Here is a 288,358-nt window from a genome sequence, read left to right on the forward strand (position 1 = left end):
AAGTGTCCTCTACCATTTGTGACCTAGACGAGTTGTGCGTGAGCCACGCCTGAATTTCACCCGAACCATGAGTGAGCCATGCATGAACCACGTGTGAGACACCTTTGAAGCACCTCTAAACCACCTGTGAAACACACATGTTCGCTGCTTGAATCGCACATGACCCGCTATGGAGCCACACATGCAACATAGCTGAGCAATGCCTGAGCCACATGCCAGCCATGAGTGAGTATGCGGGAGCCATGTTTCAGCAACCTGGGAGTCACGTGGGAGCCACACCAAGTGCCAGTCACACTTGAACCACAGGTCAGCCTCACTTGAAGCACGTGTCAGCCACACTGGCACAACTAGCCTGCCATGACTGAACCACGTGCCAACCATGCCACAAACACATGTGAACCACGCCTGAGCAACACCACAGCCGTGCATGAGCCACTCCTGACCCATGGGTGAGCCATGCATGACAAAAGCCTGAATCATGTGTGTCATACATAGGAGCCAGTGCTGGGGCACGACTGCATCACGTGTGAGCCATGGCTGAGCTATGCCTTAACCACTGGTGAAAGTGTCCTCTACCATTTGTGATCCAGTCGACTCGTGCGTGAGCCACACCTGAATTACACCTGAACCGTGTGTGAGCCATGCATGAACCACATGTGAGACAGCCTTGAAGCACCTCTGAACCACCTGTGAAACACACATCATCGATGCTTGAACCGCACATGAAGCGCAGGAGAGCCACACATGAAACACAGCTGAGCCAGGCGTGAGCCACGTGACAGCCAAGACTGAGTATGCGGGAGCCGCGTTTCAGCAACCTGTTAGTCACGTGGGAGCCACACCTGTACAGCATGTCACACACGCGTCACCACAGGTCTGCCACATATGGATCCTCTGCGATGCATGCCTGAGTCATGTGTCAGCCATGGCTGAGACATGTGTGAGCCACACCAGGGTCATGTTTGACACATGCCTGACTCACATGTCAGCCACGCCTGAACCTCCAGCCACCCATGCGTGAACCCTGCACCAGCCACCCCTGAACCACACGAACGCCGTGCATGAGCCATGTGTGAACCAAAACCAGGTGACATGTCAGGCATGCCTGTGTCATGAGGCCTTCTCACCTGAGTCATGTGTCAGCCATGCCTGCATAACGTGTGAGCCATGCCTGAGTCAAGTCTCTGCCGTGCCAATGTCACGTGCCAGCCCGTCCTGAAATAAGTGCCAGTCACACTTCAAACACAGGTCAGCCTCACTCGAAGCTCGTGTGAGCCACACTGGCACTACTTGCCTGCCATGCCTGAACCACGTGACAACCATGCCACAAACACATGTGAGTCAGACTTGAGCAGTACCACAGCTGTGCATGTGCCGCATGGAGCCATGTGTGAGCCATGCGTGGCAAAATCCTGAATCACGTGTCAGAGATGTGGGAGCCCGTGCTGTGGCACGCCTGCATCACGTGTGAGCCATGGCTGAGCTATGCTTGAATCACGTGTGAAAGTGTCCTTCACCATTTGTGACCCAGACAAGTCGTGCGTGAACCACACCTGTATTACACATGACTCATGAGTGAGCCATGCAGGAACTACGTGTGAGACACCCTTGAAGCACATCTGAACCACCTGAGAAACACACATGATCGATGCTTGGACCGCACATGAACCGCAATGGAGCCACACATGAAACTCAGCTGAGCCATGCGGGAGCCACGTACCAGGCATGACTGAGTATGCGGGAGCCACGGTTCAGCAACCTGTGAGTCACTTGGGAGCCACAAAAAGTGCCAGTCACACTTGAACTACAGCTCAGCCTCACATGAAGCACTTGTCAGCCACACTGGCACAACTTCCTGCAATGACGGAACCACGTGCCAACCATGCCACAAACACATGAGAGTCACGCCTGAGCAACACCGCAGCCGTGCATGAGCCACTCCTGAGCCTTGTGTGAGCCAAGCCTGACAAAAGCCTGAATCACGTGTCGGCCACATGGGAGCCAGTGCTGTGGCAAGCCTGTATCATGAGCGAGCCTGGGCTGAGCTACGCCTTAACCACTGTTGAAAGGGTCCTCTACGATGTGTGACCCACACGAGTCTTGTGTGAGCAACGCCTGAATTACCCCCGAACCATGTGTGAGCCATGCAGGAACCACATGGGAGACACCCTTGAAGGACATCTGAACAACCTGTGAAACACACATGATCGATGCTTGAATCGCACATGACCAGCAGGTGAGCCACACATGGAACACAGCAGATCCACGCGTGAGCCACGTGCCAGCCATGATTGAGTATGGGGGAGGCACGATTAGCAGTCTGGGAGTCACGAGGCAGCCACACATTTTTGGCATGTCACACACGTGTGACCACATGTTTGCCACACTTGGCTCGTGTGCGATGCATGCCTGAGACCAGTCAGCCATGCCTGGGACACGTGTGAGCCACACCACAGTCATGTTTCACACTTGCCTGAGTCACATGTCAGCCACGCCTGAAGCACCTGCCACCCATGTGTGAACACTGCACCAGCCACCCCTGAGCCACACGAAGGCCATGCATGAAGCATGTGTGACCCACACCTGTGTGACATGTCATGCACGCCTGTGTCACATGGCTGCCTGAGCTGAGTCACGTGTCAGCCACGCCTGCATAACGTTTGAGCCACGCCTGAGTCACGTCTCAGCCGTGCCGATGTCACGTGCCAGCCCGTCCTGAAGCCAGTGCCAGTCACCCTTGAAACGCAGGTCAGCCTCACTCGAAGCACGTGTGACCCACACTGGCACCACTTGCCTGCCATGCCTGAACCACGTGACAACAATGCCACAAACACATGTGAGTCACTCTTGGGCTGTACCACAGCTGTGCATGTGCCACACAGGAGCCGTGTGTGAGCCATGCGTGGCAAAAGCCTGAATCCTGTGTCAGATACGTGGGAGCCAGTGCTGTGGCACGCCTGCATCACGTGTGAGCCATGGCTGAGCTATGCCTGAACCACGTGTGAAAGTGTCCTCTACCATTTGTGACCTAGACGAGTTGTGCGTGAGCCACGCCTGAATTTCACCCGAACCATGAGTGAGCCATGCATGAACCACGTGTGAGACACCTTTGAAGCACCTCTAAACCACCTGTGAAACACACATGTTCGCTGCTTGAATCGCACATGACCCGCTATGGAGCCACACATGCAACATAGCTGAGCAATGCCTGAGCCACATGCCAGCCATGAGTGAGTATGCGGGAGCCATGTTTCAGCAACCTGGGAGTCACGTGGGAGCCACACCAAGTGCCAGTCACACTTGAACCACAGGTCAGCCTCACTTGAAGCACGTGTCAGCCACACTGGCACAACTAGCCTGCCATGACTGAACCACGTGCCAACCATGCCACAAACACATGTGAACCACGCCTGAGCAACACCACAGCCGTGCATGAGCCACTCCTGACCCATGGGTGAGCCATGCATGACAAAAGCCTGAATCATGTGTGTCATACATAGGAGCCAGTGCTGGGGCACGACTGCATCACGTGTGAGCCATGGCTGAGCTATGCCTTAACCACTGGTGAAAGTGTCCTCTACCATTTGTGATCCAGTCGACTCGTGCGTGAGCCACACCTGAATTACACCTGAACCGTGTGTGAGCCATGCATGAACCACATGTGAGACAGCCTTGAAGCACCTCTGAACCACCTGTGAAACACACATCATCGATGCTTGAACCGCACATGAAGCGCAGGAGAGCCACACATGAAACACAGCTGAGCCAGGCGTGAGCCACGTGACAGCCAAGACTGAGTATGCGGGAGCCGCGTTTCAGCAACCTGTTAGTCACGTGGGAGCCACACCTGTACAGCATGTCACACACGCGTCACCACAGGTCTGCCACATATGGATCCTCTGCGATGCATGCCTGAGTCATGTGTCAGCCATGGCTGAGACATGTGTGAGCCACACCAGGGTCATGTTTGACACATGCCTGACTCACATGTCAGCCACGCCTGAACCTCCAGCCACCCATGCGTGAACCCTGCACCAGCCACCCCTGAACCACACGAACGCCGTGCATGAGCCATGTGTGAACCAAAACCAGGTGACATGTCAGGCATGCCTGTGTCATGAGGCCTTCTCACCTGAGTCATGTGTCAGCCATGCCTGCATAACGTGTGAGCCATGCCTGAGTCAAGTCTCTGCCGTGCCAATGTCACGTGCCAGCCCGTCCTGAAATAAGTGCCAGTCACACTTCAAACACAGGTCAGCCTCACTCGAAGCTCGTGTGAGCCACACTGGCACTACTTGCCTGCCATGCCTGAACCACGTGACAACCATGCCACAAACACATGTGAGTCAGACTTGAGCAGTACCACAGCTGTGCATGTGCCGCATGGAGCCATGTGTGAGCCATGCGTGGCAAAATCCTGAATCACGTGTCAGAGATGTGGGAGCCCGTGCTGTGGCACGCCTGCATCACGTGTGAGCCATGGCTGAGCTATGCTTGAATCACGTGTGAAAGTGTCCTTCACCATTTGTGACCCAGACAAGTCGTGCGTGAACCACACCTGTATTACACATGACTCATGAGTGAGCCATGCAGGAACCACGTGTGAGACACCCTTGAAGCACATCTGAACCACCTGAGAAACACACATGATCGATGCTTGGACCGCACATGAACCGCAATGGAGCCACACATGAAACACAGCTGAGCCATGCGGGAGCCACGTACCAGGCATGACTGAGTATGCGGGAGCCACGGTTCAGCAACCTGTGAGTCACTTGGGAGCCACAAAAAGTGCCAGTCACACTTGAACTACAGCTCAGCCTCACATGAAGCACTTGTCAGCCACACTGGCACAACTTGCCTGCAATGACGGGACCACGTGCCAACCATGCCACAAACACATGAGAGTCACGCCTGAGCAACACCGCAGCCGTGCATGAGCCACTCCTGAGCCTTGTGTGAGCCAAGCCTGACAAAAGCCTGAATCACGTGTCGGCCACCTGGGAGCCAGTGCTGTGGCAAGCCTGTATCATGTGCGAGCCTGGGCTGAGCTACGCCTTAACCACTGTTGAAAGGGTCCTCTACGATGTGTGACCCACACGAGTCTTGTGTGAGCAACGCCTGAATTACACCCGGACCATGTGTGAGCCATGCAGGAACCACATGGGAGACACCCTTGAAGGACATCTGAACCACCTGTGAAACACACATGATCGATGCTTGAATCGCTCATGACCAGCAGGTGAGCCACACATGAAACACAGCAGATCCACGCGTGAGCCACGTGCCAGCCATGATTGAGTATGGGGGAGGCACGATTAGCAATCTGGGAGTCACGTGGCAGCCACACATTTATGGCATGTCACACACGTGTGACCACATGTTTGCCACACATGGCTCGTGTGCGATGCATGCCTGAGACCAGTCAGCCATGCCTGGGACACGTGTGAGCCACACCACAGTCATGTTTCACACTTGCCTGAGTCACATGTCAGCCACGCCTGAAGCACCTGCCACCCATGTGTGAACACTGCACCAGCCACCCCTGAGCCACACGAAGGCCATGCATGAAGCATGTGTGACCCACACCTGTGTGACCCACACCTGTGTGACATGTCATGCACGCCTGTGTCACATGGCTGCCTGAGCTGAGTCACGTGTCAGCCACGCCTGCATAACGTTTGAGCCACGCCTGAGTCACGTCTCAGCCGTGCCGATGTCACGTGCCAGCCCGTCCTGAAGCCAGTGCCAGTCACCCTTGAAACGCAGGTCAGCCTCACTCGAAGCACGTGTGACCCACACTGGCACCACTTGCCTGCCATGCCTGAACCACGTGACAACAATGCCACAAACACATGTGAGTCACTCTTGGGCTGTACCACAGCTGTGCATGTGCCACACAGGAGCCGTGTGTGAGCCATGCGTGGCAAAAGCCTGAATCCTGTGTCAGATACGTGGGAGCCAGTGCTGTGGCACGCCTGCATCACGTGTGAGCCATGGCTGAGCTATGCCTGAACCACGTGTGAAAGTGTCCTCTACCATTTGTGACCTAGACGAGTTGTGCGTGAGCCACGCCTGAATTTCACCCGAACCATGAGTGAGCCATGCATGAACCACGTGTGAGACACCTTTGAAGCACCTCTAAACCACCTGTGAAACACACATGTTCGCTGCTTGAATCGCACATGACCCGCTATGGAGCCACACATGCAACATAGCTGAGCAATGCCTGAGCCACATGCCAGCCATGAGTGAGTATGCGGGAGCCATGTTTCAGCAACCTGGGAGTCACGTGGGAGCCACACCAAGTGCCAGTCACACTTGAACCACAGGTCAGCCTCACTTGAAGCACGTGTCAGCCACACTGGCACAACTAGCCTGCCATGACTGAACCACGTGCCAACCATGCCACAAACACATGTGAACCACGCCTGAGCAACACCACAGCCGTGCATGAGCCACTCCTGACCCATGGGTGAGCCATGCATGACAAAAGCCTGAATCATGTGTGTCATACATAGGAGCCAGTGCTGGGGCACGACTGCATCACGTGTGAGCCATGGCTGAGCTATGCCTTAACCACTGGTGAAAGTGTCCTCTACCATTTGTGATCCAGTCGACTCGTGCGTGAGCCACACCTGAATTACACCTGAACCGTGTGTGAGCCATGCATGAACCACATGTGAGACAGCCTTGAAGCACCTCTGAACCACCTGTGAAACACACATCATCGATGCTTGAACCGCACATGAAGCGCAGGAGAGCCACACATGAAACACAGCTGAGCCAGGCGTGAGCCACGTGACAGCCAAGACTGAGTATGCGGGAGCCGCGTTTCAGCAACCTGTTAGTCACGTGGGAGCCACACCTGTACAGCATGTCACACACGCGTCACCACAGGTCTGCCACATATGGATCCTCTGCGATGCATGCCTGAGTCATGTGTCAGCCATGGCTGAGACATGTGTGAGCCACACCAGGGTCATGTTTGACACATGCCTGACTCACATGTCAGCCACGCCTGAACCTCCAGCCACCCATGCGTGAACCCTGCACCAGCCACCCCTGAACCACACGAACGCCGTGCATGAGCCATGTGTGAACCAAAACCAGGTGACATGTCAGGCATGCCTGTGTCATGAGGCCTTCTCACCTGAGTCATGTGTCAGCCATGCCTGCATAACGTGTGAGCCATGCCTGAGTCAAGTCTCTGCCGTGCCAATGTCACGTGCCAGCCCGTCCTGAAATAAGTGCCAGTCACACTTCAAACACAGGTCAGCCTCACTCGAAGCTCGTGTGAGCCACACTGGCACTACTTGCCTGCCATGCCTGAACCACGTGACAACCATGCCACAAACACATGTGAGTCAGACTTGAGCAGTACCACAGCTGTGCATGTGCCGCATGGAGCCATGTGTGAGCCATGCGTGGCAAAATCCTGAATCACGTGTCAGAGATGTGGGAGCCCGTGCTGTGGCACGCCTGCATCACGTGTGAGCCATGGCTGAGCTATGCTTGAATCACGTGTGAAAGTGTCCTTCACCATTTGTGACCCAGACAAGTCGTGCGTGAACCACACCTGTATTACACATGACTCATGAGTGAGCCATGCAGGAACCACGTGTGAGACACCCTTGAAGCACATCTGAACCACCTGAGAAACACACATGATCGATGCTTGGACCGCACATGAACCGCAATGGAGCCACACATGAAACACAGCTGAGCCATGCGGGAGCCACGTACCAGGCATGACTGAGTATGCGGGAGCCACGGTTCAGCAACCTGTGAGTCACTTGGGAGCCACAAAAAGTGCCAGTCACACTTGAACTACAGCTCAGCCTCACATGAAGCACTTGTCAGCCACACTGGCACAACTTGCCTGCAATGACGGGACCACGTGCCAACCATGCCACAAACACATGAGAGTCACGCCTGAGCAACACCGCAGCCGTGCATGAGCCACTCCTGAGCCTTGTGTGAGCCAAGCCTGACAAAAGCCTGAATCACGTGTCGGCCACCTGGGAGCCAGTGCTGTGGCAAGCCTGTATCATGTGCGAGCCTGGGCTGAGCTACGCCTTAACCACTGGTGAAAGGGTCCTCTACGATGTGTGACCCACACGAGTCTTGTGTGAGCAACGCCTGAATTACACCCGGACCATGTGTGAGCCATGCAGGAACCACATGGGAGACACCCTTGAAGGACATCTGAACCACCTGTGAAACACACATGATCGATGCTTGAATCGCTCATGACCAGCAGGTGAGCCACACATGAAACACAGCAGATCCACGCGTGAGCCACGTGCCAGCCATGATTGAGTATGGGGGAGGCACGATTAGCAATCTGGGAGTCACGTGGCAGCCACACATTTATGGCATGTCACACACGTGTGACCACATGTTTGCCACACATGGCTCGTGTGCGATGCATGCCTGAGACCAGTCAGCCATGCCTGGGACACGTGTGAGCCACACCACAGTCATGTTTCACACTTGCCTGAGTCACATGTCAGCCACGCCTGAAGCACCTGCCACCCATGTGTGAACACTGCACCAGCCACCCCTGAGCCACACGAAGGCCATGCATGAAGCATGTGTGACCCACACCTGTGTGACCCACACCTGTGTGACATGTCATGCACGCCTGTGTCACATGGCTGCCTGAGCTGAGTCACGTGTCAGCCACGCCTGCATAACGTTTGAGCCACGCCTGAGTCACGTCTCAGCCGTGCCGATGTCACGTGCCAGCCCGTCCTGAAGCCAGTGCCAGTCACCCTTGAAACGCAGGTCAGCCTCACTCGAAGCACGTGTGACCCACACTGGCACCACTTGCCTGCCATGCCTGAACCACGTGACAACAATGCCACAAACACATGTGAGTCACTCTTGGGCTGTACCACAGCTGTGCATGTGCCACACAGGAGCCGTGTGTGAGCCATGCGTGGCAAAAGCCTGAATCCTGTGTCAGATACGTGGGAGCCAGTGCTGTGGCACGCCTGCATCACGTGTGAGCCATGGCTGAGCTATGCCTGAACCACGTGTGAAAGTGTCCTCTACCATTTGTGACCTAGACGAGTTGTGCGTGAGCCACGCCTGAATTTCACCCGAACCATGAGTGAGCCATGCATGAACCACGTGTGAGACACCTTTGAAGCACCTCTAAACCACCTGTGAAACACACATGTTCGCTGCTTGAATCGCACATGACCCGCTATGGAGCCACACATGCAACATAGCTGAGCAATGCCTGAGCCACATGCCAGCCATGAGTGAGTATGCGGGAGCCATGTTTCAGCAACCTGGGAGTCACGTGGGAGCCACACCAAGTGCCAGTCACACTTGAACCACAGGTCAGCCTCACTTGAAGCACGTGTCAGCCACACTGGCACAACTAGCCTGCCATGACTGAACCACGTGCCAACCATGCCACAAACACATGTGAACCACGCCTGAGCAACACCACAGCCGTGCATGAGCCACTCCTGACCCATGGGTGAGCCATGCATGACAAAAGCCTGAATCATGTGTGTCATACATAGGAGCCAGTGCTGGGGCACGACTGCATCACGTGTGAGCCATGGCTGAGCTATGCCTTAACCACTGGTGAAAGTGTCCTCTACCATTTGTGATCCAGTCGACTCGTGCGTGAGCCACACCTGAATTACACCTGAACCGTGTGTGAGCCATGCATGAACCACATGTGAGACAGCCTTGAAGCACCTCTGAACCACCTGTGAAACACACATCATCGATGCTTGAACCGCACATGAAGCGCAGGAGAGCCACACATGAAACACAGCTGAGCCAGGCGTGAGCCACGTGACAGCCAAGACTGAGTATGCGGGAGCCGCGTTTCAGCAACCTGTTAGTCACGTGGGAGCCACACCTGTACAGCATGTCACACACGCGTCACCACAGGTCTGCCACATATGGATCCTCTGCGATGCATGCCTGAGTCATGTGTCAGCCATGGCTGAGACATGTGTGAGCCACACCAGGGTCATGTTTGACACATGCCTGACTCACATGTCAGCCACGCCTGAACCTCCAGGACCCCATGCGTGAACCCTGCACCAGCCACCCCTGAACCACACGAACGCCGTGCATGAGCCATGTGTGAACCAAAACCAGGTGACATGTCAGGCATGCCTGTGTCATGAGGCCGTCTCACCTGAGTCATGTGTCAGCCATGCCTGCATAACGTGTGAGCCATGCCTGAGTCAAGTCTCTGCCGTGCCAATGTCACGTGCCAGCCCGTCCTGAAATAAGTGCCAGTCACACTTCAAACACAGGTCAGCCTCACTCGAAGCTCGTGTGAGCCACACTGGCACTACTTGCCTGCCATGCCTGAACCACGTGACAACCATGCCACAAACACATGTGAGTCAGACTTGAGCAGTACCACAGCTGTGCATGTGCCGCATGGAGCCATGTGTGAGCCATGCGTGGCAAAATCCTGAATCACGTGTCAGAGATGTGGGAGCCCGTGCTGTGGCACGCCTGCATCACGTGTGAGCCATGGCTGAGCTATGCTTGAATCACGTGTGAAAGTGTCCTTCACCATTTGTGACCCAGACAAGTCGTGCGTGAACCACACCTGTATTACACATGACTCATGAGTGAGCCATGCAGGAACCACGTGTGAGACACCCTTGAAGCACATCTGAACCACCTGAGAAACACACATGATCGATGCTTGGACCGCACATGAACCGCAATGGAGCCACACATGAAACACAGCTGAGCCATGCGGGAGCCACGTACCAGGCATGACTGAGTATGCGGGAGCCACGGTTCAGCAACCTGTGAGTCACTTGGGAGCCACAAAAAGTGCCAGTCACACTTGAACTACAGCTCAGCCTCACATGAAGCACTTGTCAGCCACACTGGCACAACTTGCCTGCAATGACGGGACCACGTGCCAACCATGCCACAAACACATGAGAGTCACGCCTGAGCAACACCGCAGCCGTGCATGAGCCACTCCTGAGCCTTGTGTGAGCCAAGCCTGACAAAAGCCTGAATCACGTGTCGGCCACCTGGGAGCCAGTGCTGTGGCAAGCCTGTATCATGTGCGAGCCTGGGCTGAGCTACGCCTTAACCACTGGTGAAAGGGTCCTCTACGATGTGTGACCCACACGAGTCTTGTGTGAGCAACGCCTGAATTACACCCGGACCATGTGTGAGCCATGCAGGAACCACATGGGAGACACCCTTGAAGGACATCTGAACCACCTGTGAAACACACATGATCGATGCTTGAATCGCTCATGACCAGCAGGTGAGCCACACATGAAACACAGCAGATCCACGCGTGAGCCACGTGCCAGCCATGATTGAGTATGGGGGAGGCACGATTAGCAATCTGGGAGTCACGAGGCAGCCACACATTTATGGCATGTCACACACGTGTGACCACATGTTTGCCACACATGGCTCGTGTGCGATGCATGCCTGAGACCAGTCAGCCATGCCTGGGACACGTGTGAGCCACACCACAGTCATGTTTCACACTTGCCTGAGTCACATGTCAGCCACGCCTGAAGCACCTGCCACCCATGTGTGAACACTGCACCAGCCACCCCTGAGCCACACGAAGGCCATGCATGAAGCATGTGTGACCCACACCTGTGTGACCCACACCTGTGTGACATGTCATGCACGCCTGTGTCACATGGCTGCCTGAGCTGAGTCAGGTGTCAGCCACGCCTGCATAACGTTTGAGCCATGCCTGAGTCAAGTCTCTGCCGTGCCGATGTCACGTGCCAGCCCGTCCTGAAGCCAGTGCCAGTCACACTTCAACCACAGGTCAGCCTCACTCGAAGCTCGTGTGAGCCACATTGGCACTACTTGCCTGCCATGCCTGAACCACGTGACAACCATGCCACAAACACATGTGAGTCAGACTTGAGCAGTACCACGGCTGTGCATGTGCCGCATGGAGCCATGTGTGAGCCATGCCTGGCAAAATCCTGAATCACGTGTCAGAGAGGTGGGAGCCAGTGCTGCGGCACGCCTGCATCACGTGTGAGCCATGGCTGAGCTATGCTTGAATCACGTGTGAAAGTGTCCTTCACCATTTGTGACCCAGACAAGTCGTGCGTGAACCACACCTGTATTACACATGACCCATGAGTGAGCCATGCAGGAACCACGTGTGAGACACCCTTGAAGCACATCAGAACCACCTGAGAAACACACATGATCGATGCTTGGACCGCACATGAACCGCAATGGAGCCACACATGAAACACAGCTGAGCCATGCGGGAGCCACGTACCAGGCATGACTGAGTATGCGGGAGCCACGGTTCAGCAACCTGTGAGTCACTTGGGAGCCACAAAAAGTGCCAGTCACACTTGAACTACAGCTCAGCCTCACATGAAGCACTTGTCAGCCACACTGGCACAACTTGCCTGCAATGACGGGACCACGTGCCAACCATGCCACAAACACATGAGAGTCACGCCTGAGCAACACCGCAGCCGTGCATGAGCCACTCCTGAGCCTTGTGTGAGCCAAGCCTGACAAAAGCCTGAATCACGTGTCGGCCACATGGGAGCCAGTGCTGTGGCAAGCCTGTATCATGTGCGAGCCTGGGCTGAGCTACGCCTTAACCACTGGTGAAAGGGTCCTCTACGATGTGTGACCCACACGAGTCTTGTGTGAGCAACGCCTGAATTACACCCGGACCATGTGTGAGCCATGCAGGAACCACATGGGAGACACCCTTGAAGGACATCTGAACCACCTGTGAAACACACATGATCGATGCTTGAATCGCACATGACCAGCAGGTGAGCCACACACGGAACACAGCAGATCCACGCGTGAGCCACGTGCCAGCCATGATTGAGTATGGCGGAGGCACGATTAGCAGTCTGGGAGTCACGAGGCAGCCACACATTTATGGCATGTCACACACGTGTGACCACATGTTTGCCACACTTGGCTCGTGTGCGATGCATGCCTGAGACCAGTCAGCCATGCCTGGGACATGTGTGAGCCACACCACAGTCATGTTTCACACTTGCCTGAGTCACATGTCAGCCACGCCTGAAGCACCTGCCACCCATGTGTGAACACTGCACCAGCCACCCCTGAGCCACACGAAGGCCATGCATGAAGCATGTGTGACCCACACCTGTGTGACATGTCATGCACGCCTGTGTCACATGGCTGCCTGAGCTGAGTCACGTGTCAGCCACGCCTGCATAACGTTCGAGCCACGCCTGAGTCACGTCTCAGCCGTGCCCATGTCACGTGCCAGCCCGTCCTGAAGCCAGTGCCAGTCACCCTTGAAACGCAGGTCAGCCTCACTCGAAGCACGTGTGACCCACACTGGCACCACTTGCCTGCCATGCCTGAACCACGTGACAACAATGCCACAAACACATGTGAGTCACTCTTGGGCTGTACCACAGCTGTGCATGTGCCACACAGGAGCCGTGTGTGAGCCATGCGTGGCAAAAGCCTGAATCCTGTGTCAGATACGTGGGAGCCAGTGCTGTGGCACGCCTGCATCACGTGTGAGCCATGGCTGAGCTATGCCTGAACCACGTGTGAAAGTGTCCTCTACCATTTGTGACCTAGACGAGTTGTGCGTGAGCCACGCCTGAATTTCACCCGAACCATGAGTGAGCCATGCATGAACCACGTGTGAGACACCTTTGAAGCACCTCTAAACCACCTGTGAAACACACATGTTCGCTGCTTGAATCGCACATGACCCGCTATGGAGCCACACATGCAACATAGCTGAGCAATGCCTGAGCCACATGCCAGCCATGAGTGAGTATGCGGGAGCCATGTTTCAGCAACCTGGGAGTCACGTGGGAGCCACACCAAGTGCCAGTCACACTTGAACCACAGGTCAGCCTCACTTGAAGCACGTGTCAGCCACACTGGCACAACTAGCCTGCCATGACTGAACCACGTGCCAACCATGCCACAAACACATGTGAACCACGCCTGAGCAACACCACAGCCGTGCATGAGCCACTCCTGACCCATGGGTGAGCCATGCATGACAAAAGCCTGAATCACGTGTCACATACATAGGAGCCAGTGCTGGGGCACGACTGCATCACGTGTGAGCCATGGCGGAGCTATGCCTTAACCACTGGTGAAAGTGTCCTCTACCATTTGTGATCCAGTCGACTCGTGCGTGAGCCACACCTGAATTACACCTGAACCGTGTGTGAGCCATGCATGAACCACATGTGAGACAGCCTTGAAGCACCTCTGAACCACCTGTGAAACACACATCATCGATGCTTGAACCGCACATGAAGCGCAGGAGAGCCACACATGAAACACAGCTGAGCCAGGCGTGAGCCACGTGACAGCCAAGACTGAGTATGCGGGAGCCGCGTTTCAGCAACCTGTTAGTCACGTGGGAGCCACACCTGTACAGCATGTCACACACGCGTCACCACAGGTCTGCCACATATGGATCCTCTGCGATGCATGCCTGAGTCATGTGTCAGCCATGGCTGAGACATGTGTGAGCCACACCAGGGTCATGTTTGACACACGCCTGACTCACATGTCAGCCACGCCTGAACCTCCAGCCACCCATGCGTGAACCCTGCACCAGCCACCCCTGAACCACACGAACGCCGTGCATGAGCCATGTGTGAACCAAAACCAGGTGACATGTCAGGCATGCCTGTGTCATGAGGCCGTCTCACCTGAGTCATGTGTCAGCCATGCCTGCATAACGTGTGAGCCATGCCTGAGTCAAGTCTCTGCCGTGCCGATGTCACGTGCCAGCCCGTCCTGAAGCAAGTGCCAGTCACACTTCAACCACAGGTCAGCCTCACTTGAAGCTCGTGTGAGCCACACTGGCACTACTTGCCTGCCATGCCTGAACCACGTGACAACCATGCCACAAACACATGTGAGTCAGACTTGAGCAGTACCACAGCTGTGCCTGTGCCGCATGGAGCCATGTGTGAGCCATTCGTGGCAAAATCCTGAATCACGTGTCAGAGATGTGGGAGCCCGTGCTGTGGCACGCCTGCATCACGTGTGAGCCATGGCTGAGCTATGCTTGAATCACGTGTGAAAGTGTCCTTCACCATTTGTGACCCAGACAAGTCGTGCGTGAACCACACCTGTATTACACATGACCCATGAGTGAGCCATGCAGGAACCACGTGTGAGACACCCTTGAAGCACATCTGAACCACCTGAGAAACACACATGATCGATGCTTGGACCGCACATGAACCGCAATGGAGCCACACATGAAACACAGCTGAGCCATGCGGGAGCCACGTACCAGGCATGACTGAGTATGCGGGAGCCACGGTTCAGCAACCTGTGAGTCACTTGGGAGCCACAAAAAGTGCCAGTCACACTTGAACTACAGCTCAGCCTCACATGAAGCACTTGTCAGCCACACTGGCACAACTTGCCTGCAATGACGGAACCACGTGCCAACCATGCCACAAACACATGAGAGTCACGCCTGAGCAACACCGCAGCCGTGCATGAGCCACTCCTGAGCCTTGTGTGAGCCAAGCCTGACAAAAGCCTGAATCACGTGTCGGCCACCTGGGAGCCAGTGCTGTGGCAAGCCTGTATCATGTGCGAGCCTGGGCTGAGCTACGCCTTAACCACTGGTGAAAGGGTCCTCTACGATGTGTGACCCACACGAGTCTTGTGTGAGCAACGCCTGAATTACCCCCGAACCATGTGTGAGCCATGCAGGAACCACATGGGAGACACCCTTGAAGGACATCTGAACCACCTGTGAAACACACATGATCGATGCTTGAATCGCACATGACCAGCAGGTGAGCCACACACGGAACACAGCAGATCCACGCGTGAGCCACGTGCCAGCCATGATTGTTTGCCACACTTGGCTCGTGTGCGATGCATGCCTGAGACCAGTCAGCCATGCCTGGGACATGTGTGAGCCACACCACAGTCATGTTTCACACTTGCCTGAGTCACATGTCAGCCACGCCTGAAGCACCTGCCACCCATGTGTGAACACTGCACCAGCCACCCCTGAGCCACACGAAGGCCATGCATGAAGCATGTGTGACCCACACCTGTGTGACATGTCATGCACGCCTGTGTCACATGGCTGCCTGAGCTGAGTCACGTGTCAGCCACGCCTGCATAACGTTCGAGCCACGCCTGAGTCACGTCTCAGCCGTGCCCATGTCACGTGCCAGCCCGTCCTGAAGCCAGTGCCAGTCACCCTTGAAACGCAGGTCAGCCTCACTCGAAGCACGTGTGACCCACACTGGCACCACTTGCCTGCCATGCCTGAACCACGTGACAACAATGCCACAAACACATGTGAGTCACTCTTGGGCTGTACCACAGCTGTGCATGTGCCACACAGGAGCCGTGTGTGAGCCATGCGTGGCAAAAGCCTGAATCCTGTGTCAGATACGTGGGAGCCAGTGCTGTGGCACGCCTGCATCACGTGTGAGCCATGGCTGAGCTATGCCTGAACCACGTGTGAAAGTGTCCTCTACCATTTGTGACCTAGACGAGTTGTGCGTGAGCCACGCCTGAATTTCACCCGAACCATGAGTGAGCCATGCATGAACCACGTGTGAGACACCTTTGAAGCACCTCTAAACCACCTGTGAAACACACATGTTCGCTGCTTGAATCGCACATGACCCGCTATGGAGCCACACATGCAACATAGCTGAGCAATGCCTGAGCCACATGCCAGCCATGAGTGAGTATGCGGGAGCCATGTTTCAGCAACCTGGGAGTCACGTGGGAGCCACACCAAGTGCCAGTCACACTTGAACCACAGGTCAGCCTCACTTGAAGCACGTGTCAGCCACACTGGCACAACTAGCCTGCCATGACTGAACCACGTGCCAACCATGCCACAAACACATGTGAACCACGCCTGAGCAACACCACAGCCGTGCATGAGCCACTCCTGACCCATGGGTGAGCCATGCATGACAAAAGCCTGAATCATGTGTCACATACATAGGAGCCAGTGCTGGGGCACGACTGCATCACGTGTGAGCCATGGCGGAGCTATGCCTTAACCACTGGTGAAAGTGTCCTCTACCATTTGTGATCCAGTCGACTCGTGCGTGAGCCACACCTGAATTACACCTGAACCGTGTGTGAGCCATGCATGAACCACATGTGAGACAGCCTTGAAGCACCTCTGAACCACCTGTGAAACACACATCATCGATGCTTGAACCGCACATGAAGCGCAGGAGAGCCACACATGAAACACAGCTGAGCCAGGCGTGAGCCACGTGACAGCCAAGACTGAGTATGCGGGAGCCGCGTTTCAGCAACCTGTTAGTCACGTGGGAGCCACACCTGTACAGCATGTCACACACGCGTCACCACAGGTCTGCCACATATGGATCCTCTGCGATGCATGCCTGAGTCATGTGTCAGCCATGGCTGAGACATGTGTGAGCCACACCAGGGTCATGTTTGACACATGCCTGACTCACATGTCAGCCACGCCTGAACCTCCAGCCACCCATGCGTGAACCCTGCACCAGCCACCCCTGAACCACACGAACGCCGTGCATGAGCCATGTGTGAACCAAAACCAGGTGACATGTCAGGCATGCCTGTGTCATGAGGCCGTCTCACCTGAGTCATGTGTCAGCCATGCCTGCATAACGTGTGAGCCATGCCTGAGTCAAGTCTCTGCCGTGCCGATGTCACGTGCCAGCCCGTCCTGAAGCAAGTGCCAGTCACACTTCAACCACAGGTCAGCCTCACTCGAAGCTCGTGTGAGCCACACTGGCACTACTTGCCTGCCATGCCTGAACCATGTGACAACCATGCCACAAACACATGTGAGTCAGACTTGAGCAGTACCACAGCTGTGCCTGTGCCGCATGGAGCCATGTGTGAGCCATGCCTGGCAAAATCCTGAATCACGTGTCAGAGATGTGGGAGCCCGTGCTGTGGCACGCCTGCATCACGTGTGAGCCATGGCTGAGCTATGCTTGAATCACGTGTGAAAGTGTCCTTCACCATTTGTGACCCAGACAAGTCGTGCGTGAACCACACCTGTATTACACATGACCCATGAGTGAGCCATGCAGGAACCACGTGTGAGACACCCTTGAAGCACATCTGAACCACCTGAGAAACACACATGATCGATGCTTGGACCGCACATGAACCGCAATGGAGCCACACATGAAACACAGCTGAGCCATGCGGGAGCCACGTACCAGGCATGACTGAGTATGCGGGAGCCACAGTTCAGCAACCTGTGTGTCACTTGGGAGCCACAAAAAGTGCCAGTCACACTTGAACTACAGCTCAGCCTCACATGAAGCACTTGTCAGCCACACTGGCACAACTTGCCTGCAATGACGGAACCACGTGCCAATCATGCCACAAACACATGAGAGTCACGCCTGAGCAACACCGCAGCCGTGCATGAGCCACTCCTGAGCCTTGTGTGAGCCAAGCCTGACAAAAGCCTGAATCACGTGTCGGCCACCTGGGAGCCAGTGCTGTGGCAAGCCTGTATCATGTGCGAGCCTGGGCTGAGCTACGCCTTAACCATTGGTGAAAGGGTCCTCTACGATGTGTGACCCACACGAGTCTTGTGTGAGCAACGCCTGAATTACCCCCGAACCATGTGTGAGCCATGCAGGAACCACATGGGAGACACCCTTGAAGGACATCTGAACCACCTGTGAAACACACATGATCGATGCTTGAATCGCACATGACCAGCAGGTGAGCCACACATGGAACACAGCAGATCCACGCGTGAGCCACGTGCCAGCCATGATTGAGTATGGGGGAGGCACGATTAGCAGTCTGGGAGTCACGAGGCAGCCACACATTTATGGCATGTCACACACGTGTGACCACATGTTTGCCACTCTTGGCTCGTGTGCGATGCATGCTTGAGACCAGTCAGCCATGCCTGGGACATGTGTGAGCCACACCACAGTCATGTTTCACACTTGCCTGAGTCACATGTCAGCCACGCCTGAAGCACCTGCCACCCATGTGTGAACACTGCACCAGCCACCCCTGAGCCACACGAAGGCCATGCATGAAGCATGTGTGACCCACACCTGTGTGACATGTCATGCACGCCTGTGTCACATGGCTGCCTGAGCTGAGTCACGTGTCAGCCACGCCTGCATAACGTTCGAGCCACGCCTGAGTCACGTCTCAGCCGTGCCCATGTCACGTGCCAGCCCGTCCTGAAGCCAGTGCCAGTCACCCTTGAAACGCAGGTCAGCCTCACTCGAAGCACGTGTGACCCACACTGGCACCACTTGCCTGCCATGCCTGAACCACGTGACAACAATGCCACAAACACATGTGAGTCACTCTTGGGCTGTACCACAGCTGTGCATGTGCCACACAGGAGCCGTGTGTGAGCCATGCGTGGCAAAAGCCTGAATCCTGTGTCAGATACGTGGGAGCCAGTGCTGTGGCACGCCTGCATCACGTGTGAGCCATGGCTGAGCTATGCCTGAACCACGTGTGAAAGTGTCCTCTACCATTTGTGACCTAGACGAGTTGTGCGTGAGCCACGCCTGAATTTCACCCGAACCATGAGTGAGCCATGCATGAACCACGTGTGAGACACCTTTGAAGCACCTCTAAACCACCTGTGAAACACACATGTTCGCTGCTTGAATCGCACATGACCCGCTATGGAGCCACACATGCAACATAGCTGAGCAATGCCTGAGCCACATGCCAGCCATGAGTGAGTATGCGGGAGCCATGTTTCAGCAACCTGGGAGTCACGTGGGAGCCACCCCAAGTGCCAGTCACACTTGAACCACAGGTCAGCCTCACTTGAAGCACGTGTCAGCCACACTGGCACAACTAGCCTGCCATGACTGAACCACGTGCCAACCATGCCACAAACACATGTGAACCACGCCTGAGCAACACCACAGCCGTGCATGAGCCACTCCTGACCCATGGGTGAGCCATGCATGACAAAAGCCTGAATCATGTGTCTCACACATAGGAGCCAGTGCTGGGGCACGACTGCATCACGTGTGAGCCATGGCGGAGCTATGCCTTAACCACTGGTGAAAGTGTCCTCTACCATTTGTGATCCAGTCGACTCGTGCGTGAGCCACACCTGAATTACACCTGAACCGTGTGTGAGCCATGCATGAACCACATGTGAGACAGCCTTGAAGCACCTCTGAACCACCTGTGAAACACACATCATCGATGCTTGAACCGCACATGAAGCGCAGGAGAGCCACACATGAAACACAGCTGAGCCAGGCGTGAGCCACGTGACAGCCAAGACTGAGTATGCGGGAGCCGCGTTTCAGCAACCTGTTAGTCACGTGGGAGCCACACCTGTACAGCATGTCACACACGCGTCACCACAGGTCTGCCACATATGGATCCTCTGCGATGCATGCCTGAGTCATGTGTCAGCCATGGCTGAGACATGTGTGAGCCACACCAGGGTCATGTTTGACACACGCCTGACTCACATGTCAGCCACGCCTGAACCTCCAGCCACCCATGCGTGAACCCTGCACCAGCCACCCCTGAACCACACGAACGCCGTGCATGAGCCATGTGTGAACCAAAACCAGGTGACATGTCAGGCATGCCTGTGTCATGAGGCCGTCTCACCTGAGTCATGTGTCAGCCATGCCTGCATAACGTGTGAGCCATGCCTGAGTCAAGTCTCTGCCGTGCCGATGTCACGTGCCAGCCCGTCCTGAAGCAAGTGCCAGTCACACTTCAACCACAGGTCAGCCTCACTTGAAGCTCGTGTGAACCACACTGGCACTACTTGCCTGCCATGCCTGAACCACGTGACAACCATGCCACAAACACATGTGAGTCAGACTTGAGCAGTACCACAGCTGTGCCTGTGCCGCATGGAGCCATGTGTGAGCCATGCGTGGCAAAATCCTGAATCACGTGTCAGAGATGTGGGAGCCCGTGCTGTGGCACGCCTGCATCACGTGTGAGCCATGGCTGAGCTATGCTTGAATCACGTGTGAAAGTTTCCTTCACCATTTGTGACCCAGACAAGTCGTGCGTGAACCACACCTGTATTACACATGACCCATGAGTGAGCCATGCAGGAACCACGTGTGAGACACCCTTGAAGCACATCTGAACCACCTGAGAAACACACATGATCGATGCTTGGAACGCACATGAACCGCAATGGAGCCACACATGAAACACAGATGAGCCATGCGGGAGCCACGTACCAGGCATGACTGACTATGCGGGAGCCACAGTTCAGCAACCTGTGAGTCACTTGGGAGCCACAAAAAGTGCCAGTCACACTTGAACTACAGCTCAGCCTCACATGAAGCACTTGTCAGCCACACTGGCACAACTTGCCTGCAATGACGGAACCACGTGCCAACCATGCCAGAAACACATGAGAGTCACGCCTGAGCAACACCGCAGCCGTGCATGAGCCACTCCTGAGCCTTGTGTGAGCCAAGCCTGACAAAAGCCTGAATCACGTGTCGGCCACCTGGGAGCCAGTGCTGTGGCAAGCCTGTATCATGTGCGAGCCTGGGCTGAGCTACGCCTTAACCACTGGTGAAAGGGTCCTCTACGATGTGTGACCCACACGAGTCTTGTGTGAGCAACGCCTGAATTACCCCCGAACCATGTGTGAGCCATGCAGGAACCACATGGGAGACACCCTTGAAGGACATCTGAACCACCTGTGAAACACACATGATCGATGCTTGAATCGCACATGACCAGCAGGTGAGCCACACATGGAACACAGCAGATCCACGCGTGAGCCACGTGCCAGCCATGATTGAGTATGGGGGAGGCACGATTAGCAGTCTGGGAGTCACGAGGCAGCCACACATTTATGGCATGTCACACACGTGTGACCACATGTTTGCCACTCTTGGCTCGTGTGCGATGCATGCCTGAGACCAGTCAGCCATGCCTGGGACATGTGTGAGCCACACCACAGTCATGTTTCACACTTGCCTGAGTCACATGTCAGCCACGCCTGAAGCACCTGCCACCCATGTGTGAACACTGCACCAGCCACCCCTGAGCCACACGAAGGCCATGCATGAAGCATGTGTGACCCACACCTGTGTGACATGTCATGCACGCCTGTGTCACATGGCTGCCTGAGCTGAGTCACGTGTCAGCCACGCCTGCATAACGTTCGAGCCACGCCTGAGTCACGTCTCAGCCGTGCCCATGTCACGTGCCAGCCCGTCCTGAAGCCAGTGCCAGTCACCCTTGAAACGCAGGTCAGCCTCACTCGAAGCACGTGTGACCCACACTGGCACCACTTGCCTGCCATGCCTGAACCACGTGACAACAATGCCACAAACACATGTGAGTCACTCTTGGGCTGTACCACAGCTGTGCATGTGCCACACAGGAGCCGTGTGTGAGCCATGCGTGGCAAAAGCCTGAATCCTGTGTCAGATACGTGGGAGCCAGTGCTGTGGCACGCCTGCATCACGTGTGAGCCATGGCTGAGCTATGCCTGAACCACGTGTGAAAGTGTCCTCTACCATTTGTGACCTAGACGAGTTGTGCGTGAGCCACGCCTGAATTTCACCCGAACCATGAGTGAGCCATGCATGAACCACGTGTGAGACACCTTTGAAGCACCTCTAAACCACCTGTGAAACACACATGTTCGCTGCTTGAATCGCACATGACCCGCTATGGAGCCACACATGCAACATAGCTGAGCAATGCCTGAGCCACATGCCAGCCATGAGTGAGTATGCGGGAGCCATGTTTCAGCAACCTGGGAGTCACGTGGGAGCCACACCAAGTGCCAGTCACACTTGAACCACAGGTCAGCCTCACTTGAAGCACGTGTCAGCCACACTGGCACAACTAGCCTGCCATGACTGAACCACGTGCCAACCATGCCACAAACACATGTGAACCACGCCTGAGCAACACCACAGCCGTGCATGAGCCACTCCTGACCCATGGGTGAGCCATGCATGACAAAAGCCTGAATCATGTGTCACATACATAGGAGCCAGTGCTGGGGCACGACTGCATCACGTGTGAGCCATGGCGGAGCTATGCCTTAACCACTGGTGAAAGTGTCCCCTACCATTTGTGATCCAGTCGACTCGCGCGTGAGCCACACCTGAATTACACCTGAACCGTGTGTGAGCCATGCATGAACCACATGTGAGACAGCCTTGAAGCACCTCTGAACCACCTGTGAAACACACATCATCGATGCTTGAACCGCACATGTAGCGCAGGAGAGCCACACATGAAACACAGCTGAGCCAGGCGTGAGCCACGTGACAGCCAAGACTGAGTATGCGGGAGCCGCGTTTCAGCAACCTGTTAGTCACGTGGGAGCCACACCTGTACAGCATGTCACACACGCGTCACCACAGGTCTGCCACATATGGATCCTCTGCGATGCATGCCTGAGTCATGTGTCAGCCATGGCTGAGACATGTGTGAGCCACACCAGGGTCATGTTTGACACATGCCTGAGTCACATGTCAGCCACGCCTGAACCTCCAGCCACCCATGCGTGAACCCTGCACCAGCCACCCCTGAACCACACGAACGCCGTGCATGAGCCATGTGTGAACCAAAACCAGGTGACATGTCAGGCATGCCTGTGTCATGAGGCCGTCTCACCTGAGTCATGTGTCAGCCATGCCTGCATAACGTGTGAGCCATGCCTGAGTCAAGTCTCTGCCGTGCCGATGTCACGTGCCAGCCCGTCCTGAAGCAAGTGCCAGTCACACTTCAACCACAGGTCAGCCTCACTCGAAGCTCGTGTGAGCCACATTGGCACTACTTGCCTGCCATGCCTGAACCACGTGACAACCATGCCACAAACACATGTGAGTCAGACTTGAGCAGTACCACAGCTGTGCATGTGCCGCATGGAGCCATGTGTGAGCCATGCCTGGCAAAATCCTGAATCACGTGTCAGAGAGGTGGGAGCCAGTGCTGCGGCACGCCTGCATCACGTGTGAGCCATGGCTGAGCTATGCTTGAATCACGTGTGAAAGTGTCCTTCACCATTTGTGACCCAGACAAGTCGTGCGTGAACCACACCTGTATTACACATGACCCATGAGTGAGCCATGCAGGAACCACGTGTGAGACACCCTTGAAGCACATCAGAACCACCTGAGAAACACACATGATCGATGCTTGGACCGCACATGAACCGCAATGGAGCCACACATGAAACACAGCTGAGCCATGCGGGAGCCACGTACCAGGCATGACTGAGTATGCGGGAGCCACGGTTCAGCAACCTGTGAGTCACTTGGGAGCCACAAAAAGTGCCAGTCACACTTGAACTACAGCTCAGCCTCACATGAAGCACTTGTCAGCCACACTGGCACAACTTGCCTGCAATGACGGGACCACGTGCCAACCATGCCACAAACACATGAGAGTCACGCCTGAGCAACACCGCAGCCGTGCATGAGCCACTCCTGAGCCTTGTGTGAGCCAAGCCTGACAAAAGCCTGAATCACGTGTCGGCCACATGGGAGCCAGTGCTGTGGCAAGCCTGTATCATGTGCGAGCCTGGGCTGAGCTACGCCTTAACCACTGGTGAAAGGGTCCTCTACGATGTGTGACCCACACGAGTCTTGTGTGAGCAACGCCTGAATTACACCCGGACCATGTGTGAGCCATGCAGGAACCACATGGGAGACACCCTTGAAGGACATCTGAACCACCTGTGAAACACACATGATCGATGCTTGAATCGCACATGACCAGCAGGTGAGCCACACACGGAACACAGCAGATCCACGCGTGAGCCACGTGCCAGCCATGATTGAGTATGGCGGAGGCACGATTAGCAGTCTGGGAGTCACGAGGCAGCCACACATTTATGGCATGTCACACACGTGTGACCACATGTTTGCCACACTTGGCTCGTGTGCGATGCATGCCTGAGACCAGTCAGCCATGCCTGGGACATGTGTGAGCCACACCACAGTCATGTTTCACACTTGCCTGAGTCACATGTCAGCCACGCCTGAAGCACCTGCCACCCATGTGTGAACACTGCACCAGCCACCCCTGAGCCACACGAAGGCCATGCATGAAGCATGTGTGACCCACACCTGTGTGACATGTCATGCACGCCTGTGTCACATGGCTGCCTGAGCTGAGTCACGTGTCAGCCACGCCTGCATAACGTTCGAGCCACGCCTGAGTCACGTCTCAGCCGTGCCCATGTCACGTGCCAGCCCGTCCTGAAGCCAGTGCCAGTCACCCTTGAAACGCAGGTCAGCCTCACTCGAAGCACGTGTGACCCACACTGGCACCACTTGCCTGCCATGCCTGAACCACGTGACAACAATGCCACAAACACATGTGAGTCACTCTTGGGCTGTACCACAGCTGTGCATGTGCCACACAGGAGCCGTGTGTGAGCCATGCGTGGCAAAAGCCTGAATCCTGTGTCAGATACGTGGGAGCCAGTGCTGTGGCACGCCTGCATCACGTGTGAGCCATGGCTGAGCTATGCCTGAACCACGTGTGAAAGTGTCCTCTACCATTTGTGACCTAGACGAGTTGTGCGTGAGCCACGCCTGAATTTCACCCGAACCATGAGTGAGCCATGCATGAACCACGTGTGAGACACCTTTGAAGCACCTCTAAACCACCTGTGAAACACACATGTTCGCTGCTTGAATCGCACATGACCCGCTATGGAGCCACACATGCAACATAGCTGAGCAATGCCTGAGCCACATGCCAGCCATGAGTGAGTATGCGGGAGCCATGTTTCAGCAACCTGGGAGTCACGTGGGAGCCACACCAAGTGCCAGTCACACTTGAACCACAGGTCAGCCTCACTTGAAGCACGTGTCAGCCACACTGGCACAACTAGCCTGCCATGACTGAACCACGTGCCAACCATGCCACAAACACATGTGAACCACGCCTGAGCAACACCACAGCCGTGCATGAGCCACTCCTGACCCATGGGTGAGCCATGCATGACAAAAGCCTGAATCATGTGTCACATACATAGGAGCCAGTGCTGGGGCACGACTGCATCACGTGTGAGCCATGGCGGAGCTATGCCTTAACCACTGGTGAAAGTGTCCTCTACCATTTGTGATCCAGTCGACTCGTGCGTGAGCCACACCTGAATTACACCTGAACCGTGTGTGAGCCATGCATGAACCACATGTGAGACAGCCTTGAAGCACCTCTGAACCACCTGTGAAACACACATCATCGATGCTTGAACCGCACATGAAGCGCAGGAGAGCCACACATGAAACACAGCTGAGCCAGGCGTGAGCCACGTGACAGCCAAGACTGAGTATGCGGGAGCCGCGTTTCAGCAACCTGTTAGTCACGTGGGAGCCACACCTGTACAGCATGTCACACACGCGTCACCACAGGTCTGCCACATATGGATCCTCTGCGATGCATGCCTGAGTCATGTGTCAGCCATGGCTGAGACATGTGTGAGCCACACCAGGGTCATGTTTGACACATGCCTGACTCACATGTCAGCCACGCCTGAACCTCCAGCCACCCATGCGTGAACCCTGCACCAGCCACCCCTGAACCACACGAACGCCGTGCATGAGCCATGTGTGAACCAAAACCAGGTGACATGTCAGGCATGCCTGTGTCATGAGGCCGTCTCACCTGAGTCATGTGTCAGCCATGCCTGCATAACGTGTGAGCCATGCCTGAGTCAAGTCTCTGCCGTGCCGATGTCACGTGCCAGCCCGTCCTGAAGCAAGTGCCAGTCACACTTCAACCACAGGTCAGCCTCACTCGAAGCTCGTGTGAGCCACACTGGCACTACTTGCCTGCCATGCCTGAACCATGTGACAACCATGCCACAAACACATGTGAGTCAGACTTGAGCAGTACCACAGCTGTGCCTGTGCCGCATGGAGCCATGTGTGAGCCATGCCTGGCAAAATCCTGAATCACGTGTCAGAGATGTGGGAGCCCGTGCTGTGGCACGCCTGCATCACGTGTGAGCCATGGCTGAGCTATGCTTGAATCACGTGTGAAAGTGTCCTTCACCATTTGTGACCCAGACAAGTCGTGCGTGAACCACACCTGTATTACACATGACCCATGAGTGAGCCATGCAGGAACCACGTGTGAGACACCCTTGAAGCACATCTGAACCACCTGAGAAACACACATGATCGATGCTTGGACCGCACATGAACCGCAATGGAGCCACACATGAAACACAGCTGAGCCATGCGGGAGCCACGTACCAGGCATGACTGAGTATGCGGGAGCCACAGTTCAGCAACCTGTGAGTCACTTGGGAGCCACAAAAAGTGCCAGTCACACTTGAACTACAGCTCAGCCTCACATGAAGCACTTGTCAGCCACACTGGCACAACTTGCCTGCAATGACGGAACCACGTGCCAATCATGCCACAAACACATGAGAGTCACGCCTGAGCAACACCGCAGCCGTGCATGAGCCACTCCTGAGCCTTGTGTGAGCCAAGCCTGACAAAAGCCTGAATCACGTGTCGGCCACCTGGGAGCCAGTGCTGTGGCAAGCCTGTATCATGTGCGAGCCTGGGCTGAGCTACGCCTTAACCATTGGTGAAAGGGTCCTCTACGATGTGTGACCCACACGAGTCTTGTGTGAGCAACGCCTGAATTACCCCCGAACCATGTGTGAGCCATGCAGGAACCACATGGGAGACACCCTTGAAGGACATCTGAACCACCTGTGAAACACACATGATCGATGCTTGAATCGCACATGACCAGCAGGTGAGCCACACATGGAACACAGCAGATCCAAGCGTGAGCCACGTGCCAGCCATGATTGAGTATGGGGGAGGCACGATTAGCAGTCTGGGAGTCACGAGGCAGCCACACATTTATGGCATGTCACACACGTGTGACCACATGTTTGCCACTCTTGGCTCGTGTGCGATGCATGCTTGAGACCAGTCAGCCATGCCTGGGACATGTGTGAGCCACACCACAGTCATGTTTCACACTTGCCTGAGTCACATGTCAGCCACGCCTGAAGCACCTGCCACCCATGTGTGAACACTGCACCAGCCACCCCTGAGCCACACGAAGGCCATGCATGAAGCATGTGTGACCCACACCTGTGTGACATGTCATGCACGCCTGTGTCACATGGCTGCCTGAGCTGAGTCACGTGTCAGCCACGCCTGCATAACGTTCGAGCCACGCCTGAGTCACGTCTCAGCCGTGCCCATGTCACGTGCCAGCCCGTCCTGAAGCCAGTGCCAGTCACCCTTGAAACGCAGGTCAGCCTCACTCGAAGCACGTGTGACCCACACTGGCACCACTTGCCTGCCATGCCTGAACCACGTGACAACAATGCCACAAACACATGTGAGTCACTCTTGGGCTGTACCACAGCTGTGCATGTGCCACACAGGAGCCGTGTGTGAGCCATGCGTGGCAAAAGCCTGAATCCTGTGTCAGATACGTGGGAGCCAGTGCTGTGGCACGCCTGCATCACGTGTGAGCCATGGCTGAGCTATGCCTGAACCACGTGTGAAAGTGTCCTCTACCATTTGTGACCTAGACGAGTTGTGCGTGAGCCACGCCTGAATTTCACCCGAACCATGAGTGAGCCATGCATGAACCACGTGTGAGACACCTTTGAAGCACCTCTAAACCACCTGTGAAACACACATGTTCGCTGCTTGAATCGCACATGACCCGCTATGGAGCCACACATGCAACATAGCTGAGCAATGCCTGAGCCACATGCCAGCCATGAGTGAGTATGCGGGAGCCATGTTTCAGCAACCTGGGAGTCACGTGGGAGCCACACCAAGTGCCAGTCACACTTGAACCACAGGTCAGCCTCACTTGAAGCACGTGTCAGCCACACTGGCACAACTAGCCTGCCATGACTGAACCACGTGCCAACCATGCCACAAACACATGTGAACCACGCCTGAGCAACACCACAGCCGTGCATGAGCCACTCCTGACCCATGGGTGAGCCATGCATGACAAAAGCCTGAATCATGTGTCACATACATAGGAGCCAGTGCTGGGGCACGACTGCATCACGTGTGAGCCATGGCGGAGCTATGCCTTAACCACTGGTGAAAGTGTCCTCTACCATTTGTGATCCAGTCGACTCGTGCGTGAGCCACACCTGAATTACACCTGAACCGTGTGTGAGCCATGCATGAACCACATGTGAGACAGCCTTGAAGCACCTCTGAACCACCTGTGAAACACACATCATCGATGCTTGAACCGCACATGAAGCGCAGGAGAGCCACACATGAAACACAGCTGAGCCAGGCGTGAGCCACGTGACAGCCAAGACTGAGTATGCGGGAGCCGCGTTTCAGCAACCTGTTAGTCACGTGGGAGCCACACCTGTACAGCATGTCACACACGCGTCACCACAGGTCTGCCACATATGGATCCTCTGCGATGCATGCCTGAGTCATGTGTCAGCCATGGCTGAGACATGTGTGAGCCACACCAGGGTCATGTTTGACACACGCCTGACTCACATGTCAGCCACGCCTGAACCTCCAGCCACCCATGCGTGAACCCTGCACCAGCCACCCCTGAACCACACGAACGCCGTGCATGAGCCATGTGTGAACCAAAACCAGGTGACATGTCAGGCATGCCTGTGTCATGAGGCCGTCTCACCTGAGTCATGTGTCAGCCATGCCTGCATAACGTGTGAGCCATGCCTGAGTCAAGTCTCTGCCGTGCCGATGTCACGTGCCAGCCCGTCCTGAAGCAAGTGCCAGTCACACTTCAACCACAGGTCAGCCTCACTTGAAGCTCGTGTGAGCCACACTGGCACTACTTGCCTGCCATGCCTGAACCACGTGACAACCATGCCACAAACACATGTGAGTCAGACTTGAGCAGTACCACAGCTGTGCCTGTGCCGCATGGAGCCATGTGTGAGCCATGCGTGGCAAAATCCTGAATCACGTGTCAGAGATGTGGGAGCCCGTGCTGTGGCACGCCTGCATCACGTGTGAGCCATGGCTGAGCTATGCTTGAATCACGTGTGAAAGTGTCCTTCACCATTTGTGACCCAGACAAGTCGTGCGTGAACCACACCTGTATTACACATGACCCATGAGTGAGCCATGCAGGAACCACGTGTGAGACACCCTTAAAGCACATCTGAAACACCTGAGAAACACACATGATCGATGCTTGGACCGCACATGAACCGCAATGGAGCCACACATGAAACACAGCTGAGCCATGCGGGAGCCACGTACCAGGCATGACTGAGTATGCGGGAGCCACGGTTCAGCAACCTGTGAGTCACTTGGGAGCCACAAAAAGTGCCAGTCACACTTGAACTACAGCTCAGCCTCACATGAAGCACTTGTCAGCCACACTGGCACAACTTGCCTGCAATGACGGAACCACGTGCCAACCATGCCACAAACACATGAGAGTCACGCCTGAGCAACACCGCAGCTGTGCATGAGCCACTCCTGAGCCTTGTGTGAGCCAAGCCTGACAAAAGCCTGAATCACGTGTCGGCCACCTGGGAGCCAGTGCTGTGGCAAGCCTGTATCATGTGCGAGCCTGGGCTGAGCTACGCCTTAACCACTGGTGAAAGGGTCCTCTACGATGTGTGACCCACACGAGTCTTGTGTGAGCAACGCCTGAATTACCCCCGAACCATGTGTGAGCCATGCAGGAACCACATGGGAGACACCCTTGAAGGACATCTGAACCACCTGTGAAACACACATGATCGATGCTTGAATCGCACATGACCAGCAGGTGAGCCACACACGGAACACAGCAGATCCACGCGTGAGCCACGTGCCAGCCATGATTGAGTATGGCGGAGGCACGATTAGCAGTCTGGGAGTCACGAGGCAGCCACACATTTATGGCATGTCACACACGTGTGACCACATGTTTGCCACACTTGGCTCGTGTGCGATGCATGCCTGAGACCAGTCAGCCATGCCTGGGACATGTGTGAGCCACACCACAGTCATGTTTCACACTTGCCTGAGTCACATGTCAGCCACGCCTGAAGCACCTGCCACCCATGTGTGAACACTGCACCAGCCACCCCTGAGCCACACGAAGGCCATGCATGAAGCATGTGTGACCCACACCTGTGTGACATGTCATGCACGCCTGTGTCACATGGCTGCCTGAGCTGAGTCACGTGTCAGCCACGCCTGCATAACGTTCGAGCCACGCCTGAGTCACGTCTCAGCCGTGCCCATGTCACGTGCCAGCCCGTCCTGAAGCCAGTGCCAGTCACCCTTGAAACGCAGGTCAGCCTCACTCGAAGCACGTGTGACCCACACTGGCACCACTTGCCTGCCATGCCTGAACCACGTGACAACAATGCCACAAACACATGTGAGTCACTCTTGGGCTGTACCACAGCTGTGCATGTGCCACACAGGAGCCGTGTGTGAGCCATGCGTGGCAAAAGCCTGAATCCTGTGTCAGATACGTGGGAGCCAGTGCTGTGGCACGCCTGCATCACGTGTGAGCCATGGCTGAGCTATGCCTGAACCACGTGTGAAAGTGTCCTCTACCATTTGTGACCTAGACGAGTTGTGCGTGAGCCACGCCTGAATTTCACCCGAACCATGAGTGAGCCATGCATGAACCACGTGTGAGACACCTTTGAAGCACCTCTAAACCACCTGTGAAACACACATGTTCGCTGCTTGAATCGCACATGACCCGCTATGGAGCCACACATGCAACATAGCTGAGCAATGCCTGAGCCACATGCCAGCCATGAGTGAGTATGCGGGAGCCATGTTTCAGCAACCTGGGAGTCACGTGGGAGCCACACCAAGTGCCAGTCACACTTGAACCACAGGTCAGCCTCACTTGAAGCACGTGTCAGCCACACTGGCACCACTAGCCTGCCATGACTGAACCACGTGCCAACCATGCCACAAACACATGTGAACCACGCCTGAGCAACACCACAGCCGTGCATGAGCCACTCCTGACCCATGGGTGAGCCATGCATGACAAAAGCCTGAATCATGTGTCACATACATAGGAGCCAGTGCTGGGGCACGACTGCATCACGTGTGAGCCATGGCGGAGCTATGCCTTAACCACTGGTGAAAGTGTCCTCTACCATTTGTGATCCAGTCGACTCGTGCGTGAGCCACACCTGAATTACACCTGAACCGTGTGTGAGCCATGCATGAACCACATGTGAGACAGCCTTGAAGCACCTCTGAACCACCTGTGAAACACACATCATCGATGCTTGAACCGCACATGAAGCGCAGGAGAGCCACACATGAAACACAGCTGAGCCAGGCGTGAGCCACGTGACAGCCAAGACTGAGTATGCGGGAGCCGCGTTTCAGCAACCTGTTAGTCACGTGGGAGCCACACCTGTACAGCATGTCACACACGCGTCACCACAGGTCTGCCACATATGGATCCTCTGCGATGCATGCCTGAGTCATGTGTCAGCCATGGCTGAGACATGTGTGAGCCACACCAGGGTCATGTTTGACACATGCCTGAGTCACATGTCAGCCACGCCTGAACCTCCAGCCACCCACGCGTGAACCCTGCACCAGCCACCCCTGAACCACACGAACGCCGTGCATGAGCCATGTGTGAACCAAAACCAGGTGACATGTCAGGCATGCCTGTGTCATGAGGCCGTCTCACCTGAGTCATGTGTCAGCCATGCCTGCATAACGTGTGAGCCATGCCTGAGTCAAGTCTCTGCCGTGCCGATGTCACGTGCCAGCCCGTCCTGAAGCAAGTGCCAGTCACACTTCAACCACAGGTCAGCCTCACTCGAAGCTCGTGTGAGCCACACTGGCACTACTTGCCTGCCATGCCTGAACCACGTGACAACCATGCCACAAACACATGTGAGTCAGACTTGAGCAGTACCACAGCTGTGCCTGTGCCGCATGGAGCCATGTGTGAGCCATGCCTGGCAAAATCCTGAATCACGTGTCAGAGATGTGGGAGCCCGTGCTGTGGCACGCCTGCATCACGTGTGAGCCATGGCTGAGCTATGCTTGAATCACGTGTGAAAGTGTCCTTCACCATTTGTGACCCAGACAAGTCGTGCGTGAACCACACCTGTATTACACATGACCCATGAGTGAGCCATGCAGGAACCACGTGTGAGACACCCTTGAAGCACATCTGAACCACCTGAGAAACACACATGATCGATGCTTGGAACGCACATGAACCGCAATGGAGCCACACATGAAACACAGATGAGCCATGCGGGAGCCACGTACCAGGCATGACTGACTATGCGGGAGCCACAGTTCAGCAACCTGTGAGTCACTTGGGAGCCACAAAAAGTGCCAGTCACACTTGAACTACAGCTCAGCCTCACATGAAGCACTTGTCAGCCACACTGGCACAACTTGCCTGCAATGACGGAACCACGTGCCAACCATGCCACAAACACATGAGAGTCACGCCTGAGCAACACCGCAGCCGTGCATGAGCCACTCCTGAGCCTTGTGTGAGCCAAGCCTGACAAAAGCCTGAATCACGTGTCGGCCACCTGGGAGCCAGTGCTGTGGCAAGCCTGTATCATGTGCGAGCCTGGGCTGAGCTACGCCTTAACCACTGGTGAAAGGGTCCTCTACGATGTGTGACCCACACGAGTCTTGTGTGAGCAACGCCTGAATTACCCCCGAACCATGTGTGAGCCATGCAGGAACCACATGGGAGACACCCTTGAAGGACATCTGAACCACCTGTGAAACACACATGATCGATGCTTGAATCGCACATGACCAGCAGGTGAGCCACACATGGAACACAGCAGATCCAAGCGTGAGCCACGTGCCAGCCATGATTGAGTATGGGGGAGGCACGATTAGCAGTCTGGGAGTCACGAGGCAGCCACACATTTATGGCATGTCACACACGTGTGACCACATGTTTGCCACTCTTGGCTCGTGTGCGATGCATGCTTGAGACCAGTCAGCCATGCCTGGGACATGTGTGAGCCACACCACAGTCATGTTTCACACTTGCCTGAGTCACATGTCAGCCACGCCTGAAGCACCTGCCACCCATGTGTGAACACTGCACCAGCCACCCCTGAGCCACACGAAGGCCATGCATGAAGCATGTGTGACCCACACCTGTGTGACATGTCATGCACGCCTGTGTCACATGGCTGCCTGAGCTGAGTCACGTGTCAGCCACGCCTGCATAACGTTCGAGCCACGCCTGAGTCACGTCTCAGCCGTGCCCATGTCACGTGCCAGCCCGTCCTGAAGCCAGTGCCAGTCACCCTTGAAACGCAGGTCAGCCTCACTCGAAGCACGTGTGACCCACACTGGCACCACTTGCCTGCCATGCCTGAACCACGTGACAACAATGCCACAAACACATGTGAGTCACTCTTGGGCTGTACCACAGCTGTGCATGTGCCACACAGGAGCCGTGTGTGAGCCATGCGTGGCAAAAGCCTGAATCCTGTGTCAGATACGTGGGAGCCAGTGCTGTGGCACGCCTGCATCACGTGTGAGCCATGGCTGAGCTATGCCTGAACCACGTGTGAAAGTGTCCTCTACCATTTGTGACCTAGACGAGTTGTGCGTGAGCCACGCCTGAATTTCACCCGAACCATGAGTGAGCCATGCATGAACCACGTGTGAGACACCTTTGAAGCACCTCTAAACCACCTGTGAAACACACATGTTCGCTGCTTGAATCGCACATGACCCGCTATGGAGCCACACATGCAACATAGCTGAGCAATGCCTGAGCCACATGCCAGCCATGAGTGAGTATGCGGGAGCCATGTTTCAGCAACCTGGGAGTCACGTGGGAGCCACACCAAGTGCCAGTCACACTTGAACCACAGGTCAGCCTCACTTGAAGCACGTGTCAGCCACACTGGCACAACTAGCCTGCCATGACTGAACCACGTGCCAACCATGCCACAAACACATGTGAACCACGCCTGAGCAACACCACAGCCGTGCATGAGCCACTCCTGACCCATGGGTGAGCCATGCATGACAAAAGCCTGAATCATGTGTCACATACATAGGAGCCAGTGCTGGGGCACGACTGCATCACGTGTGAGCCATGGCGGAGCTATGCCTTAACCACTGGTGAAAGTGTCCTCTACCATTTGTGATCCAGTCGACTCGTGCGTGAGCCACACCTGAATTACACCTGAACCGTGTGTGAGCCATGCATGAACCACATGTGAGACAGCCTTGAAGCACCTCTGAACCACCTGTGAAACACACATCATCGATGCTTGAACCGCACATGAAGCGCAGGAGAGCCACACATGAAACACAGCTGAGCCAGGCGTGAGCCACGTGACAGCCAAGACTGAGTATGCGGGAGCCGCGTTTCAGCAACCTGTTAGTCACGTGGGAGCCACACCTGTACAGCATGTCACACACGCGTCACCACAGGTCTGCCACATATGGATCCTCTGCGATGCATGCCTGAGTCATGTGTCAGCCATGGCTGAGACATGTGTGAGCCACACCAGGGTCATGTTTGACACACGCCTGACTCACATGTCAGCCACGCCTGAACCTCCAGCCACCCATGCGTGAACCCTGCACCAGCCACCCCTGAACCACACGAACGCCGTGCATGAGCCATGTGTGAACCAAAACCAGGTGACATGTCAGGCATGCCTGTGTCATGAGGCCGTCTCACCTGAGTCATGTGTCAGCCATGCCTGCATAACGTGTGAGCCATGCCTGAGTCAAGTCTCTGCCGTGCCGATGTCACGTGCCAGCCCGTCCTGAAGCAAGTGCCAGTCACACTTCAACCACAGGTCAGCCTCACTTGAAGCTCGTGTGAGCCACACTGGCACTACTTGCCTGCCATGCCTGAACCACGTGACAACCATGCCACAAACACATGTGAGTCAGACTTGAGCAGTACCACAGCTGTGCCTGTGCCGCATGGAGCCATGTGTGAGCCATGCGTGGCAAAATCCTGAATCACGTGTCAGAGATGTGGGAGCCCGTGCTGTGGCACGCCTGCATCACGTGTGAGCCATGGCTGAGCTATGCTTGAATCACGTGTGAAAGTGTCCTTCACCATTTGTGACCCAGACAAGTCGTGCGTGAACCACACCTGTATTACACATGACCCATGAGTGAGCCATGCAGGAACCACGTGTGAGACACCCTTAAAGCACATCTGAAACACCTGAGAAACACACATGATCGATGCTTGGACCGCACATGAACCGCAATGGAGCCACACATGAAACACAGCTGAGCCATGCGGGAGCCACGTACCAGGCATGACTGAGTATGCGGGAGCCACGGTTCAGCAACCTGTGAGTCACTTGGGAGCCACAAAAAGTGCCAGTCACACTTGAACTACAGCTCAGCCTCACATGAAGCACTTGTCAGCCACACTGGCACAACTTGCCTGCAATGACGGAACCACGTGCCAACCATGCCACAAACACATGAGAGTCACGCCTGAGCAACACCGCAGCTGTGCATGAGCCACTCCTGAGCCTTGTGTGAGCCAAGCCTGACAAAAGCCTGAATCACGTGTCGGCCACCTGGGAGCCAGTGCTGTGGCAAGCCTGTATCATGTGCGAGCCTGGGCTGAGCTACGCCTTAACCACTGGTGAAAGGGTCCTCTACGATGTGTGACCCACACGAGTCTTGTGTGAGCAACGCCTGAATTACCCCCGAACCATGTGTGAGCCATGCAGGAACCACATGGGAGACACCCTTGAAGGACATCTGAACCACCTGTGAAACACACATGATCGATGCTTGAATCGCACATGACCAGCAGGTGAGCCACACACGGAACACAGCAGATCCACGCGTGAGCCACGTGCCAGCCATGATTGAGTATGGCGGAGGCACGATTAGCAGTCTGGGAGTCACGAGGCAGCCACACATTTATGGCATGTCACACACGTGTGACCACATGTTTGCCACACTTGGCTCGTGTGCGATGCATGCCTGAGACCAGTCAGCCATGCCTGGGACATGTGTGAGCCACACCACAGTCATGTTTCACACTTGCCTGAGTCACATGTCAGCCACGCCTGAAGCACCTGCCACCCATGTGTGAACACTGCACCAGCCACCCCTGAGCCACACGAAGGCCATGCATGAAGCATGTGTGACCCACACCTGTGTGACATGTCATGCACGCCTGTGTCACATGGCTGCCTGAGCTGAGTCACGTGTCAGCCACGCCTGCATAACGTTCGAGCCACGCCTGAGTCACGTCTCAGCCGTGCCCATGTCACGTGCCAGCCCGTCCTGAAGCCAGTGCCAGTCACCCTTGAAACGCAGGTCAGCCTCACTCGAAGCACGTGTGACCCACACTGGCACCACTTGCCTGCCATGCCTGAACCACGTGACAACAATGCCACAAACACATGTGAGTCACTCTTGGGCTGTACCACAGCTGTGCATGTGCCACACAGGAGCCGTGTGTGAGCCATGCGTGGCAAAAGCCTGAATCCTGTGTCAGATACGTGGGAGCCAGTGCTGTGGCACGCCTGCATCACGTGTGAGCCATGGCTGAGCTATGCCTGAACCACGTGTGAAAGTGTCCTCTACCATTTGTGACCTAGACGAGTTGTGCGTGAGCCACGCCTGAATTTCACCCGAACCATGAGTGAGCCATGCATGAACCACGTGTGAGACACCTTTGAAGCACCTCTAAACCACCTGTGAAACACACATGTTCGCTGCTTGAATCGCACATGACCCGCTATGGAGCCACACATGCAACATAGCTGAGCAATGCCTGAGCCACATGCCAGCCATGAGTGAGTATGCGGGAGCCATGTTTCAGCAACCTGGGAGTCACGTGGGAGCCACACCAAGTGCCAGTCACACTTGAACCACAGGTCAGCCTCACTTGAAGCACGTGTCAGCCACACTGGCACAACTAGCCTGCCATGACTGAACCACGTGCCAACCATGCCACAAACACATGTGAACCACGCCTGAGCAACACCACAGCCGTGCATGAGCCACTCCTGACCCATGGGTGAGCCATGCATGACAAAAGCCTGAATCATGTGTCACATACATAGGAGCCAGTGCTGGGGCACGACTGCATCACGTGTGAGCCATGGCGGAGCTATGCCTTAACCACTGGTGAAAGTGTCCTCTACCATTTGTGATCCAGTCGACTCGTGCGTGAGCCACACCTGAATTACACCTGAACCGTGTGTGAGCCATGCATGAACCACATGTGAGACAGCCTTGAAGCACCTCTGAACCACCTGTGAAACACACATCATCGATGCTTGAACCGCACATGAAGCGCAGGAGAGCCACACATGAAACACAGCTGAGCCAGGCGTGAGCCACGTGACAGCCAAGACTGAGTATGCGGGAGCCGCGTTTCAGCAACCTGTTAGTCACGTGGGAGCCACACCTGTACAGCATGTCACACACGCGTCACCACAGGTCTGCCACATATGGATCCTCTGCGATGCATGCCTGAGTCATGTGTCAGCCATGGCTGAGACATGTGTGAGCCACACCAGGGTCATGTTTGACACACGCCTGACTCACATGTCAGCCACGCCTGAACCTCCAGCCACCCATGCGTGAACCCTGCACCAGCCACCCCTGAACCACACGAACGCCGTGCATGAGCCATGTGTGAACCAAAACCAGGTGACATGTCAGGCATGCCTGTGTCATGAGGCCGTCTCACCTGAGTCATGTGTCAGCCATGCCTGCATAACGTGTGAGCCATGCCTGAGTCAAGTCTCTGCCGTGCCGATGTCACGTGCCAGCCCGTCCTGAAGCAAGTGCCAGTCACACTTCAACCACAGGTCAGCCTCACTTGAAGCTCGTGTGAGCCACACTGGCACTACTTGCCTGCCATGCCTGAACCACGTGACAACCATGCCACAAACACATGTGAGTCAGACTTGAGCAGTACCACAGCTGTGCCTGTGCCGCATGGAGCCATGTGTGAGCCATTCGTGGCAAAATCCTGAATCACGTGTCAGAGATGTGGGAGCCCGTGCTGTGGCACGCCTGCATCACGTGTGAGCCATGGCTGAGCTATGCTTGAATCACGTGTGAAAGTGTCCTTCACCATTTGTGACCCAGACAAGTCGTGCGTGAACCACACCTGTATTACACATGACCCATGAGTGAGCCATGCAGGAACCACGTGTGAGACACCCTTGAAGCACATCTGAACCACCTGAGAAACACACATGATCGATGCTTGGACCGCACATGAACCGCAATGGAGCCACACATGAAACACAGCTGAGCCATGCGGGAGCCACGTACCAGGCATGACTGAGTATGCGGGAGCCACGGTTCAGCAACCTGTGAGTCACTTGGGAGCCACAAAAAGTGCCAGTCACACTTGAACTACAGCTCAGCCTCACATGAAGCACTTGTCAGCCACACTGGCACAACTTGCCTGCAATGACGGAACCACGTGCCAACCATGCCACAAACACATGAGAGTCACGCCTGAGCAACACCGCAGCCGTGCATGAGCCACTCCTGAGCCTTGTGTGAGCCAAGCCTGACAAAAGCCTGAATCACGTGTCGGCCACCTGGGAGCCAGTGCTGTGGCAAGCCTGTATCATGTGCGAGCCTGGGCTGAGCTACGCCTTAACCACTGGTGAAAGGGTCCTCTACGATGTGTGACCCACACGAGTCTTGTGTGAGCAACGCCTGAATTACCCCCGAACCATGTGTGAGCCATGCAGGAACCACATGGGAGACACCCTTGAAGGACATCTGAACCACCTGTGAAACACACATGATCGATGCTTGAATCGCACATGACCAGCAGGTGAGCCACACACGGAACACAGCAGATCCACGCGTGAGCCACGTGCCAGCCATGATTGTTTGCCACACTTGGCTCGTGTGCGATGCATGCCTGAGACCAGTCAGCCATGCCTGGGACATGTGTGAGCCACACCACAGTCATGTTTCACACTTGCCTGAGTCACATGTCAGCCACGCCTGAAGCACCTGCCACCCATGTGTGAACACTGCACCAGCCACCCCTGAGCCACACGAAGGCCATGCATGAAGCATGTGTGACCCACACCTGTGTGACATGTCATGCACGCCTGTGTCACATGGCTGCCTGAGCTGAGTCACGTGTCAGCCACGCCTGCATAACGTTCGAGCCACGCCTGAGTCACGTCTCAGCCGTGCCCATGTCACGTGCCAGCCCGTCCTGAAGCCAGTGCCAGTCACCCTTGAAACGCAGGTCAGCCTCACTCGAAGCACGTGTGACCCACACTGGCACCACTTGCCTGCCATGCCTGAACCACGTGACAACAATGCCACAAACACATGTGAGTCACTCTTGGGCTGTACCACAGCTGTGCATGTGCCACACAGGAGCCGTGTGTGAGCCATGCGTGGCAAAAGCCTGAATCCTGTGTCAGATACGTGGGAGCCAGTGCTGTGGCACGCCTGCATCACGTGTGAGCCATGGCTGAGCTATGCCTGAACCACGTGTGAAAGTGTCCTCTACCATTTGTGACCTAGACGAGTTGTGCGTGAGCCACGCCTGAATTTCACCCGAACCATGAGTGAGCCATGCATGAACCACGTGTGAGACACCTTTGAAGCACCTCTAAACCACCTGTGAAACACACATGTTCGCTGCTTGAATCGCACATGACCCGCTATGGAGCCACACATGCAACATAGCTGAGCAATGCCTGAGCCACATGCCAGCCATGAGTGAGTATGCGGGAGCCATGTTTCAGCAACCTGGGAGTCACGTGGGAGCCACACCAAGTGCCAGTCACACTTGAACCACAGGTCAGCCTCACTTGAAGCACGTGTCAGCCACACTGGCACAACTAGCCTGCCATGACTGAACCACGTGCCAACCATGCCACAAACACATGTGAACCACGCCTGAGCAACACCACAGCCGTGCATGAGCCACTCCTGACCCATGGGTGAGCCATGCATGACAAAAGCCTGAATCATGTGTCACATACATAGGAGCCAGTGCTGGGGCACGACTGCATCACGTGTGAGCCATGGCGGAGCTATGCCTTAACCACTGGTGAAAGTGTCCTCTACCATTTGTGATCCAGTCGACTCGTGCATGAGCCACACCTGAATTACACCTGAACCGTGTGTGAGCCATGCATGAACCACATGTGAGACAGCCTTGAAGCACCTCTGAACCACCTGTGAAACACACATCATCGATGCTTGAACCGCACATGAAGCGCAGGAGAGCCACACATGAAACACAGCTGAGCCAGGCGTGAGCCACGTGACAGCCAAGACTGAGTATGCGGGAGCCGCGTTTCAGCAACCTGTTAGTCACGTGGGAGCCACACCTGTACAGCATGTCACACACGCGTCACCACAGGTCTGCCACATATGGATCCTCTGCGATGCATGCCTGAGTCATGTGTCAGCCATGGCTGAGACATGTGTGAGCCACACCAGGGTCATGTTTGACACACGCCTGACTCACATGTCAGCCACGCCTGAACCTCCAGCCACCCATGCGTGAACCCTGCACCAGCCACCCCTGAACCACACGAACGCCGTGCATGAGCCATGTGTGAACCAAAACCAGGTGACATGTCAGGCATGCCTGTGTCATGAGGCCGTCTCACCTGAGTCATGTGTCAGCCATGCCTGCATAACGTGTGAGCCATGCCTGAGTCAAGTCTCTGCCGTGCCGATGTCACGTGCCAGCCCGTCCTGAAGCAAGTGCCAGTCACACTTCAACCACAGGTCAGCCTCACTCGAAGCTCGTGTGAGCCACACTGGCACTACTTGCCTGCCATGCCTGAACCATGTGACAACCATGCCACAAACACATGTGAGTCAGACTTGAGCAGTACCACAGCTGTGCCTGTGCCGCATGGAGCCATGTGTGAGCCATGCCTGGCAAAATCCTGAATCACGTGTCAGAGATGTGGGAGCCCGTGCTGTGGCACGCCTGCATCACGTGTGAGCCATGGCTGAGCTATGCTTGAATCACGTGTGAAAGTGTCCTTCACCATTTGTGACCCAGACAAGTCGTGCGTGAACCACACCTGTATTACACATGACCCATGAGTGAGCCATGCAGGAACCACGTGTGAGACACCCTTGAAGCACATCTGAACCACCTGAGAAACACACATGATCGATGCTTGGACCGCACATGAACCGCAATGGAGCCACACATGAAACACAGCTGAGCCATGCGGGAGCCACGTACCAGGCATGACTGAGTATGCGGGAGCCACAGTTCAGCAACCTGTGTGTCACTTGGGAGCCACAAAAAGTGCCAGTCACACTTGAACTACAGCTCAGCCTCACATGAAGCACTTGTCAGCCACACTGGCACAACTTGCCTGCAATGACGGAACCACGTGCCAATCATGCCACAAACACATGAGAGTCACGCCTGAGCAACACCGCAGCCGTGCATGAGCCACTCCTGAGCCTTGTGTGAGCCAAGCCTGACAAAAGCCTGAATCACGTGTCGGCCACCTGGGAGCCAGTGCTGTGGCAAGCCTGTATCATGTGCGAGCCTGGGCTGAGCTACGCCTTAACCATTGGTGAAAGGGTCCTCTACGATGTGTGACCCACACGAGTCTTGTGTGAGCAACGCCTGAATTACCCCCGAACCATGTGTGAGCCATGCAGGAACCACATGGGAGACACCCTTGAAGGACATCTGAACCACCTGTGAAACACACATGATCGATGCTTGAATCGCACATGACCAGCAGGTGAGCCACACATGGAACACAGCAGATCCACGCGTGAGCCACGTGCCAGCCATGATTGAGTATGGGGGAGGCACGATTAGCAGTCTGGGAGTCACGAGGCAGCCACACATTTATGGCATGTCACACACGTGTGACCACATGTTTGCCACTCTTGGCTCGTGTGCGATGCATGCTTGAGACCAGTCAGCCATGCCTGGGACATGTGTGAGCCACACCACAGTCATGTTTCACACTTGCCTGAGTCACATGTCAGCCACGCCTGAAGCACCTGCCACCCATGTGTGAACACTGCACCAGCCACCCCTGAGCCACACGAAGGCCATGCATGAAGCATGTGTGACCCACACCTGTGTGACATGTCATGCACGCCTGTGTCACATGGCTGCCTGAGCTGAGTCACGTGTCAGCCACGCCTGCATAACGTTCGAGCCACGCCTGAGTCACGTCTCAGCCGTGCCCATGTCACGTGCCAGCCCGTCCTGAAGCCAGTGCCAGTCACCCTTGAAACGCAGGTCAGCCTCACTCGAAGCACGTGTGACCCACACTGGCACCACTTGCCTGCCATGCCTGAACCACGTGACAACAATGCCACAAACACATGTGAGTCACTCTTGGGCTGTACCACAGCTGTGCATGTGCCACACAGGAGCCGTGTGTGAGCCATGCGTGGCAAAAGCCTGAATCCTGTGTCAGATACGTGGGAGCCAGTGCTGTGGCACGCCTGCATCACGTGTGAGCCATGGCTGAGCTATGCCTGAACCACGTGTGAAAGTGTCCTCTACCATTTGTGACCTAGACGAGTTGTGCGTGAGCCACGCCTGAATTTCACCCGAACCATGAGTGAGCCATGCATGAACCACGTGTGAGACACCTTTGAAGCACCTCTAAACCACCTGTGAAACACACATGTTCGCTGCTTGAATCGCACATGACCCGCTATGGAGCCACACATGCAACATAGCTGAGCAATGCCTGAGCCACATGCCAGCCATGAGTGAGTATGCGGGAGCCATGTTTCAGCAACCTGGGAGTCACGTGGGAGCCACACCAAGTGCCAGTCACACTTGAACCACAGGTCAGCCTCACTTGAAGCACGTGTCAGCCACACTGGCACAACTAGCCTGCCATGACTGAACCACGTGCCAACCATGCCACAAACACATGTGAACCACGCCTGAGCAACACCACAGCCGTGCATGAGCCACTCCTGACCCATGGGTGAGCCATGCATGACAAAAGCCTGAATCATGTGTCACATACATAGGAGCCAGTGCTGGGGCACGACTGCATCACGTGTGAGCCATGGCGGAGCTATGCCTTAACCACTGGTGAAAGTGTCCTCTACCATTTGTGATCCAGTCGACTCGTGCGTGAGCCACACCTGAATTACACCTGAACCGTGTGTGAGCCATGCATGAACCACATGTGAGACAGCCTTGAAGCACCTCTGAACCACCTGTGAAACACACATCATCGATGCTTGAACCGCACATGAAGCGCAGGAGAGCCACACATGAAACACAGCTGAGCCAGGCGTGAGCCACGTGACAGCCAAGACTGAGTATGCGGGAGCCGCGTTTCAGCAACCTGTTAGTCACGTGGGAGCCACACCTGTACAGCATGTCACACACGCGTCACCACAGGTCTGCCACATATGGATCCTCTGCGATGCATGCCTGAGTCATGTGTCAGCCATGGCTGAGACATGTGTGAGCCACACCAGGGTCATGTTTGACACACGCCTGACTCACATGTCAGCCACGCCTGAACCTCCAGCCACCCATGCGTGAACCCTGCACCAGCCACCCCTGAACCACACGAACGCCGTGCATGAGCCATGTGTGAACCAAAACCAGGTGACATGTCAGGCATGCCTGTGTCATGAGGCCGTCTCACCTGAGTCATGTGTCAGCCATGCCTGCATAACGTGTGAGCCATGCCTGAGTCAAGTCTCTGCCGTGCCGATGTCACGTGCCAGCCCGTCCTGAAGCAAGTGCCAGTCACACTTCAACCACAGGTCAGCCTCACTTGAAGCTCGTGTGAGCCACACTGGCACTACTTGCCTGCCATGCCTGAACCACGTGACAACCATGCCACAAACACATGTGAGTCAGACTTGAGCAGTACCACAGCTGTGCCTGTGCCGCATGGAGCCATGTGTGAGCCATGCGTGGCAAAATCCTGAATCACGTGTCAGAGATGTGGGAGCCCGTGCTGTGGCACGCCTGCATCACGTGTGAGCCATGGCTGAGCTATGCTTGAATCACGTGTGAAAGTGTCCTTCACCATTTGTGACCCAGACAAGTCGTGCGTGAACCACACCTGTATTACACATGACCCATGAGTGAGCCATGCAGGAACCACGTGTGAGACACCCTTGAAGCACATCTGAACCACCTGAGAAACACACATGATCGATGCTTGGAACGCACATGAACCGCAATGGAGCCACACATGAAACACAGATGAGCCATGCGGGAGCCACGTACCAGGCATGACTGACTATGCGGGAGCCACAGTTCAGCAACCTGTGAGTCACTTGGGAGCCACAAAAAGTGCCAGTCACACTTGAACTACAGCTCAGCCTCACATGAAGCACTTGTCAGCCACACTGGCACAACTTGCCTGCAATGACGGAACCACGTGCCAACCATGCCAGAAACACATGAGAGTCACGCCTGAGCAACACCGCAGCCGTGCATGAGCCACTCCTGAGCCTTGTGTGAGCCAAGCCTGACAAAAGCCTGAATCACGTGTCGGCCACCTGGGAGCCAGTGCTGTGGCAAGCCTGTATCATGTGCGAGCCTGGGCTGAGCTACGCCTTAACCACTGGTGAAAGGGTCCTCTACGATGTGTGACCCACACGAGTCTTGTGTGAGCAACGCCTGAATTACCCCCGAACCATGTGTGAGCCATGCAGGAACCACATGGGAGACACCCTTGAAGGACATCTGAACCACCTGTGAAACACACATGATCGATGCTTGAATCGCACATGACCAGCAGGTGAGCCACACATGGAACACAGCAGATCCACGCGTGAGCCACGTGCCAGCCATGATTGAGTATGGGGGAGGCACGATTAGCAGTCTGGGAGTCACGAGGCAGCCACACATTTATGGCATGTCACACACGTGTGACCACATGTTTGCCACTCTTGGCTCGTGTGCGATGCATGCCTGAGACCAGTCAGCCATGCCTGGGACATGTGTGAGCCACACCACAGTCATGTTTCACACTTGCCTGAGTCACATGTCAGCCACGCCTGAAGCACCTGCCACCCATGTGTGAACACTGCACCAGCCACCCCTGAGCCACACGAAGGCCATGCATGAAGCATGTGTGACCCACACCTGTGTGACATGTCATGCACGCCTGTGTCACATGGCTGCCTGAGCTGAGTCACGTGTCAGCCACGCCTGCATAACGTTCGAGCCACGCCTGAGTCACGTCTCAGCCGTGCCCATGTCACGTGCCAGCCCGTCCTGAAGCCAGTGCCAGTCACCCTTGAAACGCAGGTCAGCCTCACTCGAAGCACGTGTGACCCACACTGGCACCACTTGCCTGCCATGCCTGAACCACGTGACAACAATGCCACAAACACATGTGAGTCACTCTTGGGCTGTACCACAGCTGTGCATGTGCCACACAGGAGCCGTGTGTGAGCCATGCGTGGCAAAAGCCTGAATCCTGTGTCAGATACGTGGGAGCCAGTGCTGTGGCACGCCTGCATCACGTGTGAGCCATGGCTGAGCTATGCCTGAACCACGTGTGAAAGTGTCCTCTACCATTTGTGACCTAGACGAGTTGTGCGTGAGCCACGCCTGAATTTCACCCGAACCATGAGTGAGCCATGCATGAACCACGTGTGAGACACCTTTGAAGCACCTCTAAACCACCTGTGAAACACACATGTTCGCTGCTTGAATCGCACATGACCCGCTATGGAGCCACACATGCAACATAGCTGAGCAATGCCTGAGCCACATGCCAGCCATGAGTGAGTATGCGGGAGCCATGTTTCAGCAACCTGGGAGTCACGTGGGAGCCACACCAAGTGCCAGTCACACTTGAACCACAGGTCAGCCTCACTTGAAGCACGTGTCAGCCACACTGGCACAACTAGCCTGCCATGACTGAACCACGTGCCAACCATGCCACAAACACATGTGAACCACGCCTGAGCAACACCACAGCCGTGCATGAGCCACTCCTGACCCATGGGTGAGCCATGCATGACAAAAGCCTGAATCATGTGTCACATACATAGGAGCCAGTGCTGGGGCACGACTGCATCACGTGTGAGCCATGGCGGAGCTATGCCTTAACCACTGGTGAAAGTGTCCCCTACCATTTGTGATCCAGTCAACTCGCGCGTGAGCCACACCTGAATTACACCTGAACCGTGTGTGAGCCATGCATGAACCACATGTGAGACAGCCTTGAAGCACCTCTGAACCACCTGTGAAACACACATCATCGATGCTTGAACCGCACATGTAGCGCAGGAGAGCCACACATGAAACACAGCTGAGCCAGGCGTGAGCCACGTGACAGCCAAGACTGAGTATGCGGGAGCCGCGTTTCAGCAACCTGTTAGTCACGTGGGAGCCACACCTGTACAGCATGTCACACACGCGTCACCACAGGTCTGCCACATATGGATCCTCTGCGATGCATGCCTGAGTCATGTGTCAGCCATGGCTGAGACATGTGTGAGCCACACCAGGGTCATGTTTGACACATGCCTGAGTCACATGTCAGCCACGCCTGAACCTCCAGCCACCCATGCGTGAACCCTGCACCAGCCACCCCTGAACCACACGAACGCCGTGCATGAGCCATGTGTGAACCAAAACCAGGTGACATGTCAGGCATGCCTGTGTCATGAGGCCGTCTCACCTGAGTCATGTGTCAGCCATGCCTGCATAACGTGTGAGCCATGCCTGAGTCAAGTCTCTGCCGTGCCGATGTCACGTGCCAGCCCGTCCTGAAGCAAGTGCCAGTCACACTTCAACCACAGGTCAGCCTCACTCGAAGCTCGTGTGAGCCACATTGGCACTACTTGCCTGCCATGCCTGAACCACGTGACAACCATGCCACAAACACATGTGAGTCAGACTTGAGCAGTACCACAGCTGTGCATGTGCCGCATGGAGCCATGTGTGAGCCATGCCTGGCAAAATCCTGAATCACGTGTCAGAGAGGTGGGAGCCAGTGCTGCGGCACGCCTGCATCACGTGTGAGCCATGGCTGAGCTATGCTTGAATCACGTGTGAAAGTGTCCTTCACCATTTGTGACCCAGACAAGTCGTGCGTGAACCACACCTGTATTACACATGACCCATGAGTGAGCCATGCAGGAACCACGTGTGAGACACCCTTGAAGCACATCAGAACCACCTGAGAAACACACATGATCGATGCTTGGACCGCACATGAACCGCAATGGAGCCACACATGAAACACAGCTGAGCCATGCGGGAGCCACGTACCAGGCATGACTGAGTATGCGGGAGCCACGGTTCAGCAACCTGTGAGTCACTTGGGAGCCACAAAAAGTGCCAGTCACACTTGAACTACAGCTCAGCCTCACATGAAGCACTTGTCAGCCACACTGGCACAACTTGCCTGCAATGACGGGACCACGTGCCAACCATGCCACAAACACATGAGAGTCACGCCTGAGCAACACCGCAGCCGTGCATGAGCCACTCCTGAGCCTTGTGTGAGCCAAGCCTGACAAAAGCCTGAATCACGTGTCGGCCACATGGGAGCCAGTGCTGTGGCAAGCCTGTATCATGTGCGAGCCTGGGCTGAGCTACGCCTTAACCACTGGTGAAAGGGTCCTCTACGATGTGTGACCCACACGAGTCTTGTGTGAGCAACGCCTGAATTACACCCGGACCATGTGTGAGCCATGCAGGAACCACATGGGAGACACCCTTGAAGGACATCTGAACCACCTGTGAAACACACATGATCGATGCTTGAATCGCACATGACCAGCAGGTGAGCCACACACGGAACACAGCAGATCCACGCGTGAGCCACGTGCCAGCCATGATTGAGTATGGCGGAGGCACGATTAGCAGTCTGGGAGTCACGAGGCAGCCACACATTTATGGCATGTCACACACGTGTGACCACATGTTTGCCACACTTGGCTCGTGTGCGATGCATGCCTGAGACCAGTCAGCCATGCCTGGGACATGTGTGAGCCACACCACAGTCATGTTTCACACTTGCCTGAGTCACATGTCAGCCACGCCTGAAGCACCTGCCACCCATGTGTGAACACTGCACCAGCCACCCCTGAGCCACACGAAGGCCATGCATGAAGCATGTGTGACCCACACCTGTGTGACATGTCATGCACGCCTGTGTCACATGGCTGCCTGAGCTGAGTCACGTGTCAGCCACGCCTGCATAACGTTCGAGCCACGCCTGAGTCACGTCTCAGCCGTGCCCATGTCACGTGCCAGCCCGTCCTGAAGCCAGTGCCAGTCACCCTTGAAACGCAGGTCAGCCTCACTCGAAGCACGTGTGACCCACACTGGCACCACTTGCCTGCCATGCCTGAACCACGTGACAACAATGCCACAAACACATGTGAGTCACTCTTGGGCTGTACCACAGCTGTGCATGTGCCACACAGGAGCCGTGTGTGAGCCATGCGTGGCAAAAGCCTGAATCCTGTGTCAGATACGTGGGAGCCAGTGCTGTGGCACGCCTGCATCACGTGTGAGCCATGGCTGAGCTATGCCTGAACCACGTGTGAAAGTGTCCTCTACCATTTGTGACCTAGACGAGTTGTGCGTGAGCCACGCCTGAATTTCACCCGAACCATGAGTGAGCCATGCATGAACCACGTGTGAGACACCTTTGAAGCACCTCTAAACCACCTGTGAAACACACATGTTCGCTGCTTGAATCGCACATGACCCGCTATGGAGCCACACATGCAACATAGCTGAGCAATGCCTGAGCCACATGCCAGCCATGAGTGAGTATGCGGGAGCCATGTTTCAGCAACCTGGGAGTCACGTGGGAGCCACACCAAGTGCCAGTCACACTTGAACCACAGGTCAGCCTCACTTGAAGCACGTGTCAGCCACACTGGCACAACTAGCCTGCCATGACTGAACCACGTGCCAACCATGCCACAAACACATGTGAACCACGCCTGAGCAACACCACAGCCGTGCATGAGCCACTCCTGACCCATGGGTGAGCCATGCATGACAAAAGCCTGAATCATGTGTCACATACATAGGAGCCAGTGCTGGGGCACGACTGCATCACGTGTGAGCCATGGCGGAGCTATGCCTTAACCACTGGTGAAAGTGTCCTCTACCATTTGTGATCCAGTCGACTCGTGCGTGAGCCACACCTGAATTACACCTGAACCGTGTGTGAGCCATGCATGAACCACATGTGAGACAGCCTTGAAGCACCTCTGAACCACCTGTGAAACACACATCATCGATGCTTGAACCGCACATGAAGCGCAGGAGAGCCACACATGAAACACAGCTGAGCCAGGCGTGAGCCACGTGACAGCCAAGACTGAGTATGCGGGAGCCGCGTTTCAGCAACCTGTTAGTCACGTGGGAGCCACACCTGTACAGCATGTCACACACGCGTCACCACAGGTCTGCCACATATGGATCCTCTGCGATGCATGCCTGAGTCATGTGTCAGCCATGGCTGAGACATGTGTGAGCCACACCAGGGTCATGTTTGACACATGCCTGACTCACATGTCAGCCACGCCTGAACCTCCAGCCACCCATGCGTGAACCCTGCACCAGCCACCCCTGAACCACACGAACGCCGTGCATGAGCCATGTGTGAACCAAAACCAGGTGACATGTCAGGCATGCCTGTGTCATGAGGCCGTCTCACCTGAGTCATGTGTCAGCCATGCCTGCATAACGTGTGAGCCATGCCTGAGTCAAGTCTCTGCCGTGCCGATGTCACGTGCCAGCCCGTCCTGAAGCAAGTGCCAGTCACACTTCAACCACAGGTCAGCCTCACTTGAAGCTCGTGTGAGCCACACTGGCACTACTTGCCTGCCATGCCTGAACCATGTGACAACCATGCCACAAACACATGTGAGTCAGACTTGAGCAGTACCACAGCTGTGCCTGTGCCGCATGGAGCCATGTGTGAGCCATGCCTGGCAAAATCCTGAATCACGTGTCAGAGATGTGGGAGCCCGTGCTGTGGCACGCCTGCATCACGTGTGAGCCATGGCTGAGCTATGCTTGAATCACGTGTGAAAGTGTCCTTCACCATTTGTGACCCAGACAAGTCGTGCGTGAACCACACCTGTATTACACATGACCCATGAGTGAGCCATGCAGGAACCACGTGTGAGACACCCTTGAAGCACATCTGAACCACCTGAGAAACACACATGATCGATGCTTGGACCGCACATGAACCGCAATGGAGCCACACATGAAACACAGCTGAGCCATGCGGGAGCCACGTACCAGGCATGACTGAGTATGCGGGAGCCACAGTTCAGCAACCTGTGAGTCACTTGGGAGCCACAAAAAGTGCCAGTCACACTTGAACTACAGCTCAGCCTCACATGAAGCACTTGTCAGCCACACTGGCACAACTTGCCTGCAATGACGGAACCACGTGCCAATCATGCCACAAACACATGAGAGTCACGCCTGAGCAACACCGCAGCCGTGCATGAGCCACTCCTGAGCCTTGTGTGAGCCAAGCCTGACAAAAGCCTGAATCACGTGTCGGCCACCTGGGAGCCAGTGCTGTGGCAAGCCTGTATCATGTGCGAGCCTGGGCTGAGCTACGCCTTAACCATTGGTGAAAGGGTCCTCTACGATGTGTGACCCACACGAGTCTTGTGTGAGCAACGCCTGAATTACCCCCGAACCATGTGTGAGCCATGCAGGAACCACATGGGAGACACCCTTGAAGGACATCTGAACCACCTGTGAAACACACATGATCGATGCTTGAATCGCACATGACCAGCAGGTGAGCCACACATGGAACACAGCAGATCCAAGCGTGAGCCACGTGCCAGCCATGATTGAGTATGGGGGAGGCACGATTAGCAGTCTGGGAGTCACGAGGCAGCCACACATTTATGGCATGTCACACACGTGTGACCACATGTTTGCCACTCTTGGCTCGTGTGCGATGCATGCTTGAGACCAGTCAGCCATGCCTGGGACATGTGTGAGCCACACCACAGTCATGTTTCACACTTGCCTGAGTCACATGTCAGCCACGCCTGAAGCACCTGCCACCAATGTGTGAACACTGCACCAGCCACCCCTGAGCCACACGAAGGCCATGCATGAAGCATGTGTGACCCACACCTGTGTGACATGTCATGCACGCCTGTGTCACATGGCTGCCTGAGCTGAGTCACGTGTCAGCCACGCCTGCATAACGTTCGAGCCACGCCTGAGTCACGTCTCAGCCGTGCCCATGTCACGTGCCAGCCCGTCCTGAAGCCAGTGCCAGTCACCCTTGAAACGCAGGTCAGCCTCACTCGAAGCACGTGTGACCCACACTGGCACCACTTGCCTGCCATGCCTGAACCACGTGACAACAATGCCACAAACACATGTGAGTCACTCTTGGGCTGTACCACAGCTGTGCATGTGCCACACAGGAGCCGTGTGTGAGCCATGCGTGGCAAAAGCCTGAATCCTGTGTCAGATACGTGGGAGCCAGTGCTGTGGCACGCCTGCATCACGTGTGAGCCATGGCTGAGCTATGCCTGAACCACGTGTGAAAGTGTCCTCTACCATTTGTGACCTAGACGAGTTGTGCGTGAGCCACGCCTGAATTTCACCCGAACCATGAGTGAGCCATGCATGAACCACGTGTGAGACACCTTTGAAGCACCTCTAAACCACCTGTGAAACACACATGTTCGCTGCTTGAATCGCACATGACCCGCTATGGAGCCACACATGCAACATAGCTGAGCAATGCCTGAGCCACATGCCAGCCATGAGTGAGTATGCGGGAGCCATGTTTCAGCAACCTGGGAGTCACGTGGGAGCCACACCAAGTGCCAGTCACACTTGAACCACAGGTCAGCCTCACTTGAAGCACGTGTCAGCCACACTGGCACAACTAGCCTGCCATGACTGAACCACGTGCCAACCATGCCACAAACACATGTGAACCACGCCTGAGCAACACCACAGCCGTGCATGAGCCACTCCTGACCCATGGGTGAGCCATGCATGACAAAAGCCTGAATCATGTGTCACATACATAGGAGCCAGTGCTGGGGCACGACTGCATCACGTGTGAGCCATGGCGGAGCTATGCCTTAACCACTGGTGAAAGTGTCCTCTACCATTTGTGATCCAGTCGACTCGTGCGTGAGCCACACCTGAATTACACCTGAACCGTGTGTGAGCCATGCATGAACCACATGTGAGACAGCCTTGAAGCACCTCTGAACCACCTGTGAAACACACATCATCGATGCTTGAACCGCACATGAAGCGCAGGAGAGCCACACATGAAACACAGCTGAGCCAGGCGTGAGCCACGTGACAGCCAAGACTGAGTATGCGGGAGCCGCGTTTCAGCAACCTGTTAGTCACGTGGGAGCCACACCTGTACAGCATGTCACACACGCGTCACCACAGGTCTGCCACATATGGATCCTCTGCGATGCATGCCTGAGTCATGTGTCAGCCATGGCTGAGACATGTGTGAGCCACACCAGGGTCATGTTTGACACACGCCTGACTCACATGTCAGCCACGCCTGAACCTCCAGCCACCCATGCGTGAACCCTGCACCAGCCACCCCTGAACCACACGAACGCCGTGCATGAGCCATGTGTGAACCAAAACCAGGTGACATGTCAGGCATGCCTGTGTCATGAGGCCGTCTCACCTGAGTCATGTGTCAGCCATGCCTGCATAACGTGTGAGCCATGCCTGAGTCAAGTCTCTGCCGTGCCGATGTCACGTGCCAGCCCGTCCTGAAGCAAGTGCCAGTCACACTTCAACCACAGGTCAGCCTCACTTGAAGCTCGTGTGAGCCACACTGGCACTACTTGCCTGCCATGCCTGAACCACGTGACAACCATGCCACAAACACATGTGAGTCAGACTTGAGCAGTACCACAGCTGTGCCTGTGCCGCATGGAGCCATGTGTGAGCCATGCGTGGCAAAATCCTGAATCACGTGTCAGAGATGTGGGAGCCCGTGCTGTGGCACGCCTGCATCACGTGTGAGCCATGGCTGAGCTATGCTTGAATCACGTGTGAAAGTGTCCTTCACCATTTGTGACCCAGACAAGTCGTGCGTGAACCACACCTGTATTACACATGACCCATGAGTGAGCCATGCAGGAACCACGTGTGAGACACCCTTAAAGCACATCTGAAACACCTGAGAAACACACATGATCGATGCTTGGACCGCACATGAACCGCAATGGAGCCACACATGAAACACAGCTGAGCCATGCGGGAGCCACGTACCAGGCATGACTGAGTATGCGGGAGCCACGGTTCAGCAACCTGTGAGTCACTTGGGAGCCACAAAAAGTGCCAGTCACACTTGAACTACAGCTCAGCCTCACATGAAGCACTTGTCAGCCACACTGGCACAACTTGCCTGCAATGACGGAACCACGTGCCAACCATGCCACAAACACATGAGAGTCACGCCTGAGCAACACCGCAGCTGTGCATGAGCCACTCCTGAGCCTTGTGTGAGCCAAGCCTGACAAAAGCCTGAATCACGTGTCGGCCACCTGGGAGCCAGTGCTGTGGCAAGCCTGTATCATGTGCGAGCCTGGGCTGAGCTACGCCTTAACCACTGGTGAAAGGGTCCTCTACGATGTGTGACCCACACGAGTCTTGTGTGAGCAACGCCTGAATTACCCCCGAACCATGTGTGAGCCATGCAGGAACCACATGGGAGACACCCTTGAAGGACATCTGAACCACCTGTGAAACACACATGATCGATGCTTGAATCGCACATGACCAGCAGGTGAGCCACACACGGAACACAGCAGATCCACGCGTGAGCCACGTGCCAGCCATGATTGAGTATGGCGGAGGCACGATTAGCAGTCTGGGAGTCACGAGGCAGCCACACATTTATGGCATGTCACACACGTGTGACCACATGTTTGCCACACTTGGCTCGTGTGCGATGCATGCCTGAGACCAGTCAGCCATGCCTGGGACATGTGTGAGCCACACCACAGTCATGTTTCACACTTGCCTGAGTCACATGTCAGCCACGCCTGAAGCACCTGCCACCCATGTGTGAACACTGCACCAGCCACCCCTGAGCCACACGAAGGCCATGCATGAAGCATGTGTGACCCACACCTGTGTGACATGTCATGCACGCCTGTGTCACATGGCTGCCTGAGCTGAGTCACGTGTCAGCCACGCCTGCATAACGTTCGAGCCACGCCTGAGTCACGTCTCAGCCGTGCCCATGTCACGTGCCAGCCCGTCCTGAAGCCAGTGCCAGTCACCCTTGAAACGCAGGTCAGCCTCACTCGAAGCACGTGTGACCCACACTGGCACCACTTGCCTGCCATGCCTGAACCACGTGACAACAATGCCACAAACACATGTGAGTCACTCTTGGGCTGTACCACAGCTGTGCATGTGCCACACAGGAGCCGTGTGTGAGCCATGCGTGGCAAAAGCCTGAATCCTGTGTCAGATACGTGGGAGCCAGTGCTGTGGCACGCCTGCATCACGTGTGAGCCATGGCTGAGCTATGCCTGAACCACGTGTGAAAGTGTCCTCTACCATTTGTGACCTAGACGAGTTGTGCGTGAGCCACGCCTGAATTTCACCCGAACCATGAGTGAGCCATGCATGAACCACGTGTGAGACACCTTTGAAGCACCTCTAAACCACCTGTGAAACACACATGTTCGCTGCTTGAATCGCACATGACCCGCTATGGAGCCACACATGCAACATAGCTGAGCAATGCCTGAGCCACATGCCAGCCATGAGTGAGTATGCGGGAGCCATGTTTCAGCAACCTGGGAGTCACGTGGGAGCCACACCAAGTGCCAGTCACACTTGAACCACAGGTCAGCCTCACTTGAAGCACGTGTCAGCCACACTGGCACCACTAGCCTGCCATGACTGAACCACGTGCCAACCATGCCACAAACACATGTGAACCACGCCTGAGCAACACCACAGCCGTGCATGAGCCACTCCTGACCCATGGGTGAGCCATGCATGACAAAAGCCTGAATCATGTGTCACATACATAGGAGCCAGTGCTGGGGCACGACTGCATCACGTGTGAGCCATGGCGGAGCTATGCCTTAACCACTGGTGAAAGTGTCCTCTACCATTTGTGATCCAGTCGACTCGTGCGTGAGCCACACCTGAATTACACCTGAACCGTGTGTGAGCCATGCATGAACCACATGTGAGACAGCCTTGAAGCACCTCTGAACCACCTGTGAAACACACATCATCGATGCTTGAACCGCACATGAAGCGCAGGAGAGCCACACATGAAACACAGCTGAGCCAGGCGTGAGCCACGTGACAGCCAAGACTGAGTATGCGGGAGCCGCGTTTCAGCAACCTGTTAGTCACGTGGGAGCCACACCTGTACAGCATGTCACACACGCGTCACCACAGGTCTGCCACATATGGATCCTCTGCGATGCATGCCTGAGTCATGTGTCAGCCATGGCTGAGACATGTGTGAGCCACACCAGGGTCATGTTTGACACATGCCTGAGTCACATGTCAGCCACGCCTGAACCTCCAGCCACCCACGCGTGAACCCTGCACCAGCCACCCCTGAACCACACGAACGCCGTGCATGAGCCATGTGTGAACCAAAACCAGGTGACATGTCAGGCATGCCTGTGTCATGAGGCCGTCTCACCTGAGTCATGTGTCAGCCATGCCTGCATAACGTGTGAGCCATGCCTGAGTCAAGTCTCTGCCGTGCCGATGTCACGTGCCAGCCCGTCCTGAAGCAAGTGCCAGTCACACTTCAACCACAGGTCAGCCTCACTCGAAGCTCGTGTGAGCCACACTGGCACTACTTGCCTGCCATGCCTGAACCACGTGACAACCATGCCACAAACACATGTGAGTCAGACTTGAGCAGTACCACAGCTGTGCCTGTGCCGCATGGAGCCATGTGTGAGCCATGCCTGGCAAAATCCTGAATCACGTGTCAGAGATGTGGGAGCCCGTGCTGTGGCACGCCTGCATCACGTGTGAGCCATGGCTGAGCTATGCTTGAATCACGTGTGAAAGTGTCCTTCACCATTTGTGACCCAGACAAGTCGTGCGTGAACCACACCTGTATTACACATGACCCATGAGTGAGCCATGCAGGAACCACGTGTGAGACACCCTTGAAGCACATCTGAACCACCTGAGAAACACACATGATCGATGCTTGGAACGCACATGAACCGCAATGGAGCCACACATGAAACACAGATGAGCCATGCGGGAGCCACGTACCAGGCATGACTGACTATGCGGGAGCCACAGTTCAGCAACCTGTGAGTCACTTGGGAGCCACAAAAAGTGCCAGTCACACTTGAACTACAGCTCAGCCTCACATGAAGCACTTGTCAGCCACACTGGCACAACTTGCCTGCAATGACGGAACCACGTGCCAACCATGCCACAAACACATGAGAGTCACGCCTGAGCAACACCGCAGCCGTGCATGAGCCACTCCTGAGCCTTGTGTGAGCCAAGCCTGACAAAAGCCTGAATCACGTGTCGGCCACCTGGGAGCCAGTGCTGTGGCAAGCCTGTATCATGTGCGAGCCTGGGCTGAGCTACGCCTTAACCACTGGTGAAAGGGTCCTCTACGATGTGTGACCCACACGAGTCTTGTGTGAGCAACGCCTGAATTACCCCCGAACCATGTGTGAGCCATGCAGGAACCACATGGGAGACACCCTTGAAGGACATCTGAACCACCTGTGAAACACACATGATCGATGCTTGAATCGCACATGACCAGCAGGTGAGCCACACATGGAACACAGCAGATCCAAGCGTGAGCCACGTGCCAGCCATGATTGAGTATGGGGGAGGCACGATTAGCAGTCTGGGAGTCACGAGGCAGCCACACATTTATGGCATGTCACACACGTGTGACCACATGTTTGCCACTCTTGGCTCGTGTGCGATGCATGCTTGAGACCAGTCAGCCATGCCTGGGACATGTGTGAGCCACACCACAGTCATGTTTCACACTTGCCTGAGTCACATGTCAGCCACGCCTGAAGCACCTGCCACCCATGTGTGAACACTGCACCAGCCACCCCTGAGCCACACGAAGGCCATGCATGAAGCATGTGTGACCCACACCTGTGTGACATGTCATGCACGCCTGTGTCACATGGCTGCCTGAGCTGAGTCACGTGTCAGCCACGCCTGCATAACGTTCGAGCCACGCCTGAGTCACGTCTCAGCCGTGCCCATGTCACGTGCCAGCCCGTCCTGAAGCCAGTGCCAGTCACCCTTGAAACGCAGGTCAGCCTCACTCGAAGCACGTGTGACCCACACTGGCACCACTTGCCTGCCATGCCTGAACCACGTGACAACAATGCCACAAACACATGTGAGTCACTCTTGGGCTGTACCACAGCTGTGCATGTGCCACACAGGAGCCGTGTGTGAGCCATGCGTGGCAAAAGCCTGAATCCTGTGTCAGATACGTGGGAGCCAGTGCTGTGGCACGCCTGCATCACGTGTGAGCCATGGCTGAGCTATGCCTGAACCACGTGTGAAAGTGTCCTCTACCATTTGTGACCTAGACGAGTTGTGCGTGAGCCACGCCTGAATTTCACCCGAACCATGAGTGAGCCATGCATGAACCACGTGTGAGACACCTTTGAAGCACCTCTAAACCACCTGTGAAACACACATGTTCGCTGCTTGAATCGCACATGACCCGCTATGGAGCCACACATGCAACATAGCTGAGCAATGCCTGAGCCACATGCCAGCCATGAGTGAGTATGCGGGAGCCATGTTTCAGCAACCTGGGAGTCACGTGGGAGCCACACCAAGTGCCAGTCACACTTGAACCACAGGTCAGCCTCACTTGAAGCACGTGTCAGCCACACTGGCACAACTAGCCTGCCATGACTGAACCACGTGCCAACCATGCCACAAACACATGTGAACCACGCCTGAGCAACACCACAGCCGTGCATGAGCCACTCCTGACCCATGGGTGAGCCATGCATGACAAAAGCCTGAATCATGTGTCACATACATAGGAGCCAGTGCTGGGGCACGACTGCATCACGTGTGAGCCATGGCGGAGCTATGCCTTAACCACTGGTGAAAGTGTCCTCTACCATTTGTGATCCAGTCGACTCGTGCGTGAGCCACACCTGAATTACACCTGAACCGTGTGTGAGCCATGCATGAACCACATGTGAGACAGCCTTGAAGCACCTCTGAACCACCTGTGAAACACACATCATCGATGCTTGAACCGCACATGAAGCGCAGGAGAGCCACACATGAAACACAGCTGAGCCAGGCGTGAGCCACGTGACAGCCAAGACTGAGTATGCGGGAGCCGCGTTTCAGCAACCTGTTAGTCACGTGGGAGCCACACCTGTACAGCATGTCACACACGCGTCACCACAGGTCTGCCACATATGGATCCTCTGCGATGCATGCCTGAGTCATGTGTCAGCCATGGCTGAGACATGTGTGAGCCACACCAGGGTCATGTTTGACACACGCCTGACTCACATGTCAGCCACGCCTGAACCTCCAGCCACCCATGCGTGAACCCTGCACCAGCCACCCCTGAACCACACGAACGCCGTGCATGAGCCATGTGTGAACCAAAACCAGGTGACATGTCAGGCATGCCTGTGTCATGAGGCCGTCTCACCTGAGTCATGTGTCAGCCATGCCTGCATAACGTGTGAGCCATGCCTGAGTCAAGTCTCTGCCGTGCCGATGTCACGTGCCAGCCCGTCCTGAAGCAAGTGCCAGTCACACTTCAACCACAGGTCAGCCTCACTTGAAGCTCGTGTGAGCCACACTGGCACTACTTGCCTGCCATGCCTGAACCACGTGACAACCATGCCACAAACACATGTGAGTCAGACTTGAGCAGTACCACAGCTGTGCCTGTGCCGCATGGAGCCATGTGTGAGCCATGCGTGGCAAAATCCTGAATCACGTGTCAGAGATGTGGGAGCCCGTGCTGTGGCACGCCTGCATCACGTGTGAGCCATGGCTGAGCTATGCTTGAATCACGTGTGAAAGTGTCCTTCACCATTTGTGACCCAGACAAGTCGTGCGTGAACCACACCTGTATTACACATGACCCATGAGTGAGCCATGCAGGAACCACGTGTGAGACACCCTTAAAGCACATCTGAAACACCTGAGAAACACACATGATCGATGCTTGGACCGCACATGAACCGCAATGGAGCCACACATGAAACACAGCTGAGCCATGCGGGAGCCACGTACCAGGCATGACTGAGTATGCGGGAGCCACGGTTCAGCAACCTGTGAGTCACTTGGGAGCCACAAAAAGTGCCAGTCACACTTGAACTACAGCTCAGCCTCACATGAAGCACTTGTCAGCCACACTGGCACAACTTGCCTGCAATGACGGAACCACGTGCCAACCATGCCACAAACACATGAGAGTCACGCCTGAGCAACACCGCAGCTGTGCATGAGCCACTCCTGAGCCTTGTGTGAGCCAAGCCTGACAAAAGCCTGAATCACGTGTCGGCCACCTGGGAGCCAGTGCTGTGGCAAGCCTGTATCATGTGCGAGCCTGGGCTGAGCTACGCCTTAACCACTGGTGAAAGGGTCCTCTACGATGTGTGACCCACACGAGTCTTGTGTGAGCAACGCCTGAATTACCCCCGAACCATGTGTGAGCCATGCAGGAACCACATGGGAGACACCCTTGAAGGACATCTGAACCACCTGTGAAACACACATGATCGATGCTTGAATCGCACATGACCAGCAGGTGAGCCACACACGGAACACAGCAGATCCACGCGTGAGCCACGTGCCAGCCATGATTGAGTATGGCGGAGGCACGATTAGCAGTCTGGGAGTCACGAGGCAGCCACACATTTATGGCATGTCACACACGTGTGACCACATGTTTGCCACACTTGGCTCGTGTGCGATGCATGCCTGAGACCAGTCAGCCATGCCTGGGACACGTGTGAGCCACACCACAGTCATGTTTCACACTTGCCTGAGTCACATGTCAGCCACGCCTGAAGCACCTGCCACCCATGTGTGAACACTGCACCAGCCACCCCTGAGCCACACGAAGGCCATGCATGAAGCATGTGTGACCCACACCTGTGTGACATGTCATGCACGCCTGTGTCACATGGCTGCCTGAGCTGAGTCACGTGTCAGCCACGCCTGCATAACGTTCGAGCCACGCCTGAGTCACGTCTCAGCCGTGCCCATGTCACGTGCCAGCCCGTCCTGAAGCCAGTGCCAGTCACCCTTGAAACGCAGGTCAGCCTCACTCGAAGCACGTGTGACCCACACTGGCACCACTTGCCTGCCATGCCTGAACCACGTGACAACAATGCCACAAACACATGTGAGTCACTCTTGGGCTGTACCACAGCTGTGCATGTGCCACACAGGAGCCGTGTGTGAGCCATGCGTGGCAAAAGCCTGAATCCTGTGTCAGATACGTGGGAGCCAGTGCTGTGGCACACCTGCATCACGTGTGAGCCATGGCTGAGCTATGCCTGAACCACGTGTGAAAGTGTCCTCTACCATTTGTGACCTAGACGAGTTGTGCGTGAGCCACGCCTGAATTTCACCCGAACCATGAGTGAGCCATGCATGAACCACGTGTGAGACACCTTTGAAGCACCTCTAAACCACCTGTGAAACACACATGTTCGCTGCTTGAATCGCACATGACCCGCTATGGAGCCACACATGCAACATAGCTGAGCAATGCCTGAGCCACATGCCAGCCATGAGTGAGTATGCGGGAGCCATGTTTCAGCAACCTGGGAGTCACGTGGGAGCCACACCAAGTGCCAGTCACACTTGAACCACAGGTCAGCCTCACTTGAAGCACGTGTCAGCCACACTGGCACCACTAGCCTGCCATGACTGAACCACGTGCCAACCATGCCACAAACACATGTGAACCACGCCTGAGCAACACCACAGCCGTGCATGAGCCACTCCTGACCCATGGGTGAGCCATGCATGACAAAAGCCTGAATCATGTGTCACATACATAGGAGCCAGTGCTGGGGCACGACTGCATCACGTGTGAGCCATGGCGGAGCTATGCCTTAACCACTGGTGAAAGTGTCCTCTACCATTTGTGATCCAGTCGACTCGTGCGTGAGCCACACCTGAATTACACCTGAACCGTGTGTGAGCCATGCATGAACCACATGTGAGACAGCCTTGAAGCACCTCTGAACCACCTGTGAAACACACATCATCGATGCTTGAACCGCACATGAAGCGCAGGAGAGCCACACATGAAACACAGCTGAGCCAGGCGTGAGCCACGTGACAGCCAAGACTGAGTATGCGGGAGCCGCGTTTCAGCAACCTGTTAGTCACGTGGGAGCCACACCTGTACAGCATGTCACACACGCGTCACCACAGGTCTGCCACATATGGATCCTCTGCGATGCATGCCTGAGTCATGTGTCAGCCATGGCTGAGACATGTGTGAGCCACACCAGGGTCATGTTTGACACATGCCTGAGTCACATGTCAGCCACGCCTGAACCTCCAGCCACCCACGCGTGAACCCTGCACCAGCCACCCCTGAACCACACGAACGCCGTGCATGAGCCATGTGTGAACCAAAACCAGGTGACATGTCAGGCATGCCTGTGTCATGAGGCCGTCTCACCTGAGTCATGTGTCAGCCATGCCTGCATAACGTGTGAGCCATGCCTGAGTCAAGTCTCTGCCGTGCCGATGTCACGTGCCAGCCCGTCCTGAAGCAAGTGCCAGTCACACTTCAACCACAGGTCAGCCTCACTCGAAGCTCGTGTGAGCCACACTGGCACTACTTGCCTGCCATGCCTGAACCACGTGACAACCATGCCACAAACACATGTGAGTCAGACTTGAGCAGTACCACAGCTGTGCCTGTGCCGCATGGAGCCATGTGTGAGCCATGCGTGGCAAAATCCTGAATCACGTGTCAGAGATGTGGGAGCCCGTGCTGTGGCACGCCTGCATCACGTGTGAGCCATGGCTGAGCTATGCTTGAATCACGTGTGAAAGTGTCCTTCACCATTTGTGACCCAGACAAGTCGTGCGTGAACCACACCTGTATTACACATGACCCATGAGTGAGCCATGCAGGAACCACGTGTGAGACACCCTTGAAGCACATCTGAACCACCTGAGAAACACACATGATCGATGCTTGGAACGCACATGAACCGCAATGGAGCCACACATGAAACACAGATGAGCCATGCGGGAGCCACGTACCAGGCATGACTGACTATGCGGGAGCCACAGTTCAGCAACCTGTGAGTCACTTGGGAGCCACAAAAAGTGCCAGTCACACTTGAACTACAGCTCAGCCTCACATGAAGCACTTGTCAGCCACACTGGCACAACGTCCTGCAATGACGGAACCACGTGCCAACCATGCCACAAACACATGAGAGTCATGCCTGAGCAACACCGCAGCCGTGCATGAGCCACTCCTGAGCCTTGTGTGAGCCAAGCCTGACAAAAGCCTGAATCACGTGTCGGCCACCTGGGAGCCAGTGCTGTGGCAAGCCTGTATCATGTGCGAGCCTGGGCTGAGCTACGCCTTAACCACTGGTGAAAGTGTCCTCTACGATGTGTGACCCACACGAGTCTTGTGTGAGCAACGCCTGAATTACCCCCGAACCATGTGTGAGCCATGCAGGAACCACATGGGAGACACCCTTGAAGGACATCTGAACCACCTGTGAAACACACATGATCGATGCTTGAATTGCACATGACCAGCAGGTGAGCCACACATGGAACACAGCAGATCCACGCGTGAGCCACGTGCCAGCCATGATTGAGTATGGGGGAGGCACGATTAGCAGTCTGGGAGTCACGAGGCAGCCACACATTTATGGCATGTCACACACGTGTGACCACATGTTTGCCACTCTTGGCTCGTGTGCGATGCATGCCTGAGACCAGTCAGCCATGCCTGGGACATGTGTGAGCCACACCACAGTCATGTTTCACACTTGCCTGAGTCACATGTCAGCCACGCCTGAAGCACCTGCCACCCATGTGTGAACACTGCACCAGCCACCCCTGAGCCACACGAAGGCCATGCATGAAGCATGTGTGACCCACACCTGTGTGACATGTCATGCACGCCTGTGTCACATGGCTGCCTGAGCTGAGTCACGTGTCAGCCACGCCTGCATAACGTTCGAGCCACGCCTGAGTCACGTCTCAGCCGTGCCCATGTCACGTGCCAGCCCGTCCTGAAGCCAGTGCCAGTCACCCTTGAAACGCAGGTCAGCCTCACTCGAAGCACGTGTGACCCACACTGGCACCACTTGCCTGCCATGCCTGAACCACGTGACAACAATGCCACAAACACATGTGAGTCACTCTTGGGCTGTACCACAGCTGTGCATGTGCCACACAGGAGCCGTGTGTGAGCCATGCGTGGCAAAAGCCTGAATCCTGTGTCAGATACGTGGGAGCCAGTGCTGTGGCACGCCTGCATCACGTGTGAGCCATGGCTGAGCTATGCCTGAACCACGTGTGAAAGTGTCCTCTACCATTTGTGACCTAGACGAGTTGTGCGTGAGCCACGCCTGAATTTCACCCGAACCATGAGTGAGCCATGCATGAACCACGTGTGAGACACCTTTGAAGCACCTCTAAACCACCTGTGAAACACACATGTTCGCTGCTTGAATCGCACATGACCCGCTATGGAGCCACACATGCAACATAGCTGAGCAATGCCTGAGCCACATGCCAGCCATGAGTGAGTATGCGGGAGCCATGTTTCAGCAACCTGGGAGTCACGTGGGAGCCACACCAAGTGCCAGTCACACTTGAACCACAGGTCAGCCTCACTTGAAGCACGTGTCAGCCACACTGGCACCACTAGCCTGCCATGACTGAACCACGTGCCAACCATGCCACAAACACATGTGAACCACGCCTGAGCAACACCACAGCCGTGCATGAGCCACTCCTGACCCATGGGTGAGCCATGCATGACAAAAGCCTGAATCATGTGTCACATACATAGGAGCCAGTGCTGGGGCACGACTGCATCACGTGTGAGCCATGGCGGAGCTATGCCTTAACCACTGGTGAAAGTGTCCTCTACCATTTGTGATCCAGTCGACTCGTGCGTGAGCCACACCTGAATTACACCTGAACCGTGTGTGAGCCATGCATGAACCACATGTGAGACAGCCTTGAAGCACCTCTGAACCACCTGTGAAACACACATCATCGATGCTTGAACCGCACATGAAGCGCAGGAGAGCCACACATGAAACACAGCTGAGCCAGGCGTGAGCCACGTGACAGCCAAGACTGAGTATGCGGGAGCCGCGTTTCAGCAACCTGTTAGTCACGTGGGAGCCACACCTGTACAGCATGTCACACACGCGTCACCACAGGTCTGCCACATATGGATCCTCTGCGATGCATGCCTGAGTCATGTGTCAGCCATGGCTGAGACATGTGTGAGCCACACCAGGGTCATGTTTGACACATGCCTGAGTCACATGTCAGCCACGCCTGAACCTCCAGCCACCCACGCGTGAACCCTGCACCAGCCACCCCTGAACCACACGAACGCCGTGCATGAGCCATGTGTGAACCAAAACCAGGTGACATGTCAGGCATGCCTGTGTCATGAGGCCGTCTCACCTGAGTCATGTGTCAGCCATGCCTGCATAACGTGTGAGCCATGCCTGAGTCAAGTCTCTGCCGTGCCGATGTCACGTGCCAGCCCGTCCTGAAGCAAGTGCCAGTCACACTTCAACCACAGGTCAGCCTCACTTGAAGCTCGTGTGAGCCACACTGGCACTACTTGCCTGCCATGCCTGAACCACGTGACAACCATGCCACAAACACATGTGAGTCAGACTTGAGCAGTACCACAGCTGTGCCTCTGCCTCATGGAGCCACGTGTGAGCCATGCGTGGCAAAATCCTGAATCACGTGTCAGAGATGTGGGAGCCCGTGCTGTGGCACGCCTGCATCACGTGTGAGCCATGGCTGAGCTATGCTTGAATCACGTGTGAAAGTGTCCTTCACCATTTGTGACCCAGACAAGTCGTGCGTGAACCACACCTGTATTACACATGACCCATGAGTGAGCCATGCAGGAACCACGTGTGAGACACCCTTGAAGCACATCTGAACCACCTGAGAAACACACATGATCGATGCTTGGACCGCACATGAACCGCAATGGAGCCACACATGAAACTCAGCTGAGCCATGCGGGAGCCACGTACCAGGCATGACTGAGTATGCGGGAGCCACGGTTCAGCAACCTGTGAGTCACTTGGGAGCCACAAAAAGTGCCAGTCACACTTGAACTACAGCTCAGCCTCACATGAAGCACTTGTCAGCCACACTGGCACAACTTCCTGCAATGACGGAACCACGTGCCAACCATGCCACAAACACATGAGAGTCACGCCTGAGCAACACCGCAGCCGTGCATGAGCCACTCCTGAGCCTTGTGTGAGCCAAGCCTGACAAAAGCCTGAATCACGTGTCGGCCACATGGGAGCCAGTGCTGTGGCAAGCCTGTATCATGAGCGAGCCTGGGCTGAGCTACGCCTTAACCACTGTTGAAAGGGTCCTCTACGATGTGTGACCCACACGAGTCTTGTGTGAGCAACGCCTGAATTACCCCCGAACCATGTGTGAGCCATGCAGGAACCACATGGGAGACACCCTTGAAGGACATCTGAACCACCTGTGAAACACACATGATCGATGCTTGAATCGCACATGACCAGCAGGTGAGCCACACATGGAACACAGCAGATCCACGCGTGAGCCACGTGCCAGCCATGATTGAGTATGGGGGAGGCACGATTAGCAGTCTGGGAGTCACGAGGCAGCCACACATTTTTGGCATGTCACACACGTGTGACCACATGTTTGCCACACTTGGCTCGTGTGCGATGCATGCCTGAGACCAGTCAGCCATGCCTGGGACACGTGTGAGCCACACCACAGTCATGTTTCACACTTGCCTGAGTCACATGTCAGCCACGCCTGAAGCACCTGCCACCCATGTGTGAACACTGCACCAGCCACCCCTGAGCCACACGAAGGCCATGCATGAAGCATGTGTGACCCACACCTGTGTGACATGTCATGCACGCCTGTGTCACATGGCTGCCTGAGCTGAGTCACGTGTCAGCCACGCCTGCATAACGTTTGAGCCACGCCTGAGTCACGTCTCAGCCGTGCCGATGTCACGTGCCAGCCCGTCCTGAAGCCAGTGCCAGTCACCCTTGAAACGCAGGTCAGCCTCACTCGAAGCACGTGTGACCCACACTGGCACCACTTGCCTGCCATGCCTGAACCACGTGACAACAATGCCACAAACACATGTGAGTCACTCTTGGGCTGTACCACAGCTGTGCATGTGCCACACAGGAGCCGTGTGTGAGCCATGCGTGGCAAAAGCCTGAATCCTGTGTCAGATACGTGGGAGCCAGTGCTGTGGCACGCCTGCATCACGTGTGAGCCATGGCTGAGCTATGCCTGAACCACGTGTGAAAGTGTCCTCTACCATTTGTGACCTAGACGAGTTGTGCGTGAGCCACGCCTGAATTTCACCCGAACCATGAGTGAGCCATGCATGAACCACGTGTGAGACACCTTTGAAGCACCTCTAAACCACCTGTGAAACACACATGTTCGCTGCTTGAATCGCACATGACCCGCTATGGAGCCACACATGCAACATAGCTGAGCAATGCCTGAGCCACATGCCAGCCATAAGTGAGTATGCGGGAGCCATGTTTCAGCAACCTGGGAGTCACGTGGGAGCCACACCAAGTGCCAGTCACACTTGAACCACAGGTCAGCCTCACTTGAAGCACGTGTCAGCCACACTGGCACAACTAGCCTGCCATGACTGAACCACGTGCCAACCATGCCACAAACACATGTGAACCACGCCTGAGCAACACCACAGCCGTGCATGAGCCACTCCTGACCCATGGGTGAGCCATGCATGACAAAAGCCTGAATCATGTGTGTCATACATAGGAGCCAGTGCTGGGGCACGACTGCATCACGTGTGAGCCATGGCTGAGCTATGCCTTAACCACTGGTGAAAGTGTCCTCTACCATTTGTGATCCAGTCGACTCGTGCGTGAGCCACACCTGAATTACACCTGAACCGTGTGTGAGCCATGCATGAACCACATGTGAGACAGCCTTGAAGCACCTCTGAACCACCTGTGAAACACACATCATCGATGCTTGAACCGCACATGAAGCGCAGGAGAGCCACACATGAAACACAGCTGAGCCAGGCGTGAGCCACGTGACAGCCAAGACTGAGTATGCGGGAGCCGCGTTTCAGCAACCTGTTAGTCACGTGGGAGCCACACCTGTACAGCATGTCACACACGCGTCACCACAGGTCTGCCACATATGGATCCTCTGCGATGCATGCCTGAGTCATGTGTCAGCCATGGCTGAGACATGTGTGAGCCACACCAGGGTCATGTTTGACACATGCCTGACTCACATGTCAGCCACGCCTGAACCTCCAGCCACCCATGCGTGAACCCTGCACCAGCCACCCCTGAACCACACGAACGCCGTGCATGAGCCATGTGTGAACCAAAACCAGGTGACATGTCAGGCATGCCTGTGTCATGAGGCCTTCTCACCTGAGTCATGTGTCAGCCATGCCTGCATAACGTGTGAGCCATGCCTGAGTCAAGTCTCTGCCGTGCCAATGTCACGTGCCAGCCCGTCCTGAAATAAGTGCCAGTCACACTTCAAACACAGGTCAGCCTCACTCGAAGCTCGTGTGAGCCACACTGGCACTACTTGCCTGCCATGCCTGAACCACGTGACAACCATGCCACAAACACATGTGAGTCAGACTTGAGCAGTACCACAGCTGTGCCGGTGCCGCATGGAGCCATGTGTGAGCCATGCGTGGCAAAATCCTGAATCACGTGTCAGAGATGTGGGAGCCCGTGCTGTGGCACGCCTGCATCACGTGTGAGCCATGGCTGAGCTATGCTTGAATCACGTGTGAAAGTGTCCTTCACCATTTGTGACCCAGACAAGTCGTGCGTGAACCACACCTGTATTACACATGACTCATGAGTGAGCCATGCAGGAACCACGTGTGAGACACCCTTGAAGCACATCTGAACCACCTGAGAAACACACATGATCGATGCTTGGACCGCACATGAACCGCAATGGAGCCACACATGAAACACAGCTGAGCCATGCGGGAGCCACGTACCAGGCATGACTGAGTATGCGGGAGCCACGGTTCAGCAACCTGTGAGTCACTTGGGAGCCACAAAAAGTGCCAGTCACACTTGAACTACAGCTCAGCCTCACATGAAGCACTTGTCAGCCACACTGGCACAACTTGCCTGCAATGACGGGACCACGTGCCAACCATGCCACAAACACATGAGAGTCACGCCTGAGCAACACCGCAGCCATGCATGAGCCACTCCTGAGCCTTGTGTGAGCCAAGCCTGACAAAAGCCTGAATCACGTGTCGGCCACCTGGGAGCCAGTGCTGTGGCAAGCCTGTATCATGTGCGAGCCTGGGCTGAGCTACGCCTTAACCACTGGTGAAAGGGTCCTCTACGATGTGTGACCCACACGAGTCTTGTGTGAGCAACGCCTGAATTACACCCGGACCATGTGTGAGCCATGCAGGAACCACATGGGAGACACCCTTGAAGGACATCTGAACCACCTGTGAAACACACATGATCGATGCTTGAATCGCTCATGACCAGCAGGTGAGCCACACATGAAACACAGCAGATCCACGCGTGAGCCACGTGCCAGCCATGATTGAGTATGGGGGAGGCACGATTAGCAATCTGGGAGTCACGTGGCAGCCACACATTTATGGCATGTCACACACGTGTGACCACATGTTTGCCACACATGGGTCGTGTGCGATGCATGCCTGAGACCAGTCAGCCATGCCTGGGACACGTGTGAGCCACACCACAGTCATGTTTCACACTTGCCTGAGTCACATGTCAGCCACGCCTGAAGCACCTGCCACCCATGTGTGAACACTGCACCAGCCACCCCTGAGCCACACGAAGGCCATGCATGAAGCATGTGTGACCCACACCTGTGTGACCCACACCTGTGTGACATGTCATGCACGCCTGTGTCACATGGCTGCCTGAGCTGAGTCACGTGTCAGCCACGCCTGCATAACGTTTGAGCCACGCCTGAGTCACGTCTCAGCCGTGCCGATGTCACGTGCCAGCCCGTCCTGAAGCCAGTGCCAGTCACCCTTGAAACGCAGGTCAGCCTCACTCGAAGCACGTGTGACCCACACTGGCACCACTTGCCTGCCATGCCTGAACCACGTGACAACAATGCCACAAACACATGTGAGTCACTCTTGGGCTGTACCACAGCTGTGCATGTGCCACACAGGAGCCGTGTGTGAGCCATGCGTGGCAAAAGCCTGAATCCTGTGTCAGATACGTGGGAGCCAGTGCTGTGGCACGCCTGCATCACGTGTGAGCCATGGCTGAGCTATGCCTGAACCACGTGTGAAAGTGTCCTCTACCATTTGTGACCTAGACGAGTTGTGCGTGAGCCACGCCTGAATTTCACCCGAACCATGAGTGAGCCATGCATGAACCACGTGTGAGACACCTTTGAAGCACCTCTAAACCACCTGTGAAACACACATGTTCGCTGCTTGAATCGCACATGACCCGCTATGGAGCCACACATGCAACATAGCTGAGCAATGCCTGAGCCACATGCCAGCCATGAGTGAGTATGCGGGAGCCATGTTTCAGCAACCTGGGAGTCACGTGGGAGCCACACCAAGTGCCAGTCACACTTGAACCACAGGTCAGCCTCACTTGAAGCACGTGTCAGCCACACTGGCACAACTAGCCTGCCATGACTGAACCACGTGCCAACCATGCCACAAACACATGTGAACCACGCCTGAGCAACACCACAGCCGTGCATGAGCCACTCCTGACCCATGGGTGAGCCATGCATGACAAAAGCCTGAATCACGTGTCACATACATAGGAGCCAGTGCTGGGGCACGACTGCATCACGTGTGAGCCATGGCGGAGCTATGCCTTAACCACTGGTGAAAGTGTCCTCTACCATTTGTGATCCAGTCGACTCGTGCGTGAGCCACACCTGAATTACACCTGAACCGTGTGTGAGCCATGCATGAACCACATGTGAGACAGCCTTGAAGCACCTCTGAACCACCTGTGAAACACACATCATCGATGCTTGAACCGCACATGAAGCGCAGGAGAGCCACACATGAAACACAGCTGAGCCAGGCGTGAGCCACGTGACAGCCAAGACTGAGTATGCGGGAGCCGCGTTTCAGCAACCTGTTAGTCACGTGGGAGCCACACCTGTACAGCATGTCACACACGCGTCACCACAGGTCTGCCACATATGGATCCTCTGCGATGCATGCCTGAGTCATGTGTCAGCCATGGCTGAGACATGTGTGAGCCACACCAGGGTCATGTTTGACACACGCCTGACTCACATGTCAGCCACGCCTGAACCTCCAGCCACCCATGCGTGAACCCTGCACCAGCCACCCCTGAACCACACGAACGCCGTGCATGAGCCATGTGTGAACCAAAACCAGGTGACATGTCAGGCATGCCTGTGTCATGAGGCCGTCTCACCTGAGTCATGTGTCAGCCATGCCTGCATAACGTGTGAGCCATGCCTGAGTCAAGTCTCTGCCGTGCCGATGTCACGTGCCAGCCCGTCCTGAAGCAAGTGCCAGTCACACTTCAACCACAGGTCAGCCTCACTTGAAGCTCGTGTGAGCCACACTGGCACTACTTGCCTGCCATGCCTGAACCACGTGACAACCATGCCACAAACACATGTGAGTCAGACTTGAGCAGTACCACAGCTGTGCCTGTGCCGCATGGAGCCATGTGTGAGCCATTCGTGGCAAAATCCTGAATCACGTGTCAGAGATGTGGGAGCCCGTGCTGTGGCACACCTGCATCACGTGTGAGCCATGGCTGAGCTATGCTTGAATCACGTGTGAAAGTGTCCTTCACCATTTGTGACCCAGACAAGTCGTGCGTGAACCACACCTGTATTACACATGACCCATGAGTGAGCCATGCAGGAACCACGTGTGAGACACCCTTGAAGCACATCTGAACCACCTGAGAAACACACATGATCGATGCTTGGACCGCACATGAACCGCAATGGAGCCACACATGAAACACAGCTGAGCCATGCGGGAGCCACGTACCAGGCATGACTGAGTATGCGGGAGCCACGGTTCAGCAACCTGTGAGTCACTTGGGAGCCACAAAAAGTGCCAGTCACACTTGAACTACAGCTCAGCCTCACATGAAGCACTTGTCAGCCACACTGGCACAACTTGCCTGCAATGACGGAACCACGTGCCAACCATGCCAGAAACACATGAGAGTCACGCCTGAGCAACACCGCAGCCGTGCATGAGCCACTCCTGAGCCTTGTGTGAGCCAAGCCTGACAAAAGCCTGAATCACGTGTCGGCCACCTGGGAGCCAGTGCTGTGGCAAGCCTGTATCATGTGCGAGCCTGGGCTGAGCTACGCCTTAACCACTGGTGAAAGGGTCCTCTACGAGGTGTGACCCACACGAGTCTTGTGTGAGCAACGCCTGAATTACCCCCGAACCATGTGTGAGCCATGCAGGAACCACATGGGAGACACCCTTGAAGGACATCTGAACCACCTGTGAATCACACATGATCGATGCTTGAATCGCACATGACCAGCAGGTGAGCCACACACGGAACACAGCAGATCCACGCGTGAGCCACGTGCCAGCCATGATTGTTTGCCACACTTGGCTCGTGTGCGATGCATGCCTGAGACCAGTCAGCCATGCCTGGGACATGTGTGAGCCACACCACAGTCATGTTTCACACTTGCCTGAGTCACATGTCAGCCACGCCTGAAGCACCTGCCACCCATGTGTGAACACTGCACCAGCCACCCCTGAGCCACACGAAGGCCATGCATGAAGCATGTGTGACCCACACCTGTGTGACATGTCATGCACGCCTGTGTCACATGGCTGCCTGAGCTGAGTCACGTGTCAGCCACGCCTGCATAACGTTCGAGCCACGCCTGAGTCACGTCTCAGCCGTGCCGATGTCACGTGCCAGCCCGTCCTGAAGCCAGTGCCAGTCACCCTTGAAACGCAGGTCAGCCTCACTCGAAGCACGTGTGACCCACACTGGCACCACTTGCCTGCCATGCCTGAACCACGTGACAACAATGCCACAAACACATGTGAGTCACTCTTGGGCTGTACCACAGCTGTGCATGTGCCACACAGGAGCCGTGTGTGAGCCATGCGTGGCAAAAGCCTGAATCCTGTGTCAGATACGTGGGAGCCAGTGCTGTGGCACGCCTGCATCACGTGTGAGCCATGGCTGAGCTATGCCTGAACCACGTGTGAAAGTGTCCTCTACCATTTGTGACCTAGACGAGTTGTGCGTGAGCCACGCCTGAATTTCACCCGAACCATGAGTGAGCCATGCATGAACCACGTGTGAGACACCTTTGAAGCACCTCTAAACCACCTGTGAAACACACATGTTCGCTGCTTGAATCGCACATGACCCGCTATGGAGCCACACATGCAACATAGCTGAGCAATGCCTGAGCCACATGCCAGCCATGAGTGAGTATGCGGGAGCCATGTTTCAGCAACCTGGGAGTCACGTGGGAGCCACACCAAGTGCCAGTCACACTTGAACCACAGGTCAGCCTCACTTGAAGCACGTGTCAGCCACACTGGCACAACTAGCCTGCCATGACTGAACCACGTGCCAACCATGCCACAAACACATGTGAACCACGCCTGAGCAACACCACAGCCGTGCATGAGCCACTCCTGACCCATGGGTGAGCCATGCATGACAAAAGCCTGAATCATGTGTCACATACATAGGAGCCAGTGCTGGGGCACGACTGCATCACGTGTGAGCCATGGCGGAGCTATGCCTTAACCACTGGTGAAAGTGTCCTCTACCATTTGTGATCCAGTCGACTCGTGCGTGAGCCACACCTGAATTACACCTGAACCGTGTGTGAGCCATGCATGAACCACATGTGAGACAGCCTTGAAGCACCTCTGAACCACCTGTGAAACACACATCATCGATGCTTGAACCGCACATGAAGCGCAGGAGAGCCACACATGAAACACAGCTGAGCCAGGCGTGAGCCACGTGACAGCCAAGACTGAGTATGCGGGAGCCGCGTTTCAGCAACCTGTTAGTCACGTGGGAGCCACACCTGTACAGCATGTCACACACGCGTCACCACAGGTCTGCCACATATGGATCCTCTGCGATGCATGCCTGAGTCATGTGTCAGCCATGGCTGAGACATGTGTGAGCCACACCAGGGTCATGTTTGACACATGCCTGACTCACATGTCAGCCACGCCTGAACCTCCAGGACCCCATGCGTGAACCCTGCACCAGCCACCCCTGAACCACACGAACGCCGTGCATGAGCCATGTGTGAACCAAAACCAGGTGACATGTCAGGCATGCCTGTGTCATGAGGCCGTCTCACCTGAGTCATGTGTCAGCCATGCCTGCATAACGTGTGAGCCATGCCTGAGTCAAGTCTCTGCCGTGCCGATGTCACGTGCCAGCCCGTCCTGAAGCAAGTGCCAGTCACACTTCAACCACAGGTCAGCCTCACTCGAAGCTCGTGTGAGCCACACTGGCACTACTTGCCTGCCATGCCTGAACCATGTGACAACCATGCCACAAACACATGTGAGTCAGACTTGAGCAGTACCACAGCTGTGCCTGTGCCGCATGGAGCCATGTGTGAGCCATGCCTGGCAAAATCCTGAATCACGTGTCAGAGATGTGGGAGCCCGTGCTGTGGCACGGCTGCATCACGTGTGAGCCATGGCTGAGCTATGCTTGAATCACGTGTGAAAGTGTCCTTCACCATTTGTGACCCAGACAAGTCGTGCGTGAACCACACCTGTATTACACATGACCCATGAGTGAGCCATGCAGGAACCACGTGTGAGACACCCTTGAAGCACATCTGAACCACCTGAGAAACACACATGATCGATGCTTGGACCGCACATGAACCGCAATGGAGCCACACATGAAACTCAGCTGAGCCATGCGGGAGCCACGTACCAGGCATGACTGAGTATGCGGGAGCCACGGTTCAGCAACCTGTGAGTCACTTGGGAGCCACAAAAAGTGCCAGTCACACTTGAACTACAGCTCAGCCTCACATGAAGCACTTGTCAGCCACACTGGCACAACTTCCTGCAATGACGGGACCACGTGCCAACCATGCCACAAACACATGAGAGTCACGCCTGAGCAACACCGCAGCCGTGCATGAGCCACTCCTGAGCCTTGTGTGAGCCAAGCCTGACAAAAGCCTGAATCACGTGTCGGCCACCTGGGAGCCAGTGCTGTGGCAAGCCTGTATCATGAGCGAGCCTGGGCTGAGCTACGCCTTAACCACTGTTGAAAGGGTCCTCTACGATGTGTGACCCACACGAGTCTTGTGTGAGCAACGCCTGAATTACCCCCGAACCATGTGTGAGCCATGCAGGAACCACATGGGAGACACCCTTGAATGACATCTGAACCACCTGTGAAACACACATGATCGATGCTTGAATCGCACATGACCAGCAGGTGAGCCACACATGGAACACAGCAGATCCACGCGTGAGCCACGTGCCAGCCATGATTGAGTATGGGGGAGGCACGATTAGCAGTCTGGGAGTCACGAGGCAGCCACACATTTTTGGCATGTCACACACGTGTGACCACATGTTTGCCACACTTGGCTCGTGTGCGATGCATGCCTGAGACCAGTCAGCCATGCCTGGGACACGTGTGAGCCACACCACAGTCATGTTTCACACTTGCCTGAGTCACATGTCAGCCACGCCTGAAGCACCTGCCACCCATGTGTGAACACTGCACCAGCCACCCCTGAGCCACACGAAGGCCATGCATGAAGCATGTGTGACCCACACCTGTGTGACATGTCATGCACGCCTGTGTCACATGGCTGCCTGAGCTGAGTCACGTGTCAGCCACGCCTGCATAACGTTTGAGCCACGCCTGAGTCACGTCTCAGCCGTGCCCATGTCACGTGCCAGCCCGTCCTGAAGCCAGTGCCAGTCACCCTTGAAACGCAGGTCAGCCTCACTCGAAGCACGTGTGACCCACACTGGCACCACTTGCCTGCCATGCCTGAACCACGTGACAACAATGCCACAAACACATGTGAGTCACTCTTGGGCTGTACCACAGCTGTGCATGTGCCACACAGGAGCCGTGTGTGAGCCATGCGTGGCAAAAGCCTGAATCCTGTGTCAGATACGTGGGAGCCAGTGCTGTGGCACGCCTGCATCACGTGTGAGCCATGGCTGAGCTATGCCTGAACCACGTGTGAAAGTGTCCTCTACCATTTGTGACCTAGACGAGTTGTGCGTGAGCCACGCCTGAATTTCACCCGAACCATGAGTGAGCCATGCATGAACCACGTGTGAGACACCTTTGAAGCACCTCTAAACCACCTGTGAAACACACATGTTCGCTGCTTGAATCGCACATGACCCGCTATGGAGCCACACATGCAACATAGCTGAGCAATGCCTGAGCCACATGCCAGCCATGAGTGAGTATGCGGGAGCCATGTTTCAGCAACCTGGGAGTCACGTGGGAGCCACACCAAGTGCCAGTCACACTTGAACCACAGGTCAGCCTCACTTGAAGCACGTGTCAGCCACACTGGCACAACTAGCCTGCCATGACTGAACCACGTGCCAACCATGCCACAAACACATGTGAACCACGCCTGAGCAACACCACAGCCGTGCATGAGCCACTCCTGACCCATGGGTGAGCCATGCATGACAAAAGCCTGAATCATGTGTCTCACACATAGGAGCCAGTGCTGGGGCACGACTGCATCACGTGTGAGCCATGGCGGAGCTATGCCTTAACCACTGGTGAAAGTGTCCTCTACCATTTGTGATCCAGTCGACTCGTGCGTGAGCCACACCTGAATTACACCTGAACCGTGTGTGAGCCATGCATGAACCACATGTGAGACAGCCTTGAAGCACCTCTGAACCACCTGTGAAACACACATCATCGATGCTTGAACCGCACATGAAGCGCAGGAGAGCCACACATGAAACACAGCTGAGCCAGGCGTGAGCCACGTGACAGCCAAGACTGAGTATGCGGGAGCCGCGTTTCAGCAACCTGTTAGTCACGTGGGAGCCACACCTGTACAGCATGTCACACACGCGTCGCCACAGGTCTGCCACATATGGATCCTCTGCGATGCATGCCTGAGTCATGTGTCAGCCATGGCTGAGACATGTGTGAGCCACACCAGGGTCATGTTTGACACATGCCTGAGTCACATGTCAGCCACGCCTGAACCTCCAGCCACCCATGCGTGAACCCTGCACCAGCCACCCCTGAACCACACGAACGCCGTGCATGAGCCATGTGTGAACCAAAACCAGGTGACATGTCAGGCATGCCTGTGTCATGAGGCCGTCTCACCTGAGTCATGTGTCAGCCATGCCTGCATAACGTGTGAGCCATGCCTGAGTCAAGTCTCTGCCGTGCCGATGTCACGTGCCAGCCCGTCCTGAAGCAAGTGCCAGTCACACTTCAACCACAGGTCAGCCTCACTCGAAGCTCGTGTGAGCCACATTGGCACTACTTGCCTGCCATGCCTGAACCACGTGACAACCATGCCACAAACACATGTGAGTCAGACTTGAGCAGTACCACAGCTGTGCATGTGCCGCATGGAGCCATGTGTGAGCCATGCCTGGCAAAATCCTGAATCACGTGTCAGAGAGGTGGGAGCCAGTGCTGCGGCACGCCTGCATCACGTGTGAGCCATGGCTGAGCTATGCTTGAATCACGTGTGAAAGTGTCCTTCACCATTTGTGACCCAGACAAGTCGTGCGTGAACCACACCTGTATTACACATGACCCATGAGTGAGCCATGCAGGAACCACGTGTGAGACACCCTTGAAGCACATCAGAACCACCTGAGAAACACACATGATCGATGCTTGGACCGCACATGAACCGCAATGGAGCCACACATGAAACACAGCTGAGCCATGCGGGAGCCACGTACCAGGCATGACTGAGTATGCGGGAGCCACGGTTCAGCAACCTGTGAGTCACTTGGGAGCCACAAAAAGTGCCAGTCACACTTGAACTACAGCTCAGCCTCACATGAAGCACTTGTCAGCCACACTGGCACAACTTGCCTGCAATGACGGGACCACGTGCCAACCATGCCACAAACACATGAGAGTCACGCCTGAGCAACACCGCAGCCGTGCATGAGCCACTCCTGAGCCTTGTGTGAGCCAAGCCTGACAAAAGCCTGAATCACGTGTCGGCCACATGGGAGCCAGTGCTGTGGCAAGCCTGTATCATGTGCGAGCCTGGGCTGAGCTACGCCTTAACCACTGGTGAAAGGGTCCTCTACGATGTGTGACCCACACGAGTCTTGTGTGAGCAACGCCTGAATTACACCCGGACCATGTGTGAGCCATGCAGGAACCACATGGGAGACACCCTTGAAGGACATCTGAACCACCTGTGAAACACACATGATCGATGCTTGAATCGCACATGACCAGCAGGTGAGCCACACATGAAACACAGCAGATCCACGCGTGAGCCACGTGCCAGCCATGATTGAGTATGGGGGAGGCACGATTAGCAATCTGGGAGTCACGTGGCAGCCACACATTTATGGCATGTCACACACGTGTGACCACATGTTTGCCACACATGGCTCGTGTGCGATGCATGCCTGAGACCAGTCAGCCATGCCTGGGACACGTGTGAGCCACACCACAGTCATGTTTCACACTTGCCTGAGTCACATGTCAGCCACGCCTGAAGCACCTGCCACCCATGTGTGAACACTGCACCAGCCACCCCTGAGCCACACGAAGGCCATGCATGAAGCATGTGTGACCCACACCTGTGTGACCCACACCTGTGTGACATGTCATGCACGCCTGTGTCACATGGCTGCCTGAGCTGAGTCACGTGTCAGCCACGCCTGCATAACGTTCGAGCCACGCCTGAGTCACGTCTCAGCCGTGCCCATGTCACGTGCCAGCCCGTCCTGAAGCCAGTGCCAGTCACCCTTGAAACGCAGGTCAGCCTCACTCGAAGCACGTGTGACCCACACTGGCACCACTTGCCTGCCATGCCTGAACCACGTGACAACAATGCCACAAACACATGTGAGTCACTCTTGGGCTGTACCACAGCTGTGCATGTGCCACACAGGAGCCGTGTGTGAGCCATGCGTGGCAAAAGCCTGAATCCTGTGTCAGATACGTGGGAGCCAGTGCTGTGGCACGCCTGCATCACGTGTGAGCCATGGCTGAGCTATGCCTGAACCACGTGTGAAAGTGTCCTCTACCATTTGTGACCTAGACGAGTTGTGCGTGAGCCACGCCTGAATTTCACCCGAACCATGAGTGAGCCATGCATGAACCACGTGTGAGACACCTTTGAAGCACCTCTAAACCACCTGTGAAACACACATGTTCGCTGCTTGAATCGCACATGACCCGCTATGGAGCCACACATGCAACATAGCTGAGCAATGCCTGAGCCACATGCCAGCCATGAGTGAGTATGCGGGAGCCATGTTTCAGCAACCTGGGAGTCACGTGGGAGCCACACCAAGTGCCAGTCACACTTGAACCACAGGTCAGCCTCACTTGAAGCACGTGTCAGCCACACTGGCACAACTAGCCTGCCATGACTGAACCACGTGCCAACCATGCCACAAACACATGTGAACCACGCCTGAGCAACACCACAGCCGTGCATGAGCCACTCCTGACCCATGGGTGAGCCATGCATGACAAAAGCCTGAATCATGTGTGTCATACATAGGAGCCAGTGCTGGGGCACGACTGCATCACGTGTGAGCCATGGCGGAGCTATGCCTTAACCACTGGTGAAAGTGTCCTCTACCATTTGTGATCCAGTCGACTCGTGCGTGAGCCACACCTGAATTACACCTGAACCGTGTGTGAGCCATGCATGAACCACATGTGAGACAGCCTTGAAGCACCTCTGAACCACCTGTGAAACACACATCATCGATGCTTGAACCGCACATGAAGCGCAGGAGAGCCACACATGAAACACAGCTGAGCCAGGCGTGAGCCACGTGACAGCCAAGACTGAGTATGCGGGAGCCGCGTTTCAGCAACCTGTTAGTCACGTGAGAGCCACACCTGTACAGCATGTCACACACGCGTCACCACAGGTCTGCCACATATGGATCCTCTGCGATGCATGCCTGAGTCATGTGTCAGCCATGGCTGAGACATGTGTGAGCCACACCAGGGTCATGTTTGACACATGCCTGACTCACATGTCAGCCACGCCTGAACCTCCAGCCACCCACGCGTGAACCCTGCACCAGCCACCCCTGAACCACACGAACGCCGTGCATGAGCCATGTGTGAACCAAAACCAGGTGACATGTCAGGCATGCCTGTGTCATGAGGCCTTCTCACCTGAGTCATGTGTCAGCCATGCCTGCATAACGTGTGAGCCATGCCTGAGTCAAGTCTCTGCCGTGCCAATGTCACGTGCCAGCCCGTCCTGAAGCAAGTGCCAGTCACACTTCAACCACAGGTCAGCCTCACTTGAAGCTCGTGTGAGCCACACTGGCACTACTTGCCTGCCATGCCTGAACCACGTGACAACCATGCCACAAACACATGTGAGTCAGACTTGAGCAGTACCACAGCTGTGCCGGTGCCGCATGGAGCCATGTGTGAGCCATGCGTGGCATAATCCTGAATCACGTGTCAGAGATGTGGGAGCCCGTGCTGTGGCACGCCTGCATCACGTGTGAGCCATGGCTGAGCTATGCTTGAATCACGTGTGAAAGTGTCCTTCACCATTTGTGACCCAGACAAGTCGTGCGTGAACCACACCTGTATTACACATGACTCATGAGTGAGCCATGCAGGAACCACGTGTGAGACACCCTTGAAGCACATCTGAACCACCTGAGAAACACACATGATCGATGCTTGGACCGCACATGAACCGCAATGGAGCCACACATGAAACACAGCTGAGCCATGCGGGAGCCACGTACCAGGCATGACTGAGTATGCGGGAGCCATGGTTCAGCAACCTGTGAGTCACTTGGGAGCCACAAAAAGTGCCAGTCACACTTGAACTACAGCTCAGCCTCACATGAAGCACTTGTCAGCCACACTGGCACAACTTGCCTGCAATGACGGAACCACGTGCCAACCATGCCACAAACACATGAGAGTCACGCCTGAGCAACACCGCAGCCGTGCATGAGCCACTCCTGAGCCTTGTGTGAGCCAAGCCTGACAAAAGCCTGAATCACATGTCGGCCACCTGGGAGCCAGTGCTGTGGCAAGCCTGTATCATGTGCGAGCCTGGGCTGAGCTACGCCTTAACCACTGGTGAAAGGGTCCTCTACGATGTGTGACCCACACGAGTCTTGTGTGAGCAACGCCTGAATTACCCCCGGACCATGTGTGAGCCATGCAGGAACCACATGGGAGACACCCTTGAAGGACATCTGAACCACCTGTGAAACACACATGATCGATGCTTGAATCGCACATGACCAGCAGGTGAGCCACACATGAAACACAGCAGATCCACGCGTGAGCCACGTGCCAGCCATGATTGAGTATGGGGGAGCCACGATTAGCAATCTGGGAGTCACGTGGCAGCCACACATTTATGGCATGTCACACACGTGTGACCACATGTTTGCCACACATGGCTCGTGTGCGATGCATGCCTGAGACCAGTCAGCCATGCCTGGGACACGTGTGAGCCACACCACAGTCATGTTTCACACTTGCCTGAGTCACATGTCAGCCACGCCTGAAGCACCTGCCACCCATGTGTGAACACTGCACCAGCCACCCCTGAGCCACACGAAGGCCATGCATGAAGCATGTGTGACCCACACCTGTGTGACCCACACCTGTGTGACATGTCATGCACGCCTGTGTCACATGGCTGCCTGAGCTGAGTCACGTGTCAGCCACGCCTGCATAACGTTTGTGCCACGCCTGAGTCACGTCTCAGCCGTGCCCATGTCACGTGCCAGCCCGTCCTGAAGCCAGTGCCAGTCACCCTTGAAACGCAGGTCAGCCTCACTCGAAGCACGTGTGACCCACACTGGCACCACTTGCCTGCCATGCCTGAACCACGTGACAACAATGCCACAAAGACATGTGAGTCACTCTTGGGCTGTACCACAGCTGTGCATGTGCCACACAGGAGCCGTGTGTGAGCCATGCATGGCAAAAGCCTGAATCCTGTGTCAGATACGTGGGAGCCAGTGCTGTGGCACGCCTGCATCACGTGTGAGCCATGGCTGAGCTATGCCTGAACCACGTGTGAAAGTGTCCTCTACCATTTGTGACCTAGACGAGTTGTGCGTGAGCCACGCCTGAATTTCACCCGAACCATGAGTGAGCCATGCATGAACCACGTGTGAGACACCTTTGAAGCACCTCTAAACCACCTGTGAAACACACATGTTCGCTGCTTGAATCGCACATGACCCGCTATGGAGCCACACATGCAACATAGCTGAGCAATGCCTGAGCCACATGCCAGCCATGAGTGAGTATGCGGGAGCCATGTTTCAGCAACCTGGGAGTCACGTGGGAGCCACACCAAGTGCCAGTCACACTTGAACCACAGGTCAGCCTCACTTGAAGCACGTGTCAGCCACACTGGCACAACTAGCCTGCCATGACTGAACCACGTGCCAACCATGCCACAAACACATGTGAACCACGCCTGAGCAACACCACAGCCGTGCATGAGCCACTCCTGACCCATGGGTGAGCCATGCATGACAAAAGCCTGAATCATGTGTCTCACACATAGGAGCCAGTGCTGGGGCACGACTGCATCACGTGTGAGCCATGGCGGAGCTATGCCTTAACCACTGGTGAAAGTGTCCTCTACCATTTGTGATCCAGTCGACTCGTGCGTGAGCCACACCTGAATTACACCTGAACCGTGTGTGAGCCATGCATGAACCACATGTGAGACAGCCTTGAAGCACCTCTGAACCACCTGTGAAACACACATCATCGATGCTTGAACCGCACATGAAGCGCAGGAGAGCCACACATGAAACACAGCTGAGCCAGGCGTGAGCCACGTGACAGCCAAGACTGAGTATGCGGGAGCCGCGTTTCAGCAACCTGTTAGTCACGTGGGAGCCACACCTGTACAGCATGTCACACACGCGTCACCACAGGTCTGCCACATATGGATCCTCTGCGATGCATGCCTGAGTCATGTGTCAGCCATGGCTGAGACATGTGTGAGCCACACCAGGGTCATGTTTGACACATGCCTGACTCACATGTCAGCCACGCCTGAACCTCCAGCCACCCATGCGTGAACCCTGCACCAGCCACCCCTGAACCACACGAACGCCGTGCATGAGCCATGTGTGAACCAAAAGCAGGTGACATGTCAGGCATGCCTGTGTCATGAGGCCGTCTCACCTGAGTCATGTGTCAGCCAAACCTGCATAACGTGTGAGCCATGCCTGAGTCAAGTCTCTGCCGTGCCGATGTCACGTGCCAGCCCGTCCTGAAGCAAGTGCCAGTCACACTTCAACCACAGGTCAGCCTCACTCGAAGCTCGTGTGAGCCACATTGGCACTACTTGCCTGCCATGCCTGAACCACGTGACAACCATGCCACAAACACATGTGAGTCAGACTTGAGCAGTACCACAGCTGTGCATGTGCCGCATGGAGCCATGTGTGAGCCATGCCTGGCAAAATCCTGAATCACGTGTCAGAGAGGTGGGAGCCAGTGCTGCGGCACGCCTGCATCACGTGTGAGCCATGGCTGAGCTATGCTTGAATCACGTGTGAAAGTGTCCTTCACCATTTGTGACCCAGACAAGTCGTGCGTGAACCACACCTGTATTACACATGACCCATGAGTGAGCCATGCAGGAACCACGTGTGAGACACCCTTGAAGCACATCAGAACCACCTGAGAAACACACATGATCGATGCTTGGACCGCACATGAACCGCAATGGAGCCACACATGAAACACAGCTGAGCCATGCGGGAGCCACGTACCAGGCATGACTGAGTATGCGGGAGCCACGGTTCAGCAACCTGTGAGTCACTTGGGAGCCACAAAAAGTGCCAGTCACACTTGAAGTACAGCTCAGCCTCACATGAAGCACTTGTCAGCCACACTTGCACAACTTGCCTGCAATGACGGGACCACGTGCCAACCATGCCACAAACACATGAAAGTCACACCTGAGCAACACCGCAGCCGTGCATGAGCCACTCCTGAGCCTTGTGTGAGCCAAGCCTGACAAAAGCCTGAATCACGTGTCGGCCACATGGGAGCCAGTGCTGTGGCAAGCCTGTATCATGTGCGAGCCTGGGCTGAGCTACGCCTTAACCACTGGTGAAAGGGTCCTCTACGATGTGTGACCCACACGAGTCTTGTGTGAGCAACGCCTGAATTACACCCGGACCATGTGTGAGCCATGCAGGAACCACATGGGAGACACCCTTGAAGGACATCTGAACCACCTGTGAAACACACATGATCGATGCTTGAATCGCACATGACCAGCAGGTGAGCCACACATGAAACACAGCAGATCCACGCGTGAGCCACGTGCCAGCCATGATTGAGTATTGGGGAGGCACGATTAGCAATCTGGGAGTCACGTGGCAGCCACACATTTATGGCATGTCACACACGTGTGACCACATGTTTGCCACACATGGCTCGTGTGCGATGCATGCCTGAGACCAGTCAGCCATGCCTGGGACACGTGTGAGCCACACCACAGTCATGTTTCACACTTGCCTGAGTCACATGTCAGCCACGCCTGAAGCACCTGCCACCCATGTGTGAACACTGCACCAGCCACCCCTGAGCCACACGAAGGCCATGCATGAAGCATGTGTGACCCACACCTGTGTGACCCACACCTGTGTGACATGTCATGCACGCCTGTGTCACATGGCTGCCTGAGCTGAGTCACGTGTCAGCCACGCCTGCATAACGTTCGAGCCACGCCTGAGTCACGTCTCAGCCGTGCCCATGTCACGTGCCAGCCCGTCCTGAAGCCAGTGCCAGTCACCCTTGAAACGCAGGTCAGCCTCACTCGAAGCACGTGTGACCCACACTGGCACCACTTGCCTGCCATGCCTGAACCACGTGACAACAATGCCACAAACACATGTGAGTCACTCTTGGGCTGTACCACAGATGTGCATGTGCCACACAGGAGCCGTGTGTGAGCCATGCGTGGCAAAAGCCTGAATCCTGTGTCAGATACGTGGGAGCCAGTGCTGTGGCACGCCTGCATCACGTGTGAGCCATGGCTGAGCTATGCCTGAACCACGTGTGAAAGTGTCCTCTACCATTTGTGACCTAGACGAGTTGTGCGTGAGCCACGCCTGAATTTCACCCGAACCATGAGTGAGCCATGCATGAACCACGTGTGAGACACCTTTGAAGCACCTCTAAACCACCTGTGAAACACACATGTTCGCTGCTTGAATCGCACATGACCCGCTATGGAGCCACACATGCAACATAGCTGAGCAATGCCTGAGCCACATGCCAGCCATGAGTGAGTATGCGGGAGCCATGTTTCAGCAACCTGGGAGTCACGTGGGAGCCACACCAAGTGCCAGTCACACTTGAACCACAGGTCAGCCTCACTTGAAGCACGTGTCAGCCACACTGGCACAACTAGCCTGCCATGACTGAACCACGTGCCAACCATGCCACAAACACATGTGAACCACGCCTGAGCAACACCACAGCCGTGCATGAGCCACTCCTGACCCATGGGTGAGCCATGCATGACAAAAGCCTGAATCATGTGTCTCACACATAGGAGCCAGTGCTGGGGCACGACTGCATCACGTGTGAGCCATGGCGGAGCTATGCCTTAACCACTGGTGAAAGTGTCCTCTACCATTTGTGATCCAGTCGACTCGTGCGTGAGCCACACCTGAATTACACCTGAACCGTGTGTGAGCCATGCATGAACCACATGTGAGACAGCCTTGAAGCACCTCTGAACCACCTGTGAAACACACATCATCGATGCTTGAACCGCACATGAAGCGCAGGAGAGCCACACATGAAACACAGCTGAGCCAGGCGTGAGCCACGTGACAGCCAAGACTGAGTATGCGGGAGCCGCGTTTCAGCAACCTGTTAGTCACGTGGGAGCCACACCTGTACAGCATGTCACACACGCGTCACCACAGGTCTGCCACATATGGATCCTCTGCGATGCATGCCTGAGTCATGTGTCAGCCATGGCTGAGACATGTGTGAGCCACACCAGGGTCATGTTTGACACATGCCTGAGTCACATGTCAGCCACGCCTGAACCTCCAGCCACCCATGCGTGAACCCTGCACCAGCCACCCCTGAACCACACGAACGCCGTGCATGAGCCATGTGTGAACCAAAACCAGGTGACATGTCAGGCATGCCTGTGTCATGAGGCCGTCTCACCTGAGTCATGTGTCAGCCATGCCTGCATAACGTGTGAGCCATGCCTGAGTCAAGTCTCTGCCGTGCCGATGTCACGTGCCAGCCCGTCCTGAAGCAAGTGCCAGTCACACTTCAACCACAGGTCAGCCTCACTCGAAGCTCGTGTGAGCCACATTGGCACTACTTGCCTGCCATGCCTGAACCACGTGACAACCATGCCACAAACACATGTGAGTCAGACTTGAGCAGTACCACAGCTGTGCATGTGCCGCATGGAGCCATGTGTGAGCCATGCCTGGCAAAATCCTGAATCACGTGTCAGAGAGGTGGGAGCCAGTGCTGCGGCACGCCTGCATCACGTGTGAGCCATGGCTGAGCTATGCTTGAATCACGTGTGAAAGTGTCCTTCACCATTTGTGACCCAGACAAGTCGTGCGTGAACCACACCTGTATTACACATGACCCATGAGTGAGCCATGCAGGAACCACGTGTGAGACACCCTTGAAGCACATCAGAACCACCTGAGAAACACACATGATCGATGCTTGGACCGCACATGAACCGCAATGGAGCCACACATGAAACACAGCTGAGCCATGCGGGAGCCACGTACCAGGCATGACTGAGTATGCGGGAGCCACGGTTCAGCAACCTGTGAGTCACTTGGGAGCCACAAAAAGTGCCAGTCACACTTGAACTACAGCTCAGCCTCACATGAAGCACTTGTCAGCCACACTGGCACAACTTGCCTGCAATGACGGGACCACGTGCCAACCATGCCACAAACACATGAGAGTCACGCCTGAGCAACACCGCAGCCGTGCATGAGCCACTCCTGAGCCTTGTGTGAGCCAAGCCTGACAAAAGCCTGAATCACGTGTCGGCCACATGGGAGCCAGTGCTGTGGCAAGCCTGTATCATGTGCGAGCCTGGGCTGAGCTACGCCTTAACCACTGGTGAAAGGGTCCTCTACGATGTGTGACCCACACGAGTCTTGTGTGAGCAACGCCTGAATTACACCCGGACCATGTGTGAGCCATGCAGGAACCACATGGGAGACACCCTTGAAGGACATCTGAACCACCTGTGAAACACACATGATCGATGCTTGAATCGCACATGACCAGCAGGTGAGCCACACATGAAACACAGCAGATCCACGCGTGAGCCACGTGCCAGCCATGATTGAGTATGGGGGAGGCACGATTAGCAATCTGGGAGTCACGTGGCAGCCACACATTTATGGCATGTCACACACGTGTGACCACATGTTTGCCACACATGGCTCGTGTGCGATGCATGCCTGAGACCAGTCAGCCATGCCTGGGACACGTGTGAGCCACACCACAGTCATGTTTCACACTTGCCTGAGTCACATGTCAGCCACGCCTGAAGCACCTGCCACCCATGTGTGAACACTGCACCAGCCACCCCTGAGCCACACGAAGGCCATGCATGAAGCATGTGTGACCCACACCTGTGTGACATGTCATGCACGCCTGTGTCACATGGCTGCCTGAGCTGAGTCACGTGTCAGCCACGCCTGCATAACGTTCGAGCCACGCCTGAGTCACGTCTCAGCCGTGCCGATGTCACGTGCCAGCCCGTCCTGAAGCCAGTGCCAGTCACCCTTGAAACGCAGGTCAGCCTCACTCGAAGCACGTGTGACCCACACTGGCACCACTTGCCTGCCATGCCTGAACCACGTGACAACAATGCCACAAACACATGTGAGTCACTCTTGGGCTGTACCACAGCTGTGCATGTGCCACACAGGAGCCGTGTGTGAGCCATGCGTGGCAAAAGCCTGAATCCTGTGTCAGATACGTGGGAGCCAGTGCTGTGGCACGCCTGCATCACGTGTGAGCCATGGCTGAGCTATGCCTGAACCACGTGTGAAAGTGTCCTCTACCATTTGTGACCTAGACGAGTTGTGCGTGAGCCACGCCTGAATTTCACCCGAACCATGAGTGAGCCATGCATGAACCACGTGTGAGACACCTTTGAAGCACCTCTAAACCACCTGTGAAACACACATGTTCGCTGCTTGAATCGCACATGACCCGCTATGGAGCCACACATGCAACATAGCTGAGCAATGCCTGAGCCACATGCCAGCCATGAGTGAGTATGCGGGAGCCATGTTTCAGCAACCTGGGAGTCACGTGGGAGCCACACCAAGTGCCAGTCACACTTGAACCACAGGTCAGCCTCACTTGAAGCACGTGTCAGCCACACTGGCACAACTAGCCTGCCATGACTGAACCACGTGCCAACCATGCCACAAACACATGTGAACCACGCCTGAGCAACACCACAGCCGTGCATGAGCCACTCCTGACCCATGGGTGAGCCATGCATGACAAAAGCCTGAATCATGTGTCACATACATAGGAGCCAGTGCTGGGGCACGACTGCATCACGTGTGAGCCATGGCGGACCTATGCCTTAACCACTGGTGAAAGTGTCCTCTACCATTTGTGATCCAGTCGACTCGTGCGTGAGCCACACCTGAATTACACCTGAACCGTGTGTGAGCCATGCATGAACCACATGTGAGACAGCCTTGAAGCACCTCTGAACCACCTGTGAAACACACATCATCGATGCTTGAACCGCACATGAAGCGCAGGAGAGCCACACATGAAACACAGCTGAGCCAGGCGTGAGCCACGTGACAGCCAAGACTGAGTATGCGGGAGCCGCGTTTCAGCAACCTGTTAGTCACGTGGGAGCCACACCTGTACAGCATGTCACACACGCGTCACCACAGGTCTGCCACATATGGATCCTCTGCGATGCATGCCTGAGTCATGTGTCAGCCATGGCTGAGACATGTGTGAGCCACACCAGGGTCATGTTTGACACACGCCTGACTCACATGTCAGCCACGCCTGAACCTCCAGCCACCCATGCGTGAACCCTGCACCAGCCACCCCTGAACCACACGAACGCCGTGCATGAGCCATGTGTGAACCAAAACCAGGTGACATGTCAGGCATGCCTGTGTCATGAGGCCGTCTCACCTGAGTCATGTGTCAGCCATGCCTGCATAACGTGTGAGCCATGCCTGAGTCAAGTCTCTGCCGTGCCGATGTCACGTGCCAGCCCGTCCTGAAGCAAGTGCCAGTCACACTTCAACCACAGGTCAGCCTCACTTGAAGCTCGTGTGAGCCACACTGGCACTACTTGCCTGCCATGCCTGAACCACGTGACAACCATGCCACAAACACATGTGAGTCAGACTTGAGCAGTACCACAGCTGTGCCTGTGCCGCATGGAGCCATGTGTGAGCCATGCGTGGCAAAATCCTGAATCACGTGTCAGAGATGTGGGAGCCCGTGCTGTGGCACGCCTGCATCACGTGTGAGCCATGGCTGAGCTATGCTTGAATCACGTGTGAAAGTGTCCTTCACCATTTGTGACCCAGACAAGTCGTGCGTGAACCACACCTGTATTACACATGACCCATGAGTGAGCCATGCAGGAACCACGTGTGAGACACCCTTGAAGCACATCTGAACCACCTGAGAAACACACATGATCGATGCTTGGACCGCACATGAACCGCAATGGAGCCACACATGAAACACAGCTGAGCCATGCGGGAGCCACGTACCAGGCATGACTGAGTATGCGGGAGCCACGGTTCAGCAACCTGTGAGTCACTTGGGAGCCACAAAAAGTGCCAGTCACACTTGAACTACAGCTCAGCCTCACATGAAGCACTTGTCAGCCACACTGGCACAACTTGCCTGCAATGACGGAACCACGTGCCAACCATGCCACAAACACATGAGAGTCACGCCTGAGCAACACCGCAGCCGTGCATGAGCCACTCCTGAGCCTTGTGTGAGCCAAGCCTGACAAAAGCCTGAATCACGTGTCGGCCACATGGGAGCCAGTGCTGTGGCAAGCCTGTATCATGTGCGAGCCTGGGCTGAGCTACGCCTTAACCACTGGTGGAAGGGTCCTCTACGATGTGTGACCCACACGAGTCTTGTGTGAGCAACGCCTGAATTACCCCCGAACCATGTGTGAGCCATGCAGGAACCACATGGGAGACACCCTTGAAGGACATCTGAACCACCTGTGAAACACACATGATCGATGCTTGAATCGCACATGACCAGCAGGTGAGCCACACACGGAACACAGCAGATCCACGCGTGAGCCACGTGCCAGCCATGATTGTTTGCCACACTTGGCTCGTGTGCGATGCATGCCTGAGACCAGTCAGCCATGCCTGGGACATGTGTGAGCCACACCACAGTCATGTTTCACACTTGCCTGAGTCACATGTCAGCCACGCCTGAAGCACCTGCCACCCATGTGTGAACACTGCACCAGCCACCCCTGAGCCACACGAAGGCCATGCATGAAGCATGTGTGACCCACACCTGTGTGACATGTCATGCAGGCCTGTGTCACATGGCTGCCTGAGCTGAGTCACGTGTCAGCCACGCCTGCATAACGTTCGAGCCACGCCTGAGTCACGTCTCAGCCGTGCCGATGTCACGTGCCAGCCCGTCCTGAAGCCAGTGCCAGTCACCCTTGAAACGCAGGTCAGCCTCACTCGAAGCACGTGTGACCCACACTGGCACCACTTGCCTGCCATGCCTGAACCACGTGACAACAATGCCACAAACACATGTGAGTCACTCTTGGGCTGTACCACAGCTGTGCATGTGCCACACAGGAGCCGTGTGTGAGCCATGCGTGGCAAAAGCCTGAATCCTGTGTCAGATACGTGGGAGCCAGTGCTGTGGCACGCCTGCATCACGTGTGAGCCATGGCTGAGCTATGCCTGAACCACGTGTGAAAGTGTCCTCTACCATTTGTGACCTAGACGAGTTGTGCGTGAGCCACGCCTGAATTTCACCCGAACCATGAGTGAGCCATGCATGAACCACGTGTGAGACACCTTTGAAGCACCTCTAAACCACCTGTGAAACACACATGTTCGCTGCTTGAATCGCACATGACCCGCTATGGAGCCACACATGCAACATAGCTGAGCAATGCCTGAGCCACATGCCAGCCATGAGTGAGTATGCGGGAGCCATGTTTCAGCAACCTGGGAGTCACGTGGGAGCCACACCAAGTGCCAGTCACACTTGAACCACAGGTCAGCCTCACTTGAAGCACGTGTCAGCCACACTGGCACAACTAGCCTGCCATGACTGAACCACGTGCCAACCATGCCACAAACACATGTGAACCACGCCTGAGCAACACCACAGCCGTGCATGAGCCACTCCTGACCCATGGGTGAGCCATGCATGACAAAAGCCTGAATCATGTGTCACATACATAGGAGCCAGTGCTGGGGCACGACTGCATCACGTGTGAGCCATGGCGGAGCTATGCCTTAACCACTGGTGAAAGTGTCCTCTACCATTTGTGATCCAGTCGACTCGTGCGTGAGCCACACCTGAATTACACCTGAACCGTGTGTGAGCCATGCATGAACCACATGTGAGACAGCCTTGAAGCACCTCTGAACCACCTGTGAAACACACATCATCGATGCTTGAACCGCACATGAAGCGCAGGAGAGCCACACATGAAACACAGCTGAGCCAGGCGTGAGCCACGTGACAGCCAAGACTGAGTATGCGGGAGCCGCGTTTCAGCAACCTGTTAGTCACGTGGGAGCCACACCTGTACAGCATGTCACACACGCGTCACCACAGGTCTGCCACATATGGATCCTCTGCGATGCATGCCTGAGTCATGTGTCAGCCATGGCTGAGACATGTGTGAGCCACACCAGGGTCATGTTTGACACATGCCTGACTCACATGTCAGCCACGCCTGAACCTCCAGCCACCCATGCGTGAACCCTGCACCAGCCACCCCTGAACCACACGAACGCCGTGCATGAGCCATGTGTGAACCAAAACCAGGTGACATGTCAGGCATGCCTGTGTCATGAGGCCGTCTCACCTGAGTCATGTGTCAGCCATGCCTGCATAACGTGTGAGCCATGCCTGAGTCAAGTCTCTGCCGTGCCGATGTCACGTGCCAGCCCGTCCTGAAGCAAGTGCCAGTCACACTTCAACCACAGGTCAGCCTCACTCGAAGCTCGTGTGAGCCACACTGGCACTACTTGCCTGCCATGCCTGAACCACGTGACAACCATGCCACAAACACATGTGAGTCAGACTTGAGCAGTACCACAGCTGTGCCTGTGCCGCATGGAGCCACGTGTGAGCCATGCGTGGGAAAATCCTGAATCACGTGTCAGAGATGTGGGAGCCCGTGCTGTGGCACGCCTGCATCACGTGTGAGCCATGGCTGAGCTATGCTTGAATCACGTGTGAAAGTGTCCTTCACCATTTGTGACCCAGACAAGTCGTGCGTGAACCACACCTGTATTACACATGACCCATGAGTGAGCCATGCAGGAACCACGTGTGAGACACCCTTGAAGCACATCTGAACCACCTGAGAAACACACATGATCGATGCTTGGAGCGCACATGAACCGCAGTGGAGCCACACATGAAACACAGCTGAGCCATGCGGGAGCCACGTACCAGGCATGACTGAGTATGCGGGAGCCACGGTTCAGCAACCTGTGAGTCACTTGGGAGCCACAAAAAGTGCCAGTCACACTTGAACTACAGCTCAGCCTCACATGAAGCACTTGTCAGCCACACTGGCACAACTTGCCTGCAATGACGGAACCACGTGCCAACCATGCCACAAACACATGAGAGTCACGCCTGAGCAACACCACAGCCGTGCATGAGCCACTCCTGAGCCTTGTGTGAGCCAAGCCTGACAAAAGCCTGAATCACGTGTCGGCCACCTGGGAGCCAGTGCTGTGGCAAGCCTGTATCATGAGCGAGCCTGGGCTGAGCTACGCCTTAACCACTGGTGAAAGGGTCCTCTACGATGTGTGACCCACACGAGTCTTGTGTGAGCAATGCCTGAATTACCCCCGAACCATGTGTGAGCCATGCAGGAACCACATGGGAGACACCCTTGAAGGACATCTGAACCACCTGTGAAACACACATGATCGATGCTTGAATCGCACATGACCAGCAGGTGAGCCACACATGGAACACAGCAGATCCACGCGTGAGCCACGTGCCAGCCATGATTGAGTATGGGGGAGGCACGATTAGCAGTCTGGGAGTCACGAGGCAGCCACACATTTATGGCATGTCACACACGTGTGACCACATGTTTGCCACACTTGGCTCGTGTGCGATGCATGCCTGAGACCAGTCAGCCATGCCTGGGACATGTGTGAGCCACACCACAGTCATGTTTCACACTTGCCTGAGTCACATGTCAGCCACGCCTGAAGCACCTGCCACCCATGTGTGAACACTGCACCAGCCACCCCTGAGCCACACGAAGGCCATGCATGAAGCATGTGTGACCCACACCTGTGTGACATGTCATGCAGGCCTGTGTCACATGGCTGCCTGAGCTGAGTCACGTGTCAGCCACGCCTGCATAACGTTCGAGCCACGCCTGAGTCACGTCTCAGCCGTGCCGATGTCACGTGCCAGCCCGTCCTGAAGCCAGTGCCAGTCACCCTTGAAACGCAGGTCAGCCTCACTCGAAGCACGTGTGACCCACACTGGCACCACTTGCCTGCCATGCCTGAACCACGTGACAACAATGCCACAAACACATGTGAGTCACTCTTGGGCTGTACCACAGCTGTGCATGTGCCACACAGGAGCCGTGTGTGAGCCATGCGTGGCAAAAGCCTGAATCCTGTGTCAGATACGTGGGAGCCAGTGCTGTGGCACGCCTGCATCACGTGTGAGCCATGGCTGAGCTATGCCTGAACCACGTGTGAAAGTGTCCTCTACCATTTGTGACCTAGACGAGTTGTGCGTGAGCCACGCCTGAATTTCACCCGAACCATGAGTGAGCCATGCATGAACCACGTGTGAGACACCTTTGAAGCACCTCTAAACCACCTGTGAAACACACATGTTCGCTGCTTGAATCGCACATGACCCGCTATGGAGCCACACATGCAACATAGCTGAGCAATGCCTGAGCCACATGCCAGCCATGAGTGAGTATGCGGGAGCCATGTTTCAGCAACCTGGGAGTCACGTGGGAGCCACACCAAGTGCCAGTCACACTTGAACCACAGGTCAGCCTCACTTGAAGCACGTGTCAGCCACACTGGCACAACTAGCCTGCCATGACTGAACCACGTGCCAACCATGCCACAAACACATGTGAACCACGCCTGAGCAACACCACAGCCGTGCATGAGCCACTCCTGACCCATGGGTGAGCCATGCATGACAAAAGCCTGAATCATGTGTCACATACATAGGAGCCAGTGCTGGGGCACGACTGCATCACGTGTGAGCCATGGCGGAGCTATGCCTTAACCACTGGTGAAAGTGTCCTCTACCATTTGTGATCCAGTCGACTCGTGCGTGAGCCACACCTGAATTACACCTGAACCGTGTGTGAGCCATGCATGAACCACATGTGAGACAGCCTTGAAGCACCTCTGAACCACCTGTGAAACACACATCATCGATGCTTGAACCGCACATGAAGCGCAGGAGAGCCACACATGAAACACAGCTGAGCCAGGCGTGAGCCACGTGACAGCCAAGACTGAGTATGCGGGAGCCGCGTTTCAGCAACCTGTTAGTCACGTGGGAGCCACACCTGTACAGCATGTCACACACGCGTCACCACAGGTCTGCCACATATGGATCCTCTGCGATGCATGCCTGAGTCATGTGTCAGCCATGGCTGAGACATGTGTGAGCCACACCAGGGTCATGTTTGACACACGCCTGACTCACATGTCAGCCACGCCTGAACCTCCAGCCACCCATGCGTGAACCCTGCACCAGCCACCCCTGAACCACACGAACGCCGTGCATGAGCCATGTGTGAACCAAAACCAGGTGACATGTCAGGCATGCCTGTGTCATGAGGCCGTCTCACCTGAGTCATGTGTCAGCCATGCCTGCATAACGTGTGAGCCATGCCTGAGTCAAGTCTCTGCCGTGCCGATGTCACGTGCCAGCCCGTCCTGAAGCAAGTGCCAGTCACACTTCAACCACAGGTCAGCCTCACTCGAAGCTCGTGTGAGCCACACTGGCACTACTTGCCTGCCATGCCTGAACCACGTGACAACCATGCCACAAACACATGTGAGTCAGACTTGAGCAGTACCACAGCTGTGCCTGTGCCGCATGGAGCCACGTGTGAGCCATGCGTGGCAAAATCCTGAATCACGTGTCAGAGATGTGGGAGCCCGTGCTGTGGCACGCCTGCATCACGTGTGAGCCATGGCTGAGCTATGCTTGAATCACGTGTGAAAGTGTCCTTCACCATTTGTGACCCAGACAAGTCGTGCTTGAACCACACCTGTATTACACATGACTCATGAGTGAGCCATGCAGGAACCACGTGTGAGACACCCTTGAAGCACATCTGAACCACCTGAGAAACACACATGATCGATGCTTGGACCGCACATGAACCGCAATGGAGCCACACATGAAACACAGCTGAGCCATGCGGGAGCCACGTACCAGGCATGACTGAGTATGCGGGAGCCACGGTTCAGCAACCTGTGAGTCACTTGGGAGCCACAAAAAGTGCCAGTCACACTTGAACTACAGCTCAGCCTCACATGAAGCACTTGTCAGCCACACTGGCACAACATCCTGCATGACGGAACCACGTGCCAACCATGCCACAAACACATGAGAGTCACGCCTGAGCAACACCGCAGCCGTGCATGAGCCACTCCTGAGCCTTGTGTGAGCCAAGCCTGACAAAAGCCTGAATCACGTGTCGGCCACCTGGGAGCCAGTGCTGTGGCAAGCCTGTATCATGTGCGAGCCTGGGCTGAGCTACGCCTTAACCACTGGTGAAAGGGTCCTCTACGATGTGTGACCCACACGAGTCTTGTGTGAGCAACGCCTGAATTACCCCCGAACCATGTGTGAGCCATGCAGGAACCACATGGGAGACACCCTTGAAGGACATCTGAACCACCTGTGAAACACACATGATCGATGCTTGAATCGCACATGACCAGCAGGTGAGCCACACATGGAACACAGCAGATCCACGCGTGAGCCACGTGCCAGCCATGATTGAGTATGGGGGAGGCACGATTAGCAGTCTGGGAGTCACGAGGCAGCCACAAATTTTTGGCATGTCACACACGTGTGACCACATGTTTGCCACACTTGGCTCGTGTGCGATGCATGCCTGAGACCAGTCAGCCATGCCTGGGACATGTGTGAGCCACACCACAGTCATGTTTCACACTTGCCTGAGTCACATGTCAGCCACGCCTGAAGCACCTGCCACCCATGTGTGAACACTGCACCAGCCACCCCTGAGCCACACGAAGGCCATGCATGAAGCATGTGTGACCCACACCTGTGTGACCCACACCTGTGTGACATGTCATGCACGCCTGTGTCACATGGCTGCCTGAGCTGAGTCACGTGTCAGCCACGCCTGCATAACGTTCGAGCCACGCCTGAGTCACGTCTCAGCCGTGCCGATGTCACGTGCCAGCCCGTCCTGAAGCCAGTGCCAGTCACCCTTGAAACGCAGGTCAGCCTCACTCGAAGCACGTGTGACCCACACTGGCACCACTTGCCTGCCATGCCTGAACCACGTGACAACAATGCCACAAACACATGTGAGTCACTCTTGGGCTGTACCACAGCTGTGCATCTGCCACACAGGAGCCGTGTGTGAGCCATGCGTGGCAAAAGCCTGAATCCTGTGTCAGATACGTGGGAGCCAGTGCTGTGGCACGCCTGCATCACGTGTGAGCCATGGCTGAGCTATGCCTGAACCACGTGTGAAAGTGTCCTCTACCATTTGTGACCTAACGAGTTGTGCGTGAGCCACGCCTGAATTTCACCCGAACCATGAGTGAGCCATGCATGAACCACGTGTGAGACACCTTTGAAGCACCTCTAAACCACCTGTGAAACACACATGTTCGCTGCTTGAATCGCACATGACCCGCTATGGAGCCACACATGCAACATAGCTGAGCAATGCCTGAGCCACATGCCAGCCATGAGTGAGTATGCGGGAGCCATGTTTCAGCAACCTGGGAGTCACGTGGGAGCCACACCAAGTGCCAGTCACACTTGAACCACAGGTCAGCCTCACTTGAAGCACGTGTCAGCCACACTGGCACAACTAGCCTGCCATGACTGAACCACGTGCCAACCATGCCACAAACACATGTGAACCACGCCTGAGCAACACCACAGCCGTGCATGAGCCACTCCTGACCCATGGGTGAGCCATGCATGACAAAAGCCTGAATCATGTGTCACATACATAGGAGCCAGTGCTGGGGCACGACTGCATCACGTGTGAGCCATGGCGGAGCTATGCCTTAACCACTGGTGAAAGTGTCCTCTACCATTTGTGATCCAGTCGACTCGTGCGTGAGCCACACCTGAATTACACCTGAACCGTGTGTGAGCCATGCATGAACCACATGTGAGACAGCCTTGGAGCACCTCTGAACCACCTGTGAAACACACATCATCGATGCTTGAACCGCACATGAAGCGCAGGAGAGCCACACATGAAACACAGCTGAGCCAGGCGTGAGCCACGTGACAGCCAAGACTGAGTATGCGGGAGCCGCGTTTCAGCAACCTGTTAGTCACGTGGGAGCCACACCTGTACAGCATGTCACACACGCGTCACCACAGGTCTGCCACATATGGATCCTCTGCGATGCATGCCTGAGTCATGTGTCAGCCATGGCTGAGACATGTGTGAGCCACACCAGGGTCATGTTTGACACATGCCTGACTCACATGTCAGCCACGCCTGAACCTCCAGCCACCCATGCGTGAACCCTGCACCAGCCACCCCTGAACCACACGAACGCCGTGCATGAGCCATGTGTGAACCAAAACCAGGTGACATGTCAGGCATGCCTGTGTCATGAGGCCGTCTCACCTGAGTCATGTGTCAGCCATGCCTGCATAACGTGTGAGCCATGCCTGAGTCAAGTCTCTGCCGTGCCGATGTCACGTGCCAGCCCGTCCTGAAGCAAGTGCCAGTCACACTTCAACCACAGGTCAGCCTCACTCGAAGCTCCTGTGAGCCACACTGGCACTACTTGCCTGCCATGCCTGAACCACGTGACAACCATGCCACAAACACATGTGAGTCAGACTTGAGCAGTACCACAGCTGTGCCTGTGCCGCATGGAGCCATGTGTGAGCCATGCGTGGCAAAATCCTGAATCACGTGTCAGAGATGTGGGAGCCCGTGCTGTGGCACGCCTGCATCACGTGTGAGCCATGGCTGAGCTATGCTTGAATCACGTGTGAAAGTGTCCTTCCCCATTTGTGACCCAGACAAGTCGTGCGTGAACCACACCTGTATTACACATGACCCATGAGTGAGCCATGCAGGAACCACGTGTGAGACACCCTTGAAGCACATCTGAACCACCTGAGAAACACACATGATCGATGCTTGGACCGCACATGAACCGCAATGGAGCCACACATGAAACTCAGCTGAGCCATGCGGGAGCCACGTACCAGGCATGACTGAGTATGCGGGAGCCACGGTTCAGCAACCTGTGAGTCACTTGGGAGCCACAAAACGTGCCAGTCACACTTGAACTACAGCTCAGCCTCACATGAAGCACTTGTCTGCCACACTGGCACAACTTCCTGCAATGACGGAACCACGTGCCAACCATGCCACAAACACATGAGAGTCACGCCTGAGCAACACCGCAACCGTGCATGAGCCACTCCTGAGCCTTGTGTGAGCCAAGCCTGACAAAAGCCTGAATCACGTGTCGGCCACCTGGGAGCCAGTGCTGTGGCAAGCCTGTATCATGAGCGAGCCTGGGCTGAGCTACGCCATAACCACTGGTGAAAGGGTCCTCTACGATGTGTGACCCACACGAGTCTTGTGTGAGCAACGCCTGAATTACCCCCGAACCATGTGTGAGCCATGCAGGAACCACATGGGAGACACCCTTGAAGGACATCTGAACCACCTGTGAAACACACATGATCGATGCTTGAATCGCACATGACCAGCAGGTGAGCCACACATGGAACACAGCAGATCCACACGTGAGCCACGTGCCAGCCATGATTGAGTATGGGGGAGGCACGATTAGCAGTCTGGGAGTCACGAGGCAGCCACACATTTATGGCATGTCACACACGTGTGACCACATGTTTGCCACACTTGGCTCGTGTGCGATGCATGCCTGAGACCAGTCAGCCATGCCTGGGACATGTGTGAGCCACACCACAGTCATGTTTCACACTTGCCTGAGTCACATGTCAGCCACGCCTGAAGCACCTGCCACCCATGTGTGAACACTGCACCAGCCACCCCTGAGCCACACGAAGGCCATGCATGAAGCATGTGTGACCCACACCTGCGTGACATGTCATGCACGCCTGTGTCACATGGCTGCCTGAGCTGAGTCACGTGTCAGCCACGCCTGCATAACATTCGATCCACGCCTGAGTCACGTCTCAGCCGTGCCCATGTCACGTGCCAGCCCGTCCTGAAGCCAGTGCCAGTCACCCTTGAAACGCAGGTCAGCCTCACTCGAAGCACGTGTGACCCACACTGGCACCACTTGCCTGCCATGCCTGAACCACGTGACAACAATGCCACAAACACATGTGAGTCACTCTTGGGCTGTACCACAGCTGTGCATGTGCCACACAGGAGCCGTGTGTGAGCCATGCATGGCAAAAGCCTGAATCCTGTGTCAGATACGTGGGAGCCAGTGCTGTGGCACGCCTGCATCACGTGTGAGCCATGGCTGAGCTATGCCTGAACCACGTGTGAAATTGTCCTCTACCATTTGTGACCTAGACGAGTTGTGCGTGAGCCACACCTGAATTTCACCCGAACCATGAGTGAGCCATGCATGAACCACGTGTGAGACACCTTTGAAGCACCTCTAAACCACCTGTGAAACACACATGTTCGCTGCTTGAATCGCACATGACCCGCTATGGAGCCACACATGCAACATAGCTGAGCAATGCCTGAGCCACATGCCAGCCATGAGTGAGTATGCGGGAGCCATGTTTCAGCAACCTGGGAGTCACGTGGGAGCCACACCAAGTGCCAGTCTCACTTGAACCACAGGTCAGCCTCACTTGAAGCACGTGTCAGCCACACTGGCACAACTAGCCTGCCATGACTGAACCACGTGCCAACCATGCCACAAACACATGTGAACCACGCCTGAGCAACACCACAGCCGTGCATGAGCCACTCCTGACCCATGGGTGAGCCATGCATGACAAAAGCCTGAATCATGTGTCACATACATAGGAGCCAGTGCTGGGGCACGACTGCATCACGTGTGAGCCATCGCTGAGCTATGCCTTAACCACTGGTGAAAGTGTCCTCTACCATTTTTGATCCAGTCGACTCGTGCGTGAGCCACACCTGAATTACACCTGAACCGTGTGTGAGCCATGCATGAACCACATGTGAGACAGCCTTGAAGCACCTCTGAACCACCTGTGAAACACACATCATCGATGCTTGAACCGCACATGAAGCGCAGGAGAGCCACACATGAAACACAGCTGAGCCAGGCGTGAGCCACGTGACAGCCAAGACTGAGTATGCGGGAGCCGCGTTTCAGCAACCTGTTAGTCACGTGGGAGCCACACCTGTACAGCATGTCACACACGCGTCACCACAGGTCTGCCACATATGGATCCTCTGCGATGCATGCCTGAGTCATGTGTCAGCCATGGCTGAGACATGTGTGAGCCACACCAGGGTCATGTTTGACACATGCCTGACTCACATGTCAGCCACGCCTGAACCTCCAGCCACCCATGCGTGAACCCTGCACCAGCCACCCCTGAACCACACGAACGCCGTGCATGAGCCATGTGTGAACCAAAACCAGGTGACATGTCAGTCATGCCTGTGTCATGAGGCCGTCTCACCTGAGTCATGTGTCAGCCATGCCTGCATAACGTGTGAGCCATGCCTGAGTCAAGTCTCTGCCGTGCCGATGTCACGTGCCAGCCCGTCCTGAAGCAAGTGCCAGTCACACTTCAACCACAGGTCAGCCTCACTCGAAGCTCGTGTGAGCCACACTGGCACTACTTGCCTGCCATGCCTGAACCACGTGACAACCATGCCACACACACATGTGAGTCAGACTTGAGCAGTACCACAGCTGTGCATGTGCCGCATGGAGCCACGTGTGAGCCATGACTGGCAAAATCCTGAATCACGTGTCAGAGAGGTGGGAGCCAGTGCTGCGGCACGCCTGCATCACGTGTGAGCCATGGCTGATCTATGCTTGAATCACGTGTGAAAGTATCCTTCACCATTTGTGACCCAGACAAGTCGTGCGTGATCCACACCTGTATTACACATGACCCATGAGTGAGCCATGCAGGAACCACGTGTGAGACACCCTTGAAGCACATCTGAACCACCTGAGAAACACACATGATCGATGCTTGGACCGCACATGAACCGCAATGGAGCCACACATGAAACACAGCTGAGCCATGCGGGAGCCACGTACCAGGCATGACTGAGTATGCGGGAGCCACGGTTCAGCAACCTGTGAGTCACTTGGGAGCCACAAAAAGTGCCAGTCACACTTGAACTACAGCTCAGCCTCACATGAAGCACTTGTCAGCCACACTGGCACAACTTGCCTGCAATGACGGAACCACGTGCCAACCATGCCACAAACACATGAGAGTCACGCCTGAGCAACACCGCAGCCGTGCATGAGCCACTACTGAGCCTTGTGTGAGCCAAGCCTGACTAAAGCCTGAATCACGTGTCGGCCACATGGGAGCCAGTGCTGTGGCAAGCCTGTATCATGTGCGAGCCTGGGCTGAGCTACGCCTTAACCACTGGTGGAAGGGTCCTCTACGATGTGTGACCCACACGAGTCTTGTGTGAGCAACGCCTGAATTACACCCGGACCATGTGTGAGCCATGCAGGAACCACATGGGAGACACCCTTGAAGGACATCTGAACCACCTGTGAAACACACATGATCGATGCTTGAATCGCACATGACCAGCAGGTGAGCCACACATGGAACACAGCAGATCCACACGTGAGCCACGTGCCAGCCATGATTGAGTATGGGGGAGGCACGATTAGCAGTCTGGGAGTCACGAGGCAGCCACACATTTATGGCATGTCACACACGTGTGACCACATGTTTGCCACACTTGGCTCGTGTGCGATGCATGCCTGAGACCAGTCAGCCATGCCTGGGACATGTGTGAGCCACACCACAGTCATGTTTCACACTTGCCTGAGTCACATGTCAGCCACGCCTGAAGCACCTGCCACCCATGTGTGAACACTGCACCAGCCACCCCTGAGCCACACGAAGGCCATGCATGAAGCATGTGTGACCCACACCTGCGTGACATGTCATGCACGCCTGTGTCACATGGCTGCCTGAGCTGAGTCACGTGTCAGCCACGCCTGCATAACATTCGATCCACGCCTGAGTCACGTCTCAGCCGTGCCCATGTCACGTGCCAGCCCGTCCTGAAGCCAGTGCCAGTCACCCTTGAAACGCAGGTCAGCCTCACTCGAAGCACGTGTGACCCACACTGGCACCACTTGCCTGCCATGCCTGAACCACGTGACAACAATGCCACAAACACATGTGAGTCACTCTTGGGCTGTACCACAGCTGTGCATGTGCCACACAGGAGCCGTGTGTGAGCCATGCATGGCAAAAGCCTGAATCCTGTGTCAGATACGTGGGAGCCAGTGCTGTGGCACGCCTGCATCACGTGTGAGCCATGGCTGAGCTATGCCTGAACCACGTGTGAAATTGTCCTCTACCATTTGTGACCTAGACGAGTTGTGCGTGAGCCACACCTGAATTTCACCCGAACCATGAGTGAGCCATGCATGAACCACGTGTGAGACACCTTTGAAGCACCTCTAAACCACCTGTGAAACACACATGTTCGCTGCTTGAATCGCACATGACCCGCTATGGAGCCACACATGCAACATAGCTGAGCAATGCCTGAGCCACATGCCAGCCATGAGTGAGTATGCGGGAGCCATGTTTCAGCAACCTGGGAGTCACGTGGGAGCCACACCAAGTGCCAGTCTCACTTGAACCACAGGTCAGCCTCACTTGAAGCACGTGTCAGCCACACTGGCACAACTAGCCTGCCATGACTGAACCACGTGCCAACCATGCCACAAACACATGTGAACCACGCCTGAGCAACACCACAGCCGTGCATGAGCCACTCCTGACCCATGGGTGAGCCATGCATGACAAAAGCCTGAATCATGTGTCACATACATAGGAGCCAGTGCTGGGGCACGACTGCATCACGTGTGAGCCATGGCTGAGCTATGCCTTAACCACTGGTGAAAGTGTCCTCTACCATTTTTGATCCAGTCGACTCGTGCGTGAGCCACACCTGAATTACACCTGAACCGTGTGTGAGCCATGCATGAACCACATGTGAGACAGCCTTGAAGCACCTCTGAACCACCTGTGAAACACACATCATCGATGCTTGAACCGCACATGAAGCGCAGGAGAGCCACACATGAAACACAGCTGAGCCAGGCGTGAGCCACGTGACAGCCAAGACTGAGTATGCGGGAGCCGCGTTTCAGCAACCTGTTAGTCACGTGGGAGCCACACCTGTACAGCATGTCACACACGCGTCACCACAGGTCTGCCACATATGGATCCTCTGCGATGCATGCCTGAGTCATGTGTCAGCCATGGCTGAGACATGTGTGAGCCACACCAGGGTCATGTTTGACACATGCCTGACTCACATGTCAGCCACGCCTGAACCTCCAGCCACCCATGCGTGAACCCTGCACCAGCCACCCCTGAACCACACGAACGCCGTGCATGAGCCATGTGTGAACCAAAACCAGGTGACATGTCAGTCATGCCTGTGTCATGAGGCCGTCTCACCTGAGTCATGTGTCAGCCATGCCTGCATAACGTGTGAGCCATGCCTGAGTCAAGTCTCTGCCGTGCCGATGTCACGTGCCAGCCCGTCCTGAAGCAAGTGCCAGTCACACTTCAACCACAGGTCAGCCTCACTCGAAGCTCGTGTGAGCCACACTGGCACTACTTGCCTGCCATGCCTGAACCACGTGACAACCATGCCACACACACATGTGAGTCAGACTTGAGCAGTACCACAGCTGTGCATGTGCCGCATGGAGCCACGTGTGAGCCATGACTGGCAAAATCCTGAATCACGTGTCAGAGAGGTGGGAGCCAGTGCTGCGGCACGCCTGCATCACGTGTGAGCCATGGCTGATCTATGCTTGAATCACGTGTGAAAGTATCCTTCACCATTTGTGACCCAGACAAGTCGTGCGTGATCCACACCTGTATTACACATGACCCATGAGTGAGCCATGCAGGAACCACGTGTGAGACACCCTTGAAGCACATCTGAACCACCTGAGAAACACACATGATCGATGCTTGGACCGCACATGAACCGCAATGGAGCCACACATGAAACACAGCTGAGCCATGCGGGAGCCACGTACCAGGCATGACTGAGTATGCGGGAGCCACGGTTCAGCAACCTGTGAGTCACTTGGGAGCCACAAAAAGTGCCAGTCACACTTGAACTACAGCTCAGCCTCACATGAAGCACTTGTCAGCCACACTGGCACAACTTGCCTGCAATGACGGAACCACGTGCCAACCATGCCACAAACACATGAGAGTCACGCCTGAGCAACACCGCAGCCGTGCATGAGCCACTACTGAGCCTTGTGTGAGCCAAGCCTGACTAAAGCCTGAATCACGTGTCGGCCACATGGGAGCCAGTGCTGTGGCAAGCCTGTATCATGTGCGAGCCTGGGCTGAGCTACGCCTTAACCACTGGTGGAAGGGTCCTCTACGATGTGTGACCCACACGAGTCTTGTGTGAGCAACGCCTGAATTACACCCGGACCATGTGTGAGCCATGCAGGAACCACATGGGAGACACCCTTGAAGGACATCTGAACCACCTGTGAAACACACATGATCGATGCTTGAATCGCACATGACCAGCAGGTGAGCCACACATGGAACACAGCAGATCCACACGTGAGCCACGTGCCAGCCATGATTGAGTATGGGGGAGGCACGATTAGCAGTCTGGGAGTCACGAGGCAGCCACACATTTATGGCATGTCACACACGTGTGACCACATGTTTGCCACACTTGGCTCGTGTGCGATGCATGCCTGAGACCAGTCAGCCATGCCTGGGACATGTGTGAGCCACACCACAGTCATGTTTCACACTTGCCTGAGTCACATGTCAGCCACGCCTGAAGCACCTGCCACCCATGTGTGAACACTGCACCAGCCACCCCTGAGCCACACGAAGGCCATGCATGAAGCATGTGTGACCCACACCTGCGTGACATGTCATGCACGCCTGTGTCACATGGCTGCCTGAGCTGAGTCACGTGTCAGCCACGCCTGCATAACATTCGATCCACGCCTGAGTCACGTCTCAGCCGTGCCCATGTCACGTGCCAGCCCGTCCTGAAGCCAGTGCCAGTCACCCTTGAAACGCAGGTCAGCCTCACTCGAAGCACGTGTGACCCACACTGGCACCACTTGCCTGCCATGCCTGAACCACGTGACAACAATGCCACAAAGACATGTGAGTCACTCTTGGGCTGTACCACAGCTGTGCATGTGCCACACAGGAGCCGTGTGTGAGCCATGCATGGCAAAAGCCTGAATCCTGTGTCAGATACGTGGGAGCCAGTGCTGTGGCACGCCTGCATCACGTGTGAGCCATGGCTGAGCTATGCCTGAACCACGTGTGAAATTGTCCTCTACCATTTGTGACCTAGACGAGTTGTGCGTGAGCCACACCTGAATTTCACCCGAACCATGAGTGAGCCATGCATGAACCACGTGTGAGACACCTTTGAAGCACCTCTAAACCACCTGTGAAACACACATGTTCGCTGCTTGAATCGCACATGACCCGCTATGGAGCCACACATGCAACATAGCTGAGCAATGCCTGAGCCACATGCCAGCCATGAGTGAGTATGCGGGAGCCATGTTTCAGCAACCTGGGAGTCACGTGGGAGCCACACCAAGTGCCAGTCTCACTTGAACCACAGGTCAGCCTCACTTGAAGCACGTGTCAGCCACACTGGCACAACTAGCCTGCCATGACTGAACCACGTGCCAACCATGCCACAAACACATGTGAACCACGCCTGAGCAACACCACAGCCGTGCATGAGCCACTCCTGACCCATGGGTGAGCCATGCATGACAAAAGCCTGAATCATGTGTCACATACATAGGAGCCAGTGCTGGGGCACGACTGCATCACGTGTGAGCCATGGCTGAGCTATGCCTTAACCACTGGTGAAAGTGTCCTCTACCATTTTTGATCCAGTCGACTCGTGCGTGAGCCACACCTGAATTACACCTGAACCGTGTGTGAGCCATGCATGAACCACATGTGAGACAGCCTTGAAGCACCTCTGAACCACCTGTGAAACACACATCATCGATGCTTGAACCGCACATGAAGCGCAGGAGAGCCACACATGAAACACAGCTGAGCCAGGCGTGAGCCACGTGACAGCCAAGACTGAGTATGCGGGAGCCGCGTTTCAGCAACCTGTTAGTCACGTGGGAGCCACACCTGTACAGCATGTCACACACGCGTCACCACAGGTCTGCCACATATGGATCCTCTGCGATGCATGCCTGAGTCATGTGTCAGCCATGGCTGAGACATGTGTGAGCCACACCAGGGTCATGTTTGACACATGCCTGACTCACATGTCAGCCACGCCTGAACCTCCAGCCACCCATGCGTGAACCCTGCACCAGCCACCCCTGAACCACACGAACGCCGTGCATGAGCCATGTGTGAACCAAAACCAGGTGACATGTCAGTCATGCCTGTGTCATGAGGCCGTCTCACCTGAGTCATGTGTCAGCCATGCCTGCATAACGTGTGAGCCATGCCTGAGTCAAGTCTCTGCCGTGCCGATGTCACGTGCCAGCCCGTCCTGAAGCAAGTGCCAGTCACACTTCAACCACAGGTCAGCCTCACTCGAAGCTCGTGTGAGCCACACTGGCACTACTTGCCTGCCATGCCTGAACCACGTGACAACCATGCCACACACACATGTGAGTCAGACTTGAGCAGTACCACAGCTGTGCATGTGCCGCATGGAGCCACGTGTGAGCCATGACTGGCAAAATCCTGAATCACGTGTCAGAGAGGTGGGAGCCAGTGCTGCGGCACGCCTGCATCACGTGTGAGCCATGGCTGATCTATGCTTGAATCACGTGTGAAAGTATCCTTCACCATTTGTGACCCAGACAAGTCGTGCGTGATCCACACCTGTATTACACATGACCCATGAGTGAGCCATGCAGGAACCACGTGTGAGACACCCTTGAAGCACATCTGAACCACCTGAGAAACACACATGATCGATGCTTGGACCGCACATGAACCGCAATGGAGCCACACATGAAACACAGCTGAGCCATGCGGGAGCCACGTACCAGGCATGACTGAGTATGCGGGAGCCACGGTTCAGCAACCTGTGAGTCACTTGGGAGCCACAAAAAGTGCCAGTCACACTTGAACTACAGCTCAGCCTCACATGAAGCACTTGTCAGCCACACTGGCACAACTTGCCTGCAATGACGGAACCACGTGCCAACCATGCCACAAACACATGAGAGTCACGCCTGAGCAACACCGCAGCCGTGCATGAGCCACTACTGAGCCTTGTGTGAGCCAAGCCTGACTAAAGCCTGAATCACGTGTCGGCCACATGGGAGCCAGTGCTGTGGCAAGCCTGTATCATGTGCGAGCCTGGGCTGAGCTACGCCTTAACCACTGGTGGAAGGGTCCTCTACGATGTGTGACCCACACGAGTCTTGTGTGAGCAACGCCTGAATTACACCCGGACCATGTGTGAGCCATGCAGGAACCACATGGGAGACACCCTTGAAGGACATCTGAACCACCTGTGAAACACACATGATCGATGCTTGAATCGCACATGACCAGCAGGTGAGCCACACATGGAACACAGCAGATCCACGCGTGAGCCACGTGCCAGCCATGATTGAGTATGGGGGAGCCACGATTAGCAATCTGGGAGTCACGTGGCAGCCACACATTTATGGCATGTCACACACGTTTGACCACATGTTTGCCACACATGGCTCGTGTGTGATGCATGCCTGAGACCAGTCAGCCATGCCTGGGACACGTGTGAGCCACACCACAGTCATGTTTCACACTTGCCTGAGTCACATGTCAGCCACGCCTGAAGCACCTGCCACCCATGTGTGAACACTGCACCAGCCACCCCTGAGCCACACGAAGGCCATGCATGAAGCATGTGTGACCCACACCTGTGTGACCCACACCTGTGTGACATGTCATGCACGCCTGAGTCACATGGCTGCCTGAGCTGAGTCACGTGTCAGCCACGCCTGCATAACGTTTGAGCCACGCCTGAGTCACGTCTCAGCCGTGCCGATGTCACGTGCCAGCCCGTCCTGAAGCCAGTGCAAGTCACCCTTGAAACGCAGGTCAGCCTCACTCGAAGCACGTGTGACCCACACTGGCACCACTTGCCTGCCATGCCTGAACCATGTGACAACAATGCCACAAACACATGTGAGTCACTCTTGGGCTGTACCACAGCTGTGCATGTGCCACACAGGAGCCTTGTGTGAGCCATGCGTGGCAAAAGCCTGAATCCTGTGTCAGATACGTGGGAGCCAGTGCTGTGGCACGCCTGCATCACGTGTGAGCCATGGCTGAGCTATGCCTGAACCACGTGTGAAAGTGTCCTCTACCATTTGTGACCTAGACGAGTTGTGCGTGAGCCACGCCTGAATTTCACCCGAACCATGAGTGAGCCATGCATGAACCACGTGTGAGACACCTTTGAAGCACCTCTAAACCACCTGTGAAACACACATGTTCGCTGCTTGAATCGCACATGACCCGCTATGGAGCCACACATGCAACATAGCTGAGCAATGCCTGAGCCACATGCCAGCCATGAGTGAGTATGCGGGAGCCATGTTTCAGCAACCTGGGAGTCACGTGGGAGCCACACCAAGTGCCAGTCACACTTGAACCACAGGTCAGCCTCACTTGAAGCACGTGTCAGCCACACTGGCACAACTAGCCTGCCATGACTGAACCACGTGCCAACCATGCCACAAACACATGTGAACCACGCCTGAGCAACACCACAGCCGTGCATGAGCCACTCCTGACCCATGGGTGAGCCATGCATGACAAAAGCCTGAATCATGTGTCACATACATAGGAGCCAGTGCTGGGGCACGACTGCATCACGTGTGAGCCATGGCTGAGCTATGCCTTAACCACTGGTGAAAGTGTCCTCTACCATTTTTGATCCAGTCGACTCGCGCGTGAGCCACACCTGAATTACACCTGACCCGTGTGTGAGCCATGCATGAACCACATGTGAGACAGCCTTGAAGCACCTCTGAACCACCTGTGAAACACACATCATCGATGCTTGAACCGCACATGAAGCGCAGGAGAGCCACACATGAAACACAGCTGAGCCAGGCGTGAGCCACGTGACAGCCAAGACTGAGTATGCGGGAGCCGCGTTTCAGCAACCTGTTAGTCACGTGGGAGCCACACCTGTACAGCATGTCACACACGCGTCACCACAGGTCTGCCACATATGGATCCTCTGCGATGCATGCCTGAGTCATGTGTCAGCCATGGCTGAGACATGTGTGAGCCACACCAGGGTCATGTTTGACACATGCCTGACTCACATGTCAGCCACGCCTGAACCTCCAGCCACCCATGCGTGAACCCTGCACCAGCCACCCCTGAACCACACGAACGCCGTGCATGAGCCATGTGTGAACCAAAACCAGGTGACATGTCAGTCATGCCTGTGTCATGAGGCCGTCTCACCTGAGTCATGTGTCAGCCATGCCTGCATAACGTGTGAGCCATGCCTGAGTCAAGTCTCTGCCGTGCCGATGTCACGTGCCAGCCCGTCCTGAAGCAAGTGCCAGTCACACTTCAACCACAGGTCAGCCTCACTCGAAGCTCGTGTGAGCCACACTGGCACTACTTGCCTGCCATGCCTGAACCACGTGACAACCATGCCACAAACACATGTGAGTCAGACTTGAGCAGTACCACAGCTGTGCATGTGCCGCATGGAGCCACGTGTGAGCCATGACTGGCAAAATCCTGAATCACGTGTCAGAGAGGTGGGAGCCAGTGCTGCGGCACGCCTGCATCACGTGTGAGCCATGGCTGATCTATGCTTGAATCACGTGTGAAAGTGTCCTTCACCATTTGTGACCCAGACAAGTCGTGCGTGATCCACACCTGTATTACACATGACCCATGAGTGAGCCATGCAGGAACCACGTGTGAGACACCCTTGAAGCACATCTGAACCACCTGAGAAACACACATGATCGATGCTTGGACCGCACATGAACCGCAATGGAGCCACACATGAAACACAGCTGAGCCATGCGGGAGCCACGTACCAGGCATGACTGAGTATGCGGGAGCCACGGTTCAGCAACCTGTGAGTCACTTGGGAGCCACAAAAAGTGCCAGTCACACTTGAACTACAGCTCAGCCTCACATGAAGCACTTGTCAGCCACACTGGCACAACTTGCCTGCAATGACGGAACCACGTGCCAACCATGCCACAAACACATGAGAGTCACGCCTGAGCAACACCGCAGCCGTGCATGAGCCACTACTGAGCCTTGTGTGAGCCAAGCCTGACTAAAGCCTGAATCCCGTGTCGGCCACATGGGAGCCAGTGCTGTGGCAAGCCTGTATCATGTGCGAGCCTGGGCTGAGCTACGCCTTAACCACTGGTGGAAGGGTCCTCTACGATGTGTGACCCACACGAGTCTTGTGTGAGCAACGCCTGAATTACACCCGGACCATGTGTGAGCCATGCAGGAACCACATGGGAGACACCCTTGAAGGACATCTGAACCACCTGTGAAACACACATGATCGATGCTTGAATCGCACATGACCAGCAGGTGAGCCACACATGAAACACAGCAGATCCACGCGTGAGCCACGTGCCAGCCATGATTGAGTATGGGGGAGCCACGATTAGCAATCTGGGAGTCACGTGGCAGCCACACATTTATGGCATGTCACACACGTTTGACCACATGTTTGCCACACATGGCTCGTGTGCGATGCATGCCTGAGACCAGTCAGCCATGCCTGGGACACGTGTGAGCCACACCACAGTCATGTTTCACACTTGCCTGAGTCACATGTCAGCCACGCCTGAAGCACCTGCCACCCATGTGTGAACACTGCACCAGCCACCCCTGAGCCACACGAAGGCCATGCATGAAGCATGTGTGACCCACACCTGTGTGACCCACACCTGTGTGACATGTCATGCACGCCTGAGTCACATGGCTGCCTGAGCTGAGTCACGTGTCAGCCACGCCTGCATAACGTTTGAGCCACGCCTGAGTCACGTCTCAGCCGTGCCGATGTCACGTGCCAGCCCGTCCTGAAGCCAGTGCCAGTCACCCTTGAAACGCAGGTCAGCCTCACTCGAAGCACGTGTGACCCACACTGGCACCACTTGCCTGCCATGCCTGAACCATGTGACAACAATGCCACAAACACATGTGAGTCACTCTTGGGCTGTACCACAGCTGTGCATGTGCCACACAGGAGCCTTGTGTGAGCCATGCGTGGCAAAAGCCTGAATCCTGTGTCAGATACGTGGGAGCCAGTGCTGTGGCACGCCTGCATCACGTGTGAGCCATGGCTGAGCTATGCCTGAACCACGTGTGAAAGTGTCCTCTACCATTTGTGACCTAGACGAGTTGTGCGTGAGCCACGCCTGAATTTCACCCGAACCATGAGTGAGCCATGCATGAACCACGTGTGAGACACCTTTGAAGCACCTCTAAACCACCTGTGAAACACACATGTTCGCTGCTTGAATCGCACATGACCCGCTATGGAGCCACACATGCAACATAGCTGAGCAATGCCTGAGCCACATGCCAGCCATGAGTGAGTATGCGGGAGCCATGTTTCAGCAACCTGGGAGTCACGTGGGAGCCACACCAAGTGCCAGTCTCACTTGAACCACAGGTCAGCCTCACTTGAAGCACGTGTCAGCCACACTGGCACAACTAGCCTGCCATGACTGAACCACGTGCCAACCATGCCACAAACACATGTGAACCACGCCTGAGCAACACCACAGCCGTGCATGAGCCACTCCTGACCCATGGGTGAGCCATGCATGACAAAAGCCTGAATCATGTGTCACATACATAGGAGCCAGTGCTGGGGCACGACTGCATCACGTGTGAGCCATGGCTGAGCTATGCCTTAACCACTGGTGAAAGTGTCCTCTACCATTTTTGATCCAGTCGACTCGCGCGTGAGCCACACCTGAATTACACCTGAACCGTGTGTGAGCCATGCATGAACCACATGTGAGACAGCCTTGAAGCACCTCTGAACCACCTGTGAAACACACATCATCGATGCTTGAACCGCACATGAAGCGCAGGAGAGCCACACATGAAACACAGCTGAGCCAGGCGTGAGCCACGTGACAGCCAAGACTGAGTATGCGGGAGCCGCGTTTCAGCAACCTGTTAGTCACGTGGGAGCCACACCTGTACAGCATGTCACACACGCGTCACCACAGGTCTGCCACATATGGATCCTCTGCGATGCATGCCTGAGTCATGTGTCAGCCATGGCTGAGACTTGTGTGGGCCACACCAGGGTCATGTTTGACACATGCCTGACTCACATGTCAGCCACGCCTGAACCTCCAGCCACCCATGCGTGAACCCTGCACCAGCCACCCCTGAACCACACGAACGCCGTGCATGAGCCATGTGTGAACCAAAACCAGGTGACATGTCAGTCATGCCTGTGTCATGAGGCCGTCTCACCTGAGTCATGTGTCAGCCATGCCTGCATAACGTGTGAGCCATGCCTGAGTCAAGTCTCTGCCGTGCCGATGTCACGTGCCAGCCCGTCCTGAAGCAAGTGCCAGTCACACTTCAACCACAGGTCAGCCTCACTCGAAGCTCGTGTGAGCCACACTGGCACTACTTGCCTGCCATGCCTGAACCACGTGACAACCATGCCACAAACACATGTGAGTCAGACTTGAGCAGTACCACAGCTGTGCATGTGCCGCATGGAGCCACGTGTGAGCCATGACTGGCAAAATCCTGAATCACGTGTCAGAGAGGTGGGAGCCAGTGCTGCGGCACGCCTGCATCACGTGTGAGCCATGGCTGATCTATGCTTGAATCACGTGTGAAAGTGTCCTTCACCATTTGTGACCCAGACAAGTCGTGCGTGATCCACACCTGTATTACACATGACCCATGAGTGAGCCATGCAGGAACCACGTGTGAGACACCCTTGAAGCACATCTGAACCACCTGAGAAACACACATGATCGATGCTTGGACCGCACATGAACCGCAATGGAGCCACACATGAAACACAGCTGAGCCATGCGGGAGCCACGTACCAGGCATGACTGAGTATGCGGGAGCCACGGTTCAGCAACCTGTGAGTCACTTGGGAGCCACAAAAAGTGCCAGTCACACTTGAACTACAGCTCAGCCTCACATGAAGCACTTGTCAGCCACACTGGCACAACTTGCCTGCAATGACGGAACCACGTGCCAACCATGCCACAAACACATGAGAGTCACGCCTGAGCAACACCGCAGCCGTGCATGAGCCACTCCTGAGCCTTGTGTGAGCCAAGCCTGACTAAAGCCTGAATCACGTGTCGGCCACATGGGAGCCAGTGCTGTGGCAAGCCTGTATCATGTGCGAGCCTGGGCTGAGCTACGCCTTAACCACTGGTGGAAGGGTCCTCTACGATGTGTGACCCACACGAGTCTTGTGTGAGCAACGCCTGAATTACACCCGGACCATGTGTGAGCCATGCAGGAACCACATGGGAGACACCCTTGAAGGACATCTGAACCACCTGTGAAACACACATGATCGATGCTTGAATCGCACATGACCAGCAGGTGAGCCACACATGAAACACAGCAGATCCACGCGTGAGCCACGTGCCAGCCATGATTGAGTATGGGGGAGCCACGATTAGCAATCTGGGAGTCACGTGGCAGCCACACATTTATGGCATGTCACACACGTTTGACCACATGTTTGCCACACATGGCTCGTGTGCGATGCATGCCTGAGACCAGTCAGCCATGCCTGGGACACGTGTGAGCCACACCACAGTCATATTTCACACTTGCCTGAGTCACATGTCAGCCACGCCTGAAGCACCTGCCACCCATGTGTGAACACTGCACCAGCCACCCCTGAGCCACACGAAGGCCATGCATGAAGCATGTGTGACCCACACCTGTGTGACCCACACCTGTGTGACATGTCATGCACGCCTGAGTCACATGGCTGCCTGAGCTGAGTCACGTCACAGCCACGCCTGCATAACGTTTGAGCCACGCCTGAGTCACGTCTCAGCCGTGCCGATGTCACGTGCCAGCCCGTCCTGAAGCCAGTGCCAGTCACCCTTGAAACGCAGGTCAGCCTCACTCGAAGCACGTGTGACCCACACTGGCACCACTTGCCTGCCATGCCTGAACCATGTGACAACAATGCCACAAACACATGTGAGTCACTCTTGGGCTGTACCACAGCTGTGCATGTGCCACACAGGAGCCTTGTGTGAGCCATGCGTGGCAAAAGCCTGAATCCTGTGACAGATACGTGGGAGCCAGTGCTGTGGCACGCCTGCATCACGTGTGAGCCATGGCTGAGCTATGCCTGAACCACGTGTGAAAGTGTCCTCTACCATTTGTGACCTAGACGAGTTGTGCGTGAGCCACGCCTGAATTTCACCCGAACCATGAGTGAGCCATGCATGAACCACGTGTGAGACACCTTTGAAGCACCTCTAAACCACCTGTGAAACACACATGTTCGCTGCTTGAATCGCACATGACCCGCTATGGAGCCACACATGCAACATAGCTGAGCAATGCCTGAGCCACATGCCAGCCATGAGTGAGTATGCGGGAGCCATGTTTCAGCAACCTGGGAGTCACGTGGGAGCCACACCAAGTGCCAGTCTCACTTGAACCACAGGTCAGCCTCACTTGAAGCACGTGTCAGCCACACTGGCACAACTAGCCTGCCATGACTGAACCACGTGCCAACCATGCCACAAACACATGTGAACCACGCCTGAGCAACACCACAGCCGTGCATGAGCCACTCCTGACCCATGGGTGAGCCATGCATGACAAAAGCCTGAATCATGTGTCACATACATAGGAGCCAGTGCTGGGGCACGACTGCATCACGTGTGAGCCATGGCTGAGCTATGCCTTAACCACTGGTGAAAGTGTCCTCTACCATTTTTGATCCAGTCGACTCGCGCGTGAGCCACACCTGAATTACACCTGAACCGTGTGTGAGCCATGCATGAACCACATGTGAGACAGCCTTGAAGCACCTCTGAACCACCTGTGAAACACACATCATCGATGCTTGAACCGCACATGAAGCGCAGGAGAGCCACACATGAAACACAGCTGAGCCAGGCGTGAGCCACGTGACAGCCAAGACTGAGTATGCGGGAGCCGCGTTTCAGCAACCTGTTAGTCACGTGGGAGCCACACCTGTACAGCATGTCACACACGCGTCACCACAGGTCTGCCACATATGGATCCTCTGCGATGCATGCCTGAGTCATGTGTCAGCCATGGCTGAGACTTGTGTGAGCCACACCAGGGTCATGTTTGACACATGCCTGACTCACATGTCAGCCACGCCTGAACCTCCAGCCACCCATGCGTGAACCCTGCACCAGCCACCCCTGAACCACACGAACGCCGTGCATGAGCCATGTGTGAACCAAAACCAGGTGACATGTCAGTCATGCCTGTGTCATGAGGCCGTCTCACCTGAGTCATGTGTCAGCCATGCCTGCATAACGTGTGAGCCATGCCTGAGTCAAGTCTCTGCCGTGCCGATGTCACGTGCCAGCCCGTCCTGAAGCAAGTGCCAGTCACACTTCAACCACAGGTCAGCCTCACTCGAAGCTCATGTGAGCCACACTGGCACTACTTGCCTGCCATGCCTGAACCACGTGACAACCATGCCACAAACACATGTGAGTCAGACTTGAGCAGTACCACAGCTGTGCCTGTGCCGCATGGAGCCACGTGTGAGCCATGCGTGGCAAAATCCTGAATCACGTGTCAGAGATGTGGGAGCCCGTGCTGTGGCACGCCTGCATCACGTGTGAGCCATGGCTGAGCTATGCTTGAATCACGTGTGAAAGTGTCCTTCACCATTTGTGACCCAGACAAGTCGTGCGTGAACCACACCTGTATTACACATGACTCATGAGTGAGCCATGCAGGAACCACGTGTGAGACACCCTTGAAGCACATCTGAACCACCTGAGAAACACACATGATCGATGCTTGGACCGCACATGAACCGCAATGGAGCCACACATGAAACTCAGCTGAGCCATGCGGGAGCCACGTACCAGGCATGACTGAGTATGCGGGAGCCACGGTTCAGCAACCTGTGAGTCACTTGGGAGCCACAAAAAGTGCCAGTCACACTTGAACTACAGCTCAGCCTCACATGAAGCACTTGTCAGCCACACTGGCACAACTTCCTGCATGACGGAACCACGTGCCAACCATGCCACAAACACATGAGAGTCACGCCTGAGCAACACCGCAGCCGTGCATGAGCCACTCCTGAGCCTTGTGTGAGCCAAGCCTGACAAAAGCCTGAATCACGTGTCGGCCACCTGGGAGCCAGTGCTGTGGCAAGCCTGTATCATGAGCGAGCCTGGGCTGAGCTACGCCTTAACCACTGGTGAAAGGGTCCTCTACGATGTGTGACCCACACGAGTCTTGTGTGAGCAACGCCTGAATTACCCCCGAACCATGTGTGAGCCATGCAGGAACCACATGGGAGACACCCTTGAAGGACATCTGAACCACCTGTGAAACACACATGATCGATGCTTGAATCGCACATGACCAGCAGGTGAGCCACACATGGAACACAGCAGATCCACGCGTGAGCCACGTGCCAGCCATGATTGAGTATGGGGGAGGCACGATTAGCAGTCTGGGAGTCACGAGGCAGCCACAAATTTTTGGCATGTCACACACGTGTGACCACATGTTTGCCACACTTGGCTCGTGTGCGATGCATGCCTGAGACCAGTCAGCCATGCCTGGGACATGTGTGAGCCACACCACAGTCATGTTTCACACTTGCCTGAGTCACATGTCAGCCACGCCTGAAGCACCTGCCACCCATGTGTGAACACTGCACCAGCCACCCCTGAGCCACACGAAGGCCATGCATGAAGCATGTGTGACCCACACCTGTGTGGCATGTCATGCACGCCTGTGTCACATGGCTGCCTGAGCTGAGTCACGTGTCAGCCACGCCTGCATAACGTTCGAGCCACGCCTGAGTCACGTCTCAGCCGTGCCGATGTCACGTGCCAGCCCGTCCTGAAGCCAGTGCCAGTCACCCTTGAAACGCAGGTCAGCCTCACTCGAAGCACGTGTGACCCACACTGGCACCACTTGCCTGCCATGCCTGAACCACGTGACAACAATGCCACAAACACATGTGAGTCACTCTTGGGCTGTACCACAGCTGTGCATGTGCCACACAGGAGCCGTGTGTGAGCCATGCGTGGCAAAAGCCTGAATCCTGTGTCAGATACGTGGGAGCCAGTGCTGTGGCACGCCTGCATCACGTGTGAGCCATGGCTGAGCTATGCCTGAACCACGTGTGAAAGTGTCCTCTACCATTTGTGACCTAGATGAGTTGTGCGTGAGCCATGCCTGAATTTCACCCGAACCATGAGTGAGCCATGCATGAACCACGTGTGAGACACCTTTGAAGCACCTCTAAACCACCTGTGAAACACACATGTTCGCTGCTTGAATCGCACATGACCCGCTATGGAGCCACACATGCAACATAGCTGAGCAATGCCTGAGCCACATGCCAGCCATGAGTGAGTATGCGGGAGCCATGTTTCAGCAACCTGGGAGTCACGTGGGAGCCACACCAAGTGCCAGTCACACTTGAACCACAGGTCAGCCTCACTTGAAGCACGTGTCAGCCACACTGGCACAACTAGCCTGCCATGACTGAACCACGTGCCAACCATGCCACAAACACATGTGAACCACGCCTGAGCAACACCACAGCCGTGCATGAGCCACTCCTGACCCATGGGTGAGCCATGCATGACAAAAGCCTGAATCATGTGTCACATACATAGGAGCCAGTGCTGGGGCACGACTGCATCACGTGTGAGCCATGGCTGAGCTATGCCTTAACCACTGGTGAAAGTGTCGCCTACCATTTGTGATCCAGTCGACTCACGCGTGAGCCACACCTGAATTACACCTGAACCGTGTGTGAGCCATGCATGAACCACATGTGAGACAGCCTTGAAGCACCTCTGAACCACCTGTGAAACACACATCATCGATGCTTGAACCGCACATGAAGCGCAGGAGAGCCACACATGAAACACAGCTGAGCCAGGCGTGAGCCACGTGACAGCCAAGACTGAGTATGCGGGAGCCGCATTTCAGCAACCTGTTAGTCACGTGGGAGCCACACCTGTACAGCATGTCACACACGCGTCACCACAGGTCTGCCACATATGGATCCTCTGCGATGCATGCCTGGGTCATGTGTCAGCCATGGCTGAGACATGTGTGAGCCACACCAGGGTCATGTTTGACACATGCCTGACTCACATGTCAGCCACGCCTGAACCTCCACCCACCCATGCGTGAACCCTGCACCAGCCACCACTGAACCACACGAACGCCGTGCATGAGCCATGTGTGAACCAAAACCAGGTGACATGTCAGGCATGCCTGTGTCATGAGGCCGTCTCACCTGAGTCATGTGTCAGCCATGCCTGCATAACGTGTGAGCCATGCCTGAGTCAAGTCTCTGCCGTGCCGATGTCACGTGCCAGCCCGTCCTGAAGCAAGTGCCAGTCACACTTCAAACACAGGTCAGCCTCACTCGAAGCTCGTGTGAGCCACACTGGCACTACTTGCCTGCCATGCCTGAACCACGTGACAACCATGCCACAAACACATGTGAGTCAGACTTGAGCAGTACCACAGCTGTGCCTGTGCCGCATGGAGCCACGTGTGAGCCATGCGTGGCAAAATCCTGAATCACGTGTCAGAGATGTGGGAGCCCGTGCTGTGGCACGCCTGCATCACGTGTGAGCCATGGCTGAGCTATGCTTGAATCACGTGTGAAAGTGTCCTTCACCATTTGTGACCCAGACAAGTCGTGCGTGAACCACACCTGTATTACACATGACTCATGAGTGAGCCATGCAGGAACCACGTGTGAGACACCCTTGAAGCACATCTGAACCACCTGAGAAACACACATGATCGATGCTTGGACCGCACATGAACCGCAATGGAGCCACACATGAAACTCAGCTGAGCCATGCGGGAGCCACGTACCAGGCATGACTGAGTATGCGGGAGCCACGGTTCAGCAACCTGTGAGTCACTTGGGAGCCACAAAAAGTGCCAGTCACACTTGAACTACAGCTCAGCCTCACATGAAGCACTTGTCAGCCACACTGGCACAACTTCCTGCATGACGGAACCACGTGCCAACCATGCCACAAACACATGAGAGTCACGCCTGAGCAACACCGCAGCCGTGCATGAGCCACTCCTGAGCCTTGTGTGAGCCAAGCCTGACAAAAGCCTGAATCACGTGTCGGCCACCTGGGAGCCAGTGCTGTGGCAAGCCTGTATCATGTGCGAGCCTGGGCTGAGCTACGCCTTAACCACTGGTGAAAGGGTCCTCTATGCTGTGTGACCCACACGAGTCTTGTGTGAGCAACGCCTGAATTACCCCCGAACCATGTGTGAGCCATGCAGGAACCACATGGGAGACACCCTTGAAGGACATCTGAACCACCTGTGAAACACACATGATCGATGCTTGAATCGCACATGACCAGCAGGTGAGCCACACATGGAACACAGCAGATCCACGCGTGAGCCACGTGCCAGCCATGATTGAGTATGGGGGAGGCACGATTAGCAGTCTGGGAGTCACGAGGCAGCCACAAATTTTTGGCATGTCACACACGTGTGACCACATGTTTGCCACACTTGGCTCGTGTGCGATGCATGCCTGAGACCAGTCAGCCATGCCTGGGACATGTGTGAGCCACACCACAGTCATGTTTCACACTTGCCTGAGTCACATGTCAGCCACGCCTGAAGCACCTGCCACCCATGTGTGAACACTGCACCAGCCACCCCTGAGCCACACGAAGGCCATGCATGAAGCATGTGTGACCCACACCTGTGTGGCATGTCATGCACGCCTGTGTCACATGGCTGCCTGAGCTGAGTCACGTGTCAGCCACGCCTGCATAACGTTCGAGCCACGCCTGAGTCACGTCTCAGCCGTGCCGATGTCACGTGCCAGCCCGTCCTGAAGCCAGTGCCAGTCACCCTTGAAACGCAGGTCAGCCTCACTCGAAGCACGTGTGACCCACACTGGCACCACTTGCCTGCCATGCCTGAACCACGTGACAACAATGCCACAAACACATGTGAGTCACTCTTGGGCTGTACCACAGCTGTGCATGTGCCACACAGGAGCCGTGTGTGAGCCATGCGTGGCAAAAGCCTGAATCCTGTGTCAGATACGTGGGAGCCAGTGCTGTGGCACGCCTGCATCACGTGTGAGCCATGGCTGAGCTATGCCTGAACCACGTGTGAAAGTGTCCTCTACCATTTGTGACCTAGATGAGTTGTGCGTGAGCCACGCCTGAATTTCACCCGAACCATGAGTGAGCCATGCATGAACCACGTGTGAGACACCTTTGAAGCACCTCTAAACCACCTGTGAAACACACATGTTCGCTGCTTGAATCGCACATGACCCGCTATGGAGCCACACATGCAACATAGCTGAGCAATGCCTGAGCCACATGCCAGCCATGAGTGAGTATGCGGGAGCCATGTTTCAGCAACCTGGGAGTCACGTGGGAGCCACACCAAGTGCCAGTCACACTTGAACCACAGGTCAGCCTCACTTGAAGCACGTGTCAGCCACACTGGCACAACTAGCCTGCCATGACTGAACCACGTGCCAACCATGCCACAAACACATGTGAACCACGCCTGAGCAACACCACAGCCGTGCATGAGCCACTCCTGACCCATGGGTGAGCCATGCATGACAAAAGCCTGAATCATGTGTCTCATACATAGGAGCCAGTGCTGGGGCACGACTGCATCACGTGTGAGCCATGGCTGAGCTATGCCTTAACCACTGGTGAAAGTGTCCTCTACCATTTGTGATCCAGTCGACTCGCGCGTGAGCCACACCTGAATTACACCTGAACCGTGTGTGAGCCATGCATGAACCACATGTGAGACAGCCTTGAAGCACCTCTGAACCACCTGTGAAACACACATCATCGATGCTTGCACCGCACATGAAGCACAGGAGAGCCACACATGAAACACAGCTGAGCCAGGCGTGAGCCACGTGACAGCCAAGACTGAGTATGCGGGAGCCGCGTTTCAGCAACCTGTTAGTCACGTGGGAGCCACACCTGTACAGCATGTCACACACGCGTCACCACAGGTCTGCCACATATGGATCCTCTGCGATGCATGCCTGAGTCATGTGTCAGCCATGGCTGAGACATGTGTGAGCCACACCAGGGTCATGTTTGACACATGCCTGAGTCACATGTCAGCCACGCCTGAACCTCCAGCCACCCATGCGTGAACCCTGCACCAGCCACCCCTGAACCACACGAACGCCGTGCATGAGCCATGTGTGAACCAAAACCAGGTGACATGTCAGGCATGCCTGTGTCATGAGGCCTTCTCACCTGAGTCATGTGTCAGCCATGCCTGCATAACGTGTGAGCCATGCCTGAGTCAAGTCTCTGCCGTGCCAATGTCACGTGCCAGCCCGTCCTGAAGCAAGTGCCAGTCACACTTCAAACACAGGTCAGCCTCACTCGAAGCTCGTGTGAGCCACACTGGCACTACTTGCCTGACATGCCTGAACCACGTGACAACCATGCCACAAACACATGTGAGTCAGACTTGAGCAGTACCACAGCTGTGCCGGTGCCGCATGGAGCCATGTGTGAGCCATGCGTGGCAAAATCCTGAATCACGTGTCAGAGATGTGGGAGCCCGTGCTGTGGCACGCCTGCATCACGTGTGAGCCATGGCTGAGCTATGCTTGAATCACGTGTGAAAGTGTCCTTCACCATTTGTGACCCAGACAAGTCGTGCGTGAACCACACCTGTATTACACATGACTCATGAGTGATCCATGCAGGAACCACGTGTGAGACACCCTTGAAGCACATCTGAACCACCTGAGAAACACACATGATCGATGCTTGGACCGCACATGAACCGCAATGGAGCCACACATGAAACACAGCTGAGCCATGCGGGAGCCACGTACCAGGCATGACTGAGTATGCGGGAGCCACGGTTCAGCAACCTGTGAGTCACTTGGGAGCCACAAAAAGTGCCAGTCACACTTGAACTACAGCTCAGCCTCACATGAAGCACTTGTCAGCCACACTGGCACAACTTGCCTGCAATGACGGAACCACGTGCCAACCATGCCACAAACACATGAGAGTCACGCCTGAGCAACACCGCAGCCGTGCATGAGCCACTCCTGAGCCTTGTGTGAGCCAAGCCTGACAAAAGCCTGAATCACGTGTCGGCCACCTGGGAGCCAGTGCTGTGGCAAGCCTGTATCATGAGCGAGCCTGGGCTGAGCTACGCCTTAACCACTGGTGAAAGGGTCCTCTACGATGTGTGACCCACACGAGTCTTGTGTGAGCAACGCCTGAATTACCCCCGAACCATGTGTGAGCCATGCAGGAACCACATGGGAGACACCCTTGAAGGACATCTGAACCACCTGTGAAACACACATGATCGATGCTTGAATCACACATGACCAGCAGGTGAGCCACACACGGAACACAGCAGATCCACGCGTGAGCCACGTGCCAGCCATGATTGAGTATGGGGGAGGCACGATTAGCAGTCTGGGAGTCACGAGGCAGCCACACATTTATGGCATGTCACACACGTGTGACCACATGTTTGCCACACTTGGCTCGTGTGCGATGCATGCCTGAGACCAGTCAGCCATGCCTGGGACATGTGTGAGCCACACCACAGTCATGTTTCACACTTGCCTGAGTCACATGTCAGCCACGCCTGAAGCACCTGCCACCCATGTGTGAACACTGCACCAGCCACCCCTGAGCCACACGAAGGCCATGCATGAAGCATGTGTGACCCACACCTGTGTGACATGTCATGCACGCCTGTGTCACATGGCTGCCTGAGCTGAGTCACGTGTCAGCCACGCCTGCATAACGTTCGAGCCACGCCTGAGTCACGTCTCAGCCGTGCCGATGTCACGTGCCAGCCCGTCCTGAAGCCAGTGCCAGTCACCCTTGAAACGCAGGTCAGCCTCACTCGAAGCACGTGTGACCCACACTGGCACCACTTGCCTGCCATGCCTGAACCACGTGACAACAATGCCACAAACACATGTGAGTCACTCTTGGGCTGTACCACAGCTGTGCATGTGCCACACAGGAGCCGTGTGTGAGCCATGCGTGGCAAAAGCCTGAATCCTGTGTCAGATACGTGGGAGCCAGTGCTGTGGCACGCCTGCATCACGTGTGAGCCATGGCTGAGCTATGCCTGAACCACGTGTGAAAGTGTCCTCTACCATTTGTGACCTAGACGAGTTGTGCGTGAGCCACGCCTGAATTTCACCCGAACCATGAGTGAGCCATGCATGAACCACGTGTGAGACACCTTTGAAGCACCTCTAAACCACCTGTGAAACACACATGTTCGCTGCTTGAATCGCACATGACCCGCTATGGAGCCACACATGCAACATAGCTGAGCAATGCCTGAGCCACATGCCAGCCATGAGTGAGTATGCGGGAGCCATGTTTCAGCAACCTGGGAGTCACGTGGGAGCCACACCAAGTGCCAGTCACACTTGAACCACAGGTCAGCCTCACTTGAAGCACGTGTCAGCCACACTGGCACAACTAGCCTGCCATGACTGAACCACGTGCCAACCATGCCACAAACACATGTGAACCACGCCTGAGCAACACCACAGCCGTGCATGAGCCACTCCTGACCCATGGGTGAGCCATGCATGACAAAAGCCTGAATCATGTGTCACATACATAGGAGCCAGTGCTGGGGCACGACTGCATCACGTGTGAGCCATGGCGGAGCTATGCCTTAACCACTGGTGAAAGTGTCCCCTACCATTTGTGATCCAGTCGACTCGCGCGTGAGCCACACCTGAATTACACCTGAACCGTGTGTGAGCCATGCATGAACCACATGTGAGACAGCCTTGAAGCACCTCTGAACCACCTGTGAAACACACATCATCGATGCTTGAACCGCACATGAAGCGCAGGAGAGCCACACATGAAACACAGCTGAGCCAGGCGTGAGCCACGTGACAGCCAAGACTGAGTATGCGGGAGCCGCGTTTCAGCAACCTGTTAGTCACGTGGGAGCCACACCTGTACAGCATGTCACACACGCGTCACCACAGGTCTGCCACATATGGATCCTCTGCGATGCATGCCTGAGTCATGTGTCAGCCATGGCTGAGACATGTGTGAGCCACACCAGGGTCATGTTTGACACATGCCTGAGTCACATGTCAGCCACGCCTGAACCTCCAGCCACCCATGCGTGAACCCTGCACCAGCCACCCCTGAACCACACGAACGCCGTGCATGAGCCATGTGTGAACCAAAACCAGGTGACATGTCAGGCATGCCTGTGTCATGAGGCCGTCTCACCTGAGTCATGTGTCAGCCATGCCTGCATAACGTGTGAGCCATGCCTGAGTCAAGTCTCTGCCGTGCCGATGTCACGTGCCAGCCCGTCCTGAAGCAAGTGCCAGTCACACTTCAACCACAGGTCAGCCTCACTCGAAGCTCGTGTGAGCCACACTGGCACTACTTGCCTGCCATGCCTGAACCACGTGACAACCATGCCACAAACACATGTGAGTCAGACTTGAGCAGTACCACAGCTGTGCCTGTGCCGCATGGAGCCACGTGTGAGCCATGCGTGGCAAAATCCTGAATCACGTGTCAGAGATGTGGGAGCCCGTGCTGTGGCACGCCTGCATCACGTGTGAGCCATGGCTGAGCTATGCTTGAATCACGTGTGAAAGTGTCCTTCACCATTTGTGACCCAGACAAGTCGTGCGTGAACCACACCTGTATTACACATGACTCATGAGTGAGCCATGCAGGATCCACGTGTGAGACACCCTTGAAGCACATCTGAACCACCTGAGAAACACACATGATCGATGCTTGGACCGCACATGAACCGCAATGGAGCCACACATGAAACTCAGCTGAGCCATGCGGGAGCCACGTACCAGGCATGACTGAGTATGCGGGAGCCACGGTTCAGCAACCTGTGAGTCACTTGGGAGCCACAAAAAGTGCCAGTCACACTTGAACTACAGCTCAGCCTCACATGAAGCACTTGTCAGCCACACTGGCACAACATCCTGCATGACGGAACCACGTGCCAACCATGCCACAAACACATGAGAGTCACGCCTGAGCAACACCGCAGCCGTGCATGAGCCACTCCTGAGCCTTGTGTGAGCCAAGCCTGACAAAAGCCCGAATCACGTGTCGGCCACCTGGGAGCCAGTGCTGTGGCAAGCCTGTATCATGAGCGAGCCTGGGCTGAGCTACGCCTTAACCACTGGTGAAAGGGTCCTCTACGATGTGTGACCCACACGAGTCTTGTGTGAGCAACGCCTGAATTACCCCCGAACCATGTGTGAGCCATGCAGGAACCACATGGGAGACACCCTTGAAGGACATCTGAACCACCTGTGAAACACACATGATCGATGCTTGAATCGCACATGACCAGCAGGTGAGCCACACATGGAACACAGCAGATCCACGCGTGAGCCACGTGCCAGCCGTGATTGAGTATGGGGGAGGCACGATTAGCAGTCTGGGAGTCACGAGGCAGCCACAAATTTTTGGCATGTCACACACGTGTGACCACATGTTTGCCACACTTGGCTCGTGTGCGATGCATGCCTGAGACCAGTCAGCCATGCCTGGGACATGTGTGAGCCACACCACAGTCATGTTTCACACTTGCCTGAGTCACATGTCAGCCACGCCTGAAGCACCTGCCACCCATGTGTGAACACTGCACCAGCCACCCCTGAGCCACACGAAGGCCATGCATGAAGCATGTGTGACCCACACCTGTGTGACCCACACCTGTGTGACATGTCATGCACGCCTGTGTCACATGGCTGCCTGAGCTGAGTCACGTGTCAGCCACGCCTGCATAACGTTTGAGCCACGCCTGAGTCACGTCTCAGCCGTGCTGATGTCACGTGCCAGCCCGTCCTGAAGCCAGTGCCAGTCACCCTTGAAACGCAGGTCAGCCTCACTCGAAGCACGTGTGACCCACACTGGCACCACTTGCCTGCCATGCCTGAACCACGTGACAACAATGCCACAAACACATGTGAGTCACTCTTGGGCTGTACCACAGCTGTGCATCTGCCACACAGGAGCCGTGTGTGAGCCATGCGTGGCAAAAGCCTGAATCCTGTGTCAGATACGTGGGAGCCAGTGCTGTGGCACGCCTGCATCACGTGTGAGCCATGGCTGAGCTATGCCTGAACCACGTGTGAAAGTGTCCTCTACCATTTGTGACCTAGACGAGTTGTGCGTGAGCCACGCCTGAATTTCACCCGAACCATGAGTGAGCCATGCATGAACCACGTGTGAGACACCTTTGAAGCACCTCTAAACCACCTGTGAAACACACATGTTCGCTGCTTGAATCGCACATGACCCGCTATGGAGCCACACATGCAACATAGCTGAGCAATGCCTGAGCCACATGCCAGCCATGAGTGAGTATGCGGGAGCCATGTTTCAGCAACCTGGGAGTCACGTGGGAGCCACACCAAGTGCCAGTCACACTTGAACCACAGGTCAGCCTCACTTGAAGCACGTGTCAGCCACACTGGCACAACTAGCCTGCCATGACTGAACCACGTGCCAACCATGCCACAAACACATGTGAACCACGCCTGAGCAACACCACAGCCGTGCATGAGCCACTCCTGACCCATGGGTGAGCCATGCATGACAAAAGCCTGAATCATGTGTCTCATACATAGGAGCCAGTGCTGGGGCACGACTGCATCACGTGTGAGCCATGGCTGAGCTATGCCTTAACCACTGGTGAAAGTGCCCTCTACCATTTGTGATCCAGTCGACTCGCGCGTGAGCCACACCTGAATTACACCTGAACCGTGTGTGAGCCATGCATGAACCACATGTGAGACAGCCTTGAAGCACCTCTGAACCACCTGTGAAACACACATCATCGATGCTTGAACCGCACATGAAGCACAGGAGAGCCACACATGAAACACAGCTGAGCCAGGCGTGAGCCACGTGACAGCCAAGACTGAGTATGCGGGAGCCGCGTTTCAGCAACCTGTTATTCACGTGGGAGCCACACCTGTACAGCATGTCACACACGCGTCACCACAGGTCTGCCACATATGGATCCTCTGAGATGCATGCCTGAGTCATGTGTCAGCCATGGCTGAGACATGTGTGAGCCACACCAGGGTCATGTTTGACACATGCCTGACTCACATGTCAGCCACGCCTGAACCTCCAGCCACCCATGCGTGAACCCTGCACCAGCCACCCCTGAACCACACGAACGCCGTGCATGAGCCATGTGTGAACCAAAACCAGGTGACATGTCAGGCATGCCTGTGTCATGAGGCCGTCTCACCTGAGTCATGTGTCAGCCATGCCTGCATAACGTGTGAGCCATGCCTGAGTCAAGTCTCTGCCGTGCCAATGTCACGTGCCAGCCCGTCCTGAAGCAAGTGCCAGTCACACTTCAAACACAGGTCAGCCTCACTCGAAGCTCGTGTGAGCCACACTGGCACTACTTGCCTGCCATGCCTGAACCACGTGACAACCATGCCACAAACACATGTGAGTCAGACTTGAGCAGTACCACAGCTGTGCCGGTGCCGCATGGAGCCATGTGTGAGCCATGCGTGGCAAAATCCTGAATCACGTGTCAGAGATGTGGGAGCCCGTGCTGTGGCACGCCTGCATCACGTGTGAGCCATGGCTGAGCTATGCTTGAATCACGTGTGAAAGTGTCCTTCACCATTTGTGACCCAGACAAGTCGTGCGTGAACCACACCTGTATTACACATGACTCATGAGTGAGCCATGCAGGAACCACGTGTGAGACACCCTTGAAGCACATCTGAACCACCTGAGAAACACACATGATCGATGCTTGGACCGCACATGAACCGCAATGGAGCCACACATGAAACACAGCTGAGCCATGCGGGAGCCACGTACCAGGCATGACTGAGTATGCGGGAGCCACGGTTCAGCAACCTGTGAGTCACTTGGGAGCCACAAAAAGTGCCAGTCACACTTGAACTACAGCTCAGCCTCACATGAAGCACTTGTCAGCCACACTGGCACAACTTCCTGCAATGACGGAACCACGTGCCAACCATGCCACAAACACATGAGAGTCACGCCTGAGCAACACCGCAACCGTGCATGAGCCACTCCTGAGCCTTGTGTGAGCCAAGCCTGACAAAAGCCTGAATCACGTGTCGGCCACCTGGGAGCCAGTGCTGTGGCAAGCCTGTATCATGAGCGAGCCTGGGCTGAGCTACGCCATAACCACTGGTGAAAGGGTCCTCTACGATGTGTGACCCACACGAGTCTTGTGTGAGCAACGCCTGAATTACCCCCGAACCATGTGTGAGCCATGCAGGAACCACATGGGAGACACCCTTGAAGGACATCTGAACCACCTGTGAAACACACATGATCGATGCTTGAATCGCACATGACCAGCAGGTGAGCCACACATGGAACACAGCAGATCCACACGTGAGCCACGTGCCAGCCATGATTGAGTATGGGGGAGGCACGATTAGCAGTCTGGGAGTCACGAGGCAGCCACACATTTATGGCATGTCACACACGTGTGACCACATGTTTGCCACACTTGGCTCGTGTGCGATGCATGCCTGAGACCAGTCAGCCATGCCTGGGACATGTGTGAGCCACACCACAGTCATGTTTCACACTTGCCTGAGTCACATGTCAGCCACGCCTGAAGCACCTGCCACCCATGTGTGAACACTGCACCAGCCACCCCTGAGCCACACGAAGGCCATGCATGAAGCATGTGTGACCCACACCTGTGTGACCCACACCTGTGTGACATGTCATGCACGCCTGAGTCACATGGCTGCCTGAGCTGAGTCACGTGTCAGCCACGCCTGCATAACGTTTGAGCCACGCCTGAGTCACGTCTCAGCCGTGCCGATGTCACGTGCCAGCCCGTCCTGAAGCCAGTGCCAGTCACCCTTGAAACGCAGGTCAGCCTCACTCGAAGCACGTGTGACCCACACTGGCACCACTTGCCTGCCATGCCTGAACCATGTGACAACAATGCCACAAACACATGTGAGTCACTCTTGGGCTGTACCACAGCTGTGCATGTGCCACACAGGAGCCTTGTGTGAGCCATGCGTGGCAAAAGCCTGAATCCTGTGTCAGATACGTGGGAGCCAGTGCTGTGGCACGCCTGCATCACGTGTGAGCCATGGCTGAGCTATGCCTGAACCACGTGTGAAAGTGTCCTCTACCATTTGTGACCTAGACGAGTTGTGCGTGAGCCACGCCTGAATTTCACCCGAACCATGAGTGAGCCATGCATGAACCACGTGTGAGACACCTTTGAAGCACCTCTAAACCACCTGTGAAACACACATGTTCGCTGCTTGAATCGCACATGACCCGCTATGGAGCCACACATGCAACATAGCTGAGCAATGCCTGAGCCACATGCCAGCCATGAGTGAGTATGCGGGAGCCATGTTTCAGCAACCTGGGAGTCACGTGGGAGCCACACCAAGTGCCAGTCTCACTTGAACCACAGGTCAGCCTCACTTGAAGCACGTGTCAGCCACACTGGCACAACTAGCCTGCCATGACTGAACCACGTGCCAACCATGCCACAAACACATGTGAACCACGCCTGAGCAACACCACAGCCGTGCATGAGCCACTCCTGACCCATGGGTGAGCCATGCATGACAAAAGCCTGAATCATGTGTCACATACATAGGAGCCAGTGCTGGGGCACGACTGCATCACGTGTGAGCCATGGCTGAGCTATGCCTTAACCACTGGTGAAAGTGTCCTCTACCATTTTTGATCCAGTCGACTCGCGCGTGAGCCACACCTGAATTACACCTGAACCGTGTGTGAGCCATGCATGAACCACATGTGAGACAGCCTTGAAGCACCTCTGAACCACCTGTGAAACACACATCATCGATGCTTGAACCGCACATGAAGCGCAGGAGAGCCACACATGAAACACAGCTGAGCCAGGCGTGAGCCACGTGACAGCCAAGACTGAGTATGCGGGAGCCGCGTTTCAGCAACCTGTTAGTCACGTGGGAGCCACACCTGTACAGCATGTCACACACGCGTCACCACAGGTCTGCCACATATGGATCCTCTGCGATGCATGCCTGAGTCATGTGTCAGCCATGGCTGAGACTTGTGTGAGCCACACCAGGGTCATGTTTGACACATGCCTGACTCACATGTCAGCCACGCCTGAACCTCCAGCCACCCATGCGTGAACCCTGCACCAGCCACCCCTGAACCACACGAACGCCGTGCATGAGCCATGTGTGAACCAAAACCAGGTGACATGTCAGTCATGCCTGTGTCATGAGGCCGTCTCACCTGAGTCATGTGTCAGCCATGCCTGCATAACGTGTGAGCCATGCCTGAGTCAAGTCTCTGCCGTGCCGATGTCACGTGCCAGCCCGTCCTGAAGCAAGTGCCAGTCACACTTCAACCACAGGTCAGCCTCACTCGAAGCTTGTGTGAGCCACACTGGCACTACTTGCCTGCCATGCCTGAACCACGTGACAACCATGCCACAAACACATGTGAGTCAGACTTGAGCAGTACCACAGCTGTGCATGTGCCGCATGGAGCCACGTGTGAGCCATGACTGGCAAAATCCTGAATCACGTGTCAGAGAGGTGGGAGCCAGTGCTGCGGCACGCCTGCATCACGTGTGAGCCATGGCTGATCTATGCTTGAATCACGTGTGAAAGTGTCCTTCACCATTTGTGACCCAGACAAGTCGTGCGTGATCCACACCTGTATTACACATGACCCATGAGTGAGCCATGCAGGAACCACGTGTGAGACACCCTTGAAGCACATCTGAACCACCTGAGAAACACACATGATCGATGCTTGGACCGCACATGAACCGCAATGGAGCCACACATGAAACACAGCTGAGCCATGCGGGAGCCACGTACCAGGCATGACTGAGTATGCGGGAGCCACGGTTCAGCAACCTGTGAGTCACTTGGGAGCCACAAAAAGTGCCAGTCACACTTGAACTACAGCTCAGCCTCACATGAAGCACTTGTCAGCCACACTGGCACAACTTGCCTGCAATGACGGAACCACGTGCCAACCATGCCACAAACACATGAGAGTCACGCCTGAGCAACACCGCAGCCGTGCATGAGCCACTACTGAGCCTTGTGTGAGCCAAGCCTGACTAAAGCCTGAATCACGTGTCGGCCACATGGGAGCCAGTGCTGTGGCAAGCCTGTATCATGTGCGAGCCTGGGCTGAGCTACGCCTTAACCACTGGTGGAAGGGTCCTCTACGATGTGTGACCCACACGAGTCTTGTGTGAGCAACGCCTGAATTACACCCGGACCATGTGTGAGCCATGCAGGAACCACATGGGAGACACCCTTGAAGGACATCTGAACCACCTGTGAAACACACATGATCGATGCTTGAATCGCACATGACCAGCAGGTGAGCCACACATGAAACACAGCAGATCCACGCGTGAGCCACGTGCCAGCCATGATTGAGTATGGGGGAGCCACGATTAGCAATCTGGGAGTCACGTGGCAGCCACACATTTATGGCATGTCACACACGTTTGACCACATGTTTGCCACACATGGCTCGTGTGCGATGCATGCCTGAGACCAGTCAGCCATGCCTGGGACACGTGTGAGCCACACCACAGTCATGTTTCACACTTGCCTGAGTCACATGTCAGCCACGCCTGAAGCACCTGCCACCCATGTGTGAACACTGCACCAGCCACCCCTGAGCCACACGAAGGCCATGCATGAAGCATGTGTGACCCACACCTGTGTGACCCACACCTGTGTGACATGTCATGCACGCCTGAGTCACATGGCTGCCTGAGCTGAGTCACGTGTCAGCCACGCCTGCATAACGTTTGAGCCACGCCTGAGTCACGTCTCAGCCGTGCCGATGTCACGTGCCAGCCCGTCCTGAAGCCAGTGCAAGTCACCCTTGAAACGCAGGTCAGCCTCACTCGAAGCACGTGTGACCCACACTGGCACCACTTGCCTGCCATGCCTGAACCATGTGACAACAATGCCACAAACACATGTGAGTCACTCTTGGGCTGTACCACAGCTGTGCATGTGCCACACAGGAGCCTTGTGTGAGCCATGCGTGGCAAAAGCCTGAATCCTGTGTCAGATACGTGGGAGCCAGTGCTGTGGCACGCCTGCATCACGTGTGAGCCATGGCTGAGCTATCCCTGAACCACGTGTGAAAGTGTCCTCTACCATTTGTGACCTAGACGAGTTGTGCGTGAGCCACGCCTGAATTTCACCCGAACCATGAGTGAGCCATGCATGAACCACGTGTGAGACACCTTTGAAGCACCTCTAAACCACCTGTGAAACACACATGTTCGCTGCTTGAATCGCACATGACCCGCTATGGAGCCACACATGCAACATAGCTGAGCAATGCCTGAGCCACATGCCAGCCATGAGTGAGTATGCGGGAGCCATGTTTCAGCAACCTGGGAGTCACGTGGGAGCCACACCAAGTGCCAGTCTCACTTGAACCACAGGTCAGCCTCACTTGAAGCACGTGTCAGCCACACTGGCACAACTAGCCTGCCATGACTGAACCACGTGCCAACCATGCCACAAACACATGTGAACCACGCCTGAGCAACACCACAGCCGTGCATGAGCCACTCCTGACCCATGGGTGAGCCATGCATGACAAAAGCCTGAATCATGTGTCACATACATAGGAGCCAGTGCTGGGGCACGACTGCATCACGTGTGAGCCATGGCTGAGCTATGCCTTAACCACTGGTGAAAGTGTCCTCTACCATTTTTGATCCAGTCGACTCGCGCGTGAGCCACACCTGAATTACACCTGAACCGTGTGTGAGCCATGCATGAACCACATGTGAGACAGCCTTGAAGCACCTCTGAACCACCTGTGAAACACACATCATCGATGCTTGAACCGCACATGAAGCGCAGGAGAGCCACACATGAAACACAGCTGAGCCAGGCGTGAGCCACGTGACAGCCAAGACTGAGTATGCGGGAGCCGCGTTTCAGCAACCTGTTAGTCACGTGGGAGCCACACCTGTACAGCATGTCACACACGCGTCACCACAGGTCTGCCACATATGGATCCTCTGCGATGCATGCCTGAGTCATGTGTCAGCCATGGCTGAGACTTGTGTGAGCCACACCAGGGTCATGTTTGACACATGCCTGACTCACATGTCAGCCACGCCTGAACCTCCAGCCACCCATGCGTGAACCCTGCACCAGCCACCCCTGAACCACACGAACGCCGTGCATGAGCCATGTGTGAACCAAAACCAGGTGACATGTCAGTCATGCCTGTGTCATGAGGCCGTCTCACCTGAGTCATGTGTCAGCCATGCCTGCATAACGTGTGAGCCATGCCTGAGTCAAGTCTCTGCCGTGCCGATGTCACGTGCCAGCCCGTCCTGAAGCAAGTGCCAGTCACACTTCAACCACAGGTCAGCCTCACTCGAAGCTCCTGTGAGCCACACTGGCACTACTTGCCTGCCATGCCTGAACCACGTGACAACCATGCCACAAACACATGTGAGTCAGACTTGAGCAGTACCACAGCTGTGCATGTGCCGCATGGAGCCACGTGTGAGCCATGACTGGCAAAATCCTGAATCACGTGTCAGAGAGGTGGGAGCCAGTGCTGCGGCATGCCTGCATCACGTGTGAGCCATGGCTGATCTATGCTTGAATCACGTGTGAAAGTGTCCTTCACCATTTGTGACCAAGACAAGTCGTGCGTGATCCACACCTGTATTACACATGACCCATGAGTGAGCCATGCAGGAACCACGTGTGAGACACCCTTGAAGCACATCTGAACCACCTGAGAAACACACATGATCGATGCTTGGACCGCACATGAACCGCAATGGAGCCACACATGAAACACAGCTGAGCCATGCGGGAGCCACGTACCAGGCATGACTGAGTATGCGGGAGCCACGGTTCAGCAACCTGTGAGTCACTTGGGAGCCACAAAAAGTGCCAGTCACACTTGAACTACAGCTCAGCCTCACATGAAGCACTTGTCAGCCACACTGGCACAACTTGCCTGCAATGACGGAACCACGTGCCAACCATGCCACAAACACATGAGAGTCACGCCTGAGCAACACCGCAGCCGTGCATGAGCCACTACTGAGCCTTGTGTGAGCCAAGCCTGACTAAAGCCTGAATCACGTGTCGGCCACATGGGAGCCAGTGCTGTGGCAAGCCTGTATCATGTGCGAGCCTGGGCTGAGCTACGCCTTAACCACTGGTGGAAGGGTCCTCTACGATGTGTGACCCACACGAGTCTTGTGTGAGCAACGCCTGAATTACACCCGGACCATGTGTGAGCCATGCAGGAACCACATGGGAGACACCCTTGAAGGACATCTGAACCACCTGTGAAACACACATGATCGATGCTTGAATCGCACATGACCAGCAGGTGAGCCACACATGAAACACAGCAGATCCACGCGTGAGCCACGTGCCAGCCATGATTGAGTATGGGGGAGCCACGATTAGCAATCTGGGAGTCACGTGGCAGCCACACATTTATGGCATGTCACACACGTTTGACCACATGTTTGCCACACATGGCTCATGTGCGATGCATGCCTGAGACCAGTCAGCCATGCCTGGGACACGTGTGAGCCACACCACAGTCATGTTTCACACTTGCCTGAGTCACATGTCAGCCACGCCTGAAGCACCTGCCACCCATGTGTGAACACTGCACCAGCCACCCCTGAGCCACACGAAGGCCATGCATGAAGCATGTGTGACCCACACCTGTGTGACCCACACCTGTGTGACATGTCATGCACGCCTGAGTCACATGGCTGCCTGAGCTGAGTCACGTGTCAGCCACGCCTGCATAACGTTTGAGCCACGCCTGAGTCACGTCTCAGCCGTGCCGATGTCACGTGCCAGCCCGTCCTGAAGCCAGTGCCAGTCACCCTTGAAACGCAGGTCAGCCTCACTCGAAGCACGTGTGACCCACACTGGCACCACTTGCCTGCCATGCCTGAACCATGTGACAACAATGCCACAAACACATGTGAGTCACTCTTGGGCTGTACCACAGCTGTGCATGTGCCACACAGGAGCCTTGTGTGAGCCATGCGTGGCAAAAGCCTGAATCCTGTGTCAGATACGTGGGAGCCAGTGCTGTGGCACGCCTGCATCACGTGTGAGCCATGGCTGAGCTATGCCTGAACCACGTGTGAAAGTGTCCTCTACCATTTGTGACCTAGACGAGTTGTGCGTGAGCCACGCCTGAATTTCACCCGAACCATGAGTGAGCCATGCATGAACCACGTGTGAGACACCTTTGAAGCACCTCTAAACCACCTGTGAAACACACATGTTCGCTGCTTGAATCGCACATGACCCGCTATGGAGCCACACATGCAACATAGCTGAGCAATGCCTGAGCCACATGCCAGCCATGAGTGAGTATGCGGGAGCCATGTTTCAGCAACCTGGGAGTCACGTGGGAGCCACACCAAGTGCCAGTCTCACTTGAACCACAGGTCAGCCTCACTTGAAGCACGTGTCAGCCACACTGGCACAACTAGCCTGCCATGACTGAACCACGTGCCAACCATGCCACAAACACATGTGAACCACGCCTGAGCAACACCACAGCCGTGCATGAGCCACTCCTGACCCATGGGTGAGCCATGCATGACAAAAGCCTGAATCATGTGTCACATACATAGGAGCCAGTGCTGGGGCACGACTGCATCACGTGTGAGCCATGGCTGAGCTATGCCTTAACCACTGGTGAAAGTGTCCTCTACCATTTTTGATCCAGTCGACTCGCGCGTGAGCCACACCTGAATTACACCTGAACCGTGTGTGAGCCATGCATGAACCACATGTGAGACAGCCTTGAAGCACCTCTGAACCACCTGTGAAACACACATCATCGATGGTTGAACCGCACATGAAGCGCAGGAGAGCCACACATGAAACACAGCTGAGCCAGGCGTGAGCCGCGTGACAGCCAAGACTGAGTATGCGGGAGCCGCGTTTCAGCAACCTGTTAGTCACGTGGGAGCCACACCTGTACAGCATGTCACACACGCGTCACCACAGGTCTGCCACATATGGATCCTCTGCGATGCATGCCTGAGTCATGTGTCAGCCATGGCTGAGACTTGTGTGAGCCACACCAGGGTCATGTTTGACACATGCCTGACTCACATGTCAGCCACGCCTGAACCTCCAGCCACCCATGCGTGAACCCTGCACCAGCCACCCCTGAACCACACGAACGCCGTGCATGAGCCATGTGTGAACCAAAACCAGGTGACATGTCAGTCATGCCTGTGTCATGAGGCCGTCTCACCTGAGTCATGTGTCAGCCATGCCTGCATAACGTGTGAGCCATGCCTGAGTCAAGTCTCTGCCGTGCCGATGTCACGTGCCAGCCCGTCCTGAAGCAAGTGCCAGTCACACTTCAACCACAGGTCAGCCTCACTCGAAGCTCGTGTGAGCCACACTGGCACTACTTGCCTGCCATGCCTGAACCACGTGACAACCATGCCACAAACACATGTGAGTCAGACTTGAGCAGTACCACAGCTGTGCATGTGCCGCATGGAGCCACGTGTGAGCCATGACTGGCAAAATCCTGAATCACGTGTCAGAGAGGTGGGAGCCAGTGCTGCGGCACGCCTGCATCACGTGTGAGCCATGGCTGATCTATGCTTGAATCACGTGTGAAAGTGTCCTTCACCATTTGTGACCCAGACAAGTCGTGCGTGATCCACACCTGTATTACACATGACCCATGAGTGAGCCATGCAGGAACCACGTGTGAGACACCCTTGAAGCACATCTGAACCACCTGAGAAACACACATGATCGATGCTTGGACCGCACATGAACCGCAATGGAGCCACACATGAAACACAGCTGAGCCATGCGGGAGCCACGTACCAGGCATGACTGAGTATGCGGGAGCCACGGTTCAGCAACCTGTGAGTCACTTGGGAGCCACAAAAAGTGCCAGTCACACTTGAACTACAGCTCAGCCTCACATGAAGCACTTGTCAGCCACACTGGCACAACTTGCCTGCAATGACGGAACCACGTGCCAACCATGCCACAAACACATGAGAGTCACGCCTGAGCAACACCGCAGCCGTGCATGAGCCACTACTGAGCCTTGTGTGAGCCAAGCCTGACTAAAGCCTGAATCACGTGTCGGCCACATGGGAGCCAGTGCTGTGGCAAGCCTGTATCATGTGCGAGCCTGGGCTGAGCTACGCCTTAACCACTGGTGGAAGGGTCCTCTACGATGTGTGACCCACACGAGTCTTGTGTGAGCAACGCCTGAATTACACCCGGACCATGTGTGAGCCATGCAGGAACCACATGGGAGACACCCTTGAAGGACATCTGAACCACCTGTGAAACACACATGATCGATGCTTGAATCGCACATGACCAGCAGGTGAGCCACACATGAAACACAGCAGATCCACGCGTGAGCCACGTGCCAGCCATGATTGAGTATGGGGGAGCCACGATTAGCAATCTGGGAGTCACGTGGCAGCCACACATTTATGGCATGTCACACACGTTTGACCACATGTTTGCCACACATGGCTCATGTGCGATGCATGCCTGAGACCAGTCAGCCATGCCTGGGACACGTGTGAGCCACACCACAGTCATGTTTCACACTTGCCTGAGTCACATGTCAGCCACGCCTGAAGCACCTGCCACCCATGTGTGAACACTGCACCAGCCACCCCTGAGCCACACGAAGGCCATGCATGAAGCATGTGTGACCCACACCTGTGTGACCCACACCTGTGTGACATGTCATGCACGCCTGAGTCACATGGCTGCCTGAGCTGAGTCACGTGTCAGCCACGCCTGCATAACGTTTGAGCCACGCCTGAGTCACGTCTCAGCCGTGCCGATGTCACGTGCCAGCCCGTCCTGAAGCCAGTGCCAGTCACCCTTGAAACGCAGGTCAGCCTCACTCGAAGCACGTGTGACCCACACTGGCACCACTTGCCTGCCATGCCTGAACCATGTGACAACAATGCCACAAACACATGTGAGTCACTCTTGGGCTGTACCACAGCTGTGCATGTGCCACACAGGAGCCTTGTGTGAGCCATGCGTGGCAAAAGCCTGAATCCTGTGTCAGATACGTGGGAGCCAGTGCTGTGGCACGCCTGCATCACGTGTGAGCCATGGCTGAGCTATGCCTGAACCACGTGTGAAAGTGTCCTCTACCATTTGTGACCTAGACGAGTTGTGCGTGAGCCACGCCTGAATTTCACCCGAACCATGAGTGAGCCATGCATGAACCACGTGTGAGACACCTTTGAAGCACCTCTAAACCACCTGTGAAACACACATGTTCGCTGCTTGAATCGCACATGACCCGCTATGGAGCCACACATGCAACATAGCTGAGCAATGCCTGAGCCACATGCCAGCCATGAGTGAGTATGCGGGAGCCATGTTTCAGCAACCTGGGAGTCACGTGGGAGCCACACCAAGTGCCAGTCTCACTTGAACCACAGGTCAGCCTCACTTGAAGCACGTGTCAGCCACACTGGCACAACTAGCCTGCCATGACTGAACCACGTGCCAACCATGCCACAAACACATGTGAACCACGCCTGAGCAACACCACAGCCGTGCATGAGCCACTCCTGACCCATGGGTGAGCCATGCATGACAAAAGCCTGAATCATGTGTCACATACATAGGAGCCAGTGCTGGGGCACGACTGCATCACGTGTGAGCCATGGCTGAGCTATGCCTTAACCACTGGTGAAAGTGTCCTCTACCATTTTTGATCCAGTCGACTCGCGCGTGAGCCACACCTGAATTACACCTGAACCGTGTGTGAGCCATGCATGAACCACATGTGAGACAGCCTTGAAGCACCTCTGAACCACCTGTGAAACACACATCATCGATGCTTGAACCGCACATGAAGCGCAGGAGAGCCACACATGAAACACAGCTGAGCCAGGCGTGAGCCGCGTGACAGCCAAGACTGAGTATGCGGGAGCCGCGTTTCAGCAACCTGTTAGTCACGTGGGAGCCACACCTGTACAGCATGTCACACACGCGTCACCACAGGTCTGCCACATATGGATCCTCTGCGATGCATGCCTGAGTCATGTGTCAGCCATGGCTGAGACTTGTGTGAGCCACACCAGGGTCATGTTTGACACATGCCTGACTCACATGTCAGCCACGCCTGAACCTCCAGCCACCCATGCGTGAACCCTGCACCAGCCACCCCTGAACCACACGAACGCCGTGCATGAGCCATGTGTGAACCAAAACCAGGTGACATGTCAGTCATGCCTGTGTCATGAGGCCGTCTCACCTGAGTCATGTGTCAGCCATGCCTGCATAACGTGTGAGCCATGCCTGAGTCAAGTCTCTGCCGTGCCGATGTCACGTGCCAGCCCGTCCTGAAGCAAGTGCCAGTCACACTTCAACCACAGGTCAGCCTCACTCGAAGCTCGTGTGAGCCACACTGGCACTACTTGCCTGCCATGCCTGAACCACGTGACAACCATGCCACAAACACATGTGAGTCAGACTTGAGCAGTACCACAGCTGTGCATGTGCCGCATGGAGCCACGTGTGAGCCATGACTGGCAAAATCCTGAATCACGTGTCAGAGAGGTGGGAGCCAGTGCTGCGGCACGCCTGCATCACGTGTGAGCCATGGCTGATCTATGCTTGAATCACGTGTGAAAGTGTCCTTCACCATTTGTGACCCAGACAAGTCGTGCGTGATCCACACCTGTATTACACATGACCCATGAGTGAGCCATGCAGGAACCACGTGTGAGACACCCTTGAAGCACATCTGAACCACCTGAGAAACACACATGATCGATGCTTGGACCGCACATGAACCGCAATGGAGCCACACATGAAACACAGCTGAGCCATGCGGGAGCCACGTACCAGGCATGACTGAGTATGCGGGAGCCACGGTTCAGCAACCTGTGAGTCACTTGGGAGCCACAAAAAGTGCCAGTCACACTTGAACTACAGCTCAGCCTCACATGAAGCACTTGTCAGCCACACTGGCACAACTTGCCTGCAATGACGGAACCACGTGCCAACCATGCCACAAACACATGAGAGTCACGCCTGAGCAACACCGCAGCCGTGCATGAGCCACTACTGAGCCTTGTGTGAGCCAAGCCTGACTAAAGCCTGAATCACGTGTCGGCCACATGGGAGCCAGTGCTGTGGCAAGCCTGTATCATGTGCGAGCCTGGGCTGAGCTACGCCTTAACCACTGGTGGAAGGGTCCTCTACGATGTGTGACCCACACGAGTCTTGTGTGAGCAACGCCTGAATTACACCCGGACCATGTGTGAGCCATGCAGGAACCACATGGGAGACACCCTTGAAGGACATCTGAACCACCTGTGAAACACACATGATCGATGCTTGAATCGCACATGACCAGCAGGTGAGCCACACATGAAACACAGCAGATCCACGCGTGAGCCACGTGCCAGCCATGATTGAGTATGGGGGAGCCACGATTAGCAATCTGGGAGTCACGTGGCAGCCACACATTTATGGCATGTCACACACGTTTGACCACATGTTTGCCACACATGGCTCGTGTGCGATGCATGCCTGAGACCAGTCAGCCATGCCTGGGACACGTGTGAGCCACACCACAGTCATGTTTCACACTTGCCTGAGTCACATGTCAGCCACGCCTGAAGCACCTGCCACCCATGTGTGAACACTGCACCAGCCACCCCTGAGCCACACGAAGGCCATGCATGAAGCATGTGTGACCCACACCTGTGTGACCCACACCTGTGTGACATGTCATGCACGCCTGAGTCACATGGCTGCCTGAGCTGAGTCACGTGTCAGCCACGCCTGCATAACGTTTGAGCCACGCCTGAGTCACGTCTCAGCCGTGCCGATGTCACGTGCCAGCCCGTCCTGAAGCCAGTGCAAGTCACCCTTGAAACGCAGGTCAGCCTCACTCGAAGCACGTGTGACCCACACTGGCACCACTTGCCTGCCATGCCTGAACCATGTGACAACAATGCCACAAACACATGTGAGTCACTCTTGGGCTGTACCACAGCTGTGCATGTGCCACACAGGAGCCTTGTGTGAGCCATGCGTGGCAAAAGCCTGAATCCTGTGTCAGATACGTGGGAGCCAGTGCTGTGGCACGCCTGCATCACGTGTGAGCCATGGCTGAGCTATCCCTGAACCACGTGTGAAAGTGTCCTCTACCATTTGTGACCTAGACGAGTTGTGCGTGAGCCACGCCTGAATTTCACCCGAACCATGAGTGAGCCATGCATGAACCACGTGTGAGACACCTTTGAAGCACCTCTAAACCACCTGTGAAACACACATGTTCGCTGCTTGAATCGCACATGACCCGCTATGGAGCCACACATGCAACATAGCTGAGCAATGCCTGAGCCACATGCAAGCCATGAGTGAGTATGCGGGAGCCATGTTTCAGCAACCTGGGAGTCACGTGGGAGCCACACCAAGTGCCAGTCTCACTTGAACCACAGGTCAGCCTCACTTGAAGCACGTGTCAGCCACACTGGCACAACTAGCCTGCCATGACTGAACCACGTGCCAACCATGCCACAAACACATGTGAACCACGCCTGAGCAACACCACAGCCGTGCATGAGCCACTCCTGACCCATGGGTGAGCCATGCATGACAAAAGCCTGAATCATGTGTCACATACATAGGAGCCAGTGCTGGGGCACGACTGCATCACGTGTGAGCCATGGCTGAGCTATGCCTTAACCACTGGTGAAAGTGTCCTCTACCATTTTTGATCCAGTCGACTCGCGCGTGAGCCACACCTGAATTACACCTGAACCGTGTGTGAGCCATGCATGAACCACATGTGAGACAGCCTTGAAGCACCTCTGAACCACCTGTGAAACACACATCATCGATGCTTGAACCGCACATGAAGCGCAGGAGAGCCACACATGAAACACAGCTGAGCCAGGCGTGAGCCACGTGACAGCCAAGACTGAGTATGCGGGAGCCGCATTTCAGCAACCTGTTAGTCACGTGGGAGCCACACCTGTACAGCATGTCACACACGCGTCACCACAGGTCTGCCACATATGGATCCTCTGCGATGCATGCCTGAGTCATGTGTCAGCCATGGCTGAGACTTGTGTGAGCCACACCAGGGTCATGTTTGACACATGCCTGACTCACATGTCAGCCACGCCTGAACCTCCAGCCACCCATGCGTGAACCCTGCACCAGCCACCCCTGAACCACACGAACGCCGTGCATGAGCCATGTGTGAACCAAAACCAGGTGACATGTCAGTCATGCCTGTGTCATGAGGCCGTCTCACCTGAGTCATGTGTCAGCCATGCCTGCATAACGTGTGAGCCATGCCTGAGTCAAGTCTCTGCCGTGCCGATGTCACGTGCCAGCCCGTCCTGAAGCAAGTGCCAGTCACACTTCAACCACAGGTCAGCCTCACTCGAAGCTCCTGTGAGCCACACTGGCACTACTTGCCTGCCATGCCTGAACCACGTGACAACCATGCCACAAACACATGTGAGTCAGACTTGAGCAGTACCACAGCTGTGCATGTGCCGCATGGAGCCACGTGTGAGCCATGACTGGCAAAATCCTGAATCACGTGTCAGAGATGTGGGAGCCAGTGCTGCGGCACGCCTGCATCACGTGTGAGCCATGGCTGATCTATGCTTGAATCACGTGTGAAAGTGTCCTTCACCATTTGTGACCCAGACAAGTCGTGCGTGATCCACACCTGTATTACACATGACCCATGAGTGAGCCATGCAGGAACCACGTGTGAGACACCCTTGAAGCACATCTGAACCACCTGAGAAACACACATGATCGATGCTTGGACCGCACATGAACCGCAATGGAGCCACACATGAAACACAGCTGAGCCATGCGGGAGCCACGTACCAGGCATGACTGAGTATGCGGGAGCCACGGTTCAGCAACCTGTGAGTCACTTGGGAGCCACAAAAAGTGCCAGTCACACTTGAACTACAGCTCAGCCTCACATGAAGCACTTGTCAGCCACACTGGCACAACTTGCCTGCAATGACGGAACCACGTGCCAACCATGCCACAAACACATGAGAGTCACGCCTGAGCAACACCGCAGCCGTGCATGAGCCACTACTGAGCCTTGTGTGAGCCAAGCCTGACTAAAGCCTGAATCACGTGTCGGCCACATGGGAGCCAGTGCTGTGGCAAGCCTGTATCATGTGCGAGCCTGGGCTGAGCTACGCCTTAACCACTGGTGGAAGGGTCCTCTACGATGTGTGACCCACACGAGTCTTGTGTGAGCAACGCCTGAATTACCCCCGGACCATGTGTGAGCCATGCAGGAACCACATGGGAGACACCCTTGAAGGACATCTGAACCACCTGTGAAACACACATGATCGATGCTTGAATCGCACATGACCAGCAGGTGAGCCACACATGAAACACAGCAGATCCACGCGTGAGCCACGTGCCAGCCATGATTGAGTATGGGGGAGCCACGATTAGCAATCTGGGAGTCACGTGGCAGCCACACATTTATGGCATGTCACACACGTTTGACCACATGTTTGCCACACATGGCTCGTGTGCGATGCATGCCTGAGACCAGTCAGCCATGCCTGGGACACGTGTGAGCCACACCACAGTCATGTTTCACACTTGCCTGAGTCACATGTCAGCCACGCCTGAAGCACCTGCCACCCATGTGTGAACACTGCACCAGCCACCCCTGAGCCACACGAAGGCCATGCATGAAGCATGTGTGACCCACACCTGTGTGACCCACACCTGTGTGACATGTCATGCACGCCTGAGTCACATGGCTGCCTGAGCTGAGTCACCTGTCAGCCACGCCTGCATAACGTTTGAGCCACGCCTGAGTCACGTCTCAGCCGTGCCGATGTCACGTGCCAGCCCGTCCTGAAGCCAGTGCCAGTCACCCTTGAAACGCAGGTCAGCCTGACTCGAAGCACGTGTGACCCACACTGGCACCACTTGCCTGCCATGCCTGAACCATGTGACAACAATGCCACAAACACATGTGAGTCACTCTTGGGCTGTACCACAGCTGTGCATGTGCCACACAGGAGCCTTGTGTGAGCCATGCGTGGCAAAAGCCTGAATCCTGTGTCAGATACGTGGGAGCCAGTGCTGTGGCACGCCTGCATCACGTGTGAGCCATGGCTGAGCTATGCCTGAACCACGTGTGAAAGTGTCCTCTACCATTTGTGACCTAGACGAGTTGTGCGTGAGCCACGCCTGAATTTCACCCGAACCATGAGTGAGCCATGCATGAACCACGTGTGAGACACCTTTGAAGCACCTCTAAACCACCTGTGAAACACACATGTTCGCTGCTTGAATCGCACATGACCCGCTATGGAGCCACACATGCAACATAGCTGAGCAATGCCTGAGCCACATGCCAGCCATGAGTGAGTATGCGGGAGCCATGTTTCAGCAACCTGGGAGTCACGTGGGAGCCACACCAAGTGCCAGTCTCACTTGAACCACAGGTCAGCCTCACTTGAAGCACGTGTCAGCCACACTGGCACAACTAGCCTGCCATGACTGAACCACGTGCCAACCATGCCACAAACACATGTGAACCACGCCTGAGCAACACCACAGCCGTGCATGAGCCACTCCTGACCCATGGGTGAGCCATGCATGACAAAAGCCTGAATCATGTGTCACATACATAGGAGCCAGTGCTGGGGCACGACTGCATCACGTGTGAGCCATGGCTGAGCTATGCCTTAACCACTGGTGAAAGTGTCCTCTACCATTTTTGATCCAGTCGACTCGCGCGTGAGCCACACCTGAATTACACCTGAACCGTGTGTGAGCCATGCATGAACCACATGTGAGACAGCCTTGAAGCACCTCTGAACCACCTGTGAAACACACATCATCGATGCTTGAACCGCACATGAAGCGCAGGAGAGCCACACATGAAACACAGCTGAGCCAGGCGTGAGCCACGTGACAGCCAAGACTGAGTATGCGGGAGCCGCGTTTCAGCAACCTGTTAGTCACGTGGGAGCCACACCTGTACAGCATGTCACACACGCGTCACCACAGGTCTGCCACATATGGATCCTCTGCGATGCATGCCTGAGTCATGTGTCAGCCATGGCTGAGACTTGTGTGAGCCACACCAGGGTCATGTTTGACACATGCCTGACTCACATGTCAGCCACGCCTGAACCTCCAGCCACCCATGCGTGAACCCTGCACCAGCCACCCCTGAACCACACGAACGCCGTGCATGAGCCATGTGTGAACCAAAACCAGGTGACATGTCAGTCATGCCTGTGTCATGAGGCCGTCTCACCTGAGTCATGTGTCAGCCATGCCTGCATAACGTGTGAGCCATGCCTGAGTCAAGTCTCTGCCGTGCCGATGTCACGTGCCAGCCCGTCCTGAAGCAAGTGCCAGTCACACTTCAACCACAGGTCAGCCTCACTCGAAGCTCCTGTGAGCCACACTGGCACTACTTGCCTGCCATGCCTGAACCACGTGACAACCATGCCACAAACACATGTGAGTCAGACTTGAGCAGTACCACAGCTGTGCATGTGCCGCATGGAGCCATGTGTGAGCCATGACTGGCAAAATCCTGAATCACGTGTCAGAGAGGTGGGAGCCAGTGCTGCGGCACGCCTGCATCACGTGTGAGCCATGGCTGATCTATGCTTGAATCACGTGTGAAAGTGTCCTTCACCATTTGTGACCCAGACAAGTCGTGCGTGATCCACACCTGTATTACACATGACCCATGAGTGAGCCATGCAGGAACCACGTGTGAGACACCCTTGAAGCACATCTGAACCACCTGAGAAACACACATGATCGATGCTTGGACCGCACATGAACCGCAATGGAGCCACACATGAAACACAGCTGAGCCATGCGGGAGCCACGTACCAGGCATGACTGAGTATGCGGGAGCCACGGTTCAGCAACCTGTGAGTCACTTGGGAGCCACAAAAAGTGCCAGTCACACTTGAACTACAGCTCAGCCTCACATGAAGCACTTGTCAGCCACACTGGCACAACTTGCCTGCAATGACGGAACCACGTGCCAACCATGCCACAAACACATGAGAGTCACGCCTGAGCAACACCGCAGCCGTGCATGAGCCACTACTGAGCCTTGTGTGAGCCAAGCCTGACTAAAGCCTGAATCACGTGTCGGCCACATGGGAGCCAGTGCTGTGGCAAGCCTGTATCATGTGCGAGCCTGGGCTGAGCTACGCCTTAACCACTGGTGGAAGGGTCCTCTACGATGTGTGACCCACACGAGTCTTGTGTGAGCAACGCCTGAATTACACCCGGACCATGTGTGAGCCATGCAGGAACCACATGGGAGACACCCTTGAAGGACATCTGAACCACCTGTGAAACACACATGATCGATGCTTGAATCGCACATGACCAGCAGGTGAGCCACACATGAAACACAGCAGATCCACGCGTGAGCCACGTGCCAGCCATGATTGAGTATGGGGGAGCCACGATTAGCAATCTGGGAGTCACGTGGCAGCCACACATTTATGGCATGTCACACACGTTTGACCACATGTTTGCCACACATGGCTCGTGTGCGATGCATGCCTGAGACCAGTCAGCCATGCCTGGGACACGTGTGAGCCACACCACAGTCATGTTTCACACTTGCCTGAGTCACATGTCAGCCACGCCTGAAGCACCTGCCACCCATGTGTGAACACTGCACCAGCCACCCCTGAGCCACACGAAGGCCATGCATGAAGCATGTGTGACCCACACCTGTGTGACCCACACCTGTGTGACATGTCATGCACGCCTGAGTCACATGGCTGCCTGAGCTGAGTCACGTGTCAGCCACGCCTGCATAACGTTTGAGCCACGCCTGAGTCACGTCTCAGCCGTGCCGATGTCACGTGCCAGCCCGTCCTGAAGCCAGTGCCAGTCACCCTTGAAACGCAGGTCAGCCTCACTCGAAGCACGTGTGACCCACACTGGCACCACTTGCCTGCCATGCCTGAACCATGTGACAACAATGCCACAAACACATGTGAGTCACTCTTGGGCTGTACCACAGCTGTGCATGTGCCACACAGGAGCCTTGTGTGAGCCATGCGTGGCAAAAGCCTGAATCCTGTGTCAGATACGTGGGAGCCAGTGCTGTGGCACGCCTGCATCACGTGTGAGCCATGGCTGAGCTATGCCTGAACCACGTGTGAAAGTGTCCTCTACCATTTGTGACCTAGACGAGTTGTGCGTGAGCCACGCCTGAATTTCACCCGAACCATGAGTGAGCCATGCATGAACCACGTGTGAGACACCTTTGAAGCACCTCTAAACCACCTGTGAAACACACATGTTCGCTGCTTGAATCGCACATGACCCGCTATGGAGCCACACATGCAACATAGCTGAGCAATGCCTGAGCCACATGCCAGCCATGAGTGAGTATGCGGGAGCCATGTTTCAGCAACCTGGGAGTCACGTGGGAGCCACACCAAGTGCCAGTCTCACTTGAACCACAGGTCAGCCTCACTTGAAGCACGTGTCAGCCACACTGGCACAACTAGCCTGCCATGACTGAACCACGTGCCAACCATGCCACAAACACATGTGAACCACGCCTGAGCAACACCACAGCCGTGCATGAGCCACTCCTGACCCATGGGTGAGCCATGCATGACAAAAGCCTGAATCATGTGTCACATACATAGGAGCCAGTGCTGGGGCACGACTGCATCACGTGTGAGCCATGGCGGAGCTATGCCTTAACCACTGGTGAAAGTGTCCTCTACCATTTGTGATCCAGTCGACTCGTGCGTGAGCCACACCTGAATTACACCTGAACCGTGTGTGAGCCATGCATGAACCACATGTGAGACAGCCTTGAAGCACCTCTGAACCACCTGTGAAACACACATCATCGATGCTTGAACCGCACATGAAGCGCAGGAGAGCCACACATGAAACACAGCTGAGCCAGGCGTGAGCCACGTGACAGCCAAGACTGAGTATGCGGGAGCCGCGTTTCAGCAACCTGTTAGTCACGTGGGAGCCACACCTGTACAGCATGTCACACACGCGTCACCACAGGTCTGCCACATATGGATCCTCTGCGATGCATGCCTGAGTCATGTGTCAGCCATGGCTGAGACATGTGTGAGCCACACCAGGGTCATGTTTGACACATGCCTGACTCACATGTCAGCCACGCCTGAACCTCCAGCCACCCATGCGTGAACCCTGCACCAGCCACCCCTGAACCACACGAACGCCGTGCATGAGCCATGTGTGAACCAAAACCAGGTGACATGTCAGTCATGCCTGTGTCATGAGGCCGTCTCACCTGAGTCATGTGTCAGCCATGCCTGCATAACGTGTGAGCCATGCCTGAGTCAAGTCTCTGCCGTGCCGATGTCACGTGCCAGCCCGTCCTGAAGCAAGTGCCAGTCACACTTCAACCACAGGTCAGCCTCACTCGAAGCTCGTGTGAGCCACACTGGCACTACTTGCCTGCCATGCCTGAACCACGTGACAACCATGCCACAAACACATGTGAGTCAGACTTGAGCAGTACCACAGCTGTGCCTGTGCCGCATGGAGCCACGTGTGAGCCATGCCTGGCAAAATCCTGAATCACGTGTCAGAGATGTGGGAGCCCGTGCTGCGGCACGCCTGCATCACGTGTGAGCCATGGCTGAGCTATGCTTGAATCACGTGTGAAAGTGTCCTTCACCATTTGTGACCCAGACAAGTCGTGCGTGAACCACACCTGTATTACACATGACCCATGAGTGAGCCATGCAGGAACCACGTGTGAGACACCCTTGAAGCACATCTGAACCACCTGAGAAACACACATGATCGATGCTTGGACCGCACATGAACCGCAATGGAGCCACACATGAAACACAGCTGAGCCATGCGGGAGCCACGTACCAGGCATGACTGAGTATGCGGGAGCCACGGTTCAGCAACCTGTGAGTCACTTGGGAGCCACAAAAAGTGCCAGTCACACTTGAACTACAGCTCAGCCTCACATGAAGCACTTGTCAGCCACACTGGCACAACTTGCCTGCAATGACGGAACCACGTGCCAACCATGCCACAAACACATGAGAGTCACGCCTGAGCAACACCGCAGCCGTGCATGAGCCACTCCTGAGCCTTGTGTGAGCCAAGCCTGACTAAAGCCTGAATCACGTGTCGGCCACATGGGAGCCAGTGCTGTGGCAAGCCTGTATCATGTGCGAGCCTGGGCTGAGCTACGCCTTAACCACTGGTGGAAGGGTCCTCTACGATGTGTGACCCACACGAGTCTTGTGTGAGCAACGCCTGAATTACACCCGGACCATGTGTGAGCCATGCAGGAACCACATGGGAGACACCCTTGAAGGACATCTGAACCACCTGTGAAACACACATGATCGATGCTTGAATCGCACATGACCAGCAGGTGAGCCACACATGAAACACAGCAGATCCACGCGTGAGCCACGTGCCAGCCATGATTGAGTATGGGGGAGCCACGATTAGCAATCTGGGAGTCACGTGGCAGCCACACATTTATGGCATGTCACACACGTTTGACCACATGTTTGCCACACATGGCTCGTGTGCGATGCATGCCTGAGACCAGTCAGCCATGCCTGGGACACGTGTGAGCCACACCACAGTCATGTTTCACTCTTGCCTGAGTCACATGTCAGCCACGCCTGAAGCACCTGCCACCCATGTGTGAACACTGCACCAGCCACCCCTGAGCCACACGAAGGCCATGCATGAAGCATGTGTGACCCACACCTGTGTGACCCACACCTGTGTGACATGTCATGCACGCCTGAGTCACATGGCTGCCTGAGCTGAGTCACGTGTCAGCCACGCCTGCATAACGTTTGAGCCACGCCTGAGTCACGTCTCAGCAGTGCCCATGTCACGTGCCAGCCCGTCCTGAAGCCAGTGCCAGTCACCCTTGAAACGCAGGTCAGCCTCACTCGAAGCACGTGTGACCCACACTGGCACCACTTGCCTGCCATGCCTGAACCACGTGACAACAATGCCACAAACACATGTGAGTCACTCTTGGGCTGTACCACAGCTGTGCATGTGCCACACAGGAGCCGTGTGTGAGCCATGCGTGGCAAAAGCCTGAATCCTGTGTCAGATACGTGGGAGCCAGTGCTGTGGCACGCCTGCATCACGTGTGAGCCATGGCTGAGCTATGCCTGAACCACGTGTGAAAGTGTCCTCTACCATTTGTGACCTAGACGAGTTGTGCGTGAGCCACGCCTGAATTTCACCCGAACCATGAGTGAGCCATGCATGAACCACGTGTGAGACACCTTTGAAGCACCTCTAAACCACCTGTGAAACACACATGTTCGCTGCTTGAATCGCACATGACCCGCTATGGAGCCACACATGCAACATAGCTGAGCAATGCCTGAGCCACATGCCAGCCATGAGTGAGTATGCGGGAGCCATGTTTCAGCAACCTGGGAGTCACGTGGGAGCCACACCAAGTGCCAGTCTCACTTGAACCACAGGTCAGCCTCACTTGAAGCACGTGTCAGCCACACTGGCACAACTAGCCTGCCATGACTGAACCACGTGCCAACCATGCCACAAACACATGTGAACCACGCCTGAGCAACACCACAGCCGTGCATGAGCCACTCCTGACCCATGGGTGAGCCATGCATGACAAAAGCCTGAATCATGTGTCACATACATAGGAGCCAGTGCTGGGGCACGACTGCATCACGTGTGAGCCATGGCTGAGCTATGCCTTAACCACTGGTGAAAGTGTCCTCTACCATTTTTGATCCAGTCGACTCGTGCGTGAGCCACACCTGAATTACACCTGAACCGTGTGTGAGCCATGCATGAACCACATGTGAGACAGCCTTGAAGCACCTCTGAACCACCTGTGAAACACACATCATCGATGCTTGAACCGCACATGAAGCGCAGGAGAGCCACACATGAAACACAGCTGAGCCAGGCGTGAGCCACGTGACAGCCAAGACTGAGTATGCGGGAGCCGCGTTTCAGCAACCTGTTAGTCACGTGGGAGCCACACCTGTACAGCATGTCACACACGCGTCACCACAGGTCTGCCACATATGGATCCTCTGCGATGCATGCCTGAGTCATGTGTCAGCCATGGCTGAGACATGTGTGAGCCACACCAGGGTCATGTTTGACACATGCCTGACTCACATGTCAGCCACGCCTGAACCTCCAGCCACCCATGCGTGAACCCTGCACCAGCCACCCCTGAACCACACGAACGCCGTGCATGAGCCATGTGTGAACCAAAACCAGGTGACATGTCAGTCATGCCTGTGTCATGGGGCCGTCTCACCTGAGTCATGTGTCAGCCATGCCTGCATAACGTGTGAGCCATGCCTGAGTCAAGTCTCTGCCGTGCCGATGTCACGTGCCAGCCCGTCCTGAAGCAAGTGCCAGTCACACTTCAACCACAGGTCAGCCTCACTCGAAGCTCGTGTGAGCCACACTGGCACTACTTGCCTGCCATGCCTGAACCACGTGACAACCATGCCACAAACACATGTGAGTCAGACTTGAGCAGTACCACAGCTGTGCCTGTGCCGCATGGAGCCACGTGTGAGCCATGCCTGGCAAAATCCTGAATCACGTGTCAGAGATGTGGGAGCCCGTGCTGCGGCACGCCTGCATCACGTGTGAGCCATGGCTGAGCTATGCTTGAATCACGTGTGAAAGTGTCCTTCACCATTTGTGACCCAGACAAGTCGTGCGTGATCCACACCTGTATTACACATGACCCATGAGTGAGCCATGCAGGAACCACGTGTGAGACACCCTTGAAGCACATCTGAACCACCTGAGAAACACACATGATCGATGCTTGGACCGCACATGAACCGCAATGGAGCCACACATGAAACACAGCTGAGCCATGCGGGAGCCACGTACCAGGCATGACTGAGTATGCGGGAGCCACGGTTCAGCAACCTGTGAGTCACTTGGGAGCCACAAAAAGTGCCAGTCACACTTGAACTACAGCTCAGCCTCACATGAAGCACTTGTCAGCCACACTGGCACAACTTGCCTGCAATGACGGAACCACGTGCCAACCATGCCACAAACACATGAGAGTCACGCCTGAGCAACACCGCAGCCGTGCATGAGCCACTCCTGAGCCTTGTGTGAGCCAAGCCTGACTAAAGCCTGAATCACGTGTCGGCCACATGGGAGCCAGTGCTGTGGCAAGCCTGTATCATGTGCGAGCCTGGGCTGAGCTACGCCTTAACCACTGGTGGAAGGGTCCTCTACGATGTGTGACCCACACGAGTCTTGTGTGAGCAACGCCTGAATTACACCCGGACCATGTGTGAGCCATGCAGGAACCACATGGGAGACACCCTTGAAGGACATCTGAACCACCTGTGAAACACACATGATCGATGCTTGAATCGCACATGACCAGCAGGTGAGCCACACATGAAACACAGCAGATCCACGCGTGAGCCACGTGCCAGCCATGATTGAGTATGGGGGAGCCACGATTAGCAATCTGGGAGTCACGTGGCAGCCACACATTTATGGCATGTCACACACGTTTGACCACATGTTTGCCACACATGGCTCGTGTGCGATGCATGCCTGAGACCAGTCAGCCATGCCTGGGACACGTGTGAGCCACACCACAGTCATGTTTCACTCTTGCCTGAGTCACATGTCAGCCACGCCTGAAGCACCTGCCACCCATGTGTGAACACTGCACCAGCCACCCCTGAGAAACACGAAGGCCATGCATGAAGCATGTGTGACCCACACCTGTGTGACCCACACCTGTGTGACATGTCATGCACGCCTGAGTCACATGGCTGCCTGAGCTGAGTCACGTGTCAGCCACGCCTGCATAACGTTTGAGCCACGCCTGAGTCACGTCTCAGCAGTGCCGATGTCACGTGCCAGCCCGTCCTGAAGCCAGTGCAAGTCACCCTTGAAACGCAGGTCAGCCTCACTCGAAGCACGTGTGACCCACACTGGCACCACTTGCCTGCCATGCCTGAACCACGTGACAACAATGCCACAAACACATGTGAGTCACTCTTGGGCTGTACCACAGCTGTGCATGTGCCACACAGGAGCCGTGTGTGAGCCATGCATGGCAAAAGCCTGAATCCTGTGTCAGATACGTGGGAGCCAGTGCTGTGGCACGCCTGCATCACGTGTGAGCCATGGCTGAGCTATGCCTGAACCACGTGTGAAAGTGTCCTCTACCATTTGTGACCTAGACGAGTTGTGCGTGAGCCACGCCTGAATTTCACCCGAACCATGAGTGAGCCATGCATGAACCACGTGTGAGACACCTTTGAAGCACCTCTAAACCACCTGTGAAACACACATGTTCGCTGCTTGAATCGCACATGACCCGCTATGGAGCCACACATGCAACATAGCTGAGCAATGCCTGAGCCACATGCCAGCCATGAGTGAGTATGCGGGAGCCATGTTTCAGCAACCTGGGAGTCACGTGGGAGCCACACCAAGTGCCAGTCTCACTTGAACCACAGGTCAGCCTCACTTGAAGCACGTGTCAGCCACACTGGCACAACTAGCCTGCCATGACTGAACCACGTGCCAACCATGCCACAAACACATGTGAACCACGCCTGAGCAACACCACAGCCGTGCATGAGCCACTCCTGACCCATGGGTGAGCCATGCATGACAAAAGCCTGAATCATGTGTCACATACATAGGAGCCAGTGCTGGGGCACGACTGCATCACGTGTGAGCCATGGCTGAGCTATGCCTTAACCACTGGTGAAAGTGTCCTCTACCATTTTTGATCCAGTCGACTCGTGCGTGAGCCACACCTGAATTACACCTGAACCGTGTGTGAGCCATGCATGAACCACATGTGAGACAGCCTTGAAGCACCTCTGAACCACCTGTGAAACACACATCATCGATGCTTGAACCGCACATGAAGCGCAGGAGAGCCACACATGAAACACAGCTGAGCCAGGCGTGAGCCACGTGACAGCCAAGACTGAGTATGCGGGAGCCGCGTTTCAGCAACCTGTTAGTCACGTGGGAGCCACACCTGTACAGCATGTCACACACGCGTCACCACAGGTCTGCCACATATGGATCCTCTGCGATGCATGCCTGAGTCATGTGTCAGCCATGGCTGAGACATGTGTGAGCCACACCAGGGTCATGTTTGACACATGCCTGACTCACATGTCAGCCACGCCTGAACCTCCAGCCACCCATGCGTGAACCCTGCACCAGCCACCCCTGAACCACACGAACGCCGTGCATGAGCCATGTGTGAACCAAAACCAGGTGACATGTCAGTCATGCCTGTGTCATGGGGCCGTCTCACCTGAGTCATGTGTCAGCCATGCCTGCATAACGTGTGAGCCATGCCTGAGTCAAGTCTCTGCCGTGCCGATGTCACGTGCCAGCCCGTCCTGAAGCAAGTGCCAGTCACACTTCAACCACAGGTCAGCCTCACTCGAAGCTCGTGTGAGCCACACTGGCACTACTTGCCTGCCATGCCTGAACCACGTGACAACCATGCCACAAACACATGTGAGTCAGACTTGAGCAGTACCACAGCTGTGCCTGTGCCGCATGGAGCCACGTGTGAGCCATGCCTGGCAAAATCCTGAATCACGTGTCAGAGATGTGGGAGCCCGTGCTGCGGCACGCCTGCATCACGTGTGAGCCATGGCTGAGCTATGCTTGAATCACGTGTGAAAGTGTCCTTCACCATTTGTGACCCAGACAAGTCGTGCGTGAACCACACCTGTATTACACATGACCCATGAGTGAGCCATGCAGGAACCACGTGTGAGACACCCTTGAAGCACATCTGAACCACCTGAGAAACACACATGATCGATGCTTGGACCGCACATGAACCGCAATGGAGCCACACATGAAACACAGCTGAGCCATGCGGGAGCCACGTACCAGGCATGACTGAGTATGCGGGAGCCACGGTTCAGCAACCTGTGAGTCACTTGGGAGCCACAAAAAGTGCCAGTCACACTTGAACTACAGCTCAGCCTCACATGAAGCACTTGTCAGCCACACTGGCACAACTTGCCTGCAATGACGGAACCACGTGCCAACCATGCCACAAACACATGAGAGTCACGCCTGAGCAACACCGCAGCCGTGCATGAGCCACTCCTGAGCCTTGTGTGAGCCAAGCCTGACTAAAGCCTGAATCACGTGTCGGCCACATGGGAGCCAGTGCTGTGGCAAGCCTGTATCATGTGCGAGCCTGGGCTGAGCTACGCCTTAACCACTGGTGGAAGGGTCCTCTACGATGTGTGACCCACACGAGTCTTGTGTGAGCAACGCCTGAATTACACCCGGACCATGTGTGAGCCATGCAGGAACCACATGGGAGACACCCTTGAAGGACATCTGAACCACCTGTGAAACACACATGATCGATGCTTGAATCGCACATGACCAGCAGGTGAGCCACACATGAAACACAGCAGATCCACGCGTGAGCCACGTGCCAGCCATGATTGAGTATGGGGGAGCCACGATTAGCAATCTGGGAGTCACGTGGCAGCCACACATTTATGGCATGTCACACACGTTTGACCACATGTTTGCCACACATGGCTCGTGTGCGATGCATGCCTGAGACCAGTCAGCCATGCCTGGGACACGTGTGAGCCACACCACAGTCATGTTTCACTCTTGCCTGAGTCACATGTCAGCCACGCCTGAAGCACCTGCCACCCATGTGTGAACACTGCACCAGCCACCCCTGAGCCACACGAAGGCCATGCATGAAGCATGTGTGACCCACACCTGTGTGACATGTCATGCACGCCTGAGTCACATGGCTGCCTGAGCTGAGTCACGTGTCAGCCACGCCTGCATAACGTTTGAGCCACGCCTGAGTCACGTCTCAGCAGTGCCGATGTCACGTGCCAGCCCGTCCTGAAGCCAGTGCAAGTCACCCTTGAAACGCAGGTCAGCCTCACTCGAAGCACGTGTGACCCACACTGGCACCACTTGCCTGCCATGCCTGAACCACGTGACAACAATGCCACAAACACATGTGAGTCACTCTTGGGCTGTACCACAGCTGTGCATGTGCCACACAGGAGCCGTGTGTGAGCCATGCGTGGCAAAAGCCTGAATCCTGTGTCAGATACGTGGGAGCCAGTGCTGTGGCACGCCTGCATCACGTGTGAGCCATGGCTGAGCTATGCCTGAACCACGTGTGAAAGTGTCCTCTACCATTTGTGACCTAGACGAGTTGTGCGTGAGCCACGCCTGAATTTCACCCGAACCATGAGTGAGCCATGCATGAACCACGTGTGAGACACCTTTGAAGCACCTCTAAACCACCTGTGAAACACACATGTTCGCTGCTTGAATCGCACATGACCCGCTATGGAGCCACACATGCAACATAGCTGAGCAATGCCTGAGCCACATGCCAGCCATGAGTGAGTATGCGGGAGCCATGTTTCAGCAACCTGGGAGTCACGTGGGAGCCACACCAAGTGCCAGTCTCACTTGAACCACAGGTCAGCCTCACTTGAAGCACGTGTCAGCCACACTGGCACAACTAGCCTGCCATGACTGAACCACGTGCCAACCATGCCACAAACACATGTGAACCACGCCTGAGCAACACCACAGCCGTGCATGAGCCACTCCTGACCCATGGGTGAGCCATGCAAGACAAAAGCCTGAATCATGTGTCACATACATAGGAGCCAGTGCTGGGGCACGACTGCATCACGTGTGAGCCATGGCTGAGCTATGCCTTAACCACTGGTGAAAGTGTCCTCTACCATTTTTGATCCAGTCGACTCGTGCGTGAGCCACACCTGAATTACACCTGAACCGTGTGTGAGCCATGCATGAACCACATGTGAGACAGCCTTGAAGCACCTCTGAACCACCTGTGAAACACACATCATCGATGCTTGAACCGCACATGAAGCGCAGGAGAGCCACACATGAAACACAGCTGAGCCAGGCGTGAGCCACGTGACAGCCAAGACTGAGTATGCGGGAGCCGCGTTTCAGCAACCTGTTAGTCACGTGGGAGCCACACCTGTACAGCATGTCACACACGCGTCACCACAGGTCTGCCACATATGGATCCTCTGCGATGCATGCCTGAGTCATGTGTCAGCCATGGCTGAGACATGTGTGAGCCACACCAGGGTCATGTTTGACACATGCCTGACTCACATGTCAGCCACGCCTGAACCTCCAGCCACCCATGCGTGAACCCTGCACCAGCCACCCCTGAACCACACGAACGCCGTGCATGAGCCATGTGTGAACCAAAACCAGGTGACATGTCAGTCATGCCTGTGTCATGGGGCCGTCTCACCTGAGTCATGTGTCAGCCATGCCTGCATAACGTGTGAGCCATGCCTGAGTCAAGTCTCTGCCGTGCCGATGTCACGTGCCAGCCCGTCCTGAAGCAAGTGCCAGTCACACTTCAACCACAGGTCAGCCTCACTCGAAGCTCGTGTGAGCCACACTGGCACTACTTGCCTGCCATGCCTGAACCACGTGACAACCATGCCACAAACACATGTGAGTCAGACTTGAGCAGTACCACAGCTGTGCCTGTGCCGCATGGAGCCACGTGTGAGCCATGCCTGGCAAAATCCTGAATCACGTGTCAGAGATGTGGGAGCCCGTGCTGCGGCACGCCTGCATCACGTGTGAGCCATGGCTGAGCTATGCTTGAATCACGTGTGAAAGTGTCCTTCACCATTTGTGACCCAGACAAGTCGTGCGTGAACCACACCTGTATTACACATGACCCATGAGTGAGCCATGCAGGAACCACGTGTGAGACACCCTTGAAGCACATCTGAACCACCTGAGAAACACACATGATCGATGCTTGGACCGCACATGAACCGCAATGGAGCCACACATGAAACACAGCTGAGCCATGCGGGAGCCACGTACCAGGCATGACTGAGTATGCGGGAGCCACGGTTCAGCAACCTGTGAGTCACTTGGGAGCCACAAAAAGTGCCAGTCACACTTGAACTACAGCTCAGCCTCACATGAAGCACTTGTCAGCCACACTGGCACAACTTGCCTGCAATGACGGAACCACGTGCCAACCATGCCACAAACACATGAGAGTCACGCCTGAGCAACACCGCAGCCGTGCATGAGCCACTACTGAGCCTTGTGTGAGCCAAGCCTGACTAAAGCCTGAATCACGTGTCGGCCACATGGGAGCCAGTGCTGTGGCAAGCCTGTATCATGTGCGAGCCTGGGCTGAGCTACGCCTTAACCACTGGTGGAAGGGTCCTCTACGATGTGTGACCCACACGAGTCTTGTGTGAGCAACGCCTGAATTACACCCGGACCATGTGTGAGCCATGCAGGAACCACATGGGAGACACCCTTGAAGGACATCTGAACCACCTGTGAAACACACATGATCGATGCTTGAATCGCACATGACCAGCAGGTGAGCCACACATGAAACACAGCAGATCCACGCGTGAGCCACGTGCCAGCCATGATTGAGTATGGGGGAGCCACGATTAGCAATCTGGGAGTCACGTGGCAGCCACACATTTATGGCATGTCACACACGTTTGACCACATGTTTGCCACACATGGCTCGTGTGCGATGCATGCCTGAGACCAGTCAGCCATGCCTGGGACACGTGTGAGCCACACCACAGTCATGTTTCACACTTGCCTGAGTCACATGTCAGCCACGCCTGAAGCACCTGCCACCCATGTGTGAACACTGCACCAGCCACCCCTGAGCCACACGAAGGCCATGCATGAAGCATGTGTGACCCACACCTGTGTGACCCACACCTGTGTGACATGTCATGCACGCCTGAGTCACATGGCTGCCTGAGCTGAGTCACGTGTCAGCCACGCCTGCATAACGTTTGAGCCACGCCTGAGTCACGTCTCAGCCGTGCCGATGTCACGTGCCAGCCCGTCCTGAAGCCAGTGCCAGTCACCCTTGAAACGCAGGTCAGCCTCACTCGAAGCACGTGTGACCCACACTGGCACCACTTGCCTGCCATGCCTGAACCATGTGACAACAATGCCACAAACACATGTGAGTCACTCTTGGGCTGTACCACAGCTGTGCATGTGCCACACAGGAGCCGTGTGTGAGCCATGCGTGGCAAAAGCCTGAATCCTGTGTCAGATACGTGGGAGCCAGTGCTGTGGCACGCCTGCATCACGTGTGAGCCATGGCTGAGCTATGCCTGAACCACGTGTGAAAGTGTCCTCTACCATTTGTGACCTAGACGAGTTGTGCGTGAGCCACGCCTGAATTTCACCCGAACCATGAGTGAGCCATGCATGAACCACGTGTGAGACACCTTTGAAGCACCTCTAAACCACCTGTGAAACACACATGTTCGCTGCTTGAATCGCACATGACCCGCTATGGAGCCACACATGCAACATAGCTGAGCAATGCCTGAGCCACATGCCAGCCATGAGTGAGTATGCGGGAGCCATGTTTCAGCAACCTGGGAGTCACGTGGGAGCCACACCAAGTGCCAGTCACACTTGAACCACAGGTCAGCCTCACTTGAAGCACGTGTCAGCCACACTGGCACAACTAGCCTGCCATGACTGAACCACGTGCCAACCATGCCACAAACACATGTGAACCACGCCTGAGCAACACCACAGCCGTGCATGAGCCACTCCTGACCCATGGGTGAGCCATGCATGACAAAAGCCTGAATCATGTGTCACATACATAGGAGCCAGTGCTGGGGCACGACTGCATCACGTGTGAGCCATGGCTGAGCTATGCCTTAACCACTGGTGAAAGTGTCCTCTACCATTTTTGATCCAGTCGACTCGCGCGTGAGCCACACCTGAATTACACCTGAACCGTGTGTGAGCCATGCATGAACCACATGTGAGACAGCCTTGAAGCACCTCTGAACCACCTGTGAAACACACATCATCGATGCTTGAACCGCACATGAAGCGCAGGAGAGCCACACATGAAACACAGCTGAGCCAGGCGTGAGCCACGTGACAGCCAAGACTGAGTATGCGGGAGCCGCGTTTCAGCAACCTGTTAGTCACGTGGGAGCCACACCTGTACAGCATGTCACACACGCGTCACCACAGGTCTGCCACATATGGATCCTCTGCGATGCATGCCTGAGTCATGTGTCAGCCATGGCTGAGACATGTGTGAGCCACACCAGGGTCATGTTTGACACATGCCTGACTCACATGTCAGCCACGCCTGAACCTCCAGCCACCCATGCGTGAACCCTGCACCAGCCACCCCTGAACCACACGAACGCCGTGCATGAGCCATGTGTGAACCAAAACCAGGTGACATGTCAGTCATGCCTGTGTCATGAGGCCGTCTCACCTGAGTCATGTGTCAGCCATGCCTGCATAACGTGTGAGCCATGCCTGAGTCAAGTCTCTGCCGTGCCGATGTCACGTGCCAGCCCGTCCTGAAGCAAGTGCCAGTCACACTTCAACCACAGGTCAGCCTCACTCGAAGCTCGTGTGAGCCACACTGGCACTACTTGCCTGCCATGCCTGAACCACGTGACAACCATGCCACAAACACATGTGAGTCAGACTTGAGCAGTACCACAGCTGTGCATGTGCCGCATGGAGCCATGTGTGAGCCATGCCTGGCAAAATCCTGAATGACGTGTCAGAGAGGTGGGAGCCAGTGCTGCGGCACGCCTGCATCACGTGTGAGCCATGGCTGATCTATGCTTGAATCACGTGTGAAAGTGTCCTTCACCATTTGTGACCCAGACAAGTCGTGCGTGATCCACACCTGTATTACACATGACCCATGAGTGAGCCATGCAGGAACCACGTGTGAGACACCCTTGAAGCACATCTGAACCACCTGAGAAACACACATGATCGATGCTTGGACCGCACATGAACCGCAATGGAGCCACACATGAAACACAGCTGAGCCATGCGGGAGCCACGTACCAGGCATGACTGAGTATGCGGGAGCCACGGTTCAGCAACCTTTGAGTCACTTGGGAGCCACAAAAAGTGCCAGTCACACTTGAACTACAGCTCAGCCTCACATGAAGCACTTGTCAGCCACACTGGCACAACTTGCCTGCAATGACGGAACCACGTGCCAACCATGCCACAAACACATGAGAGTCACGCCTGAGCAACACCGCAGCCGTGCATGAGCCACTACTGAGCCTTGTGTGAGCCAAGCCTGACTAAAGCCTGAATCACGTGTCGGCCACATGGGAGCCAGTGCTGTGGCAAGCCTGTATCATGTGCGAGCCTGGGCTGAGCTACGCCTTAACCACTGGTGGAAGGGTCCTCTACGATGTGTGACCCACACGAGTCTTGTGTGAGCAACGCCTGAATTACACCCGGACCATGTGTGAGCCATGCAGGAACCACATGGGAGACACCCTTGAAGGACATCTGAACCACCTGTGAAACACACATGATCGATGCTTGAATCGCACATGACCAGCAGGTGAGCCACACATGAAACACAGCAGATCCACGCGTGAGCCACGTGCCAGCCATGATTGAGTATGGGGGAGCCACGATTAGCAATCTGGGAGTCACGTGGCAGCCACACATTTATGGCATGTCACACACGTTTGACCACATGTTTGCCACACATGGCTCGTGTGCGATGCATGCCTGAGACCAGTCAGCCATGCCTGGGACATGTGTGAGCCACACCACAGTCATGTTTCACACTTGCCTGAGTCACATGTCAGCCACGCCTGAAGCACCTGCCACCCATGTGTGAACACTGCACCAGCCACCCCTGAGCCACACGAAGGCCATGCATGAAGCATGTGTGACCCACACCTGTGTGACCCACACCTGTGTGACATGTCATGCACGCCTGAGTCACATGGCTGCCTGAGCTGAGTCACGTGTCAGCCACGCCTGCATAACGTTTGAGCCACGCCTGAGTCACGTCTCAGCCGTGCCGATGTCACGTGCCAGCCCGTCCTGAAGCCAGTGCCAGTCACCCTTGAAACGCAGGTCAGCCTCACTCGAAGCACGTGTGACCCACACTGGCACCACTTGCCTGCCATGCCTGAACCATGTGACAACAATGCCACAAACACATGTGAGTCACTCTTGGGCTGTACCACAGCTGTGCATGTGCCACACAGGAGCCTTGTGTGAGCCATGCGTGGCAAAAGCCTGAATCCTGTGTCAGATACGTGGGAGCCAGTGCTGTGGCACGCCTGCATCACGTGTGAGCCATGGCTGAGCTATGCCTGAACCACGTGTGAAAGTGTCCTCTACCATTTGTGACCTAGACGAGTTGTGCGTGAGCCACGCCTGAATTTCACCCGAACCATGAGTGAGCCATGCATGAACCACGTGTGAGACACCTTTGAAGCACCTCTAAACCACCTGTGAAACACACATGTTCGCTGCTTGAATCGCACATGACCCGCTATGGAGCCACACATGCAACATAGCTGAGCAATGCCTGAGCCACATGCCAGCCATGAGTGAGTATGCGGGAGCCATGTTTCAGCAACCTGGGAGTCACGTGGGAGCCACACCAAGTGCCAGTCACACTTGAACCACAGGTCAGCCTCACTTGAAGCACGTGTCAGCCACACTGGCACAACTAGCCTGCCATGACTGAACCACGTGCCAACCATGCCACAAACACATGTGAACCACGCCTGAGCAACACCACAGCCGTGCATGAGCCACTCCTGACCCATGGGTGAGCCATGCATGACAAAAGCCTGAATCATGTGTCACATACATAGGAGCCAGTGCTGGGGCACGACTGCATCACGTGTGAGCCATGGCGGAGCTATGCCTTAACCACTGGTGAAAGTGTCCTCTACCATTTGTGATCCAGTCGACTCGTGCGTGAGCCACACCTGAATTACACCTGAACCGTGTGTGAGCCATGCATGAACCACATGTGAGACAGCCTTGAAGCACCTCTGAACCACCTGTGAAACACACATCATCGATGCTTGAACCGCACATGAAGCGCAGGAGAGCCACACATGAAACACAGCTGAGCCAGGCGTGAGCCACGTGACAGCCAAGACTGAGTATGCGGGAGCCGCGTTTCAGCAACCTGTTAGTCACGTGGGAGCCACACCTGTACAGCATGTCACACACGCGTCAACACAGGTCTGCCACATATGGATCCTCTGCGATGCATGCCTGAGTCATGTGTCAGCCATGGCTGAGACATGTGTGAGCCACACCAGGGTCATGTTTGACACATGCCTGACTCACATGTCAGCCACGCCTGAACCTCCAGCCACCCATGCGTGAACCCTGCACCAGCCACCCCTGAACCACACGAACGCCGTGCATGAGCCATGTGTGAACCAAAACCAGGTGACATGTCAGGCATGCCTGTGTCATGAGGCCGTCTCACCTGAGTCATGTGTCAGCCATGCCTGCATAACGTGTGAGCCATGCCTGAGTCAAGTCTCTGCCGTGCCGATGTCACGTGCCAGCCCGTCCAGAAGCAAGTGCCAGTCACACTTCAACCACAGGTCAGCCTCACTCGAAGCTCGTGTGAGCCACACTGGCACTACTTGCCTGCCATGCCTGAACCACGTGACAACCATGCCACAAACACATGTGAGTCAGACTTGAGCAGTACCACAGCTGTGCCTGTGCCGCATGGAGCCACGTGTGAGCCATGCCTGGCAAAATCCTGAATCACGTGTCAGAGATGTGGGAGCCCGTGCTGTGGCACGCCTGCATCACGTGTGAGCCATGGCTGAGCTATGCTTGAATCACGTGTGAAAGTGTCCTTCACCATTTGTGACCCAGACAAGTCGTGCGTGAACCACACCTGTATTACACATGACCCATGAGTGAGCCATGCAGGAACCACGTGTGGGACACCCTTGAAGCACATCTGAACCACCTGAGAAACACACATGATCGATGCTTGGAGCGCACATGAACCGCAGTGGAGCCACACATGAAACACAGCTGAGCCATGCGGGAGCCACGTACCAGGCATGACTGAGTATGCGGGAGCCACGGTTCAGCAACCTGTGAGTCACTTGGGAGCCACAAAAAGTGCCAGTCACACTTGAACTACAGCTCAGCCTCACATGAAGCACTTGTCAGCCACACTGGCACAACTTGCCTGCAATGACGGAACCACGTGCCAACCATGCCACAAACACATGAGAGTCACGCCTGAGCAACACCGCAGCCGTGCATGAGCCACTCCTGAGCCTTGTGTGAGCCAAGCCTGACAAAAGCCTGAATCACGTGTCGGCCACCTGGGAGCCAGTGCTGTGGCAAGCCTGTATCATGTGCGAGCCTGGGCTGAGCTACGCCTTAACCACTGGTGAAAGGGTCCTCTAGGATGTGTGACCCACACGAGTCTTGTGTGAGCAACGCCTGAATTACCCCCGAACCATGTGTGAGCCATGCAGGAACCACATGGGAGACACCCTTGAAGGACATCTGAACCACCTGTGAAACACACATGATCGATGCTTGAATCGCACATGACCAGCAGGTGAGCCACACACGGAACACAGCAGATCCACGCGTGAGCCACGTGCCAGCCATGATTGAGTATGGGGGAGGCACGATTAGCAGTCTGGGAGTCACGAGGCAGCCACACATTTATGGCATGTCACACACGTGTGACCACATGTTTGCCACACTTGGCTCGTGTGCGATGCATGCCTGAGACCAGTCAGCCATGCCTGGGACATGTGTGAGCCACACCACAGTCATGTTTCACACTTGCCTGAGTCACATGTCAGCCACGCCTGAAGCACCTGCCACCCATGTGTGAACACTGCACCAGCCACCCCTGAGCCACACGAAGGCCATGCATGAAGCATGTGTGACCCACACCTGTGTGACATGTCATGCACGCCTGTGTCACATGGCTGCCTGAGCTGAGTCACGTGTCAGCCACGCCTGCATAACGTTCGAGCCACGCCTGAGTCACGTCTCAGCCGTGCCCATGTCACGTGCCAGCCCGTCCTGAAGCCAGTGCCAGTCACCCTTGAAACGCAGGTCAGCCTCACTCGAAGCACGTGTGACCCACACTGGCACCACTTGCCTGCCATGCCTGAACCACGTGACAACAATGCCACAAACACATGTGAGTCACTCTTGGGCTGTACCACAGCTGTGCATGTGCCACACAGGAGCCGTGTGTGAGCCATGCGTGGCAAAAGCCTGAATCCTGTGTCAGATACGTGGGAGCCAGTGCTGTGGCACGCCTGCATCACGTGTGAGCCATGGCTGAGCTATGCCTGAACCACGTGTGAAAGTGTCCTCTACCATTTGTGACCTAGACGAGTTGTGCGTGAGCCACGCCTGAATTTCACCCGAACCATGAGTGAGCCATGCATGAACCACGTGTGAGACACCTTTGAAGCACCTCTAAACCACCTGTGAAACACACATGTTCGCTGCTTGAATCGCACATGACCCGCTATGGAGCCACACATGCAACATAGCTGAGCAATGCCTGAGCCACATGCCAGCCATGAGTGAGTATGCGGGAGCCATGTTTCAGCAACCTGGGAGTCACGTGGGAGCCACACCAAGTGCCAGTCACACTTGAACCACAGGTCAGCCTCACTTGAAGCACGTGTCAGCCACACTGGCACAACTAGCCTGCCATGACTGAACCACGTGCCAACCATGCCACAAACACATGTGAACCACGCCTGAGCAACACCACAGCCGTGCATGAGCCACTCCTGACCCATGGGTGAGCCATGCATGACAAAAGCCTGAATCATGTGTCACATACATAGGAGCCAGTGCTGGGGCACGACTGCATCACGTGTGAGCCATGGCGGAGCTATGCCTTAACCACTGGTGAAAGTGTCCCCTACCATTTGTGATCCAGTCGACTCACGCGTGAGCCACACCTGAATTACACCTGAACCGTGTGTGAGCCATGCATGAACCACATGTGAGACAGCCTTGAAGCACCTCTGAACCACCTGTGAAACACACATCATCGATGCTTGAACCGCACATGAAGCGCAGGAGAGCCACACATGAAACACAGCTGAGCCAGGCGTGAGCCACGTGACAGCCAAGACTGAGTATGCGGGAGCCGCGTTTCAGCAACCTGTTAGTCACGTGGGAGCCACACCTGTACAGCATGTCACACACGCGTCACCACAGGTCTGCCACATATGGATCCTCTGCGATGCATGCCTGAGTCATGTGTCAGCCATGGCTGAGACATGTGTGAGCCACACCAGGGTCATGTTTGACACATGCCTGACTCACATGTCAGCCACGCCTGAACCTCCAGCCACCCATGCGTGAACCCTGCACCAGCCACCACTGAACCACACGAACGCCGTGCATGAGCCATGTGTGAACCAAAACCAGGTGACATGTCAGGCATGCCTGTGTCATGAGGCCGTCTCACCTGAGTCATGTGTCAGCCATGCCTGCATAACGTGTGAGCCATGCCTGAGTCAAGTCTCTGCCGTGCCGATGTCACGTGCCAGCCCGTCCTGAAGCAAGTGCCAGTCACACTTCAAACACAGGTCAGCCTCACTCGAAGCTCGTGTGAGCCACACTGGCACTACTTGCCTGCCATGCCTGAACCACGTGACAACCATGCCACAAACACATGTGAGTCAGACTTGAGCAGTACCACAGCTGTGCCTGTGCCGCATGGAGCCATGTGTGAGCCATGCGTGGCAAAATCCTGAATCACGTGTCAGAGATGTGGGAGCCCGTGCTGTGGCACGCCTGCATCACGTGTGAGTCATGGCTGAGCTATGCTTGAATCACGTGTGAAAGTGTCCTTCACCATTTGTGACCCAGACAAGTCGTGCGTGAACCACACCTGTATTACACATGACTCATGAGTGAGCCATGCAGGAACCACGTGTGAGACACCCTTGAAGCACATCTGAACCACCTGAGAAACACACATGATCGATGCTTGGACCGCACATGAACCGCAGTGGAGCCACACATGAAACACAGCTGAGCCATGCGGGAGCCACGTACCAGGCATGACTGAGTATGCGGGAGCCACGGTTCAGCAACCTGTGAGTCACTTGGGAGCCACAAAAAGTGCCAGTCACACTTGAACTACAGCTCAGCCTCACATGAAGCACTTGTCAGCCACACTGGCACAACTTGCCTGCAATGACGGAACCACGTGCCAACCATGCCACAAACACATGAGAGTCACGCCTGAGCAACACCGCAGCCGTGCATGAGCCACTCCTGAGCCTTGTGTGAGCCAAGCCTGACAAAAGCCTGAATCACGTGTCGGCCACCTGGGAGCCAGTGCTGTGGCAAGCCTGTATCATGTGCGAGCCTGGGCTGAGCTACGCCTTAACCACTGGTGAAAGGGTCCTCTACGATGTGTGACCCACACGAGTCTTGTGTGAGCAACGCCTGAATTACCCCCGAACCATGTGTGAGCCATGCAGGAACCACATGGGAGACACCCTTGAAGGACATCTGAACCACCTGTGAAACACACATGATCGATGCTTGAATCGCACATGACCAGCAGGTGAGCCACACATGGAACACAGCAGATCCACGCGTGAGCCACGTGCCAGCCATGATTGAGTATGGGGGAGGCACGATTAGCAGTCTGGGAGTCACGAGGCAGCCACACATTTATGGCATGTCACACACGTGTGACCACATGTTTGCCACACTTGGCTCGTGTGCGATGCATGCCTGAGACCAGTCAGCCATGCCTGGGACATGTGTGAGCCACACCACAGTCATGTTTCACACTTGCCTGAGTCACATGTCAGCCACGCCTGAAGCACCTGCCACCCATGTGTGAACACTGCACCAGCCACCCCTGAGCCACACGAAGGCCATGCATGAAGCATGTGTGACCCACACCTGTGTGACATGTCATGCACGCCTGTGTCACATGGCTGCCTGAGCTGAGTCACGTGTCAGCCACGCCTGCATAACGTTCGAGCCACGCCTGAGTCACGTCTCAGCCGTGCCCATGTCACGTGCCAGCCCGTCCTGAAGCCAGTGCCAGTCACCCTTGAAACGCAGGTCAGCCTCACTCGAAGCACGTGTGACCCACACTGGCACCACTTGCCTGCCATGCCTGAACCACGTGACAACAATGCCACAAACACATGTGAGTCACTCTTGGGCTGTACCACAGCTGTGCATGTGCCACACAGGAGCCGTGTGTGAGCCATGCGTGGCAAAAGCCTGAATCCTGTGTCAGATACGTGGGAGCCAGTGCTGTGGCACGCCTGCATCACGTGTGAGCCATGGCTGAGCTATGCCTGAACCACGTGTGAAAGTGTCCTCTACCATTTGTGACCTAGACGAGTTGTGCGTGAGCCACGCCTGAATTTCACCCGAACCATGAGTGAGCCATGCATGAACCACGTGTGAGACACCTTTGAAGCACCTCTAAACCACCTGTGAAACACACATGTTCGCTGCTTGAATCGCACATGACCCGCTATGGAGCCACACATGCAACATAGCTGAGCAATGCCTGAGCCACATGCCAGCCATGAGTGAGTATGCGGGAGCCATGTTTCAGCAACCTGGGAGTCACGTGGGAGCCACACCAAGTGCCAGTCACACTTGAACCACAGGTCAGCCTCACTTGAAGCACGTGTCAGCCACACTGGCACAACTAGCCTGCCATGACTGAACCACGTGCCAACCATGCCACAAACACATGTGAACCACGCCTGAGCAACACCACAGCCGTGCATGAGCCACTCCTGACCCATGGGTGAGCCATGCATGACAAAAGCCTGAATCATGTGTCTCATACATAGGAGCCAGTGCTGGGGCACGACTGCATCACGTGTGAGCCATGGCGGAGCTATGCCTTAACCACTGGTGAAAGTGTCCTCTACCATTTGTGATCCAGTCGACTCGTGCGTGAGCCACACCTGAATTACACCTGAACCGTGTGTGAGCCATGCATGAACCACATGTGAGACAGCCTTGAAGCACCTCTGAACCACCTGTGAAACACACATCATCGATGCTTGAACCGCACATGAAGCGCAGGAGAGCCACACATGAAACACAGCTGAGCCAGGCGTGAGCCACGTGACAGCCAAGACTGAGTATGCGGGAGCCGCGTTTCAGCAACCTGTTAGTCACGTGGGAGCCACACCTGTACAGCATGTCACACACGCGTCACCACAGGTCTGCCACATATGGATCCTCTGCGATGCATGCCTGAGTCATGTGTCAGCCATGGCTGAGACATGTGTGAGCCACACCAGGGTCATGTTTGACACATGCCTGACTCACATGTCAGCCACGCCTGAACCTCCAGCCACCCATGCGTGAACCCTGCACCAGCCACCACTGAACCACACGAACGCCGTGCATGAGCCATGTGTGAACCAAAACCAGGTGACATGTCAGGCATGCCTGTGTCATGAGGCCGTCTCACCTGAGTCATGTGTCAGCCATGCCTGCATAACGTGTGAGCCATGCCTGAGTCAAGTCTCTGCCGTGCCGATGTCACGTGCCAGCCCGTCCTGAAGCAAGTGCCAGTCACACTTCAAACACAGGTCAGCCTCACTCGAAGCTCGTGTGAGCCACACTGGCACTACTTGCCTGCCATGCCTGAACCACGTGACAACCATGCCACAAACACATGTGAGTCAGACTTGAGCAGTACCACAGCTGTGCCTGTGCCGCATGGAGCCATGTGTGAGCCATGCGTGGCAAAATCCTGAATCACGTGTCAGAGATGTGGGAGCCCGTGCTGTGGCACGCCTGCATCACGTGTGAGTCATGGCTGAGCTATGCTTGAATCACGTGTGAAAGTGTCCTTCACCATTTGTGACCCAGACAAGTCGTGCGTGAACCACACCTGTATTACACATGACTCATGAGTGAGCCATGCAGGAACCACGTGTGAGACACCCTTGAAGCACATCTGAACCACCTGAGAAACACACATGATCGATGCTTGGACCGCACATGAACCGCAGTGGAGCCACACATGAAACACAGCTGAGCCATGCGGGAGCCACGTACCAGGCATGACTGAGTATGCGGGAGCCACGGTTCAGCAACCTGTGAGTCACTTGGGAGCCACAAAAAGTGCCAGTCACACTTGAACTACAGCTCAGCCTCACATGAAGCACTTGTCAGCCACACTGGCACAACTTGCCTGCAATGACGGAACCACGTGCCAACCATGCCACAAACACATGAGAGTCACGCCTGAGCAACACCGCAGCCGTGCATGAGCCACTCCTGAGCCTTGTGTGAGCCAAGCCTGACAAAAGCCTGAATCACGTGTCGGCCACCTGGGAGCCAGTGCTGTGGCAAGCCTGTATCATGTGCGAGCCTGGGCTGAGCTACGCCTTAACCACTGGTGAAAGGGTCCTCTACGATGTGTGACCCACACGAGTCTTGTGTGAGCAACGCCTGAATTACCCCCGAACCATGTGTGAGCCATGCAGGAACCACATGGGAGACACCCTTGAAGGACATCTGAACCACCTGTGAAACACACATGATCGATGCTTGAATCGCACATGACCAGCAGGTGAGCCACACATGGAACACAGCAGATCCACGCGTGAGCCACGTGCCAGCCATGATTGAGTATGGGGGAGGCACGATTAGCAGTCTGGGAGTCACGAGGCAGCCACACATTTATGGCATGTCACACACGTGTGACCACATGTTTGCCACACTTGGCTCGTGTGCGATGCATGCCTGAGACCAGTCAGCCATGCCTGGGACATGTGTGAGCCACACCACAGTCATGTTTCACACTTGCCTGAGTCACATGTCAGCCACGCCTGAAGCACCTGCCACCCATGTGTGAACACTGCACCAGCCACCCCTGAGCCACACGAAGGCCATGCATGAAGCATGTGTGACCCACACCTGTGTGACATGTCATGCACGCCTGTGTCACATGGCTGCCTGAGCTGAGTCACGTGTCAGCCACGCCTGCATAACGTTCGAGCCACGCCTGAGTCACGTCTCAGCCGTGCCCATGTCACGTGCCAGCCCGTCCTGAAGCCAGTGCCAGTCACCCTTGAAACGCAGGTCAGCCTCACTCGAAGCACGTGTGACCCACACTGGCACCACTTGCCTGCCATGCCTGAACCACGTGACAACAATGCCACAAACACATGTGAGTCACTCTTGGGCTGTACCACAGCTGTGCATGTGCCACACAGGAGCCGTGTGTGAGCCATGCGTGGCAAAAGCCTGAATCCTGTGTCAGATACGTGGGAGCCAGTGCTGTGGCACGCCTGCATCACGTGTGAGCCATGGCTGAGCTATGCCTGAACCACGTGTGAAAGTGTCCTCTACCATTTGTGACCTAGACGAGTTGTGCGTGAGCCACGCCTGAATTTCACCCGAACCATGAGTGAGCCATGCATGAACCACGTGTGAGACACCTTTGAAGCACCTCTAAACCACCTGTGAAACACACATGTTCGCTGCTTGAATCGCACATGACCCGCTATGGAGCCACACATGCAACATAGCTGAGCAATGCCTGAGCCACATGCCAGCCATGAGTGAGTATGCGGGAGCCATGTTTCAGCAACCTGGGAGTCACGTGGGAGCCACACCAAGTGCCAGTCACACTTGAACCACAGGTCAGCCTCACTTGAAGCACGTGTCAGCCACACTGGCACAACTAGCCTGCCATGACTGAACCACGTGCCAACCATGCCACAAACACATGTGAACCACGCCTGAGCAACACCACAGCCGTGCATGAGCCACTCCTGACCCATGGGTGAGCCATGCATGACAAAAGCCTGAATCATGTGTCTCATACATAGGAGCCAGTGCTGGGGCACGACTGCATCACGTGTGAGCCATGGCGGAGCTATGCCTTAACCACTGGTGAAAGTGTCCTCTACCATTTGTGATCCAGTCGACTCGTGCGTGAGCCACACCTGAATTACACCTGAACCGTGTGTGAGCCATGCATGAACCACATGTGAGACAGCCTTGAAGCACCTCTGAACCACCTGTGAAACACACATCATCGATGCTTGAACCGCACATGAAGCGCAGGAGAGCCACACATGAAACACAGCTGAGCCAGGCGTGAGCCACGTGACAGCCAAGACTGAGTATGCGGGAGCCGCGTTTCAGCAACCTGTTAGTCACGTGGGAGCCACACCTGTACAGCATGTCACACACGCGTCACCACAGGTCTGCCACATATGGATCCTCTGTGATGCATGCCTGAGTCATGTGTCAGCCATGGCTGAGACATGTGTGAGCCACACCAGGGTCATGTTTGACACATGCCTGACTCACATGTCAGCCACGCCTGAACCTCCAGCCACCCATGCGTGAACCCTGCACCAGCCACCCCTGAACCACAGGAACGCCGTGCATGAGCAATGTGTGAACCAAAACCAGGTGACATGTCAGGCATGCCTGTGTCATGAGGCCGTCTCACCTGAGTCATGTGTCAGCCATGCCTGCATAACGTGTGAGCCATGCCTGAGTCAACTCTCTGCCGTGCCGATGTCACGTGCCAGCCCGTCCTGAAGCAAGTGCCAGTCACACTTCAACCACAGGTCAGCCTCACTTGAAGCTCGTGTGAGCCACACTGGCACTACTTGCCTGCCATGCCTGAACCACGTGACAACCATGCCACAAACACATGTGAGTCAGACTTGAGCAGTACCACAGCTGTGCCTGTGCCGCATGGAGCCATGTGTGAGCCATGCGTGGCAAAATCCTGAATCACGTGTCAGAGATGTGGGAGCCCGTGCTGTGGCACGCCTGCATCACGTGTGAGCCATGGCTGAGCTATGCTTGAATCACGTGTGAAAGTGTCCTTCACCATTTGTGACCCAGACAAGTCGTGCGTGAACCACACCTGTATTACACATGACCCATGAGTGAGCCATGCAGGAACCACGTGTGAGACACCCTTGAAGCACATCTGAAACACCTGAGAAACACACATGATCGATGCTTGGACCGCACATGAACCGCAATGGAGCCACACATGAAACACAGCTGAGCCATGCGGGAGCCACGTACCAGGCATGACTGAGTATGCGGGAGCCACGGTTCAGCAACCTGTGAGTCACTTGGGAGCCACAAAAAGTGCCAGTCACACTTGAACTACAGCTCAGCCTCACATGAAGCACTTGTCAGCCACACTGGCACAACTTGCCTGCAATGACGGAACCACGTGCCAACCATGCCACAAACACATGAGAGTCACGACTGAGCAACACCGCAGCCGTGCATGAGCCACTCCTGAGCCTTGTGTGAGCCAAGCCTGACAAAAGCCTGAATCACGTGTTGGCCACCTGGGAGCCAGTGCTGTGGCAAGCCTGTATCATGAGCGAGCCTGGGCTGAGCTACGCCTTAACCACTGGTGAAAGGGTCCTCTACGATGTGTGACCCACACGAGTCTTGTGTGAGCAACGCCTGAATTACCCCCGAACCATGTGTGAGCCATGCAGGAACCACATGGGAGACACCCTTGAAGGACATCTGAACCACCTGTGAAACACACATGATCGATGCTTGAATCGCACATGACCAGCAGGTGAGCCACACACGGAACACAGCAGATCCACGCGTGAGCCACGTGCCAGCCATGATTGAGTATGGCGGAGGCACGATTAGCAGTCTGGGAGTCACGAGGCAGCCACACATTTATGGCATGTCACACACGTGTGACCACATGTTTGCCACACTTGGCTCGTGTGCGATGCATGCCTGAGACCAGTCAGCCATGCCTGGGACATGTGTGAGCCACACCACAGTCATGTTTCACACTTGCCTGAGTCACATGTCAGCCACGCCTGAAGCACCTGCCACCCATGTGTGAACACTGCACCAGCCACCCCTGAGCCACACGAAGGCCATGCATGAAGCATGTGTGACCCACACCTGTGTGACATGTCATGCACGCCTGTGTCACATGGCTGCCTGAGCTGAGTCACGTGTCAGCCACGCCTGCATAACGTTCGAGCCACGCCTGAGTCACGTCTCAGCCGTGCCCATGTCACGTGCCAGCCCGTCCTGAAGCCAGTGCCAGTCACCCTTGAAACGCAGGTCAGCCTCACTCGAAGCACGTGTGACCCACACTGGCACCACTTGCCTGCCATGCCTGAACCACGTGACAACAATGCCACAAACACATGTGAGTCACTCTTGGGCTGTACCACAGCTGTGCATGTGCCACACAGGAGCCGTGTGTGAGCCATGCGTGGCAAAAGCCTGAATCCTGTGTCAGATACGTGGGAGCCAGTGCTGTGGCACGCCTGCATCACGTGTGAGCCATGGCTGAGCTATGCCTGAACCACGTGTGAAAGTGTCCTCTACCATTTGTGACCTAGACGAGTTGTGCGTGAGCCACGCCTGAATTTCACCCGAACCATGAGTGAGCCATGCATGAACCACGTGTGAGACACCTTTGAAGCACCTCTAAACCACCTGTGAAACACACATGTTCGCTGCTTGAATCGCACATGACCCGCTATGGAGCCACACATGCAACATAGCTGAGCAATGCCTGAGCCACATGCCAGCCATGAGTGAGTATGCGGGAGCCATGTTTCAGCAACCTGGGAGTCACGTGGGAGCCACACCAAGTGCCAGTCACACTTGAACCACAGGTCAGCCTCACTTGAAGCACGTGTCAGCCACACTGGCACAACTAGCCTGCCATGACTGAACCACGTGCCAACCATGCCACAAACACATGTGAACCACGCCTGAGCAACACCACAGCCGTGCATGAGCCACTCCTGACCCATGGGTGAGCCATGCATGACAAAAGCCTGAATCATGTGTCACATACATAGGAGCCAGTGCTGGGGCACGACTGCATCACGTGTGAGCCATGGCGGAGCTATGCCTTAACCACTGGTGAAAGTGTCCCCTACCATTTGTGATCCAGTCGACTCACGCGTGAGCCACACCTGAATTACACCTGAACCGTGTGTGAGCCATGCATGAACCACATGTGAGACAGCCTTGAAGCACCTCTGAACCACCTGTGAAACACACATCATCGATGCTTGAACCGCACATGAAGCGCAGGAGAGCCACACATGAAACACAGCTGAGCCAGGCGTGAGCCACGTGACAGCCAAGACTGAGTATGCGGGAGCCGCGTTTCAGCAACCTGTTAGTCACGTGGGAGCCACACCTGTACAGCATGTCACACACGCGTCACCACAGGTCTGCCACATATGGATCCTCTGCGATGCATGCCTGAGTCATGTGTCAGCCATGGCTGAGACATGTGTGAGCCACACCAGGGTCATGTTTGACACATGCCTGACTCACATGTCAGCCACGCCTGAACCTCCAGCCACCCATGCGTGAACCCTGCACCAGCCACCCCTGAACCACACTAACGCCGTGCATGAGCTATGTGTGAACCAAAACCAGGTGACATGTCAGGCATGCCTGTGTCATGAGGCCGTCTCACCTGAGTCATGTGTCAGCCATGCCTGCATAACGTGTGAGCCATGCCTGAGTCAAGTCTCTGCCGTGCCGATGTCACGTGCCAGCCCGTCCTGAAGCAAGTGCCAGTCACACTTCAACCACAGGTCAGCCTCACTCGAAGCTCGTGTGAGCCACACTGGCACTACTTGCCTGCCATGCCTGAACCACGTGACAACCATGCCACAAACACATGTGAGTCAGACTTGAGCAGTACCACAGCTGTGCCTGTGCCGCATGGAGCCATGTGTGAGCCATGACTGGCAAAATCCTGAATCACGTGTCAGAGATGTGGGAGCCCGTGCTGTGGCACGCCTGCATCACGTGTGAGTCATGGCTGAGCTATGCTTGAATCACGTGTGAAAGTGTCCTTCACCATTTGTGACCCAGACAAGTCGTGCGTGAACCACACCTGTATTACACATGACTCATGAGTGAGCCATGCAGGAACCACGTGTGAGACACCCTTGAAGCACATCTGAACCACCTGAGAAACACACATGATCGATGCTTGGACCGCACATGAACCGCAGTGGAGCCACACATGAAACACAGCTGAGCCATGCGGGAGCCACGTACCAGGCATGACTGAGTATGCGGGAGCCACGGTTCAGCAACCTGTGAGTCACTTGGGAGCCACAAAAAGTGCCAGTCACACTTGAACTACAGCTCAGCCTCACATGAAGCACTTGTCAGCCACACTGGCACAACTTCCTGCAATGACGGAACCACGTGCCAACCATGCCACAAACACATGAGAGTCACGCCTGAGCAACACCGCAGCCGTGCATGAGCCACTCCTGAGCCTTGTGTGAGCCAAGCCTGACAAAAGCCTGAATCACGTGTTGGCCACCTGGGAGCCAGTGCTGTGGCAAGCCTGTATCATGTGCGAGCCTGGGCTGAGCTACGCCTTAACCACTGGTGAAAGGGTCCTCTACGATGTGTGACCCACACGAGTCTTGTGTGAGCAACGCCTGAATTACCCCCGAACCATGTGTGAGCCATGCAGGAACCACATGGGAGACACCCTTGAAGGACATCTGAACCACCTGTGAAACACACATGATCGATGCTTGAATCGCACATGACCAGCAGGTGAGCCACACATGGAACACAGCAGATCCACGCGTGAGCCACGTGCCAGCCATGATTGAGTATGGCGGAGGCACGATTAGCAGTCTGGGAGTCACGAGGCAGCCACACATTTATGGCATGTCACACACGTGTGACCACATGTTTGCCACACTTGGCTCGTGTGCGATGCATGCCTGAGACCAGTCAGCCATGCCTGGGACATGTGTGAGCCACACCACAGTCATGTTTCACACTTGCCTGAGTCACATGTCAGCCACGCCTGAAGCACCTGCCACCCATGTGTGAACACTGCACCAGCCACCCCTGAGCCACACGAAGGCCATGCATGAAGCATGTGTGACCCACACCTGTGTGACATGTCATGCACGCCTGTGTCACATGGCTGCCTGAGCTGAGTCACGTGTCAGCCACGCCTGCATAACGTTCGAGCCACGCCTGAGTCACGTCTCAGCCGTGCCCATGTCACGTGCCAGCCCGTCCTGAAGCCAGTGCCAGTCACCCTTGAAACGCAGGTCAGCCTCACTCGAAGCACGTGTGACCCACACTGGCACCACTTGCCTGCCATGCCTGAACCACGTGACAACAATGCCACAAACACATGTGAGTCACTCTTGGGCTGTACCACAGCTGTGCATGTGCCACACAGGAGCCGTGTGTGAGCCATGCATGGCAAAAGCCTGAATCCTGTGTCAGATACGTGGGAGCCAGTGCTGTGGCACGCCTGCATCACGTGTGAGCCATGGCTGAGCTATGCCTGAACCACGTGTGAAAGTGTCCTCTACCATTTGTGACCTAGACGAGTTGTGCGTGAGCCACGCCTGAATTTCACCCGAACCATGAGTGAGCCATGCATGAACCACGTGTGAGACACCTTTGAAGCACCTCTAAACCACCTGTGAAACACACATGTTCGCTGCTTGAATCGCACATGACCCGCTATGGAGCCACACATGCAACATAGCTGAGCAATGCCTGAGCCACATGCCAGCCATGAGTGAGTATGCGGGAGCCATGTTTCAGCGACCTGGGAGTCACGTGGGAGCCACACCAAGTGCCAGTCACACTTGAACCACAGGTCAGCCTCACTTGAAGCACGTGTCAGCCACACTGGCACAACTAGCCTGCCATGACTGAACCACGTGCCAACCATGCCACAAACACATGTGAACCACGCCTGAGCAACACCACAGCCGTGCATGAGCCACTCCTGACCCATGGGTGAGCCATGCATGACAAAAGCCTGAATCATGTGTCACATACATAGGAGCCAGTGCTGGGGCACGACTGCATCACGTGTGAGCCATGGCGGAGCTATGCCTTAACCACTGGTGAAAGTGTCCCCTACCATTTGTGATCCAGTCGACTCGTGCATGAGCCACACCTGAATTACACCTGAACCGTGTGTGAGCCATGCATGAACCACATGTGAGACAGCCTTGAAGCACCTCTGAACCACCTGTGAAACACACATCATCGATGCTTGAACCGCAAATGAAGCGCAGGAGAGCCACACATGAAACACAGCTGAGCCAGGCGTGAGCCACGTGACAGCCAAGACTGAGTATGCGGGAGCCGCGTTTCAGCAACCTGTTAGTCACGTGGGAGCCACACCTGTACAGCATGTCACACACGCGTCACCACAGGTCTGCCACATATGGATCCTCTGCGATGCATGCCTGAGTCATGTGTCAGCCATGGCTGAGGCATGTGTGAGCCACACCAGGGTCATGTTTGACACACGCCTGACTCACATGTCAGCCACGCCTGAACCTCCAGCCACCCATGCGTGAACCCTGCACCAGCCACCCCTGAACCACACGAACGCCGTGCATGAGCCATGTGTGAACCAAAACCAGGTGACATGTCAGGCATGCCTGTGTCATGAGGCCGTCTCACCTGAGTCATGTGTCAGCCATGCCTGCATAACGTGTGAGCCATGCCTGAGTCAACTCTCTGCCGTGCCGATGTCACGTGCCAGCCCGTCCTGAAGCAAGTGCCAGTCACACTTCAACCACAGGTCAGCCTCACTTGAAGCTCGTGTGAGCCACACTGGCACTACTTGCCTGCCATGCCTGAACCACGTGACAACCATGCCACAAACACATGTGAGTCAGACTTGAGCAGTACCACAGCTGTGCCTGTGCCGCATGGAGCCATGTGTGAGCCATGCGTGGCAAAATCCTGAATCACGTGTCAGAGATGTGGGAGCCCGTGCTGTGGCACGCCTGCATCACGTGTGAGCCATGGCTGAGCTATGCTTGAATCACGTGTGAAAGTGTCCTTCACCATTTGTGACCCAGACAAGTCGTGCGTGAACCACACCTGTATTACACATGACCCATGAGTGAGCCATGCAGGAACCACGTGTGAGACACCCTTGAAGCACATCTGAAACACCTGAGAAACACACATGATCGATGCTTGGACCGCACATGAACCGCAATGGAGCCACACATGAAACACAGCTGAGCCATGCGGGAGCCACGTACCAGGCATGACTGAGTATGCGGGAGCCACGGTTCAGCAACCTGTGAGTCACTTGGGAGCCACAAAAAGTGCCAGTCACACTTGAACTACAGCTCAGCCTCACATGAAGCACTTGTCAGCCACACTGGCACAACTTGCCTGCAATGACGGAACCACGTGCCAACCATGCCACAAACACATGAGAGTCACGCCTGAGCAACACCGCAGCCGTGCATGAGCCACTCCTGAGCCTTGTGTGAGCCAAGCCTGACAAAAGCCTGAATCACGTGTCGGCCACCTGGGAGCCAGTGCTGTGGCAAGCCTGTATCATGAGCGAGCCTGGGCTGAGCTACGCCTTAACCACTGGTGAAAGGGTCCTCTACGATGTGTGACCCACACGAGTCTTGTGTGAGCAACGCCTGAATTACCCCCGAACCATGTGTGAGCCATGCAGGAACCACATGGGAGACACCCTTGAAGGACATCTGAACCACCTGTGAAACACACATGATCGATGCTTGAATCGCACATGACCAGCAGGTGAGCCACACACGGAACACAGCAGATCCACGCGTGAGCCACGTGCCAGCCATGATTGAGTATGGCGGAGGCACGATTAGCAGTCTGGGAGTCACGAGGCAGCCACACATTTATGGCATGTCACACACGTGTGACCACATGTTTGCCACACTTGGCTCGTGTGCGATGCATGCCTGAGACCAGTCAGCCATGCCTGGGACATGTGTGAGCCACACCACAGTCATATTTCACACTTGCCTGAGTCACATGTCAGCCACGCCTGAAGCACCTGCCACCCATGTGTGAACACTGCACCAGCCACCCCTGAGCCACACGAAGGCCATGCATGAAGCATGTGTGACCCACACCTGTGTGACATGTCATGCACGCCTGTGTCACATGGCTGCCTGAGCTGAGTCACGTGTCAGCCACGCCTGCATAACGTTCGAGCCACGCCTGAGTCACGTCTCAGCCGTGCCCATGTCACGTGCCAGCCCGTCCTGAAGCCAGTGCCAGTCACCCTTGAAACGCAGGTCAGCCTCACTCGAAGCACGTGTGACCCACACTGGCACCACTTGCCTGCCATGCCTGAACCACGTGACAACAATGCCACAAACACATGTGAGTCACTCTTGGGCTGTACCACAGCTGTGCATGTGCCACACAGGAGCCGTGTGTGAGCCATGCGTGGCAAAAGCCTGAATCCTGTGTCAGATACGTGGGAGCCAGTGCTGTGGCACGCCTGCATCACGTGTGAGCCATGGCTGAGCTATGCCTGAACCACGTGTGAAAGTGTCCTCTACCATTTGTGACCTAGACGAGTTGTGCGTGAGCCACGCCTGAATTTCACCCGAACCATGAGTGAGCCATGCATGAACCACGTGTGAGACACCTTTGAAGCACCTCTAAACCACCTGTGAAACACACATGTTCGCTGCTTGAATCGCACATGACCCGCTATGGAGCCACACATGCAACATAGCTGAGCAATGCCTGAGCCACATGCCAGCCATGAGTGAGTATGCGGGAGCCATGTTTCAGCAACCTGGGAGTCACGTGGGAGCCACACCAAGTGCCAGTCACACTTGAACCACAGGTCAGCCTCACTTGAAGCACGTGTCAGCCACACTGGCACAACTAGCCTGCCATGACTGAACCACGTGCCAACCATGCCACAAACACATGTGAACCACGCCTGAGCAACACCACAGCCGTGCATGAGCCACTCCTGACCCATGGGTGAGCCATGCATGACAAAAGCCTGAATCATGTGTGTCATACATAGGAGCCAGTGCTGGGGCACGACTGCATCACGTGTGAGCCATGGCGGAGCTATGCCTTAACCACTGGTGAAAGTGTCCTCTACCATTTGTGATCCAGTCGACTCGTGCGTGAGCCACACCTGAATTACACCTGAACCGTGTGTGAGCCATGCATGAACCACATGTGAGACAGCCTTGAAGCACCTCTGAACCACCTGTGAAACACACATCATCGATGCTTGAACCGCACATGAAGCGCAGGAGAGCCACACATGAAACACAGCTGAGCCAGGCGTGAGCCACGTGACAGCCAAGACTGAGTATGCGGGAGCCGCGTTTCAGCAACCTGTTAGTCACGTGGGAGCCACACCTGTACAGCATGTCACACACGCGTCACCACAGGTCTGCCACATATGGATCCTCTGTGATGCATGCCTGAGTCATGTGTCAGCCATGGCTGAGACATGTGTGAGCCACACCAGGGTCATGTTTGACACATGCCTGACTCACATGTCAGCCACGCCTGAACCTCCAGCCACCCATGCGTGAACCCTGCACCAGCCACCCCTGAACCACAGGAACGCCGTGCATGAGCAATGTGTGAACCAAAACCAGGTGACATGTCAGGCATGCCTGTGTCATGAGGCCGTCTCACCTGAGTCATGTGTCAGCCATGCCTGCATAACGTGTGAGCCATGCCTGAGTCAAGTCTCTGCCGTGCCGATGTCATGTGCCAGCCCATCCTGAAGCAAGTGCCAGTCACACTTCAACCACAGGTCAGCCTCACTCGAAGCTCGTGTGAGCCACACTGGCACTACTTGCCTGCCATGCCTGAACCACGTGACAACCATGCCACAAAGACATGTGAGTCAGACTTGAGCAGTACCACAGCTGTGCCTGTGCCGCATGGAGCCACGTTTGAGCCATGCCTGGCAAAATCCTGAATCACGTGTCAGAGATGTGGGAGCCCGTGCTGTGGCACGCCTGCATCACGTGTGAGCCATGGCTGAGCTATGCTTGAATCACGTGTGAAAGTGTCCTTCACCATTTGTGACCCAGACAAGTCGTGCATGAACCACACCTGTATTACACATGACCCATGAGTGAGCCATGCAGGAACCACGTGTGAGACACCCTTGAAGCACATCTGAACCACCTGAGAAACACACATGATCGATGCTTGGAGCGCACATGAACCGCAGTGGAGCCACACATGAAACACAGCTGAGCCATGCGGGAGCCACGTACCAGGCATGACTGAGTATGCGGGAGCCACGGTTCAGCAACCTGTGAGTCACTTGGGAGCCACAAAAAGTGCCAGTCACACTTGAACTACAGCTCAGCCTCACATGAAGCACTTGTCAGCCACACTGGCACAACTTGCCTGCAATGACGGGACCACGTGCCAACCATGCCACAAACACATGAGAGTCACGCCTGAGCAACACCGCAGCCGTGCATGAGCCACTCCTGAGCCTTGTGTGAGCCAAGCCTGACAAAAGCCTGAATCACGTGTCGGCCACCTGGGAGCCAGTGCTGTGGCAAGCCTGTATCATGAGCGAGCCTGGGCTGAGCTACGCCTTAACCACTGGTGAAAGGGTCCTCTACGATGTGTGACCCACACGAGTCTTGTGTGAGCAACGCCTGAATTACCCCCGAACCATGTGTGAGCCATGCAGGAACCACATGGGAGACACCCTTGAAGGACATCTGAACCACCTGTGAAACACACATGATCGATGCTTGAATCGCACATGACCAGCAGGTGAGCCACACACGGAACACAGCAGATCCACGCGTGAGCCACGTGCCAGCCATGATTGAGTATGGCGGAGGCACGATTAGCAGTCTGGGAGTCACGAGGCAGCCACACATTTATGGCATGTCACACACGTGTGACCACATGTTTGCCACACTTGGCTCGTGTGCGATGCATGCCTGAGACCAGTCAGCCATGCCTGGGACATGTGTGAGCCACACCACAGTCATGTTTCACACTTGCCTGAGTCACATGTCAGCCACGCCTGAAGCACCTGCCACCCATGTGTGAACACTGCACCAGCCACCCCTGAGCCACACGAAGGCCATGCATGAAGCATGTGTGACCCACACCTGTGTGACATGTCATGCACGCCTGTGTCACATGGCTGCCTGAGCTGAGTCACGTGTCAGCCACGCCTGCATAACGTTCGAGCCACGCCTGAGTCACGTCTCAGCCGTGCCCATGTCACGTGCCAGCCCGTCCTGAAGCCAGTGCCAGTCACCCTTGAAACGCAGGTCAGCCTCACTCGAAGCACGTGTGACCCACACTGGCACCACTTGCCTGCCATGCCTGAACCACGTGACAACAATGCCACAAACACATGTGAGTCACTCTTGGGCTGTACCACAGCTGTGCATGTGCCACACAGGAGCCGTGTGTGAGCCATGCGTGGCAAAAGCCTGAATCCTGTGTCAGATACGTGGGAGCCAGTGCTGTGGCACGCCTGCATCACGTGTGAGCCATGGCTGAGCTATGCCTGAACCACGTGTGAAAGTGTCCTCTACCATTTGTGACCTAGACGAGTTGTGCGTGAGCCACGCCTGAATTTCACCCGAACCATGAGTGAGCCATGCATGAACCACGTGTGAGACACCTTTGAAGCACCTCTAAACCACCTGTGAAACACACATGTTCGCTGCTTGAATCGCACATGACCCGCTATGGAGCCACACATGCAACATAGCTGAGCAATGCCTGAGCCACATGCCAGCCATGAGTGAGTATGCGGGAGCCATGTTTCAGCAACCTGGGAGTCACGTGGGAGCCACACCAAGTGCCAGTCACACTTGAACCACAGGTCAGCCTCACTTGAAGCACGTGTCAGCCACACTGGCACAACTAGCCTGCCATGACTGAACCACGTGCCAACCATGCCACAAACACATGTGAACCACGCCTGAGCAACACCACAGCCGTGCATGAGCCACTCCTGACCCATGGGTGAGCCATGCATGACAAAAGCCTGAATCACGTGTCACATACATAGGAGCCAGTGCTGGGGCACGACTGCATCACGTGTGAGCCATGGCGGAGCTATGCCTTAACCACTGGTGAAAGTGTCCCCTACCATTTGTGATCCAGTCGACTCGTGTGTGAGCCACACCTGAATTACACCTGAACCGTGTGTGAGCCATGCATGAACCACATGTGAGACAGCCTTGAAGCACCTCTGAACCACCTGTGAAACACACATCATCGATGCTTGAACCGCACATGAAGCGCAGGAGAGCCACACATGAAACACAGCTGAGCCAGGCGTGAGCCACGTGACAGCCAAGACTGAGTATGCGGGAGCCGCGTTTCAGCAACCTGTTAGTCACGTGGGAGCCACACCTGTACAGCATGTCACACACGCGTCACCACAGGTCTGCCACATATGGATCCTCTGCGATGCATGCCTGAGTCATGTGTCAGCCATGGCTGAGACATGTGTGAGCCACACCAGGGTCATGTTTGACACATGCCTGAGTCACATGTCAGCCACGCCTGAACCTCCAGCCACCCATGCGTGACCCCTGCACCAGCCACCACTGAACCACACGAACGCCGTGCATGAGCCATGTGTGAACCAAAACCAGGTGACATGTCAGGCATGCCTGTGTCATGAGGCCGTCTCACCTGAGTCATGTGTCAGCCATGCCTGCATAACGTGTGAGCCATGCCTGAGTCAAGTCTCTGCCGTGCCGATGTCACGTGCCAGCCCGTCCTGAAGCAAGTGCCAGTCACACTTCAAACACAGGTCAGCCTCACTCGAAGCTCGTGTGAGCCACACTGGCACTACTTGCCTGCCATGCCTGAACCACGTGACAACCATGCCACAAACACATGTGAGTCAGACTTGAGCAGTACCACAGCTGTGCCTGTGCCGCATGGAGCCATGTGTGAGCCATGACTGGCAAAATCCTGAATCACGTGTCAGAGATGTGGGAGCCCGTGCTGTGGCACGCCTGCATCACGTGTGAGTCATGGCTGAGCTATGCTTGAATCACGTGTGAAAGTGTCCTTCACCATTTGTGACCCAGACAAGTCGTGCGTGAACCACACCTGTATTACACATGACTCATGAGTGAGCCATGCAGGAACCACGTGTGAGACACCCTTGAAGCACATCTGAACCACCTGAGAAACACACATGATCGATGCTTGGACCGCACATGAACCGCAGTGGAGCCACACATGAAACACAGCTGAGCCATGCGGGAGCCACGTACCAGGCATGACTGAGTATGCGGGAGCCACGGTTCAGCAACCTGTGAGTCACTTGGGAGCCACAAAAAGTGCCAGTCACACTTGAACTACAGCTCAGCCTCACATGAAGCACTTGTCAGCCACACTGGCACAACTTGCCTGCAATGACGGAACCACGTGCCAACCATGCCACAAACACATGAGAGTCACGCCTGAGCAACACCGCAGCCGTGCATGAGCCACTCCTGAGCCTTGTGTGAGCCAAGCCTGACAAAAGCCTGAATCACGTGTCGGCCACCTGGGAGCCAGTGCTGTGGCAAGCCTGTATCATGTGCGAGCCTGGGCTGAGCTACGCCTTAACCACTGGTGAAAGGGTCCTCTACGATGTGTGACCCACACGAGTCTTGTGTGAGCAACGCCTGAATTACCCCCGAACCATGTGTGAGCCATGCAGGAACCACATGGGAGACACCCTTGAAGGACATCTGAACCACCTGTGAAACACACATGATCGATGCTTGAATCGCACATGACCAGCAGGTGAGCCACACATGGAACACAGCAGATCCACGCGTGAGCCACGTGCCAGCCATGATTGAGTATGGGGGAGGCACGATTAGCAGTCTGGGAGTCACGAGGCAGCCACACATTTATGGCATGTCACACACGTGTGACCACATGTTTGCCACACTTGGCTCGTGTGCGATGCATGCCTGAGACCAGTCAGCCATGCCTGGGACATGTGTGAGCCACACCACAGTCATGTTTCACACTTGCCTGAGTCACATGTCAGCCACGCCTGAAGCACCTGCCACCCATGTGTGAACACTGCACCAGCCACCCCTGAGCCACACGAAGGCCATGCATGAAGCATGTGTGACCCACACCTGTGTGACATGTCATGCACGCCTGTGTCACATGGCTGCCTGAGCTGAGTCACGTGTCAGCCACGCCTGCATAACGTTCGAGCCACGCCTGAGTCACGTCTCAGCCGTGCCCATGTCACGTGCCAGCCCGTCCTGAAGCCAGTGCCAGTCACCCTTGAAACGCAGGTCAGCCTCACTCGAAGCACGTGTGACCCACACTGGCACCACTTGCCTGCCATGCCTGAACCACGTGACAACAATGCCACAAACACATGTGAGTCACTCTTGGGCTGTACCACAGCTGTGCATGTGCCACACAGGAGCCGTGTGTGAGCCATGCGTGGCAAAAGCCTGAATCCTGTGTCAGATACGTGGGAGCCAGTGCTGTGGCACGCCTGCATCACGTGTGAGCCATGGCTGAGCTATGCCTGAACCACGTGTGAAAGTGTCCTCTACCATTTGTGACCTAGACGAGTTGTGCGTGAGCCACGCCTGAATTTCACCCGAACCATGAGTGAGCCATGCATGAACCACGTGTGAGACACCTTTGAAGCACCTCTAAACCACCTGTGAAACACACATGTTCGCTGCTTGAATCGCACATGACCCGCTATGGAGCCACACATGCAACATAGCTGAGCAATGCCTGAGCCACATGCCAGCCATGAGTGAGTATGCGGGAGCCATGTTTCAGCAACCTGGGAGTCACGTGGGAGCCACACCAAGTGCCAGTCACACTTGAACCACAGGTCAGCCTCACTTGAAGCACGTGTCAGCCACACTGGCACAACTAGCCTGCCATGACTGAACCACGTGCCAACCATGCCACAAACACATGTGAACCACGCCTGAGCAACACCACAGCCGTGCATGAGCCACTCCTGACCCATGGGTGAGCCATGCATGACAAAAGCCTGAATCATGTGTCTCATACATAGGAGCCAGTGCTGGGGCACGACTGCATCACGTGTGAGCCATGGCGGAGCTATGCCTTAACCACTGGTGAAAGTGTCCTCTACCATTTGTGATCCAGTCGACTCGTGCGTGAGCCACACCTGAATTACACCTGAACCGTGTGTGAGCCATGCATGAACCACATGTGAGACAGCCTTGAAGCACCTCTGAACCACCTGTGAAACACACATCATCGATGCTTGAACCGCAAATGAAGCGCAGGAGAGCCACACATGAAACACAGCTGAGCCAGGCGTGAGCCGCGTGACAGCCAAGACTGAGTATGCGGGAGCCGCGTTTCAGCAACCTGTTAGTCACGTGGGAGCCACACCTGTACAGCATGTCACACACGCGTCACCACAGGTCTGCCACATATGGATCCTCTGCGATGCATGCCTGAGTCATGTGTCAGCCATGGCTGAGACATGTGTGAGCCACACCAGGGTCATGTTTGACACATGCCTGACTCACATGTCAGCCACGCCTGAACCTCCAGCCACCCATGCGTGAACCCTGCACCAGCCACCCCTGAACCACACGAACGCCGTGCATGAGCCATGTGTGAACCAAAACCAGGTGACATGTCAGGCATGCCTGTGTCATGAGGCCGTCTCACCTGAGTCATGTGTCAGCCATGCCTGCATAACGTGTGAGCCATGCCTGAGTCAAGTCTCTGCCGTGCCGATGTCACGTGCCAGCCCGTCCTGAAGCAAGTGCCAGTCACACTTCAAACACAGGTCAGCCTCACTCGAAGCTCGTGTGAGCCACACTGGCACTACTTGCCTGCCATGCCTGAACCACGTGACAACCATGCCACAAACACATGTGAGTCAGACTTGAGCAGTACCACAGCTGTGCCGGTGCCGCATGGAGCCATGTGTGAGCCATGCCTGGCAAAATCCTGAATCACGTGTCAGAGAGGTGGGAGCCAGTGCTGCGGCACGCCTGCATCACGTGTGAGCCATGGCTGAGCTATGCTTGAATCACGTGTGAAAGTGACCTTCACCATTTGTGACCCAGACAAGTCGTGCTTGATCCACACCTGTATTACACATGACCCATGAGTGAGCCATGCAGGAACCACGTGTGAGACACCCTTGAAGCACATCTGAACCACCTGAGAAACACACATGATCGATGCTTGGACCGCACATGAACCGCAGTGGAGCCACACATGAAACACAGCTGAGCCATGCGGGAGCCACGTACCAGGCATGACTGAGTATGCGGGAGCCACGGTTCAGCAACCTGTGAGTCACTTGGGAGCCACAAAAAGTGCCAGTCACACTTGAACTACAGCTCAGCCTCACATGAAGCACTTGTCAGCCACACTGGCACAACTTGCCTGCAATGACGGAACCACGTGCCAACCATGCCACAAACACATGAGAGTCACGCCTGAGCAACACCGCAGCCGTGCATGAGCCACTCCTGAGCCTTGTGTGAGCCAAGCCTGACAAAAGCCTGAATCACGTGTCGGCCACCTGGGAGCCAGTGCTGTGGCAAGCCTGTATCATGTGCGAGCCTGGGCTGAGCTACGCCTTAACCACTGGTGAAAGGGTCCTCTACGATGTGTGACCCACACGAGTCTTGTGTGAGCAACGCCTGAATTACCCCCGAACCATGTGTGAGCCATGCAGGAACCACATGGGAGACACCCTTGAAGGACATCTGAACCACCTGTGAAACACACATGATCGATGCTTGAATCGCACATGACCAGCAGGTGAGCCACACATGGAACACAGCAGATCCACGCGTGAGCCACGTGCCAGCCATGATTGAGTATGGGGGAGGCACGATTAGCAGTCTGGGAGTCACGAGGCAGCCACACATTTATGGCATGTCACACACGTGTGACCACATGTTTGCCACACTTGGCTCGTGTGCGATGCATGCCTGAGACCAGTCAGCCATGCCTGGGACATGTGTGAGCCACACCACAGTCATGTTTCACACTTGCCTGAGTCACATGTCAGCCACGCCTGAAGCACCTGCCACCCATGTGTGAACACTGCACCAGCCACCCCTGAGCCACACGAAGGCCATGCATGAAGCATGTGTGACCCACACCTGTGTGACATGTCATGCACGCCTGTGTCACATGGCTGCCTGAGCTGAGTCACGTGTCAGCCACGCCTGCATAACGTTCGAGCCACGCCTGAGTCACGTCTCAGCCGTGCCCATGTCACGTGCCAGCCCGTCCTGAAGCCAGTGCCAGTCACCCTTGAAACGCAGGTCAGCCTCACTCGAAGCACGTGTGACCCACACTGGCACCACTTGCCTGCCATGCCTGAACCACGTGACAACAATGCCACAAACACATGTGAGTCACTCTTGGGCTGTACCACAGCTGTGCATGTGCCACACAGGAGCCGTGTGTGAGCCATGCGTGGCAAAAGCCTGAATCCTGTGTCAGATACGTGGGAGCCAGTGCTGTGGCACGCCTGCATCACGTGTGAGCCATGGCTGAGCTATGCCTGAACCACGTGTGAAAGTGTCCTCTACCATTTGTGACCTAGACGAGTTGTGCGTGAGCCACGCCTGAATTTCACCCGAACCATGAGTGAGCCATGCATGAACCACGTGTGAGACACCTTTGAAGCACCTCTAAACCACCTGTGAAACACACATGTTCGCTGCTTGAATCGCACATGACCCGCTATGGAGCCACACATGCAACATAGCTGAGCAATGCCTGAGCCACATGCCAGCCATGAGTGAGTATGCGGGAGCCATGTTTCAGCAACCTGGGAGTCACGTGGGAGCCACACCAAGTGCCAGTCACACTTGAACCACAGGTCAGCCTCACTTGAAGCACGTGTCAGCCACACTGGCACAACTAGCCTGCCATGACTGAACCACGTGCCAACCATGCCACAAACACATGTGAACCACGCCTGAGCAACACCACAGCCGTGCATGAGCCACTCCTGACCCATGGGTGAGCCATGCATGACAAAAGCCTGAATCATGTGTCTCATACATAGGAGCCAGTGCTGGGGCACGACTGCATCACGTGTGAGCCATGGCGGAGCTATGCCTTAACCACTGGTGAAAGTGTCCTCTACCATTTGTGATCCAGTCGACTCGTGCGTGAGCCACACCTGAATTACACCTGAACCGTGTGTGAGCCATGCATGAACCACATGTGAGACAGCCTTGAAGCACCTCTGAACCACCTGTGAAACACACATCATCGATGCTTGAACCGCAAATGAAGCGCAGGAGAGCCACACATGAAACACAGCTGAGCCAGGCGTGAGCCGCGTGACAGCCAAGACTGAGTATGCGGGAGCCGCGTTTCAGCAACCTGTTAGTCACGTGGGAGCCACACCTGTACAGCATGTCACACACGCGTCACCACAGGTCTGCCACATATGGATCCTCTGCGATGCATGCCTGAGTCATGTGTCAGCCATGGCTGAGACATGTGTGAGCCACACCAGGGTCATGTTTGACACATGCCTGACTCACATGTCAGCCACGCCTGAACCTCCAGCCACCCATGCGTGAACCCTGCACCAGCCACCCCTGAACCACACGAACGCCGTGCATGAGCCATGTGTGAACCAAAACCAGGTGACATGTCAGGCATGCCTGTGTCATGAGGCCGTCTCACCTGAGTCATGTGTCAGCCATGCCTGCATAACGTGTGAGCCATGCCTGAGTCAAGTCTCTGCCGTGCCGATGTCACGTGCCAGCCCGTCCTGAAGCAAGTGCCAGTCACACTTCAAACACAGGTCAGCCTCACTCGAAGCTCGTGTGAGCCACACTGGCACTACTTGCCTGCCATGCCTGAACCACGTGACAACCATGCCACAAACACATGTGAGTCAGACTTGAGCAGTACCACAGCTGTGCCTGTGCCGCATGGAGCCATGTGTGAGCCATGCGTGGCAAAATCCTGAATCACGTGTCAGAGATGTGGGAGCCCGTGCTGTGGCACGCCTGCATCACGTGTGAGTCATGGCTGAGCTATGCTTGAATCACGTCTGAAAGTGTCCTTCACCATTTGTGACCCAGACAAGTCGTGCGTGAACCACACCTGTATTACACATGACCCATGAGTGAGCCATGCAGGAACCACGTGTGAGACACCCTTGAAGCACATCTGAACCACCTGAGAAACACACATGATCGATGCTTGGAGCGCACATGAACCGCAGTGGAGCCACACATGAAACACAGCTGAGCCATGCGGGAGCCACGTACCAGGCATGACTGAGTATGCGGGAGCCACGGTTCAGCAACCTGTGAGTCACTTGGGAGCCACAAAAAGTGCCAGTCACACTTGAACTACAGCTCAGCCTCACATGAAGCACTTGTCAGCCACACTGGCACAACTTGCCTGCAATGACGGGACCACGTGCCAACCATGCCACAAACACATGAGAGTCACGCCTGAGCAACACCGCAGCCGTGCATGAGCCACTCCTGAGCCTTGTGTGAGCCAAGCCTGACAAAAGCCTGAATCACGTGTCGGCCACCTGGGAGCCAGTGCTGTGGCAAGCCTGTATCATGAGCGAGCCTGGGCTGAGCTACGCCTTAACCACTGGTGAAAGGGTCCTCTACGATGTGTGACCCACACGAGTCTTGTGTGAGCAACGCCTGAATTACCCCCGAACCATGTGTGAGCCATGCAGGAACCACATGGGAGACACCCTTGAAGGACATCTGAACCACCTGTGAAACACACATGATCGATGCTTGAATCGCACATGACCAGCAGGTGAGCCACACATGGAACACAGCAGATCCACGCGTGAGCCACGTGCCAGCCATGATTGAGTATGGGGGAGGCACGATTAGCAGTCTGGGAGTCACGAGGCAGCCACACATTTATGGCATGTCACACAGGTGTGACCACATGTTTGCCACACTTGGCTCGTGTGCGATGCATGCCTGAGACCAGTCAGCCATGCCTGGGACATGTGTGAGCCACACCACAGTCATGTTTCACACTTGCCTGAGTCACATGTCAGCCACGCCTGAAGCACCTGCCACCCATGTGTGAACACTGCACCAGCCACCCCTGAGCCACACGAAGGCCATGCATGAAGCATGTGTGACCCACACCTGTGTGACCCACACCTGTGTGACATGTCATGCACGCCTGTGTCACATGGCTGCCTGAGCTGAGTCACGTGTCAGCCACGCCTGCATAACGTTTGAGCCACGCCTGAGTCACGTCTCAGCCGTGCCGATGTCACGTGCCAGCCCGTCCTGAAGCCAGTGCCAGTCACCCTTGAAACGCAGGTCAGCCTCACTCGAAGCATGTGTGACCCACACTGGCACCACTTGCCTGCCATGCCTGAACCACGTGACAACAATGCCACAAACACATGTGAGTCACTCTTGGACTGTACCACAGCTGTGCATGTGCCACACAGGAGCCGTGTGTGAGCCATGCGTGGCAAAAGCCTGAATCCTGTGTCAGATACGTGGGAGCCAGTGCTGTGGCACGCCTGCATCACGTGTGAGCCATGGCTGAGCTATGCCTGAACCACGTGTGAAAGTGTCCTCTACCATTTGTGACCTAGACGAGTTGTGCGTGAGCCACGCCTGAATTTCACCCGAACCATGAGTGAGCCATGCATGAACCACGTGTGAGACACCTTTGAAGCACCTCTAAACCACCTGTGAAACACACATGTTCGCTGCTTGAATCGCACATGACCCGCTATGGAGCCACACATGCAACATAGCTGAGCAATGCCTGAGCCACATGCCAGCCATGAGTGAGTATGCGGGAGCCATGTTTCAGCAACCTGGGAGTCACGTGGGAGCCACACCAAGTGCCAGTCACACTTGAACCACAGGTCAGCCTCACTTGAAGCACGTGTCAGCCACACTGGCACAACTAGCCTGCCATGACTGAACCACGTGCCAACCATGCCACAAACGCATGTGAACCACGCCTGAGCAACACCACAGCCGTGCATGAGCCACTGCTGACCCATGGGTGAGCCATGCATGACAAAAGCCTGAATCATGTGTCACATACATAGGAGCCAGTGCTGGGGCACGACTGCATCACGTGTGAGCCATGGCGGAGCTATGCCTTAACCACTGGTGAAAGTGTCCTCTACCATTTGTGATCCAGTCGACTCGTGCGTGAGCCAAACCTGAATTACACCTGAACCGTGTGTGAGCCATGCATGAACCACATGTGAGACAGCCTTGAAGCACCTCTGAACCACCTGTGAAACACACATCATCGATGCTTGAACCGCACATGAAGCGCAGGAGAGCCACACATGAAACACAGCTGAGCCAGGCGTGAGCCACGTGACAGCCAAGACTGAGTATGCGGGAGCCGCGTTTCAGCAACCTGTTAGTCACGTGGGAGCCACACCTGTACAGCATGTCACACACGCGTCACCACAGGTCTGCCACATATGGATCCTCTGCGATGCATGCCTCAGTCATGTGTCAGCCATGGCTGAGACATGTGTGAGCCACACCAGGGTCATGTTTGACACATGCCTGACTCACATGTCAGCCACGCCTGAACCTCCAGCCACCCATGCGTGAACCCTGCACCAGCCACCCCTGAACCACACGAACGCCGTGCATGAGCCATGTGTGAACCAAAACCAGGTGACATGTCAGGCATGCCTGTGTCATGAGGCCTTCTCACCTGAGTCATGTGTCAGCCATGCCTGCATAACGTGTGAGCCATGCCTGAGTCAAGTCTCTGCCGTGCCGATGTCACGTGCCAGCCCGTCCTGAAGCAAGTGCCAGTCACACTTCAACCACAGGTCAGCCTCACTCGAAGCTCGTGTCAGCCACATTGGCACTACTTGCCTGCCATGCCTGAACCACGTGACAACCATGCCACAAACACATGTGAGTCAGACTTGAGCAGTACCACAGCTGTGCATGTGCCGCATGGAGCCATGTGTGAGCCATGCCTGGCAAAATCCTGAATCACGTGTCAGAGAGGTGGGAGCCAGTGCTGCGGCACGCCTGCATCACGTGTGAGCCATGGCTGAGCTATGCTTGAATCACGTGTGAAAGTGACCTTCACCATTTGTGACCCAGACAAGTCGTGCTTGATCCACACCTGTATTACACATGACCCATGAGTGAGCCATGCAGGAACCACGTGTGAGACACCCTTGAAGCACATCTGAAACACCTGTGAAACACACATGATCGATGCTTGGACCACACATGAACCGCAATGGTGCCACACATGAAACACAGCTGAGCCATGCGGGAGCCACGTACCAGGCATGACTGAGTATGCGGGAGCCACGGTTCAGCAACCTGTGAGTCACTTGGGAGCCACAAAAAGTGCCAGTCACACTTGAACTACAGCTCAGCCTCACATGAAGCACTTGTCAGCCACACTGGCACAACTTGCCTGCAATGACAGAACCACGTGCCAACCATGCCACAAACACATGAGAGTCACGCCTGAGCAACACCGCAGCCGTGCATGAGCCACTCCTGAGCCTTGTGTGAGCCAAGCCTGACAAAAGCCTGAATCACGTGTCGGCCACCTGGGAGCCAGTGCTGTGGCAAGCCTGTATCATGTGCGAGCCTGGGCTGAGCTACGCCTTAACCACTGGTGAAAGGGTCCTCTACGATGTGTGACCCACACGAGTCTTGTGTGAGCAACGCCTGAATTACACCCGAACCATGTGTGTGCCATGCAGGAACCACATGGGAGACACCCTTGAAGGACATCTGAACCACCTGTGAAACACACATGATCGATGCTTGAATCGCACATGACCAGCAGGTGAGCCACACACGAAACACAGCAGATCCACGCGTGAGCCACGTGCCAGCCATGATTGAGTATGGGGGAGCCACGATTAGCAATCTGGGAGTCACGAGGCAGCCACACATTTATGGCATGTCACACACGTTTGACCACAAGTTTGCCACACATGGCTCGTGTGCGATGCATGCCTGAGACCAGTCAGCCATGCCTGGGACACGTGTGAGCCACACCACAGTCATGTTTCACACTTGCCTGAGTCACATGTCAGCCACGCCTGAAGCACCTGCCACCCATGTGTGAACACTGCACCAGCCACCCCTGAGCCACACGAAGGCCATGCATGAAGCATGTGTGACCCACACCTGTGTGACATGTCATGCACGCCTGTGTCACATGGCTGCCTGAGCTGAGTCACGTGTCAGCCACGCCTGCATAACGTTCGAGCCACGCCTGAGTCACGTCTCTGCCGTGCCCATGTCACGTGCCAGCCCGTCCTGAAGCCAGTGCCAGTCACCCTTGAAACGCAGGTCAGCCTCACTCGAAGCACGTGTGACCCACACTGGCACCACTTGCCTGCCATGCCTGAACCACGTGACAACAATGCCACAAACACATGTGAGTCACTCTTGGGCTGTACCACAGCTGTGCATGTGCCACACAGGAGCCGTGTGTGAGCCATGCGTGGCAAAAGCCTGAATCCTGTGTCAGATACGTGGGAGCCAGTGCTGTGGCACGCCTGCATCACGTGTGAGCCATGGCTGAGCTATGCCTGAACCACGTGTGAAAGTGTCCTCTACCATTTGTGACCTAGACGAGTTGTGCGTGAGCCACGCCTGAATTTCACCCGAACCATGAGTGAGCCATGCATGAACCACGTGTGAGACACCTTTGAAGCACCTCTAAACCACCTGTGAAACACACATGTTCGCTGCTTGAATCGCACATGACCCGCTATGGAGCCACACATGCAACATAGCTGAGCAATGCCTGAGCCACATGCCAGCCATGAGTGAGTATGCGGGAGCCATGTTTCAGCAACCTGGGAGTCACGTGGGAGCCACACCAAGTGCCAGTCACACTTGAACCACAGGTCAGCCTCACTTGAAGCACGTGTCAGCCACACTGGCACAACTAGCCTGCCATGACTGAACCACGTGCCAACCATGCCACAAACACATGTGAACCACGCCTGAGCAACACCACAGCCGTGCATGAGCCACTCCTGACCCATGGGTGAGCCATGCATGACAAAAGCCTGAATCATGTGTCACATACATAGGAGCCAGTGCTGGGGCACGACTGCATCACGTGTGAGCCATGGCGGAGCTATGCCTTAACCACTGGTGAAAGTGTCCCCTACCATTTGTGATCCAGTCGACTCGCGCATGAGCCACACCTGAATTACACCTGAACCGTGTGTGAGCCATGCATGAACCACATGTGAGACAGCCTTGAAGCACCTCTGAACCACCTGTGAAACACACATCATCGATGCTTGAACCGCACATGAAGCGCAGGAGAGCCACACATGAAACACAGCTGAGCCAGGCGTGAGCCACGTGACAGCCAAGACTGAGTATGCGGGAGCCGCGTTTCAGCAACCTGCTAGTCACGTGGGAGCCACACCTGTACAGCATGTCACACACGCGTCACCACAGGTCTGCCACATATGGATCCTCTGCGATGCATGCCTGAGTCATGTGTCAGCCATGGCTGAGACATGTGTGAGCCACACCAGGGTCATGTTTGACACATGCCTGAGTCACATGTCAGCCACGCCTGAACCTCCAGCCAACCATGCGTGAACCCTGCACCAGCCACCCCTGAACCACACGAACGCCGTGCATGAGCCATGTGTGAACCAAAACCAGGTGACATGTCAGGCACGCCTGTGTCATGAGGCCTTCTCACCTGAGTCATGTGTCAGCCATGCCTGCATAACGTGTGAGCCATGCCTGAGTCAAGTCTCTGCCGTGCCGATGTCACGTGCCAGCCCGTCCTGAAGCAAGTGCCAGTCACACTTCAACCACAGGTCAGCCTCACTCGAAGCTCGTGTGAGCCACACTGGCACTACTTGCCTGCCATGCCTGAACCACGTGACAACCATGCCACAAACACATGTGAGTCAGACTTGAGCAGTACCACAGCTGTGCATGTGCCGCATGGAGCCACGTGTGAGCCATGACTGGCAAAATCCTGAATCACGTGTCAGAGAGGTGGGAGCCAGTGCTGCGGCACTCCTGCATCACGTGTGAGCCATGGCTGAGCTATGCTTGAATCACGTGTGAAAGTGTCCTTCACCATTTGTGACCCAGACAAGTCGTGCGTGATCCACAACTGTATTACACATGACCCATGAGTGAGCCATGCAGGAACCACGTGGGAGACACCCTTGAAGCACATCTGAACCACCTGAGAAACACACATGATCGATGCTTGGACCACACATGAACCGCAGTGGAGCCATACATGAAACTCAGCTGAGCCATGCGGGAGCCACGTACCAGGCATGACTGAGTATGCGGGAGCCACGGTTCAGCAACCTGTGAGTCACTTGGGAGCCACAAAAAGTGCCAGTCACACTTGAAATACAGCTCAGCCTCACATGAAGCACTTGTCAGCCACACTGGCACAACTTCCTGCAATGACGGAACCACGTGCCAACCATGCCACAAACACATGAGAGTCACGCCTGAGCAACACCGCAGCCGTGCATGAGCCACTCCTGAGCCTTGTGTGAGCCAAGCCTGACAAAAGCCTGAATCACGTGTCGGCCACCTGGGAGCCAGTGCTGTGGCAAGCCTGTATCATGTGCGAGCCTGGGCTGAGCTACGCCTTAACCACTGGTGAAAGGGTCCTCTACGATGTGTGACCCACACGAGTCTTGTGTGAGCAACGCCTGAATTACCCCCGAACCATGTGTGAGCCATGCAGGAACCACATGGGAGACACCCTTGAAGGACATCTGAACCACCTGTGAAACACACATGATCGATGCTTGAATCGCACATGACCAGCAGGTGAGCCACACATGGAACACAGCAGATCCACGCGTGAGCCACGTGCCAGCCATGATTGAGTATGGGGGAGGCACGATTAGCAGTCTGGGAGTCACGAGGCAGCCACACATTTATGGCATGTCACACACGTGTGACCACATGTTTGCCACACTTGGCTCGTGTGCGATGCATGCCTGAGACCAGTCAGCCATGCCTGGGACATGTGTGAGCCACACCACAGTCATGTTTCACACTTGCCTGAGTCACATGTCAGCCACGCCTGAAGCACCTGCCACCCATGTGTGAACACTGCACCAGCCACCCCTGAGCCACACGAAGGCCATGCATGAAGCATGTGTGACCCACACCTGTGTGACATGTCATGCACGCCTGTGTCACATGGCTGCCTGAGCTGAGTCACGTGTCAGCCACGCCTGCATAACGTTCGAGCCACGCCTGAGTCACGTCTCAGCCGAGCCCATGTCACGTGCCAGCCCGTCCTGAAGCCAGTGCCAGTCACCCTTGAAACGCAGGTCAGCCTCACTCGAAGCACGTGTGACCCACACTGGCACCACTTGCCTGCCATGCCTGAACCACGTGACAACAATGCCACAAACACATGTGAGTCACTCTTGGGCTGTACCACAGCTGTGCATGTGCCACACAGGAGCCGTGTGTGAGCCATGCGTGGCAAAAGCCTGAATCCTGTGTCAGATACGTGGGAGCCAGTGCTGTGGCACGCCTGCATCACGTGTGAGCCATGGCTGAGCTATGCCTGAACCACGTGTGAAAGTGTCCTCTACCATTTGTGACCTAGACGAGTTGTGCGTGAGCCACGCCTGAATTTCACCCGAACCATGAGTGAGCCATGCATGAACCACGTGTGAGACACCTTTGAAGCACCTCTAAACCACCTGTGAAACACACATGTTCGCTGCTTGAATCGCACATGACCCGCTATGGAGCCACACATGCAACATAGCTGAGCAATGCCTGAGCCACATGCCAGCCATGAGTGAGTATGCGGGAGCCATGTTTCAGCAACCTGGGAGTCACGTGGGAGCCACACCAAGTGCCAGTCACACTTGAACCACAGGTCAGCCTCACTTGAAGCACGTGTCAGCCACACTGGCACAACTAGCCTGCCATGACTGAACCACGTGCCAACCATGGCACAAACACATGTGAACCACGCCTGAGCAACACCACAGCCGTGCATGAGCCACTCCTGACCCATGGGTGAGCCATGCATGACAAAAGCCTGAATCATGTGTCACATACATAGGAGCCAGTGCTGGGGCACGACTGCATCACGTGTGAGCCATGGCGGAGCTATGCCTTAACCACTGGTGAAAGTGTCCCCTACCATTTGTGATCCAGTCGACTCGCGCGTGAGCCACACCTGAATTACACCTGAACCGTGTGTGAGCCATGCATGAACCACATGTGAGACAGCCTTGAAGCACCTCTGAACCACCTGTGAAACACACATCATCGATGCTTGAACCGCACATGAAGCGCAGGAGAGCCACACATGAAACACAGCTGAGCCAGGCGTGAGCCACGTGACAGCCAAGACTGAGTATGCGGGAGCCGCGTTTCAGCAACCTGTTAGTCACGTGGGAGCCACACCTGTACAGCATGTCACACACGCGTCACCACAGGTCTGCCACATATGGATCCTCTGCGATGCATGCCTGAGTCATGTGTCAGCCATGGCTGAGACATGTGTGAGCCACACCAGGGTCATGTTTGACACATGCCTGAGTCACATGTCAGCCACGCCTGAACCTCCAGACACCCATGCGTGAACCCTGCACCAGCCACCCCTGAACCACACGAACGCCGTGCATGAGCCATGTGTGAACCAGAACCAGGTGACATATCAGGCATGCCTGTGTCATGAGGCCGTCTCACCTGAGTCATGTGTCAGCCATGCCTGCATAACGTGTGAGCCATGCCTGAGTCAAGTCTCTGCCGTGCCGATGTCACGTGCCAGCCCGTCCTGAAGCAAGTGCCAGTCACACTTCAACCACAGGTCAGCCTCACTCGAAGCTCGTGTGAGCCACACTGGCACTACTTGCCTGCCATGCCTGAACCACGTGACAACCATGCCACAAACACATGTGAGTCAGACTTGAGCAGTACCACAGCTGTGCCTGTGCCGCATGGAGCCACGTGTGAGCCATGCGTGGCAAAATCCTGAATCACGTGTCAGAGATGTGGGAGCCCATGCTGTGGCACGCCTGCATCACGTGTGAGCCATGGCTGAGCTATGCTTGAATCACGTGTGAAAGTGTCCTTCACCATTTGTGACCCAGACAAGTCGTGCGTGAACCACACCTGTATTACACATGACCCATGAGTGAGCCATGCAGGAACCACGTGTGAGACACCCTTGAAGCACATCTGAACCACCTGAGAAACACACATGATCGATGCTTGGAGCGCACATGAACCGCAGTGGAGCCACACATGAAACTCAGCTGAGCCATGCGGGAGCCACGTACCAGGCATGACTGAGTATGCGGGAGCCACGGTTCAGCAACCTGTGAGTCACTTGGGAGCCACAAAAAGTGCCAGTCACACTTGAACTACAGCTCAGCCTCACATGAAGCACTTGTCAGCCACACTGGCACAACTTCCTGCAATGACGGAACCACGTGCCAACCATGCCACAAACACATGAGAGTCACGCCTGAGCAACACCGCAGCCGTGCATGAGCCACTCCTGAGCCTTGTGTGAGCCAAGCCTGACAAAAGCCTGAATCACGTGTCGGCCACCTGGGAGCCAGTGCTGTGGCAAGCCTGTATCATGAGCGAGCCTGGGCTGAGCTACGCCTTAACCACTGGTGAAAGGGTCCTCTACGATGTGTGACCCACACGAGTCTTGTGTGAGCAACGCCTGAATTACCCCCGAACCATGTGTGAGCCATGCAGGAACCACATGGGAGACACCCTTGAAGGACATCTGAACCACCTGTGAAACACACATGATCGATGCTTGAATCGCACATGACCAGCAGGTGAGCCACACATGGAACACAGCAGATCCACGCGTGAGCCACGTGCCAGCCATGATTGAGTATGGGGGAGGCACGATTAGCAGTCTGGGAGTCACGAGGCAGCCACACATTTATGGCATGTCACACACGTGTGACCACATGTTTGCCACACTTGGCTCGTGTGCGATGCATGCCTGAGACCAGTCAGCCATGCCTGGGACATGTGTGAGCCACACCACAGTCATGTTTCACACTTGCCTGAGTCACATGTCAGCCACGCCTGAAGCACCTGCCACCCATGTGTGAACACTGCACCAGCCACCCCTGAGCCACACGAAGGCCATGCATGAAGCATGTGTGACCCACACCTGTGTGACATGTCATGCACGCCTGTGTCACATGGCTGCCTGAGCTGAGTCACGTGTCAGCCACGCCTGCATAACGTTCGAGCCACGCCTGAGTCACGTCTCAGCCGAGCCCATGTCACGTGCCAGCCCGTCCTGAAGCCAGTGCCAGTCACCCTTGAAACGCAGGTCAGCCTCACTCGAAGCACGTGTGACCCACACTGGCACCACTTGCCTGCCATGCCTGAACCACGTGACAACAATGCCACAAACACATGTGAGTCACTCTTGGGCTGTACCACAGCTGTGCATGTGCCACACAGGAGCCGTGTGTGAGCCATGCGTGGCAAAAGCCTGAATCCTGTGTCAGATACGTGGGAGCCAGTGCTGTGGCACGCCTGCATCACGTGTGAGCCATGGCTGAGCTATGCCTGAACCACGTGTGAAAGTGTCCTCTACCATTTGTGACCTAGACGAGTTGTGCGTGAGCCACGACTGAATTTCACCCGAACCATGAGTGAGCCATGCATGAACCACGTGTGAGACACCTTTGAAGCACCTCTAAACCACCTGTGAAACACACATGTTCGCTGCTTGAATCGCACATGACCCGCTATGGAGCCACACATGCAACATAGCTGAGCAATGCCTGAGCCACATGCCAGCCATGAGTGAGTATGCGGGAGCCATGTTTCAGCAACCTGGGAGTCACGTGGGAGCCACACCAAGTGCCAGTCACACTTGAACCACAGGTCAGCCTCACTTGAAGCACGTGTCAGCCACACTGGCACAACTAGCCTGCCATGACTGAACCACGTGCCAACCATGCCACAAACACATGTGAACCACGCCTGAGCAACACCACAGCCGTGCATGAGCCACTCCTGACCCATGGGTGAGCCATGCATGACAAAAGCCTGAATCATGTGTCACATACATAGGAGCCAGTGCTGGGGCACGACTGCATCACGTGTGAGCCATGGCGGAGCTATGCCTTAACCACTGGTGAAAGTGTCCCCTACCATTTGTGATCCAGTCGACTCGCGCGTGAGCCACACCTGAATTACACCTGAACCGTGTGTGAGCCATGCATGAACCACATGTGAGACAGCCTTGAAGCACCTCTGAACCACCTGTGAAACACACATCATCGATGCTTGAACCGCACATGAAGCGCAGGAGAGCCACACATGAAACACAGCTGAGCCAGGCGTGAGCCACGTGACAGCCAAGACTGAGTATGCGGGAGCCGCGTTTCAGCAACCTGTTAGTCACGTGGGAGCCACACCTGTACAGCATGTCACACACGCGTCACCACAGGTCTGCCACATATGGATCCTCTGCGATGCATGCCTGAGTCATGTGTCAGCCATGGCTGAGACATGTGTGAGCCACACCAGGGTCATGTTTGACACATGCCTGAGTCACATGTCAGCCACGCCTGAACCTCCAGCCACCCATGCGTGAACCCTGCACCAGCCACCCCTGAACCACACGAACGCCGTGCATGAGCCATGTGTGAACCAGAACCAGGTGACATATCAGGCATGCCTGTGTCATGAGGCCGTCTCACCTGAGTCATGTGTCAGCCATGCCTGCATAACGTGTGAGCCATGCCTGAGTCAAGTCTCTGCCGTGCCGATGTCACGTGCCAGCCCGTCCTGAAGCAAGTGCCAGTCACACTTCAACCACAGGTCAGCCTCACTCGAAGCTCGTGTGAGCCACACTGGCACTACTTGCCTGCCATGCCTGAACCACGTGACAACCATGCCACAAACACATGTGAGTCAGACTTGAGCAGTACCACAGCTGTGCCTGTGCCGCATGGAGCCACGTGTGAGCCATGCGTGGCAAAATCCTGAATCACGTGTCAGAGATGTGGGAGCCCATGCTGTGGCACGCCTGCATCACGTGTGAGCCATGGCTGAGCTATGCTTGAATCACGTGTGAAAGTGTCCTTCACCATTTGTGACCCAGACAAGTCGTGCGTGAACCACACCTGTATTACACATGACCCATGAGTGAGCCATGCAGGAACCACGTGTGAGACACCCTTGAAGCTCATCTGAACCACCTGAGAAACACACATGATCGATGCTTGGAGCGCACATGAACCGCAGTGGAGCCACACATGAAACTCAGCTGAGCCATGCGGGAGCCACGTACCAGGCATGACTGAGTATGCGGGAGCCACGGTTCAGCAACCTGTGAGTCACTTGGGAGCCACAAAAAGTGCCAGTCACACTTGAACTACAGCTCAGCCTCACATGAAGCACTTGTCAGCCACACTGGCACAACTTCCTGCAATGACGGAACCACGTGCCAACCATGCCACAAACACATGAGAGTCACGCCTGAGCAACACCGCAGCCGTGCATGAGCCACTCCTGAGCCTTGTGTGAGCCAAGCCTGACAAAAGCCTGAATCACGTGTCGGCCACCTGGGAGCCAGTGCTGTGGCAAGCCTGTATCATGAGCGAGCCTGGGCTGAGCTACGCCTTAACCACTGGTGAAAGGGTCCTCTACGATGTGTGACCCACACGAGTCTTGTGTGAGGAACGCCTGAATTACCCCCGAACCATGTGTGAGCCATGCAGGAACCACATGGGAGACACCCTTGAAGGACATCTGAACCACCTGTGAAACACACATGATCGATGCTTGAATCGCACATGACCAGCAGGTGAGCCACACATGGAACACAGCAGATCCACGCGTGAGCCACGTGCCAGCCATGATTGAGTATGGGGGAGGCACGATTAGCAGTCTGGGAGTCACGAGGCAGCCACACATTTATGGCATGTCACACACGTGTGACCACATGTTTGCCACACTTGGCTCGTGTGCGATGCATGCCTGAGACCAGTCAGCCATGCCTGGGACATGTGTGAGCCACACCACAGTCATGTTTCACACTTGCCTGAGTCACATGTCAGCCACGCCTGAAGCACCTGCCACCCATGTGTGAACACTGCACCAGCCACCCCTGAGCCACACGAAGGCCATGCATGAAGCATGTGTGACCCACACCTGTGTGACATGTCATGCATGCCTGTGTCACATGGCTGCCTGAGCTGAGTCACGTGTCAGCCACGCCTGCATAACGTTCGAGCCACGCCTGAGTCACGTCTCAGCCGTGCCCATGTCACGTGCCAGCCCGTCCTGAAGCCAGTGCCAGTCACCCTTGAAACGCAGGTCAGCCTCACTCGAAGCACGTGTGACCCACACTGGCACCACTTGCCTGCCATGCCTGAACCACGTGACAACAATGCCACAAACACATGTGAGTCACTCTTGGGCTGTACCACAGCTGTGCATGTGCCACACAGGAGCCGTGTGTGAGCCATGCGTGGCAAAAGCCTGAATCCTGTGTCAGATACGTGGGAGCCAGTGCTGTGGCACGCCTGCATCACGTGTGAGCCATGGCTGAGCTATGCCTGAACCACGTGTGAAAGTGTCCTCTACCATTTGTGACCTAGACGAGTTGTGCGTGAGCCACGCCTGAATTTCACCCGAACCATGAGTGAGCCATGCATGAACCACGTGTGAGACACCTTTGAAGCACCTCTAAACCACCTGTGAAACACACATGTTCGCTGCTTGAATCGCACATGACCCGCTATGGAGCCACACATGCAACATAGCTGAGCAATGCCTGAGCCACATGCCAGCCATGAGTGAGTATGCGGGAGCCATGTTTCAGCAACCTGGGAGTCACGTGGGAGCCACACCAAGTGCCAGTCACACTTGAACCACAGGTCAGCCTCACTTGAAGCACGTGTCAGCCACACTGGCACAACTAGCCTGCCATGACTGAACCACGTGCCAACCATGCCACAAACACATGTGAACCACGCCTGAGCAACACCACAGCCGTGCATGAGCCACTCCTGACCCATGGGTGAGCCATGCATGACAAAAGCCTGAATCATGTGTCACATACATAGGAGCCAGTGCTGGGGCACGACTGCATCACGTGTGAGCCATGGCGGAGCTATGCCTTAACCACTGGTGAAAGTGTCCTCTACCATTTGTGATCCAGTCGACTCGTGTGTGAGCCACACCTGAATTACACCTGAACCGTGTGTGAGCCATGCATGAACCACATGTGAGACAGCCTTGAAGCACCTCTGAACCACCTGTGAAACACACATCATCGATGCTTGAACCGCACATGAAGCGCAGGAGAGCCACACATGAAACACAGCTGAGCCAGGCGTGAGCCACGTGACAGCCAAGACTGAGTATGCGGGAGCCGCGTTTCAGCAACCTGTTAGTCACGTGGGAGCCACACCTGTACAGCATGTCACACACGCGTCACCACAGGTCTGCCACATATGGATCCTCTGCGATGCATGCCTGAGTCATGTGTCAGCCATGGCTGAGACATGTGTGAGCCACACCAGGGTCATGTTTGACACATGCCTGACTCACATGTCAGCCACGCCTGAACCTCCAGCCACCCATGCGTGAACCCTGCACCAGCCACCCCTGAACCACACGAACGCCGTGCATGAGCCATGTGTGAACCAAAACCAGGTGACATGTCAGTCATGCCTGTGTCATGAGGCCGTCTCACCTGAGTCATGTGTCAGCCATGCCTGCATAACGTGTGAGCCATGCCTGAGTCAAGTCTCTGCCGTGCCGATGTCACGTGCCAGCCCGTCCTGAAGCAAGTGCCAGTCACACTTCAACCACAGGTCAGCCTCACTCGAAGCTCGTGTGAGCCACACTGGCACTACTTGCCTGCCATGCCTGAACCACGTGACAACCATGCCACAAACACATGTGAGTCAGACTTGAGCAGTACCACAGCTGTGCCTGTGCCGCATGGAGCCACGTGTGAGCCATGCCTGGCAAAATCCTGAATCACGTGTCAGAGATGTGGGAGCCCGTGCTGTGGCACGCCTGCATCACGTGTGAGCCATGGCTGAGCTATGCTTGAATCACGTGTGAAAGTGTCCTTCACCATTTGTGACCCAGACAAGTCGTGCGTGAACCACACCTGTATTACACATGACCCATGAGTGAGCCATGCAGGAACCACGTGTGAGACACCCTTGAAGCACATCTGAACCACCTGAGAAACACACATGATCGATGCTTGGAGCGCACATGAACCGCAGTGGAGCCACACATGAAACTCAGCTGAGCCATGCGGGAGCCACGTACCAGGCATGACTGAGTATGCGGGAGCCACGGTTCAGCAACCTGTGAGTCACTTGGGAGCCACAAAAAGTGCCAGTCACACTTGAACTACAGCTCAGCCTCACATGAAGCACTTGTCAGCCACACTGGCACAACTTCCTGCAATGACAGAACCACGTGCCAACCATGCCACAAACACATGAGAGTCACGCCTGAGCAACACCGCAGCCGTGCATGAGCCACTCCTGAGCCTTGTGTGAGCCAAGCCTGACAAAAGCCTGAATCACGTGTCGGCCACCTGGGAGCCAGTGCTGTGGCAAGCCTGTATCATGAGCGAGCCTGGGCTGAGCTACGCCTTAACCACTGGTGAAAGGGTCCTCTACGATGTGTGACCCACACGAGTCTTGTGTGAGCAACGCCTGAATTACCCCCAAACCATGTGTGAGCCATGCAGGAACCACATGGGAGACACCCTTGAAGGACATCTGAACCACCTGTGAAACACACATGATCGATGCTTGAATCGCACATGACCAGCAGGTGAGCCACACATGGAACACAGCAGATCCACGCGTGAGCCACGTGCCAGCCATGATTGAGTATGGGGGAGGCACGATTAGCAGTCTGGGAGTCACGAGGCAGCCACACATTTATGGCATGTCACACACGTGTGACCACATGTTTGCCACACTTGGCTCGTGTGCGATGCATGCCTGAGACCAGTCAGCCATGCCTGGGACATGTGTGAGCCACACCACAGTCATGTTTCACACTTGCCTGAGTCACATGTCAGCCACGCCTGAAGCACCTGCCACCCATGTGTGAACACTGCACCAGCCACCCCTGAGCCACACGAAGGCCATGCATGAAGCATGTGTGACCCACACCTGTGTGACATGTCATGCACGCCTGTGTCACATGGCTGCCTGAGCTGAGTCACGTGTCAGCCACGCCTGCATAACGTTCGAGCCACGCCTGAGTCACGTCTCAGCCGAGCCCATGTCACGTGCCAGCCCGTCCTGAAGCCAGTGCCAGTCACCCTTGAAACGCAGGTCAGCCTCACTCGAAGCACGTGTGACCCACACTGGCACCACTTGCCTGCCATGCCTGAACCACGTGACAACAATGCCACAAACACATGTGAGTCACTCTTGGGCTGTACCACAGCTGTGCATGTGCCACACAGGAGCCGTGTGTGAGCCATGCGTGGCAAAAGCCTGAATCCTGTGTCAGATACGTGGGAGCCAGTGCTGTGGCACGCCTGCATCACGTGTGAGCCATGGCTGAGCTATGCCTGAACCACGTGTGAAAGTGTCCTCTACCATTTGTGACCTAGACGAGTTGTGCGTGAGCCACGCCTGAATTTCACCCGAACCATGAGTGAGCCATGCATGAACCACGTGTGAGACACCTTTGAAGCACCTCTAAACCACCTGTGAAACACACATGTTCGCTGCTTGAATCGCACATGACCCGCTATGGAGCCACACATGCAACATAGCTGAGCAATGCCTGAGCCACATGCCAGCCATGAGTGAGTATGCGGGAGCCATGTTTCAGCAACCTGGGAGTCACGTGGGAGCCACACCAAGTGCCAGTCACACTTGAACCACAGGTCAGCCTCACTTGAAGCACGTGTCAGCCACACTGGCACAACTAGCCTGCCATGACTGAACCACGTGCCAACCATGCCACAAACACATGTGAACCACGCCTGAGCAACACCACAGCCGTGCATGAGCCACTCCTGACCCATGGGTGAGCCATGCATGACAAAAGCCTGAATCATGTGTCACATACATAGGAGCCAGTGCTGGGGCACGACTGCATCACGTGTGAGCCATGGCGGAGCTATGCCTTAACCACTGGTGAAAGTGTCCTCTACCATTTGTGATCCAGTCGACTCGTGTGTGAGCCACACCTGAATTACACCTGAACCGTGTGTGAGCCATGCATGAACCACATGTGAGACAGCCTTGAAGCACCTCTGAACCACCTGTGAAACACACATCATCGATGCTTGAACCGCACATGAAGCGCAGGAGAGCCACACATGAAACACAGCTGAGCCAGGCGTGAGCCACGTGACAGCCAAGACTGAGTATGCGGGAGCCGCGTTTCAGCAACCTGTTAGTCACGTGGGAGCCACACCTGTACAGCATGTCACACACGCGTCACCACAGGTCTGCCACATATGGATCCTCTGCGATGCATGCCTGAGTCATGTGTCAGCCATGGCTGAGACATGTGTGAGCCACACCAGGGTCATGTTTGACACATGCCTGAGTCACATGTCAGCCACGCCTGAACCTCCAGCCACCCATGCGTGAACCCTGCACCAGCCACCCCTGAACCACACGAACGCCGTGCATGAGCCATGTGTGAACCAAAACCAGGTGACATGTCAGGCATGCCTGTGTCATGAGGCCGTCTCACCTGAGTCATGTGTCAGCCATGCCTGCATAACGTGTGAGCCATGCCTGAGTCAAGTCTCTGCCGTGCCGATGTCACGTGCCAGCCCGTCCTGAAGCAAGTGCCAGTCACACTTCAACCACAGGTCAGCCTCACTCGAAGCTCGTGTGAGCCACACTGGCACTACTTGCCTGCCATGCCTGAACCACGTGACAACCATGCCACAAACACATGTGAGTCAGACTTGAGCAGTACCACAGCTGTGCCTGTGCCGCATGGAGCCACGTGTGAGCCATGCCTGGCAAAATCCTGAATCACATGTCAGAGATGTGGGAGCCCGTGCTGTGGCACGCCTGCATCACGTGTGAGCCATGGCTGAGCTATGCTTGAATCACGTGTGAAAGTGTCCATCACCATTTGTGACCCAGACAAGTCGTGCGTGAACCACACCTGTATTACACATGACCCATGAGTGAGCCATGCAGGAACCACGTGTGAGACACCCTTGAAGCACATCTGAACCACCTGAGAAACACACATGATCGATGCTTGGAGCGCACATGAACCGCAGTGGAGCCACACATGAAACACAGCTGAGCCATGCGGGAGCCACGTACCAGGCATGACTGAGTATGCGGGAGCCACGGTTCAGCAACCTGTGAGTCACTTGGGAGCCACAAAAAGTGCCAGTCACACTTGAACTACAGCTCAGCCTCACATGAAGCACTTGTCAGCCACACTGGCACAACTTGCCTGCAATGACGGAACCACGTGCCAACCATGCCACAAACACATGAGAGTCACGCCTGAGCAACACCACAGATGTGCATGAGCCACTCCTGAGCCTTGTGTGAGCCAAGCCTGACAAAAGCCTGAATCACGTGTCGGCCACCTGGGAGCCAGTGCTGTGGCAAGCCTGTATCATGAGCGAGCCTGGGCTGAGCTACGCCTTAACCACTGGTGAAAGGGTCCTCTACGATGTGTGACCCACACGAGTCTTGTGTGAGCAACGCCTGAATTACCCCCGAACCATGTGTGAGCCATGCAGGAACCACATGGGAGACACCCTTGAAGGACATCTGAACCACCTGTGAAACACACATGATCGATGCTTGAATCGCACATGACCAGCAGGTGAGCCACACATGGAACACAGCAGATCCACGCGTGAGCCACGTGCCAGCCATGATTGAGTATGGGGGAGGCACGATTAGCAGTCTGGGAGTCACGAGGCAGCCACACATTTATGGCATGTCACACACGTGTGACCACATGTTTGCCACACTTGGCTCGTGTGCGATGCATGCCTGAGACCAGTCAGCCATGCCTGGGACATGTGTGAGCCACACCACAGTCATGTTTCACACTTGCCTGAGTCACATGTCAGCCACGCCTGAAGCACCTGCCACCCATGTGTGAACACTGCACCAGCCACCCCTGAGCCACACGAAGGCCATGCATGAAGCATGTGTGACCCACACCTGTGTGACATGTCATGCACGCCTGTGTCACATGGCTGCCTGAGCTGAGTCACGTGTCAGCCACGCCTGCATAACGTTCGAGCCACGCCTGAGTCACGTCTCAGCCGTGCCGATGTCACGTGCCAGCCCGTCCTGAAGCCAGTGCCAGTCACCCTTGAAACGCAGGTCAGCCTCACTCGAAGCACGTGTGACCCACACTGGCACCACTTGCCTGCCATGCCTGAACCACGTGACAACAATGCCACAAACACATGTGAGTCACTCTTGGGCTGTACCACAGCTGTGCATGTGCCACACAGGAGCCGTGTGTGAGCCATGCGTGGCAAAAGCCTGAATCCTGTGTCAGATACGTGGGAGCCAGTGCTGTGGCACGCCTGCATCACGTGTGAGCCATGGCTGAGCTATGCCTGAACCACGTGTGAAAGTGTCCTCTACCATTTGTGACCTAGACGAGTTGTGCGTGAGCCACGCCTGAATTTCACCCGAACCATGAGTGAGCCATGCATGAACCACGTGTGAGACACCTTTGAAGCACCTCTAAACCACCTGTGAAACACACATGTTCGCTGCTTGAATCGCACATGACCCGCTATGGAGCCACACATGCAACATAGCTGAGCAATGCCTGAGCCACATGCCAGCCATGAGTGAGTATGCGGGAGCCATGTTTCAGCAACCTGGGAGTCACGTGGGAGCCACACCAAGTGCCAGTCACACTTGAACCACAGGTCAGCCTCACTTGAAGCACGTGTCAGCCACACTGGCACAACTAGCCTGCCATGACTGAACCACGTGCCAACCATGCCACAAACACATGTGAACCACGCCTGAGCAACACCACAGCCGTGCATGAGCCACTCCTGACCCATGGGTGAGCCATGCATGACAAAAGCCTGAATCATGTGTCACATACATAGGAGCCAGTGCTGGGGCACGACTGCATCACGTGTGAGCCATGGCGGAGCTATGCCTTAACCACTGGTGAAAGTGTCCTCTACCATTTGTGATCCAGTCGACTCGTGTGTGAGCCACACCTGAATTACACCTGAACCGTGTGTGAGCCATGCATGAACCACATGTGAGACAGCCTTGAAGCACCTCTGAACCACCTGTGAAACACACATCATCGATGCTTGAACCGCACATGAAGCGCAGGAGAGCCACACATGAAACACAGCTGAGCCAGGCGTGAGCCACGTGACAGCCAAGACTGAGTATGCGGGAGCCGCGTTTCAGCAACCTGTTAGTCACGTGGGAGCCACACCTGTACAGCATGTCACACACGCGTCACCACAGGTCTGCCACATATGGATCCTCTGCGATGCATGCCTGAGTCATGTGTCAGCCATGGCTGAGACATGTGTGAGCCACACCAGGGTCATGTTTGACACATGCCTGAGTCACATGTCAGCCACGCCTGAACCTCCAGCCACCCATGCGTGAACCCTGCACCAGCCACCCCTGAACCACACGAACGCCGTGCATGAGCCATGTGTGAACCAAAACCAGGTGACATGTCAGGCATGCCTGTGTCATGAGGCCGTCTCACCTGAGTCATGTGTCAGCCATGCCTGCATAACGTGTGAGCCATGCCTGAGTCAAGTCTCTGCCGTGCCGATGTCACGTGCCAGCCCGTCCTGAAGCAAGTGCCAGTCACACTTCAACCACAGGTCAGCCTCACTCGAAGCTCGTGTGAGCCACACTGGCACTAATTGCCTGCCATGCCTGAACCACGTGACAACCATGCCACAAACACATGTGAGTCAGACTTGAGCAGTACCACAGCTGTGCCTGTGCCGCATGGAGCCACGTGTGAGCCATGCCTGGCAAAATCCTGAATCACGTGTCAGAGATGTGGGAGCCCGTGCTGTGGCACGCCTGCATCACGTGTGAGCCATGGCTGAGCTATGCTTGAATCACGTGTGAAAGTGTCCTTCACCATTTGTGACCCAGACAAGTCGTGCGTGAACCACACCTGTATTACACATGACCCATGAGTGAGCCATGCAGGAACCACGTGTGAGACACCCTTGAAGCACATCTGAACCACCTGAGAAACACACATGATCGATGCTTGGAGCGCACATGAACCGCAGTGGAGCCACACATGAAACACAGCTGAGCCATGCGGGAGCCACGTACCAGGCATGACTGAGTATGCGGGAGCCACGGTTCAGCAACCTGTGAGTCACTTGGGAGCCACAAAAAGTGCCAGTCACACTTGAACTACAGCTCAGCCTCACATGAAGCACTTGTCAGCCACACTGGCACAACTTGCCTGCAATGACGGAACCACGTGCCAACCATGCCACAAACACATGAGAGTCACGCCTGAGCAACACCACAGCCGTGCATGAGCCACTCCTGAGCCTTGTGTGAGCCAAGCCTGACAAAAGCCTGAATCACGTGTCGGCCACCTGGGAGCCAGTGCTGTGGCAAGCCTGTATCATGAGCGAGCCTGGGCTGAGCTACGCCTTAACCACTGGTGAAAGGGTCCTCTACGATGTGTGACCCACACGAGTCTTGTGTGAGCAACACCTGAATTACCCCCGAACCATGTGTGAGCCATGCAGGAACCACATGGGAGACACCCTTGAAGGACATCTGAACCACCTGTGAAACACACATGATCGATGCTTGAATCGCACATGACCAGCAGGTGAGCCACACATGGAACACAGCAGATCCACGCGTGAGCCACGTGCCAGCCATGATTGAGTATGGGGGAGGCACGATTAGCAGTCTGGGAGTCACGAGGCAGCCACACATTTATGGCATGTCACACACGTGTGACCACATGTTTGCCACACTTGGCTCGTGTGCGATGCATGCCTGAGACCAGTCAGCCATGCCTGGGACATGTGTGAGCCACACCACAGTCATGTTTCACACTTGCCTGAGTCACATGTCAGCCACGCCTGAAGCACCTGCCACCCATGTGTGAACACTGCACCAGCCACCCCTGAGCCACACGAAGGCCATGCATGAAGCATGTGTGACCCACACCTGTGTGACATGTCATGCACGCCTGTGTCACATGGCTGCCTGAGCTGAGTCACGTGTCAGCCACGCCTGCATAACATTCGAGCCACGCCTGAGTCACGTCTCAGCCGTGCCCATGTCACGTGCCAGCCCGTCCTGAAGCCAGTGCCAGTCACCCTTGAAACGCAGGTCAGCCTCACTCGAAGCACGTGTGACCCACACTGGCACCACTTGCCTGCCATGCCTGAACCACGTGACAACAATGCCACAAACACATGTGAGTCACTCTTGGGCTGTACCACAGCTGTGCATGTGCCACACAGGAGCCGTGTGTGAGCCATGCGTGGCAAAAGCCTGAATCCTGTGTCAGATACGTGGGAGCCAGTGCTGTGGCACGCCTGCATCACGTGTGAGCCATGGCTGAGCTATGCCTGAACCACGTGTGAAAGTGTCCTCTACCATTTGTGACCTAGACGAGTTGTGCGTGAGCCACGCCTGAATTTCACCCGAACCATGAGTGAGCCATGCATGAACCACGTGTGAGACACCTTTGAAGCACCTCTAAACCACCTGTGAAACACACATGTTCGCTGCTTGAATCGCACATGACCCGCTATGGAGCCACACATGCAACATAGCTGAGCAATGCCTGAGCCACATGCCAGCCATGAGTGAGTATGCGGGAGCCATGTTTCAGCAACCTGGGAGTCACGTGGGAGCCACACCAAGTGCCAGTCACACTTGAACCACAGGTCAGCCTCACTTGAAGCACGTGTCAGCCACACTGGCACAACTAGCCTGCCATGACTGAACCACGTGCCAACCATGCCACAAACACATGTGAACCACGCCTGAGCAACACCACAGCCGTGCATGAGCCACTCCTGACCCATGGGTGAGCCATGCATGACAAAAGCCTGAATCATGTGTCACATACATAGGAGCCAGTGCTGGGGCACGACTGCATCACGTGTGAGCCATGGCGGAGCTATGCCTTAACCACTGGTGAAAGTGTCCTCTACCATTTGTGATCCAGTCGACTCGTGTGTGAGCCACACCTGAATTACACCTGAACCGTGTGTGAGCCATGCATGAACCACATGTGAGACAGCCTTGAAGCACCTCTGAACCACCTGTGAAACACACATCATCGATGCTTGAACCGCACATGAAGCGCAGGAGAGCCACACATGAAACACAGCTGAGCCAGGCGTGAGCCACGTGACAGCCAAGACTGAGTATGCGGGAGCCGCGTTTCAGCAACCTGTTAGTCACGTGGGAGCCACACCTGTACAGCATGTCACACACGCGTCACCACAGGTCTGCCACATATGGATCCTCTGCGATGCATGCCTGAGTCATGTGTCAGCCATGGCTGAGACATGTGTGAGCCACACCAGGGTCATGTTTGACACATGCCTGAGTCACATGTCAGCCACGCCTGAACCTCCAGCCACCCATGCGTGAACCCTGCACCAGCCACCCCTGAACCACACGAACGCCGTGCATGAGCCATGTGTGAACCAAAACCAGGTGACATGTCAGGCATGCCTGTGTCATGAGGCCGTCTCACCTGAGTCATGTGTCAGCCATGCCTGCATAACGTGTGAGCCATGCCTGAGTCAAGTCTCTGCCGTGCCGATGTCACGTGCCAGCCCGTCCTGAAGCAAGTGCCAGTCACACTTCAACCACAGGTCAGCCTCACTCGAAGCTCGTGTGAGCCACACTGGCACTACTTGCCTGCCATGCCTGAACCACGTGACAACCATGCCACAAACACATGTGAGTCAGACTTGAGCAGTACCACAGCTGTGCCTGTGCCGCATGGAGCCACGTGTGAGCCATGCCTGGCAAAATCCTGAATCACATGTCAGAGATGTGGGAGCCCGTGCTGTGGCACGCCTGCATCACGTGTGAGCCATGGCTGAGCTATGCTTGAATCACGTGTGAAAGTGTCCATCACCATTTGTGACCCAGACAAGTCGTGCGTGAACCACACCTGTATTACACATGACCCATGAGTGAGCCATGCAGGAACCACGTGTGAGACACCCTTGAAGCACATCTGAACCACCTGAGAAACACACATGATCGATGCTTGGAGCGCACATGAACCGCAGTGGAGCCACACATGAAACACAGCTGAGCCATGCGGGAGCCACGTACCAGGCATGACTGAGTATGCGGGAGCCACGGTTCAGCAACCTGTGAGTCACTTGGGAGCCACAAAAAGTGCCAGTCACACTTGAACTACAGCTCAGCCTCACATGAAGCACTTGTCAGCCACACTGGCACAACTTGCCTGCAATGACGGAACCACGTGCCAACCATGCCACAAACACATGAGAGTCACGCCTGAGCAACACCACAGATGTGCATGAGCCACTCCTGAGCCTTGTGTGAGCCAAGCCTGACAAAAGCCTGAATCACGTGTCGGCCACCTGGGAGCCAGTGCTGTGGCAAGCCTGTATCATGAGCGAGCCTGGGCTGAGCTACGCCTTAACCACTGGTGAAAGGGTCCTCTACGATGTGTGACCCACACGAGTCTTGTGTGAGCAACGCCTGAATTACCCCCGAACCATGTGTGAGCCATGCAGGAACCACATGGGAGACACCCTTGAAGGACATCTGAACCACCTGTGAAACACACATGATCGATGCTTGAATCGCACATGACCAGCAGGTGAGCCACACATGGAACACAGCAGATCCACGCGTGAGCCACGTGCCAGCCATGATTGAGTATGGGGGAGGCACGATTAGCAGTCTGGGAGTCACGAGGCAGCCACACATTTATGGCATGTCACACACGTGTGACCACATGTTTGCCACACTTGGCTCGTGTGCGATGCATGCCTGAGACCAGTCAGCCATGCCTGGGACATGTGTGAGCCACACCACAGTCATGTTTCACACTTGCCTGAGTCACATGTCAGCCACGCCTGAAGCACCTGCCACCCATGTGTGAACACTGCACCAGCCACCCCTGAGCCACACGAAGGCCATGCATGAAGCATGTGTGACCCACACCTGTGTGACATGTCATGCACGCCTGTGTCACATGGCTGCCTGAGCTGAGTCACGTGTCAGCCACGCCTGCATAACGTTCGAGCCACGCCTGAGTCACGTCTCAGCCGTGCCGATGTCACGTGCCAGCCCGTCCTGAAGCCAGTGCCAGTCACCCTTGAAACGCAGGTCAGCCTCACTCGAAGCACGTGTGACCCACACTGGCACCACTTGCCTGCCATGCCTGAACCACGTGACAACAATGCCACAAACACATGTGAGTCACTCTTGGGCTGTACCACAGCTGTGCATGTGCCACACAGGAGCCGTGTGTGAGCCATGCGTGGCAAAAGCCTGAATCCTGTGTCAGATACGTGGGAGCCAGTGCTGTGGCACGCCTGCATCACGTGTGAGCCATGGCTGAGCTATGCCTGAACCACGTGTGAAAGTGTCCTCTACCATTTGTGACCTAGACGAGTTGTGCGTGAGCCACGCCTGAATTTCACCCGAACCATGAGTGAGCCATGCATGAACCACGTGTGAGACACCTTTGAAGCACCTCTAAACCACCTGTGAAACACACATGTTCGCTGCTTGAATCGCACATGACCCGCTATGGAGCCACACATGCAACATAGCTGAGCAATGCCTGAGCCACATGCCAGCCATGAGTGAGTATGCGGGAGCCATGTTTCAGCAACCTGGGAGTCACGTGGGAGCCACACCAAGTGCCAGTCACACTTGAACCACAGGTCAGCCTCACTTGAAGCACGTGTCAGCCACACTGGCACAACTAGCCTGCCATGACTGAACCACGTGCCAACCATGCCACAAACACATGTGAACCACGCCTGAGCAACACCACAGCCGTGCATGAGCCACTCCTGACCCATGGGTGAGCCATGCATGACAAAAGCCTGAATCATGTGTCACATACATAGGAGCCAGTGCTGGGGCACGACTGCATCACGTGTGAGCCATGGCGGAGCTATGCCTTAACCACTGGTGAAAGTGTCCTCTACCATTTGTGATCCAGTCGACTCGTGTGTGAGCCACACCTGAATTACACCTGAACCGTGTGTGAGCCATGCATGAACCACATGTGAGACAGCCTTGAAGCACCTCTGAACCACCTGTGAAACACACATCATCGATGCTTGAACCGCACATGAAGCGCAGGAGAGCCACACATGAAACACAGCTGAGCCAGGCGTGAGCCACGTGACAGCCAAGACTGAGTATGCGGGAGCCGCGTTTCAGCAACCTGTTAGTCACGTGGGAGCCACACCTGTACAGCATGTCACACACGCGTCACCACAGGTCTGCCACATATGGATCCTCTGCGATGCATGCCTGAGTCATGTGTCAGCCATGGCTGAGACATGTGTGAGCCACACCAGGGTCATGTTTGACACATGCCTGAGTCACATGTCAGCCACGCCTGAACCTCCAGCCACCCATGCGTGAACCCTGCACCAGCCACCCCTGAACCACACGAACGCCGTGCATGAGCCATGTGTGAACCAAAACCAGGTGACATGTCAGGCATGCCTGTGTCATGAGGCCGTCTCACCTGAGTCATGTGTCAGCCATGCCTGCATAACGTGTGAGCCATGCCTGAGTCAAGTCTCTGCCGTGCCGATGTCACGTGCCAGCCCGTCCTGAAGCAAGTGCCAGTCACACTTCAACCACAGGTCAGCCTCACTCGAAGCTCGTGTGAGCCACACTGGCACTAATTGCCTGCCATGCCTGAACCACGTGACAACCATGCCACAAACACATGTGAGTCAGACTTGAGCAGTACCACAGCTGTGCCTGTGCCGCATGGAGCCACGTGTGAGCCATGCCTGGCAAAATCCTGAATCACGTGTCAGAGATGTGGGAGCCCGTGCTGTGGCACGCCTGCATCACGTGTGAGCCATGGCTGAGCTATGCTTGAATCACGTGTGAAAGTGTCCTTCACCATTTGTGACCCAGACAAGTCGTGCGTGAACCACACCTGTATTACACATGACCCATGAGTGAGCCATGCAGGAACCACGTGTGAGACACCCTTGAAGCACATCTGAACCACCTGAGAAACACACATGATCGATGCTTGGAGCGCACATGAACCGCAGTGGAGCCACACATGAAACACAGCTGAGCCATGCGGGAGCCACGTACCAGGCATGACTGAGTATGCGGGAGCCACGGTTCAGCAACCTGTGAGTCACTTGGGAGCCACAAAAAGTGCCAGTCACACTTGAACTACAGCTCAGCCTCACATGAAGCACTTGTCAGCCACACTGGCACAACTTGCCTGCAATGACGGAACCACGTGCCAACCATGCCACAAACACATGAGAGTCACGCCTGAGCAACACCACAGCCGTGCATGAGCCACTCCTGAGCCTTGTGTGAGCCAAGCCTGACAAAAGCCTGAATCACGTGTCGGCCACCTGGGAGCCAGTGCTGTGGCAAGCCTGTATCATGAGCGAGCCTGGGCTGAGCTACGCCTTAACCACTGGTGAAAGGGTCCTCTACGATGTGTGACCCACACGAGTCTTGTGTGAGCAACACCTGAATTACCCCCGAACCATGTGTGAGCCATGCAGGAACCACATGGGAGACACCCTTGAAGGACATCTGAACCACCTGTGAAACACACATGATCGATGCTTGAATCGCACATGACCAGCAGGTGAGCCACACATGGAACACAGCAGATCCACGCGTGAGCCACGTGCCAGCCATGATTGAGTATGGGGGAGGCACGATTAGCAGTCTGGGAGTCACGAGGCAGCCACACATTTATGGCATGTCACACACGTGTGACCACATGTTTGCCACACTTGGCTCGTGTGCGATGCATGCCTGAGACCAGTCAGCCATGCCTGGGACATGTGTGAGCCACACCACAGTCATGTTTCACACTTGCCTGAGTCACATGTCAGCCACGCCTGAAGCACCTGCCACCCATGTGTGAACACTGCACCAGCCACCCCTGAGCCACACGAAGGCCATGCATGAAGCATGTGTGACCCACACCTGTGTGACATGTCATGCACGCCTGTGTCACATGGCTGCCTGAGCTGAGTCACGTGTCAGCCACGCCTGCATAACATTCGAGCCACGCCTGAGTCACGTCTCAGCCGTGCCCATGTCACGTGCCAGCCCGTCCTGAAGCCAGTGCCAGTCACCCTTGAAACGCAGGTCAGCCTCACTCGAAGCACGTGTGACCCACACTGGCACCACTTGCCTGCCATGCCTGAACCACGTGACAACAATGCCACAAACACATGTGAGTCACTCTTGGGCTGTACCACAGATGTGCATGTGCCACACAGGAGCCGTGTGTGAGCCATGCGTGGCAAAAGCCTGAATCCTGTGTCAGATACGTGGGAGCCAGTGCTGTGGCACGCCTGCATCACGTGTGAGCCATGGCTGAGCTATGCCTGAACCACGTGTGAAAGTGTCCTCTACCATTTGTGACCTAGACGAGTTGTGCGTGAGCCACGCCTGAATTTCACCCGAACCATGAGTGAGCCATGCATGAACCACGTGTGAGACACCTTTGAAGCACCTCTAAACCACCTGTGAAACACACATGTTCGCTGCTTGAATCGCACATGACCCGCTATGGAGCCACACATGCAACATAGCTGAGCAATGCCTGAGCCACATGCCAGCCATGAGTGAGTATGCGGGAGCCATGTTTCAGCGACCTGGGAGTCAAGTGGGAGCCACACCAAGTGCCAGTCACACTTGAACCACAGGTCAGCCTCACTTGAAGCACGTGTCAGCCACACTGGCACAACTAGCCTGCCATGACTGAACCACGTGCCAACCATGCCACAAACACATGTGAACCACGCCTGAGCAACACCACAGCCGTGCATGAGCCACTCCTGACCCATGGGTGAGCCATGCATGACAAAAGCCTGAATCATGTGTCACATACATAGGAGCCAGTGCTGGGGCACGACTGCATCACGTGTGAGCCATGGCGGAGCTATGCCTTAACCACTGGTGAAAGTGTCCTCTACCATTTGTGATCCAGTCGACTCGTGCGTGAGCCACACCTGAATTACACCTGAACCGTGTGTGAGCCATGCATGAACCACATGTGAGACAGCCTTGAAGCACCTCTGAACCACCTGTGAAACACACATCATCGATGCTTGAACCGCACATGAAGCGCAGGAGAGCCACACATGAAACACAGCTGAGCCAGGCGTGAGCCACGTGACAGCCAAGACTGAGTATGCGGGAGCCGCGTTTCAGCAACCTGTTAGTCACGTGGGAGCCACACCTGTACAGCATGTCACACACGCGTCACCACAGGTCTGCCACATATGGATCCTCTGCGATGCATGCCTGAGTCATGTGTCAGCCATGGCTGAGACATGTGTGAGCCACACCAGGGTCATGTTTGACACACGCCTGACTCACATGTCAGCCACGCCTGAACCTCCAGCCACCCATGCGTGAACCCTGCACCAGCCACCCCTGAACCACACGAACGCCGTGCATGAGCCATGTGTGAACCAAAACCAGGTGACATGTCAGGCATGCCTGTGTCATGAGGCCGTCTCACCTGAGTCATGTGTCAGCCATGCCTGCATAACGTGTGAGCCATGCCTGAGTCAAGTCTCTGCCGTGCCGATGTCACGTGCCAGCCCGTCCTGAAGCAAGTGCCAGTCACACTTCAACCACAGGTCAGCCTCACTCGAAGCTCGTGTGAGCCACACTGGCACTACTTGCCTGCCATGCCTGAACCACGTGACAACCATGCCACAAACACATGTGAGTCAGACTTGAGCAGTACCACAGCTGTGCCTGTGCCGCATGGAGCCACGTGTGAGCCATGCCTGGCAAAATCCTGAATCACGTGTCAGAGATGTGGGAGCCCGTGCTGTGGCACGCCTGCATCACGTGTGAGCCATGGCTGATCTATGCTTGAATCACGTGTGAAAGTGTCCTTCACCATTTGTGACCCAGACAAGTCGTGCTTGAACCACACCTGTATTACACATGACCCATGAGTGAGCCATGCAGGAACCACGTGTGAGACACCCTTGAAGCACATCTGAACCACCTGAGAAACACACATGATCGATGCTTGGACCGCACATGAACCGCAGTGGAGCCACACATGAAACTCAGCTGAGCCATGCGGGAGCCACGTACCAGGCATGACTGAGTATGCGGGAGCCACGGTTCAGCAACCTGTGAGTCACTTGGGAGCCACAAAAAGTGCCAGTCACACTTGAACTACAGCTCAGCCTCACATGAAGCACTTGTCAGCCACACTGGCACAACTTCCTGCAATGACGGAACCACGTGCCAACCATGCCACAAACACATGAGAGTCACGCCTGAGCAACACCGCAGCCGTGCATGAGCCACTCCTGAGCCTTGTGTGAGCCAAGCCTGACAAAAGCCTGAATCACGTGTCGGCCACCTGGGAGCCAGTGCTGTGGCAAGCCTGTATCATGTGCGAGCCTGGGCTGAGCTACGCCTTAACCACTGGTGAAAGGGTCCTCTACGATGTGTGACCCACACGAGTCTTGTGTGAGCAACGCCTGAATTACCCCCGAACCATGTGTGAGCCATGCAGGAACCACATGGGAGACACCCTTGAAGGACATCTGAACCACCTGTGAAACACACATGATCGATGCTTGAATCGCACATGACCAGCAGGTGAGCCACACATGGAACACAGCAGATCCACGCGTGAGCCACGTGCCAGCCATGATTGAGTATTGGGGAGGCACGATTAGCAGTCTGGGAGTCACGAGGCAGCCACACATTTATGGCATGTCACACACGTGTGACCACATGTTTGCCACACTTGGCTCGTGTGCGATGCATGCCTGAGACCAGTCAGCCATGCCTGGGACATGTGTGAGCCACACCACAGTCATGTTTCACACTTGCCTGAGTCACATGTCAGCCACGCCTGAAGCACCTGCCACCCATGTGTGAACACTGCACCAGCCACCCCTGAGCCACACGAAGGCCATGCATGAAGCATGTGTGACCCACACCTGTGTGACATGTCATGCACGCCTGTGTCACATGGCTGCCTGAGCTGAGTCACGTGTCAGCCACGCCTGCATAACGTTCGAGCCACGCCTGAGTCACGTCTCAGCCGTGCCCATGTCACGTGCCAGCCCGTCCTGAAGCCAGTGCCAGTCACCCTTGAAACGCAGGTCAGCCTCACTCGAAGCACGTGTGACCCACACTGGCACCACTTGCCTGCCATGCCTGAACCACGTGACAACAATGCCACAAACACATGTGAGTCACTCTTGGGCTGTACCACAGCTGTGCATGTGCCACACAGGAGCCGTGTGTGAGCCATGCGTGGCAAAAGCCTGAATCCTGTGTCAGATACGTGGGAGCCAGTGCTGTGGCACGCCTGCATCACGTGTGAGCCATGGCTGAGCTATGCCTGAACCACGTGTGAAAGTGTCCTCTACCATTTGTGACCTAGACGAGTTGTGCGTGAGCCACGCCTGAATTTCACCCGAACCATGAGTGAGCCATGCATGAACCACGTGTGAGACACCTTTGAAGCACCTCTAAACCACCTGTGAAACACACATGTTCGCTGCTTGAATCGCACATGACCCGCTATGGAGCCACACATGCAACATAGCTGAGCAATGCCTGAGCCACATGCCAGCCATGAGTGAGTATGCGGGAGCCATGTTTCAGCAACCTGGGAGTCACGTGGGAGCCACACCAAGTGCCAGTCACACTTGAACCACAGGTCAGCCTCACTTGAAGCACGTGTCAGCCACACTGGCACAACTAGCCTGCCATGACTGAACCACGTGCCAACCATGCCACAAACACATGTGAACCACGCCTGAGCAACACCACAGCCGTGCATGAGCCACTCCTGACCCATGGGTGAGCCATGCATGACAAAAGCCTGAATCATGTGTCACATACATAGGAGCCAGTGCTGGGGCACGACTGCATCACGTGTGAGCCATGGCGGAGCTATGCCTTAACCACTGGTGAAAGTGTCCTCTACCATTTGTGATCCAGTCGACTCGTGCGTGAGCCACACCTGAATTACACCTGAACCGTGTGTGAGCCATGCATGAACCACATGTGAGACAGCCTTGACGCACCTCTGAACCACCTGTGAAACACACATCATCGATGCTTGAACCGCACATGAAGCGCAGGAGAGCCACACATGAAACACAGCTGAGCCAGGCGTGAGCCACGTGACAGCCAAGACTGAGTATGCGGGAGCCGCGTTTCAGCAACCTGTTAGTCACGTGGGAGCCACACCTGTACAGCATGTCACACACGCGTCACCACAGGTCTGCCACATATGGATCCTCTGCGATGCATGCCTGAGTCATGTGTCAGCCATGGCTGAGACATGTGTGAGCCACACCAGGGTCATGTTTGACACACGCCTGACTCACATGTCAGCCACGCCTGAACCTCCAGCCACCCATGCGTGAACCCTGCACCAGCCACCCCTGAACCACACGAACGCCGTGCATGAGCCATGTGTGAACCAAAACCAGGTGACATGTCAGGCATGCCTGTGTCATGAGGCCGTCTCACCTGAGTCATGTGTCAGCCATGCCTGCATAACGTGTGAGCCATGCCTGAGTCAAGTCTCTGCCGTGCCGATGTCACGTGCCAGCCCGTCCTGAAGCAAGTGCCAGTCACACTTCAACCACAGGTCAGCCTCACTCGAAGCTCGTGTGAGCCACACTGGCACTACTTGCCTGCCATGCCTGAACCACGTGACAACCATGCCACAAACACATGTGAGTCAGACTTGAGCAGTACCACAGCTGTGCCTGTGCCGCATGGAGCCACGTGTGAGCCATGCCTGGCAAAATCCTGAATCACGTGTCAGAGATGTGGGAGCCCGTGCTGTGGCACGCCTGCATCACGTGTGAGCCATGGCTGAGCTATGCTTGAATCACGTGTGAAAGTGTCCTTCACCATTTGTGACCCAGACAAGTCGTGCTTGAACCACACCTGTATTACACATGACCCATGAGTGAGCCATGCAGGAACCACGTGTGAGACACCCTTGAAGCACATCTGAACCACCTGAGAAACACACATGATCGATGCTTGGAGCGCACATGAACCGCAGTGGAGCCACACATGAAACTCAGCTGAGCCATGCGGGAGCCACGTACCAGGCATGACTGAGTATGCGGGAGCCACGGTTCAGCAACCTGTGAGTCACTTGGGAGCCACAAAAAGTGCCAGTCACACTTGAACTACAGCTCAGCCTCACATGAAGCACTTGTCAGCCACACTGGCACAACTTCCTGCAATGACGGAACCACGTGCCAACCATGCCACAAACACATGAGAGTCACGCCTGAGCAACACCGCAGCCGTGCATGAGCCACTCCTGAGCCTTGTGTGAGCCAAGCCTGACAAAAGCCTGAATCACGTGTCGGCCACCTGGGAGCCAGTGCTGTGGCAAGCCTGTATCATGTGCGAGCCTGGGCTGAGCTACGCCTTAACCACTGGTGAAAGGGTCCTCTACGATGTGTGACCCACACGAGTCTTGTGTGAGCAACGCCTGAATTACCCCCGAACCATGTGTGAGCCATGCAGGAACCACATGGGAGACACCCTTGAAGGACATCTGAACCACCTGTGAAACACACATGATCGATGCTTGAATCGCACATGACCAGCAGGTGAGCCACACATGGAACACAGCAGATCCACGCGTGAGCCACGTGCCAGCCATGATTGAGTATGGGGGAGGCACGATTAGCAGTCTGGGAGTCACGAGGCAGCCACACATTTATGGCATGTCACACACGTGTGACCACATGTTTGCCACACTTGGCTCGTGTGCGATGCATGCCTGAGACCAGTCAGCCATGCCTGGGACATGTGTGAGCCACACCACAGTCATGTTTCACACTTGCCTGAGTCACATGTCAGCCACGCCTGAAGCACCTGCCACCCATGTGTGAACACTGCACCAGCCACCCCTGAGCCACACGAAGGCCATGCATGAAGCATGTGTGACCCACACCTGTGTGACATGTCATGCACGCCTGTGTCACATGGCTGCCTGAGCTGAGTCACGTGTCAGCCACGCCTGCATAACGTTCGAGCCACGCCTGAGTCACGTCTCAGCCGTGCCGATGTCACGTGCCAGCCCGTCCTGAAGCCAGTGCCAGTCACCCTTGAAACGCAGGTCAGCCTCACTCGAAGCACGTGTGACCCACACTGGCACCACTTGCCTGCCATGCCTGAACCACGTGACAACAATGCCACAAACACATGTGAGTCACTCTTGGGCTGTACCACAGCTGTGCATGTGCCACACAGGAGCCGTGTGTGAGCCATGCGTGGCAAAAGCCTGAATCCTGTGTCAGATACGTGGGAGCCAGTGCTGTGGCACGCCTGCATCACGTGTGAGCCATGGCTGAGCTATGCCTGAACCACGTGTGAAAGTGTCCTCTACCATTTGTGACCTAGACGAGTTGTGCGTGAGCCACGCCTGAATTTCACCCGAACCATGAGTGAGCCATGCATGAACCACGTGTGAGACACCTTTGAAGCACCTCTAAACCACCTGTGAAACACACATGTTCGCTGCTTGAATCGCACATGACCCGCTATGGAGCCACACATGCAACATAGCTGAGCAATGCCTGAGCCACATGCCAGCCATGAGTGAGTATGCGGGAGCCATGTTTCAGCAACCTGGGAGTCACGTGGGAGCCACACCAAGTGCCAGTCACACTTGAACCACAGGTCAGCCTCACTTGAAGCACGTGTCAGCCACACTGGCACAACTAGCCTGCCATGACTGAACCACGTGCCAACCATGCCACAAACACATGTGAACCACGCCTGAGCAACACCACAGCCGTGCATGAGCCACTCCTGACCCATGGGTGAGCCATGCATGACAAAAGCCTGAATCATGTGTCACATACATAGGAGCCAGTGCTGGGGCACGACTGCATCACGTGTGAGCCATGGCGGAGCTATGCCTTAACCACTGGTGAAAGTGTCCTCTACCATTTGTGATCCAGTCGACTCGTGCGTGAGCCACACCTGAATTACACCTGAACCGTGTGTGAGCCATGCATGAACCACATGTGAGACAGCCTTGAAGCACCTCTGAACCACCTGTGAAACACACATCATCGATGCTTGAACCGCACATGAAGCGCAGGAGAGCCACACATGAAACACAGCTGAGCCAGGCGTGAGCCACGTGACAGCCAAGACTGAGTATGCGGGAGCCGCGTTTCAGCAACCTGTTAGTCACGTGGGAGCCACACCTGTACAGCATGTCACACACGCGAAAACCACAGGTCTGCCACATATGGATCCTCTGCGATGCATGCCTGAGTCATGTGTCAGCCATGGCTGAGACATGTGTGAGCCACACCAGGGTCATGTTTGACACACGCCTGACTCACATGTCAGCCACGCCTGAACCTCTAGCCACCCATGCGTGAACCCTGCACCAGCCACCCCTGAACCACACGAACGCCGTGCATGAGCCATGTGTGAACCAAAACCAGGTGACATGTCAGGCATGCCTGTGTCATGAGGCCGTCTCACCTGAGTCATGTGTCAGCCATGCCTGCATAACGTGTGAGCCATGCCTGAGTCAAGTCTCTGCCGTGCCGATGTCACGTGCCAGCCCGTCCTGAAGCAAGTGCCAGTCACACTTCAACCACAGGTCAGCCTCACTCGAAGCTCGTGTGAGCCACACTGGCACTACTTGCCTGCCATGCCTGAACCACGTGACAACCATGCCACAAACACATGTGAGTCAGACTTGAGCAGTACCACAGCTGTGCCTGTGCCGCATGGAGCCACGTGTGAGCCATGCGTGGCAAAATCCTGAATCACGTGTCAGAGATGTGGGAGCCCGTGCTGTGGCACGCCTGCATCACGTGTGAGCCATGGCTGAGCTATGCTTGAATCACGTGTGAAAGTGTCCTTCACCATTTGTGACCCAGACAAGTCGTGCGTGAACCACACCTGTATTACACATGACCCATGAGTGAGCCATGCAGGAACCACGTGTGAGACACCCTTGAAGCACATCTGAACCACCTGAGAAACACACATGATCGATGCTTGGAGCGCACATGAACCGCAGTGGAGCCACACATGAAACACAGCTGAGCCATGCGGGAGCCACGTACCAGGCATGACTGAGTATGCGGGAGCCACGGTTCAGCAACCTGTGAGTCACTTGGGAGCCACAAAAAGTGCCAGTCACACTTGAACTACAGCTCAGCCTCACATGAAGCACTTGTCAGCCACACTGGCACAACTTGCCTGCAATGACGGAACCACGTGCCAACCATGCCACAAACACATGAGAGTCACGCCTGAGCAACACCGCAGCCGTGCATGAGCCACTCCTGAGCCTTGTGTGAGCCAAGCCTGACAAAAGCCTGAATCACGTGTCGGCCACCTGGGAGCCAGTGCTGTGGCAAGCCTGTATCATGAGCGAGCCTGGGCTGAGCTACGCCTTAACCACTGGTGAAAGGGCCCTCTACGATGTGTGACCCACACGAGTCTTGTGTGAGCAACGCCTGAATTACCCCCGAACCATGTGTGAGCCATGCAGGAACCACATGGGAGACACCCTTGAAGGACATCTGAACCACCTGTGAAACACACATGATCGATGCTTGAATCGCACATGACCAGCAGGTGAGCCACACATGGAACACAGCAGATCCACGCGTGAGCCACGTGCCAGCCATGATTGAGTATGGGGGAGGCACGATTAGCAGTCTGGGAGTCACGAGGCAGCCACACATTTATGGCATGTCACACACGTGTGACCACATGTTTGCCACACTTGGCTCGTGTGCGATGCATGCCTGAGACCAGTCAGCCATGCCTGGGACATGTGTGAGCCACACCACAGTCATGTTTCACACTTGCCTGAGTCACATGTCAGCCACGCCTGAAGCACCTGCCACCCATGTGTGAACACTGCACCAGCCACCCCTGAGCCACACGAAGGCCATGCATGAAGCATGTGTGACCCACACCTGTGTGACATGTCATGCACGCCTGTATCACATGGCTGCCTGAGCTGAGTCACGTGTCAGCCACGCCTGCATAACGTTCGAGCCACGCCTGAGTCACGTCTCAGCCGTGCCCATGTCACGTGCCAGCCCGTCCTGAAGCCAGTGCCAGTCACCCTTGAAACGCAGGTCAGCCTCACTCGAAGCACGTGTGACCCACACTGGCACCACTTGCCTGCCATGCCTGAACCACGTGACAACAATGCCACAAACACATGTGAGTCACTCTTGGGCTGTACCACAGCTGTGCATGTGCCACACAGGAGCCGTGTGTGAGCCATGCGTGGCAAAAGCCTGAATCCTGTGTCAGATACGTGGGAGCCAGTGCTGTGGCACGCCTGCATCACGTGTGAGCCATGGCTGAGCTATGCCTGAACCACGTGTGAAAGTGTCCTCTACCATTTGTGACCTAGACGAGTTGTGCGTGAGCCACGCCTGAATTTCACCCGAACCATGAGTGAGCCATGCATGAACCACGTGTGAGACACCTTTGAAGCACCTCTAAACCACCTGTGAAACACACATGTTCGCTGCTTGAATCGCACATGACCCGCTAGGGAGCCACACAAGCAACATAGCTGAGCAATGCCTGAGCCACATGCCAGCCATGAGTGAGTATGCGGGAGCCATGTTTCAGCGACCTGGGAGTCACGTGGGAGCCACACCAAGAGCCAGTCACACTTGAAACACAGGTCAGCCTCACTTGAAGCACGTGTCAGCCACACTGGCACAACTAGCCTGCCATTACTGAACCATGTGCCAACCATGCCACAAACACATGTGAACCACGCCTGAGCAACACCACAGCCGTGCATGAGCCACTCCTGACCCATGGGTGAGCCATGCATGACAAAAGCCTGAATCATGTGTCTCATACATAGGAGCCAGTGCTGGGGCACGACTGCATCACGTGTGAGCCATGGCGGAGCTATGCCTTAACCACTGGTGAAAGTGTCCTCTACCATTTGTGATCCAGTCGACTCGTGCGTGAGCCACACCTGAATTACACCTGAACCGTGTGTGAGCCATGCATGAACCACATGTGAGACAGCCTTGAAGCACCTCTGAACCACCTGTGAAACACACATCATCGATGCTTGAAACGCACATGAAGCTCAGGAGAACCACACATGAAACACAGCTGAGCCAGGCGTGAGCCACGTGACAGCCAAGACTGAGTATGCGGGAGCCGCGTTTCAGCAACCTGTTAGTCACGTGGGAGCCACACCTGTACAGCATGTCACACACGCGTCACCACAGGTCTGCCACATATGGATCCTCTGCGATGCATGCCTGAGTCATGTGTCAGCCATGGCTGAGACATGTGTGAGCCACACCAGGGTCATGTTTGACACATGCCTGAGTCACATGTCAGCCACGCCTGAACCTCCAGCCACCCATGCGTGAACCCTGCACCAGCCACCCCTGAACCACACGAACGCCGTGCATGAGCCATGTGTGAACCAAAACCAGGTGACATGTCAGGCATGCCTGTGTCATGAGGCCGTCTCACCTGAGTCATGTGTCAGCCATGCCTGCATAACGTGTGAGCCATGCCTGAGTCAAGTCTCTGCCGTGCCGATGTCACGTGCCAGCCCGTCCTGAAGCAAGTGCCAGTCACACTTCAACCACAGGTCAGCCTCACTCGAAGCTCGTGTGAGCCACACTGGCACTACTTGCCTGCCATGCCTGAACCACGTGACAACCATGCCACAAACACATGTGAGTCAGACTTGAGCAGTACCACAGCTGTGCCTGTGCCGCATGGAGCCACGTGTGAGCCATGCCTGGCAAAATCCTGAATCACGTGTCAGAGATGTGGGAGCCCGTGCTGTGGCACGCCTGCATCACGTGTGAGCCATGGCTGAGCTATGCTTGAATCACGTGTGAAAGTGTCCTTCACCATTTGTGACCCAGACAAGTCGTGCGTGAACCACACCTGTATTACACATGACCCATGAGTGAGCCATGCAGGAACCACGTGTGAGACACCCTTGAAGCACATCTGAACCACCTGAGAAACACACATGATCGATGCTTGGACCGCACATGAACCGCAATGGAGCCACACATGAAACACAGCTGAGCCATGCGGGAGCCACGTACCAGGCATGACTGAGTATGCGGGAGCCACGGTTCAGCAACCTGTGAGTCACTTGGGAGCCACAAAAAGTGCCAGTCACACTTGAACTACAGCTCAGCCTCACATGAAGCACTTGTTAGCCACACTGGCACAACTTGCCTGCAATGACGGAACCACGTGCCAACCATGCCACAAACACATGAGAGTCACGCCTGAGCAACACCGCAGCCGTGCATGAGCCACTCCTGAGCCTTGTGTGAGCCAAGCCTGACAAAAGCCTGAATCACGTGTCGGCCACCTGGGAGCCAGTGCTGTGGCAAGCCTGTATCATGTGCGAGCCTGGGCTGAGCTACGCCTTAACCACTGGTGAAAGGGTCCTCTACGATGTGTGACCCACACGAGTCTTGTGTGAGCAACGCCTGAATTACCCCCGAACCATGTGTGAGCCATGCAGGAACCACATGGGAGACACCCTTGAAGGACATCTGAACCACCTGTGAAACACACATGATCGATGCTTGAATCGCACATGACCAGCAGGTGAGCCACACACGGAACACAGCAGATCCACGCGTGAGCCACGTGCCAGCCATGATTGAGTATGGGGGAGGCACGATTAGCAGTCTGGGAGTCACGAGGCAGCCACACATTTATGGCATGTCACACACGTGTGACCACATGTTTGCCACACTTGGCTCGTGTGCGATGCATGCCTGAGACCAGTCAGCCATGCCTGGGACATGTGTGAGCCACACCACAGTCATGTTTCACACTTGCCTGAGTCACATGTCAGCCACGCCTGAAGCACCTGCCACCCATGTGTGAACACTGCACCAGCCACCCCTGAGCCACACGAAGGCCATGCATGAAGCATGTGTGACCCACACCTGTGTGACATGTCATGCACGCCTGTGTCACATGGCTGCCTGAGCTGAGTCACGTGTCAGCCACGCCTGCATAACGTTCGAGCCACGCCTGAGTCACGTCTCAGCCGTGCCCATGTCACGTGCCAGCCCGTCCTGAAGCCAGTGCCAGTCACCCTTGAAACGCAGGTCAGCCTCACTCGAAGCACGTGTGACCCACACTGGCACCACTTGCCTGCCATGCCTGAACCACGTGACAACAATGCCACAAACACATGTGAGTCACTCTTGGGCTGTACCACAGCTGTGCATGTGCCACACAGGAGCCGTGTGTGAGCCATGCGTGGCAAAAGCCTGAATCCTGTGTCAGATACGTGGGAGCCAGTGCTGTGGCACGCCTGCATCACGTGTGAGCCATGGCTGAGCTATGCCTGAACCACGTGTGAAAGTGTCCTCTACCATTTGTGACCTAGACGAGTTGTGCGTGAGCCACGCCTGAATTTCACCCGAACCATGAGTGAGCCATGCATGAACCACGTGTGAGACACCTTTGAAGCACCTCTAAACCACCTGTGAAACACACATGTTCGCTGCTTGAATCGCACATGACCCGCTATGGAGCCACACATGCAACATAGCTGAGCAATGCCTGAGCCACATGCCAGCCATGAGTGAGTATGCGGGAGCCATGTTTCAGCAACCTGGGAGTCACGTGGGAGCCACACCAAGTGCCAGTCACACTTGAACCACAGGTCAGCCTCACTTGAAGCACGTGTCAGCCACACTGGCACAACTAGCCTGCCATGACTGAACCACGTGCCAACCATGCCACAAACACATGTGAACCACGCCTGAGCAACACCACAGCCGTGCATGAGCCACTCCTGACCCATGGGTGAGCCATGCATGACAAAAGCCTGAATCATGTGTCACATACATAGGAGCCAGTGCTGGGGCACGACTGCATCACGTGTGAGCCATGGCGGAGCTATGCCTTAACCACTGGTGAAAGTGTCCTCTACCATTTGTGATCCAGTCGACTCGTGCGTGAGCCACACCTGAATTACACCTGAACCGTGTGTGAGCCATGCATGAACCACATGTGAGACAGCCTTGAAGCACCTCTGAACCACCTGTGAAACACACATCATCGATGCTTGAACCGCACATGAAGCGCAGGAGAGCCACACATGAAACACAGCTGAGCCAGGCGTGAGCCACGTGACAGCCAAGACTGAGTATGCGGGAGCCGCGTTTCAGCAACCTGTTAGTCACGTGGGAGCCACACCTGTACAGCATGTCACACACGCGTCACCACAGGTCTGCCACATATGGATCCTCTGCGATGCATGCCTGAGTCATGTGTCAGCCATGGCTGAGACATGTGTGAGCCACACCAGGGTCATGTTTGACACACGCCTGACTCACATGTCAGCCACGCCTGAACCACCAGCCACCCATGCGTGAACCCTGCACCAGCCACCCCTGAACCACACGAACGCCGTGCATGAGCCATGTGTGAACCAAAACCAGGTGACATGTCAGGCATGCCTGTGTCATGAGGCCGTCTCACCTGAGTCATGTGTCAGCCATGCCTGCATAACGTGTGAGCCATGCCTGAGTCAAGTCTCTGCCGTGCCGATGTCACGTGCCAGCCCGTCCTGAAGCAAGTGCCAGTCACACTTCAACCACAGGTCAGCCTCACTCGAAGCTCGTGTGAGCCACACTGGCACTACTTGCCTGCCATGCCTGAACCACGTGACAACCATGCCACAAACACATGTGAGTCAGACTTGAGCAGTACCACAGCTGTGCCTGTGCCGCATGGAGCCACGTGTGAGCCATGCCTGGCAAAATCCTGAATCACGTGTCAGAGATGTGGGCGCCCGTGCTGTGGCACGCCTGCATCACGTGTGAGCCATGGCTGAGCTATGCTTGAATCACGTGTGAAAGTGTCCTTCACCATTTGTGACCCAGACAAGTCGTGCTTGAACCACACCTGTATTACACATGACCCATGAGTGAGCCATGCAGGAACCACGTGTGAGACACCCTTGAAGCACATCTGAACCACCTGAGAAACACACATGATCGATGCTTGGAGCGCACATGAACCGCAGTGGAGCCACACATGAAACTCAGCTGAGCCATGCGGGAGCCACGTACCAGGCATGACTGAGTATGCGGGAGCCACGGTTCAGCAACCTGTGAGTCACTTGGGAGCCACAAAAAGTGCCAGTCACACTTGAACTACAGCTCAGCCTCACATGAAGCACTTGTCAGCCACACTGGCACAACTTCCTGCAATGACGGAACCACGTGCCAACCATGCCACAAACACATGAGAGTCACGCCTGAGCAACACCGCAGCCGTGCATGAGCCACTCCTGAGCCTTGTGTGAGCCAAGCCTGACAAAAGCCTGAATCACGTGTCGGCCACCTGGGAGCCAGTGCTGTGGCAAGCCTGTATCATGAGCGAGCCTGGGCTGAGCTACGCCTTAACCACTGGTGAAAGGGTCCTCTACGATGTGTGACCCACACGAGTCTTGTGTGAGCAACGCCTGAATTACCCCCGAACCATGTGTGAGCCATGCAGGAACCACATGGGAGACACCCTTGAAGGACATCTGAACCACCTGTGAAACACACATGATCGATGCTTGAATCGCACATGACCAGCAGGTGAGCCACACACGGAACACAGCAGATCCACGCGTGAGCCACGTGCCAGCCATGATTGAGTATGTGGGAGGCACGATTAGCAGTCTGGGAGTCACGAGGCAGCCACACATTTATGGCATGTCACACACGTGTGACCACATGTTTGCCACACTTGGCTCGTGTGCGATGCATGCCTGAGACCAGTCAGCCATGCCTGGGACATGTGTGAGCCACACCACAGTCATGTTTCACACTTGCCTGAGTCACATGTCAGCCACGCCTGAAGCACCTGCCACCCATGTGTGAACACTGCACCAGCCACCCCTGAGCCACACGAAGGCCATGCATGAAGCATGTGTGACCCACACCTGTGTGACATGTCATGCACGCCTGTGTCACATGGCTGCCTGAGCTGAGTCACGTGTCAGCCACGCCTGCATAACGTTCGAGCCACGCCTGAGTCACGTCTCAGCCGTGCCCATGTCACGTGCCAGCCCGTCCTGAAGCCAGTGCCAGTCACCCTTGAAACGCAGGTCAGCCTCACTCGAAGCACGTGTGACCCACACTGGCACCACTTGCCTGCCATGCCTGAACCACGTGACAACAATGCCACAAACACATGTGAGTCACTCTTGGGCTGTACCACAGCTGTGCATGTGCCACACAGGAGCCGTGTGTGAGCCATGCGTGGCAAAAGCCTGAATCCTGTGTCAGATACGTGGGAGCCAGTGCTGTGGCACGCCTGCATCACGTGTGAGCCATGGCTGAGCTATGCCTGAACCACGTGTGAAAGTGTCCTCTACCATTTGTGACCTAGACGAGTTGTGCGTGAGCCACGCCTGAATTTCACCCGAACCATGAGTGAGCCATGCATGAACCACGTGTGAGACACCTTTGAAGCACCTCTAAACCACCTGTGAAACACACATGTTCGCTGCTTGAATCGCACATGACCCGCTATGGAGCCACACATGCAACATAGCTGAGCAATGCCTGAGCCACATGCCAGCCATGAGTGAGTATGCGGGAGCCATGTTTCAGCAACCTGGGAGTCACGTGGGAGCCACACCAAGTGCCAGTCACACTTGAACCACAGGTCAGCCTCACTTGAAGCACGTGTCAGCCACACTGGCACAACTAGCCTGCCATGACTGAACCACGTGCCAACCATGCCACAAACACATGTGAACCACGCCTGAGCAACACCACAGCCGTGCATGAGCCACTCCTGACCCATGGGTGAGCCATGCATGACAAAAGCCTGAATCATGTGTCACATACATAGGAGCCAGTGCTGGGGCACGACTGCATCACGTGTGAGCCATGGCGGAGCTATGCCTTAACCACTGGTGAAAGTGTCCTCTACCATTTGTGATCCAGTCGACTCGTGCGTGAGCCACACCTGAATTACACCTGAACCGTGTGTGAGCCATGCATGAACCACATGTGAGACAGCCTTGAAGCACCTCTGAACCACCTGTGAAACACACATCATCGATGCTTGAACCGCACATGAAGCGCAGGAGAGCCACACATGAAACACAGCTGAGCCAGGCGTGAGCCACGTGACAGCCAAGACTGAGTATGCGGGAGCCGCGTTTCAGCAACCTGTTAGTCACGTGGGAGCCACACCTGTACAGCATGTCACACACGCGTCAACACAGGTCTGCCACATATGGATCCTCTGCGATGCATGCCTGAGTCATGTGTCAGCCATGGCTGAGACATGTGTGAGCCACACCAGGGTCATGTTTGACACATGCCTGAGTCACATGTCAGCCACGCCTGAACCTCCAGCCACCCATGCGTGAACCCTGCACCAGCCACCCCTGAACCACACGAACGCCGTGCATGAGCCATGTGTGAACCAAAACCAGGTGACATGTCAGGCATGCCTGTGTCATGAGGCCGTCTCACCTGAGTCATGTGTCAGCCATGCCTGCATAACGTGTGAGCCATGCCTGAGTCAAGTCTCTGCCGTGCCGATGTCACGTGCCAGCCCGTCCTGAAGCAAGTGCCAGTCACACTTCAACCACAGGTCAGCCTCACTCGAAGCTCGTGTGAGCCACACTGGCACTACTTGCCTGCCATGCCTGAACCACGTGACAACCATGCCACAAACACATGTGAGTCAGACTTGAGCAGTACCACAGCTGTGCCTGTGCCGCATGGAGCCACGTGTGAGCCATGCCTGGCAAAATCCTGAATCACGTGTCAGAGATGTGGGAGCCCGTGCTGTGGCACGCCTGCATCACGTGTGAGCCATGGCTGAGCTATGCTTGAATCACGTGTGAAAGTGTCCTTCACCATTTGTGACCCAGACAAGTCGTGCGTGAACCACACCTGTATTACACATGACCCATGAGTGAGCCATGCAGGAACCACGTGTGAGACACCCTTGAAGCACATCTGAACCACCTGAGAAACACACATGATCGATGCTTGGAGCGCACATGAACCGCAGTGGAGCCACACATGAAACACAGCTGAGCCATGCGGGAGCCACGTACCAGGCATGACTGAGTATGCGGGAGCCACGGTTCAGCAACCTGTGAGTCACTTGGGAGCCACAAAAAGTGCCAGTCACACTTGAACTACAGCTCAGCCTCACATGAAGCACTTGTCAGCCACACTGGCACAACTTGCCTGCAATGACGGAACCACGTGCCAACCATGCCACAAACACATGAGAGTCACGCCTGAGCAACACCGCAGCCGTGCATGAGCCACTCCTGAGCCTTGTGTGAGCCAAGCCTGACAAAAGCCTGAATCACGTGTCGGCCACCTGGGAGCCAGTGCTGTGGCAAGCCTGTATCATGAGCGAGCCTGGGCTGAGCTACGCCTTAACCACTGGTGAAAGGGTCCTCTACGATGTGTGACCCACACGAGTCTTGTGTGAGCAACGCCTGAATTACCCCCGAACCATGTGTGAGCCATGCAGGAACCACATCGGAGACACCCTTGAAGGACATCTGAACCACCTGTGAAACACACATGATCGATGCTTGAATCGCACATGACCAGCAGGTGAGCCACACATGGAACACAGCAGATCCACGCGTGAGCCACGTGCCAGCCATGATTGAGTATGGGGGAGGCACGATTAGCAGTCTGGGAGTCACGAGGCAGCCACACATTTATGGCATGTCACACACGTGTGACCACATGTTTGCCACACTTGGCTCGTGTGCGATGCATGCCTGAGACCAGTCAGCCATGCCTGGGACATGTGTGAGCCACACCACAGTCATGTTTCACACTTGCCTGAGTCACATGTCAGCCACGCCTGAAGCACCTGCCACCCATGTGTGAACACTGCACCAGCCACCCCTGAGCCACACGAAGGCCATGCATGAAGCATGTGTGACCCACACCTGTGTGACATGTCATGCACGCCTGTGTCACATGGCTGCCTGAGCTGAGTCACGTGTCAGCCACGCCTGCATAACATTTGAGCCACGCCTGAGTCACGTCTCAGCCGTGCCGATGTCACGTGCCAGCCCGTCCTGAAGCCAGTGCCAGTCACACTTCAACCACAGGTCAGCCTCACTCGAAGCTCGTGTGAGCCACACTGGCACTACTTGCCTGCCATGCCTGAACCACGTGACAACCATGCCACAAACACATGTGAGTCAGACTTGAGCAGTACCACAGCTGTGCCTGTGCCGCATGGAGCCACGTGTGAGCCATGCCTGGCAAAATCCTGAATCACGTGTCAGAGATGTGGGAGCCCGTGCTGTGGCACGCCTGCATCACGTGTGAGCCATGGCTGAGCTATGCTTGAATCACGTGTGAAAGTGTCCTTCACCATTTGTGACCCAGACAAGTCGTGCGTGAACCACACCTGTATTACACATGACCCATGAGTGAGCCATGCAGGAACCACGTGTGAGACACCCTTGAAGCACATCTGAACCACCTGAGAAACACACATGATCGATGCTTGGACCGCACATGAACCGCAATGGAGCCACACATGAAACACAGCTGAGCCATGCGGGAGCCACGTACCAGGCATGACTGAGTATGCGGGAGCCACGGTTCAGCAACCTGTGAGTCACTTGGGAGCCACAAAAAGTGCCAGTCACACTTGAACTACAGCTCAGCCTCACATGAAGCACTTGTCAGCCACACTGGCACAACTTGCCTGCAATGACGGAACCACGTGCCAACCATGCCACAAACACATGAGAGTCACGCCTGAGCAACACCGCAGCCGTGCATGAGCCACTCCTGAGCCTTGTGTGAGCCAAGCCTGACAAAAGCCTGAATCACGTGTCGGCCACCTGGGAGCCAGTGCTGTGGCAAGCCTGTATCATGTGCGAGCCTGGGCTGAGCTACGCCTTAACCACTGGTGAAAGGGTCCTCTACGATGTGTGACCCACACGAGTCTTGTGTGAGCAACGCCTGAATTACCCCCGAACCATGTGTGAGCCATGCAGGAACCACATGGGAGACACCCTTGAAGGACATCTGAACCACCTGTGAAACACACATGATCGATGCTTGAATCGCACATGACCAGCAGGTGAGCCACACACGGAACACAGCAGATCCAAGCGTGAGCCACGTGCCAGCCATGATTGAGTATGGGGGAGGCACCATTAGCAGTCTGGGAGTCACGAGGCAGCCACACATTTATGGCATGTCACACACGTGTGACCACATGTTTGCCACTCTTGGCTCGTGTGCGATGCATGCCTGAGACCAGTCAGCCATGCCTGGGACATGTGTGAGCCACACCACAGTCATGTTTCACACTTGCCTGAGTCACATGTCAGCCACGCCTGAAGCACCTGCCACCCATGTGTGAACACTGCACCAGCCACCCCTGAGCCACACGAAGGCCATGCATGAAGCATGTGTGACCCACACCTGTGTGACATGTCATGCACGCCTGTGTCACATGGCTGCCTGAGCTGAGTCACGTGTCAGCCACGCCTGCATAACGTTCGAGCCACGCCTGAGTCACGTCTCAGCCGTGCCGATGTCACGTGCCAGCCCGTCCTGAAGCCAGTGCCAGTCACCCTTGAAACGCAGGTCAGCCTCACTCGAAGCACGTGTGACCCACACTGGCACCACTTGCCTGCCATGCCTGAACCACGTGACAACAATGCCACAAACACATGTGAGTCACTCTTGGGCTGTACCACAGCTGTGCATGTGCCACACAGGAGCCGTGTGTGAGCCATGCGTGGCGAAAGCCTGAATCCTGTGTCAGATACGTGGGAGCCAGTGCTGTGGCACGCCTGCATCACGTGTGAGCCATGGCTGAGCTATGCCTGAACCACGTGTGAAAGTGTCCTCTACCATTTGTGACCTAGACGAGTTGTGCGTGAGCCACGCCTGAATTTCACCCGAACCATGAGTGAGCCATGCATGAACCACGTGTGAGACACCTTTGAAGCACCTCTAAACCACCTGTGAAACACACATGTTCGCTGCTTGAATCGCACATGACCCGCTATGGAGCCACACATGCAACATAGCTGAGCAATGCCTGAGCCACATGCCAGCCATGAGTGAGTATGCGGGAGCCATGTTTCAGCAACCTGGGAGTCACGTGGGAGCCACACCAAGTGCCAGTCACACTTGAACCACAGGTCAGCCTCACTTGAAGCACGTGTCAGCCACACTGGCACAACTAGCCTGCCATGACTGAACCACGTGCCAACCATGCCACAAACACATGTGAACCACGCCTGAGCAACACCACAGCCGTGCATGAGCCACTCCTGACCCATGGGTGAGCCATGCATGACAAAAGCCTGAATCATGTGTCACATACATAGGAGCCAGTGCTGGGGCACGACTGCATCACGTGTGAGCCATGGCAGAGCTATGCCTTAACCACTGGTGAAAGTGTCCCCTACCATTTGTGATCCAGTCGACTCGTGCGTGAGCCACACCTGAATTACACCTGAACCGTGTGTGAGCCATGCATGAACCACATGTGAGACAGCCTTGAAGCACCTCTGAACCACCTGTGAAACACACATCATCGATGCTTGAACCGCACATGAAGCGCAGGAGAGCCACACATGAAACACAGCTGAGCCAGGCGTGAGCCACGTGACAGCCAAGACTGAGTATGCGGGAGCCGCGTTTCAGCAACCTGTTAGTCACGTGGGAGCCACACCTGTACAGCATGTCACACACGCGTCACCACAGGTCTGCCACATATGGATCCTCTGCGATGCATGCCTGAGTCATGTGTCAGCCATGGCTGAGACATGTGTGAGCCACACCAGGGTCATGTTTGACACATGCCTGAGTCACATGTCAGCCACGCCTGAACCTCCAGCCACCCATGCGTGAACCCTGCACCAGCCACCCCTGAACCACACGAACGCCGTGCATGAGCCATGTGTGAACCAAAACCAGGTGACATGTCAGGCATGCCTGTGTCATGAGGCCGTCTCACCTGAGTCATGTGTCAGCCATGCCTGCATAACGTGTGAGCCATGCCTGAGTCAAGTCTCTGCCGTGCCGATGTCACGTGCCAGCCCGTCCTGAAGCAAGTGCCAGTCACACTTCAACCACAGGTCAGCCTCACTCGAAGCTCGTGTGAGCCACACTGGCACTACTTGCCTGCCATGCCTGAACCACGTGACAACCATGCCACAAACACATGTGAGTCAGACTTGAGCAGTACCACAGCTGTGCCTGTGCCGCATGGAGCCACGTGTGAGCCATGCCTGGCAAAATCCTGAATCACGTGTCAGAGATGTGGGAGCCCGTGCTGAGGCACGCCTGCATCACGTGTGAGCCATGGCTGAGCTATGCTTGAATCACGTGTGAAAGTGTCCTTCACCATTTGTGACCCAGACAAGTCGTGCGTGAACCACACCTGTATTACACATGACCCATGAGTGAGCCATGCAGGAACCACGTGTGAGACACCCTTGAAGCACATCTGAACCACCTGAGAAACACACATGATCGATGCTTGGAGCGCACATGAACCGCAGTGGAGCCACACATGAAACACAGCTGAGCCATGCGGGAGCCACGTACCAGGCATGACTGAGTATGCGGGAGCCACGGTTCAGCAACCTGTGAGTCACTTGGGAGCCACAAAAAGTGCCAGTCACACTTGAACTACAGCTCAGCCTCACATGAAGCACTTGTCAGCCACACTGGCACAACTTGCCTGCAATGACGGAACCACGTGCCAACCATGCCACAAACACATGAGAGTCACGCCTGAGCAACACCGCAGCCGTGCATGAGCCACTCCTGAGCCTTGTGTGAGCCAAGCCTGACAAAAGCCTGAATCACGTGTCGGCCACCTGGGAGCCAGTGCTGTGGCAAGCCTGTATCATGTGCGAGCCTGGGCTGAGCTACGCCTTAACCACTGGTGAAAGGGTCCTCTACGATGTGTGACCCACACGAGTCTTGTGTGAGCAACGCCTGAATTACCCCCGAACCATGTGTGAGCCATGCAGGAACCACATGGGAGACACCCTTGAAGGACATCTGAACCACCTGTGAAACACACATGATCGATGCTTGAATCGCACATGACCAGCAGGTGAGCCACACACGGAACACAGCAGATCCAAGCGTGAGCCACGTGCCAGCCATGATTGAGTATGGGGGAGGCACGATTAGCAGTCTGGGAGTCACGAGGCAGCCACACATTTATGGCATGTCACACACGTGTGACCACAAGTTTGCCACTATTGGCTCGTTTGCGATGCATGCCTGAGACCAGTCAGCCATGCCTGGGACATGTGTGAGCCACACCACAGTCATGTTTCACACTTGCCTGAGTCACATGTCAGCCACGCCTGAAGCACCTGCCACCCATGTGTGAACACTGCACCAGCCACCCCTGAGCCACACGAAGGCCATGCATGAAGCATGTGTGACCCACACCTGTGTGACATGTCATGCACGCCTGTGTCACATGGCTGCCTGAGCTGAGTCACGTGTCAGCCACGCCTGCATAACGTTCGAGCCACGCCTGAGTCACGTCTCAGCCGTGCCCATGTCACGTGCCAGCCCGTCCTGAAGCCAGTGCCAGTCACCCTTGAAACGCAGGTCAGCCTCACTCGAAGCACGTGTGACCCACACTGGCACCACTTGCCTGCCATGCCTGAACCACGTGACAACAATGCCACAAACACATGTGAGTCACTCTTGGGCTGTACCACAGCTGTGCATGTGCCACACAGGAGCCGTGTGTGAGCCATGCGTGGCAAAAGCCTGAATCCTGTGTCAGATACGTGGGAGCCAGTGCTGTGGCACGCCTGCATCACGTGTGAGCCATGGCTGAGCTATGCCTGAACCACGTGTGAAAGTGTCCTCTACCATTTGTGACCTAGACGAGTTGTGCGTGAGCCACGCCTGAATTTCACCCGAACCATGAGTGAGCCATGCATGAACCACGTGTGAGACACCTTTGAAGCACCTCTAAACCACCTGTGAAACACACATGTTCGCTGCTTGAATCGCACATGACCCGCTATGGAGCCACACATGCAACATAGCTGAGCAATGCCTGAGCCACATGCCAGCCATGAGTGAGTATGCGGGAGCCATGTTTCAGCAACCTGGGAGTCACGTGGGAGCCACACCAAGTGCCAGTCACACTTGAACCACAGGTCAGCCTCACTTGAAGCACGTGTCAGCCACACTGGCACAACTAGCCTGCCATGACTGAACCACGTGCCAACCATGCCACAAACACATGTGAACCACGCCTGAGCAACACCACAGCCGTGCATGAGCCACTCCTGACCCATGGGTGAGCCATGCATGACAAAAGCCTGAATCATGTGTCACATACATAGGAGCCAGTGCTGGGGCACGACTGCATCACGTGTGAGCCATGGCGGAGCTATGCCTTAACCACTGGTGAAAGTGTCCCCTACCATTTGTGATCCAGTCGACTCGTGCGTGAGCCACACCTGAATTACACCTGAACCGTGTGTGAGCCATGCATGAACCACATGTGAGACAGCCTTGAAGCACCTCTGAACCACCTGTGAAACACACATCATCGATGCTTGAACCGCACATGAAGCGCAGGAGAGCCACACATGAAACACAGCTGAGCCAGGCGTGAGCCACGTGACAGCCAAGACTGAGTATGCGGGAGCCGCGTTTCAGCAACCTGTTAGTCACGTGGGAGCCACACCTGTACAGCATGTCACACACGCGTCACCACAGGTCTGCCACATATGGATCCTCTGCGATGCATGCCTGAGTCATGTGTCAGCCATGGCTGAGACATGTGTGAGCCACACCAGGGTCATGTTTGACACATGCCTGAGTCACATGTCAGCCACGCCTGAACCTCCAGCCACCCATGCGTGAACCCTGCACCAGCCACCCCTGAACCACACGAACGCCGTGCATGAGCCATGTGTGAACCAAAACCAGGTGACATGTCAGGCATGCCTGTGTCATGAGGCCGTCTCACCTGAGTCATGTGTCAGCCATGCCTGCATAACGTGTGAGCCATGCCTGAGTCAAGTCTCTGCCGTGCCGATGTCACGTGCCAGCCCGTCCTGAAGCAAGTGCCAGTCACACTTCAACCACAGGTCAGCCTCACTCGAAGCTCGTGTGAGCCACACTGGCACTACTTGCCTGCCATGCCTGAACCACGTGACAACCATGCCACAAACACATGTGAGTCAGACTTGAGCAGTACCACAGCTGTGCCTGTGCCGCATGGAGCCACGTGTGAGCCATGCCTGGCAAAATCCTGAATCACGTGTCAGAGATGTGGGAGCCCGTGCTGAGGCACGCCTGCATCACGTGTGAGCCATGGCTGAGCTATGCTTGAATCACGTGTGAAAGTGTCCTTCACCATTTGTGACCCAGACAAGTCGTGCGTGAACCACACCTGTATTACACATGACCCATGAGTGAGCCATGCAGGAACCACGTGTGAGACACCCTTGAAGCACATCTGAACCACCTGAGAAACACACATGATCGATGCTTGGAGCGCACATGAACCGCAGTGGAGCCACACATGAAACACAGCTGAGCCATGCGGGAGCCACGTACCAGGCATGACTGAGTATGCGGGAGCCACGGTTCAGCAACCTGTGAGTCACTTGGGAGCCACAAAAAGTGCCAGTCACACTTGAACTACAGCTCAGCCTCACATGAAGCACTTGTCAGCCACACTGGCACAACTTGCCTGCAATGACGGAACCACGTGCCAACCATGCCACAAACACATGAGAGTCACGCCTGAGCAACACCGCAGCCGTGCATGAGCCACTCCTGAGCCTTGTGTGAGCCAAGCCTGACAAAAGCCTGAATCACGTGTCGGCCACCTGGGAGCCAGTGCTGTGGCAAGCCTGTATCATGTGCGAGCCTGGGCTGAGCTACGCCTTAACCACTGGTGAAAGGGTCCTCTACGATGTGTGACCCACACGAGTCTTGTGTGAGCAACGCCTGAATTACCCCCGAACCATGTGTGAGCCATGCAGGAACCACATGGGAGACACCCTTGAAGGACATCTGAACCACCTGTGAAACACACATGATCGATGCTTGAATCGCACATGACCAGCAGGTGAGCCACACACGGAACACAGCAGATCCAAGCGTGAGCCACGTGCCAGCCATGATTGAGTATGGGGGAGGCACGATTAGCAGTCTGGGAGTCACGAGGCAGCCACACATTTATGGCATGTCACACACGTGTGACCACAAGTTTGCCACTATTGGCTCGTTTGCGATGCATGCCTGAGACCAGTCAGCCATGCCTGGGACATGTGTGAGCCACACCACAGTCATGTTTCACACTTGCCTGAGTCACATGTCAGCCACGCCTGAAGCACCTGCCACCCATGTGTGAACACTGCACCAGCCACCCCTGAGCCACACGAAGGCCATGCATGAAGCATGTGTGACCCACACCTGTGTGACATGTCATGCACGCCTGTGTCACATGGCTGCCTGAGCTGAGTCACGTGTCAGCCACGCCTGCATAACGTTCGAGCCACGCCTGAGTCACGTCTCAGCCGTGCCCATGTCACGTGCCAGCCCGTCCTGAAGCCAGTGCCAGTCACCCTTGAAACGCAGGTCAGCCTCACTCGAAGCACGTGTGACCCACACTGGCACCACTTGCCTGCCATGCCTGAACCACGTGACAACAATGCCACAAACACATGTGAGTCACTCTTGGGCTGTACCACAGCTGTGCATGTGCCACACAGGAGCCGTGTGTGAGCCATGCGTGGCAAAAGCCTGAATCCTGTGTCAGATACGTGGGAGCCAGTGCTGTGGCACGCCTGCATCACGTGTGAGCCATGGCTGAGCTATGCCTGAACCACGTGTGAAAGTGTCCTCTACCATTTGTGACCTAGACGAGTTGTGCGTGAGCCACGCCTGAATTTCACCCGAACCATGAGTGAGCCATGCATGAACCACGTGTGAGACACCTTTGAAGCACCTCTAAACCACCTGTGAAACACACATGTTCGCTGCTTGAATCGCACATGACCCGCTATGGAGCCACACATGCAACATAGCTGAGCAATGCCTGAGCCACATGCCAGCCATGAGTGAGTATGCGGGAGCCATGTTTCAGCAACCTGGGAGTCACGTGGGAGCCACACCAAGTGCCAGTCACACTTGAACCACAGGTCAGCCTCACTTGAAGCACGTGTCAGCCACACTGGCACAACTAGCCTGCCATGACTGAACCACGTGCCAACCATGCCACAAACACATGTGAACCACGCCTGAGCAACACCACAGCCGTGCATGAGCCACTCCTGACCCATGGGTGAGCCATGCATGACAAAAGCCTGAATCATGTGTCACATACATAGGAGCCAGTGCTGGGGCACGACTGCATCACGTGTGAGCCATGGCGGAGCTATGCCTTAACCACTGGTGAAAGTGTCCCCTACCATTTGTGATCCAGTCGACTCGTGCGTGAGCCACACCTGAATTACACCTGAACCGTGTGTGAGCCATGCATGAACCACATGTGAGACAGCCTTGAAGCACCTCTGAACCACCTGTGAAACACACATCATCGATGCTTGAACCGCACATGAAGCGCAGGAGAGCCACACATGAAACACAGCTGAGCCAGGCGTGAGCCACGTGACAGCCAAGACTGAGTATGCGGGAGCCGCGTTTCAGCAACCTGTTAGTCACGTGGGAGCCACACCTGTACAGCATGTCACACACGCGTCACCACAGGTCTGCCACATATGGATCCTCTGCGATGCATGCCTGAGTCATGTGTCAGCCATGGCTGAGACATGTGTGAGCCACACCAGGGTCATGTTTGACACATGCCTGAGTCACATGTCAGCCACGCCTGAACCTCCAGCCACCCATGCGTGAACCCTGCACCAGCCACCCCTGAACCACACGAACGCCGTGCATGAGCCATGTGTGAACCAAAACCAGGTGACATGTCAGGCATGCCTGTGTCATGAGGCCGTCTCACCTGAGTCATGTGTCAGCCATGCCTGCATAACGTGTGAGCCATGCCTGAGTCAAGTCTCTGCCGTGCCGATGTCACGTGCCAGCCCGTCCTGAAGCAAGTGCCAGTCACACTTCAACCACAGGTCAGCCTCACTCGAAGCTCGTGTGAGCCACACTGGCACTACTTGCCTGCCATGCCTGAACCACGTGACAACCATGCCACAAACACATGTGAGTCAGACTTGAGCAGTACCACAGCTGTGCCTGTGCCGCATGGAGCCACGTGTGAGCCATGCCTGGCAAAATCCTGAATCACGTGTCAGAGATGTGGGAGCCCGTGCTGTGGCACGCCTGCATCACGTGTGAGCCATGGCTGAGCTATGCTTGAATCACGTGTGAAAGTGTCCTTCACCATTTGTGACCCAGACAAGTCGTGCGTGAACCACACCTGTATTACACATGACCCATGAGTGAGCCATGCAGGAACCACGTGTGAGACACCCTTGAAGCACATCTGAACCACCTGAGAATCACACATGATCGATGCTTGGAGCGCACATGAACCGCAGTGGAGCCACACATGAAACACAGCTGAGCCATGCGGGAGCCACGTACCAGGCATGACTGAGTATGCGGGAGCCACGGTTCAGCAACCTGTGAGTCACTTGGGAGCCACAAAAAGTGCCAGTCACACTTGAACTACAGCTCAGCCTCACATGAAGCACTTGTCAGCCACACTGGCACAACTTGCCTGCAATGACGGAACCACGTGCCAACCATGCCACAAACACATGAGAGTCACGCCTGAGCAACACCGCAGCCGTGCATGAGCCACTCCTGAGCCTTGTGTGAGCCAAGCCTGACAAAAGCCTGAATCACGTGTCGGCCACCTGGGAGCCAGTGCTGTGGCAAGCCTGTATCATGAGCGAGCCTGGGCTGAGCTACGCCTTAACCACTGGTGAAAGGGTCCTCTACGATGTGTGACCCACACGAGTCTTGTGTGAGCAACGCCTGAATTACCCCCGAACCATGTGTGAGCCATGCAGGAACCACATGGGAGACACCCTTGAAGGACATCTGAACCACCTGTGAAACACACATGATCGATGCTTGAATCGCACATGACCAGCAGGTGAGCCACACATGGAAACCAGCAGATCCACGCGTGAGCCACGTGCCAGCCATGATTGAGTATGGGGGAGGCACGATTAGCAGTCTGGGAGTCACGAGGCAGCCACACATTTATGGCATGTCACACACGTGTGACCACATGTTTGCCACACTTGGCTCGTGTGCGATGCATGCCTGAGACCAGTCAGCCATGCCTGGGACATGTGTGAGCCACACCACAGTCATGTTTCACACTTGCCTGAGTCACATGTCAGCCACGCCTGAAGCACCTGCCACCCATGTGTGAACACTGCACCAGCCACCCCTGAGCCACACGAAGGCCATGCATGAAGCATGTGTGACCCACACCTGTGTGACATGTCATGCACGCCTGTGTCACATGGCTGCCTGAGCTGAGTCACGTGTCAGCCACGCCTGCATAACGTTCGAGCCACGCCTGAGTCACGTCTCAGCCGTGCCCATGTCACGTGCCAGCCCGTCCTGAAGCCAGTGCCAGTCACCCTTGAAACGCAGGTCAGCCTCACTCGAAGCACGTGTGACCCACACTGGCACCACTTGCCTGCCATGCCTGAACCACGTGACAACAATGCCACAAACACATGTGAGTCACTCTTGGGCTGTACCACAGCTGTGCATGTGCCACACAGGAGCCGTGTGTGAGCCATGCGTGGCAAAAGCCTGAATCCTGTGTCAGATACGTGGGAGCCAGTGCTGTGGCACGCCTGCATCACGTGTGAGCCATGGCTGAGCTATGCCTGAACCACGTGTGAAAGTGTCCTCTACCATTTGTGACCTAGACGAGTTGTGCGTGAGCCACGCCTGAATTTCACCCGAACCATGAGTGAGCCATGCATGAACCACGTGTGAGACACCTTTGAAGCACCTCTAAACCACCTGTGAAACACACATGTTCGCTGCTTGAATCGCACATGACCCGCTATGGAGCCACACATGCAACATAGCTGAGCAATGCCTGAGCCACATGCCAGCCATGAGTGAGTATGCGGGAGCCATGTTTCAGCAACCTGGGAGTCACGTGGGAGCCACACCAAGTGCCAGTCACACTTGAACCACAGGTCAGCCTCACTTGAAGCACGTGTCAGCCACACTGGCACAACTAGCCTGCCATGACTGAACCACGTGCCAACCATGCCACAAACACATGTGAACCACGCCTGAGCAACACCACAGCCGTGCATGAGCCACTCCTGACCCATGGGTGAGCCATGCATGACAAAAGCCTGAATCATGTGTCACATACATAGGAGCCAGTGCTGGGGCACGACTGCATCACGTGTGAGCCATGGCGGAGCTATGCCTTAACCACTGGTGAAAGTGTCCCCTACCATTTGTGATCCAGTCGACTCGTGCGTGAGCCACACCTGAATTACACCTGAACCGTGTGTGAGCCATGCATGAACCACATGTGAGACAGCCTTGAAGCACCTCTGAACCACCTGTGAAACACACATCATCGATGCTTGAACCGCACATGAAGCGCAGGAGAGCCACACATGAAACACAGCTGAGCCAGGCGTGAGCCACGTGACAGCCAAGACTGAGTATGCGGGAGCCGCGTTTCAGCAACCTGTTAGTCACGTGGGAGCCACACCTGTACAGCATGTCACACACGCGTCACCACAGGTCTGCCACATATGGATCCTCTGCGATGCATGCCTGAGTCATGTGTCAGCCATGGCTGAGACATGTGTGAGCCACACCAGGGTCATGTTTGACACATGCCTGAGTCACATGTCAGCCACGCCTGAACCTCCAGCCACCCATGCGTGAACCCTGCACCAGCCACCCCTGAACCACACGAACGCCGTGCATGAGCCATGTGTGAACCAAAACCAGGTGACATGTCAGGCATGCCTGTGTCATGAGGCCGTCTCACCTGAGTCATGTGTCAGCCATGCCTGCATAACGTGTGAGCCATGCCTGAGTCAAGTCTCTGCCGTGCCGATGTCACGTGCCAGTCCGTCCTGAAGCAAGTGCCAGTCACACTTCAACCACAGGTCAGCCTCACTCGAAGCTCGTGTGAGCCACACTGGCACTACTTGCCTGCCATGCCTGAACCACGTGACAACCATGCCACAAACACATGTGAGTCAGACTTGAGCAGTACCACAGCTGTGCCTGTGCCGCATGGAGCCACGTGTGAGCCATGCCTGGCAAAATCCTGAATCACGTGTCAGAGATGTGGGAGCCCGTGCTGAGGCACGCCTGCATCACGTGTGAGCCATGGCTGAGCTATGCTTGAATCACGTGTGAAAGTGTCCTTCACCATTTGTGACCCAGACAAGTCGTGCGTGAACCACACCTGTATTACACATGACCCATGAGTGAGCCATGCAGGAACCACGTGTGAGACACCCTTGAAGCACATCAGAACCACCTGAGAAACACACATGATCGATGCTTGGAGCGCACATGAACCGCAGTGGAGCCACACATGAAACACAGCTGAGCCATGCGGGAGCCACGTACCAGGCATGACTGAGTATGCGGGAGCCACGGTTCAGCAACCTGTGAGTCACTTGGGAGCCACAAAAAGTGCCAGTCACACTTGAACTACAGCTCAGCCTCACATGAAGCACTTGTCAGCCACACTGGCACAACTTCCTGCAATGACGGAACCACGTGCCAACCATGCCACAAACACATGAGAGTCACGCCTGAGCAACACCGCAGCCGTGCATGAGCCACTCCTGAGCCTTGTGTGAGCCAAGCCTGACAAAAGCCTGAATCACGTGTCGGCCACCTGGGAGCCAGTGCTGTGGCAAGCCTGTATCATGTGCGAGCCTGGGCTGAGCTACGCCTTAACCACTGGTGAAAGGGTCCTCTACGATGTGTGACCCACACGAGTCTTGTGTGAGCAACGCCTGAATTACCCCCGAACCATGTGTGAGCCATGCAGGAACCACATGGGAGACACCCTTGAAGGACATCTGAACCACCTGTGAAACACACATGATCGATGCTTGAATCGCACATGACCAGCAGGTGAGCCACACACGGAACACAGCAGATCCAAGCGTGAGCCACGTGCCAGCCATGATTGAGTATGGGGGAGGCACGATTAGCAGTCTGGGAGTCACGAGGCAGCCACACATTTATGGCATGTCACACACGTGTGACCACAAGTTTGCCACTATTGGCTCGTTTGCGATGCATGCCTGAGACCAGTCAGCCATGCCTGGGACATGTGTGAGCCACACCACAGTCATGTTTCACACTTGCCTGAGTCACATGTCAGCCACGCCTGAAGCACCTGCCACCCATGTGTGAACACTGCACCAGCCACCCCTGAGCCACACGAAGGCCATGCATGAAGCATGTGTGACCCACACCTGTGTGACATGTCATGCACGCCTGTGTCACATGGCTGCCTGAGCTGAGTCACGTGTCAGCCACGCCTGCATAACGTTCGAGCCACGCCTGAGTCACGTCTCAGCCGTGCCCATGTCACGTGCCAGCCCGTCCTGAAGCCAGTGCCAGTCACCCTTGAAACGCAGGTCAGCCTCACTCGAAGCACGTGTGACCCACACTGGCACCACTTGCCTGCCATGCCTGAACCACGTGACAACAATGCCACAAACACATGTGAGTCACTCTTGGGCTGTACCACAGCTGTGCATGTGCCACACAGGAGCCGTGTGTGAGCCATGCGTGGCAAAAGCCTGAATCCTGTGTCAGATACGTGGGAGCCAGTGCTGTGGCACGCCTGCATCACGTGTGAGCCATGGCTGAGCTATGCCTGAACCACGTGTGAAAGTGTCCTCTACCATTTGTGACCTAGACGAGTTGTGCGTGAGCCACGCCTGAATTTCACCCGAACCATGAGTGAGCCATGCATGAACCACGTGTGAGACACCTTTGAAGCACCTCTAAACCACCTGTGAAACACACATGTTCGCTGCTTGAATCGCACATGACCCGCTATGGAGCCACACAAGCAACATAGCTGAGCAATGCCTGAGCCACATGCCAGCCATGAGTGAGTATGCGGGAGCCATGTTTCAGCAACCTGGGAGTCACGTGGGAGCCACACCAAGTGCCAGTCACACTTGAACCACAGGTCAGCCTCACTTGAAGCACGTGTCAGCCACACTGGCACAACTAGCCTGCCATGACTGAACCACGTGCCAACCATGCCACAAACACATGTGAACCACGCCTGAGCAACACCACAGCCGTGCATGAGCCACTCCTGACCCATGGGTGAGCCATGCATGACAAAAGCCTGAATCATGTGTCACATACATAGGAGCCAGTGCTGGGGCACGACTGCATCACGTGTGAGCCATGGCGGAGCTATGCCTTAACCACTGGTGAAAGTGTCCCCTACCATTTGTGATCCAGTCGACTCGTGCGTGAGCCACACCTGAATTACACCTGAACCGTGTGTGAGCCATGCATGAACCACATGTGAGACAGCCTTGAAGCACCTCTGAACCACCTGTGAAACACACATCATCGATGCTTGAACCGCACATGAAGCGCAGGAGAGCCACACATGAAACACAGCTGAGCCAGGCGTGAGCCACGTGACAGCCAAGACTGAGTATGCGGGAGCCGCGTTTCAGCAACCTGTTAGTCACGTGGGAGCCACACCTGTACAGCATGTCACACACGCGTCACCACAGGTCTGCCACATATGGATCCTCTGCGATGCATGCCTGAGTCATGTGTCAGCCATGGCTGAGACATGTGTGAGCCACACCAGGGTCATGTTTGACACATGCCTGAGTCACATGTCAGCCACGCCTGAACCTCCAGCCACCCATGCGTGAACCCTGCACCAGCCACCCCTGAACCACACGAACGCCGTGCATGAGCCATGTGTGAACCAAAACCAGGTGACATGTCAGGCATGCCTGTGTCATGAGGCCGTCTCACCTGAGTCATGTGTCAGCCATGCCTGCATAACGTGTGAGCCATGCCTGAGTCAAGTCTCTGCCGTGCCGATGTCACGTGCCAGCCCGTCCTGAAGCAAGTGCCAGTCACACTTCAACCACAGGTCAGCCTCACTCGAAGCTCGTGTGAGCCACACTGGCACTACTTGCCTGCCATGCCTGAACCACGTGACAACCATGCCACAAACACATGTGAGTCAGACTTGAGCAGTACCACAGCTGTGCCTGTGCCGCATGGAGCCACGTGTGAGCCATGCCTGGCAAAATCCTGAATCACGTGTCAGAGATGTGGGAGCCCGTGCTGAGGCACGCCTGCATCACGTGTGAGCCATGGCTGAGCTATGCTTGAATCACGTGTGAAAGTGTCCTTCACCATTTGTGACCCAGACAAGTCGTGCGTGAACCACACCTGTATTACACATGACCCATGAGTGAGCCATGCAGGAACCACGTGTGAGACACCCTTGAAGCACATCTGAACCACCTGAGAAACACACATGATCGATGCTTGGAGCGCACATGAACCGCAGTGGAGCCACACATGAAACACAGCTGAGCCATGCGGGAGCCACGTACCAGGCATGACTGAGTATGCGGGAGCCACGGTTCAGCAACCTGTGAGTCACTTGGGAGCCACAAAAAGTGCCAGTCACACTTGAACTACAGCTCAGCCTCACATGAAGCACTTGTCAGCCACACTGGCACAACTTGCCTGCAATGACGGAACCACGTGCCAACCATGCCACAAACACATGAGAGTCACGCCTGAGCAACACCGCAGCCGTGCATGAGCCACTCCTGAGCCTTGTGTGAGCCAAGCCTGACAAAAGCCTGAATCACGTGTCGGCCGCCTGGGAGCCAGTGCTGTGGCAAGCCTGTATCATGTGCGAGCCTGGGCTGAGCTACGCCTTAACCACTGGTGAAAGGGTCCTCTACGATGTGTGACCCACACGAGTCTTGTGTGAGCAACGCCTGAATTACCCCCGAACCATGTGTGAGCCATGCAGGAACCACATGGGAGACACCCTTGAAGGACATCTGAACCACCTGTGAAACACACATGATCGATGCTTGAATCGCACATGACCAGCAGGTGAGCCACACACGGAACACAGCAGATCCAAGCGTGAGCCACGTGCCAGCCATGATTGAGTATGGGGGAGGCACGATTAGCAGTCTGGGAGTCACGAGGCAGCCACACATTTATGGCATGTCACACACGTGTGACCACAAGTTTGCCACTATTGGCTCGTTTGCGATGCATGCCTGAGACCAGTCAGCCATGCCTGGGACATGTGTGAGCCACACCACAGTCATGTTTCACACTTGCCTGAGTCACATGTCAGCCACGCCTGAAGCACCTGCCACCCATGTGTGAACACTGCACCAGCCACCCCTGAGCCACACGAAGGCCATGCATGAAGCATGTGTGACCCACACCTGTGTGACATGTCATGCACGCCTGTGTCACATGGCTGCCTGAGCTGAGTCACGTGTCAGCCACGCCTGCATAACGTTCGAGCCACGCCTGAGTCACGTCTCAGCCGTGCCCATGTCACGTGCCAGCCCGTCCTGAAGCCAGTGCCAGTCACCCTTGAAACGCAGGTCAGCCTCACTCGAAGCACGTGTGACCCACACTGGCACCACTTGCCTGCCATGCCTGAACCACGTGACAACAATGCCACAAACACATGTGAGTCACTCTTGGGCTGTACCACAGCTGTGCATGTGCCACACAGGAGCCGTGTGTGAGCCATGCGTGGCAAAAGCCTGAATCCTGTGTCAGATACGTGGGAGCCAGTGCTGTGGCACGCCTGCATCACGTGTGAGCCATGGCTGAGCTATGCCTGAACCACGTGTGAAAGTGTCCTCTACCATTTGTGACCTAGACGAGTTGTGCGTGAGCCACGCCTGAATTTCACCCGAACCATGAGTGAGCCATGCATGAACCACGTGTGAGACACCTTTGAAGCACCTCTAAACCACCTGTGAAACACACATGTTCGCTGCTTGAATCGCACATGACCCGCTATGGAGCCACACATGCAACATAGCTGAGCAATGCCTGAGCCACATGCCAGCCATGAGTGAGTATGCGGGAGCCATGTTTCAGCAACCTGGGAGTCACGTGGGAGCCACACCAAGTGCCAGTCACACTTGAACCACAGGTCAGCCTCACTTGAAGCACGTGTCAGCCACACTGGCACAACTAGCCTGCCATGACTGAACCACGTGCCAACCATGCCACAAACACATGTGAACCACGCCTGAGCAACACCACAGCCGTGCATGAGCCACTCCTGACCCATGGGTGAGCCATGCATGACAAAAGCCTGAATCATGTGTCACATACATAGGAGCCAGTGCTGGGGCACGACTGCATCACGTGTGAGCCATGGCGGAGCTATGCCTTAACCACTGGTGAAAGTGTCCCCTACCATTTGTGATCCAGTCGACTCGTGCGTGAGCCACACCTGAATTACACCTGAACCGTGTGTGAGCCATGCATGAACCACATGTGAGACAGCCTTGAAGCACCTCTGAACCACCTGTGAAACACACATCATCGATGCTTGAAACGCACATGAAGCGCAGGAGAGCCACACATGAAACACAGCTGAGCCAGGCGTGAGCCACGTGACAGCCAAGACTGAGTATGCGGGAGCCGCGTTTCAGCAACCTGTTAGTCACGTGGGAGCCACACCTGTACAGCATGTCACACACGCGTCACCACAGGTCTGCCACATATGGATCCTCTGCGATGCATGCCTGAGTCATGTGTCAGCCATGGCTGAGACATGTGTGAGCCACACCAGGGTCATGTTTGACACATGCCTGAGTCACATGTCAGCCACGCCTGAACCTCCAGCCACCCATGCGTGAACCCTGCACCAGCCACCCCTGAACCACACGAACGCCGTGCATGAGCCATGTGTGAACCAAAACCAGGTGACATGTCAGGCATGCCTGTGTCATGAGGCCGTCTCACCTGAGTCATGTGTCAGCCATGCCTGCATAACGTGTGAGCCATGCCTGAGTCAAGTCTCTGCCGTGCCGATGTCACGTGCCAGCCCGTCCTGAAGCAAGTGCCAGTCACACTTCAACCACAGGTCAGCCTCACTCGAAGCTCGTGTGAGCCACACTGGCACTACTTGCCTGCCATGCCTGAACCACGTGACAACCATGCCACAAACACATGTGAGTCAGACTTGAGCAGTACCACAGCTGTGCCTGTGCCGCATGGAGCCACGTGTGAGCCATGCCTGGCAAAATCCTGAATCACGTGTCAGAGATGTGGGAGCCCGTGCTGAGGCACGCCTGCATCACGTGTGAGCCATGGCTGAGCTATGCTTGAATCACGTGTGAAAGTGTCCTTCACCATTTGTGACCCAGACAAGTCGTGCGTGAACCACACCTGTATTACACATGACCCATGAGTGAGCCATGCAGGAACCACGTGTGAGACACCCTTGAAGCACATCTGAACCACCTGAGAAACACACATGATCGATGCTTGGAGCGCACATGAACCGCAGTGGAGCCACACATGAAACACAGCTGAGCCATGCGGGAGCCACGTACCAGGCATGACTGAGTATGCGGGAGCCACGGTTCAGCAACCTGTGAGTCACTTGGGAGCCACAAAAAGTGCCAGTCACACTTGAACTACAGCTCAGCCTCACATGAAGCACTTGTCAGCCACACTGGCACAACTTGCCTGCAATGACGGAACCACGTGCCAACCATGCCACAAACACATGAGAGTCACGCCTGAGCAACACCGCAGCCGTGCATGAGCCACTCCTGAGCCTTGTGTGAGCCAAGCCTGACAAAAGCCTGAATCACGTGTCGGCCACCTGGGAGCCAGTGCTGTGGCAAGCCTGTATCATGTGCGAGCCTGGGCTGAGCTACGCCTTAACCACTGGTGAAAGGGTCCTCTACGATGTGTGACCCACACGAGTCTTGTGTGAGCAACGCCTGAATTACCCCCGAACCATGTGTGAGCCATGCAGGAACCACATGGGAGACACCCTTGAAGGACATCTGAACCACCTGTGAAACACACATGATCGATGCTTGAATCGCACATGACCAGCAGGTGAGCCACACACGGAACACAGCAGATCCAAGCGTGAGCCACGTGCCAGCCATGATTGAGTATGGGGGAGGCACGATTAGCAGTCTGGGAGTCACGAGGCAGCCACACATTTATGGCATGTCACACACGTGTGACCACAAGTTTGCCACTATTGGCTCGTTTGCGATGCATGCCTGAGACCAGTCAGCCATGCCTGGGACATGTGTGAGCCACACCACAGTCATGTTTCACACTTGCCTGAGTCACATGTCAGCCACGCCTGAAGCACCTGCCACCCATGTGTGAACACTGCACCAGCCACCCCTGAGCCACACGAAGGCCATGCATGAAGCATGTGTGACCCACACCTGTGTGACATGTCATGCACGCCTGTGTCACATGGCTGCCTGAGCTGAGTCACGTGTCAGCCACGCCTGCATAACGTTCGAGCCACGCCTGAGTCACGTCTCAGCCGTGCCCATGTCACGTGCCAGCCCGTCCTGAAGCCAGTGCCAGTCACCCTTGAAACGCAGGTCAGCCTCACTCGAAGCACGTGTGACCCACACTGGCACCACTTGCCTGCCATGCCTGAACCACGTGACAACAATGCCACAAACACATGTGAGTCACTCTTGGGCTGTACCACAGCTGTGCATGTGCCACACAGGAGCCGTGTGTGAGCCATGCGTGGCAAAAGCCTGAATCCTGTGTCAGATACGTGGGAGCCAGTGCTGTGGCACGCCTGCATCACGTGTGAGCCATGGCTGAGCTATGCCTGAACCACGTGTGAAAGTGTCCTCTACCATTTGTGACCTAGACGAGTTGTGCGTGAGCCACGCCTGAATTTCACCCGAACCATGAGTGAGCCATGCATGAACCACGTGTGAGACACCTTTGAAGCACCTCTAAACCACCTGTGAAACACACATGTTCGCTGCTTGAATCGCACATGACCCGCTATGGAGCCACACATGCAACATAGCTGAGCAATGCCTGAGCCACATGCCAGCCATGAGTGAGTATGCGGGAGCCATGTTTCAGCAACCTGGGAGTCACGTGGGAGCCACACCAAGTGCCAGTCACACTTGAACCACAGGTCAGCCTCACTTGAAGCACGTGTCAGCCACACTGGCACAACTAGCCTGCCATGACTGAACCACGTGCCAACCATGCCACAAACACATGTGAACCACGCCTGAGCAACACCACAGCCGTGCATGAGCCACTCCTGACCCATGGGTGAGCCATGCATGACAAAAGCCTGAATCATGTGTCTCACACATAGGAGCCAGTGCTGGGGCACGACTGCATCACGTGTGAGCCATGGCGGAGCTATGCCTTAACCACTGGTGAAAGTGTCCTCTACCATTTGTGATCCAGTCGACTCGTGCGTGAGCCACACCTGAATTACACCTGAACCGTGTGTGAGCCATGCATGAACCACATGTGAGACAGCCTTGAAGCACCTCTGAACCACCTGTGAAACACACATCATCGATGCTTGAACCGCACATGAAGCGCAGGAGAGCCACACATGAAACACAGCTGAGCCAGGCGTGAGCCACGTGACAGCCAAGACTGAGTATGCGGGAGCCGCGTTTCAGCAACCTGTTAGTCACGTGGGAGCCACACCTGTACAGCATGTCACACACGCGTCACCACAGGTCTGCCACATATGGATCCTCTGCGATGCATGCCTGAGTCATGTGTCAGCCATGGCTGAGACATGTGTGAGCCACACCAGGGTCATGTTTGACACATGCCTGACTCACATGTCAGCCACGCCTGAACCTCCAGCCACCCATGCGTGAACCCTGCACCAGCCACCCCTGAACCACACGAACGCCGTGCATGAGCCATGTGTGAACCAAAACCAGGTGACATGTCAGGCATGCCTGTGTCATGAGGCCATCTCACCTGAGTCATGTGTCAGCCATGCCTGCATAACGTGTGAGCCATGCCTGAGTCAAGTCTCTGCCGTGCCGATGTCACGTGCCAGCCCGTCCTGAAGCAAGTGCCAGTCACACTTCAACCACAGGTCAGCCTCACTCGAAGCTCCTGTGAGCCACACTGGCACTACTTGCCTGCCATGCCTGAACCACGTGACAACCATGCCACAAACACATGTGAGTCAGACTTGAGCAGTACCACAGCTGTGCCTGTGCCGCATGGAGCCACGTGTGAGCCATGCCTGGCAAAATCCTGAATCACGTGTCAGAGATGTGGGAGCCCGTGCTGTGGCACGCCTGCATCACGTGTGAGCCATGGCTGAGCTATGCTTGAATCACGTGTGAAAGTGTCCTTCACCATTTGTGACCCAGACAAGTCGTGCGTGAACCACACCTGTATTACACATGACCCATGAGTGAGCCATGCAGGAACCACGTGTGAGACACCCTTGAAGCACATCTGAACCACCTGAGAAACACACATGATCGATGCTTGGAGCGCACATGAACCGCAGTGGAGCCACACATGAAACACAGCTGAGCCATGCGGGAGCCACGTACCAGGCATGACTGAGTATGCGGGAGCCACGGTTCAGCAACCTGTGAGTCACTTGGGAGCCACAAAAAGTGCCAGTCACACTTGAACTACAGCTCAGCCTCACATGAAGCACTTGTCAGCCACACTGGCACAACTTGCCTGCAATGACGGAACCACGTGCCAACCATGCCACAAACACATGAGAGTCACGCCTGAGCAACACCGCAGCCGTGCATGAGCCACTCCTGAGCCTTGTGTGAGCCAAGCCTGACAAAAGCCTGAATCACGTGTCGGCCACCTGGGAGCCAGTGCTGTGGCAAGCCTGTATCATGAGCGAGCCTGGGCTGAGCTACGCCTTAACCACTGGTGAAAGGGTCCTCTACGATGTGTGACCCACACGAGTCTTGTGTGAGCAACGCCTGAATTACCCCCGAACCATGTGTGAGCCATGCAGGAACCACATGGGAGACACCCTTGAAGGACATCTGAACCACCTGTGAAACACACATGATCGATGCTTGAATCGCACATGACCAGCAGGTGAGCCACACATGGAACACAGCAGATCCACGCGTGAGCCACGTGCCAGCCATGATTGAGTATGGGGGAGGCACGATTAGCAGTCTGGGAGTCACGAGGCAGCCACACATTTATGGCATGTCACACACGTGTGACCACATGTTTGCCACACTTGGCTCGTGTGCGATGCATGCCTGAGACCAGTCAGCCATGCCTGGGACATGTGTGAGCCACACCACAGTCATGTTTCACACTTGCCTGAGTCACATGTCAGCCACGCCTGAAGCACCTGCCACCCATGTGTGAACACTGCACCAGCCACCCCTGAGCCACACGAAGGCCATGCATGAAGCATGTGTGACCCACACCTGTGTGACATGTCATGCACGCCTGTGTCACATGGCTGCCTGAGCTGAGTCACGTGTCAGCCACGCCTGCATAACGTTCGAGCCACGCCTGAGTCACGTCTCAGCCGTGCCCATGTCACGTGCCAGCCCGTCCTGAAGCCAGTGCCAGTCACCCTTGAAACGCAGGTCAGCCTCACTCGAAGCACGTGTGACCCACACTGGCACCACTTGCCTGCCATGCCTGAACCACGTGACAACAATGCCACAAACACATGTGAGTCACTCTTGGGCTGTACCACAGCTGTGCATGTGCCACACAGGAGCCGTGTGTGAGCCATGCGTGGCAAAAGCCTGAATCCTGTGTCAGATACGTGGGAGCCAGTGCTGTGGCACGCCTGCATCACGTGTGAGCCATGGCTGAGCTATGCCTGAACCACGTGTGAAAGTGTCCTCTACCATTTGTGACCTAGACGAGTTGTGCGTGAGCCACGCCTGAATTTCACCCGAACCATGAGTGAGCCATGCATGAACCACGTGTGAGACACCTTTGAAGCACCTCTAAACCACCTGTGAAACACACATGTTCGCTGCTTGAATCGCACATGACCCGCTATGGAGCCACACATGCAACATAGCTGAGCAATGCCTGAGCCACATGCCAGCCATGAGTGAGTATGCGGGAGCCATGTTTCAGCGACCTGGGAGTCATGTGGGAGCCACACCAAGTGCCAGTCACACTTGAACCACAGGTCAGCCTCACTTGAAGCACGTGTCAGCCACACTGGCACAACTAGCCTGCCATGACTGAACCACGTGCCAACCATGCCACAAACACATGTGAACCACGCCTGAGCAACACCACAGCCGTGCATGAGCCACTCCTGACCCATGGGTGAGCCATGCATGACAAAAGCCTGAATCATGTGTCTCATACATAGGAGCCAGTGCTGGGGCACGACTGCATCACGTGTGAGCCATGGCGGAGCTATGCCTTAACCACTGGTGAAAGTGTCCTCTACCATTTGTGATCCAGTCGACTCGTGCGTGAGCCACACCTGAATTACACCTGAACCGTGTGTGAGCCATGCATGAACCACATGTGAGACAGCCTTGAAGCACCTCTGAACCACCTGTGAAACACACATCATCGATGCTTGAACCGCACATGAAGCGCAGGAGAGCCACACATGAAACACAGCTGAGCCAGGCGTGAGCCACGTGACAGCCAAGACTGAGTATGCGGGAGCCGCGTTTCAGCAACCTGTTAGTCACGTGGGAGCCACACCTGTACAGCATGTCACACACGCGTCACCACAGGTCTGCCACATATGGATCCTCTGCGATGCATGCCTGAGTCATGTGTCAGCCATGGCTGAGACATGTGTGAGCCACACCAGGGTCATGTTTGACACATGCCTGACTCACATGTCAGCCACGCCTGAACCTCCAGCCACCCATGCGTGAACCCTGCACCAGCCACCCCTGAACCACACGAACGCCGTGCATGAGCCATGTGTGAACCAAAACCAGGTGACATGTCAGGCATGCCTGTGTCATGAGGCCGTCTCACCTGAGTCATGTGTCAGCCATGCCTGCATAACGTGTGAGCCATGCCTTAGTCAAGTCTCTGCCGTGCCGATGTCACGTGCCAGCCCGTCCTGAAGCAAGTGCCAGTCACACTTCAACCACAGGTCAGCCTCACTCGAAGCTCGTGTGAGCCACACTGGCACTACTTGCCTGCCATGCCTGAACCACGTGACAACCATGCCACAAACACATGTGAGTCAGACTTGAGCAGTACCACAGCTGTGCCTGTGCCGCATGGAGCCATGTGTGAGCCATGCGTGGCAAAATCCTGAATCACGTGTCAGAGATGTGGGAGCCCGTGCTGTGGCACGCCTGCATCACGTGTGAGCCATGGCTGAGCTATGCTTGAATCACGTGTGAAAGTGTCCTTCACCATTTGTGACCCAGACAAGTCGTGCGTGAACCACACCTGTATTACACATGACCCATGAGTGAGCCATGCAGGAACCACGTGTGAGACACCCTTGAAGCACATCTGAACCACCTGAGAAACACACATGATCGATGCTTGGACCGCACATGAACCGCAATGGAGCCACACATGAAACACAGCTGAGCCATGCGGGAGCCACGTACCAGGCATGACTGAGTATGCGGGAGCCACGGTTCAGCAACCTGTGAGTCACTTGGGAGCCACAAAAAGTGCCAGTCACACTTGAACTACAGCTCAGCCTCACATGAAGCACTTGTCAGCCACACTGGCACAACTTGCCTGCAATGACGGAACCACGTGCCAACCATGCCACAAACACATGAGAGTCACGCCTGAGCAACACCGCAGCCGTGCATGAGCCACTCCTGAGCCTTGTGTGAGCCAAGCCTGACAAAAGCCTGAATCACGTGTCGGCCACCTGGGAGCCAGTGCTGTGGCAAGCCTGTATCATGTGCGAGCCTGGGCTGAGCTACGCCTTAACCACTGGTGAAAGGGTCCTCTACGATGTGTGACCCACACGAGTCTTGTGTGAGCAACGCCTGAATTACCCCCGAACCATGTGTGAGCCATGCAGGAACCACATGGGAGACACCCTTGAAGGACATCTGAACCACCTGTGAAACACACATGATCGATGCTTGAATCGCACATGACCAGCAGGTGAGCCACACACGGAACACAGCAGATCCAAGCGTGAGCCACGTGCCAGCCATGATTGAGTATGGGGGAGGCACGATTAGCAGTCTGGGAGTCACGAGGCAGCCACACATTTATGGCATGTCACACACGTGTGACCACATGTTTGCCACACTTGGCTCGTGTGCGATGCATGCCTGAGACCAGTCAGCCATGCCTGGGACATGTGTGAGCCACACCACAGTCATGTTTCACACTTGCCTGAGTCACATGTCAGCCACGCCTGAAGCACCTGCCACCCATGTGTGAACACTGCACCAGCCACCCCTGAGCCACACGAAGGCCATGCATGAAGCATGTGTGACCCACACCTGTGTGACATGTCATGCACGCCTGTGTCACATGGCTGCCTGAGCTGAGTCACGTGTCAGCCACGCCTGCATAACGTTCGAGCCACGCCTGAGTCACGTCTCAGCCGTGCCCATGTCACGTGCCAGCCCGTCCTGAAGCCAGTGCCAGTCACCCTTGAAACGCAGGTCAGCCTCACTCGAAGCACGTGTGACCCACACTGGCACCACTTGCCTGCCATGCCTGAACCACGTGACAACAATGCCACAAACACATGTGAGTCACTCTTGGGCTGTACCACAGCTGTGCATGTGCCACACAGGAGCCGTGTGTGAGCCATGCGTGGCAAAAGCCTGAATCCTGTGTCAGATACGTGGGAGCCAGTGCTGTGGCACGCCTGCATCACGTGTGAGCCATGGCTGAGCTATGCCTGAACCACGTGTGAAAGTGTCCTCTACCATTTGTGACCTAGACGAGTTGTGCGTGAGCCACGCCTGAATTTCACCCGAACCATGAGTGAGCCATGCATGAACCACGTGTGAGACACCTTTGAAGCACCTCTAAACCACCTGTGAAACACACATGTTCGCTGCTTGAATCGCACATGACCCGCTATGGAGCCACACATGCAACATAGCTGAGCAATGCCTGAGCCACATGCCAGCCATGAGTGAGTATGCGGGAGCCATGTTTCAGCAACCTGGGAGTCACGTGGGAGCCACACCAAGTGCCAGTCACACTTGAACCACAGGTCAGCCTCACTTGAAGCACGTGTCAGCCACACTGGCACAACTAGCCTGCCATGACTGAACCACGTGCCAACCATGCCACAAACACATGTGAACCACGCCTGAGCAACACCACAGCCGTGCATGAGCCACTCCTGACCCATGGGTGAGCCATGCATGACAAAAGCCTGAATCATGTGTCTCATACATAGGAGCCAGTGCTGGGGCACGACTGCATCACGTGTGAGCCATGGCGGAGCTATGCCTTAACCACTGGTGAAAGTGTCCTCTACCATTTGTGATCCAGTCGACTCGTGCGTGAGCCACACCTGAATTACACCTGAACCGTGTGTGAGCCATGCATGAACCACATGTGAGACAGCCTTGAAGCACCTCTGAACCACCTGTGAAACACACATCATCGATGCTTGAACCGCACATGAAGCGCAGGAGAGCCACACATGAAACACAGCTGAGCCAGGCGTGAGCCACGTGACAGCCAAGACTGAGTATGCGGGAGCCGCGTTTCAGCAACCTGTTAGTCACGTGGGAGCCACACCTGTACAGCATGTCACACACGCGTCACCACAGGTCTGCCACATATGGATCCTCTGTGATGCATGCCTGAGTCATGTGTCAGCCATGGCTGAGACATGTGTGAGCCACACCAGGGTCATGTTTGACACATGCCTGACTCACATGTCAGCCACGCCTGAACCTCCAGCCACCCATGCGTGAACCCTGCACCAGCCACCCCTGAACCACAGGAACGCCGTGCATGAGCCATGTGTGAACCAAAACCAGGTGACATGTCAGGCATGCCTGTGTCATGAGGCCGTCTCACCTGAGTCATGTGTCAGCCATGCCTGCATAACGTGTGAGCCATGCCTGAGTCAACTCTCTGCCGTGCCGATGTCACGTGCCAGCCCGTCCTGAAGCAAGTGCCAGTCACACTTCAACCACAGGTCAGCCTCACTTGAAGCTCGTGTGAGCCACACTGGCACTACTTGCCTGCCATGCCTGAACCACGTGACAACCATGCCACAAAGACATGTGAGTCAGACTTGAGCAGTACCACAGCTGTGCCTGTGCCGCATGGAGCCACGTGTGAGCCATGCCTGGCAAAATCCTGAATCACGTGTCAGAGATGTGGGAGCCCGTGCTGTGGCACGCCTGCATCACGTGTGAGCCATGGCTGAGCTATGCTTGAATCACGTGTGAAAGTGTCCTTCACCATTTGTGACCCAGACAAGTCGTGCGTGAACCACACCTGTATTACACATGACCCATGAGTGAGCCATGCAGGAACCACGTGTGAGACACCCTTGAAGCACATCTGAAACACCTGAGAAACACACATGATCGATGCTTGGACCGCACATGAACCGCAATGGAGCCACACATGAAACACAGCTGAGCCATGCGGGAGCCACGTACCAGGCATGACTGAGTATGCGGGAGCCACGGTTCAGCAACCTGTGAGTCACTTGGGAGCCACAAAAAGTGCCAGTCACACTTGAACTACAGCTCAGCCTCACATGAAGCACTTGTCAGCCACACTGGCACAACTTCCTGCAATGACGGAACCACGTGCCAACCATGCCACAAACACATGAGAGTCACGCCTGAGCAACACCGCAGCCGTGCATGAGCCACTCCTGAGCCTTGTGTGAGCCAAGCCTGACAAAAGCCTGAATCACGTGTCGGCCACCTGGGAGCCAGTGCTGTGGCAAGCCTGTATCATGTGCGAGCCTGGGCTGAGCTACGCCTTAACCACTGGTGAAAGGGTCCTCTACGATGTGTGACCCACACGAGTCTTGTGTGAGCAACGCCTGAATTACCCCCGAACCATGTGTGAGCCATGCAGGAACCACATGGGAGACACCCTTGAAGGACATCTGAACCACCTGTGAAACACACATGATCGATGCTTGAATCGCACATGACCAGCAGGTGAGCCACACATGGAACACAGCAGATCCACGCGTGAGCCACGTGCCAGCCATGATTGAGTATGGGGGAGGCACGATTAGCAGTCTGGGAGTCACGAGGCAGCCACACATTTATGGCATGTCACACACGTGTGACCACATGTTTGCCACACTTGGCTCGTGTGCGATGCATGCCTGAGACCAGTCAGCCATGCCTGGGACATGTGTGAGCCACACCACAGTCATGTTTCACACTTGCCTGAGTCACATGTCAGCCACGCCTGAAGCACCTGCCACCCATGTGTGAACACTGCACCAGCCACCCCTGAGCCACACGAAGGCCATGCATGAAGCATGTGTGACCCACACCTGTGTGACATGTCATGCACGCCTGTGTCACATGGCTGCCTGAGCTGAGTCACGTGTCAGCCACGCCTGCATAACGTTCGAGCCACGCCTGAGTCACGTCTCAGCCGTGCCGATGTCACGTGCCAGCCCGTCCTGAAGCCAGTGCCAGTCACCCTTGAAACGCAGGTCAGCCTCACTCGAAGCACGTGTGACCCACACTGGCACCACTTGCCTGCCATGCCTGAACCACGTGACAACAATGCCACAAACACATGTGAGTCACTCTTGGGCTGTACCACAGCTGTGCATGTGCCACACAGGAGCCGTGTGTGAGCCATGCGTGGCAAAAGCCTGAATCCTGTGTCAGATACGTGGGAGCCAGTGCTGTGGCACGCCTGCATCACGTGTGAGCCATGGCTGAGCTATGCCTGAACCACGTGTGAAAGTGTCCTCTACCATTTGTGACCTAGACGAGTTGTGCGTGAGCCACGCCTGAATTTCACCCGAACCATGAGTGAGCCATGCATGAACCACGTGTGAGACACCTTTGAAGCACCTCTAAACCACCTGTGAAACACACATGTTCGCTGCTTGAATCGCACATGACCCGCTATGGAGCCACACATGCAACATAGCTGAGCAATGCCTGAGCCACATGCCAGCCATGAGTGAGTATGCGGGAGCCATGTTTCAGCAACCTGGGAGTCACGTGGGAGCCACACCAAGTGCCAGTCACACTTGAACCACAGGTCAGCCTCACTTGAAGCACGTGTCAGCCACACTGGCACAACTAGCCTGCCATGACTGAACCACGTGCCAACCATGCCACAAACACATGTGAACCACGCCTGAGCAACACCACAGCCGTGCATGAGCCACTCCTGACCCATGGGTGAGCCATGCATGACAAAAGCCTGAATCATGTGTCACATACATAGGAGCCAGTGCTGGGGCACGACTGCATCACGTGTGAGCCATGGCGGAGCTATGCCTTAACCACTGGTGAAAGTGTCCTCTACCATTTGTGATCCAGTCGACTCGTGCGTGAGCCACACCTGAATTACACCTGAACCGTGTGTGAGCCATGCATGAACCACATGTGAGACAGCCTTGAAGCACCTCTGAACCACCTGTGAAACACACATCATCGATGCTTGAACCGCACATGAAGCGCAGGAGAGCCACACATGAAACACAGCTGAGCCAGGCGTGAGCCACGTGACAGCCAAGACTGAGTATGCGGGAGCCGCGTTTCAGCAACCTGTTAGTCACGTGGGAGCCACACCTGTACAGCATGTCACACACGCGAAAACCACAGGTCTGCCACATATGGATCCTCTGCGATGCATGCCTGAGTCATGTGTCAGCCATGGCTGAGACATGTGTGAGCCACACCAGGGTCATGTTTGACACACGCCTGACTCACATGTCAGCCACGCCTGAACCTCCAGCCACCCATGCGTGAACCCTGCACCAGCCACCCCTGAACCACATGAACGCCGTGCATGAGCCATGTGTGAACCAAAACCAGGTGACATGTCAGGCATGCCTGTGTCATGAGGCCGTCTCACCTGAGTCATGTGTCAGCCATGCCTGCATAACGTGTGAGCCATGCCTGAGTCAAGTCTCTGCCGTGCCGATGTCACGTGCCAGCCCGTCCTGAAGCAAGTGCCAGTCACACTTCAACCACAGGTCAGCCTCACTCGAAGCTCGTGTGAGCCACACTGGCACTACTTGCCTGCCATGCCTGAACCACGTGACAACCATGCCACAAACACATGTGAGTCAGACTTGAGCAGTACCACAGCTGTGCCTGTGCCGCATGGAGCCACGTGTGAGCCATGCGTGGCAAAATCCTGAATCACGTGTCAGAGATGTGGGAGCCCGTGCTGTGGCACGCCTGCATCACGTGTGAGCCATGGCTGAGCTATGCTTGAATCACGTGTGAAAGTGTCCTTCACCATTTGTGACCCAGACAAGTCGTGCGTGAACCACACCTGTATTACACATGACCCATGAGTGAGCCATGCAGGAACCACGTGTGAGACACCCTTGAAGCACATCTGAACCACCTGAGAAACACACATGATCGATGCTTGGAGCGCACATGAACCGCAGTGGAGCCACACATGAAACACAGCTGAGCCATGCGGGAGCCACGTACCAGGCATGACTGAGTATGCGGGAGCCACGGTTCAGCAACCTGTGAGTCACTTGGGAGCCACAAAAAGTGCCAGTCACACTTGAACTACAGCTCAGCCTCACATGAAGCACTTGTCAGCCACACTGGCACAACTTGCCTGCAATGACGGAACCACGTGCCAACCATGCCACAAACACATGAGAGTCACGCCTGAGCAACACCGCAGCCGTGCATGAGCCACTCCTGAGCCTTGTGTGAGCCAAGCCTGACAAAAGCCTGAATCACGTGTCGGCCACCTGGGAGCCAGTGCTGTGGCAAGCCTGTATCATGAGCGAGCCTGGGCTGAGCTACGCCTTAACCACTGGTGAAAGGGCCCTCTACGATGTGTGACCCACACGAGTCTTGTGTGAGCAACGCCTGAATTACCCCCGAACCATGTGTGAGCCATGCAGGAACCACATGGGAGACACCCTTGAAGGACATCTGAACCACCTGTGAAACACACATGATCGATGCTTGAATCGCACATGACCAGCAGGTGAGCCACACATGGAACACAGCAGATCCACGCGTGAGCCACGTGCCAGCCATGATTGAGTATGGGGGAGGCACGATTAGCAGTCTGGGAGTCACGAGGCAGCCACACATTTATGGCATGTCACACACGTGTGACCACATGTTTGCCACACTTGGCTCGTGTGCGATGCATGCCTGAGACCAGTCAGCCATGCCTGGGACATGTGTGAGCCACACCACAGTCATGTTTCACACTTGCCTGAGTCACATGTCAGCCACGCCTGAAGCACCTGCCACCCATGTGTGAACACTGCACCAGCCACCCCTGAGCCACACGAAGGCCATGCATGAAGCATGTGTGACCCACACCTGTGTGACATGTCATGCACGCCTGTGTCACATGGCTGCCTGAGCTGAGTCACGTGTCAGCCACGCCTGCATAACGTTCGAGCCACGCCTGAGTCACGTCTCAGCCGTGCCCATGTCACGTGCCAGCCCGTCCTGAAGCCAGTGCCAGTCACCCTTGAAACGCAGGTCAGCCTCACTCGAAGCACGTGTGACCCACACTGGCACCAATTGCCTGCCATGCCTGAACCACGTGACAACAATGCCACAAACACATGTGAGTCACTCTTGGGCTGTACCACAGCTGTGCATGTGCCACACAGGAGCCGTGTGTGAGCCATGCGTGGCAAAAGCCTGAATCCTGTGTCAGATACGTGGGAGCCAGTGCTGTGGCACGCCTGCATCACGTGTGAGCCATGGCTGAGCTATGCCTGAACCACGTGTGAAAGTGTCCTCTACCATTTGTGACCTAGACGAGTTGTGCGTGAGCCACGCCTGAATTTCACCCGAACCATGAGTGAGCCATGCATGAACCACGTGTGAGACACCTTTGAAGCACCTCTAAACCACCTGTGAAACACACATGTTCGCTGCTTGAATCGCACATGACCCGCTATGGAGCCACACAAGCAACATAGCTGAGCAATGCCTGAGCCACATGCCAGCCATGAGTGAGTATGCGGGAGCCATGTTTCAGCGACCTGGGAGTCACGTGGGAGCCACACCAAGAGCCAGTCACACTTGAAACACATGTCAGCCTCACTTGAAGCACGTGTCAGCCACACTGGCACAACTAGCCTGCCATGACTGAACCACGTGCCAACCATGCCACAAACACATGTGAACCACGCCTGAGCAACACCACAGCCGTGCATGAGCCACTCCTGACCCATGGGTGAGCCATGCATGACAAAAGCCTGAATCATGTGTCTCATACATAGGAGCCAGTGCTGGGGCACGACTGCATCACGTGTGAGCCATGGCGGAGCTATGCCTTAACCACTGGTGAAAGTGTCCTCTACCATTTGTGATCCAGTCGACTCGTGCGTGAGCCACACCTGAATTACACCTGAACCGTGTGTGAGCCATGCATGAACCACATGTGAGACAGCCTTGAAGCACCTCTGAACCACCTGTGAAACACACATCATCGATGCTTGAACCGCACATGAAGCGCAGGAGAGCCACACATGAAACACAGCTGAGCCAGGCGTGAGCCACGTGACAGCCAAGACTGAGTATGCGGGAGCCGCGTTTCAGCAACCTGTTAGTCACGTGGGAGCCACACCTGTACAGCATGTCACACACGCGTCACCACAGGTCTGCCACATATGGATCCTCTGCGATGCATGCCTGAGTCATGTGTCAGCCATGGCTGAGACATGTGTGAGCCACACCAGGGTCATGTTTGACACATGCCTGAGTCACATGTCAGCCACGCCTGAACCTCCAGCCACCCATGCGTGAACCCTGCACCAGCCACCCCTGAACCACACGAATGCCGTGCATGAGCCATGTGTGAACCAAAACCAGGTGACATGTCAGGCATGCCTGTGTCATGAGGCCGTCTCACCTGAGTCATGTGTCAGCCATGCCTGCATAACGTGTGAGCCATGCCTGAGTCAAGTCTCTGCCGTGCCGATGTCACGTGCCAGCCCGTCCTGAAGCAAGTGCCAGTCACACTTCAACCACAGGTCAGCCTCACTCGAAGCTCGTGTGAGCCACACTGGCACTACTTGCCTGCCATGCCTGAACCACGTGACAACCATGCCACAAACACATGTGAGTCAGACTTGAGCAGTACCACAGCTGTGCCTGTGCCGCATGGAGCCACGTGTGAGCCATGCCTGGCAAAATCCTGAATCACGTGTCAGAGATGTGGGAGCCCGTGCTGTGGCACGCCTGCATCACGTGTGAGCCATGGCTGAGCTATGCTTGAATCACGTGTGAAAGTGTCCTTCACCATTTGTGACCCAGACAAGTCGTGCGTGAACCACACCTGTATTACACATGACCCATGAGTGAGCCATGCAGGAACCACGTGTGAGACACCCTTGAAGCACATCTGAACCACCTGAGAAACACACATGATCGATGCTTGGACCGCACATGAACCGCAATGGAGCCACACATGAAACACAGCTGAGCCATGCGGGAGCCACGTACCAGGCATGACTGAGTATGCGGGAGCCACGGTTCAGCAACCTGTGAGTCACTTGGGAGCCACAAAAAGTGCCAGTCACACTTGAACTACAGCTCAGCCTCACATGAAGCACTTGTTAGCCACACTGGCACAACTTGCCTGCAATGACGGAACCACGTGCCAACCATGCCACAAACACATGAGAGTCACGCCTGAGCAACACCGCAGCCGTGCATGAGCCACTCCTGAGCCTTGTGTGAGCCAAGCCTGACAAAAGCCTGAATCACGTGTCGGCCACCTGGGAGCCAGTGCTGTGGCAAGCCTGTATCATGTGCGAGCCTGGGCTGAGCTACGCCTTAACCACTGGTGAAAGGGTCCTCTACGATGTGTGACCCACACGAGTCTTGTGTGAGCAACGCCTGAATTACCCCCGAACCATGTGTGAGCCATGCAGGAACCACATGGGAGACACCCTTGAAGGACATCTGAACCACCTGTGAAACACACATGATCGATGCTTGAATCGCACATGACCAGCAGGTGAGCCACACACGGAACACAGTAGATCCACGCGTGAGCCACGTGCCAGCCATGATTGAGTATGGGGGAGGCACGATTAGCAGTCTGGGAGTCACGAGGCAGCCACACATTTATGGCATGTCACACACGTGTGACCACATGTTTGCCACTCTTGGCTCGTGTGCGATGCATGCCTGAGACCAGTCAGCCATGCCTGGGACATGTGTGAGCCACACCACAGTCATGTTTCACACTTGCCTGAGTCACATGTCAGCCACGCCTGAAGCACCTGCCACCCATGTGTGAACACTGCACCAGCCACCCCTGAGCCACACGAAGGCCATGCATGAAGCATGTGTGACCCACACCTGTGTGACATGTCATGCACGCCTGTGTCACATGGCTGCCTGAGCTGAGTCACGTGTCAGCCACGCCTGCATAACGTTCGAGCCACGCCTGAGTCACGTCTCAGCCGTGCCCATGTCACGTGCCAGCCCGTCCTGAAGCCAGTGCCAGTCACCCTTGAAACGCAGGTCAGCCTCACTCGAAGCACGTGTGACCCACACTGGCACCACTTGCCTGCCATGCCTGAACCACGTGACAACAATGCCACAAACACATGTGAGTCACTCTTGGGCTGTACCACAGCTGTGCATGTGCCACACAGGAGCCGTGTGTGAGCCATGCGTGGCAAAAGCCTGAATCCTGTGTCAGATACGTGGGAGCCAGTGCTGTGGCACGCCTGCATCACGTGTGAGCCATGGCTGAGCTATGCCTGAACCACGTGTGAAAGTGTCCTCTACCATTTGTGACCTAGACGAGTTGTGCGTGAGCCACGCCTGAATTTCACCCGAACCATGAGTGAGCCATGCATGAACCACGTGTGAGACACCTTTGAAGCACCTCTAAACCACCTGTGAAACACACATGTTCTCTGCTTGAATCGCACATGACCCGCTATGGAGCCACACATGCAACATAGCTGAGCAATGCCTGAGCCACATGCCAGCCATGAGTGAGTATGCGGGAGCCATGTTTCAGCAACCTGGGAGTCACGTGGGAGCCACACCAAGTGCCAGTCACACTTGAACCACAGGTCAGCCTCACTTGAAGCACGTGTCAGCCACACTGGCACAACTAGCCTTCCATGACTGAACCACGTGCCAACCATGCCACAAACACATGTGAACCACGCCTGAGCAACACCACAGCCGTGCATGAGCCACTCCTGACCCATGGGTGAGCCATGCATGACAAAAGCCTGAATCATGTGTCACATACATAGGAGCCAGTGCTGGGGCACGACTGCATCACGTGTGAGCCATGGCGGAGCTATGCCTTAACCACTGGTGAAAGTGTCCCCTACCATTTGTGATCCAGTCGACTCGTGCGTGAGCCACACCTGAATTACACCTGAACCGTGTGTGAGCCATGCATGAACCACATGTGAGACAGCCTTGAAGCACCTCTGAACCACCTGTGAAACACACATCATCGATGCTTGAACCGCACATGAAGCGCAGGAGAGCCACACATGAAACACAGCTGAGCCAGGCGTGAGCCACGTGACAGCCAAGACTGAGTATGCGGGAGCCGCGTTTCAGCAACCTGTTAGTCACGTGGGAGCCACACCTGTACAGCATGTCACACACGCGTCACCACAGGTCTGCCACATATGGATCCTCTGCGATGCATGCCTGAGTCATGTGTCAGCCATGGCTGAGACATGTGTGAGCCACACCAGGGTCATGTTTGACACATGCCTGACTCACATGTCAGCCACGCCTGAACCTCCAGCCACCCATGCGTGAACCCTGCACCAGCCACCCCTGAACCACACGAACGCCGTGCATGAGCCATGTGTGAACCAAAACCAGGTGACATGTCAGGCATGCCTGTGTCATGAGGCCGTCTCACCTGAGTCATGTGTCAGCCATGCCTGCATAACGTGTGAGCCATGCCTGAGTCAAGTCTCTGCCGTGCCGATGTCACGTGCCAGCCCGTCCTGAAGCAAGTGCCAGTCACACTTCAACCACAGGTCAGCCTCACTCGAAGCTCGTGTGAGCCACACTGGCACTACTTGCCTGCCATGCCTGAACCACGTGACAACCATGCCACAAACACATGTGAGTCAGACTTGAGCAGTACCACAGCTGTGCCTGTGCCGCATGGAGCCACGTGTGAGCCATGCCTGGCAAAATCCTGAATCACGTGTCAGAGATGTGGGCGCCCGTGCTGTGGCACGCCTGCATCACGTGTGAGCCATGGCTGAGCTATGCTTGAATCACGTGTGAAAGTGTCCTTCACCATTTGTGACCCAGACAAGTCGTGCTTGAACCACACCTGTATTACACATGACCCATGAGTGAGCCATGCAGGAACCACGTGTGAGACACCCTTGAAGCACATCTGAACCACCTGAGAAACACACATGATCGATGCTTGGAGCGCACATGAACCGCAGTGGAGCCACACATGAAACTCAGCTGAGCCATGCGGGAGCCACGTACCAGGCATGACTGAGTATGCGGGAGCCACGGTTCAGCAACCTGTGAGTCACTTGGGAGCCACAAAAAGTGCCAGTCACACTTGAACTACAGCTCAGCCTCACATGAAGCACTTGTCAGCCACACTGGCACAACTTCCTGCAATGACGGAACCACGTGCCAACCATGCCACAAACACATGAGAGTCACGCCTGAGCAACACCGCAGCCGTGCATGAGCCACTCCTGAGCCTTGTGTGAGCCAAGCCTGACAAAAGCCTGAATCACGTGTCGGCCACCTGGGAGCCAGTGCTGTGGCAAGCCTGTATCATGAGCGAGCCTGGGCTGAGCTACGCCTTAACCACTGGTGAAAGGGTCCTCTACGATGTGTGACCCACACGAGTCTTGTGTGAGCAACGCCTGAATTACCCCCGAACCATGTGTGAGCCATGCAGGAACCACATGGGAGACACCCTTGAAGGACATCTGAACCACCTGTGAAACACACATGATCGATGCTTGAATCGCACATGACCAGCAGGTGAGCCACACACGGAACACAGCAGATCCACGCGTGAGCCACGTGCCAGCCATGATTGAGTATGTGGGAGGCACGATTAGCAGTCTGGGAGTCACGAGGCAGCCACACATTTATGGCATGTCACACACGTGTGACCACATGTTTGCCACACTTGGCTCGTGTGCGATGCATGCCTGAGACCAGTCAGCCATGCCTGGGACATGTGTGAGCCACACCACAGTCATGTTTCACACTTGCCTGAGTCACATGTCAGCCACGCCTGAAGCACCTGCCACCCATGTGTGAACACTGCACCAGCCACCCCTGAGCCACACGAAGGCCATGCATGAAGCATGTGTGACCCACACCTGTGTGACATGTCATGCACGCCTGTGTCACATGGCTGCCTGAGCTGAGTCACGTGTCAGCCACGCCTGCATAACGTTCGAGCCACGCCTGAGTCACGTCTCAGCCGTGCCCATGTCACGTGCCAGCCCGTCCTGAAGCCAGTGCCAGTCACCCTTGAAACGCAGGTCAGCCTCACTCGAAGCACGTGTGACCCACACTGGCACCACTTGCCTGCCATGCCTGAACCACGTGACAACAATGCCACAAACACATGTGAGTCACTCTTGGGCTGTACCACAGCTGTGCATGTGCCACACAGGAGCCGTGTGTGAGCCATGCGTGGCAAAAGCCTGAATCCTGTGTCAGATACGTGGGAGCCAGTGCTGTGGCACGCCTGCATCACGTGTGAGCCATGGCTGAGCTATGCCTGAACCACGTGTGAAAGTGTCCTCTACCATTTGTGACCTAGACGAGTTGTGCGTGAGCCACGCCTGAATTTCACCCGAACCATGAGTGAGCCATGCATGAACCACGTGTGAGACACCTTTGAAGCACCTCTAAACCACCTGTGAAACACACATGTTCGCTGCTTGAATCGCACATGACCCGCTATGGAGCCACACATGCAACATAGCTGAGCAATGCCTGAGCCACATGCCAGCCATGAGTGAGTATGCGGGAGCCATGTTTCAGCAACCTGGGAGTCACGTGGGAGCCACACCAAGTGCCAGTCACACTTGAACCACAGGTCAGCCTCACTTGAAGCACGTGTCAGCCACACTGGCACAACTAGCCTGCCATGACTGAACCACGTGCCAACCATGCCACAAACACATGTGAACCACGCCTGAGCAACACCACAGCCGTGCATGAGCCACTCCTGACCCATGGGTGAGCCATGCATGACAAAAGCCTGAATCATGTGTCACATACATAGGAGCCAGTGCTGGGGCACGACTGCATCACGTGTGAGCCATGGCGGAGCTATGCCTTAACCACTGGTGAAAGTGTCCTCTACCATTTGTGATCCAGTCGACTCGTGCGTGAGCCACACCTGAATTACACCTGAACCGTGTGTGAGCCATGCATGAACCACATGTGAGACAGCCTTGAAGCACCTCTGAACCACCTGTGAAACACACATCATCGATGCTTGAACCGCACATGAAGCGCAGGAGAGCCACACATGAAACACAGCTGAGCCAGGCGTGAGCCACGTGACAGCCAAGACTGAGTATGCGGGAGCCGCGTTTCAGCAACCTGTTAGTCACGTGGGAGCCACACCTGTACAGCATGTCACACACGCGTCACCACAGGTCTGCCACATATGGATCCTCTGCGATGCATGCCTGAGTCATGTGTCAGCCATGGCTGAGACATGTGTGAGCCACACCAGGGTCATGTTTGACACATGCCTGAGTCACATGTCAGCCACGCCTGAACCTCCAGCCACCCATGCGTGAACCCTGCACCAGCCACCCCTGAACCACACGAACGCCGTGCATGAGCCATGTGTGAACCAAAACCAGGTGACATGTCAGGCATGCCTGTGTCATGAGGCCGTCTCACCTGAGTCATGTGTCAGCCATGCCTGCATAACGTGTGAGCCATGCCTGAGTCAAGTCTCTGCCGTGCCGATGTCACGTGCCAGCCCGTCCTGAAGCAAGTGCCAGTCACACTTCAACCACAGGTCAGCCTCACTCGAAGCTCGTGTGAGCCACACTGGCACTACTTGCCTGCCATGCCTGAACCACGTGACAACCATGCCACAAACACATGTGAGTCAGACTTGAGCAGTACCACAGCTGTGCCTGTGCCGCATGGAGCCACGTGTGAGCCATGCCTGGCAAAATCCTGAATCACGTGTCAGAGATGTGGGAGCCCGTGCTGTGGCACGCCTGCATCACGTGTGAGCCATGGCTGAGCTATGCTTGAATCACGTGTGAAAGTGTCCTTCACCATTTGTGACCCAGACAAGTCGTGCATGAACCACACCTGTATTACACATGACCCATGAGTGAGCCATGCAGGAACCACGTGTGAGACACCCTTGAAGCACATCTGAACCACCTGAGAAACACACATGATCGATGCTTGGAGCGCACATGAACCGCAGTGGAGCCACACATGAAACACAGCTGAGCCATGCGGGAGCCACGTACCAGGCATGACTGAGTATGCGGGAGCCACGGTTCAGCAACCTGTGAGTCACTTGGGAGCCACAAAAAGTGCCAGTCACACTTGAACTACAGCTCAGCCTCACATGAAGCACTTGTCAGCCACACTGGCACAACTTGCCTGCAATGACGGAACCACGTGCCAACCATGCCACAAACACATGAGAGTCACGCCTGAGCAACACCGCAGCCGTGCATGAGCCACTCCTGAGCCTTGTGTGAGCCAAGCCTGACAAAAGCCTGAATCACGTGTCGGCCACCTGGGAGCCAGTGCTGTGGCAAGCCTGTATCATGAGCGAGCCTGGGCTGAGCTACGCCTTAACCACTGGTGAAAGGGTCCTCTACGATGTGTGACCCACACGAGTCTTGTGTGAGCAACGCCTGAATTACCCCCGAACCATGTGTGAGCCATGCAGGAACCACATGGGAGACACCCTTGAAGGACATCTGAACCACCTGTGAAACACACATGATCGATGCTTGAATCGCACATGACCAGCAGGTGAGCCACACATGGAACACAGCAGATCCACGCGTGAGCCACGTGCCAGCCATGATTGAGTATGGGGGAGGCACGATTAGCAGTCTGGGAGTCACGAGGCAGCCACACATTTATGGCATGTCACACACGTGTGACCACATGTTTGCCACACTTGGCTCGTGTGCGATGCATGCCTGAGACCAGTCAGCCATGCCTGGGACATGTGTGAGCCACACCACAGTCATGTTTCACACTTGCCTGAGTCACATGTCAGCCACGCCTGAAGCACCTGCCACCCATGTGTGAACACTGCACCAGCCACCCCTGAGCCACACGAAGGCCATGCATGAAGCATGTGTGACCCACACCTGTGTGACATGTCATGCACGCCTGTGTCACATGGCTGCCTGAGCTGAGTCACGTGTCAGCCACGCCTGCATAACATTTGAGCCACGCCTGAGTCACGTCTCAGCCGTGCCGATGTCACGTGCCAGCCCGTCCTGAAGCCAGTGCCAGTCACACTTCAACCACAGGTCAGCCTCACTCGAAGCTCGTGTGAGCCACACTGGCACTACTTGCCTGCCATGCCTGAACCACGTGACAACCATGCCACAAACACATGTGAGTCAGACTTGAGCAGTACCACAGCTGTGCCTGTGCCGCATGGAGCCATGTGTGAGCCATGCCTGGCAAAATCCTGAATCACGTGTCAGAGATGTGGGAGCCCGTGCTGTGGCACGCCTGCATCACGTGTGAGCCATGGCTGAGCTATGCTTGAATCACGTGTGAAAGTGTCCTTCACCATTTGTGACCCAGACAAGTCGTGCGTGAACCACACCTGTATTACACATGACCCATGAGTGAGCCATGCAGGAACCACGTGTGAGACACCCTTGAAGCACATCTGAACCACCTGAGAAACACACATGATCGATGCTTGGAGCGCACATGAACCGCAATGGAGCCACACATGAAACACAGCTGAGCCATGCGGGAGCCACGTACCAGGCATGACTGAGTATGCGGGAGCCACGGTTCAGCAACCTGTGAGTCACTTGGGAGCCACAAAAAGTGCCAGTCACACTTGAACTACAGCTCAGCCTCACATGAAGCACTTGTCAGCCACACTGGCACAACTTGCCTGCAATGACGGAACCACGTGCCAACCATGCCACAAACACATGAGAGTCACGCCTGAGCAACACCGCAGCCGTGCATGAGCCACTCCTGAGCCTTGTGTGAGCCAAGCCTGACAAAAGCCTGAATCACGTGTCGGCCACCTGGGAGCCAGTGCTGTGGCAAGCCTGTATCATGTGCGAGCCTGGGCTGAGCTACGCCTTAACCACTGGTGAAAGGGTCCTCTACGATGTGTGACCCACACGAGTCTTGTGTGAGCAACGCCTGAATTACCCCCGAACCATGTGTGAGCCATGCAGGAACCACATGGGAGACACCCTTGAAGGACATCTGAACCACCTGTGAAACACACATGATCGATGCTTGAATCGCACATGACCAGCAGGTGAGCCACACACGGAACACAGCAGATCCAAGCGTGAGCCACGTGCCAGCCATGATTGAGTATGGGGGAGGCACGATTAGCAGTCTGGGAGTCACGAGGCAGCCACACATTTATGGCATGTCACACACGTGTGACCACATGTTTGCCACTCTTGGCTCGTGTGCGATGCATGCCTGAGACCAGTCAGCCATGCCTGGGACATGTGTGAGCCACACCACAGTCATGTTTCACACTTGCCTGAGTCACATGTCAGCCACGCCTGAAGCACCTGCCACCCATGTGTGAACACTGCACCAGCCACCCCTGAGCCACACGAAGGCCATGCATGAAGCATGTGTGACCCACACCTGTGTGACATGTCATGCACGCCTGTGTCACATGGCTGCCTGAGCTGAGTCACGTGTCAGCCACGCCTGCATAACGTTCGAGCCACGCCTGAGTCACGTCTCAGCCGTGCCGATGTCACGTGCCAGCCCGTCCTGAAGCCAGTGCCAGTCACCCTTGAAACGCAGGTCAGCCTCACTCGAAGCACGTGTGACCCACACTGGCACCACTTGCCTGCCATGCCTGAACCACGTGACAACAATGCCACAAACACATGTGAGTCACTCTTGGGCTGTACCACAGCTGTGCATGTGCCACACAGGAGCCGTGTGTGAGCCATGCGTGGCGAAAGCCTGAATCCTGTGTCAGATACGTGGGAGCCAGTGCTGTGGCACGCCTGCATCACGTGTGAGCCATGGCTGAGCTATGCCTGAACCACGTGTGAAAGTGTCCTCTACCATTTGTGACCTAGACGAGTTGTGCGTGAGCCACGCCTGAATTTCACCCGAACCATGAGTGAGCCATGCATGAACCACGTGTGAGACACCTTTGAAGCACCTGTAAACCACCTGTGAAACACACATGTTCGCTGCTTGAATCGCACATGACCCGCTATGGAGCCACACATGCAACATAGCTGAGCAATGCCTGAGCCACATGCCAGCCATGAGTGAGTATGCGGGAGCCATGTTTCAGCAACCTGGGAGTCACGTGGGAGCCACACCAAGTGCCAGTCACACTTGAACCACAGGTCAGCCTCACTTGAAGCACGTGTCAGCCACACTGGCACAACTAGCCTGCCATGACTGAACCACGTGCCAACCATGCCACAAACACATGTGAACCACGCCTGAGCAACACCACAGCCGTGCATGAGCCACTCCTGACCCATGGGTGAGCCATGCATGACAAAAGCCTGAATCATGCGTCACATACATAGGAGCCAGTGCTGGGGCACGACTGCATCACGTGTGAGCCATGGCGGAGCTATGCCTTAACCACTGGTGAAAGTGTCCCCTACCATTTGTGATCCAGTCGACTCGTGCGTGAGCCACACCTGAATTACACCTGAACCGTGTGTGAGCCATGCATGAACCACATGTGAGACAGCCTTGAAGCACCTCTGAACCACCTGTGAAACACACATCATCGATGCTTGAACCGCACATGAAGCGCAGGAGAGCCACACATGAAACACAGCTGAGCCAGGCGTGAGCCACGTGACAGCCAAGACTGAGTATGCGGGAGCCGCGTTTCAGCAACCTGTTAGTCACGTGGGAGCCACACCTGTACAGCATGTCACACACGCGTCACCACAGGTCTGCCACATATGGATCCTCTGCGATGCATGCCTGAGTCATGTGTCAGCCATGGCTGAGACATGTGTGAGCCACACCAGGGTCATGTTTGACACATGCCTGACTCACATGTCAGCCACGCCTGAACCTCCAGCCACCCATGCGTGAACCCTGCACCAGCCACCCCTGAACCACACGAACGCCGTGCATGAGCCATGTGTGAACCAAAACCAGGTGACATGTCAGGCATGCCTGTGTCATGAGGCCGTCTCACCTGAGTCATGTGTCAGCCATGCCTGCATAACGTGTGAGCCATGCCTGAGTCAAGTCTCTGCCGTGCCGATGTCACGTGCCAGCCCGTCCTGAAGCAAGTGCCAGTCACACTTCAACCACAGGTCAGCCTCACTCGAAGCTCGTGTGAGCCACACTGGCACTACTTGCCTGCCATGCCTGAACCACGTGACAACCATGCCACAAACACATGTGAGTCAGACTTGAGCAGTACCACAGCTGTGCCTGTGCCGCATGGAGCCACGTGTGAGCCATGCCTGGCAAAATCCTGAATCACGTGTCAGAGATGTGGGAGCCCGTGCTGAGGCACGCCTGCATCACGTGTGAGCCATGGCTGAGCTATGCTTGAATCACGTGTGAAAGTGTCCTTCACCATTTGTGACCCAGACAAGTCGTGCGTGAACCACACCTGTATTACACATGACCCATGAGTGAGCCATGCAGGAACCACGTGTGAGACACCCTTGAAGCACATCTGAACCACCTGAGAAACACACATGATCGATGCTTGGAGCGCACATGAACCGCAGTGGAGCCACACATGAAACACAGCTGAGCCATGCGGGAGCCACGTACCAGGCATGACTGAGTATGCGGGAGCCACGGTTCAGCAACCTGTGAGTCACTTGGGAGCCACAAAAAGTGCCAGTCACACTTGAACTACAGCTCAGCCTCACATGAAGCACTTGTCAGCCACACTGGCACAACTTGCCTGCAATGACGGAACCACGTGCCAACCATGCCACAAACACATGAGAGTCACGCCTGAGCAACACCGCAGCCGTGCATGAGCCACTCCTGAGCCTTGTGTGAGCCAAGCCTGACAAAAGCCTGAATCACGTGTCGGCCACCTGGGAGCCAGTGCTGTGGCAAGCCTGTATCATGTGCGAGCCTGGGCTGAGCTACGCCTTAACCACTGGTGAAAGGGTCCTCTACGATGTGTGACCCACACGAGTCTTGTGTGAGCAACGCCTGAATTACCCCCGAACCATGTGTGAGCCATGCAGGAACCACATGGGAGACACCCTTGAAGGACATCTGAACCACCTGTGAAACACACATGATCGATGCTTGAATCGCACATGACCAGCAGGTGAGCCACACACGGAACACAGCAGATCCAAGCGTGAGCCACGTGCCAGCCATGATTGAGTATGGGGGAGGCACGATTAGCAGTCTGGGAGTCACGAGGCAGCCACACATTTATGGCATGTCACACACGTGTGACCACAAGTTTGCCACTATTGGCTCGTTTGCGATGCATGCCTGAGACCAGTCAGCCATGCCTGGGACATGTGTGAGCCACACCACAGTCATGTTTCACACTTGCCTGAGTCACATGTCAGCCACGCCTGAAGCACCTGCCACCCATGTGTGAACACTGCACCAGCCACCCCTGAGCCACACGAAGGCCATGCATGAAGCATGTGTGACCCACACCTGTGTGACATGTCATGCACGCCTGTGTCACATGGCTGCCTGAGCTGAGTCACGTGTCAGCCACGCCTGCATAACGTTCGAGCCACGCCTGAGTCACGTCTCAGCCGTGCCCATGTCACGTGCCAGCCCGTCCTGAAGCCAGTGCCAGTCACCCTTGAAACGCAGGTCAGCCTCACTCGAAGCACGTGTGACCCACACTGGCACCACTTGCCTGCCATGCCTGAACCACGTGACAACAATGCCACAAACACATGTGAGTCACTCTTGGGCTGTACCACAGCTGTGCATGTGCCACACAGGAGCCGTGTGTGAGCCATGCGTGGCAAAAGCCTGAATCCTGTGTCAGATACGTGGGAGCCAGTGCTGTGGCACGCCTGCATCACGTGTGAGCCATGGCTGAGCTATGCCTGAACCACGTGTGAAAGTGTCCTCTACCATTTGTGACCTAGACGAGTTGTGCGTGAGCCACGCCTGAATTTCACCCGAACCATGAGTGAGCCATGCATGAACCACGTGTGAGACACCTTTGAAGCACCTCTAAACCACCTGTGAAACACACATGTTCGCTGCTTGAATCGCACATGACCCGCTATGGAGCCACACATGCAACATAGCTGAGCAATGCCTGAGCCACATGCCAGCCATGAGTGAGTATGCGGGAGCCATGTTTCAGCAACCTGGGAGTCACGTGGGAGCCACACCAAGTGCCAGTCACACTTGAACCACAGGTCAGCCTCACTTGAAGCACGTGTCAGCCACACTGGCACAACTAGCCTGCCATGACTGAACCACGTGCCAACCATGCCACAAACACATGTGAACCACGCCTGAGCAACACCACAGCCGTGCATGAGCCACTCCTGACCCATGGGTGAGCCATGCATGACAAAAGCCTGAATCATGTGTCACATACATAGGAGCCAGTGCTGGGGCACGACTACATCACGTGTGAGCCATGGCGGAGCTATGCCTTAACCACTGGTGAAAGTGTCCCCTACCATTTGTGATCCAGTCGACTCGTGCGTGAGCCACACCTGAATTACACCTGAACCGTGTGTGAGCCATGCATGAACCACATGTGAGACAGCCTTGAAGCACCTCTGAACCACCTGTGAAACACACATCATCGATGCTTGAACCGCACATGAAGCGCAGGAGAGCCACACATGAAACACAGCTGAGCCAGGCGTGAGCCACGTGACAGCCAAGACTGAGTATGCGGGAGCCGCGTTTCAGCAACCTGTTAGTCACGTGGGAGCCACACCTGTACAGCATGTCACACACGCGTCACCACAGGTCTGCCACATATGGATCCTCTGCGATGCATGCCTGAGTCATGTGTCAGCCATGGCTGAGACATGTGTGAGCCACACCAGGGTCATGTTTGACACATGCCTGAGTCACATGTCAGCCACGCCTGAACCTCCAGCCACCCATGCGTGAACCCTGCACCAGCCACCCCTGAACCACACGAACGCCGTGCATGAGCCATGTGTGAACCAAAACCAGGTGACATGTCAGGCATGCCTGTGTCATGAGGCCGTCTCACCTGAGTCATGTGTCAGCCATGCCTGCATAACGTGTGAGCCATGCCTGAGTCAAGTCTCTGCCGTGCCGATGTCACGTGCCAGCCCGTCCTGAAGCAAGTGCCAGTCACACTTCAACCACAGGTCAGCCTCACTCGAAGCTCGTGTGAGCCACACTGGCACTACTTGCCTGCCATGCCTGAACCACGTGACAACCATGCCACAAACACATGTGAGTCAGACTTGAGCAGTACCACAGCTGTGCCTGTGCCGCATGGAGCCACGTGTGAGCCATGCCTGGCAAAATCCTGAATCACGTGTCAGAGATGTGGGAGCCCGTGCTGAGGCACGCCTGCATCACGTGTGAGCCATGGCTGAGCTATGCTTGAATCACGTGTGAAAGTGTCCTTCACCATTTGTGACCCAGACAAGTCGTGCGTGAACCACACCTGTATTACACATGACCCATGAGTGAGCCATGCAGGAACCACGTGTGAGACACCCTTGAAGCACATCTGAACCACCTGAGAAACACACATGATCGATGCTTGGACCGCACATGAACCGCAGTGGAGCCACACATGAAACACAGCTGAGCCATGCGGGAGCCACGTACCAGGCATGACTGAGTATGCGGGAGCCACGGTTCAGCAACCTGTGAGTCACTTGGGAGCCACAAAAAGTGCCAGTCACACTTGAACTACAGCTCAGCCTCACATGAAGCACTTGTCAGCCACACTGGCACAACTTGCCTGCAATGACGGAACCACGTGCCAACCATGCCACAAACACATGAGAGTCACGCCTGAGCAACACCGCAGCCGTGCATGAGCCACTCCTGAGCCTTGTGTGAGCCAAGCCTGACAAAAGCCTGAATCACGTGTCGGCCACCTGGGAGCCAGTGCTGTGGCAAGCCTGTATCATGTGCGAGCCTGGGCTGAGCTACGCCTTAACCACTGGTGAAAGGGTCCTCTACGATGTGTGACCCACACGAGTCTTGTGTGAGCAACGCCTGAATTACCCCCGAACCATGTGTGAGCCATGCAGGAACCACATGGGAGACACCCTTGAAGGACATCTGAACCACCTGTGAAACACACATGATCGATGCTTGAATCGCACATGACCAGCAGGTGAGCCACACACGGAACACAGCAGATCCAAGCGTGAGCCACGTGCCAGCCATGATTGAGTATGGGGGAGGCACGATTAGCAGTCTGGGAGTCACGAGGCAGCCACACATTTATGGCATGTCACACACGTGTGACCACAAGTTTGCCACTATTGGCTCGTTTGCGATGCATGCCTGAGACCAGTCAGCCATGCCTGGGACATGTGTGAGCCACACCACAGTCATGTTTCACACTTGCCTGAGTCACATGTCAGCCACGCCTGAAGCACCTGCCACCCATGTGTGAACACTGCACCAGCCACCCCTGAGCCACACGAAGGCCATGCATGAAGCATGTGTGACCCACACCTGTGTGACATGTCATGCACGCCTGTGTCACATGGCTGCCTGAGCTGAGTCACGTGTCAGCCACGCCTGCATAACGTTCGAGCCACGCCTGAGTCACGTCTCAGCCGTGCCCATGTCACGTGCCAGCCCGTCCTGAAGCCAGTGCCAGTCACCCTTGAAACGCAGGTCAGCCTCACTCGAAGCACGTGTGACCCACACTGGCACCACTTGCCTGCCATGCCTGAACCACGTGACAACAATGCCACAAACACATGTGAGTCACTCTTGGGCTGTACCACAGCTGTGCATGTGCCACACAGGAGCCGTGTGTGAGCCATGCGTGGCAAAAGCCTGAATCCTGTGTCAGATACGTGGGAGCCAGTGCTGTGGCACGCCTGCATCACGTGTGAGCCATGGCTGAGCTATGCCTGAACCACGTGTGAAAGTGTCCTCTACCATTTGTGACCTAGACGAGTTGTGCGTGAGCCACGCCTGAATTTCACCCGAACCATGAGTGAGCCATGCATGAACCACGTGTGAGACACCTTTGAAGCACCTCTAAACCACCTGTGAAACACACATGTTCGCTGCTTGAATCGCACATGACCCGCTATGGAGCCACACATGCAACATAGCTGAGCAATGCCTGAGCCACATGCCAGCCATGAGTGAGTATGCGGGAGCCATGTTTCAGCAACCTGGGAGTCACGTGGGAGCCACACCAAGTGCCAGTCACACTTGAACCACAGGTCAGCCTCACTTGAAGCACGTGTCAGCCACACTGGCACAACTAGCCTGCCATGACTGAACCACGTGCCAACCATGCCACAAACACATGTGAACCACGCCTGAGCAACACCACAGCCGTGCATGAGCCACTCCTGACCCATGGGTGAGCCATGCATGACAAAAGCCTGAATCATGTGTCTCACACATAGGAGCCAGTGCTGGGGCACGACTGCATCACGTGTGAGCCATGGCGGAGCTATGCCTTAACCACTGGTGAAAGTGTCCTCTACCATTTGTGATCCAGTCGACTCGTGCGTGAGCCACACCTGAATTACACCTGAACCGTGTGTGAGCCATGCATGAACCACATGTGAGACAGCCTTGAAGCACCTCTGAACCACCTGTGAAACACACATCATCGATGCTTGAACCGCACATGAAGCGCAGGAGAGCCACACATGAAACACAGCTGAGCCAGGCGTGAGCCACGTGACAGCCAAGACTGAGTATGCGGGAGCCGCGTTTCAGCAACCTGTTAGTCACGTGGGAGCCACACCTGTACAGCATGTCACACACGCGTCACCACAGGTCTGCCACATATGGATCCTCTGCGATGCATGCCTGAGTCATGTGTCAGCCATGGCTGAGACATGTGTGAGCCACACCAGGGTCATGTTTGACACATGCCTGACTCACATGTCAGCCACGCCTGAACCTCCAGCCACCCATGCGTGAACCCTGCACCAGCCACCCCTGAACCACACGAACGCCGTGCATGAGCCATGTGTGAACCAAAACCAGGTGACATGTCAGGCATGCCTGTGTCATGAGGCCGTCTCACCTGAGTCATGTGTCAGCCATGCCTGCATAACGTGTGAGCCATGCCTGAGTCAAGTCTCTGCCGTGCCGATGTCACGTGCCAGCCCGTCCTGAAGCAAGTGCCAGTCACACTTCAACCACAGGTCAGCCTCACTCGAAGCTCGTGTGAGCCACACTGGCAC

The sequence above is a fragment of the Equus caballus genome, chromosome 1, assembly GCF_041296265.1.
Source record: "Equus caballus isolate H_3958 breed thoroughbred chromosome 1, TB-T2T, whole genome shotgun sequence".
NCBI classification, from domain to species: domain Eukaryota; kingdom Metazoa; phylum Chordata; class Mammalia; order Perissodactyla; family Equidae; genus Equus; species Equus caballus.